Here is a 254062-nt window from a genome sequence, read left to right as displayed (position 1 = left end):
CTCCTCACCTCAGTCCTAAATGGCCGGCCTCTTATTCTGAGACTGTGACCCCTGGTTCTAGATGCCCCAGCCAGAGGAAACATGCTCCATGCATCTACCCTGTCAAGCCCTGTAAGAATTTTGTATGTTTCAATGAGATCACCTCTCATTCTTCTAAACTCGAGAGAATCTAGGCCTTGTCTACGCAATCTCTTCTCATAGGACAATTCCCCCATCCCAGGAATCGGTCTGGTGAACCTTCGTTGCACTCCCTCTATGGCAAGTATATCCTTTCTTAGGTAAGGAGACCAAAGGAGTTTTATACTGCATCTGGCTGTTCTATGCTCTACCTGATCGGAGAGTGCTTGATGTGACGATAGAAGCCTGAAATGGAATGTGGTGCATTCTCCAGTACCAACATCTCGGGTGAATTCTAGATTCTGCACAATATGCAAGAAATATTGTATCTGAAACTTAGCATGTAATCTATAAGTTGAGGGAGGAGTATCAGAGTGATCTCTCCATGCCTTCCCCCCGCCCCCCCACCCCCAATGTAACATGCTTTTCTAACATGTAATCATTGGAAAATTGGAATGGGATGAACCATTCATGTCTAAGCTTTATAATAGGCTGCAATTAAGGAAGCTTAGCTACAATTGTGCAGAGTTTTGGTGAGACCACATCATGAGTACTGTGCACAGTTTTAGTATCCTTATCTGAAAAAGTATATACTTGCCTTAGAGGCAGTGCAGCGAAGATTCACTCGATTGATTCCTGGGATGAGAGAATTATCCTATGTGGAGAGATTGAGTAGATTGGGCCTATACTGTTTGGGGTTTAGAAGAATGAGAGTTGATCTCATTGAAACATATAAGATTCTGAGGGGGATTGACAGGGTAGATGCTGAGAGGTTGTTTCCCCTGGCTGGAGAGTGGGGGCATAGTCTCAGAATAAGGGGTCGACCATTTAAGACAGAGATGAGGAGGAATTTCTTCACTCTGAGGGTTGTAAATCTTTGGAATTCCCCACCCCAAAGGGCTGTGGATGCTGAATCGTTGAGTATATTCAAGGGTGAAATAAATGTTTGGACTCTTAGGGAAACAAGGGATATGGAGATCGGGCGGGAAAGTGGAGTTGAGGTCAAAGATTAGCCATGATCTTATTGAATGGTGGAGCAGGCTTGAGGGGCCTTCTCCTGCACCTAACTATTATGTTCTTATGTTCTCTGGATTACTCCCAGTGAGTACAAGAATGGAAGGATAGAGCAGATGAATGTGTGGCTGAAGAGATGTTGCAGGATGGACGACTTCAGATACCTGGGGCATTGGGGCCAGTTCGGGGGAGGTTGGACCTGCACAGACTGGATGGGTTGCACCTCAACAGAGCTTGTACCAATATCCTCACAGGGAGGTTTGCTACTGCTGTTGGGGAGGTTTTAAACTAAGTTGGCAGAGGGATGGGCACCAGGATGTAGCATTAGAAAGGAGAAACAAAGGCCACAAAGGATTGGCAGAGACGGATAGCATTGAAGCAAGAAATAGTAAGGTATTAGGCAGGGTCAGACTAAGAGAACACAGGATGGTTTAAGATAGGTTTACAGTGTATGTATCAGAATGCACGAAGCGTAGTAAACAAGATAAGTGAGCTGCAGGTGCAAATAGTCACATGGGAATATGATGTTGTGGCAATAACGGAGACCTGGCTCAAAAAAGGGCAGGATTGGGTATTAAATATTCCTGCATATAAGGTGTTCGGGAAAGATAGGGGGTGGTGTGGCAGTATTGGTTAAGGAGAATGTTACAGTGCTGGAGAGAGAGGGTGACTTGGAGGGGTCAAGAACAGAATCTATTTGGTTAGAGTTAAGAAATAATAGAGGTGCCATTACACTATTAGGTGCATTCTCTCGGCCACCAACTAGTGGGAAAAATATAGAGGAGCAAATTTGCAGAGAAATTACAGAGAGATGCAAGAACTATAGAGTAGTGATAATGGAGGACTTCAACTATCCTAATACAGACTGGGATAGTAATAGTGTAAAGGGCAGAGAGGTGGAAGAATTTCTGAAGTGTGTTCAGGAGAACTTTCTTGATCAGTATGTTTCTGGCCCGATGATGAAAGAGGCATTGGTGGATCTGGTTCTGGGGAATGAGATAGGTCAAGTAGAGCAAGTGTCAGTTGGTGAACATTTAGGGAACAGCGATCATGGTACCATAAGGTTTAGATTAGCTATGGAAAAGGACAGGGAGAAATCTAGAGTAAAAATACTTAAGTGGAGGCAGGCAAATTTCAGTGGGATGAGAATATATCTGTCCCAGGTAACTTGGAATCAAAGATTGGCAAACAAAACTGTAGGGGAACAATGGGCTGCCTTTAAAGAGGAAATAGTTCAGGTACAGTGGAGGTACATTCCCACTAGGGGCAGAGGCAGGGCAACTAAAGGCAGAGCTCCCTGGCTGATGAAAGAGATAGAGAATAAGATGAAGCAGAAAAAGAGCGTGCATGGCAGATGTCAGATTGAGAATACATCTGAGAATCAGGCTAAATATAGTTCAGAGGAGAAGTGAAAAAGAAAATAAGAGGGGCAAAGAGAGGGTATGAGAATAGAATGGCAGCTAACATAAAAGGTAATCAAAATGTTTTCTATAGGCATATAAATAGTAAATGGGTAGTAAGAGGGGTGGGGCTGACTAGGGACCACAGAGGAGAGCTACGCATGGAGGCAGAGGGTATGGCTGAGGTACTAAATGAGTATTTTGCATCTGTCTTCATCAAGGATGACGATGCGGCAATAGTCATAGTAAAGGAGGAGATAGGTGAGATACTGGATGGAATAAGAATTGATAAAGATGACGTACTAGAAAGGCTGGCTGTACTTAAAGTAGATAACTCACCAGGACTGGATGGGATGCATCCCAGGACGCTGAGGGAAATGAAAGAAGAAATTGCGGAGGTACTGATCATAATCTTCCAATCCTCCTTAGAAATGGAGGTGGTGCCAGAGGACTGGAGAAATACAAATGTTACACCCTTGTTCAAAAAAGGGTGTAAAGATAAATCCAGCAACTATAGGCCAGTCAGTTTAACATAAATAGTGGTGAAGCTTTTAGAAACAATAATCAGGGACATAATTAACAGTTACTTGGACAAGTGTGGATTCATTAAGAAAAGTCAGCATAGTTTTGTTAAAAGCAAATCATGTTTAATCGACTTGATTGCATTTTTTGATGCGGTAACAGAGAGGATTGATGAGGGCAATGCGATGGATGTGGTGTACATGGATTCCAAAAGGCATTCGACATATTGCCACATAATAGGCTTGCCAGCAAAGTTGAAGCCCATGAAATAAAAGCAACAGTGGCAGCATGGATAAGAAATTAGCTAAGTGACAGGAAACAGAGAGTAGTGGTGAACGGTTGTTTTTCAGACTGGAGGAAGGTATACAGTGGTGTTCCCCAGGGGTTGTTTCTGGGACCACTGCTTTTCTTGATATATATTAATGACTTGCATATAGGTCTACAGGGCATAATTTCAAAATTTGCAGATTGACTCAAAACTTGGAAGTATATTGAACAGTGAGGATGGTGATAGACTTCAAGATGACATAGACAGGCTGGTGAAATGGGCAGAAACATGGCAGATGAAATTTAACACAGAAAAGTGTGAAGTGATACATTTTGGTAGAAAAAATAAGGAGAGGAAATATACACTAAAGGGTACAATCCTAAAGCGGGGTGCGTGAACAGAGAGACCTAGAGGTGTATGTGCACAAATTGTTGGAGGTGGCAGGGCAGGTTGAGAAAGAAGTTTAAAAAGCTTATGGTATCCTAGGCTTCAGGAACAGAGGTATAGAGTACAAAAGCGTGGAAATTATGATGAACCTGTACAGAACACTGGTTCGGCCTCAACTGGAGTACTGTGTCCAATTCTGGGCACCGCACTTTAGGAAGGATGTGAAGGCCTTAGAGAGGGTGCAGAAAAGATTTACAAGAATGATTCCAGGGATGAGGGACTTGAGTTATATGGATAGACTGGTGAAGTTGGGGTTGTTCTTCTTAGAGCAGAGAAGATTCAAAGGAAATTTGATAATCATGAGGTATCTGAACTGAGTAGATAGCGAGAAACTGATCCCATTGGCAGAAGGGTCGAGAACTGGAGGATACACATTTAACATGATTGGCAAAAGTACCAAAGGTGACATAAGAAAAAATTTACACAGCTTTCAAAAGGGAATTGGATATGTACCAGAAAAAAAATAATTTGCAGGGCGATGAGGAAAGGGCAGGGGAGTGGGACTAGCTGAAGTGCTCTTGCAGAGAGCCGGCACGGGCTCGGCCGGCCAAAAGGCTTTCTTCCGTGCTGTAACCATTCTATGATTCTGTTAGACCACCACAAATTGGGCCACCATAACCGCTGAGTACTTGGGTTCGATGTGGTGGCTGAAAAATTGTTGGCACAGTGGACTGCCACAGGATAAAGTCATCATGACTGCTGCCAGGATACCGGGCATTTGCCATCATGATGTGCTGGGTGTGGTCGCACACTAACTGCACATTAAGTGAGTCGTACCCTTTGCGGTTAGGGTACAGCTCAGCAATGATATGCGGCACCCGTAAAGTCACATGTGTGCAGTTGATCGCGCCTTGCACCATGGGAAGCCCGATAACCTGGCAAAGCCATGAGCGAGCTCTTCCTGCTTCTCTGTTTCAAGAGAAGACAATGAAGTCCCTTCCCCTAGAGTGCAAAGCCTCTGTGACCACCTGGAGGCAGTGATGGATGGCGAACTGCGGGATGTTTGCTATGTCGCCTGCTCCAGCCTGGAAGGATCTGCTGGTGAAAAACATCAGGACCACGGTTGTCTTGAGGGCCACTGGCAGTGCCGTTGTCACCTTGCTCTGAGGCTGCAGGTCTGGTTCCAAGAGGTGGCAGAGTTCTGTGACCACCTCCTTGGTGAAGCGGAGCCTCCTAAAACACTGCTCCTAGCTTCGGTACAGGTTGGAGACGTGCTCCTTGAAGACCCTAAGTGGGTAAGACCTCCTGCTGAGAGCGCTCCTCCTCCTCCTCTCTCTGTGAGCAGCTTGGAAAAAAAAGTACAAACCGCATACAATTAAATTTAAGATGCAACTAAGGATTTTTTAATTCATTCTCAGGATTATGGTGTCACTGGCAAGGCTGGCATTTATTTCCATCCCTAAAAACTGAGATGCGTGATAGACCAATTTATAGGGTACTTATAAGTTGACCACGTTGATGTGGGACTGGAGTCACATATAGGCCAAACCAGATAAGGGTGGCAGGTTTCCTTCCATAAAGAACATTAGTGAACCAGTTGGGTTTTTACAACAATCCAACAGCTTCATAGTCACTTTTACTGATGCCAGCTTTTTTCATTTCCAGATTTTTTAAACTGAATTCAAATTCTCAAACTGTCACAGTGGGATTTGAAAAGAAAGACTTGCATTTATATAGCGCCTTTCACGATCACCAGAAGTCTCAAAGCGCTTTAAAGCCAATGAAGTACCTTTGGAGTGCAGTCACTGTTGTAATGTGGGAAATGTGGCAACCAATTTGCGCACAGCAAGCTCCCACAAACAGCAACGTGATAATGACCAGATAATCTGTTTTTGTTATGTTGATTGAGGGATAAATATTGGTAAGGACACTGGGGATAACACCCCCCCCACTTTTCTTCGAAATAGTGCCATGGTATCTTTTGCAGCCAGTTGAGAGAGCAAACGGGGCCTTGGTTTATCTTCCAATCCAAAAGACGGTACCTCCGACAGTGCAGCACTCCCTCAGCACTGCATTGGAGTGTCTGCCTAGATTAATGTGCTCAAGTCCCTGGAGTGAGACAGAGCCACAGCTGACACTGATTTTATATGAATTTAAATTCTCCAGACCTAATCCTGTTTCATAACCACTACACGATCATACACAATTTATAGATTGCCTTTGGGTTTAGATGTTAACTTAATGAACATACTCTGGTCTCATCTGTAATTCATTCCATTGCCCATTACTGTATAATAACACAGCCACAGCAGTAAACACTGACTGTTTACAGGGGGGAGGGTTAGAGTGAACACTGTAATGCCTTCCTGCAATTTGAAATGAAATTAAGTAGCCAGTGGAAAATAAGTAAATAAGTAATGTAGCATTACATAATCTGCTCATACAACAACCAAAAGGGGAATTGAAATCTACACTCAGCAACAACAAAGCACAGCAGCAAACAATTAACATTTTCCTAAGCTATTGAAAATCGTTCCTGTTATGTCTCAAATAAAGCAATGTGACTGAGTACTGTAGACTTGAGTAAGTGTGACCTTAGTCTCTTTATTCTGATTCCAGAATGCTGGCACAGCATGGGAGGCCTGCTTATATACAGTGCTCCCAAGGGATGCTGGGATGCCTTGGGACTCCAACAGATGTGCCCTCTGGTGGCGGTAGAATGCTGGTTACAAGGTGTTGCATATATAACAGTTCCGATTTTTTTTTGTTCCATTGTTAAATAGTCTAGATCTTTTTTAAGCTCACAGTATAACACTTTACCTGTATTGTCAAATATATTACTGCAGTAGTTGTGTAAACTATATTTCAGAATAATGTTGAAACTTACAGATAATCAGACAGAAATACATTAGCAAAATACTGTGGATGCTGGCAACTGAAATAAAAACAGAAAATGCTTGGAACACTCAGCAGGTCAGGCAGCATCTGTGGAGTGAGAAACAGAGTTCATGCTTCAGGTCTGTATTCTTACGTCAGAACCGGAAAAGTTAGAGATGTAACAGATTTTAACCAGGTGCAGAGGCAGGGAAAGTGGGTGGGGTGGAGGAAAGAACAAAAGGGATGGTCTTTGATAGAGTGGAAGGCAGGAGAGATTAAATGCTGCAAATGGGAATCGCAGAATCATCAACAGCTGCCATCTGAAAAAATAGGAGCACAGGTTACAATCGGAAATTGTTGAATTCGATGTGGAGTCCAGAAGGCTGTAAAGTGCCTCGTTAAAAGATGAGGTGCTGTCCCTCAAGCTTACATTGAGCTTCATTGGAACCATGTAGGAGGCCGAGGACAAAGTGGTCAGAGTGGGAGTGGAGTGGGGAATTAATGTGACAGGCGACTGGAAGCTCAGGGTCACGCTTAGGGACTGAACTGCAAAGCGGTCACTCAATCTGCGGTAGAGGAAACCACATCGTGAGCAGCGAATACAGTATACAAGTGAATCGCTGTTTCACCTGGAAGGAGTGTTTGGGGCCCTGGATAGTGGGAAGTGAGGAGGTAAAAGGGCAGGTGTTACATCTCCTGCGCTTGTACGGGAAGGTGCCGTGTGAAGGGGAGGGGGTGTTGGGGGTGATTGAGGAGGGAGCGGTCCCTTTGGAATGCTGAAAGGAAGGGGAGGGGAAGATGTGTTTGGTGGTGGGATTACGCTGGAGGTGGCAGAAATGGTGGAGGATGATCCGTTGAATGTTGAGGCCGGTGGGGTGAAAGGTGAGGACAAGGGAACCCTATCGTGATTCTGGGAGGGAGGGGAAGGGTAAGAGCAGAAGTGCGGGAAATGGAACAGATACGGTTCAGGGTCATGTTAACCATGTAAGAGGGGAATCCTCGGTTGAGGAAAAAGGAAGACATATTGGAAGCATAAGTATAGATGGCCAGACAGCTTTTGTCTTTGATTTGCACATATGGCTGTGAGATAGAGATTTGTGTCACGATATGGTGGAGATCCAGGGTTGTTGAAGTTTGGCTGGGCTGATACTGGTCAGGAGGATTGTGGTTGTGAGTCACTCCTGTGTTGGACTGTGATGGGGAAAGGAGTTTTTGGTGTGTTGAAGGTATCATTTCCATCTGTTGAGCTTGTCTATCTTGTACATTTGTCTTTTAAAAGTTAGGGTAAATCAGTTCTAAGATATCACAAGCTTTATTGAAAACTGAAATGATTGCTTGGTGCTGACTTGTCTATCTGAGGCACAGAAATCTTTCATTAAAAATTAGTTAAGATAAAGATGACTTTTGATGGCTGGAATTCCAGTGCTTATGTACTCAACGCCCCACAGTTTTTCCCTCATTCATTTTAATGGACAAAAACATCATAGACTGGTAAGCACAGCTGAACACTGGCCAATGTGTTTGACTGCCATTTGAATCTGCAAACGTTCAGCAGCTTATTAAATTGTGACAAGCTCGACTAAGTTATGCCAATGTATTATTACAAGGGATTTTCGTCTATCTCCAGTTTAGTTCACGGGATACTGCATTTTAATCTAAGTGCAAGTTTGGAGTTTCATTTTTTGTCCGAATAATCTGATTGAAATGCAGGAACATAAGAACATAAGAATTAGGAGCAGGAGTAGACCATTCGGCCCCTCGAGCCTGCTCCACCATTCGACAAGATTTACCTCAACTCCACTTTCTTGCACTGTCCCCACATAGAAACATAGAAACATAGAAAATAGGGGCAGGAGTAGGCCATTCGGCCTTTCGAGCCTGGATCACTATTCAATAAGATCATGGCTGATTGTTCACCTCAGTACCCCTTTCCTGCTTTCACTCCATACCCCTTGATCCCTTTGACCTTAAGGGCCATATCTAACTCTTTCTTGAATATATCCAATGAACTGGCATCAACAACTCTCTGCGGTAGGGAATTCCACAGGTTAACAACTCTTTGAGTGAAGAAGTTTCTCCTCATCTCAATCCTAAATGGCCTACTCTTTATCCTAAGACTATGTCCCCTGGTTCTGGATTTCCCCAACATCGGGAACATTCTTCCTGCATCAAACCTGTCCAATCCCATCAGAATCTTATATGTTTCTATTAGATCCCCCCTCATCCTTTTAAACTCCAGTGAATACAGGCCCAGTCGATCCAGTCTCTCCTCATATGTCAGTCCTGCCATCCCGGGAATCAGTCTGGTGAACCTTTGCTGCACTCCCTCAATAGCAAGAATGTCCTTCCTCAGATTAGGAGACCAAAACTAAACAATATTCCAGGTGAAGCCTCACCAAGGCCCTGTACAACTGCAGTCAGACCTCCCGGCTCCTATACACAAATCCCCTAGCTATGAAGTCCAACTTAGCATTTGACTTCTTCACCGCCTGCTGTACCTGCATGCCAACTGATGTACCATGTCACCCAGGTCTCGTTGCACCTCCCCTTTTCCTAATCTGCCGCCATTCAGATAATATTCTGCCTTCCTGTTTTTGCCACCAAAGTGGATAACCTCACATTTATCCACATTATACTGCATCTGCCATGCGTTTGCCCACTCACCTAACCTGTCCAAGTCACTCTGCAGCCTCTTAGCGTCCTCCTCACAGCTCACACCGTCACCCAACTTAGTGTCATCTGCAAACGTGGAGTTATTACACTCAATTCCTTCATCTAAATCATTAATGTATATTGTAAATAGCTGGGGTCCCAGCACTGAGCCCTGCGGCACCCCACTAGTCACTGCTTGCCATTCTGAAAAGGACCCGTTTATCCCGACTCTCTGCTTCCTGTCTGCCAACCAGTTCTCTATCCACGTCCGTACATTACCCCCAATACCATGTGCTTTAATTTGCACACCAATCTCTTGTGTGGGACCTTGCCAAAAGCCTTTTGAAAGTCCAAATACACCACATCCACTGGTTCTCCCTTGTCCACTCTACTAGTTACATCCTCAAAAAATTCTAGAAGATTTGTCAAGCATGATTTCCCTTTCATAAATCCATGCTGACTTGGACCAATCCTATCACTGCTTTCCAAATGCGCTGCTATTTCATCTTCAATAATTGATTCCAACATTTTTCCCACTACTGATGTCAGGCTAACCGGTTTCTCTCTTCCTCCTTTTTTAAAAAGTGGTGTTACATTAGCTACCCTCCAGTCCATTGGAACTGATCCAGAGTCGATAGACTGTTGGAAAATGATCACCAATGCATCCACTATTTCTAGGGCCACTTCCTTAAATACTCTGGGATGCAGACCATCAGGCCCCGGGGATTTATCGGCCTTCAATCCCATCAATTTCCCTGCAGACTATCAGGCCCCAGGGATTTATCAGCCTTCAATCCCATCAATTTCCCTAATACAATTTCCTACCTAATAAGGATTTCCTTCAGTTCCTCCTTCTCACTAGACCCTCGGTCTCCTAGTATTTCCGGAAGGTTATTTGTGTCTTCCTTCGTGAAGACAGAACCAAAGTATTTGTTCAATTGGTCTACCATTTCTTTGTTCCCCAATATAAATTCACCTGAATCTGACTGCAAGGGACCTACGTTTGTCTTCACTAATCTTTTTCTTTTTACATATCTATAGAAGCTTTTGCAGTCAGTTTTTATGTTCCCAGCAAGTTTCCTCTCATACTATATTTTCCCCTTCCTAATTAAACCCTTTGTCCTCCTCTGCTGAATTCTAAATTTCTCCCAGTTCTCAGGTTTGCTGCTTTTTCTGGCCAATTTATATGCCTCTTCCTTGGATTTAACACTATCCTTAATTTCCCTTGTTAGCCACAGTTGAGCCACCTTTCCCATTTTATTTTTATTCCAGACAGGGATGTACAATTGTTGAGGTTCATCCATGTGATCTTTAAATGTTTGCCATTGCCTATCCACCGTCAACCCTTTAAGTATCACTCGCCAGTCTATTCTAGCCAATTCACGTCTAATACCATCAAAGTTACTTTTCCTTAAGTTCAGGACCTTAGTCTCTGAATTAACTGTGTCACTCTCCATCTTAATAAAGAATTCTACCATATTATGGTCACTCTTCCCCAAGGGGCCTCGCACAACAAGATTGCTAATTAGTCCTTTCTCATTACACATCACCCATTCTAGGATGGCCAGCCCTCTAGTTGGTTCCTCGACATATTGGTCTAGAAAAGCATCCCTAATACACTCCAGGAAATCCTCCTCCACCGTATTGCTACCAGTTTGGTTAGCCCAATCTATATGTAGATTAAAGTCACCCATGATAACTGCTGTACCTTTATTGCACGCATCCCTAATTTCTTGTTTGATGCTGTCCCCAACCTCACTACTACTGTCTGATGGTCTGTACAGAACTCCCACTAGCGTTTTCTGCCCTTTGGTATTCGGTAGCTCCACCCATACCGATTCCACATAATCTAAGCTAATGTCCTTCCTTACTATTGCGTTAATTTCCTCTTTAACCAGCAACGCCACCCCACCTCCTTTTCTTTTCTGTCTATCCTTCCTGAAAGTTGAATACCCCTGGATGTTGAGTTCCCAGCCTTGGTCACCCTGGAGCCATGTCTCCGTGATGCCAATTATATCATATTCGTTACTTGCTGCCTGTGCAGTTAATTCATCCACCTTATCCCGAATACTCCTCACATTGAGGCACAGAGCCGTCAGGCTTGTCTTTTTAACACACTTTGCCCCTTTAAAATTTTTCTGAAATGTGGCCCTTTCTGCTTTTTGCCTTGGGTTTCTCTGCCCTCCACTTTTACTTTTCTTCTTTCTATCTTTTTCTTCTGCCCCCATTCTACTTCCCTCTGTCTCCCTGCATAGGTTCCCATCCCCCTGCCATATTAGTTTAACCCCTCCCCAACAGCACTAGCAAACACTCCCCCTAGGACATTGGTTCCAGTCCTGCCCAGGTGCAGATTCCCTTAATTCCCTTGATTTCCTTAATATTCAAAAATCTATCGATCTATGTTTTAAATATACTCGAAGACTGAGCCTCCACAGCCCTATGGGGTAGAGAATTCGAAAGATTCACCACCCTAAGGTAGAAGTAACAATCTCATTCTGCCAACCCATTGTTTACCAATATATTGCAACTTTGAAGATTCTGTTTCCTTTACTGTATCAAAGAAATTGTTTGTAACTTCAATGGGGAAAGTATCCTGAAAATGCAAAAGTCCTTTATTACTCAGCAGTGTTGTTCATCTTGCTGTTATCCATTCGGGGGCTGCTGAATTCTGTAAGCAGGCTGCTGATGTATTATCACCAAAGACTGCTGGAAACTTGGAGAACTAGAATGTTTTTTTAAACAGTCATTCTAGTTGTATGTATTGTAATTTACCACTTGTTCGATATATTTTATATATATCTTTGCTTCTGTGACATATTCAATTAGAAAATAAATCTGATCAGCACAAAGTGTTCCGGTAGTATTGTTCACCTTCTGGATTGACAGGAGACGAGGTGGGGGCGTGCAATCTACTGTGTGGCCCCATACACTGGAATTCCCCGCCTAAGGGGAATGTACAAAGTATTGAGAGGCCTGGATATAGTGGATAGCAAGGCCCTATTTCCATTGATGGAGGGGTCTATTACAAGGGGGCATAGTTTTAAGGTGGTTAGTGGAAGGTTTAGAGGGGATTTGAGGGGGACTTCTTTACGCAGAGGGTTGTGGGGATCTGGAACTCACTGCCTGGAAGAGTGGTGGATGCAGAAACCCTCACCACATTTAAAAGGTGACCACTTAAAGTGCTGTAACCTACAGGGTTACAGGCCTAGAGCTGGTAATTGGGATTAGACTGGATAACCTCTTATTGGCCGGTGCAGATATGATGGTGAGTACTGCAGGGAATCAAATATGGCCAGGGTGATCTCCTGGACTTGTTTTGATCACCTGGATGGGTCGGAGAGGAATTTTCCCAGATTTTTTTCCCCAAATTGGCCTGGGTTTTTTATCTGGTTTTTGCCTCTCCCAGGAAATCACATGGTTCCGGTTGAGGTGGAGTGTAGAATGTTTCACGGTAAGGGGTGTCACAGTTGTGTGGGGTGGACTGGTTGGGCTGGGTGTTCTTTACCTTTCCGCCATTGTTCATTGTGCATAGGTTTATATGTAACCTTCAGGGCTGCTGACTGAGGGCCGTGCGGCTCATTGTCGGCCGGTGCAGACACAATGGGCCGAAATGGCCTCCTTCTGTGCTGTAAATTTCTATGTTTCTATGCCTCTGTGCCCCTCCTCCTTTAAGACTCTCCTTAAAACCAATCTCTTTGACAAATTTTTGGTCACTCCTCCTAACATCTCTTTCTTTGGCTCGGCATCCGTTTATTTCTGATTACTCTGTGAAGGGCTGTGGGACATTTTTCTATTTTGAAGGTGTTATATAACTGCAAGTAGTTATTGTTTGAAGGGGAGCTAAGGCAGTAGCGCATGAGAAAGAAAGGTGGGACCGCTGAGCTGGCATTAAACAACTCTTCGGTGGAAATTATCAGTGATTATGTGGCAGGTACTCTTATTTTACAATATTAGGAATAAACAAACCCCACCATAAAGTGTGTTTCTTTAAATTATAAAATTCTTTATAATTATAGAGGCAAAAAATTATTCTGATTCGGTTGCTGTTTGTCACCATAAAGAAGGAATTGTAGTCTTTTTCCCAACAAAGGAAATGCAATTGTATCACTATGGTGATTGTGAAAGCTGAAAGCTCCTAAACCAATATTATTTTACGTCATGGCAATAAATACTGGTATGTTATATAAGACTGCTACGTGCTCCTCTTCCAGACACACAATCTCCTGTGTTACAACTAATACATTTTATGTCCTTAATCTATTTGATTCCTTAAGGGAGAAAAGTGGTGTTTTGATTTCCAATCACAGACATCTTAGGTTGGATTTAGGAGCTTTTAAAAATTAATTCTCAGGATGTGGCATCACTGGAAAGGCTGGCATTTATTGCCCATCCCTAGTTGCCCTGAAAAGGTGGTTGGCCTTCTTCTTGAACCACTGCATGTAGCATAAATCTGAATGGTTTACTAGGCCACATCAGAGTGAACCACATTGGATTGGAGTCACATAAAGGTCAGACCTTCCATAAAGAATACGATGAACTCGGTTTTTAGGTTTTTACAACAATCCGACAGTTGCCTTTATTTCCAGATTTTTAAAACTGAATTCAAATTCTCAAACTGCAATGGTGGGATTTGATCTCACAATTCTCTGGATTATTAGTCCAGGCCTCTGGATTACAAATACAAAAGCAAAATACTGCAGATGCTGGAAATCTGAAATAAAAACATTTCTGCGAAAGGCCATTGACCTGAAATATTAACTCAAGTTTCTCTCTCCACAGATGCTGCCTGACCTGCTGAGTATTTTCTGTTTTGACCTTTAGATTACTAGTCCAGTAACATAACCACTGCACTATCATACTGAAACTGGTATGAGAACTTCCTAGAGAGGGTTTCGCACTTTCCACTTTTTAGGCATCTTCTGAGTCATATTGCAACGCTTGTGTTGATGTACATCCAAAACCACTTTGCACTGATGCAAAAGTGACAACATAAATGCTGCCTTTAATACTCATCTTTACCTTACACAATGGAGTGCACAATTATTAGAGGAACATGACATTACCTTGCATAACCACCCTAATGTTCTGGCTGCATGTTGGCTGCAGTTCAGCTATCTCCTCCTAGCTATTTCTGTATAGAGACTTTCCAAATACCGAGTAAAGTTTCACAACAGGTGCCAACACTCTCACCATAACTAGGCTGAACGGGAAACAAAATCTCACTGTGAGCAATAGTATCAAAAACACAAGTGTATTTAGCAGCTTAAGAAATTTTCATGTTTCATACAAGTAGTTTTACAATAAATTTTAAGATAATTAATAAAAGGAGCAGAGAGGAGATGAGGAGAAATTTTTCTCACAGCGAGTTATTATGATCAGCCTAAAAGGGTGGTGGAAGCCAATTCAATTCCGGTTGAAACTCCCTTATCCAGAACTCCCTTATCCGGAACCACCCCTCGTCCAGAACCATTCCCGGCCACTGGGTGGCACATGCACAGAACTCTGACATGAACAAATTGAACAAATTGAAGTCCTTCCTCACTGCCGACTCCTGCAATCGCTGGTCTGATCCCGCGATCTACTGCTCCCCACCCCCTCCATGATCTCTGTGCCACACTCCCAGCCCCAAGTCAGTCAGCCCCGATATCCCCTTGCTCAGTACCTGTACCATCCAATTTAACGTGACCACCCCTCGTCTGGAAAAATGCCTTATCCGGAACAGGCCAGGTCCTGGATTAGAGAGGTTCAACCTGTAGCAACTTTCAAAAGGGAATTGGAAATATACTTTAAAAGGAAAGATTTGCAGGGCTACGGGGAAAGAGCAGAGGAGTGGGACGAATTGGATTGCACATTCAAAGAGCTGATAAAGGCACAATGGGCCTCCTTCTGTGCTGTAAGATTCTATGAATTCTAAGAATAGATTCTGGCAAGTGGACTTTAGCAGAGACCTGTGAGCTCCATGCACTGCTATTCTCTGTTTACATTAGTTGGTGTTACTGCTCCTAATCAAGACATGCTGGATGTCAGGGACTTGGGAATTCCAGAGCAAAAAGGGAGGGTATTTGGCTCTCTTGATTTCATTTAAAGCTGAAAGCCAACACAGGTCTCTAAAACCACCAGGTCTCTAAAAGCAGGTCATTTACGTTCATCAACATAGGCAGTCCCTTGAAATCGAGGAAGACTTGCTTCCATTCTAAAAGTGAGTCCTTAGGTGACTGAACAGTCCAATATGAAGTTACAGTCTCTGGCACAGGTGGGACAGACAATCGTTGAAGGAAAGGGTGGGTGGGACTGGTTTGCTGCACGCTCCTTCCGCTGCCTGCGCTTGTTTTCTGCGTGCTCTCGGTGATGAGACTTCAGGTGCTCAGCGCCCTCCCGGATGCACTTCCTCCACTTAGGGCGGTCTTTGGCCAAGAACTCCCAGGTGTCAGTGGGGATGTTGCATTTCATCAAGGAGGCTTTGAGGATGTCCTTGAAACATTTCCTCTGCTGGGGCTTGTTTGCCGTTTGGGGGTTCCAAGTAGAGCGCTTGCTTTGGGAATCTTGTGTCAGGCATGCAAACAATGTGGCCCGCCCAACAGAACTGGTCGAGTGTGGTCAATGCTTCGATGCTAGGGATGTTGGCCTGATCGAGGACGCTAACGTTGGTGCGTTGGTCCTCCCAGGGGATTTGCAGGATCTAGTGCGCTGGTGCATCGACTGTTCAGCATTACTTCAATGCAAAGGTGCCTGAAAGGGAGAAATAACCTAATAGTTTGGTTAGAACCTTTCCTCAGAACCATGAATTCAGATGCTGATAGAGTTGATTAACATTTTAGCTGTTACAGTACTTCAGTTTTCTTTTTATCATTTATAGTTTAGTGCTTGTTTTTTTTTGGTTTGGGGAGAGCTTTCTGCGCAGAAGATCTTGATGATAAAAAGGAAGCCATTTGTATTAAATATGATTTCTTTAATAAATGCTGTTGTACAACTCGCCTTTACAGGTCTGTCGTGTCACATTTGGACTGCGATCATTTTAAATATGGCCCATTTGATATATATCACCTGCAAAAATAGGCACAGTTAGTGAGGAAGATTCCCTTTGTGCATGCACAGTGTAATAAAACTGTAAATCTGTTGATGAAGAAAGAATAGGTTAATGATTTTGCTTCATTTGGTGCATAAAGGAATTACTTATATGTTTAAATGAGATTGTGATCTTTCTGATTCTTTTTCATCACAAATCTCTCCGCATTCTCCTGCTATCCTGAGAAAACCAAAATCTTTGGCTTGGTCTTTTTATCTTACAATCCTGGATGTCAGGCTGCCAGTGGTGACATTAGACTATTGAATGTAAACATACACCAGCCTCAAAGATCCCTGAAATCTGATTTGTTTTTTGCGTTGTAACATACATGATTTCAAAGAGCTACATAACTTTACATAACCGCTTCCACATGCTAAGCTTGACTAATTCAGAAGGAGCAGGTCCTATCTGCCCCACTTGTGACAGAGACTGTGGTTCTCGTATTGGACTGTACAGCCACTTAAGAACTTATGTTAAGAGTGGAAGCAAGTCTTTCTCGATTCTGAGGGACTGCCTATGATGATGATGATCATTTCCTGCAGAAATGCTTACATAGGATATACGGCACACAAACAGGCCATTCGGCCCAACCAGTCCATGCTGCCGTTTATGCTCCACTCGAGCCTTCTCCCGTCTTTCCTCATCTAACTCTATCAGCATAACCCTCTATTCCCTTCTCCCTCATATGTTTATCGAGCCTCCCCTTAAATGCATCTATACTATTCGCTTCAACCATTCCCTGTGGTAGTGAGTTCCACATTCTCACCGCTCTCTGGGATTTCTTGGTGACTATCTTATACTGATGGCCTATGGATTTTGCTCTTCCCTACAAGTGGAAACATTCTCTCTGTATCTACTCTACCAAAACCTTTCATAATTTTAAAGGCCTCTATTAGGTCACCCTTCTTTTACAAGAGAAAAGAGACCCAGCCTGTTCATCCTTTCCTGATAGGTATACCCTGGCATGCTGGATTAAATGAGAGGCACAGAAAAGCAAGAGTCACAATATTTTAACACAATAATTTTCAAAATTATTTTTTACCTTCCTTCAAACATGTTTACTACAGTATTCGGGTGACTCTCATCTAGTGTCCAACATATTTTTGTTTTCCTTTGTCTAGATTTGAACTGGCACAAATCTCTGCTTTCTCTCTCAAGCCGCAAACGAAGACACGGCTTCTGAGTGAAGCGATCATATTAAATGTTCGTTCTCCAGGTTGACTTCTCTCGTTGTCCTTGTTGGCCGGGCTGGTTGTCCGCGCGGATGTAGTTGGTGTAAGGGTCTTCCTCAGACTGTGCCCTGCGAGAGCGAGTGTAAGCCAGAATCAAGCCTCCCGCTAGAAAGGCGTAAAATGCCATGATGAGAAGGATGTAGAGGTAGGCATCCTGGCTGGCATCTTCGGCGGGAAGTCTCTTTGTGCAGGTGAGGTTTCCAAGATTTGTTGACGTTCTGTTCAACTGGATGAGAAGTCCTTGTAGGAGAGTTAGCAGCCGGTCATAATGCGAGCAGTTCATGCTCATAGCACTTTTACACAACTGAATATTGGGGTGGAAGTCCAGATAAGAGGCAGCAGACTTTATTCTTGCCGGTTCTTTGTTGCTTTTGCCATGGCGTTAACGGTCACCTTGCCCTGGTTGGAGGAGGTAATCTGTATGGGTTCTCCTAAAATTACAAATGCAGGTTCCTTAAAAAGTCCAAGACCGTTGCATCTGGCTTAAAAAAAAGAATTTAGGTGGTGGCTGCTTCTGATAAACTTTGCTTTTCTGGCTCTGATCAATGTCTGATCTCGACGTGACTGGAACAAAATCAGTGTAACAGCGCCACTACCGGCACGTTGCAGCCCGGAGTGTGATGTGTACCGCATCATATCCAGTGACCAAGAGATTCAACCCCCCCACCTCAGCGCCGCATCTGTTCCAGACATTCAGCAAAACACTGGCAGTCTCTCTGGCTAAATTCAAATGCTGCATCGATTTGCTAGCCTTTTAGAAGCAGCTGCAAGGTGACCTAATAGAAGTCTTTAAAATTATAAAAGGTTTTGATAGAGTGCATAGAGAGAGAGAGAGAGAATGTTTCCACTTGCAGAGAAAAGGATAACTAGAGGTTATCAATATGAGATAATCACCAAGAAATCCAATAGAGAATTCAGAAGAAACATCTTTATCCAGAGTGGTGAGAATGTGGAACTCGCTACCACAGGGAGTGGTTGAAGCGAATAGTATAGATGCATTTAAGGGGAGTCTTGACAATCAAATGAGGGAGAAGGGAATAGAGGGATAGATTTAGATGATGAAAGACGGGAGGAGGCTCGAGTGGAACATAAAACGCTGGCATGACTTGTGCCTTCCACCCTATTACAGACCTTCCCTTGTGTTCTTCCTCACCTCCCCCTCCCCTTTCCCTGCATCTGTACTTGCTTACAACCCGTTACATCTCCACCACCTTTTCAGGCAGTGCATTCCAAATCCTAACCATTTGCTGCGTAAAAAGGTTTTTCCTGATGTCGCCTTTGGTTCTTTTGCAAATCACCTTAAATCTGTGTCCCTGGTTCTCAACCTTTCTGCCAATGGGAACAGTTTATCTCTTTCTACCCTGTCCAGACCCGTCATGATTTTGAAACACCTTTATCAAATTTCCACTCACTCTTCTCTGCTCTAAGGAGAACAACCCCAGCTTCACCAGTCTGTCCACAGAACTGAAGTCCCTCATCCCTGGAATCATTCTTGTAAATCTTTTCTGCACCCTCTCTAAGGCCTTGCTAAAGTGCAGTGCCCAGAATTGGACACAATACGCCAGTTGAAACCAAACCATTTATACAGATTCATCATAATTTCCATGTTTTCGTACTCTATACCTCTATTCATGAAGCCCAGGAGCTTTTTTAACTGCTTTCTTAACCTGTCCTGCCATCTTCAACCAATTGTGCACATATACCCCTAGGTCTCTCTGTTCATGCACCCCCTTTAGAATTGTACCTGTTAGAAAGAATGAGGAGAGGAAATATAAACTATCAAAATGTATCACCTTGCACTTTTCTGCGTTACATTTCATCTGCCATGTGTACGCCCCTTCACCAGCCTCCTCACTGTTCACTATACTTCCAAGTTTTGTGTCATCTGAAAAATTTGAAATTGTGCCCTGTACACCCACATCAAAATCATTAATATATATATAAAGAAAAGCAGTGGTCCGAGACGAGCTCTGGAGAACACCACTGTATACCTTCCTCCAGTCTGAAAAACAACCGTTCACCGCTCTCTGTTTCCTGTCACTTAACCAATTTCTTATCCATGCTGCCACTGTCCCTTTTATTCCATGGGCTTCAACTTTGCTGGCAAGCCTATTATGTGGCTGTCAAACGCCTTTTGGAAATCCATATGTACGACGTCAACCGTATTGCCCTCATCAACCCTCTCTGTTACCTCATCAAAAAACTCGACCAAGTTGGTAAACACGATTTGCCTTTAACAAATCCGTGCTGGCTTTCCTTAATTAATCCACACTTATCAAAGTGACTGCTAATAGTGCGATGCTGTATTGATGTCAACAAGCTGTCTAAGCAGCCAATCACATTGCAGAATTCTCAGACAGGAAATGAGAAGCTGCTTTTATCCGGACTTTAAAAACATGTTATAAAGAGCTAAATAAAGATTGGGACTCTTGCAAGGAGATAAGATAGAAGCTGAAATATCATGAACATACTTTTTTTAAAGTTTTTTTTTTAAATTGTAATTTTTATCATAATGGAGAAATTTGACATTCCACAAATATAAAAATTAGTTTTTCAGAGCCAGAAAGTTTGTTTACCAATCAATACGCTGTTAAAACCAAAGTTACACTATTGCACCAAGGCTTAACATTTAATAGGGTATTTAACAGCAATATTACTGTGGTAAAGTCCTGTGGAATTCTCTACCACAGAAAGTTGTTGAGGCCAATTCACTAAATATATTCAAAAAGGAGTTATATGAAGTCCTTACTACTAGGGGGATCAAGGGGTATGGCGAGAAAGCAGGAATGGGGTACTGAAGTTGCATGTTCAGCCATGAACTCATTGAATGGCGGTGCAGGCTAGAAGGGCCGAATGGCCTACTCCTGCACCTATTTTCTATGTTTCTATGTTTCTATTTGTCAGTTTCACTGATTACCCCGATTGCCGGCTATGGGTGGGGCAGAGTTCACTGTGCATCCAGTTTAGAATAGTGAATGACTGACTTTAACTTCAGAATTTTCGTGTTTAGATGCATATGCACTAAATCCTGAAGTTAGCTAGTTCGCGGTTATTAGCCACGGCAAATTCTGGGCCAACGTATCAGCCGGCACATAATTTCCACCCCCGCCTCCCCTCCACACAGTTGAGTAAGTATCACTGTCTAGGCATACATAAGGGATGAACTTTGGAAGATAACCAGACCTGTGGAAATGTACTGCAGGAAACGTCAGTATCTTAAGAGCAGAGAAGAAACCTGGAGGCAAAAAAGTCTCGTTGACTCTGGAGATTCTGTTGTTGCTGTACTGGGTTTTGAAGTGCAAACTTTGTTCAAGGTATTTAATTTTTTTTTAAATAAAATTATAAAGCACAAGACACGGCCGGTTACAAGATCTTTCCTGATTGTAGATGTAGTAAAAGTCAATTAATAGAAGAAGCCTTACAGTTTCTCTAGAGAGGACAACAGATGCAAGAGGTTATGCAGCCAAACCGTTTGTGTGTACAGTAGGTTCACAGGCAGCTAAATATAATTACGCTATAGATTACATACACAGTTACAGCAGTAGGAATAGAGATTTGTCAGTTGGCACCTCATCCACAATTGCAGTTATTTCAACAAAAAAATCTTCAATTTGTTTTTCTCACCCATTCTGCTTTTTGGGATTGTACAATATAATATGACTAAGCCTTTGGATTGAGACCAACACTGGAAAGTCAGGGTTAGCAGAACTGGGACTGAGCAGATGGCTGAATGGTGCATAGTGCAAATACACATCAAGACTGGAAAGATAGGGTCAATAAAATTGGCCGGCTTTCGACTCAGCCAACAATTATGCGGATGTGGAGTATTGAGACTACCGGAGAGATGCTAATAGTAGGTAAATTTAAGGAATTAACCAACCATTTGGGCAATCATCAGTAACACAAAGCAAAGGTGTTGTAAGCCAACAAGTAGCAGCGCGAGTCCGGGGTGCGTGGTGAGGCCTATAAAGGCCCAACGTCGGAGGAGAAGCGGCAGTTCGAGCAGCGCGAGTCCGGGGTGCGTGGTGAGGCCTATAAAGGCCCAACGTCGGAGGAGAAGCGGCAGTTCGAGCAGCGCGAGTCCGGGGTGCGTGGTGAGGCCTATAAAGGCCCAACGTCGGAGGAGAAGCGGCAGTTCGAGCAGCGCGAGTCCGGGGTGCGTGGTGAGGCCTATAAAGGCCCAGCTTGTACAGCTCCAGCCAGGAGAAAAAGCAAAAAAGTAGAAAGGAATCAAAAGGTGACGTCATAGCCAAAGGGGTAAGTGATTGGCTGGTGATTGGTGAGTAGCTTTTCTTTTTCTTTTTTATATCAGTAAGTAACCTGTTAACATTGCTGTCACCAAATTAAGCGTATCTAAGGGTTAATCATGGCAGGAGAGCTCGGTCACGTGATATGCTCCTCCTGTACCATGTGGGAACTCAGGGACACTTCGGGTGTCCCTGACGACTACGTGTGCGGGAAGTGTATCCGCCTCCAGCTCCTGACGGACCATGTTGCGGATTTGGAGCTGAGGGTGGATTCATTCTTGAGCATCCATGATGCTTAGAATGACGTGAGTAGCACGTGTAGCGAGTTGGTCTTACCGCAGGTGAAGGGTCCACAGCCAGCTAGGGAATGGAAGACCAGCAGGAAGAGCAGTGCAAGGAAGGTAGTGCAGGGGTCCCCTGCGGTCATCCCCCTGTAAAACAGATACACTGCTTTGGGTACTGTTGAGGGGGATGACTCATCAGGGGAGGGCAGCAGCAGCCAAGTTCATGGCACTGTGACTGGCTCTGTTGCACAGGAGGGCAGGAAAAAGAGTGGGAGAGCGATCGTGATAGGGGATTCAATTGTAAGGGGAATAGATAGGCATTTCTGCGGCCGCAACCGAGACTCCAGGATGTATGTTGCCTCCCTGATGCAAGGGTCAAGGATATCTCGGAGCGGGTGCAGGACATTCTGAAAAGGGAGGGAGAACAGCCAGTTGTTGTGGTGCACATTGGTACCAACAACATAGGTTAAAAAAAGGGATGAGGTCCTACGAGACGAATTTAAGGAGCTAGGAGCTAAATTAAAAAGTAGGACCTCAAAAGTAGTAATCTCGGATTGCTACCAGTGCCACGTGCTAGTCAGAGTAGGAATCGCAGGATAGCGCAGATGGATACGTGGCTTGAGCAGTGGTGCAGCAGGGAGGGATTCAAATTCCTGGGGCATGGGAACGGGTTCTGGGGGAGGTGGGACCAGTACAAACTGGACGGTCTGCACCTGGGCAGGACCGGAACTAATGCCCTAGTGGAGTGTTTGCTAGTGCTGTTGGGGAGGAGTTAAATTAATATGGCAGGGGAATGGGAACCAATGCAGGGAGACAGAGGGAAACAAAATGGAGACAAAAGAAAAAGACAGAAAGGAGATGAGTAAAAGTGGAGGGCAGAGAAACCCACAGCAAAAAACATAAAGGGCCAATGTACAGCAAAATTCTAAAGGGTCAAAGTGTAATAAAAAGGCAAGCCTGAAAGCTCGGTGCTTCAATGCGAGGAGTATTCGGAACCCAGGAGAGGGCTCTGAGCTAGTTAGAGTGGGTGAGAGCGCAGATGAACAGGACCCCAAGAAAGAATGCAAAAGGCAGGATGCAATAGAGCAGAGTAGCACTGGGGTAAATGTAATCCACAAGGTGACAAGAAGGGACAATATGTATGAATATAAAGGGGCTGCAGGAGGGGTCAAAACTAAAAATCATGGTTTAAAAACTAGTATTAAAACACTTTACCTAAACACACGCAGCATTCAAAATAAAGTAAATGAGTTGACGGCACAAATCATTACAAATGGGTATGATTTGGTGGCCATTACAGAAACGTGGTTGCAGGGTGGCCAATACTGGGAATTAAACATACAGGGGTATCTGACAATTCGGAAGGATAGACAAGAAGGGAAAGGAGGTGGGGTAGCTCTGTTAATAAAGGATGATATCAGGGCAGTTGTGAGAGATGATATTGGCTCTAATGAACAAAATGTTGAATCACTGTGGGTGGAGATTAGAGATAGTAAGGGGAAAAAGTCACTGTTGGGCGTACTTTATAGGCTCCCAAATAATAACTTCACGGTGGGCGGACAATAATCAAGGGAATAATAGAGGCATGTGAAAAAGGAATGGCAGTAATTATGGGGAATTTTAACCTACATATCGATTGGTCAAATCAAATCGCACGGGGTAGCCTGGAGGAGGAATTCATAGAATGCATATGGGATTGTTTCTTAGAACAATATGTTACAGAACCTACAAGGGAGCAAGCTATCTTAGATCTGGTCCTGTGTAATGAGGCAGGAATAATAAACGATCTCCTAGTAAAAGATCCTCTCGGAATGAGTGATCACAGTATGGTTGAATTTGTAATACAGATTGAGGGTGAGGAAGTAGTGTCTCAAACGAGCGTACCCTGCTTAAACAAAGGGGACTACAGTGGGATGAGGGCAGAGTTAACTAAAGTAGACTGGGAACACAGACTAAACGGTGGCACAATTGAGGAACAGTGGAGGACTTTTAAGGAGCTCTTTCATAGTGCTCAACAAAAATATATTCCAGTGAAAAAGAAGGGCAGTAAGAGAAGAGATAACCAGACGTGGATAACCAAGGAAACAAAGGAGAGAATCAAATTAAAAACTAATGCGTATAAGGTGGCCAAGGTTAGTGGGAAACTTGAAGATTGGGAAAATTTTAAACGACAGCAAAGAATGACTAAGAAAGCAATAAAGAAAGGAAAGATAGATTACAAAAGTAAACTTGCGCAAAACATAAAAACAGATCGTAAAAGCTTTTACCGATATATAAAACGGAAGAGAGTGACTAAAGTAAATGTTGGTTCCTTAGAAGATGAGAAGGGGGATTTAATAATGGGAAATGTGGAAATGGCTGAGACCTTAAACAATTATTTTGCTTCGGTCTTCACAGTGGAAGACACAAAAACCATGCCAAAAATTGCTGGTCACAGGAATGTGGGAAGGGAGGACCTTGAGATAATCACTATCACTAGGGAGGTAGTGCTGGACAGGCTAATGGGACTCAAGGTAGACAAGTCCCCCGGTCCTGATGAAATGCATCCCAGGGTATTAAAAGAGATGGCGGAAGTTATAGCAGATGCTTTCGTTATAATCTACCAAAATTCTCTGGACTCTGGGGAGGTACCAGCGGATTGGAAAGCAGCTAATGTAACGCCTCTGTTTAAAAAAGGGGGCAGACAAAAGGCAGGTAACTATAGGCCGGTTAGTTTAACATCTGTAGTGGGGAAAATGCTTGAAGCTATCATTAAGGAAGAAATAACGGGACATCTAGATAGGAATAGTGCAATCAAGCAGATGCAACATGGATTCATGAAGGGGAAATCATGTTTAACTAATTTACTGGAATTCTTTGAGGATATAACGAGCATGGTGGATAGAGGTGTACCGATGGATGTGGTGTATTTAGATTTCCAAAAGGCATTCGATAAGGTGCCACACAAAAGGTTACTGCAGAAGATAAAGGTACGCGGAGTCAGAGGAAATGTATTAGCATGGATCGAGAATTGGCTGGCTAACCGAAAGCAGAGAGTCGGGATAAATGGGTCCTTTTCGGGTTGGAAATCGGTGGTTAGTGGTGTGCCACAGGGATCGATGCTGGGACCACAACTGTTTACAATATACATAGATGACCTTGAAGAGGGGACAGAGTGTAGTGTGACAAAATTTGCAGATGACACAAAGATTAGTGGGAAAGCGGGTTGTGTAGAGGACACAGAGAGGCTGCAAAGAGATTTAGATAGGTTAAGTGAATGGGCTAAGGTTTGGCAGATGGAATACAATGTCGGAAAATGTGAGGTCATCCAACTTGGGGTAAAAAAAACAGTAAAAGGGAATATTATTTGAATGGGGAGAAATTACAACATGCTGCGGTGCAGAGGGACCTGGGGGTCCTTGTGCATGAATCCCAAAAGGTTAGTTTGCAGGTGCAGCAGGTAATCAGGAAGGCGAATGGAATGTTGGCCTTCATTGCGAGAGGGATGGAGTACAAAAGCAGGGAGGTCCTGCTGCAACTGTACAGGGTATTGGTGAGGCCGCACCTGGAGTACTGCGTGCAGTTTTGGTCACCTTACTTAAGGATATACTGGCCATGGAGGGGGTACAGAGACGATTCACTAGGCTGATTCCGGAGATGAGGGGGTTACCTTATAAAGATAGATTGCGTAGACTGGGTCTTTACTCGTTGGAGTTCAGAAGGATGAGGGGTTATCTTATTGAAACATTTAAAATAATGAAAGGGATAGACAAGATAGAGGCAGAGAGGTTGTTTCCACTGGTCGGGGAGACTAGAACTAGGGGGCACAGCCTCAAAATACGGGGGAGCCAATTTAAAACCGAGTTGAGAAGGAATTTCTTCCTCCAGAGGGTTGTGAATCTGTGGAATTCTCTGCCCAAGGAAGCAGTTGAGGCTAGCTCATTGAATGTATTCAAATCACAGATAGATAGATTTTAACCAATAAGGGAATTAAGGGTTATGGGGAGCGGGCTGGTAAGTGGAGCTGAGTCCACGGCCAGATCAGCCATGATCTTTTTGAATAGCGGAGCAGGCTCGAGGGGCTAGATGGCCTACTCCTGTTCCTAATTCTGATGTTCTTATATAAATATATCTGGATTTAAAATATCAATGAGATAACAAAACAAAATGCCGCAGCCCTTTTTTTTAAACTCTTATTTAAACCTCACATTTTAATATGATTTAATAGAATGACAGGAAAAAAACTACTGGGGCAGATTTTTATTATTATTGTAGTTATAGGAAAGGTCCAAATAGATCAACCAAATTTTAGACACTTCAACCTCATTATATCCTAATCATCTATTGCTGTAGAAGCACAACCTAGTTGTATTGCACATTAGAACAAAATCATACCAATGAATCACTAACAGCACTACAATGGTTGAAGGTGATTGTGTCTGAAAGGTATATAGAGGGAGATATTTGCAAAAACACAAACTCCACAATAATAACTTAACAGCAGTCAATATGGATTCAAAAGGGGGAGATCCTGCCTGATTAACCACCCAAAGGGTAGAAAGCAGATATCTCAGGAGTTATGCTGGGGTAGGGGAAAATTACTAAGTTGAGCCCCATAAATCAACATTGGGATCACTATGGTTTGTAATTTATATCATTGATTTGGACTTAAGAATCCAATGCAAATTGGTCAAAAGATTTGTTGATACCAAATTAGGAGGGGCAGTGGAATCAGAGAAGGTAGTTCATAAATTACTGAAATGGCTGTACAAAATATGTAAGTGGGCAGAACAATGCCAGATAACATTTAATGTAGGTAAGTATAAATGACTGCACATATGATGAGAAAATGGACAAATTGTATTGAAATTGCTAAGGATGAAGATCAAAGACACCTAGGAATTCAAGAAGACCCAACATTAAAATGTTCCATCAATGTAGAGCAGCAGTGTACAAACCCAGTAGAATGTTGAACTACAGAGCAATTAGTACTTTCTTTTTCCCCTTAAATTTATTTCCTCCTCTCCTGAAGGTGCTGCTGACTTCTGCTGGGCCACTGTTCCAATGGGTACTCGGCATCCTTCAACTTGCCCATCTTCATGTATGATTGTAAGAGAAGGGATAACTGTCTGTGGCTAACTAAGGAAATAAGGGATGATATCAAATTAAAAACAAGGGCATACAATGTGGCCAAGACTAGTGGGAGGCCAGAGGATTGGGAAACTTTCAAAAGCCAGCAAAGAATGACGAAAAAAAAAAGATAGTGAGAGGAAAGATAGATTATGAAAGTAAACTAGCATGAAATATAAAAACAAATAGTAAGAGTTTCTACAGGTGCATAAAAAGGCAAAGAGTGACTAAAGTAAATGTTGGTCCCCTGGAGGATGAAACTGGGGAATTAATAATGGAGAACAGGGACACTATTTTGTATCGGTCTTCACGGTAGAAGACACTAAGAACATCCCAATAGTGGATAATCAAGTGGTATAGGGAGGGAGGAACTTAATACAATCACTATCACTAATGAAGTAGACTTGGTAAAATAATGGGACTAAAGGCAGACAAGTCCCCTGAACATGATGGCTTACATCGTAGGGTCTTAAAATAAATGGCTGCAGAGATAGTGGAGGCATTGGTTGTTAATGTGTTCCTAACACAGATGAGCCTTCACACAGGGAGGTTAAAGTAACAATGACCTCAGTCTTTAATAAGACACTCCAGAGTGAGAAAGAGGCACTAGGGGCCAGTTTAGAAGGGGATGAGCTCCCTGGTGGCGGAACATAGGACCGCATGCTTTACAGATACACATCACCACTCCCCCTCCAAAGTCAAACTGAAAACTATTTACAAGGTGAGGCGGTCGGGAGCCTTTCTTTCACTGGTGGACCTCCTCGGTACAAATGTCTTTTCTGGTGTGTTGGCTGTGCCCTCGCTGGGCCGGCGTGTTGTTGTCCCTGCAGGGCTACGAGGTGAGCCTGGCCTTGCTGGGCTGTTGGGCGTGATGGGTTTGATTTCCTGGTCCGGCGTGGTGTCATTGATGCTTTGGGTGTGTGTTGTGGGTTCGAAAAAGGTGGTGTCTGCTGTGGGTTGTTCAGGGCAGTCTGTGAACCGCAGCCTCGTTTGGTCCAGGCACTTTCTGCAAATTTGTCCATTGTCTAGTTTGACTACAAACACCCTATTCCCTTCTTTAGCTATCACCGTGCCCGCGATCCACTTGGGACCATGTCCATAGTTTAGCACATATACATGGTCATTCAGATCAATTTCCCGTGACACAGTGGCGCGACCATCGTTTACATTTTGTTGCTGCCGCCTGCTCTCTACCTGATCATGCAGGTTGGGGTGAACCAGCGAGAGTCTGGTCTTAAGTGTCCTTTTCATGAGTAGCTCAGCCGGGGGCACCCCTGTGAGCGAGTGGGGTCTCGTGCGGTAGCTGAGCAGTACTCGGGACAGGTGGGTTGAGAGTGAGCCTTCTGTGATTTGTTTAAGGCTCTGTTTGATGGTTTGTACTGCCCGCTCTGCCTGCCCATTGGAGGCTGGTTTAAACGGGGCAGAGGTGACATATTTGATTCCATTGCGGGTCATGAATTCTTTAAATTCAGCACTGGTGAAACATGGCCCGTTGTCACTGACCAGCATGTCAGGCCTCAGGCTTTCAATGGTGGCGGTGCCAGTGCTTCCCGACATTATTTCACGTTCAATCCATTTTGAAAAAGCATCTACCACCACCAGGAACATTTTACCGAGAAACGGGCTCGCATAGTCGACATGGATCCTCGACCATGGTCTGGAGGGCCAGGACCACAAACTTAGTGGTGCCTCTCTGGGCACGTTGCTCAACTGAGCACATACGCTGCATTGCTGTACACAGAACTCTTAAGTCAGAGTCGATGCTGGGCCACTACACGTGGGATCTGACTATCGCTTTTAACATTACTATACCCGGGTGTGTGCTGTGGAGATCAGAGATGAACGTTTCCTTGCCCGTTTTTGGCAGCACTACGCAGTTACCCCACAACAGGCAGTCTGCCTGAATGGACAGCTCGTCCTTTCGCCACTGGAATGGCTTGATTGGCTCTTGCATTTCAACGGGGATGCTGGACCAGCTCCCATGCAGTACTCTGTTTTTTTTTTACTAGGGACAGCAGAGGATCTTGGCTGGTCCAAGTCCTAATCTGACGGGCCGTGACAGGTGATTTATCATTGTCAAACGCTTCCATGACCATCAACAAGTCTGCGGGCTGCGCCACCATCAACAAGTTTGCAGGCTGCGCCATTTCCACCCCCGTGGTGGGCAATGGTAGCTGACAGAGCATCCGCACAGTTCTCGGTGTCTGGCCTGTGGCGGATGGTATAGTTATACACTGATAGCGCGAGTGCCCACCTTTGTATGCGGGCTGAGGCATTAGTATTTATCCCCTTGTTTTCAGCGAACAGGGATGTGAGGGGCTTGTGATCGGTTTCCAGTTCAAATTTGAGGCCAAACAGGTACTGATGCATTTTCTTTACCCCGAACACACACACTAATGTCTCTTTCTCAATCATGCTGTAGGCCCTCTCGGCCTTAGACAAGCTCTTGGAAGCATAGGCGACAGGTGCAACTTCCTCGCAACGTTAGCTTGTTGTAATACACACCCGACTCCATACAACGACGCGTCACATGCTAGCACAAGTCTTTTTCACGGGTTATACAATACAAGCAGCTTGTTGGAGCATAAAATGTTTCTGGCTTTCTCAAAAGCAAATACTTGTTTTTTTTCCCCATACCCAGTTCTCACCTTTGTGCAACAACACATGTCGGGGCTCTAAACATAACATAAGAACATAAGAACACTCTAAAAGGGTGCTTAACCCCGGTAGTGAGTTACTAAAATAGTTGAGGAGTCCCAGGAACGACCGCAGCTCCGTGACATTCTGTGGCCTGGGCGCGTTCCTGATAGCCTCTGTCTTGGCGTCTGTGGGCCAAATGCCATCCGCCGCGATCTTTCTCCCCAAAAACTCCACTTCTGTTGCCATGAAGACGCATTTCGACCTCTTCAGCCGCAGCCCTACGCGATCCAGTCGCTGGAGTAGGTTCTCCATGTTTCTCTGGAAGATCGCTGCAGCCAACCGAATTCCAAATCGGCATCTGTTGTAGATGAACAGTCCCTTATGCGTCTTGATGCAGTTGAGGCCCTTCGAAGACTCCTCCAGTTCCTGCGTCATGTAGGCCGAAGTCAGGTCGAGCTTGGTGAACGTCTTGCCCCCTGCAAGCGTCTTAAATAGGTCGTCTGCCTTAGGTCGCGGGTATTGGTCCTGTAGCGAGAAACGATTAATAGTTACTTTATAATCGCCGCAAATCCTAACCGTGCCATCACTTTTGAGTACTGAACAATCGGGCTGGTCCACTCGCTGAATTCCACTGGGGAGATGATGCCCTCACGTTGCAGCCTGTCCAGCTCGATTTCCACTCTCTCCCTCATCATGTGAGGTACCACTCGCGCCTTGTGGTGAATGGGTCGTGCCTCTGGGACCAAGTGGATCCGCATCTTCACCCCGGAAAAGTTTCCAATGCCTGGCTCAAAAAGGGAAGGAAATTTGTTAAGAACCTGGGTACATGAGGTCTCATCGACATGCGATAGCACTCGGATGTCATCCCAGTTCCAGCGGATTTTGCCCAGCCAGCTCCTTCCAAGCAGTGTGGGGCCATCGCCCGGGACAATCCAGAGTGGCAGTTCCTGCACCGTGCAGTCGTAGGTGACCTTGACCATGGCGCTGCCCAGGACAGTGATAAGCTCTTTGGTGTATGTTCTCAGTTTCGTGTGGATAGGGCTCAGGGCTGGTCTGAGTGCCTTGTTGCACCACAGTCTCGCAAACATCTTTTTAACTCACGATGGATTGGCTAGCGCCAGTGTCCAGTTCCATGGCTACGGGTAAGCCATTCAATTTTACATTTAGCATTATAGGTGGACATTTCGTTGAAAATGTGTGCACTTCAACATCTGTCTCCTCCCTCTCAGGCTCGAAATTGCTTTGATCCACCATGGACCGATCTTTCTTTGCCACGTGGTGGTTAGCAGGTTTTGCAGAGCTTGCAGCTCGTTGGAGGTGCCCCATTGTTCCACAGCTCATGCAAACATACCCTTTGAAGCGGCATGAATAGGCTGAATGGAAGCCTCCACAACGCCAACAAGGTGAATTGCCTTGCATTCATCCTTTGTTGCGGACACTCAGTCACCTGAGGCCTACTGGCAGTTGCAGATTCGTGGGTTCTGCCATGTATATTTCTGCTCGCAAACACAGTTCCAGTTAATTTATGAACATTGCTAGCACTTGTGTGCTGAGAGATTTGTTTGGTGTTATCACTGGTGGACATAAACGCCTGTGCTATCACAATGGGCTGAGGGTCGGTGTCTCTGCAGTCAAAAGTTTTCGTAGGATGGTCTCATGGCCAATGCCCAGTACAAAAAAGTCTCTGAGCATTTGCTCCAGGTAACCATCAAACTCATTGTCCTGCAAGTCACCTTAGGTCGGCAACGTAGCTCGCCACTTCCTGACCTTCAGATCGCTGGCACGTGTAGAGCCGATAACCCGAGGGAGAGCGTGCTGTTGGCGAGGTAAGATGCTCCCGAACCAGTGTACACAGCTCCTCACACGACTTATTTGTGGGTTTCAGCGGAGCCAGAAGATTCTTCACGAAGCTGTAGGTCGGTGCCCCACAGACTGCGAGGAGGACCGCTCTCCTTTTTGCAGCGCTTCCTTCTCCGTTCAGCTCGTTAGCTACAAAGTACTGGTCTAGGCAGTCGACATAGGCTTTCCAGTCCTCACCCTCCACAAACTTCTCCAGAATGCCCACACAGTTTGCTGCATCTTTGCATTGGATTTGTATTCTCGTCACCAGTTATTGTGTTCCTAACACAGATGAGGCTGCACACAGGGAGGTTGAAGGACCAGTAACCTGAGTCTTTAATAAGACACTCCAGAGTAAGGAACAGGCCTTAGGGGCTGGCTTATATACAGTGCTCCCAAGCAATGCTGGGATCCCTTGGGACTTGTATGCATTACAGATACACAACAGTTGTAATCTACCAAAATTCCCTGGATTCTGGGGCAGTCCCAGCGGATTGGAAAACCGCAAATGTAACACCCCTAGTTCAAAAAGGAGACAGACAAAAAGCAGGAAACTATAGACCAGTTAGCTTAACATCTGGCATTGGGAAAATGTTGGAGTCCATTATTAAGGAAACAGTAACGGGACATTTGGAAAGGCATAATTCAATCAAGCAGAGTCAGCATGGTTTTATGAAAGGGAAATCATGTTTGACAAATTTGCTGGAGTCCTTTGAGGATGTAATGAACAGGGTGAATAGGGGGAACCAGTGGATGTGGTGTATTAGGATTTCCAGAAGGCATTCGATAAGGTGCCACGTAAAAGGTTACTGCACAAGGTTAAAGTTCGAGGTTGGGGGTAATATATTAGCATGGATAGAGAATTGTCTAACTAACAGAAAACAGTCTCGGGATAAAATGGGTCATTTTCCAGTTGGCAAACAGTGACTAGTGGGGTGTCGCAGGGATCGGTGTTTGGTCCTCACCTATTTACAATCTCTATTCATGACTTGGATGAAGGGACCGAATGTAATGTAGCTAAGTTTGCTGATGATACAAAGATGGGTGGGAAAGCAAATTTGAGGAGGATAAAAAAATCTGCAAAGCGATATAGACAGGCTAAGTGAGTGGGCAAAAATTGGCAGATGGAGTATAATGTGGGAAAATATGAGGTTATCCACTTTGGCAGAAAAAATAGAAAAACAAATAATTTAAATGGAGAAAAATTGCAAAGTGCTGCAGTACAGAGGGACCTGGGGGTTCTTGTGCATGAAACACAAAAAGTTAGTATGCAAGTAGAGCAAGTAAACAGGAAGGCAAATGGAATGTTGGCCTTTATTGCAAGGGGGATAGAGTATAAAAGCAGAGATGTCCTGCTACAACTGTACAGGGTGCTGGTGAGGCCACATCTTGAGTGCTGCGTAGTTTTAGTCTCCGTATTTAATGAAGGATATACTTACACTGGAAGCTGTTCAGAGAAGGTTCACTTGGTTGATTCCGGAGATGAGGGGGTTGACTTATGAAGATAGGGGTTGACTAGGTTGGGCTGATATACATTGAAGTTCAGAAGAATGAGAGGTGATCTTATCGAAACATTTAATAGAAACATAGAAATCTACAGTGCAAAAGGAGGACATTTTGGCACATAGTGTTCGTGCTGGCCGACAAAGAGCTGCACGGCCCTCGGTCAGCTGCCCTGAAGAATATATATAAACCTATGAACAATGAACAACGACAGAAAGGTAAAGAGCATCCGGCCCAACCAGTCTTCCCCACACAACTGCGACACCCCATGCATTGCAACATTTTACACTCCACCCCAACCAGAGCCATGCAATCTCCCAGGACATAAAAACCTAGGCCAATTGGGGAATAAAAAAAAATCTGGAAAAATTCCTCTCCAACCCATCCAGGCAATCGAAACTAGTCCAGGAGATCACACTGACCGTATTCAATTCCCTGCAGTACCCATCATATCTGCACCAGCCAACAAGAGGTTATCCAGTCTAATCCCACTTACCAACTCTAGGTCCATAACCCTGCAGGTTACGGCACTTCAAGTGCCCATCCAAGCACCTTTTAAATGTGGTGAGTGTTTCTGCCTCTATCATCCTTCCAGACAGTGAGTTCCAGACCTCCACAACCCTCTGGGTGAATCCACCAACCACTTTAAAACAATGCCCCCTCGTAATTGACCCCTCCACCAAGGGAAATAGGCCCTTGCTATCCTCTATATCCAGGCTCCTCAAAATTTTATATACTTCAATGAGGTCTCCCCTCAGCCTCCTGTTCCAAAGAGAACAAACCCAGCCCATCCAATCTGTCCTCATAGCTAAGATTCTCCATTCCAGGCAGCATCCTCGTAAATCTTTTCTGCACCCTCTCCAGTGCAATCAAGTCCTTCCTATAATATGGCCACCAGAACTGTATACAGTATTCCTCGCATTGAGGCACAGAGCCTTCAAGCTTGCCTTTTTAACACACTTTGACCCTTTAGAATTTTGCTGCAAAGTGGCCCTTTGTTTTCTGCCTTGGGTTTCTCTGCCCTCCACTTTTACTCATCTCCTTTCTGTCTTTTGCTTCTGTCTCCATTTTGTTTCCCTCGGTCTCCCTGCATTGGTTCCCACCCCCCTGCCATATTAGTTTAACTCCTCCCCAACAGCACTCGCAAACACTCCTCCTAGGCCTAACCAGAGTATTATACAATTTAAGCATAACCTCCCTGTTCTTGTATTCTATGCCTCGGCCAATAAAGACAAGCATTCTGTATGCCTTCTTAACCACCTTATCTACCTGGCCTGCTACTTTCAGGGATCTGTGAACAAGCACTCCAAGGTCCCTTTATTCATCTAAGTGGCCTACCATTTAATGTGTATACCCTTTCCTTATTAGACCTCCTCAAGTGCATTACCTCAGACTTCTCCAAATTAAATTCCATTTGCCACGGTTCTGCCCACCTGACCAGTAGATTGATATCCTCCTGCAGTCCATGACTATCCTCAGCCATTATCTTATTGAATGACGGAGCAGGCGCGAGGGGCCGTATGGACTACTCCTGTTCCTATTTCTTATGTCCTTATGTTCTCTTCATTATCAACCCCACAGCCAATTTTAGTGTCATCTGCAAACTTCTTAATCATGTCCCTATATTCAAATCTAGATAATTGATGTATACCACAAAAAGCAAGGGACCCAGTACTGAGCCCTGCAGAACCCCATGGGAAACATCCTTCCAGTCCCAAAAATATCCATCAACCATTACCCTTTGCTTCCTACCTCTTAAGCCAATTTTGGATCCAACTTGCCACTTTGCCCTGGATTCCATGGGCTTTTACCTTAGTGACCAGTCTGCCATGTAGGACCTTACAACATAATGAGGGTGCTTGACAAGGTGGATGCAGAGAGGATATTTCCACTCGGGAAACTAAAACTAGGGGACATAGTCTCAGAATAAGGGGCCACCCATTTAAAACTGAGATGAGCAGGAATTTCTTCTGAGGGTTATAAATATATGGAATTCTCTGCCCCAGAAAGCTGTGGAGGTTGGGTCATTGAATATATTTATGGCGTAGACAGATTTTTGAGCGATAAAGGAATAAAGGAGTGGACAAGGAAGTGGAACTGAGTCCATGATCAGATCAGCCATGATCTTATTAAATGGCAGAGCAAGCTCGAGGGGCCAGGTGGCCTTTTCCTGCTTCGATTTCTTATGTTAGGAGCTTAGATAATGAGTATTGGCAGCCTATTCAACCATGATCATCACTGCCATTAGGTATGGTGGAATACTGGACTAGTAACCGAGGAATCATGACCTTAAATCCCATCATGGCAAGTTGTGAAAATGAAATAATTAAATCTAAAATTGTGGGTGAGCACTAGGAAAAACTGACCATGAAACCTGACAGATTCGGAACATAGGAACAGTAGTAGGCCATTCAGTTCTTGGAGCCTGTTCTGCCAATCAATTAGATCATGGCTAACAGAGCTGGGACTCAGCAGATGGCTTGAGCACGTGGTGTCCACAGCCACATTCGAGGCCTTCCGCGATCAGTGGGCACTGGAGGGACTGAAGTGCATCACCCCTGGGTATAGAATTTTAATTTAATTTATGAAGTTTTCGTTTAGTTTACAGTCTTTATTGGTTGTGCCTCTTTAAAAAGAGCGCACACGCTGAATTTTAAACAGGCAGTTGCCAGCAAGAGTCAGCAGATGGCTGAAAGGTTCATATGGAGCAAAGGCAGGCAACTAACACTGGATACCCTTGGCCAACAAAAACAAAATTGACCTCGGTCTGAAATTTCAATTGACCCGGCATCCAGTCATTTTTTGGGGTGATAAGAGTACTAGATTTCCACTACCCTTTGTGTGGAAAAAGTGATTTCAGTCCTAAATAGACCAGCTCTAATTTTAAGATTGCACCCCCTTGTCCTAGATTCCCACACCACAGATGAGTTTCTCTATCTATCCTATTGTTTGGTAAGAACACAACTGGTTTTCTTATTGTCCTTCAGGCAAGGAACCTGCCACCTCTACCCAGACTGGGTTACACATGACTCCAGTCACACATTAGGGGGCAGAATTTGCGGTCGGCAGCGTACCTGCGGAGTATGCCGCTGGCATCCGAATAAAATACAAATTGAGCCGCTGGGGATCTTCCTTCGCAAACTTGCGATCTGACTTGCTGCATACTCGAGGACAGCGGAATGGCCCACGGATCCCAGGAGTACAGCGTGTGCGGAAGCGTACCTGGAATCACGTGGGCCTGGTGCTCCAATCAAACAGCATTAGATAATGTCAGAATCAAATCCCGCAATCAGATTTAATTAATTATTTTACGGGATTGGAATTTAATACTAATTAGTTTCATTTCACCAACTTCACTCCATCTTGGATCCATTAGTAAAAATTTTAATTTGCTGGTAATTAACATAATTAAAACTCCAATCTTTGCAGAAACAAGAAAAACTCATTTGATACAGATATAGCAGTATGCAAGAACAGAGCAGCAGATTATACTTTGTGTGTGTTTAATTAATGAAGTTGAGTTATGAATGGGGATGTAATCTATGGATTATTTCAAACACCTCAAAAGGTACACTGGGATCGCAGAAAATGAAACAGTCTGATTTGAGAGATGAAAATGATGTTAAAACATGCCGAATGATGCTTTTGATCTTTTGAGGATTGTTACCTTACGCTGATGTAAGCAGGCCTGTTTGCATCAGCTGTAAAATTCTCTCAATTGCTGGGCAGTTAGTTGGGAATCAGCCTAACTCTGCGCCAGCAATTGGGGATTTCCAAGATGTAATTTGACAGCTTGCAAATTCGGGATTTAGCGCATGTGGAAATCCCAAACTTGCTGTCCATTTCAAAGGCAGTATGACGTGTACCCACCGCAAATTCTGGCCTAGTATGGTTGACTCTTGATATCCCCAGAAGTTATCCAGCAAGCCATTCAGTTGTTAAAAAATACATCAAGGGCAACTAGCAATGGACAATAAATGCAGCCGTACCAGGATTGCTCAGTCTGAAAAAGAAAGACCAAGCTCAATCCAATTTTACCCTGATGTTCGTGCACGCAGGTGGCAGGTGGCAACCAGTGGATAATTTACCCCCTCCCTAGCCGCTGCTTAAGCCAATTGACCCCAGTTGAGATCAACTAACTATACAGATCAGGCACAGAACCTGGTATTTTCTGGTCTGCACTGTCATTTAGTCTTTCCCGACATAGCTACTGGGGGAGAACCTCCATCAATGCAAGGCGCATCCCGCAAGGAGTACAGGAACTGAATACACAATGAGTACTTCCAACAAGAACCTCTGAAAAAATGAAACAGTGATTGTGCTGAGAAACTGGTTTTATTTACACATATCCATGAGGTGGATAAGGTTCACCCTTTAATTCCACAGGAACATTTTACATATTTGGCTGCCATAATGCAGGTTTAAAATAAGGAAAATGGCCATCAGCAATTGAAATACTTGAATGATAATCAATAGAGTTTGATATGGCTATGTTTTTATACAACGATTCAATAGCCAAAGACATATTAAAATAAGACAAATCAATTATTGAGCAACATGTCCAAAGACAACTGCAATTACTAGCAGAATTGTCTCAATGGTAATGAGAAGCCATTCTGACATAGCATTGTCCTTGATTGAATTACAGATGGAACATAGGCTACTTCTGAACCCTCAAATCTTTGGCAACAGAGATTAAATATTCTGCCTCTTCCCTTTGATTGCATCTCATTGTAGGTACTGAGGTACCCACAACCAAAAATAAATAGACTCCATCTGCAACAATGTCTTTCTGTAACATTTTCTTTTCCAAGTAGATACTTGGACAGCACCCATGACTAAAAATATTCAAGCCTCATTTGCTTATTTCTCATCAGTTGTTTCATGCACTGAATTCCTCCAAGAAGCCCCTTCCGATCACTCAACCACCCAGGTAAAGCTTGGCAGGATATATCAGAGCAAGAACAATGACATGCAGAGAGATACTATATAAATAAATGGTCACTGTAAAAATCTATGTTGCCAAAGGAAAGTGAAGGATTGAAATTCCCTCTGAACATCCCCCCCCCCCCACACTCCCACTGATGAATTATAGTTTAATTTAAGGGTTAGATGCAGAGCAAAGATATTTAAAGTACAGTTTATAATTTGAGGTGGCAGTGTCCATTATTTGAAATCATTGTGCGACAAATGGCATGCACAGTCTAAAACATAGTTGCAATGTTCTTTAACACAGCAGCGGATGAAACAATGGATTTTCATTCCCATCAGATATTTAAAAATTGTTTACTGTAAGATGCAGGGTTAAAACCAACTTGAGAGAAAAGAACGCTCTTTCTGGAAACCCAAGGACATTACAGTGACTTTCCAGTAGATGGCGTGCTACATACTGTCAGATGGCTTCATGGATATCGTATCTCCTGGCCTGAAGAATATTTCTTCTGCACATTGCTTGAATATTGGTCAACTTTCTTACCCACCCCCATTTCCTCTCCTGAAGGCATGGTTGCAAGCTAGAGTGTGGGGCCATTGGTGCTGGCAACACTCTAAGCTGACCCAAGCAGCCATTCTTCATGTGAACCTGGATGGCAAGTGCCAGTAGTCAGTTCAACTGTTGGGGAGGGCATCAGTTGAATTAAGTTTGATCCTGCCCTTGTCCACAATCCACACACACACTTTTCAGCAGGGATCACTGGATAGCAATCAAGAGCAGGAACCCCGGCTGAAGATTTATTTTGTTAATTTTTACTCCCCAACCTAAACGTGATCAATTGTATATGTTTGACCATTGCTCCAGGCAACATCAGCACAGTTTAGGAAACAAACTTGGGAGGCACCTGATGTGTACAGCTCCATGCCACACCAGGCAGGTGCCTTTATCCATTAAACCATCAAGATAGCCTGATGTGTCTCAACTTCTAAGAATGTTGTGAAACCCTGCATCACGCAAGCTTGGAAATGCAACACAAATGACTGATTCCCACTGCTCCATTTTAGGACTGAGCAGTTAAAACTGGAAACCTCAAAACATTCACTACAACATCACATTGAATTGTATGCTTACTCCTCCCATTTACACACATAAATATATATAAGATTATTCACAGTAAGTACAGGAGTTTACAGTCTCATGTAAAAGTGATATTCCACATAAGCATTTTGCTATAAACTGTATGAATGTTTAGAATGTTGCTCTAAAGAACCAGCTTTCAGAAAGTCACAACCTCACATTTTTAATATCTAGATATACAAAAAGACAGTAATTTAAAATCATACAATTCTTTGTACTAGGCCCTGACCCGTTTCATTCCAAAATGTACAATATTTAAATTTCATTCTTCATTTTACATTAGCTACCGGTTATCATTTTCTTAAGGGGACCTGTTCAGTGATGCACCAAACTGTATTAAAATGAGTTGTGGAAAAGGCCTTTAATGGACACAGTCTGGGTGGAGTTTAAAAGAAAAATGAACAAAAAAGACTCAATATCCAAACATTAACTGGATGCCAAATACAGTGCTATTTTTCATGAACTGCCTCTGGCACAGCCTTCATGAAAACCGGCAGTTCGTGAATTAGCTTTAGTCGATACTGAAACAGCAAACCAAAAACAGGAATGCTGACCACAAACAAAGCCAGTCCAAATCTGGAGTGTGTCAGGTATTGTTTCAGAAAGGCTGAGCAAAACCAGAGGGCAGATCATATACATGTGTAAAACACGCATTTACACACGCACATGACAAGACGACTTAGAGCCAATAAGGCCATTTTGCATGCGAGTTTTCTCCCCTTTCCCCCATATGCACATCCTTTTTTTTAAAAAAAACAAACCAAACGTTGGAAAACTAGTTGCTTTTCTGTCAGATTTTCATTTCTTAGAATTAGCAGGTGGTTTCCCTAACCACCACCACACTCCCTGTTAATATGCTAACAGTGTAAGTTGGAGGGACGGAGGAGCGAGAATCTCCATTATAGGCTTTCACATGGGTAGGAACAGAATAGGCAAAATTCACAGTAGGGTAGGGAAGTACATAGCTGCCAAAACATTTTAGACCCAAGGAGTGAAGAATTATTTTGACAACCAAAGTGTTCACCCCATGGATATTATCACTAGTGGTTTACTAAAGCAAGGCTACCTGAAATGAACAATTAAACAGGTTAACTATCTGAGGTATTTCTCCCCTCTTCTCAAGGTGCTAACTCATACTTGGATAATGTTGCACAGGTGACAGTTGCTCTCCAGTATCACTCTCAAGTGGTCTTTTTAAGCGAGACAGGGTGTTCGCCTCTGTGCGCATCAGTCATTACGGCCAGGTCAAATTCTATCCTCACTCAGCACCTACACGGTCGACAGGAGTCACTGCAAAGTGATCAAAAGCAGAACCCCAAGTATTGTCCTTCCATACCCAGAGGTGTTTTCCGTTTCTGTTGCTTTCCTAGCCATCAGCTCAGCCAAGTTCTGCTAACCCTCTCATTTTTGAATAGGGTAATTAGCTGCAGATTTTTATTTATTTTATTTATTATAAAAAGGATCATTTGGTGACGAGTTGGTGCAAAGCTTATTTACAAAATGAGTAACTAAGGGACTCAAGTGACACATTTGACCAATGTTTGGGCCTTTGCCAATGCAGTGAACACAGAGATTGCATTACAGGCTATAACTCACTCCAACACAACACTTAGTGGCTAGGTTTCTTATGTATTCAAGTAATTATGACTGCTATAAACATCCACCACAGGGTCTTCTGATGGCCGTGCTACAAGAAGTTAAGTGGATACCACAGCATCTAGGACATAATTTGTCAAATGTATTCCTGCAGGAGAAAGGCCAGTGAGCATTTTATTACTGCAGTATTGGCAAACTACACACAGCCACTATTTATCATGAGGACAATTAAAGTTGTCCACTGTTATATTATAATTTTCAGCAGGTTCAGGTGTTAAAAAACAATATCCATCTGTGATCATGACATTTAAACAATGCTGACTGTGGTACAAATAGGAACAAATGGTCTATGCATTTAAGAACCAAAATATTTTCAGCAATTTTCTATACAAACATGAAATAGTTCTAGTGCAAACATCACATCAAAAACTGGTTGGGGTTTGAGTGGATCAAGGTGCATTGGAAAACATTTTTTCTTTGTTAAAGAATGTAGAAAAGAAAATGGTTGGAAGTTTGATTTTACGCTTATTTACATCAATAAATTCAGTTCTTGCTCCCCAGCACTTCCTGTATAACCAGCCAGTGGTCCTCACACAAAGAAAAACACAACACAATGGTGATAAAACAGTCCAAAAACCAACATGCAAAAGGACAATGGTCATGAGCAGGAGGACAATGGGCATTAGCAGAAGGTTGGGGACATGGTGCAACCTTACATGCCTTCAAGAAAATTTTCAATTGCTTGTTTTCAGTTCAAGAGTGAAGAGAATGGAGAATAACCAGTAGGTAGAACACTGACCTTTTGGTTGATTAATTTATATTTAAAATGAGTCACTCAGTGTCCTTTTAATTTACAGATGCACTGCTTCTCTGCAGGCACCAGAAAAAAAATCATCCAGGTCTTTGAAGGGTCTACTTCCCTCCATACATCCTCTCGATGTCTGTGAGGTAATGGTTCCTTAGTTCTTTCCGCTTGAGCTTGAAGGCATCTGTTACCAAACCGGTCTCTGGAGTCCATGGCTCTGGGCTCAAACGCACTTTCACAGGAACTTCAAACTTCTCTAATTTACCTGTTACCAAAAAGTGTGTGACATCAGCAACACCAACATATGTGCTATTTATACTGTATAGCAAATCTACAGCTTTTTAATTCTCTCTCTCCCCCTTAGACTCTCCCTGCAATAAGTATCATAGCTAAAACTTGCTCAGTTATTTTCTACCCGAGAGGAAAGGGGCTGTCACACCCACCCCACCCTTTTACTCATTTTTGAAATGACTCACAATCAGGAACATTGAAAGTCATGTGTACATCCTTCCCCTTCCCTGCTTTACCAGCTTTAGGGCAGGTCAACTACACACCAACCTGCTGTGAAGAAGCCACAAAATATGTTGTTCTACATCTTAATTTTGATACAATACACATCCCAGCAGTTTGAAAAAAGCGGTATTCAATTAAAGTTAGAACATGTCATTTTGACTCGGTCATCTGCATTTTAAAGAGCAGTAACTGGTGACCAAGATGTTGAACAAATATTTCTCCTAGTTTTGCTATTTTCCAGCACTGACCATATGTTCCAATTAAAAGCAAACTGAAATACACAGGTGCATTAAACACTCCAATCTGCTCCATTAGCACGCTGATTGGTCATCTATACTCACTGGATGCTGATTGGTCATCTATACTCACTGGATGCTGATTGGTCATCTATACTCACTGGATGCTGATTGGTCATCTATACTCACTGGATGCTGATGCTTCTTTGATCTCCCGCAGCACCTCGGCCTCCATCTTGGTATCATTACAAATTTCTTCCCATGTCCCCTGAACTCGTTTCTGCTCTGCGAGGGCAGTCAGTTTCTTCTGATTGGGTACCACAAAACTAATCACATAAGATTGCTCACTGTGAAGGAAACATGAAAGTGGGTTTACGTTCAACCTCAAGGCATGTACTAGAAATCAGGATTTGATTTTTAATTTAGTTTCCTATTACACACCAAGGGCTAAAAATTCGGTACCGGGGGTGGTACCCCGAGCGAGGCGCAAGACTTTGCACCAGGCGCTGAAGTCTCACCTCTTGCAAGAAATTGGGGTTACCGACCCCAGAAGGAATGGAGCGCTAAATGAAGCGCTCCCCTTCCTTTCTGGGGTACTAGTGGGACGGACGCCTCTGGGCCGAGTAGCGCTGCCACGTAGGAGGGGCTCTTCTCTGGATTTAAAGAGCGAGCCCAAGCTGCATACTCTGCAGTAAGAGAGGGTCCTACCTGGACCATCGGGGAGCGTGGGGTGCCGCACCAACAGCCCACCAGAGTGTGCCAGGCTGACCGATCACAGCACCGATCCGGTGTTCAACGTGCCAAGAAAATTAGGCATTTTTTTTTTTTCAATGAACAACAGCACACCTCCCATTTAACTTTTGCCCTGCTTGCGGCCGGCCGCCCGTCCCCTGAAGCTGTCATCACTTGGCACAGCTTCAGGGGGAAGATACCCAATTTAGGGTCCGGGGCGTTAACTGGGTGCTGCGCACGGTGATGACATCAACATCGGCGTGCGCAGCAGAGACTGGTCTCAGTCGTTTACACCCCATTAGCTTGCAAAATTTCTACCAACTGGCATGAATATAATGGTCTTGTATCCTGTGATCATTCAAATTTGCATGATTACTAAACACTTTTTTCCCCCTTCCCTAACTGATGACTGGAGCTCACAGACTTTGAATCATCCCTCAGTCAAGATGATAAATGACCAGCAACCAGACTTCCTCCAATGCCACTAAAAAATAAAAAAAAATAGGCTACTAGATGGATTCTCCATCTTCTGTGTTGAGCTATAGATCAATAAATACAATATGAGTGAGTGAGTAGCACCTTATTCTGGCATTCCAACTCCCTGCACCCTTACAGGGGTAATGATAAAACACATGATGTGGGAACCTTTTCAATCCTAACTCAGAATGCCTTTATATAGCTAGAAATGTGCAAAATGCCCGCCCACCAAAAACAACTGTAAAGTGATTATTTGGGTTTAGTAACCACAACCTTGGAGACATGCCAAAACATAGAAAACATAGAAAATAGGTGCAGTAGGCCATTCGGCCCTTCGAGCCTGCACCACCATTGAATAAGATCAATCCCTCAGTACCCCTTTCCTGCTTTCTCTCCATACCCCTTGATCCCTTTAGCTGCAAGGGCCATATCTAACTCCCTCTTGAATATATCCAATGAACTGGCTGCAGTAGGGAAATTTACAGGTTAACAACTCTGAGTTAAGAAGTTTCTCCTTATCTCAGTCCTAAATGGCCTACCCCTTATCCTAAGACTGTGTCCCCTGGTTCTGGACTTCCCCAACATCGGGAACATTCTTCCCGCATCTAACCTGTCCAGTTCAGTCAGAATCTTATATGTTTCTATGAGATCCCCTCTCATCCTTCTAAACTCCAATGTATAAAGGCTCAGTTGATCCAGTCTCTCCTCATATCCCACCAACCCGGGAATCAGTCTGGTGAACCTTCGCTGCACTCCCTCAATAGCAAGAACGTCCTTCCTCAGATTAGATGACTAAAACTGAACACAATAGTCCAGGTGAAGCCTCAATAAGGCCCTGTACAACTGCAGTAAGACCTCCCTGCTCCTATACTCAAATCCCCAAGCTATGAAGGCCAACATACCATTTGCCTTCTTCACTGTTTGCTGTTCCTGCATGCCAACTTTCAATGACTGATGAACCATGACACCCAGGTCTCGTTGCACCTTCCCATTTCTTAATGTGCCGCCATTCAGATAATATTCTGCCTTCGTGTTTATGCCCCCAAAGTGGATAACCTCACATTTATCCACATTATACTGCATCTGCCATGCATTTGTCCACTCACCTAACCTGTCCAAGTCACCCTGCAGCCTCTTAGCGTCCTCCTCACAGCTTACACCGCCACCCAATTTAGTGTCATCTGCAAACTTGGAGATATTACACTCAATTCCTTCACCTAAATCATTAATGTATATTGTAAAGAGCTGGGGTCCCAGCACTGAGCCTTGCGGCACTCCACTAGTCACTGCCTGCCATTCTGAAAAGGACCCGTTTCTCCCGACTCTCTGCTTCCTGTCTGCCAACCAGTTCGCTATCCACGTCAGTACATTACCCCCAATACCATGTGCTTTGATTTTGCATACTAATCTCTTGTGTGGGACCTTGTCAAAAGCCTTTTAAAAGTCCAAATACACCACATCCACTGGTTCTTTACTAGTTACATCCTCAAAAAATTCCAGAAGATCTGTCAAGCATTATTTCCCTTTCATAAATCCATGCTGACTTGGACCGATCCTGTCGCTGCTTTCCAAATGCGTTGCTATTTCATTTTCAATAATTGATGCCAACATTTTTCCCATTACTGATGTCAGGCTAACCCATCTATAATTACCAGTTTTCTCTCTCCCTCCTTTTTTTTTAAAAAAAAACAGTGGTGTTACATTAGCTACCCTCCAGTCCATAGGAACTGATCCAGAGTCATTAGAAAATGATCACCAATGCATCCACTATTTCTACAGCCACTTCCTTAAGTACTCTGGCATGCAGACAATCAGGCCCCGGGGATTTATCGTCCTTCAATCCCACCAATTTCCCCAACATAATTTTCCGCTTTATAATGATATCCTTCAGTTCCTCCTTCTCACTAGACCCTCGGTCCCCTAGTATTTCCGAAAGGTTATTTGTGTCTTCCTTCGTGAAAAGAGAACCAAAGTATTTGTTTAACTGGTCCACCATTTCTTTGTTCCCCTTGTTATCCACAGTTGAGCCACATTCCCTGTTTTATTTTTACTCCAGACAGGGATGTACAATTGTTGAAGTTCATCCATGTGATCTTTAAATGTTTGCCATTGCCTATCCACCGTCAACCCTTTAAGTATCACTCGCCAGTCTATTCTAGCCAATTCACGTCTCATACCATCAAAGTTGCCTTTCAAGTTCAGGACCCTCGTCTCTGAATTAACTGTATCACTCTCCATCTTAATAAAGAATTCTACCATATTATGGTCACTCTTCCCCAAGGGGCCTCACACAACAAGATTGCTAATTAGTCCTTTCTCATTACACATCACCCAGTCTAGGATGGCCAGCCCTCTAGTTGGTTCCTCAACATATTGGTCTAGAAAACCATCCCTAATACACTCCAGGAAATCCTCCTCCACCGCATTGCTACCAGTTTGGTTAGCCCAGTCAACATGTAGATTTAAAGTTGCCCACGATAACTGCTGTACCTTTATTGCACGCATCCCTAATTTCTTCTTTGATGCTGTCCCCAACCCCACTACTATTGTTTGGTGGTCTGTACACAACTCCCACTAGTGTTTTCTGCTCTTTGGTATTCCGTAGCTCCACCCATACATATTCCACATCATCCAAGCTAATGTCCTTCCTTACTATTGCATTAATTTCCTCTTTAACCAGCAACGCCATCCCACCTCCTTTTCCTTTCTGTCTATCCTTCCTAAATGTTGAATACCCCTGGATGTTGAGTTCCCAGCCTTGGTCACCCTGGAGCCATGTCTCCATGATGCCAATTACATCACATCCGTTAACTGCTATCTGCGCAGTTAATTCGTCCACCTTATTCCGAATACTCCTCACATTCAGGCATAGAGCCTTCAGACTTATCTTTTTAACACCCTTTGCCCCTTTAGAATTTTGCTGTAATGTTGTCCTTTTTGCCTTGGGTTTCTCTGCCCTCCACTTTTACTTTTCTTCTTTCCATCTTTTGCTTCTGTCCCCATTCTACTTCCCTCAGTCTCCCTGCATAGGTTCCCATCCCCCTGCCATATTAGTTTAAACCCTCCCCAACAGCACTAGCAAACACTCCCCCTAGGACATTGGTTCCGGTCCTGCCCAGGTGCAGACCGTCCGGTTTGTACTGGTCCCACCTCCCCCAGAACTAGTTCCAGTGTCTCAATAATTTGAATCCCTCCCTTCTGCACCACTCCTCAAGCCACGTATTCATCTGGGCTATACTGCGATTCCTACTCTGACTAGCAAGTGGCACTGGTAGCAATCCTGCGATTACTACTTTGGAGGTCCTACTTTTTAAATTTAGCTCCTGGCTCCCTAAATTCGTCTTGTAGGTCCTCATCCTGTTTTTTTTAAACCTATATCGTTGGTACCTATATGTACCACGACAATTGTCTGTTCACCCTCCCTCTTCAAAATGTCCTGCACCCGCTCTGAGACATCTTGACCCTTGCACCAGGGAGGCAACATACCATCCTGGAGTCTCAGCTGCGGCCGCAGAAACATCCATCTTTTCCCCTTACAATAGAATCCCCCATCACTATAGCTCTCCCACTCTTTTTCCTGCCCTCCTGTGCAGCAGAGCCACCCACGGTGTCATGGACTTGGCTGCTGCTCCTCCCCTGGTGAGTCATCCCCCTCAACAGTACCCAAAGTGGTGCATCTGTTTTGCAGGGGGATGACCGCAGGGGACCCCTGCACTACCTTCCTTGCACTGCTCTTCCTGTTGGTCACCCATTCCCTATCTGGCTGTGCATCCTTTAACTGCGGTAAGACCAACTCACGAAACGTGCTATTCACGTCATCCTCAGCATCATCGATGCTCCAGAGTAAATCCACCCACAGCTCCAGTGCCACAATGCGGTCTGTCAGGAGCTGCAGGCAGATGCACTTCCCGCACATGTAGTCGTCAGGGACACGAAGCGTCCTTGACTTCCCACATATTACAGGAGGAGCAAAGAAGTTTCCTGCCATGACTTAACCCCTAGATTAACTTAGTTTGGCAACAATGCAAAAGGATTACTTACTGATAAAGGGAAAAGCAAAAAGAAAAACTACTCACCAATCACCAACCCCCTTGGCTGTGATGCAAAAATCCCACTGCATACCGGCATTTACAAGATCACCCATGTCCAGCTGACTCAATACTAAAAGAGTTACTGCCCCTTTTAAAGATTCCAGTTAATGAAAACATATACCAAAGGCAGACTAGTTGTGTACCAACTGCAAGCAAAATGTACAAGGCCAACTTGCACTTTAGTCACTGTGCACAATATTTAGGGAATTAATATGAAAATGTTACTTTGCTCAACAAGGCTGTCTTTTGTGCTCACCACATCCCTCTATCCCCTTTCTTAATGAACATATCTCTGTTGTACTGTTTGCTTTCAAACTACTCCATGGCCTCACCCCTACCCGTCTCTGCAACCTCCTCCAGCCCTACAACCCTCAGATCTCTACGCTCCTCCAATTCTGACCTCTTGTGCCGTGCCCCCCTATTTTAACCACCACCACTGGCAGTCGTGCCTTCAGTTGCCTAGGCCCTAAACTCTGGAATTCCCTCCCTAAAGCTCTCCGCCTCCTGAAAGACGCTCCATAAAACCAAGCTTTTAGTCATCTGTCCTAATACTTCCTTATGCGGCTTGGTGTCAAATTTTGTTTGATAACATTCCTGTGAAGTGCCTTGGGACGTTTTACTATGTTAAAGGCGCTATATAAATGCAAGTTGCTTAAATGGCCTTCCCTGCTAAATTACTTCAAATGTATTATCTTGCTTTCAGAACATAGGAACAGGAGTAGGCCATTTAGCCTCTTGAGCCTATTCCGCCATTCAATGAGATCATGGCTGATCTGCGATCTAACTCCATACACTAACATGGGTTAACAGTATTAGTCAAATTTTCTATTTACTCCATTTAAAAAAAAAAGTGTTTTTTTACAATTATTTGCCAACTTTAATCAAATTGGTCAATCAAACCAACCCCTTTTGGTAACTTCTCTTGGCCACCAGTCTGGTTTCTCTCCCCTTCACCCCCAATTAGAACAACCTCAGTCACCTATGCCTTTATTCAATTTAAGAGTCGTTAGACAGAGTATCATTTCTCCTGCCCAAATCTGTACACCACCAAAGGACAATATTATCCTTCCTGTGTTATGACGGCCAACACTGCACACAGCATTCCAAACGAGGTCTAAACACTGCCATTCAATAATATTATTTGTCTTTTGACTGCACTGAATCCCCAACTTCTTCCTTGGTCGGTATGGTGTATGATTGTTCCATTCAATACAAGTCCTTACTCGTTAAAATTATTTTATATTTGCGCTCATTAATTACATTTGCCTTTGGCTGGCTTGATTTCCTAAAAAAAAATCAAAAATTCACAAAATACCTTTGGACACCCAACGAATGGAAAAACATCTAACATTGCAGATTTGAGATCATACAATTACGGGACTGTGGTAGAATTTTGATCCTACCTGTTTGCATACGCACAGATGTTATCAATGAGGGAACAACTCTTTAAGGCAGACTCGACCTTGCCCAAAGATACGTATTCTCCAGCTTGTAGCTTAACTAAATCTTTCTTGCGATCTATAGAATAAACAGTTACATAGTCACAAAATAAGTTCAAACTCATGAAAAACTATATCGAGGAAGATGGATAAGTGATTAATGCTGTAGCTCCAAACATTAAACCAAATGAAACCCACAGCCAAAGAGATTTCAAGGCAATAATCTCATCCAGGTGTTCAAATGATGTCAAACCGCAAGGGCAAATGCCAGGCAGTGTATAACTACCTGAACCTCAGAGTAAGATTGCAGCCTTCAAAAAAAACGCAAGTACCTCATGGTAATAAGCCCATTGGCAGACAAATTTTGCCTTTCGCAAGAAACTGGATCGTTCTTATGCTATTTAGAGCAAAGTAATTTGCATAATGCACTGTGTAAAAAACATGCCAAAATCCAGCAAATCTTCCCACTAAAATCATGGGGCTAGAGTTTTCCGAACCTATTTTTCTAGTGCCCTCACTCTCGGTGCGCCGTTTTTGTCCGCCTCCAAGCGCGTCGAAAAAAAGACATCGGTAGTCTGGCCGCTCCCCAGCCTCTCTTCGGTCGTGGCACCGCGTGGCCCAATGGATTGGGGGCTGAGCCAGGTCCCGGCGCTGAAAACAGTGCCGGGACCTCTGCACATGCGTGCTAGAGTCTGCGAGCATGTGCAGTAGCTCCTGGCAGGCTGAATCTGTGAGTACGCGCTGGAGGGTGTGTGGGAGGGGCCCGAAGCATGCTGTCCGGGAGGGGCCCGAAGCATGCTGTCCTTAGCCCTGGCTGAATGGGCTCCCTCATCGGCGACCCGCTGCGTTCCTAAGGTAGGACTTCTATTTTTTTATTTGTTATTTATTGATTGCTTATTATTTTTTGCGCTTTGTTTGGTGCTTGAAATGTAGTTATTTGCGCCGATTCCTTAACTCTAGGTAAGGTTTGTGTGCGGACAGAAGTGGCAACATACGCTGGCCTAAGTTAGTTTGGAGCAACTATTTGCTGGCCAAACACCTAAAACAGGGGTAAGTGGCTGAGAACACCCACTTTTGAAAAAAAACCTAAAAAAAACCTAACTGCCTCACTTACACTGGCACAAATTAAATGACCAGAATTGCAACTAAAAAGATAGTCCAGAAAAATCAAGTTGCTCCAAAAAAAAAAAAAGGGAGCAACTCCTGGGGAAACTTGGGCCCATGATTTTCTTCCATTTCTGCTCTCCCGAGGGTGCTAGCTGAAAGTGAGCACTGATACTCTAGGGATTCAAAGTGACCACCGAGACATGACCATTCTTCTTCAGCTAGCCTAGATAATGAAAGTTGGCATGGCGTGCAAGAGGGAGGGGCATCAGAGCTCATGTAGTCAGAAACACAGCACAGGGTAGTGATTAGCAGCAGACATCCATGACTGATCCCCCTGCCAGAGGTCAATAGTAGCTGCTCATTGCCACCCAGAGAAAATCTGCTAACTCAGCAGAGCCCAGGGGTGCAGCCTTGGGCCGCATTGGTCTGTTATGTTTCAGCGTCAATCACTGGTATATTCAGCCCAGATCTATGAAGGGAACCACGAAAGCAAGAGATATTTTCTGAAATTCAAAGTAAAAAGGGTGTTCCATACTCAGTCGAGGGGCTTCCCCTTCCCAAACTCAAACCCAGATCTCCCATTCAGCTTATATCTTCCAGTTGTGAACTTACCAATTATCTGTAAGCAGCCATCTGGGTGGAATTCACCAACATCTCCTGTGCAAAACCAACGCTGGCCACTGCTGTCCTCAAAAAAGTCATCATTGGAATTATTTATTTTGAAGTATCCCATAGCCACATTTGGTCCACCAATCAGAATTTCTCCTCTTGGATTGGGCTGGTCACGAGTGGTATATCCACCTACAGTTTAACAATGAGGGTCAGCAAGTACTCCACTCTTTCTGAACCTTTCAGAAGTTCATTGTGGGCCATTCAAGAAACACCCAAGCTATTTACTAATACACATTTCCTCAGTCTTGCTCAAGGTTTCTATAAACTGCAGCTAAAAAACTAAAATTACAAGTTAGCATCACAATCCATTCCGTTATTTATTTTTACATGTATAAAAATTCTTCCACGAAGACTCTCAGCACACCGCAGTACTGAACCAGAACATCCCTAGTCTGTGCCACATTTTGTGAGCTCAGCCTGATGGCGGCAAGAGGCTTCAAAGCCCCTGGCCATGATAAGGGAGAGCCAGGCAAAGTTCCTGCACCTGATTAACCAGTTATACAGGGGATCTCGTGAAGAGAGGGACCAGGTTCTGCTGCGATATCTTTTCTTTCTCATTTCCTGCCCCACTCCTATATGGCTGAATAATCAGAGAATCATATAGCACTAGGAGGAGACCATTCGACCCATTGTGCCTGTGCTGGCTCTCCGAAAGTTCCACTCCCCTGCAGTTACAGGCACTTGGGCAAGGTACCAGAGGCTGCTACTTCTCATGGCACCATACTCTCTACCTTGAGAAAAGGAGGGAACAACACCACTGGATTTTAAAAAAACGAACAACATGATCGATTATGGAAGTTGTCACCCACACTTCACACTTTCAAAATTCCTTACATTCTGGAAAGATCCCAGCGGATTGGAAAACCGCAAATGTAATACCCCTATTCAAGAAAGGAGGGAGACAGAAAGCAGAAAACTAAAGGCCAGTAAGCCTAACATGTGTCATTGGGAAAATACTGGAATTCATTATTAAGGAAGTAGTAGCAGGACATTTAGAAAAGCATAATACAGTCAAGCAGAGTCAGCATGGTTTTACGAAAAGGAAATAGTGTTTGACAAATTTATTAGAGTTCTTTGAGGATGTAATGGGCAGGGTGGATAAAGAGGAACCAGTAAATGTAGTATACTTGGATTTCTAAAAGGCATTCGATAAGATGCCACAAACGGTTACTACAGAAGATAAGAGCTCACGAGGTTGGGGGTAATATATTAGCAGATAGAGGATTGGTTAACTAGCAGAAAACAGTCAGGATAAATATCATTTTCAGGTTGGCAAACTGTAACTAGTGGGCCGTCACAGGGATGTGTGCTGGGGACTCAACTATTTACAATCTATATTAATAATTTGGATAAAGAGAGAGTGCATTGGAGCCAAATTTGCTGACGATACAAAGATAGGTGGGAAAGCAAGTTGTGAGGAGGATAGAGTCTGCAAAGGGATATAGATAGGCTAAGTGAGTGGGCAAAAATCTGGCAGATCGAGTATAATGTGGGAAAATGTGAGGTTATCCACTTTGGTAGGAAGAAAAGAGCAAAATATTATTTAAATGGAGACTACAGAATGCTGCAGTACAGAGGGATATGGGTGTTCTCGTACATGAAACACAAAACATTAGCATGCAGGTACAGCAGGTAATTAGGAAGGCAAATGGAATGTTGGCCTTTATTGCAGGGGGGATGGAGTATAAAAGTAGAGAAGTCTTGCTACAACTGTACAGGGCGTTGGTGAGGCCACACTTAAGAGTACTGCATGCAGTTTTGGTCTCCTCATTTAAGGAGGGATATACTTGCATTGGAGGCAGTTCAGAGAAGGTTCACTAGGTTGATTCCTGGGATGAAGGGGTTGTTTTATGAAGAAAGGTTGGGCCTATACTCAATGGAGTTTAGAAGAATGAAAGGCGACCTTATTGAACCATATAAGATTCTGAGGGGGCTTGACAAGGTAGATTCCAAGAGGATGTTTCCCTTCATGGAGGAATCTAGAACTAGGGGACATAGTTTCAGCAGAAGGGTTCGCCCATTTAAGACAGAGTTGAGGAACAATTTCTTCTCTGAGGGTTGTGAATCTTTGGAATTCTCTGCCCCAGATAGCTGTGGAAGCAGAGTCATTAAATATATTCAAGGCTGAAATAGACAGATTCTTGAACTATAGGGGAGTCAAGGGTTATGGGAACATGCAGGAAAGTGGAGTTGATGCCAAGATCAGATTTGCCATGTTATTGAGTGGCGGAGCAGGCACGAGGGGCTGTATGTCCTAGTCCTGCTACTATTTCTTATGTAGAGCTCCTGTACTGCTGCTATTGTCACAATATCTTTATATTATTCACTTCACAAGTTCTGCATCTAATATGGGAAAGTACACAGGTTAGTGGCATAATGTCAATCAAGGGGCTTCAATTCTTGCCGCTAATGATAGTGCCAAGACATTTTATGCTTATTCCAGATGAATTACAGTCGGCTCAAAATATGGATAGATTTTGTATAAGCACCTTCTTCCCAGTTTCTCAGCTTCATTTCACAACAGATAAGCGGGGCTCCAACTTTGCCTGTGCTGTAGTCCAATACTAAAATTACAAAAATACCACAGTTAGATTTTGGAATCCTTTCAGAAGTATGAGCAACAACTTGAATAAATGATGTCTTAAGCTACACACATTTGGACCCAATCACAGAACCAGTGGTGCAGATAAAATGTGTAATCTTTATGCATGCCTATACACCACCAGGTTTCCAAGCTAAGACATGCATTATGTCCATCAATATCCATTTCCCCTTTCCACTTGAACAGATTTGTATTTAACAACAATGCATTCCTCTTGTTTAGGTAAGCGAGAATTTCTTAACTTATAATATCAACACACAATGCCGCTTCAAACAAGCACTGTCACTTCACTGGAAAGGGTGAAGTTTGGAGCAATTGAGTTTAAACAATACTTCTGTGTAAAAAGACTTTTTTTTTATAAACTTCAAAAAACAGTAACTGAAAAGATGCTGAAGCTTGGTTCAATAGCCTCATTTTTGGAAGTTCTCCTTGTCCCAATCAATCCATAGATGGAAGGCATGGAAAAGGGAAAGAAACTAAATACAATGGCAGTTCTTGGAAAAGTCAGTGGAAAATCCAAGATACTTGGGAGCAAATCTGTGCTAATTGCATAACACCCTGTAATCATTGCTTCCGAGAGTTATTCACAGTAGAAACTCTGAACACCAATACAAGCATTCAAACCCCTCGTCAGCATTGGCCAGCTCGATGTGAATTGATCAAAATGTTAGGCGGTCTTTCTTTTAAACATTGACTGACCTCCTGTGGGTTTCCAGTATTTTTATATCTGCTCTATTTAAACATTGAAAAGCCATGAGGTAGAAACTGAAGTTTCCAAATCATTATGGCGTTTTTATCAGCACATTTTCCAGCTTATTGATTAAGCCACATGCAACAAGCAAAACAAAGACCCTCTTCATTAGGGGCTCTCCGACAGGGCTATAGTAACTGCAAGCAAGTTAGTGTAGAGGACAGAATCTTATATGTAAAATGGATAATTATTTCAAAGAAAAAGTTAGAAAAAAACATTGTCTTCCATTAATCAGGCTAATTAGCTTTAGCCACTTCCCTTCAATTCCACTTTATTCCCTGAAGTATATTAAATCTCCCCAATTAGCTCCCTCAGATCACTTCTCTTGCCCTCCCACAAGCACTCACCTTCAGTGATGGATCCAGCCCCACACGTTTCCGTCAGGCCATAACCTTGACTTACTGGACAGCAGAAACACACATTCATAAACCTGTGTGTTTGCGGATGAAGAGGTGCCCCTCCAGACAGCATCATTCGAACGTTTCCTCCCAACAGGGCTTTCACTTTTTTAAATAATATCCTATAAACACAAAAAAAACCTTAAATTGGTCTCAAATTATATTTAGTATTGTGATTCCAAATACCCCAAACTATAGTGCACAACACACACATCGGCAAGCACATCTATAACATTTTATGAAGTACAGTTCCCTGAAATATATGTTGGTATAATTTCTATTATTAAAATACTCAATGTAGATTACTGGAGAAGTGTGCAACATTTGCAGAATTAGATTACTCACCAAAATAATTGATAGAGGCTATCATATACAGAAGCAGCCATGAAATGATAGTGCAAACAAATTTATTACTGAAAAAGCTCAATTTTATTTGACTCCTCAAAGGAATACTCAGTGGAGAGCCTCATAGTGGGTTAGCACTCTCACCCATAACAGTCTGGGTATGAAAGCAGCAGACTTGGAGTGACACTGGAAGAGGCCTGTGAGCAGCATGCCTTATGGTAAATGGGCATGGGAGACAAGAGGGCTACATGGTTTGAAGATATCAAAATTTAAATTAAGGTAAAAATTGAAGAAAATGACAAGAGGTAGATTCCATTAGAAATAGATACATTGTGAAGTGAAAAGCTGAAAGATTCAGATCAAAATCAAGAGGACAACCTAAGTTTGTAGCTGTCGTCACAGTAAACTGCACTCAGACATTGAACAAAAATTAGGTCTGAAATGAGTTGTTCCTGTTTAAGGCTAGCCACTGGCATTGTACAAGTTAGGCCCTGGTCAGCTGCCCTAACTGATTGTATTCCTTTCACTTTGCCCAGGCTAATGTTTCCATTTAATGGAAAAAAAATCATTTAAAAGAAAAGACTTGGATTTATATAGCACCTTTCATGACCACCGGTTGTCTCAAAGCACCTTACAGCCAATGAAGTATTTTTGAACTGTAGTCACTGTTGTAATGTCGGAAATGTGGCAGCCAATTTGCACACAAGCAAGCTCCCACAAACAGCAATGTGATAATGACCAGATGTTATGTTGATTGAGGGATAAATATTGGCCAGGATACCAGGGATAACACCCCTGCTCTTCTTCAAAATAGTTTCATGGAGTCTTTTACATCCATCTGAGAGGGCAAATGGCCTCGGTTTAACGGCTCATCCAAAAGTCGACAATTTCAACAGCGTAGCACTCCCTCAGTACCGCACTGGAGTGCCTGCGTAGATTTTTATGCTCAAGTCCCTAGAGTGAGACTTGAACTCACAACCTTCTGACTCAGAGGAGAGAGTGCTACCCACGGAGCCACAGCTGACACTTGTCAACATAAGTCAAGCAGAAACAGAATGCTTCATTTGCTTGAGGGTAGAGATGGAACAGCATATTGTGTAATGTGGCTGAAGTATCCTCACATGAAGACAACTATAAACCCCTCTCATCTGGCATAGGACCATTAAAAATGATGGAGTATTCAGGTCATTTGCATCCCAGTCCCTCAGTTTCCCCTTGCAGCAAGAGCGTGATCATCACTAGGCCTCTGCCCAGGTTGGTGCGAGTCAGGTTTGTCCATTGGAAAGTATGGTGGAACAGAGGTGACTTTGGGGGGGGGGTTTAAAATCAGGGGACAATGGGGACCAAGAGGGTGAAATCCATCTGCATCTCACTGCCACAATAGCATTCAGCTCTACTTTGCATTCAAACTATAAAAAAAGGGGAACTGAAGATGCTCAAGTTTTGGTGATATTTAGCTTACTCAAAGCAATGAATGGAGATCAAGTTTTAGTGAAATCTCAGGGTTAATTGCCCCTTTTCCTTACATGTTGCAGAGGGGTGCATCATAACCTCTCTTGATCTGTTCCAATTTGTAATCATAACCTAGTTTGAACACAGTTCTCTGTACATAGTTCATCTCCTGCACCTTGCTCATGACATTCTTATAGATTCGGTCCATGATTTCCTAAAAAATAAAAGCAGTTATCAAATTGGTGAAACATCCAGTTTTCTCCTCCTCTTCCCCATACCCATAGTCTAGAACAATAACATTGCATGAATTATTTCCATGTTGTGTCAGCAAACTTTCAATTAAGTTTCCTTTCCCTGACATGCTATGAATTAATAACATGAAACCAAATGTGAAAATGAACATTAATGACTGATAATTTTAAGACTACCACCTATTGGATTATGATTCTGTCTGCCAAACTGGTAAATCAGAGCCTATTTAAAGTAAAACTGAAAGGTTTTGAATCCATACATCCCTGTCCCCACAAGCCCCAATTATTGTTTGTACATAAATACAATTGGAGCTGGTGTCTACTACAAATTGCCCTCCAAGTTGAATGGGTTAAGGTACATGTAGAAGTTCACTCACCGGGACTGCTGCCATCAGTGTTGGCTTCAGGACAGAACAGTCGCCTTTACTGCCTTTTTTGATTTTAGTTGACTGCGAAACAATAGAAAACAATATTAAACAATGGCACACAGGCGGCACACCTACTTGTTCAATGCTACATTCAGCCAGTGCACAAACTGAAGCAGTCAGTAAATTAAATAAATGCAGTAATATACCAGTTCAGAAAGAGTGCAGAGTATGGGTACCCTTTATTGGGTGTTGTGATCATGCAGTAAAACACAACCTTCCAATTTAAATAAAAATCATTTACATTGCTTGAATAGTATGCGATTCCATTTATTACATGCAAGTAAAGGTGTTCATTCCCCTTACGTTGTTCAATTAGAAACACACAAAGTGTTCTGCAACTTTATAAAACCGTTTTCTGCCAGGAACTTTATTGCATTAGTTTTATAGAAAACCTCTTCTCCAGTGTGGTTGAGAAGAAGCCCTTTAGAAAGTCCGAAATATTGCTCACCTGGTCAGACAGGGTTTGAGGGGACGAATAACCAACACGACAGCCATAAGCAACACAGGAGATTTCTGCAGTCAGCTCCAGCACGTGAGCTAATGGCAGATATCCAATATACGTATCTTTGGATCTGGAAAAAAAAACATATCATTTGGCATATTTAGTAAACTTGACAAAAGGATTGTTGCTGAAACATTCAATTTGTTCAGCATAAGAAGTTTGTTTTAGCCTCAAGCAATTTTGGATATATACAATGCAAAAATAATTATGAAATTTGTTAAAGTTTGGGATTCAGGTCTCAAAATTTCTCAGAGCTTCTTTCCTTTTTAAAAAAAAAGGACATCTAAAAAGCTTGAGGATAGCACGCCCTCAGTACTATTTGTCAGCCTAGATTTTGTGCTCAAGTCTCCGGAGTGGGACCTGAACCCACAACTTTCTGACTCAGAGGCAAGGGTGTTACCCACTGAACCATGGCCAACAACATTCACAGCTATACAAGGAGTTCCAGAAATAATGAGTATGTTTTTAAATGTGAATGTTACGGACTAAAGAAACCAGATGTTTTGATGATGCATTGAAGTGAATGGAAGGTCCAGTCTAGACTTTAAAGATTTTGTGAAAAGAAACAAACCCGCACGCATTATCTGCAAAAATAATGATACATTTCTGACTTTTAAACTAGACAAATTGGAAACAAGCACAGAGGAGTGGTGCAGTGAGTCAATGTTCAACACAATGTACCATGCAGGAGCAGGACATCTGTTCACTCTTGTTTCAGCCAAAGGAAAGGCAGAGGATTGAAGCCAAATGCATTGGCTTTTTCCTCCACCCCTGCCCCTTTAGCCATCCTGCCATTAGGGCGGAATACTTCCTCCCAAACAGGAAATTCCACATTCATACTTCGAACCTACCCGACCCTTCGAATTACCAGCCACTGTGGAGTAACTCTGAGCTTGTGCAAGTAAATAAAATAAAAAAAAGGGAAAATTAAAAACTACCTATTTTGACAGTGACATAGTTTACCCAGTGAGACGGATTGTTCTTAGCTCAACAATAAGAAGGAAATAAGGGGTTGTGAAGAGCGGGCAGGGAAGCAGACCCGAGTCTATGATCGGATCAGCCATGATCGTATTAAATGGCGGAGCAGGCTCGAGGGGCCGTATGGCCTTCTCCTGCTCCAATCAATTATGTTCTTATGATAAGCAGGTAGCCCCAGAAAGTTTAGTAAAGCAGTACAAGCATGAAGATTAGCACTCACCCTAGCTCAGGTATCCTCTGACACTGGCCAGTCATACCCGCTATTAAGTTGCTGTGTATTATCACCACTCCCTTTGGACGACCTGTAGAACCACTTGTATACATCACCACTGCCAAGTCAGATGGAACAGGCCGGGATGGGGTTATGTTCACTGTGCAGGAAGACACCATAATCAGTGCTATGCAATAGAATTATCATATCAATATAAAAATAACCTCTGCACGGTTACATTTCTCGGTTCTAAATGTGCATACAATGAGTCAGAGGGTAGGCTGTTTAATTCTAGGTAACAGTTATGATCAGGGCCACTAACTGAATAATTGAAATCACATTTTTTAAATCGCACGAGCGCTAGAAATAGATTTATGATAAATTGTGATTTTGACTAGATTTTACATGGCAAACCAGTTGCCTTGATTATTCTAGATTTGTATACCCATGTGCCATTTTGTTTTTGAAGTCCAGGATCCAGAGGAAGATGCTACAGGTAGATGCATAGAAGTATGGAGGTGATGGTGGGAGGAAGTATGGTTTTAGTAATGTTGGGCGCGTTGACTAGAGAGTGTGAAAGCAGTGGGAGGGGGAACGGTGCAAGAAGCAGAGGGATGTGGAAGTATTAGAGGGAGGAGGTTTTGGGTGCTTCGAGGTATTGGTAGAAATTTTGCACAGTCTAGGAATGGTGTTGAGTGTGTGAAGTGGCAGGAACATAATAGGAGCAGGAGTAGGCCATACGGTCCCTCGAGCCTGCTCCGCCATTTAATACGATCTTGGCTGATCCGATCATGGACTCAGGACCACTTCCCTGCCCGCTCCCCATAACCCCTCATTCCCTTATCGGTTAAGAAACTATCCATCTGTCTTAAATTTATTCAATGTCCCAGCTTCCACAGTTCTTAGGCAGCGAACTCCACAGATTTACAACCCTCAGAAAAAAAAATTCTCATCTCATTTTTAAATGGGCTGCCCCTTATTCTAAGATTATGCCCCCTAGTTCTAATCTTCCCCATCAGTGAAAACATTCCCTCTGCATCCACCTCGTCAAGCCCCCTCAATCTTAGACGTTTCGATAAGATCACCTCTCATTCTTCTGAATTCCAATGAGAAAAGGTCCAACCTACTCAACCTTTTCTCATAAGTCAACCCCCTCATCCCCAGAATCAACCTTGTGAACCTTCTCTGAACTGCCTCCAAAGCAAGTACATCTTTTCGTAAATATGAAAACTAAAACTGCACACAGTATTCCAGGTGTGGCCTCACCAATACCCTGTATAACGGTAGCAAGACTTCACTGCTTTTATACTCCATCTCCTTTGCAATAAAGGCCAAGATTCCATTGGCCTTCCTGATCACTTGCTGTACCTGCATACTAACCTTTTGTGTTTCATGCACAAGTACCCCCAGGTCCCGCTGTACTGCAGCACTTCGCAATCTTTCTCCATTTAAATAATAATTTGCTCAAACATGACTTCCCCTTCATAAATCCATGCAGACTCTGCCTGGCCAAATTAGGCTTTTCTAAATATCCTGCTACTACTTCTTTAATAATGGACTCCAACATTTTTCCAACCCTAAATGCAGTGGTTTATAGTTTCCTGTTTTTTGTCTTCCTCCTTTTTTAAATAGAGGTGTTACATTTGCAGTTTTCCAATCTTCTGGGGCCTTCCCAGAATCCAGGGAATTTTGTTAAATTACAAACAGTGCATCCACTATCCATGCCACTACTTGTCTTAAAACCCTAGGAGTCAAGCCATCAGGTTATGGGGATTTATCTGCCTTTAATCCCATTATCTTACTGATTAGCACCTCCTTAGTGATTGTGATAAGCTCCTCCCCCCTATAGCCCCTTGACTGACTATCCACTGTTGGGATATTGTTAAGACGGATACAAAATATTTTTTCAGAGTTTCTGCCATCTCCATGTTCCCCATTACTAATTCCCTGGTCTCGTCCTCTAAGGGACCAACATTTACTTTAGCCACTCTTTTCCTTTTTAAGGGTGGTCTTATGATGAGCCTGCACCAGGATAGTGGTGGTGAGGTTGAGAGCATTGGAGTGAGTCAGTAGAGAGCAGTGGGAACAGAGTTACAGGGTACCACCAAGAGGAGCTATGCTTGGGGCCACAATCTGAAAATTTTATTAATTTCCATCCCTCTTCTGAAGGTTAAAAAGTAAAAGAAAACACTTGTGGTAAAGGTCCATTATTTACATATTCCATAGATTTATACAGCACAGAAACAGGCCATTCGGTCCAACTAGTCTGTGCCAATTTATGCTCCACATGAGCCTCCTCCCACCCCTCTTCATCTGAACTATCAGCATAATCTTCTATTCCTTTCACCCTCATATACTTATCTAGCTTCCCCTTAAATGCATCTATGTTACTTGCCTCAACTACTCCTTGTGGTAGCAAGCTCCACATTCTAACTACTCTTTGGGTTAAGAAGTTTCTCCTAAATTCCATATTGGATTTGTTCATGACTATCTTATTTAAAACTCGAACAGCGTTTATACTGTGATAGAACACCAGTGGCGTTTGTCAGAAGTGCATGCTACTTAAAACCTGTTCTTGGTCATCACCAGAAATGTGATGTTTGGCCTGCAGGAGCCAAACGTCAAGGCAGGCAAAAGTTGCAGCTGGGTAGGTTGGTCCCCACAAGCAGTGCACATCAGGGAGGGGTGATGGAAAGGGCCAGCTTGAAAATTGAGAAAGGCAAAAATGTCTTTGGGCTGTGGGAACGGCAACAGGGAAGAGAAGGGGTGAGGAATTATTAAGAAACAGGTCTGATTTTAGTAGGCCTACCATGAAGTTGGAGCCGGGAAGACTCAAGTATAAATACATATCTAAGTTTAAGCATGCCAAGTAGATGTGATGGAAATAGGTTACAGGAAGCAAGGGTAACATTTGAAGTATAGCTATTATCAAAGACTTCATATAATGTAGGTATATATTTAACAAAAATCTTTTAAACAGTTGCTCAACTTGATGCACTAAGGATAGATTTGTTCAGTAGGGCGAGGGTGTAATGTCGGAGAGCTTGTAATGGTTGTAGCTCCACACTGTGGATGTGGACGTATTGTGTACTGCAACTACAGAGTTAATAATAAACAGAACCAGGCATGTCCTGGAGGCTTCCGAGAGGGAGCTGCCTGCCATGTTCGAAAGCTGAGTGTGTTGTGCTGTGTGAATATATCACATTTGGCAAAGAGATGGGATTTTTCGGATGATTTAAAGCTGAAATTTTGTTGAAGGATTCAGCCAGCTGACAGAGACACTTTGTGAGCTTCTCTGTCTTTGGAAAAAGCTACAAAATCTGAGGTAAAATACAGCACACTGTGTAAACAGTTAGAAATTAAAATGGCAGCACCAGCAGGTGTAATGGGACATTTAAGTGAATACAGACACGGCCAGGAACGTTTTAAAGCATATGTGGATCGGCTAGAAATGTATTTCACTGCAAATAACATAATCGCAGTCCAGAATCAGGCGATATTGGAACGGAAGCGAGCTATCTTATCTGCAGCTGGACCGGCATTGTATGAAACCATGGTAAATCTGCTTGTGCCTGACGAGCCAAAGGACAACACTTAGAGATTTTAACAAAGCTGGAGCAGCACTATAACCCCAAATCATTAGAAATTGCTGAAAGTTATCGTTTCGGTATACAAAATCAAGATTGATGAAAGTATCAGTGATTACATTGTAACATTAAAGCAGCTATCTATTCACTGTAATTTCGGAAACTTTCAAAACCGAGCATTGCGGGATCGTTTTGTTTGTGGGGTAAAAAATGATGCGATCAGAAGAAAGTTATTGACGACAGATGACTTGACTTTTGAGCTTGTCAGACAGTGAGGTCGATGGGCATGGCCGATCAATATTCCCGATAATTGCATAATAATTACAGTCGTCAGTCAACAGAGGTGAATCGCCGGCAGATTCAAAGTAAAAGACGGTGGGAGCCCAAAGTCTCAGAAACTGGAAATTCTACCAGAACATCAAAGTCATGCTGCTGTAGGTGCCTGGGACAACACATTGCTCAAAGTTGTCCATATGTGAAGGTAGAGTGTTTATTCTGCAGAAAGACTGGGTATCTTGCGAAGGCATGCCAACTGAATGGTAAACCAGCTTTTAAAGCTATGAGTCCAGCGTTCAAAGCCATGAGTAGAAATCCCCAGAGACTACATAGCATGGAAGAACAACAACAGGACAAGATGTTAGAATTACATGTCATCAGGAGCACGAGGTTAACGGACAACGATTCGGAAAGTATCAAAATCCACATAGATGTTGCGGGATTCAAGATACCAATGGAAACCGACACGGGTGCATCGTGAGTGTAGTACCAGAGTCGCTGTACCTCGACAAATTGTGTGATTTCTCATTGGAGAAATCAAAGAAAGAGCTGCGAGGCTACTCGGGAGAGAAAATTCCTGTGGTAGGTCGTATCACCATACCGGTGAAATATAAGGATCAATTTCAGAGCTTGCCTCTAATAGTAGTGAAAGGAGACAAGCCTGCCTTACTAGGAAGAAATTGGTTGAGATCACAGAAGCTGGATTGGAGTGAGATTTTCCGTGTGGAAGCGAGATTTTCATCAACGGATGAGGTTATCAAGAAGTATCCGAAGGTGTTCTGCGAAATGGGCAGTCTGATCCAAGGCAAGTGTCAGGGTTCAGAAGGACGCTAGATCAGTTTACTGCAAGCTACGTTCCGTACCATATGCACTCGAGAAAGTTGAGCAAGAACGTAAAAGACTAGAGACTGAGAACATTATTTCTAAGATAGATCAATGTAATTGGGCTACACCTATTGTTGTTGTGCCCAAATCCGATGGCAAGGTAAGATTGTGTGGTGATTATAAAGTAACCGTAAACCAGGTTCGAGAGGGTAATGTCCCCAATACATTGCCGAATATAGAAGATTTGTTCACAATGACAGGTGGTCAGATCTTCTCAAAACTGGATCTTACAAATGCCTACTTACAGCTTGAACTAGATGGAGTCCAAGTCATGCTTAACTATAAATACTCATCTAGGCCTATATCAATTTAATAGGCTACCGTTTGGAGTGTCTTCCGCCCCTGCCATATTCCAAGGGGTGATGAACCAGATTTTGCAAGGTATTGAAGGGGTAGTATGTTATTTGGATGATATACTAATTTCAGCACCAAATAGGCAAATTCATAACAACATATTTAATGAAGTCCTCAAACGGCTCGAGAAACACAGAGTACGAATGTCTGCTCGTAAGTGTGAGTTATTTAAAAACTCAGTGAAGTACTTAGGGTACAGACTAGACAAAGATGGTTTACATCCATCCATGGGAAAGCTGGATGCAATCAGAAATGCACCCACTCCCAGAAATGTCACTGAACTTCATTCATTCTTGGGTCTTTTGAACTATTATGGGAAGTTCCTACCAAATTTGGCTACAGTATTACATCCACTGAATGAACTATTGAAAAAACAGGTCCATTGGAAGTGGTCAAAAGAATGCAATATAGCATTTAAGGAGTGTAAAAGCAAATTGGTAGAGAGCACTATGTTATGACGTATCTTAGGAGATTAAGCTAGCATGTGATACCTCTCCATATGGAGTTGGGGCAGTGATCTCTCATGTATCACTTAGTGGGGAGGAGACACCAATTGCTTTGGCTTCACGCACACTCAGTGCCAGAGAGAGTAATTATGCGCAAATTGAAAGGGAAGCTTTGGCATTAATTTTTAGGGTCAATAAGTTTCACAAATACTTGTATGGTCGTAAGTTTACCATCGTTACGGACCATAAGCCCCTGACAGCAATCCTCCATCCAAAGTCCCTAGTTCCAACAGTAGCTGCAGCCCAAATGCAGAGATGGGCTTTGATTTTGTCAGCATATACATATGATATTGAATACAGACGATCACAGTAATGCTGATGCAATGTCGAGATTGCCTTCCCCATCACAAGCTACATCGGATAGAGAAGTGTTCTATTTTTCATACATTGATGAACTGCCAGTTATAGCAGAAGAGATTGATAGAGCAACCAAACGTGACTCAGTGATGTCAAAGGCATATGATTATATTGCAAATGGATGGCCAAACCATGTAACAGACAAAGTTATTCATCCATTCTTCATTCGAAGGAATGAATTATCAGTCGATAAAGATTGCATCATGTGGGGTGCAAGAATGGTTATACCAAATAAATTCAAGTCCAAATTATTAGCAGACCTCCATGACCAGCACCTGGGAATGTGCATAACCAAGAGTTTTTCACATAGTTACTTATGGTGGCCAGGTCTTGATAAAGATATAGAGTACATCGTGAGTCAATGTACGACATGTCAATTGGTAAGCAAGCAACCACCATCAGTACCATTACAGCCATGGAAGTGGCCTCCTAGGGTTTGGCAAAGGCTACATATTGATTTTGCTGAGTTAGAAGGACAATTGTTCATTGTGATTGATAGTCAGTGGGTTGAGGTGTTTCCAATGTGGAAAACAAGTAAAACATTAGACATTTTGCGAAGTTTATTTTCTTCATTTGGCCTCCCTGAAGAAATTGTTTCGGATAATGGACCACAATTTCGTTCTGAAGACTTTGCACAGTTCACGAACAAAAATGGTGTGAAACATACCAAGGTTCCACCTTACCATCCTGCTTCGAATGGTGCAGCAGAGCACACTGTACAAATTGTAAAACGTGCCCTCAAAACAAATGTTAGATCTAAATCCATGGAAATTACAGTTGTCATTGGATCACAAATTGGCTAATTTTCTGATTACATATTGTAATACTCCTCATACAACTACTGGTAGAACACCAGCAGAGTTGTTTCTCAAACAACAGCCAAGAACCAGATTCTCGTTGTTAAAACCAAACTTGGCACAGTCCATAGAAGAGACGCAATTAAGACAGAAAGAGAATCATGATAGAGGAAGAGTAAATGAGAGAAGTGTGAAATTAAACCAGAAGGTGAGTGAAGAACCATCACCATAAATGGTTAAAGTGGTTACCAGGAAGAGTAGTGAAGATATGTGGTCCTCACACATATTTGGGAAAGAGGTTTGATAATGGACAGGTTAGCTTAAAATATGATCAATATGAACAAACCTATGTGAATATATCACAGAGGGTTAAATTACAATTATAACCTCAATTTGCTCAAATGCAAACATCTTCAGAACAGATCAAAACACACTTTCTGAAGTAGCTGCAATGGAGGGGAAACAAAGATTTTTCCACTCCCAATAGTAAGAGAGCAACAATAGTTATTTTACAAATTGATACATTCAGCAATGGACAAGATAAATTCCCTTTATACATACAGTTCTCTGGTTTGGCTCCAAGCTCTTCCACAGAAACCATACTGTGAATCTGAAGGACCTCTGGGTATCCTGAAGTATTGATGGCCTTATTGTCAACATAGATGATATGTTTCAGCTTCTGAATTTTTGACAGTACGCGCTGTCAAAAAAAAGTTTAAAAACGTGAATAAAAGATGACTGATGCACAACACATTACAAGATTTTTAGGTTGCAGTTTTGTAGGTCAATATCAAACCACACAGAACCACAGGCGTTTACAGCATAGGAGCTGGCCCATTGTGCCGTGCTAACTTTTTGCTAGATCGATCCAAAACTAATCCGACCACCCCGTTCTCTCCACATAACCTTGTATCTTCCTCTGACCAGACCAAGATATAACTAGCAACAATTTGTAAGCTACTGCCAGGATGTGCACATGATTGCATCAATGTTGATTCAACTGAAACTATTTTATATAAACAATTCCTAATTTTATCAACCAAATTCTTTACTTAGTTAGGACGCTTCATTAGCATCCTTAAAAAGAAAACGAGAATTGAATATCAAACTAAGAATCAAAACATGTCAGGTTTGTATTCACATTGAACACTTTTCTAATTGATGACATTCTACTCTATTGCAGGTAGGTTTCTGCATGTTCCTCACTCCGGCATCCAGGCAGAATTCCAATCTAAAAAGGTAGAGCTTTTTTTTAAAAACTGAAAAAAAGCCAAGAGTGAAACATTATGCAAGGATGCCCCCCACCCCTCCAAATCCCACCCACGTCAAAAAAATAAATTCAGAAGCTTGCTGTGACTGCACAATGAATTCCTAATTCGAAGTCTTTCATGACTCCATATCTGTAAACGTTCTCATTAAGGGCAATGGGCCCCGAGTTGAATCCTTAAAGCTCACCTTCAATTTTGTGTCAAGGAGTTCCACACTAGTGATGAGATGAGTTACTTCAGATTCATTCAGCCCATAAGCTACAGCATCTTCTCCAAGGGTGGCGTAAATTGTTACAACTAGGAGGAAAAAAAACACTTACATTGAAATATATGCAACATACACAGCATGTACACAGATCAAATTCAACATCCCAAAGATTTCACATATATAAACAAGGCAAAATAGGTCATCTCCCAATAGTAGCCTTAAAAACAAAAATCAGCATGTTTCTGGTTGAGTTCTTTTTTAATCCATTTTGCTGGATTATTTCAACAGGTCATAGGTGTAAACTCCACTTCAGCACCTGATCTACATTGATACTTCAGTGCAGTACCAAGTGTTGCATTGTTGGAGATGCTGTCTTTTAGATGAGACATTAAGCCAAGAGTCATCTGCCTCTTCATGAGACATAAAAAGTTCTGATCACACTTTCTGAAGCGCAGCAGGGGAGTTCTCTTATGGCCACTGGTGTTATGGTCAACACTTCAATCAAAACAGGTCAACTGGTCCTTTACCTGATGTACTGTCTGTAGGACCTAAATGTGAGCAAATTGGTGCTAAGTACACTTCAAAAGTAATTCATTGTCTGAAGCGCTTATGGGACGTGAAAGGCACTCTGTCAGTACTCCTAACTTAGGAGTGCTGATGACATTTAGAAAAGTTGAGCGCGGAAGTGGTGGCAGAGAAATTGAAATAGAAAATAACTTGTTCCGAAGGGTTACTTCGTAAGGAAGGGTGAATCGACTGAATTCAAAACACACGCTCAGACCGAGGGGATTGACAATAACTACTGGCCGATGTCAACGGAACCCTTGCACAGCAATGGGCTCCAACCTGTTCCAAGGTAATGGTCGGGATTCACTGTTTATTTCTGGTGATTTAAAATTAGTCTAAACAGGCATGAAAAGGTTATAAAGGAATTGCCATTCATTTCAATAGCAACCAGATTGTTGGATCTCATTCATTACGACAAATTGATGCCAATAAACATGCAGAACTGTACAGCAATGTGGAAAAGCACTCAACTTATTTTAAAACTGAGCAAAAGTGGCTGCAGGGCACTGAAATTTACAGATTCTAACCATCGCTTTAGCCATTGGCCAAAGATGATCATCTATGCCAAGTTATTGTGCACGTCTCAATGATATTGTATACACAGGGTCATTATGACCCAGGAGAAAGAGAATTCTTTTTCAGCAGAACTCTCCAATTCTATATAATGAAATGAAAATAGGACAGTGCACAAAGTTCCATATCTCAGATGTTTAGACATACACCACCAGCAAAATAGCACAGATTAATAGTGGAAGAAAGGGATAAGCTACAGGGACAGGTGGGCAGACAATTGGCAGATGCAGTTTAATATTAAATCTGTGAAGTCATGCACTCAGAAATGCAGAACTGGCAGAGGGATTATAGGATTAATGAGAAAATAGTGACAGGGGGGACGGGGGCAGACGAGGAAGGAAATCTTGGAATCTTAGTAGATAGATCCCTCAAAACATTACATCAATGCCTAGCTACTGTCAATGGATGTTATGTTGTATAAAAAGGACAGATTGTACATCAAATGAAGTAATTCTATCCCAATCTAAAGCATTAGTTAGTCCATATCTGGAGTAATGTATGTCATTCTGGAAGGATGCAGCCGAGTTGGAAAAGTGGCAGAGAAGAGCTACTGAAATGGGCTAGAGAATAAAATATGTAGATAGCCAAGCTAGATCCAGTCCTCATTGATGTCAGAGTGCATTTGAGGCCAATTATAGCAGCCCAACTGTCTTTCCAGTCAAGATCAGCCATCTCAACATAGATCGCAAATCGAACTTATGCATTTCTGGGTTTTAGTAAATATGCCAACAGGAGGACTTAACTTTAACCCCATTAATGAGTTTCTGGGCTACATCTTCGTAAGGTCACAACCCAGGCACTTTAGTTCACACCTGCGCCTTTTCTGCCAAAAATGGGTAATATTGCACTGCCCTTTACATCATAAGTACAAGTCATTTATTTTTGTGAGGTGGGGGGGGGGGGGGGGGGGCGGTAAGAGCAGGAAAAAGCACCTGAAAATCTAAGTTTTAACTCAACCCCAGAAAGAGTTTTATTAATAATTTGTGTACAACATATTTTTCTAGTCAAATTGTTGAACTAAATTACACGACTCTCTTTTCTCCACCACCAGAATCTAAATACTTGTTCTAGACTTGGGTAACAAGGTTAAATAAAGCAAAATGAGATTGAACTAGAGCTCGTGTGTAATTTTTTTTTAAATGACATGTTTGCACCAACTTTACAGATGTTTGAACCAAAAGTTACTTAAAAAAAAAATCACAATGTGAATGACAGTGCAGAAGATCTTTCAACATTCAGAACTCCAAATCACTGACCCTCATAGACAAGCACATCTAAGCAGAGGAATTAAATGAACAGTCTGCATGCGTCATTATTTGAGGGGTGAGAAAGTCTAATGTATAAATCACATTTGTTAACGAGTGACAACTTAAGCTGAAAAATATGTAACAAACCCTAAAATGTCAAATGTTAATCTGCAAAATGTTTTCCCGCTTTGCCAATTTTTCCCCCTCCCAAAGGCTTTAACTCCTTGTGGAGGGACAGTTCTATAGACAATCTGTAGATGATACTATCCTCCAATACTGTGTAAAAATGGCCATTATTCATGCATAAGGATTGATAGGAAGTATCAGAAGGCTATTTGATCAGTAAGCCCAAGTTTCTCCTCATGTGGTTTTGAGAGAGAGGGGGGGGGGGGGAGGGGGGGGGAAAGCTGTTGCTGGGAAGCAATCAGGATTTAGGGGTTCGGAGGGTACTAAAGCTGGCTCTAGCACTCCTACTGCCACCTCAATACCTTCATTGATCCCACTGTGGCAATGTTAAAGGTTGTGCTCTTGTAATGGAGACAAAGGTGCAGGAATCATTGCTTCATATTCCATTGACATCTGACCCACTTGGCAAATGAATGTGCACTTTCCACGCAAGGTTTGATTTACCCAATCGATTACTCAGTTCCTGAAGACGCACACAGACCACGTGCTGTATTTCCTGTTTAATTGTGGAAATAAAGTGTTACTAAACTTCTTTGGCAAGCGTCAGTGCTGTCAAAGCTATCCTTTGGCTTCTAACCAACAGCATCCACTGGAAAAGTGTATTTATGGAAAAAGTCTCCGTGTTACTCCTGTTTTTTTTTTAAATGATGTATTGTAAAATCTGTTTGCTTGGGTAATTTTTTTTGTTCAAACGTCAAATGTTAATGACTGGAATATGTTACTGAGTCAAAGTGTGAGAAAGCTAGTGTGGGGCTGCAGTACATTGCAAGCTCATGTCATGGAATGATGAGGAACAAATTGGGCCATATGACTCAGCAGTTAGATTATTTTTCTCAGTTTCTTTTGTTTCTCTTCAAACAGTCATCGCATAACCAATATTTATCTCTCAATCATCATCCCTAAATAACAAATTATCTGGTCATCACATTGCTGTTTGTGATTTAGCTGCTGTGGGCAGATTAGCTGCTGCGTTTTCTACATCACAAAAGTACTTCATTGGCTGTAACGCCCTTTCGGATGTCCTGAAAGGCCCTATAGAAATGCAAGTTCTTTCCTTATGATGCATTATGACATGTTTGATAAATTAACATTCAAGATTTCTTTCAAATCCACTGAACTCTTTTTCCTCCATTTATTTTTGTATTTAAGATTTCCCATTCTGGGAGGTGAAGACTCATCCAAATAGTTTTTCCCCCCACTCCTCGCCCCTACCCAAAAATCCAAAAGGTTGAGATCCCCTCCAATGCCAACCTCCAACACAGGTCCGATCACAGATACAACCCAGAGTGACAGACTCTCCAGTTATTCCTCCTTGTAAAGAAGTTCCCGTTTCTGTTCTGTGTTCTTTCACAGCTGTACAGTTGAGATAGAGATTGTGTGGGGAAGTTTGTAAGCATGAACCTGCACTCCAGCACTCTTGAACTGGGGTTCCCATGTGCTGTGTCATCTTGCCTTTCAAGTTTGACAATATTTTGTGCACTTTTGGTAATCTTTTAAATCCAATACTTGCTCTTTGTTTCAATTTCTGAAAATCTGATAAACTGGATGGTTTTTTGTAATCTGAGACACCAGTAAAATCCTCTTCACAGCAACCTGGCTCATTCTGGTTAGTACCGTCATCACACTGTTTGATTCCATTAACCTACTTCTCGTTCACTTTGAAGGATAATCTGCACAATACTTACGTGGGAAATTGTACTTGAAGCAGGCTTGCGCTGCAATCATCCACTCAGCCCTGGTTTCACAGAAGATGCCAATCATATGCTTTGCCTCCAGTCCCAAGGCAGTCAGGCCACTGCCAAAAAGGTTTACACGCTGATTGACCTCCTCATAGTTTATCCATTTATATTCCCCCAGGATTAGCTGCAGGCAAGTCAAAATACGTTGGCTGTCAATCAAGCAAGAGCATGCCAACAAACACGCATCCTCCAAGTTTTATCACAGATGCAGATACGAAAAGTGGTCTCACTTCCAAAATTATGTAATCCAGATGAGCAACACTTGGCAAACCTGACATTGTACCTCAATTTCAAGTAAACAGCCCAGCTATCACATGGTCTCTGGGTTTAAGCAACTGATGCATTCATGCAGTGAAAGGTGGCGGCAATGACGGCAGGGCATTTTGTGCACACCATAATAATGCCTGGAAATGTCCAATACTGAAACCGTTCCCTGACATGGTCACACCCGAGTAAGGATCTGCCAGATCAACTGCATTACATTCTCTTCTTTTTCCTCTCCTTTGAATTACACTGCCATAAAATTCCTCCGAGGTGGTGAAGTGGTGAGGACCAGGCAGAGGTTCCTCAGTGGAAGGGTTGAGGGGGGGTGGGGGGCAGGGGCGGAGGAAAAGGATGCAACAGGGGATAAGAAATACTTCACAACAGTTCATAAATGTCACTAATTAAAGTGATTCTTGTCTATTTTATCCAGCTTGGTGTTGAACAGGAACCTCTACATCCCTGGTTTCATTGGAGTCAGGGTGAACACAAGAGGCTGGGGAGAACTATGCTTTACAGAAACCTCAATGTGCAGAAGGGGAGGGAAAAAATATTCAGAAGAAGAAAGTGAACCAACACTTGACTTCAACCCCTGAAGAGGAAGTTTGCGATCTTTTTGATGCCAGCCAGAGGCCCAATGTTTGACATGACCAACACTGGCTCACGAATAGTCCATAATTAGCCTGTGACAGAAGTGGGGACAAGGGATAGCGGCTCAGTCTAACTTTTAACCATATAGGAAGGAGGGGTAGGTCAATGTGGATGCAGCATGTTTAGACAAAGGATGTCTTGGGATCTCTTCAACACCCCCCCCCCCACCCCCGAGCAGTATGCGGAGGATGAACAGAAAGAAGAAAATAGACCAAGACAAGTTGCATAGACACTTCGATCTGAAGCTCCAGTTTGCCACACAAGTCTCATCTCCGACTGGCTACACACATACACAAAACGTTGCTACAGTAGAAACTTAAACCGCCTCCCCTCCCACCACTTACATTATTTGTAACCAATAAATATTCAGCAGTGCAATAAGTTGCTTACCTTTTTAAATACTTTTCCATTAGCCTGGACCTCATTTTCTTCACTCAACATCTCTCTTGTGCCCAAACAATCCTTCTTCTGAAAGTTCTTCACAGCTGTTTCGAAGAGCTTGTCCAGGGTGTCCAGCCCAGGGAAGTCCATTTTGGCAAGGGAGTCAAAGTGGTCCACTGAACGGATTGGGCTGCCTGGCTTATCGGACGTGGGCTTTGCCTTTACTCGTTTCGCCATGGCCTTTTTCTTCTTTACATCAGAGAAGAAATACCATGGGATAAAGGTGAGGGTTGTGTAAAGCCACATCAAAAGGTAGATTGGAAGCAAGAAAATGCAATGCACTTCTCGTTTGAGATGCATTGTGGATTAGTTTTCCCCTTGGGTATCAGGAATCCCAGATGCAAGAAACTTTCTGGGATTGGCTTGACGTCTCTCTCACTCTCAACTGACTATACTTTGGGGGTCCTGGTGAGTTTGGCTCAGTTCCCAGAAGTTGGTGACAGAAGCTGCAGTATGACTAGAGCAGTGCTGGAGAGTGCTGAGATTGATAAAAAAAAGAGAAAGGAAGCTACAGCAAAAGACTACACAGTCGTTTTAAAAGCCAACAGTAGACACCGGTCAGGTCATAGTAAATGGAGTGTAGGAGAGAGGAAAAAAAAGAAATTGGACAAGTTAGTACTGTGGTTAGCACACTAACTACCCTTAAAAGCAACACATTTAAAAGTGAAAAGATTAAAGTTAATGCAATGCAGTGAATCTACCAGTTAAGAAACAAGTGGCAATGGTACGAGAGAAAATTCCATCCTCACCCTGGTCAAGCAGAATGAAGCTGAAAACAAGATGGTTACTTACTGCATATTGGCTTGCAGCAGTATTTCAAAAGTCACTTTAGAGAATCAAATTGGGATGGTCTGCTTTGTTGGGCAGTGGCTTTTGTTTTCGCACATTTATTTGCACAAAATCAGTTTGGCAGCTTCACAGCACATACACTGCATAGAAGGGAAAATAGCATACAGGGATAGAAGTAATTGCTCATCATCCAGAACAACTTATTTTATTTGTTCAGCGTTTTCTTTCTTTAATAGCGAGTTTAATGCTCTCTCCATAGCCCCATGATAGTAGCACAACTAATGGTCAGTAAATGTGCAACCAGAGAATTGCATTCCTGATACCTTTGAGTTTACTGGCCATAGAAGAAACAGGGGAGCAAGGGGACAGAAGATAGGGAACAGAATGTTCTCAATGTGATGCTACTTCTCCTCAGATCTTACCCAACCTCATTTGGATACAGAATAGCAAATCAATGCAAAGCATAACCTCGACATCATTTGAAATTCATTATGGAAATAAAACTTTTACTCAACGCACCTAGAAAGTAAGCAATAATCCAGGCTAAAACCAAGACCACCCCTTCCACACCTCAATTTACACGGCAGCTTTATCAAAAACATTCCCAAAGCGCTTCACAGATTAAGACAGATTCTATACTGGTGTGTGTAGTGCAATTTGCTGCTTGGGCACAGCAACTTTTGCAAGTCTCAATTTGTGGTTTTGGGTGGGTCTGAGAGACAACAAATCACTCCCCTATTGGTAGTCTGAAATAAAAACATAATTTGTTTCTACTATTTACATAGGATTACATAGGATATACAGCACAGAAACAGGCCATTCGGCCCAACCAGTTTATGCTCCACTCAAGCCTCCTGTCTTTCCTCATCTAACTATCAACATAACCCTCTATTCCCTTCTCCCTCATATGCTTATTGAGCCTGCACTTAAATGCATCTATACTATTCGCTTCAAACACTCCCTGTGGTAGCTAGTTCCACATTCTCACCATTCTCTGGTTAGAGACATTTTTTCTGGATTCCCCATTTGATTTCAGGTGACTATCTTATATTGATGGCCTCTAGTTTTGCTCTTCTCCCACAAGCGGAAACACTATCTACTCTATCAAAACCTTTCATAATTTTAAAGACCTCTATTAGGTCACCCCTCAGCCTTCTCTACCGAATTACATCTTCATTTCAATTAAGTGCTTCTTTTGCAATATTTAAACATGCAAGTTTATATCCGAAAGCATCAAATCATCCATGTGCACCTCACTAAATGGTAACAATCCCTCTTTAAATTAGATACGCTGGTGCATACAACATTGGACATACACGATTTCTATTTACCACTTAAATGACAGCTAATGACTGTACTTGCAACAGGTCCAGCTTCAGTTAAGACTTCAGGTCCTTTTGGATTCCTGTTCTTTTAGATTGGGTCCAACCTGCCAAAAACAGAGGCAAAACAAGAGGCTCATGTTAATGGGCACTGAAACTGTACTATGTACACTATTAAATATCATACATTTCCTCTGAATAAAAGGTGGCAGCTTTGGCTCATTGGTGGCATTCCTGCTTCAGGAAAGACTTGAGCACAATCTAAGCTGACAGTCCAACACGCCCTCAGTAACGCACTGGCTAGAGGTTACCATCTATCAGATGTGACGGTAAACCGAGGTCCCGTTTGCCATCTCACGTGGACGTAAAGGATCCCATAGCATCATTCTAAGAGCAGAGGCGCTCTCCCAGGGTCCTGGCCAATATTGCTCCCTCAACCATCACCAAAAACAGATCTTGTGGTTCTTCAGCTGGTTGTTTGTGGGATCTTGCTGTGCGTAAATTGGTTGCCGCATTTCGTAACATTACAATCATGACTACACTTCAAAATTACTTCATTAGCTGTGAAGCACTTTGGGGCATTGAGGATTTGAAAAGTGCTATACAAATGCAACTTCTTTCTTTTGGCATAATTTGAAACAAACCTCATACCTGTCATATCTGTCTCGCTCATGTGTCCCAAACCAGGGGATGGGAAGGAGAGAAAAAAAAGATAGAAGTTACACCCCAGAAAAGTGGGAGAAAATATTCAGATTTCTCCAAGAAAATTGGCCAACAGTTCTGGCAATATACTGTCTTCGCTACTCACAATGCAGTCTCCTCTACATTGGGGAGACCAAATGAGATTCAGTGACCACTTTGCAGAACACCTCCGTTCAAACCGCAAACGTGACCGAGTTTCCGGTCACCTGTCACTTTAATTCTCCATTCTGATATCTCAGTCCTCGGCCTCCTACACTGTTCCAATGAAGCTCAACACAAGCTTGAGGAACAGCGTCTCATCTTTCATTTAGACACTTTACAGCCTTCTGGTGTCAACATAGAGTTCAATAATTTCAAACCATAACCTCTGACCCTATTTTTTTTCTCTTCCTCACGGCAGCTGTTGATGATTCTGCCATTTACACCCTATCTAGACTCGTCTTTCGTTTTTTTTAAACTTGCTCCATTGCCATCTCCTTTTGCCTTACACCATCAGCTCTTTTGTCTCTTCTGCCTTCTCTCCCATCAAGGACCTTCCCTTTTGTTCTTTCCTCCCCTCCCCCTACACTTACATCTCTGACTTTTTCCAGTCTGACAAAGGATCATAGACCCAAAACATTATCTGTTTCGCTCTCCACAGATGCGGATTGGGCCCAAGTTTCCACATGATTTGCGCCTGATTTTTAGGAGCAACTGGTGGAGAACAGACTATCTTAGAAATCGCAATTCTCCACATTTTTTATTCTGCAGTTCTAGTCAGGTATAACAGTTCTACTTTGGAACAGAATTTTTTCTTTAAAAGGGGGCGTGTCCGGCCACTGACGCCTGATTTCAAAGTTTCCACAGTGAAAACGTACTCCAAACTAAGTTAGAATGGAGCAAGAGAAGATTTTTGTAGAACTGAAAAAACCTGTTCTACACATTAAAAAATCAGGCGCAGGTTACAAATTAGGCGTCCAGAACGAGGTGGGGGGGGGGGGAGAGAAGGGAAGTCATTAAATTCTACAATAAATCCTTATTTATACTTCTACAAATAAATCCAACCTGAATAAACATTTATAAGCAAAGAAAAGATTAAATAAACCATCTTCCTACCTGTGTGAAAGTGCTTCTGGAGAATGCTGCAGTCAGCCTGAGGCGCCCGTTCTTTCCCGCGGGGGGGGGGGGGGGGGAAAAAAGAGAAGAGAGGAGGCGCCCGTTCTTCCCGCTGGGGGGGGGGGGGGGGGGGTGGAGAAAGAGAGAGAGGAGGCGTTCTTCCCGCTGGGGGGAGAGGCGCCTGTTCTTCCCAAGGGGGGGGGGGGGGGGGGGCGGGGGGAGGAGGCGCCCGTTCTTCCCACTGGGGGGGGGGGGGGGGGAGGTGACAGTGAGAAGGCTGCAAGTGCTGATGGCAATGTGCTATTATTAAAAAAAATGTTCAAAAACTAAACAGCTACAAAGAACTACAAAAATGGCCACGTGCCAATGTTTTTTTCACACTGCGCGTGCGCGAACGCTCCAACACACACGCGCAGCGTTGCCGGCAGGAAAAAATCTAATTTAAATAGTACTTGCCCCCTCCCACTTACAAAATCGCCGCGAGTGTAGGCTCCGCCCCCCTGGGCGCGTGCCAGGCAGACCAGGAGCTGCAGAACGCTCCAGAATCGAGATTTTTTTTTTTTAGGCGCTCTTTTAGGCGCGAAAAACGGGCGCCCAGCTCGGAGGGGCGCCCGTTTTTTATCGTGTGGAAACTTGGGCCCATAGTGTTTTTGAAATAAAACATTGGAATTTGCTTTGATGGGAAAGGAGGATCGACAGAGGGAAGATCAGCCAAAATGTTATCATGTGCAAGTGACTCAAGGCTTGCAAACAAAGGAAGACTTTTTTGTAATAAGGTCGCCAGAAACCAGTGACAGCAGCTGGCTCTGTAGGTGTTAATACATTTGGGCAGATTGTCTCAATATAAAATGTAAAACAAATAGAGACGTTATGTACGCATTTCCTGCCACCTACAAGTTTCCAAAAGCAGTCAATCACATTACTCAGGAACAGAATATATCCAAGCCACAATATCTACAGGTTTCTAACTGACATTACCACAAACAAAGTCAAGGTTCTGATCTCATAATTGAATAGTAATTCATCTTTGAATGGACACACCCAGTAGCCTTAGGGAAACAGACAGTTTCTGAATAATACATTGGGCTTTATGTAATATAATGATCTCGTCCTTATATAACTGCACAAGTTCAAACTTACCATGAGTAGTGCCATGATATAGATCTCAGAGTTTACACAGGCTTCAGAGTTGGCAATGGAAATTTTGCTGGTGGTCAATAGTATGGCAGAGAATGACAATCAGGACACTATCGTTCACACTGAAGGATGGTTAACAGCTACTAAGAGTACTTAAATGCCACTGCACAATAAGCAGAGACTATAAATAGTAATTTTATCATCCTTTCACCCCTTTAAGTCCCACCAAGGCACAGATACACAACCAGTTTGCAGACCCTTGTGTCACTCCATTACTAACCTATAGGTGGTTTACTGCAAAGTGTTTTAACATTCCCAATATTTGCCCTTTGGGGAGCATCTTACTTCCACTCTCCGATAGCCCAGAGGGTCAGGAGTGTGCAATGCGGGAAATTACTGGCGCAAATATGTAATCTAAATGCTCCCTGGTTGTGGTGTATGCCCACCCATTGATTTTAGCAATATCTTGACACATTTATTGTGAAAGTCACAGCAGACTAGTTTCCACCACTATTCTTTCAAATTCAGCGGTCAACTTTAACAAGCATTTCTATTTTGGGTTGGGGCAGAGAGATATTTTAAAGACACAAATGTATTTGTATAAACAAAGCCAACTTCCTGCTTCTGCAATATTTAATTCTGCATTCTGCAAGAGCGTGTTTAATAATGTACCACAAATTCAAATACCCAGTTACTGTGTTTGAAAACAAGTACAAGTAAAGCGCAAATGAGAGGGCCGACAAGGTAAACAAAATAGAATCAATCAAGGTGGCTGAACTAATAAAATAGGCTACCAAGTGCCGGCTTGGTGCTGGATTGCTATCTGCTAACCTAAAGCATCAGATAGCAGAGCTGAAAAAGATGACGCACATTCATTTGAAATCGTAGAGCTGGACTTTATTTTAGTAAGTGTGACTGAAACAGGAATAGTTTGATTTAATATTGTGATTACATAGCAAGATAATCCCCAATTCAAGGGCAGTTAGGGATGGGCAATAAACGCTGGCCTTGTCAGCGACGCCCACATCCCGTGAACTATTTTTTTTTTTAAAAACAGGTTTTAGTTAACAAACACATGAGGAGAGCGATTAAGCTGAGCCAGAGGCTAAACAAGGTAGCCTTACTTTGAATGTTCCTTCTAAGCCCGATGTTGCAATTGTATTCATTACTGAAGCTCCAGCTGATTATAGAACATTGAAAGCTCCAATGCACATGGCGGTGGATCATTTAATGTGCCGCAAAGCAATAGGAAGCAAGTCTGCTGTCACAACCCCACCCACAAACAGCTCCAAGTTATGGTTCAGGCTTTGTCCCAACACCAGCATGTTTACAGCAAAAGACAGCTTCCAAAAGCAGAGTCTCCTATGAACTGAAATCTGCAACTTCGTGCATGCTGCAAGTGGGCTAGAATGTTACAGGGCCAACAGTTACCTCGTAACTACAGTAAACTGCACCCTAGTTTACTCCTGTAAGGTGGAAAGTACTACACAGTTTGACCATGGCATTCAGATTAAAGCTATTAGATTTATTTATACACACACACACACAAACACAAAAACAGGACGACGTTACATGGCATAAAAACCAATAGAATCAGTTCACAACAAAGTATGGTTTCATCAAGGTGCAAGAGAGCCTTTATGTAGACTGGAGAGATGGAGAATATCAAGTGATGTTCTATCCTCACATTTAATTTGTCAATAAGATCACATCCGGTTTGGTTTCCTTAGAAGTAAATTTTTTTTTTAAATTATCGGTAAATCCAATTTTTTTTCTCCTGACCTCCCTTGTCTCGATGCAATTAGAAAGTTTCAAAAATTCAGTACATGATACAATCGTTTATTGCTGAAGAGCTAGTTGGAACCTGTATCTTTATTTGCATAGTGTGATTTATTTATTATAAATCAAGGCACTTGCAACAATTTCCTTTTTTTGTCACTATGCAATGCTGGGTATTAGCTGAATGTTCAGCATGTCAGAGTTTGATAGCTGCACTGCCCATTAACAGGCGCATTAACGTAGTGAGGAATCATGTAGATGTATGATCCAGTAACCATGTGCTTCAATTTAACTAGCTACCTTTTTAGTATTTTGGCCTCTACAGTTAAACCTTTTTTTTTTAAAAAGTCACCACTTTTCTAAATTATAAATAGAAACATTAATGGACAACACGTCACAGGCTGTGATATGTACTGCTCGTGTGCACCAGGATTGCAGAAGCAGAAATTTTTACACTAGCATCTATTAATAGGGGCAAGTTACCAGACAAAATACCAGCAACTAGTCTTAAGTGTGTCTAATTTACAAGATTCAGGAGCAGGATTGCACAAATCAACTACTTTTAAAGATCTTCAAATGAGGACAAACTTGATTTAGGTTGAGTTACCTCTTCAAATTAAATGAGCTAGTTAAATATCTGGTTGGGAGCTAGATTGAAGGTCATAGGGATAGGTACAGCCCAAGAATTCATCCATCTAGGACCCCACATTAACCTGCCTTTCACCACCACATGAAGAACCAGCTCCTTAGATCAGTCCTAGAATTATATTTTACTAGTTTGAATCCGTTTCTCCTTCTCCCACAGTTGAATTTATTGCTTTTCAGATGAACTCTTTCCCTACTATTTTATAAAGTGACACCTCAACATGGGCTTTTTAACCTGCAAAAGAAGCAAGTCTTCTCCAGTCTTTGCACATAACCCAGAGCCCCGACACTGGGAATCAGCCTCAAAGACTTGCATTTATATAGCACCTTTCACAACCTCAGGACATCCCTAGGCACTTTACAGCTGAAGTACTTTTGAAGCGTATTCACTGTAGGAAACATTGCTGTCGAAAACCATTTAGTCACTGTTGTGTCTCCAGCACTTGAATGTCTTCCTTGTAACCTAGTGACCAGAACTAGACATACTCGAGTAGTGGCCTGACCAGAGCATGGCACAGTTTGATCACTTAGTTCGGCATTCTATTAGTTTAATTGGGTTAGAGTTTCCCCTAACCTGTTTTTCTGGCGCCCTCATGCGAGGTGCGCCGTTTTTGTCCGCCTCCAAGCACGCCGAAAAGAGAAGTAAGTATTCTGGCCGCTCCCCAGCCTCTCTCCGGTCGTGGCGCAGCGTGGCTCAATGGATTGGGGGCGGAGCCAGGTCCCAGTGCTAGAGTCTGCGAGCATGTGCAGTAGCTCCCGGCAAGCCAATTCTGAAGAGTACCCGCTGCAGGCTGTGTGGGAGGGGCCCGAAGCACACCGTTCCTAGCCCTGGCCAAATGGGATCCCTCATCGGCGGCCCGCTGCCCAAGGTAGGACTTCTATTTTTTGTGTGTTATTTATTGATTGCTTATTACTTTGTGGTGCTTTAAATGTAGTTACTTGCGCCGACTCCTTAACTCTAGACAAGGTTTTTCTGTGCGGATAGAAGTGGCAACATACGCTGGCCTAAGTTAGTTTGGAGTAACTATTTGCTGGCCAAACACCTAAAACAGGGGCAAATGGCTGGGAACGCCCCCTTTTGAAAAAAAAACCTAACTAACTCACTTACATTGGCACAAATTAAATGGCCAGAATTGCAACTACAAAGCTAGTCCAGAAAAATCAAGTTGCTTCAAAAAAAAAAGGAGCAACTCAGGAGGAAACTTGGGCCAATTGATTTCTACTTGGCACTGGTTGGACATGTTGAATCTACCAAGACTCCCAAGTCTCACCCGTAGCGATTTCAATACTATTAATGAGGCATGCATGTCATCCATTTTCCTTTCCTATTGTTTGGCCCATTCATATTTTGTTTAGCTCATTCTGTAATTTCTAGGCTGTTTACTTCAATTCCATCGTTCCTCAGTTTGGTTATCATCTACAAATTTGGACAATTTGCATGGAGTTTCTGAATCCAGATCATTGGTATCAATTAGAAACAAGATCCCTCAAACAGCAAAAAAACAAATGAATTGGTAATCTATTGTTGGTAGTGTTGGATGAGAGGGGAACGTTGGCCAGAAGAACTCCCTGCTTTTTTTCCAAAAAGTGTCATTCATATCCACGAACTGTCAGCCTGGGCCTCTAACGTCTCATCCAAAAGATGGCACCAAGAATGTAACAATCCTTTAGTGTTGCATTGAAATGTCAATCTAGGATTTAAAACTCAAGTCCGGGTGTGGGGCTTGGTCCCACATTCTTCTGATTCAGAGGAGAGTGTGCTGCCAACTGATCCAAGCTGACATTTAGTGGTCATGAAGTTGATAGCATTCTGTTGACACTGTTCAATTTGTTGAAGAAAATCAAATTATTTTTTTGGCTTCTGGATGGAGACAAAAAGTGAGTTATGTTGGATACACCGGATGGTAAATGTTCCATATGATACTAATGTAAAGGCTAGGATTAATTTCTGTGCGGACTAGCAAACAGATGTAAAGCAATACGCAAGAGGATTAATGTGGATCACTGAGCATTTCATTGACCGTCATCAAAAAAAGTTTCTAATTAAAAAAAAACGTTGGATAAACTCGCACAACTGAGTCCTTATTTTGCATTCCGACTCTTCAGTCTCGAAGCAGAAGTCACAGTGCCTTCCATTCAAACTCAAAGTAGAGTTTGCATTTAATTGATGCAAGCTGCAAGGTTGCAGCGAAAGCAGGTTTGAATCTAAAGAATTTGCTGAGCTCAGGGAGGATTCAAAAGGATTATGGGAAGGAGCAATAATCAAGCAGCTGAGGATCAAATTTATCTGCATATGTAGGTGCCATTCATGTTTTCACATCAACTATCTGCAAAATTACCTACTGGGAAGCTTCAGTTCAATCCCTAAGCAACAGTTGAATATCTACCAATAGCATTCAGCTTCCCCTAAATTGCTTTGAAGCATCGTTCCCCTTGAAAGTATTTTAAAAGAATATCAAGCAGATTCTTTGCCAAGTAGTGATTGTTAATATAGTTGAAGGGAAACAATTTACAGGGCTTTGAGGACATAGTTGTGGAGTTGGACTAACTGGACAGCTCTTTCAACGAGCCGGCACAGGCCCGATGGGCCGAATGGCCTCCTCCTGTGCTGCATCATTGCATGATTCTAAGTTGTGACGAATGCTACACACAGAACAGACTACAGGGAAAGCTAGGAGTGTGGAGCTCTGATGTCGATGGATATTGGGTAGCACAGGATGTTAATCGCCTTTTCTATGTAGCCACCCATCCAGAGTTCTGCTCTCGTATCATTCCCCCTTTTAAACCTCATTTAGCAGTAGTGTTGGGGACTCGGAGAGCAGAGATCTGCAATCTCAGAGCATGGTTCCTTTTTACTGCATCGATTTGCTACTAGACCACATTAAAAGGGCCAATAGAGAGAGACACACATTTTCCACTCCTCCGACCTCCATTCTTGGGATGCACACGAGGAGTTCGGTCCGAGGTGAAGGGTGAAGTCAAAGGCGGTGAGTTTGCCTAGCTCATTATATTTGGCATAGGTGGCTAGAGTACCACATACCTGCTGTTGATGGCAGAATACCTACAGAAAAGTACCTACGAAAAGCTATTGTTGAGCTCCTGTCTGCTGACTAATAGCAAATGTCAATTTAGATTATAGTCAGAATGCAACTCAGACATTGCAACGTCATTCTAGAAACGGTTGATTCTTGTTCAAGAGACAGTCAGCTATGAACCTACATTTACTACCAATTGTTCGCAACCTTTAGAAACAGTGCTTGCCAATAGGCCAATTTATATTATATTTATATTGTATTAAAATGCTGACGTTACAGATTTTAGAGAGAGAGTTTCATTTAAAACCCATACGGCCCTTACAACAGAACTAAGTTAAGAACTTGCGTAGTCATTTACTGGATATGCTTCAAAATACAAATTGATCCTAACTTAGTACGAAATGGACAGTTTTTAAACTCAAATGCCTGTAAGTCTATGAAAGATGATAAGGCACATTTGTTGGTACAGTGTAGATAGACCTTTACACTGCAATAACCCACAGCTTCACTTGATCTGACCAATCTCAATCCTGGCAGAGTGCAAAAAAAGGTTCCAGTTTCCAGCAGAGACTTTAGGAAATGGACAAAGCACAATTTTTTTTAAAAACTTGGAATCGGATACAAGCAACAGAAAGCTGATCTATAGACAATTGTAAAACATGCTTTGAATTAGGAGGATGAAGAGAAAGAATCTTGCATAATTATCTAACACACTTTAAAAAAAAAAACGACTATATATGAAGGTCCCGCGCAGCCGGTAAGCCAGCTTTTAAATAAAAAAAACGCACATGCATGGAGTTTTGAATGGCCTGTGCAACCCATTAAAGGGGCTGTGTGGGCCAAAAGAAATTAGAGAACACATGCTGGCATGCCAACATATACGCATCCAGCTTTGTATGAACAGTATTCTATAACAATTTTATATAATTTGTGATGACCATTTGAAAATCATTTGCCAATGAGAGAAAATCAAAGCATTTGTTGTGTATTTTCTAAAGAACTGGCTCACCAGTTTCTGTCCAATTCCTAAGGATTTACAGAAAAATAATTGAGTTTACAACACTGTTCTGAAGCATTGGTCCCCTCAAAACATTAAGAAAAAAAACAAGCAAGTTCTCAAAGTAGCAACAAATTTTAGTTATTCATTTTTCGTGTCAAAAACAGAACAAACCTCAATCTCTTAAATTTAAAAAAAAGACCAATAATAGCATTACTTTTCTGATCCAAAGAGTGATTCCTCCCTGACTTTGCTCTTCAAAGGAATGGCTGAGTTGGATTGCCAGCCACCAGCTAATTGCTGCATTTTCACCGGCTGTGCCATACAAGGATTTCATATTTACGAGACAGAAATTCAACAATGCACAAAGTTTTCCAGGGACGGCAGTAACACAAAGGTGTGGAAATATGGCCAGTTTGACTGATTAGCTGACTTACTCACCTAATTTCCCTGACAAACGAATGCAAAATCCTGTCCGTGGATCTGAATTCAGCCCCGATTAGAAGAGCCTGTTCTGCAAAGATAAATAAAGTTTGGTTAATAAACCCCCAAATGTAATCAGTTTATCATAGCTGAGACCTGTAACCATCACATGGTTATCAAGATCTTAAAATGCATACAAGAGAGAGTTAAATGCAATGTACATTTTATTGATTTGAATCAACTTGCATCAGCACAAAATGAATACCGATTTATTGTCCCATTTGCAGAATTCTGCTTTCCCTTTTTCAAAAATGTAGCTTCAATCAGCTAAAGTCAGACAGACCATTAGTGGACATGAGGTTTTTTTTTTGAGAAAAAAAAAAAGTAGGCCAACCACTAAAACTCGGAAATAAACAATCTTAATTCTGTTTCAGCGTTTTGTGCGGGAATACCCTTATGAGAGAAAGTCTCAGTTCCAGGTGGAAATAGTCAGACGAAATATCTGAAGACACCAACTGGACATTAGTTCCAGCCATCCTGCTTTGACTTTTTAGTACAGGAGAAAACCATTAAAAAAAATCATTCCCGGCATGTGGGCACCGCTGGCAAGGCCAGCATTTATTGCCCATCCCGAATTGCGCTCGAGAAAGTGGTGGTGAGCTGCCACCTTGAACTGCTGCAGTCCGTGTGGTGAAGGTACCCCCACAGCGCTGTTAGGGAGGGAGCTCCAGGACTTTGACCCAGCGATGATGAAGGAACAGCGATATATTTCCAAGTCAGGATGGTGTTTAACTTGGAGGGGGAAAATCATAAAATCTTACAGCTCAGAAGGGGGCAATACTCGTCATGCTTGTGCCAGCTCTTTGAAGGAGCTGTTCAATGTAGTCCCACACGCCAGCTTTTTCCCCATAACTCTGTAAATTAGTCCTCTTCAAGTACATGTCCAATTGCCATTTGCAAGTTCCCATGGAATCTGATTCCACCACCCTTTCAGGTAGTGCGTTCCAGATCTTAATCCTGTGAGAAAACATTTCTAATTTCCCCTCTAGTTCTTTTACCAATTATCTAAAATCTATGACCTCTGGTTACCAACTCACTCGCCAGAGGAAACATTTTCTCCCTACTTGTTCTATCAAAACCCCTCAATTTTGAATACCTCTTATGTCCACCCTTAACCTTCTCTGCTCAGAACAATCCCAGCTCCTCCAATCTCTCCACATAACTGAAGTCCCTAATCCCTGGTAAACCTCCCCTCTAGCCTCTCCTAGGTCTTGACATTCTTCCTAAAGTGTGCCCAGAATTGTACACAATACTCCAGCTGAAGCTTAACCAGTGATTTGTAAAGGTTTAGCATGACCTTGTTTTTGTATCCAATTTCCCTAGTTACAAAACCAAGTAGCCCATACACTTCCTTAACTGCCTTATCAACCTGACCTGTAAATATGCACCCCAGGTCTCTCTGCTCTTGCTTCCCCCTCAAATAGTACCATTTAGATTATACTGCCTCTCCATGTTGTTTCTTCCAAAGTGCATCACTTTAACTATCTTTTTACTTTTTGGGTACTTGGAGCTGATGGGTGTTCCCATGCGTCTGCTGGCCTCGTCTTTCTAAGTGGTGGAGGTCATGCGTTTGAGAGATGCTGTCAAAGAAGCCTTGGCAAGTTGCATCTTTTAGATGGTATACACTACAGCATGTCAGTGGTGGAGGGAGTGGATGTTTAAGGTGTGAATCGGCTTCCGATTAAGCAGGCGGTTTTGTCGTGGATTGTGTAGAGCTTCAAGTGTTGCGACTCCGAGGGACTGTCTATGAAGAAGTTACAGCTGCACCCATAATGGCCGGTGGAGAGTATTCCATCACACTCCTGACTTGTGCCTTGTAGGTGGTGAAGAGGCTTTGAGGAGTCAGGAGTTGAGCCACTGACAGGATACGCAGCCTCTGACCTGCTCTAGTCACCCTGGCATGTGTGTGGCTGGTCCAGTTAAGTTTCTGGTCAATGGTGACCTCCAGGATGTTAACAGTGGGGGATTAAACAATGGTAATGCCATTGAATGTCAAGGGGAGGGGGTTAGACCTTGTTGGAGATAGTCATTGCCTGGCAGATATGTGGCTCGAATGTTATTTCCACTCATCAGCCCAAGCCTGGATCCATTTGTGGCATGACACCTATGGGTTCGTGCATTACGATATCCTGAAAATGTTTTGCAAACTCAAATACAAAACTAATCTTAAGTCTCCAGGTTCCCTCCCCCAGCCCCAGGGCTTTGAGCACAAAAAGATCCAATCTTCTACATACATCAAAAGGCAATTCCTGAACAGCAAGTTGAATTCCACACATTGTGAGCCACAAATCATGTGTTAACATTTCTCAGACAGCTAAAACTCCAGTTTCCAATTAGTTTCAGCGAAAAGATTAGGATACGTGAAGTGAATATTATGCTACATTTGTTAGTAAAATCCTCAGATTATATTTTCCACACTGGATTTGAATTTTGACCGCACCGGAATGTTTCAAGTTTCAGGCTCTACTTGCCAATAAATGCATTCAATCTTCAGCCTCCTGAACGCGCCCAGTCCTGTCCTCTTAACTTTACCTTAAAGAATCCAGGTACTCTGGAGCCAGCTACGAGCCTGCAGATGCAAACTAGAGGCCTAAATGAGATCAAACCACAAGAATGTGCTTCGAGTGGTTTAGGAAACGAGAACGGTGTAGGAACGAATCACAGATCATCCCCCTCATGTCAAGTTTATGCTTCAATAAAACAAAAAAGCAACCGAATCCCATTTCATGCAGACAAAGTTCTGACTGCTGATGAGAATCAGGGCAATCAGATAAACATCAAGGATGACTCAAGAACCATGCGATTAGGACAAGTACACAAGGGAAGCAAACGATAAGGTCAAGGAAATCAGATTGTGGTGAGCACACATAGTACCGGAGTGAATATTGTGTGGATGTAGAGCAGGAAGTTACGAAAGGGGCATAGACAGGCTGTGTGAGTGGGCAAAACAGTGACTGATGGGAGTTCAATGTGGGGGACGTGTGAGGTCATCCACCAGATCAAAGAAAGACAAATCGGAATGTTTTTTCAATGGCAAGAGACGAGGAGCAACAGACTTGTATCCGTGTACACAAGTCATTATAATCTAATGCACAGGTACAAAAAGGCATTTACCTCGGAGGTTGGAATACACAAGTGATGCTTCAGTTGTACAGAGCCCATCTGCTGGAGTACCTGTACTGCATTCAGTTTTGTGCACCGAACCTCAGGAAAGATATATTGGCCTTGGAACGGGTAGAGCGCAGATCCAGCAAAAGTATACCAGAGCTTAAAGGGTCAAATTCCAAAGACAAGTTGCTTAAAACTTGACTCATGTTCCCTTGACTTTAGAAGGTTGAGGGGTGATCATAGAACACAGAATAAGGCCATTTGATCCATCGTGCCTGGTAGAGCTATCCAATTAAACCCACGACCCTGCTCTTTCCCCATCGCTATCTTTTTTCCCCCTTCAAGTATTTATCAAATTAAGATATTTAAAACAATGAAGGGTAGGTAGATAGAGAAATAATTTCATCTGGTGGGGGCGTACAGAACAAGGGGCCATAATCTTAACATTAGAGCGAGGCCATTTAGGAGGGAAATCGGGAAGCACTTTTTCTACACAAAGGGTAACGGAAACCTGGAACTCTCACTCCCAAAAGGCTGTGGATGCTGGGCCAATTGAAATTTTCAAGACTAAGATTGATAGATTTGTGTCAGGTAAGCCCATCAAGAGATTCGGAACAATGAAGTTGAGGTACAGATCAGCCAAAATCTAATTGAATGGTGGAACATGCGCGCGGGGACGGGGCTGAATGTCTTCCTCCTCTTCCTAAATGTCTTATGTATTACTCGCAATAGAAATCAGACAAGGAATTTCTCGATAGTTAACGTCGGATTGACTATTGCTGAAAAGGTTTCAGTTAATATGGCGGAGAGGCACTGTTGGCGCGAATACATGATCTCATCTCTCTCATCTGGAGGGAGAAGGAGAGCATGCAGGGAGATCTCAGATCTCAGAGATGCAGTGATCGTGACCATCTTTAAAAAAAGGGGACTAGTCAGACTGCGGCAACTACAGAGGAATCTCCCCGTTATCAGCCACTGGGAAAGTCGTCGCTAGAGTCCTCCTCAACTGTTCTCTCCCTGTGGCTGAGGAGCTCCTCCCGGAGTCACAGTGCGGATTTCGCCCCCTAAGGGGCACAAGGGACATGATTTTTGCAGCGTGACAGCTGCAGGAAAAATACAGGGAACAGCACCAGCCCTTATACATGGCCTTCTTCGACCTTACAAAGGCCTCTGTCACTGTCAACTGCGAGGGTCGATGGAGCGTTCTCCTCAGTTTCGGATGCCCCAAAAGTTTATCACCATGCTCCGCCTGCTCCATGACGACATGCAGGCTGTGATCCTTACCAATGGATCCATTGCAGACCCAATCCACATCCGGACCAGGGTCAAACAGGACTGCGTCATCGCCCCAACCCTCTTCTCAAGCTTCCTCGCTGCCATGCTCCACCTCAGTCAACAAGCTCCCCGTTGGAGTGGAACTAAACTACAGAACCAATGGGAACTTGTTCAACCTTCGCCGTCTCCAGGCCAGGTACAAGACCACCCCAACCTCTGTCGTCGAGCTGCAGTACGCGGACGACGCCTGCGTCTGCGCACATACAGAGGCTGAACTCCAGAACACAGTCGACGTATTTACTGAGGCATACGAAAGTATGGGCGTTACGCTAAACATCCATAAGACAAAGGTCCTCCACCAGCCTGTCCTCGCCACACAGCGCTGTCCCCCAGTCATCAAGATCCACGGCGCGGCCCTGGACAACATGGACCATTTCCCATACCTTGGGAGCCTCTTAACAAGAGCGGATGTTGACGACAAGATTCAACACCACCTCCAGTACGCCAGTGCAGTCTTTGGCTGCCTGAGGAAGTGTGTATTTGAAGACCATGTCCTCAAAACTGCTACCAAGCTCATGGTCTACAGGGCTGTATGAATACCTGCCCTCTTATATGGCTCAGAAACATGGACCATGTACAGTAGACACCTCAAGTTGCAGGAGAAATACTTCCAACGATGTCTCCGCAAGATCCTACAAATCCCCTGGGAGGACAGATGCACCAACATTAGCGTCCTTGACCATAGAAAAATAGAAAATAGTAGTAGGCCATTCAGCCCTTCAAGTCTGCAACGCCATTCAATATCATGGTTGATCCTCAACACCATATTCCTGCTTTTTCCCCCATACCCCTTGATTCCTTTTGTTTCTAGAAATCCACCTCTCTCCCTCTTAAATATATTCAGTGACTTGGCCTCCACATCCTTCTATGGTAGAGAATTCCACAGGTTCATCACCGAGTGAAAAAATTTCTCCTCATCTCGGTCCTAAATTTCCTACCCCATATCCTGAGATTGTGATCCTTTGTTCTAGATTTCCCAGCCAGGGGAAGCATCCTCCCGCATCCATTCTATCCAATCCAGTCAGAATTTTATACATTTCAATGAGATCCCCTCTCATTCTTCTAAACGCTAGTGAATACAGACCGAGTCGACCCAATCTCTCCTCATACAACAATCCTGCCATCCCAGGAATCAGTCTGGTGAACCTTCGCTGCACTCCCTCTATGGCAAGTATATCCTCTTAGGTAAGGAGACGAAAACTGCACACAATACTCCAGATGCGGTCTCACCAAGGCCCTGTATAACTGTAGTAAGACATCCTTGCTCCTGTACTCAAATCCTCTTGCAGTGAAGACCAACATACCATTTGCCTTCCTAACTGCTTGCTGCACTTGCATTTTTGCTTTCAATGACTGGTGTACTAGGACACCCAGATCCCTCTTGTTCATCGACACGTCCCAAGCCACTTGACCAGGCCAACATCCCCAGCATTGACCACATTTGATCAGCTCCGCTGGGCAGGCCACATTGTTCGTATGCCAGACATGAGACTCCCAAAGCAAGCACTCTACTCGGCAAGCGAGCCAAAGGTGGGCAGAGGAAACATTACAAGGACACCCTCAAAGCCTCCCTGAAAGTGCAACATCCCCACTGACACCTGGGAATCCCTGGCCAAAGACCGTCCTAAGTGGAGGAAGTGCATCCGGGAGGTGGCTGAGCACCTCGAGTCTCATCGCCGAGAGCATGCAGAAATCAAGCGCAGGCAGCGTAAAAAGCGAACGGCAAACCTGTCCCACTCACTCTTTCCCTCAACAACTATCTGTCCCACTTGTGACAGTGGCTCTTGTATTGGACTATTTAGCCACTTAAGGACTCATTTTAAGAGTGGCAGCAAGTCTTCCTCGATTCTGAGGGACTGCCTATGATTCAGTTAATCCACCAGCACGGTAGTCCTGAATAAAACAGGCTGCATACAAAAAACATATCCCCACATGAAAAAACATTCACAAGATTAGTGCGTGACCTCATCGCTGTAACCAAATCCCTGGAATCAGGTGTGTAATAAACCATTTCCACTTTACTCTCGCAGTTTAGGACATCACCTGACTTGTAATCGCTCTAGAGTATCCATTACTCTCAATACTTTCCATGACCACTATTCAGCGGAGTCGCTGGAAGGCAGGCTAGTCCCAGCTTCATCAGGGAACACTGCATTTAGACCGATACCACGAAGAAAGCTGTCAAACGCTGGCCTTTCCTGATCTGAGCGGCACACAGTGAATGCAGAGTTCGAATATAGGCGTGACCCGAACTTCATATTCCACTCATTCCCAACAAAAACACAGGCACACACAGTTAAACGTAGCGTTTTTGTATGGACACAGATTGCTGCACATTGTTAATGAGTGCCCTGCCAAAAGATCTCGGGCTGGGCTCTGCTTAAATTGCTACTGATATCCAATGAGATATTTATAGAATTACTATGTTCGAAAATCCAGGTTATGTAAAGAAGTCGAACATCTATCAAACGCATCAAGCCGCAATGACTCAGGAAGATTGTTATTTTAACAGAATAATAATCACACCTTGAAAAAATATGTAGTTTTAAGGTTTATTTGGCACAACATTACGCTTTGCCTTGAAGCACTTCATGTGTAAAACAGTATTTTTCTAACAAATCACACAGAAAAGCAAAAGGATTAACCTTACCAGCAGGCTACAAGCATTATACACCCACTAACTCCTTGACTTAGCAGCTACTGCTTTCGGCCAGCTGTGAGGGTCTGGAATGCTGCGAGGAGACAGACACAGCAGAACTTTTTATAAGCGGTGCACTCAGTACACCCACGATAACTAACTCACTGCCCTCATTTAGCACTAGGCGAAAGGGGAGAAAGTTTAGACAGGATGCGATTTAGAACTTCGATTGGAACATTGAGTCACTGGAGACTTTTTCCTTAAACAAAAGTTCACCGTTGGCAGACACATTACGTCAGACTTTGTGAATGGCAATAAGCCAGCATAATTTTTATGCATACGTTTTACACACAATCGCAGCAAAATAACAAAGCAGCATGACTTTGAGCTGGCAAAGAATTTTAACTGCCTTTTTACTTGTCAGCCTTGGCTCAGTGATAACACTCCGCCTTGGAGGCTGAAGGTTGTGGGTTCAAGTCCCACTCCAGAAACTTGAGCACAAAAATTTAGGCTGACACTCCAGTGCAGTGCTGAGGGAGCGCCGCACTGTCGGAGGTAGCCTCTTTCGGATGAGACGTTTGAGCCGACGGGCCTCGGTTTCTCAGGTGGACGTAAAAGATCCCATGGCACCATTTCGAAGAGCAGTGGAATTATCCCTGGTGTCCTGGTCAATATTTATCCCTCAATCAACATCACAAAAACAGATTATCTGCTCATTGCCTCATTGCTGTTTGTGGGAGCTTGCTGTGAGCAAATTAGTTGCTGTCTTTCTCTATATTACAACAGTGACTACACTCCAAAAGTACTTCATCGGCTGTGAAGCGCTTTGGGACGTCCTGAGGTTATGAAATAAAACTGATTTCATCATAGGAAGCGAAGAAAAGTTACCAATAGATAGCAGGACCCCACCACTGAATGAGAACTGGTCACTTAAACAAATTGAAATAAAGGTCTTTGAGGCGCTGTGCTCAACAGTTAGGTTGATTTGTACTTCAAACAACAGGTCATGCAGGACAGCAGGATATGGATTTGGCCAGAATTCCCAGCGAGTTCCTGATCTTGGCTAGGCTGTCGGCACCATTTTATTTAGTCTTGGGACTTCACTGCAATACCCTTCACATGTGTACAGTAACCAGCTCGAAAGCAGAATTATCATGGGATGGATTTTAACCCTGATACCAGGTGGTTCAGCAGCTAAATTTCACCGGTGACTTACCAGCCGATGTGTGTGTCCCCCTCCCTCCTCCAGATCTTGCCCTTTCCTATTTGGACCATCACCTCTGGACAGGCAGCTACAGCAGCCTACCCAAAGCCAGCAGGGTCCTTCTTTACATCATTGGGCTCCGATCTGCATGTTTAATCAGGCCTTGACTGCAACTTTAACTCCAGCCCGAGCCTGCTGTGCCTTTCCCGTCAGGTTAAAGACCTGTCCAAAGAGGCTCACAAGCAGAAAAGGTCAAGGTGAGGATTTGAAAATTTTCCATTTACGGGGCTGCACGGAGCACGAGTTCTAGGCGGGATGCTGCCCGGCGTCTTGTTAATGAGGGCCTGGCGGTTCAAATCGACGCTGCCTCCTTTTGCCACGGGTTGGCAGGACGTTAACCCACCACCATGGAATCCCGCGGAGTTAAAATCCACTGCCAAATCTTTATTAGCTCAACCAACCTATTAAGTTGTGGTGTTCACGGGCAGAGAGGAGGGGGGAGAAAGCTAATCAGGAAGGAGTAATAGGTTAAAAAAAAGATTACAGTGAAACAAACCATACAGACTCAACTCAAAAGGAGGCAGATTCAGCAAGATGGCAAGAGGGTAATGGAAGACAACACAGCAATGGAACGTATTCTTACCCACAATAACAATGAGCAAGGTGAACGAACAACTTAGTTTTGAAGTCTTTATTTCCTCCACACTATTGCTCAAGACAAACAATGGTAATGTGATCAAAACATAATGTTTTCCACTTTTCGCCACCTTTCACAGTGTAATGAAGCAGCACTCCCAAGACAGCATATAGGACATGAGCATACTGGATTGAGATACATTGATGGACCGAGGTGGAGGATGTGGGACTGAGGTGGCTGTGCCAGTCAAACTGCAGATGATGAGCTGTGCAACTAAGAAAGCCACTCCACAATATCCAGCTGAGCAGAACAATGACAAACAAATTGAATATCGGCAAGTTTAAAGTAATACGTATAGGAGGGGAAAATGGGCAACGCAGGCACTCTTTGAATGGTGTAAAAAGAGCCAAGAATGAAATTGAAAGAATTGGGGAATTAGTAAACTCAATGCTCAACATGTTCACTGTGCAGCTGTAATCAGCAAAGCAAAGTGCAGCACGACAATCGCTAAAAAAGTAGAGCAAGAGGAATCAATGTTCAAACCATACAATGCTTGGATTCAATCTCTTATCGAGTACGGAGTTCAGTCAGGGTTCTCGGCACAAGAGGGGAATGCTGAATCCCTGGAGAGCTGCGTTCTGAGGAAAGGGGGTAAATTTGGACTTTTCTGAAACAGGTGACAGCTGATCTTTGACGGACATAAAAAGTAGATTTTATAGAAAATAGAATCGGAACACTGATTAAAGCTAAACAGAGAGGGCAGGACAAGAGCCACAGGTTGAAACTAGTAAAAATGCATATGATTGATGGCAGTTCACTGGATATATTCAAGAGGGAGTTAGATGTGGCCCTTACGGCTAAGGGGATCAAGGGGTATGGAGAGAAAGCAGGAAAGGGATACTGAGGTGAATGATCAGCCATGATCTTATTGAATGGTGGTGCAGGCTCAAAGAGCCGAATGGCCTACTCCTGCACCTATTTTCTATGTTTCTATGGTAGGAATTTCTTCAGCGTGATTAACACGTGGAACATTTAGGCAAAGTCATGGAGATGGAAAGCGTGGAATCGTTTATCAGATGGCGGTTTTGGTGGGGGGGGGGGGGGGGGGGGGCGTCAGCAGAAGGGGAGGAAGGAGACCCAAGAGTTTGACATTGTATTGAGATGGGCTGTACCGCCTTCATCAGTTATCTATCTTGTGGTCGTATTGGGGCTTTAGGAGCTGTGGAATTGGTCACATTTACTTCATGGTTGGAATCTACAAGAATGAAGAAATAACTGGAAATAGTTATTGAAAAATCATGATTACAGTTGATTTTTTGGCTATGGATTTTCCTCAAAGTTGTGAGGGTTCATACAGGTCGACAATATAGAATCGGACTACTGGCCAGTAAAGCAGGCCCAGCATTCAATCTACATCTGCTGCCCATGGAGGAACCGAGAAAAAGCAGCTTCCAAAGGGCTTCTTAGCCTCTCCAGTCTGGAAACGTTTTTAAAAATTCACATGACAATAATTGAAGAGGACCAGGGAATGTTCCTGGAAGCCTGGTCAACATTATTCTTTCAACCACAAAAATCAATAAGTCATTCACCACATTTGCCATTTGCAAGATCTTGGCTGCCATATTTTGCTTATACATAAAGAAAAAAAACAAACAGAAATTTACAACGCAGAAGGCGGCCATTTTGGCCCGCACCAGCCGACAAAGAGGCACACAGCCTCTGGTCAGCAGCACTGAAGGTTACATATAAACCTATTGTTATGTCTTTGAGTGCTCTGATAATGACTCCACGAGGCAATGTGTTGTACTTGAACTGTAGTAACCTTAGTCCTTTATTGATAACACCAGAGTTAGGATCACATCTGGTGGCCTGCCTTTTATACTAGGCCTGGCACACCTGTACAGGTAACCTACAAGTCTCCCACTGCTGGCACACCTTGTGATAGTACCAATAGTGGTCATGTAGGATACATACACCCATGAACAATGGCAGACAGGTAAAGAGCATCTGGCCCAACCGGTCCGCCCCGCATAACTGCGATCATCATCATAGGCAGTCCTTCGGAATCGAGGAAGACTTGCTTCCACTCTTAGCATGAGTCCTTAGGTGGCTGAACAGTTCAATACGAGAACCACGGTCTGTCACTAGTGGGGCAGATAGTCGTTCAGGGAAGGGGTGGGCGGGACTGGTTTGCCACACGCTCTTTCCGCTGCCTGCGCTTGATTTTTCCACGCTCGCGGCGACGAGACTCTAGGTGCTCAGCGCCCTCCCGGATGCGCTTCCTCCACTTTGGGTGGTCTTTGGCCAGGGTCTCCCAGGTGTCAGTGGGGATATTGCACTTTATCAGGGAGGCTGTGAGGGAGTCCTTGCAACGTTTCCGCTGCCCACCTTTGGCTCGTTTGCCGTGAAGGAGTTCAGAGTAGAGCGCTTGCTTTGGGAGTCTTGTATCTGGCATGCGAACTATGTGACCTGCCCAGCGGAGCAGATCAAGTGTGGTCAGTGCTTTGATGCTGGGGATGTTGGCCTGGTCGACCTCCCAGGATCTTGAGACATCGTTGGTGGTATTTCCCCAGCGACTTGGTGTCTACGGTACATGGTCCTGAGCCATACAGGAGGACGAGTATTACTACAGCCCTGTATACCATGAGCTTGGTGGCAGTATTGAGGGCCTGGTCTTCAAACACACTTTTCCTCAGGTGGCCGAAGGCTGCACTGGAGGCGCTGTTGGATCTTGTTAATAGGAGGCTCCCAAGATTGGGGAAGTGGTCCATGTTGTCCAGGGCCGTGCCATGGATCTTGATGACTGGGGGACAGTGCTGTGCAGCAAGGATAGGCTGGAGAAGGATCTTTGTCTTATGCTTTTTTACACCTCAGTAAATATGTCAACTATGTCCTAGAGTTCAGCCTCTGTATGTGCACAGATGCAGGCGTCGTCCACGCACTGTAGCTTGACGACAGAGGTTGGGGTGGTCTTGGACCTGGCCTGGAGACGGTGTAGGTTGAACAGCTTGCCACTGGTTCTGTAGTTTAGTTCCACTCCAGCGGGGAGCTTGTCAACTGTGAGGTGAAGCATGGCAATGAGGAAGATTGAGAAGAGGGTTGAGGCAATGACGCAGGTCCGGATGTGAATTGGGTCTGTAATGGATCCGTTGGTAAGGATCACGGCCTGCAAGTCGTCGTGGAGCAGGCAGAGGATGGTGATGAACTTTTGGGGGCTTCCAAAATGGAGGACGACGCTCCATAGATCCTCGCGGTTGATGGTATCAAAGGCCTTTTGTAAGGTCGAAGGTGGTCATGTATAAGGGCTGGTGCTGTTGCCTGCATTTTTCCTGCAACTGTCACGCTGCAAAAATCATGTCCGCTGTGCCCCGTAGGGGACGAAGTCCACACTCTGACTCCGGGAGGAGCTCCTCAGTCACAGGGAGAAGACGGTCGAGGAGGACTCCAGCAACGACCTTCCCAGTGGCTGATAACGGAGATTCCTCCATAGTTGCCGCAGTTGGACTTGTCCCTTTTTTAAAAAAAGGTGGTGGATGGAGAAAGCACAGGAAATACAGCAGCTGGCCGACAGCCACGATGTGCGAGGGTTCTTCATCGCAGTCAAGGCCACCTACGGCTCAAACACCCAAGGCCCCACCCCACTGCTGGCCAAGAACGGGGAAACACTCAAAGACATCGAGGCAGTCAGGGCCCACTGGAAGGAGCACTTCGAAGATCTCCTCAACCGAGACTCTACCTTTGACTCGAGTGTTCTTGATTCCATCCCGCAGCATGCTATTCGCCATCACTGCAGTAAAATCCCAACACTGCACGAAGTAGAAAAAGCCATAAGGCAGCTCAAGAACAACAAGGCTTCGGGAGCGGATGGAATCCCTGCTGAGGCACTGAAGTATGGCGGAGAGGCACTATTAGCACAAATGCATGACCTCATCTCTCTCATCTGGAGGGAGGAGAGCATGCCAGGAGATCCAAGAGATACAACTGCGATACCCCATGTACCGCAATAATTTACACTCCATCCCACCCGGAGCCCTGCAATCTCCTGGGAGTCAAAAAAAAAGAGATAAAAACCAAAGCAAATAGGGAAAAAAAAATCTGGGAAAATTCCTCTCCAACCCATCCAGGCGATCGAAACTAGTCCAGATCATCATTCTGGCCATACAAGATTCCCTAAAGTACTTACCATCGTATCTGCGCCAGCCAACAAGAGGTTATCCAGTCTAATCCCACTTACCAGCTCGAGGTCTGTAACCCTGCAGGTCACGGCATTTCAAGTGCCTATCCAAGCACCTTTTAAATGTGATGGGGGTTTCTGCCTCCACCACCCTTTTAGGCAATGTGTTCCAGACCCCCAAAACCCTCTGCGTGAAGAAGTCCCCCCTCAAATCCTCTCTGAACGTTCCACCAACCACCTTAAAACTATGCTTCCTTGTAATAGACCCCTCCACCAATGAAATAGGCCCTTGCTATCCACTATATCCAGGCCCCTCAAAATTTTGTATGTCTCAATGAGGTCTGCTCTCAACCTCCTCTGTTCCAATGAGGACAAACCCAGCCTATCCAATCTGTCCTCATAACTAAGATTCTCCATTCCAGGCAGCATCCTAGTAAATCTCCTCTGCATCCTCGTCCTTCCTATAATATAGCGACCAGAACTGCACACAGTACTCCAGCTGTGGCCTAACCAGAGTATTATACAATTTATGCATAACCTCCCTGCTCTTGTATTCTATGCTTCGGCCAACAAAGGCAATTCCGTATGCCGCCTTATCCACCTGGCCTGCTACTTTCAAGGATCTGTTGACAAGCACTCCCTTTGTTCATCTAAACTATTTAGTGGCCTACTGCATAATGTGTACACCCTTTCCTTATTAGCACTCCCGAAGTGCATCACCTCACACTTCTCCAAATTAAATTCCATTTGCCACTGCTCTGATATAGGAGAGCAATAAGGAAAGCATTAGAATAGTCAAGTCTGGAGGTGACAAAGGCACAGATGAAGACCTTAGCAGCAAATGGGCCAAGGTAGCCGGGCAGTGTTAGAGGTGGAAATAGGCACTCTGATGGAGAGGACATGGGCTCGGACCCACAGCTCTGGATTGATTTGAATACTGAAGTTGCAAAGTCTGGTTCAGCCCGAGACAGTGGCCAGGGAGGGGCTGGGAACAGTGGTGAGGATACGCAGTTTGTGGCAGGGGCCCAAGACAATAGCTTCAGTCTGCCAAGTGTTTAACTGGATGAAAATGCAGCTCATCCAAGCAGTCAGACAACAGAGGCCATGAAAAATGGTTTGAACCTCGAAGATAAGCAACAAAAAAAGCAAGCCACAGACAAAATCGACATTCTGATAACTATGGACTCAATTTAAAACCAGAACACATTCCTCCAATTTAAATATAATTTACCACCCTTCTCTTTCCTTGAAACTATAAACAAAAACAACTTGTATTTATATAGCGAATTTAATTTAATAAAAGGTCCCAAGGCACTTCACAGGAGCAATTGTCAAATAAAATTTGACACAGAGCCTCATAAGGAGATATTAGGACAGATGATCAAAAGCTTGGCCAAAGAAGGAGGCTTTAAGGAGCGTCTTAAAGGAGGAAAGAAAGGTAGAGAGGCGGAGAGGTTTAGGGAGGGAATTCCAGAGATTAGAGCCTTGACAGCTGAAGGCACGGCTGCCAATGGTGGAGCAATTAAAATCAGGGATGCTCAAGAGGGCAGAATTGGAGAAGCATGGATATCTGGGGCAGGGAGGGGGGGAAGAGGGGTTGTAGGGCTGGTGGAGATGATTACAAAGATAGGGAGGGGCAAGGCCATGGAGGGAATTGAAAACAAGGAAGAGAAATGTAAAAATTGAGGCATTGCTTAACTGGGTGCCAATGGAGGCCAGGGAACGCAGGGGTGATGGGTGAACTGGATTTGGTGCTTACAATCTTCAAGAATTGTGCGTGAACAATTTATGGGTTTGAATGCAGTCCATCTCCCTAATAGGTGTGGCCTCAGCAGCCTTGCTGTGTAATGAGCCTCTAGGCCTACATTTACAGTCCAATCAACTTTGAAATGTGCTGATTCTCAGATCACAACTCTATTTTCCTTGCTCTCCAGCAAGACAACACTATTAAGAAGCATTGATTGAGTTAAAAAAAATGAACAATAAATCTATTGGGTCATCTCAACCAGCGTGGCAGAGTACTGGCACTACACTGCTATCAACATCCTGGGTGCAGAGTGGAAAGAGGTGAGGAATAATAGATTATTTTTTTATAAAAATAGGCCCATGTCCCATCATTTCCATATCCAGTATGTTGCTGCAATGAGAGTGGTCCCAGAGCACAACACTGCTGAAGATCATGGCCTTAAATAAAAGTAACTATTCTGGGCTGGTACAGTTGCACTTAAGATGGAAATTTATTTTTGGCCAATCCAAGTACTGAGTAGCAACTAGCACAAGATATAACCTCACCCTAGTCAGATTTTCTCTTAGCAAAGCCATTTCTGCATTTTCTCAATTAGTGGCTTGTTTCTGTACTTTTCCTCCTCCTTAAGCTCGAAGTGAAAAATGACATCAGAATAGTGCACACAGAGGGAAGCCATTCGGCCCATCGAGTCTGCGCCGGCTCTCTCGAAGATCAATCCAGTTAGTCCCACTCCCCCACCCTTTATAAGGAAAGGTTGCGTGGATTGGGCCTCTACTCATTGGAATTCAGAAGAATGCGAGGTGAACTTATCAAAACGTATAAGGTTATGAGGGGGCTTGACAAGGTGGATGCAGAGAGGATGTTTCCGCTGATAGGGGAGACTAGAACTGGAGGACATAATCTTAGAATAAGGGGCCGCCCATTTAAAACTGAGATGAGGAGAAATTTCTTCAGAGGGTTGTGGATCGGTGGAATTCGCTGCCTCAGGAGAGCTGTGGAAGCTGGGACATTGAATAAATCCAAGACAGAAATAGACAGGTTCTTAAACGATAAGGGAATAAGGGGCTATGGGAAGTGGACCAGAGTCTATGATCGGATCAGCCATGATCGTATTAAATGGCGGAGCGGGCTCGAGGGGCCGTATGGCCTTCTCCTGCTCCTATTTCTTATGTTCTGTTCTTTCCCCATAAACGTGCAATTTTTTCTCCTTCAAATTGTCATCCAATTCCCTTTTCAAAGCTACTATTGAATTGGCTTCCACCACTCCATCAGGCAGTGCATTCCAAATCCTAACCACTTGTTGCTTAAAAAGCTTTTTTCCCCCCATGTCACCTGTGATTTTTTTGCCAATCACCTTAAATCTACCCTTGCTACTGGACAAAGACCTAGCTCCGTCAAGCCCGTGTGGTGGCTGGTGTGCAATGGTCACCACACATTAAACAAATTCAAGCACAGGCATCTTCCACCCTTCAAGATTTAGTTCAGACCTGGAATTTTAGGTTCATCATTGAAACACCCAAGAGCTTTTTGACATGGAAGCAAGTCATCCTCGATTCGATGATGATGATGGACCCGCCATTGGAAAAAGAGTTTCTCTTTATTTACTCTATCTAAACACTTTACACCTCTTGTACATTCAGTTCTACGGCTGATGATCTGTTCCATTCCTCCATACATTTCTCAACCTGTACCATGCAAGATTTCTTAACTTTTTCCTCAACTGACTTGGTTCAGAGTCAACAACGGGGCAGCAAATTCACTCGGCCCCATCGTTAGCTGATGGAACGGGAATGTTGTAGCAGGGCTGAAACCGCAGCAATGCAGATTAAATACAGTGCACGCTTGGGCCTGGGTCATACAGCTAATGTGAGCCACTTCAAATAGAATTACATGCCTGATTAGTCATTCACAGTAAGTACACATAGACAAATGCAAAATTAGGCAGTTTAAAGCTAGTTTATGTAGGTGGAATGTTTACGGTACAAGTTACAGGATACGCACAGAAAGGGGGAGAAAGCTGCCAAGGCCCTAAAGCATTGGAACACCCTCCCTAAACCTCTCCACCTCTTTCCTCCCTGAAAACACCACTTAAACCCTACCTCTCTGCCCGAATATCTCGTGGCTCAGTGTCAAATTTTGTTTGATAAAGCTCCTGTGAAGCGCCTTGGGATGTTTTACTACGTTAAAGGCGCTATATAAATACAAGTTGTTGTTGTTGAGTGGCAAAAATACTGGCCAAGCTCTCGAGTTGATTCAGACTCACTAAGTATTTGCTGTGAATCATTAATTCATCTCCCCTACTTTTCACCCTAGCTCTCCCAGTGTAAATACACTCTGGATTCAAATTCCCCCCCAAAAATGGCAGTTCAGCGTTTCCTCTCTCCCCAAAATGTAATCTAATGCCTTGAGCTTCAATGTTGTCACTCGAAGAACATCGTGTGACCCAAATTAATGAACTGCGCCGTGCGCGAGATTTCCTCCACAATCTCCTCCCCCTAAAGTATTTTAAGTTAGACATCTACCACAGTAAGAAACGATCCCGTTCCTCTAACTTTTTAATACAGGCGGAGTCAACTAAAGAATGGCAGAACGTTCAGCGAGTCAACTCAAAATGATAAGGTTTTAAAAAAAATAGCTCATCAACTTCCATAGTGTTTAGATGTGAAGCAGCAAACAGGCAACATTTTCAAAACCAGTCAGCCTGATTGCTCGCTTCAGATTGCGGCCACATTTCTCATTTCAATACTTCCGCATCTCTGTGGCAATGTAGCAACACCGTTGAAACCGTAGTGTAGAAAAGATTAAATTGTAATTTAAGATTGGACATTCAGGCGTAAAATAGGTTAGTGCAACTAATTTTTTTTAAAGTTGATTAAACTTCGGACGCTTATATTTTCTTTTCAAAATTAAGTAGATTGGAAATGAGGAAACCAAGTTATCGGCCGCACCCCATTATACAACACTGGATGGAGGACAGTGGGCTCGGAGCAGAGAGCTGGAATTGGGAGTCCGTGCTGGGAGTTGGGATAAATTACTAAGGGAAGCTGTGTAGATCATGGGCCTCGCAACAGATCAGATATTTTAAAGTTAAATACTTACAATTTTAATATTTTGAGGCTCATGATCTACAAGGTTTTGACGACACACCTATGTACATGCGCTTGTATTGTATCGTAACTAAGTAGAATTAGGGGGGGGGGGGGGGGGGGAGGAGAGAGAAGGGTTGAAGAATATAAACCCGCTGTACAATGTGAATGCTGTCGAGTTCCAAACCAGCACGAAATTTTTTTTTTTTGCAATGCCACACGTTATGAATCGATACAAATATCATGACTGTAGGCTGTAACCCTGACTTGAAAATGAATTAAGTTAATAAAAACAGGAACTTGCTGTAGCTCTACAATTATGATCATTTCTACGAGCAGAAGGAATATTTTTCATTCCACTCTGCTTGTGGACGAGTTTATGGATGATCTCGAAAAGGCGGAACTGCTCAGTCCACAGTAAGCAAACAAGGCCTTCTTAATGGAATAAAGACAAATTCTTCAGAAGTGCTTACTAAGGGTCAGCTGAATTTTTCTGGTTGTATTTATGACCTGCATTTATATAGCACCTTTAATGTAGAAAAACACCCCAATGTGCTTCACAATCAGACAAAAATGAGCATCACCCCCAAAAAAGTTATTCGGAGGGATGACAAAAGCTTGGTCAAAGAGGTGGGAATTATAAAAAGAGATGATAGCTACACAACTTTAAATCAAAGTACAATATGTCTTCATGTCTGTTCTGAGGTTAAACTTGGGTAGATCAAGAGGTATTATGAAAGACAAGCTTGCACAATATTTTATTAACTTCCCTTAATTCAGGCATCAATACCAATTTGTGACAATGATGGCATCAGCCTGGTGTCTCCAGCAGCATCCTTACTTACACACTGTAGTGCTTAGAACTGTCCTTTGAGAAGAGCTATACTTCAGAGCATTGTACACACTATAAATGTCATTAGAACCTGTGTTATGGCCCATATATTACACAATTTAGAAAATGGTTTGAATGAAAGAGATGTTCAAGACTATAATGGGATATACTTCTGCAGTTCACACAGAACAAAGTGTTCAGAAGGGCTTCAAAGCTTGCGCGCTCCCGAGGTATAATTCATTTTCAGTGTCAATTGTCATACAATGTTGAGACATCGAGACCTCAACAATTGATTTAATTAGCAGCTTGACAACTAATTTACCATAGGTCAAAACTGGATGCGATTGAGGCTACTGAGGGTAGCACAAACAGAAGAGGGTGATGTACCATATAAGGAATGCAAAAACGTAACCAGAGAGCTCAGGGAAATAAGAGGGAGGTTTGAAAGTATAAAAAGGGATGATTCGATTCAAGCTATAGTACTGTCCGAAGAGCTCGTGCCGAGGTTTGACTGTTACATTACAACAGTGAATACACTTCAAAAAGTACTTCATTGGCTGGAAAGCACTGAGACATCCAGAAGTTGTGAAAGGCGCTATATGAATGCAAGTCATTCTTTTGTTAAATCATGCTCGTCACACTAACATTGAAATAAAGGCAAGACGAGAAACAAGGGTCAAATCTGCCCATCATTTTATCCGACCGATTTAACTTCATACAATGCCAGTTTTTTTTTTATAATTGTAAAATGCACTCTCCTACTGGACAAACTTGTTGCACTCGGCAAAATTCCTCGACAACATGGTGACAGCATGGCAGGGTCAGGATATAAATTTAGGCAACAGTTATTTGCAACACAAGTGGATTGGACCAGATTTCTGATTGTTATTGTTCCCCTTGGAAGACAAGACACACCCAACATTTTGTCTGGAATGTGTAATTTGAACCTGCCTGCTATAGGAGGAATTCAAGGTCTCTGCAACTGTGTAATTTGATCCAGTTATTGTCAGAAGGCTGCAGTTCACAGTACTAACACTTCAGGGAAGGCACTGCGCTCACAGCACTGCCGGGGCCCAGGGAAGGCACCGCGCTCACAGCACTGCCGGGGCCCAGGGAAGGCTCACACTGCCAGGTCCCAGGGAACGCACTGCGCTCACACTGCCGGGGCCAGGGCATGCACTGCGCTCACACTGCCGCCACGAGGTGAATGATCAACCATGACCTTATTGAATGGTGGCGCAGGCTCGAAGGGCCAAATGGCCTACTCCTGCACCTATTTTCTATGTTTCGATGTTCAGGGAACGCACACAGTGCTCACACTGCCGGGGTCCAGGGAATGCACAGTGCTCACAATGAGAACGGATGGTAACAGGGAGCAAATGTGGTTCAGGCCCAGGCTCCAGCTAGGCGCATGCGCGGCTGCAACATCAGGCACACGTGTGGGGTGGTGGATGAGACGGTGTTCAGGCTCGGTCCCCCAGACATCGTGCCTGTAGCTACAGTGTAGTTTTAAATTACTCCCATATAAAGACACAATATTCACCAGTTCAGCAAGCAAAAAGCAGTTTATTCGTAGTTCACAGATCAAATCTCCCAAGAAAAGACTTCCCTGGATTATCCTCGTCAGTATGCGAACATAAACAGCTAGTTTTTAAGTAGCAAAGTGAGCTCAGAATTAAGATTTCCATCTTCTAACAAATGTCCTGAATCAAGTGTGAACAGTATGTAAATGGAGATTTTTATGCAATATGCATGTGATGAAAAGTTAGCTAACGTGTAGACAGAATAGTCATTTTATGACATTATGACAGACTGCGCCTCACGTTAAAAAGATGGAATATACTGAATGCATCTAAGAGACATTCACCTATACTTGTAGGCCAGGATTTCCACAGCAGAAATTGTCATCAGCTGCACCCACACACACCATGTTTCTAATGCCAAGTCTTTGCTAAATTGGAAATGTAATCAAAGCCCAAAACTACCAATGTAAATGAGCTCAATGTAACATTATCTGGCACACCAAGATGTTCGTCACTGTGTCCCAAAATGCCCGTCAATTTAGTCTTCAAGGAAGTTGAATGGATTTCTTAACAATCTTTGAGCTTTAAATTACATTAGGTGCTGGGGAGAGGGGTAAAGGGAGGTCCATTTTCCCAATGTTATCCTAGAATAATAAAGAACTATTCAAATGAAAATCCTTCTGCATTCCCGCAGCTCGATCACATTACGCCAGTCTAGCACGTGAACGTGCATTTGTACTGAAGCTGAGCATCTCATGGCTCAGTTTTTAAAAAATCACTCAAATCTATTATATGGGTTACTTCCAAAGCTTTGTACACAAGGTTGTTCTCTTCCCAAAGACTCCTTTCCCTAGTTATTTATATATATTTTATCTCTACTGTTGAGAATTTGCTGTATTTGTTCTCTATTCTTCAGTCTTCTGTCTCCAAAATACCCTTTTTTCTCTCCCACCACCCCAACCCCACCTCAGTTCTTTTAGATAATGAAAGATTTATATCTCCCTTATTTCCAAGAATGGATTAGTAGTTGTTGAAACAGTCAGTGTAGCATTACGCAGGGAGGATTCCCTCATCATTGAGATGCCAATAACCAAGTGGTCATTCTCCAAGGTCCAGTCCTGGCTGTTTGACCAATCAGAGCCATGATGTCAATGATCAGTATTGAACAGTCTCATTAGCATCTCCTTCTTGCCCCAGCACAAATGTCAGTCCTCATCAACAATCAAAACCTCATCCCAAACATCATCAGCTCAGAATACTTATTTAATCAACTTAAAACTGTACAGAAAAGCCCAAACAAAATCATGTTTCTTCTCTCCGGCTCTCTTCTCCCTGGTACTCACTGTGAATTTTCTTCCTCGCTATCAGTGCACCACATTGTTGCTTCACAGGAGCAAGATGAAAATTATGGCCCTGAAATTCCAGCCTCCCCGGGTCCGTACAGAGTGTACACGGACCTGGGAAGGCATCGCGAAAGCCGATTTTTGGCGCGCAATGTGCATGTGCCGAAAACTGGCTTTTCCGATCTGTCAAGTTTCTGGCTCGACAGATCCAATGCATCTCGGCAGCCAGGACATTCCCACAGCAAAGATTGCGCTATTTGCCCTTCTCTTGACCTGCGAATGTCCTCAAAACTCTTGCGCATAGCTTACTTTTACATAGACACTTCCCAAGCCACCACCATTTAAATACTTTGTCCTTATGTTTTTCCTACCAAAGTGTCTAACTTCACATTTATCCATGTTATACTGCATCTGCCATGTGTTTGCCCACTCACTCAACCTATGTAAATCGCCTTGCAGCATCTTTGCATCCTCCTCACAACTCACAATCCCACCTAGTTTTGTGTCATCAGCAAACTTGGAAATGTTACATTTGGTTCCCTCATCCAAATCCATATAATATAATATATATATATATATATTTATATTTATATTGTGAATAGCTGTGGCCCAAGCACTGATCCCTGTGGTACCCCACTAGTCACTACCCGCCACCCCAAAAAAGACTGGTTTATTCCTACTCCCTGCTTCCTGTCAGTTAACCAATTTTCAATCCATGCCAATACATTACCCCCAATCCCATGTGCTTTAATTTTGAACACTAACCTCTTATGTGGGACTTTATCAAAGGCATTCTGAAAATCCAAATACACTACATCCACTGGTTCTCCCTTATCTATTCTATCAGTTGCATCCTCAAAAAACTCCAGTAGGTTTGTCAAACATGATTTTCCTTTCATAAATCCATGTTGGCTTTGTTTAATCCTTTGATATTATTTAAGTGTGCCATTATCACATCCTTTATAAGAGACTAACTTTTTCTCTACTACTGATGTTAGGCTAACCGGTCTGTAATTCCCCGTTTTCTTTCTCTCTCCCTCCTTTTTTTAAAAAAAATAGTGGGGTTACATTTGGCATCCTCCAATCTGCTAGAACTGTTCCATAATCGATAGAATTTTTGATGACGACAACCAATGCATCTACTATTTCCATGGCTACCTCTTTTAGTACTCTGGGATGAAGATCATCAGGCCCTGGGGATTTATCGGCCTTCAGTCCCATTAGTTTCTCCAACACTATTTTCTTACTAATAAATTATTTCCTTTAATTCCTCTTGCTCATTAGACCCTTGGTTCCCGAGCATTTCTAGGACGTTATTTGTGTCCTCTTCCATGAAGACAGAACCGAAGTATTTATATAATTGTTCTGCCATTTCCTTGCTCTCCATTACAAATTCTCCCGTTTGTCTGTAAAGGACCTACATTTGTCTTCACTAATCATTTTCTTTTTACGTACTTGTAGAAACTTTTGCCGTCGGTTTTTATGTTCCTTGTAAGTTTACTCATACTCTACTTTTCCCCTCTTAATCAATCTCTTGGTCCTTTTTTGCTGAATTCTAAACGGCTCCCAATTCTCAGGCTTGCTGCTTTTTCTGGCAACTTTGTATAACTCCTCTTTGGATCTAATACTATCCTTAATTTCTTTTGGGTGTCCAGGCCCACATGACTCCTACGGACGTCCCAACGTGAATGCATTCCGTTGCGCAAGAAGAGGAGGCCTCGAGTCAGAAATCTCTGGTGAGCATTTGACTAAAAGGTAAATGCGCATCTTTTCTTCTATTTTTAGTCGAACGCCTGCAGAAAGAAGAAACCGTGATTTCAGACCCATGAACTCCCATTGAGCATCTCAGTTTGCCAGAGCTCCCTGCTCCTTTTCTAGCAGGCGGTGTCTGATGTGGATGTGGAGCACTCTGGGCATTACAGTTCAACAGGAGCAGAGTGGGAAACCTGCTGTCAGAATGCTTCTCAGGCAGAAGTCACCAGCACCCAATGCAAAGGTAGCATTTTGTCATGTTAAATGACCAATGTTATTATTTTTCTTTCCCCAATTGCAATAATTTTGAACTCTTTAAAAAAAAAATAGATAAGGAGATAATCACAGCGCAGTCTAACCGATGAGTTGCAGACTCTCATTAATCTATTTTAGAACTGCAAACCTCCCTAAAAGTCGGCTTATGAATTGGGTAATTGTCCTGCAGCAATGGCATTTATCATTTTCAAGCACAAGTAGCAACTTATTAACGTCATTAATAAGTTTCTTGCTTTTTGGTGGGGGGGGGGGGGGGAGAAAGAATATTCAAAAAACATCTGAAAACCAGCACTCCCGATTTTCTTCCTGTGACTTATGTAGTAATGAAATTTGAACCCTTTGCCCACAGAATAGTTTTAGTATCACTCAGTCTGTATGACGCAATTGGGTGATTATGCACACGTCGTACTGTTTAACGTTGGGGGTGGTGTAAAGAGGAAGAGAAAGGACACCACAGGGGCGAAAAAGCATACGGCACTTACTATAGAACCACGAACTGACAGACAGCTGGCCTGCAGAGGTCACAGCATCCAGCTGAAGGCTATGTGGCATTAAAGTTTATTTCTGCAGGGCATAAGAACATAAGAATTAGGAACAGGAGCAGGCCATCTAGCCCCTCGAGCCTGCTCTGCCATTCAACAAGATCATGGCTGATCTGGCCGTGGACTCAGCTCCACTTACCCGCCCTCTCCCCATAACCCTTAATTCCTTTATTGGTTAAAAATCTATCTGTGATTTGAATACATTCAATAAGCTAGCCTCAACTGCTTCCTTGTGCAGAGAATTCCACAGATTCACAACCCTCTGGGAGAAGAAATTCCTTCTCAACTCGGTTTTAAATTGGCTCCCCCATATTTTGAGGCTGTGCCCTCTAGTTCTAGTCTCCCTGACCAGTGGAAACAACCTCTCTGCCTCTATCTTGTCTATCCCTTTCATTATTTTAAAATGTTTCTATAAGATCACCCCTCATCCTTCTGAACTCCAACGAGTAATGACCCAGTCCACTCAATCTATCATCATAAGGTAACCCCCTCATCTCCGGTATCAGCCCAATGAATCGTCTCTGTAACCCCTCCAAAGCTAGTATATCCTTCCTTAAGTTAGGTGACCAAAACTGCACACAGTACTCCAGGTGCGGCCTCACCAATACCCTGTACAATTGCAGCAGGACCTCCCTGCTTTTGTACTCCATCCCTCTTGCAATGAAGGCCAACATTCCATTTGCCTTCCTGATTACCTGCTGCACCTAGAGTTTCATGCACAAGGACCCCCAGGTCCCTCTGCACCACAGCATGTTGTAATTTCTCCCCATTCAAATAATATTCCCTTTTACTGTTTCCTCCCCCCCCCCCCCCCCCCAAGGTGGATGACCTCACATTTTCCGACATTGTATTCCATCTGCCAAATTTTAGCCCATTCGCTTAACCTATCTAAATCTCTGTGTCCTCCACACAACCCGCTTTCCCACTAATCTTTGTGTCATCTGCAAATGTTGTTACACTACACTCTGTCCCCTCTTCCAGGTCATCTATGTATATTGTAAACAGTTGTGGTCCCAGCACCGATCCCTGTGGCACACCACTAACCACTGATTTCCAACCCGAAAAGGATCCATTTATCCCGACTCTCTGCTTTCTGTTAGCCAGCCAATTCTCGATCCATGCTAATACATTTCCTCTGACTCCGCATACCTTTATCTTCTGCAGTAACCTTTTGTGTGGCACCTTATCGAATGCCTTTTGGAAATCTAAATACACCACATCGATCGGTACACCTCTATCCACCATGCTCGTTATATCCTCAAAGAATTCCAGTAAATTAGTTAAACATGATTTCCCCTTCATGAATCCACGCTGCGTGTGCTTGATTGTACTATTCCTATCTAGATGTCCCGCTATTTCTTCCTTAATGATAGCTTCAAGCATTTTCCCCACTACAGATGTTAAACTAACCGGCCTATAGTTACCTGCCTTTGGTCTGCTCCCTTTTTTAAAGGAGCGTTACATTAGCTGCTTTCCAATCCGATGGTAGCTCCCCAGAGTCCAGAGAATTTTGGTAGATTTTAACGAATGCATCTGCTATAACTTCCGCCATCACTTAATACCCTGGGATGCATTTCATCAGGACCAGGGGACTTGTCTACCTCGAGTCCCATTAGCCTGTCCAGCACTGCCCCCCCTAGTGATAGTGATTGTCTCAAGGTCCTCCCTTCCCACACTCCCGTGACCAGCAATTTTTGGCATGATTTTTGTGTTTTCCACTGTGCACTGTGAAGACCGAAGCAAAATAATTGTTTAAAGTCCCAGCCATTTCCACATTTCCCATTATTAAATCCCCCTTTTCATCTTCTAAGGGACCAACATTTACTTTAGTCACTCTTTTCCATTTTATATATATCGGTAAAAGCTTTTACTATCTGTTTTTATGTTTTGCGCAAGTTTACTTTCGTAATCTATCTTTCCTTTCTTTATTGCTTTCTTAGTCATTCTTCGCTGTCGTTTAAAATTTTTCCCAATCACCTTGGCCACCTTATACACATTGGTTTTTAATTTAATACACTCCTTTATTTCCTTGGTTATCCACGGCTGGTTATCCCTTCTCTTACCACCCTTCTTTTTCACTGGAATATATTTTTGTTGAGCACTATGAAAGAGCTCCTTAAAAGTCCGCCACTGTTCCTCAATTGTGCCACAGTTTAGTCTGTGCTCCTAGTCTACTTTAGCCAACTCTGCCCTCATCCCACTGTAGTCCCCTTTGTTTAAGCATAGTACGCTCGTTTGAGACACTACTTCCTCACCCTCAATCTGTATTACAAATTCAACCATACTGTGATCACTCATTCAAAGAGGATCTTTTACTAGGAGATTGTTTATTATTCCTGTCTCATTACACAGGACCAGATCTAAGATAGCTTGCTCCCTTGTAGGTTCTGTAACATACTGTTCTAAGAAACAATCCCGTATGCATTCTCTGAATTCCTCCTCAAGGCTACCCCGTGCGATTTGATTTGACCAATCGATATGTAGGTTAAAATCCCCCATGATTACTGCCGTTCCTTTTTCACATGCCTCCATTATTCCCTTGATTATTGCCCGCCCCACCGTGAAGTTATTATTTGGGGGACAATAAACTACGCCCACCAGTGACTTTTTCCCCTTACTATCTCTAATCTCCACCCACAATGATTCAACATTTTGTTCATTAGAGCCAATATCGTCTCTCACAACTGCCCTGATATCATCCTTTATTAACAGAACTACCCCACCTCCTTTCCCTTCTTATCTATCTTTCCGAATTGTCAGATATCCCTGTACGTTTAATTCCCAGTCTTGGCCACCCTGCAACCACGTTTCTGTAATGGCCACCAAGGTGCTGAAGGGAAGAGGAAACCAATAAAGCCCTAAAAAACGAAATCTTATCAGGGGTTATGAACAAGATTCAGAAAAGCTTCCACGGTGACAATTCAAAGGCTCAAGCTTAGACTAACAACCCTACTCGGGCACCCTCCAGTGTACAACAGATTACACAGCTAAATTTTGATCAATGTTTTTGCTCAAGGGGTTTTGTATTTATTTCATTCTAGGTCTTTAAATATGCTTCAATGCATTCAGCAAATGCTGCAGCCCTGGTGCATTACCCTTTCCTTTATAAGACAATTGGAGTGACATTTCTGCTGCTACAGCAGGGGTCAACATTTCAACGGTAATTTGAGTATTTGCATTCATATTTTAAATATAAACATGCAGACGCACAGAGTTCCTGGCAGAAACGTATAGCATGCAGCACAAGAGATATTCTGCCATGGAATATGGTGGGAGGCGAGGGGAGAGGAGAGAGATTTCAATGTCTAACATAGTTTGTTCATCTAGAAACAAAGATGAGCTGAATGGCTCTCCTCATCCGTAATTATCTTGTGATATCGTCGAAGAACATCCTTCGTGACTTATTAAAAGATTGGGCTACTGCAGGAGTTGTTCAATGGTCGGCTAACAGCAGTGAATAGAGTTTTATTTTTCTCCATTAATCTGCCTAATGCTGGTCGACAGCAGGTTCCTCGTTTCGGAGGGCCTGTTCAGTATCTGATTTCCCTGCTTTGAGTGAAGGTTACTTCCTCCCCGCCCCTCAGCGCTGCCTGCTCAGCCAATCAGCAGGCAGCTTCCGCTCACCCCACTCTGTACGACACACATCATCCCACCCAGCGCTTGCGGGTGCTGATCGCGCACACCACCCTTCCCATTTGCGAATCAGATCAAGCAGCCAGCAAATGATCAGATTCAATCTGCTTCAGCAGCAACAACATGCTTCTTAAATATTTTAAGTGATCAAATAATGCTGTTGGAAAATAACTTTTGCTGCAGTGTATTTAAACCCTGCCCTCTCTGCGTCCTCCTCGGCAAAGGCAATTCTTGTGCTACAAATCTATAAGGCACTAGATTAAAAAAAAATTAAAACCTGTATTTAAAAATCCCACAAATTGCAGATGTAAAACATAATGAAATTCTTTTAAGTTTTAATTTTTTTTATCTCCCTGCGGTCTAAACATAGTTCAAGAAACTGTGGCTTGGAACTGTGGTTGTTGGCGCTTTGCCGCCTTTGAAAAACTCCCCCAAAAACAGAGTTCACGGTTTTGCAAAATGCAAGTTCTGTTCCAAGAATAGCTGACTTAATGTAAGCCCTTTTGAAAGCGTTTTCAACCTTGAAATTACACATAGCTTTTCTATCTCTTGACAAGTTAAAAAGACCTGCAAAAACTATTGTGGAAAATTAAAGATGCACAGAACCAGTTGGCTCGAATACAGACAGCTCACACTATTCCGACAGGTTTGCTCTCAAACTGCAATATATGAGAATTATTCTAATTGTATCCTATGCTGCAGCAGTGTTCCTCTGTCGGGTTTGCCTGTTTAACACAATCTGCTTTGTCAATCAACATCAGCCTGGTGCTTCTCACTGACCACCGTTACAATCTCAAAACCTATGCTAACATTTCATTAACACCGATGGCAGAGAGCAGTGTACCTTTTTCAGAGTAAAGATGACATTCACAAACCACTTCGAGACATCACCACCCCATCTTCATTAACAAACACACTCCCTTCAAAATTATTCCAACTAAACTTTTATCTGGACATTAGCACCTCAACACACTACATTTGAGTTGGTCAAGAAAGTCTACAAAGCAGAATATGCGAACTGTATAAAGCCAATATCCTATACTATATACACATCATTTTACAAAGGGGAGGGGAGGATAATGTCACCACGCAAAAGAGACATTGTAAAAAAAGACTCGAGTTATCAACTTCTAAATATACCACATGTAAACCCCTGTGCCATCTGCACATCACACCATTTATGACACGAATACATGCAAGTATGAATTATGGTAGTTTCACGAGCCGATATAAAAACTGCATCTATAACTTACACAGGTAGGACCAAATTAGCATATTTTATAGTAACTAGGAAAATTAAAAGTGCAGCCTCGTCATAATATTCGTCGCACACCTGGTCCTGCGAGGACCCCCCCTCCCTCGGATAGCAACAATTTCATCCAAATTTAAATGAACGCTCAACAAATCATTCTGCCACATCACATTCCACCGGCCACTCAAACTCTCAGGCAAATACTGCATACATTTCTCAATATAGTGTACACCCGTTACTTACTTCACCACATGTGTCTCATAGCGGATACAAGACAAAAACTAGCAGCACTCTGTTTGAATCATCAATGCAGTGAATGACCGATGATAACCCCTGCCCTGCTACTGCCTAGAGATTGGCAGTATGAATATCAGGCAGATGCCTCCTTCAGGCAATCAACTGATAGGCAAGGATTAAAAAAGGAAGCAGCACACTTGGGCATCACCCTTCATATATCACGGAAATAATTTCCATGCATTGTCAAGGTCTAGATTAATTGTATTATGCGTGCGACTAGGGCTGTCTGGCAGTGAGCTGCATGGTAGCAATTCTATCGGATGGCTTAACAGCTGAATTACGGAGACAGCAAACTTCAAGCCAAATGCAGAAATATCAACACCCCCTTCTTTCCTTCCCCTCTTTACTACTGTTAACTATTTAATATTCCAGACACGCCCCCACACCTTCAGCAGAAATGTCTAAAGGGATGTAGGAACAATTGGAAATTGTGCAGCATTGCCAGGAAGTAAGCTATTCATTATATGCATCGACAAAAAATTATTTCAGAAAATATTTGAGGGAAAGAACAAAGAAATAGAATTGAAGAAGAGTCTTCCAAAATGGAGCATGCACTATTACACAAACAATGGGCCAGATGGCCACCTCCTGCACTGACATTTCGGATTGCGCTTTGTAAGTCAACTGGTACAACTTTAGCAATATTAATATCCAGCTACAATACTAGAAATGCTTTACTATCTTATACCTCAGAAAATCAATCTATGGAGGCAGCTCTTCCCCACTCCCATCAGTTTTCTCCCATTACCCCCCTCTTCCGCTGTGGGCAGCAACTCAGGAGGTACCATTCCAGAGGGGGCAGCATCCCTCCATTACCTCACCCAAGTGACCATGTTTCTGGCGAAATGCAGAGTACCATTAGGCTATTCGATTGTGGAAAGCATCACAGCTAATCCTGTCTGCACCGAGACAGTTGGAAGCACAATTTCTCACCTCCCGCTTCAGTCTCGGGCCATTGAGTCCAACTGTTGGCACCTCCACTACCTACCTGGCTCCCTCAGCACAGACTGAAGGACAATAATTGTACCACACCTTGCAGTAAGTCTTTGCCCAACAACCAAGTACTCATTTTACATACACAAAAGGCAATGTAATGTGATAACTGCAAGTAAACAAGCAGCACGATGAGTAATCAAGTGCTAGGTCCAGAATGAGGACATATGCCGGGAGCGGTATTGAATGCCTGCACGGTTTTTAAAAAATTACAAGCAGTTCAAATTAAACAGCAGCCAGTTACTTGGCCTCAAAGTGAGCTGAACGAGTTGACTGCAACTTCTGTCAATTCAATCAGCTGAAGCCATTACCAAATGTACACGATGGGGTTAATGGGAGAGATGGAAGGAGATAGAATCGGGATTTGTTTTTGCTATTTACGAAGTTGCTAGATTGAACAAACATACTGAACAAGGCTTCTGTTTATCTGGTAAATTAGTAAGATTACCAACATTGTGAAATTTTACACTCCCTTAACTTGGTCAAATGACCATGGATTTCAAATTGCTACCTAACCCACTGTTGGTGAACGATGAACCGCTCCAAGCGCCAGACAGATCATCAACAGTTTAGCCAACTATTCGATTGGACAGAAATTAATATGATTCAAGCAATAACTTCAACAGACTTAATTTTCCTCCTGAAAAGGAATGTGTTAAGTCCAGGAAATGTATGCACTATCATACAGTTTCCATCTACCAAATAATGTTCCAAATAAGGGATAAATCTGCAGATCTGTATGCATTTCCATTGGGGGGGGGGGGGGGGGTGAAGAAGAGGTTCAAAACAAGAAATATAACTTCAGTTTTTCCTTCTTCACCCCACCAGATCCACAAGAACAAGGATGTTTTTTTCTACCAAATCCCAAAGTGTAAAATGGTTGCAAGTTGCACGTGTCAAATTACATCACAGGCTAATCAAATAATTGGGACACTCGATATCCACAAGTTTAGCACAATAAAGCAAATGTTCTTTTCACACATATCTTTTGCCACAAATGAAAAAGCACCAAGGAGCCATGGCGGGGTGGGGACGGAAATACCAGGTCATGATTTCGAAGCACCAAGCGATGCTAATCCTATAGGGTTTCGGTTTATTCAGCAGGTTAACAACTTGTATCTACAGATCACCTTTACTGGACAGCGGCATGCAAAAAGGATGCACAACACCAGCTGAAAATGAGGGGATTAGTCAGACACTGATGAAGTCTGCAGCCCAGAGAAACATGTGAGGCAGTGTAAAACCCAGAAAGGACATTATGGCCCTGTTGTCACGGTAACAGCATCTAACACACTCACAGCATTCAAATCATACTGGAAGCCACCCTTTCACTGAACCTTCCTTCCATTATAAAAGTCAAATGGTACAGAAAGAGACATTTTTCTGAATTAATTGGGTCAGCCTTGCCACAGCAAGACTTTTCTAACTAGATCAAGCTGCTTAAAACCACTTGCTAATTATTACAAACAGTAACTTTTCACATGAGATTTCTTCTAAGTCTGCTTCATGGCTCGTACAAGATGTGGGCAAGAGAGAGCAGACTTCAAGAAAACGCAACTTTTTTTGCGGGGTTTCCCTCTACTTAACATGCGCCCATTTTATGTCAAATAAATTTGTTCACGTTTCCCTATCCACTTCCTTTCCAATTTTCATTCCTCTCCACAATGCTGGGCATGGTTCCAAAGAAGTCACCACCAGCTCACTGGTACCTCTCCCTCATGGAGACTGAGATATTTACTATTAGGTTCAAAGTTCAGTTCTTCAGGAACAGATAAGTTGCCAGGTCTGGACATGACGTTAGCTCCCAGCATTCTAGCCTCCACCAGGCAATTTCTAAACAAAGAAAGGGTTGTTAACATTTTTTTTTGAGAGGAGAAAGATAGAATTGACTTAATATATATATAATGCAAGCTGCTGCATAAACTTATTAGACAGATTTATCCTGAAGGGGATTTTTCTCTGGGAGGAGGGAAAAGAAGCAAAACCCCACCCCCGCAGCAAGCATTCTTTCCCCACTCTTGCCTACGTGTCCATGGTTCACCGCCCCAGTCATGGGGACAGGGAATTTTCTCCTGCTGCTCTGAAACTGGATGTCAAAGAGATAGAGGAACAGTCTGGAGCATCAGCCTCACTGAAATTGTCCTTCACCAGGTGGGAGAGTGCGAGACCATGATTTCCCAAATCCACATAGGGTCACTCCTCCATGTTTTTCTTGGAGTATTCATTTAAAAACTATAGCAAGGCACAAGTCAGGAGTGTGATGGAATACACTCCACTTGCCTGGATGAGTGCAGCTCCAACACTCAAGAAGCTTGACACCACCCAGGACAAAGCAGCCCATTTGATAGGCACCCCATCCACCACCGTAAACATTCACTCCCTCCACCAACAGCGCACCGTGGCTGCAGTGTGTACCATCTACAAGATGCACTGCAGCAACTTGCCACGGTTTCTTCGGCAGCACCTCCCAAACCTGCAACCTCTACCACCTAGAAGGACAAGGGCAGCAGGAGCATGGGAGCACCATCACCTCCATACATTATCCTGACTTCATATATCCTCCATATATCGCCATTCCTTCATCATCGCTGGGTCAAAATTCTGAAACTACCTCCTAAACAGCATTGTGGGAATACCCTCAACACAGACTGCAGCAGTTCAAGGCGGCGACTCACCACTATCTTCTCAAGGGCAATTAGGGATGGGCAATAAATGCTGGCCTTGCCAGCGATGCCCATATCCCAGGAATGAATTAAAAAGTAATCTCCACTGATTAATAAAATGAGTAACCTAACTGAACATCCGAGACTTCTGCACGTAATTTGATTATAATCGCTCGACTACTGGTGGCCATGCCTTCTATTGCCTTGGCCTCAAGCTCTGGAATTCCCTCCCCAACCCTCTCCGCCTTTCTATCCTCCTTCAAGACACTCCTTAAAACCTACCTCTTTGACCAAGCTTTTGGTCATTTGCCCTAATTTCTCATTTTGCGGCTCAGTGTCAAATTTTTATCTCATAACACTCCAGTGAAGCGTCCTGGGACATTTTACTATGTTAAAGGCTCTATATAAATACAAGTTGTTGTTGAACAGAAAATGCTCAAAGCAAAACAAGAGAGAGGCATCATGCACACATCACATCCGAGCTTGCTGCAGGAAGTATACATGAGCAACTGGAAAATTTTCAGTGTTCCTCCAAGGTCAATTAATCTCTCTGTCAGTTGCTCGCAGTTAAAAATAGAGTCTTAACTGAGTCCTACATAATTATAATCAAAGCCTTCTCCAAAGTTGTCTGAACCGTGGCTCAGTGGGTATCACTCTCGCCTCGGAGTCAGAAGGTTGTGAGTTCAAGTCCCACTCCAGGGACTCGAGCACAAAAATCTAGGCTGATGCTCCAGTGCAGTATTGAGGGAGTGCTACACTATTGGGAGGTGCAGTCTTTTGGATCATCTGCCCTCTCAGGTAGACATCAAAGATCCCACGGCACTATAAATCTATGAAAAGCAGGAGTGTCCTGGCCAATATTTATCCCTCAACGATCAATAACCAGATTATCTGGTCATTATCACATTGTTGTTTGTGGGAGCTTGCTGTACTCAAATTGGCTGCTGCATTTCCTACATTACAACAGTCCCACCCCACATCTTCCCCTCCACCCCTCTTCCAAAAAAAAAATTCAGTTGCTGTAAAGTGCTTTGAGACATCCTGAGGTGACGAAAGGTGCTACAGAAATGCAAGTCTTCCTTATTCTTTCTAAACTTATGATTGTTTGCATTATTAATAAAAACAAAAAGAACAAAATGGTCACCAAGACCACCCAGCTGCCAAAATGCTGGTACCTGTAGCAGGCAAGGATGAGCTAAGCCAACATCACAGCCTGTCCTTGCTAGTCATCAATGTAATTTTCAGCTTGCCACGCTGTACAGATTGTCGCACAACAATATATATTTGTTTAGCTCAGAATGGCTGAATGTATTTTGCAATAACTTACCATAGAGATTAAAAACAAAACAGGATTTTCAAGTAGCTCCGATCTGAAGTACAAATAGTTGGGCAGATACGCTGCATCTATGGGAACCAAGCAGGCTGGCAGCCCAGAAATAGGATAGCAATTCCCTTTGGGGCAACATATTTAAAATGTTATTTGAAACTATAATGCCAGACTGTCAAAAGCTATTATATGGGCAGATGCTTAGAGGCCTTTTCTCCTGGCGGGGGGAGGGGGGAAGGGAGATCACAGTTTCAGGATAAGGGGTCAGCCATTTAGGACTGAGATGCAGAAAAATGTTTTCACTCAGAGGATTGTGAATCTTTGGAATTCTCTAACCCAGAGGACTGTGGATGCTTAGACGATGATTATATTTAGGACAGATCGATAAATCTTTAGACACCGAAGGGAATCAAGGGATAGGGTGTGAAATAGGAGTTGCGGTGGAACATCAGCCATGATCTCATTGAATGGCAGAGCAGGCTTGAATGGTCTACTCCAATTTCTTATGTTCTTACAAAGAGGAATCGGGCAGTCAGGAGTCATTCTCCCATTGTTAGTCAGTCAAAGTGTGATCCTTTGACAGGTTGTCTGCTTGACCATTCAAAAAGTAGCTCCGTGGGATAAATATCCCTGTTCTGGTCACGAGTCATTCGTTCTGGCAGAAACACACCTGACTCCGAGAATGCCCATGGCTGACATTCTACTTGAAACACCACATCCCTCTAAAGGTTGCAGGCGGCTTACCAGGATACCAAAGAGAAAGTTGATTCTGCCTATGGAACTGTACATTCCAAGCCGCTGGAAATGCACAGCTTTCTGAAAAAGGAAAATTGACCCCTCGTGGGCTGAATCCAGTTCTTGTACACAAGTATGTTAAAGTGACCCAGTTGTGAAATAGTTTTGTCGTCATCCAGAAGCCAGTCAATACAATGGACATCCAACATGCTCCAGTAAATAATTCACTGGTGGGGTTAATCGTTAAACCTGGGGTGAGCAAACTGAAAAATGCCAGAGGATAAATTTGCAGGTTTCAGTTCAGAGGAGACTCTGTCTAGTTGTGGAAATTGCCTAGACATTTACACAACTTGCGTGTGGTACAGAAATTGTCAGATCCGGACACAATCATTTGCAGCTTCCCCAGAGATTATGGTTTTAGGAAGGGGAGGATTTTCAAAAAGGCAAATATGAAAAAGGGAAACTGTCACAACAGTAAAGTGCAGATTCACATTCAAAGATGCAGTAATGACATGATCAGTAATGTAATATGTAATCATAGTACCAAAGTCCCATGCTACAGTTTTAAAAATCTCATTCAAATAGCTTGTGCAGCAGCAAATCCAGTACCTTCGGGGTTAACTTTTGCCTAAAGCCAATATTGCAATATCCAGCTAAAATGTTGGAAGCAATTTGATCCAAGCAGCCGCCTTGTCAAAGAAGTGAAGAGCTCGCCTCCCAGATCCTTATCCTTACTTCCCATTTATCCAAGGTCTTCACATTTTATTTCGGTAACTGCTTGAAGCAAACAAAACACTTTCTCCTGCTTTTAAATTAAATTTCTGGCTCAAACTAAAGCGAGACAAATTGGGCTCATTCAATAAGTCATTAGCATTGCTGTTCAAAGCATGGAGTTCACACCCACTCCACAAGTTTGTTTAGGTATAAATACATAAATGATCATTGAATGTAAATTTTCAAAGTAATCACGAGGTATAAATTGACACACAGACACAGCTCACTTACCTTAGACCTTGCCAATGAATGTGCCTTGAACTCTGCAGCACTGAAGCATAAATTTACAAAACAGAGTTTCCTTGAATGTCAACTCGAACCTCCATAGTGATAGACTGACGGATCGGAGCTTCAAGCAGCCTTGAGCAGTGGGACAAGTTTCAGTACCAGTTGTCCTTGATACTGTAGCAGGTGTCAAAAATGTAGAAAGCGCTAACACTGACATTCATTTTAGCATCCTAAATTTATTGGCTTGCAGTGGGCTATAGTGTGAAAATTCCGTAAAATAAACTAACATTTAGATTTACTGCGAAGACTCAGGAGTTGCTCAGTTAGTATGAGGTGCTAAGAGATAGTCCTGCTCTCTCCAGCTATGCAAAGCTTTGACACACTGATGCAGGATATACATAAAGCTTTTAAAACTGGATGACGCTCATTTGATGAGCCTAGATTTCTGCTCGTTCTTAAGAACTTGCACAGATGTAAATGTTACAACAAATAAAAGTCCTCTATTAAAAGGCAGCATAGTGGATTCATGAGGAGTCTGCTGCTTCATAGTTCAGATGACAGTTTCACCACGTGCGCCCCCTCACATTACAGATTGTCTATAGTCTGCTTGCGGAGGAGTCCCAAGTCAGATGGGAGGAGGAGGAAGGAGAGATGGAAGCTAAAATTCCTTTAAGAACAATGTTAATAGTAACAGAACTTGTCAATTTTTACCAATCGAAAAACTCAAAATGGTGCATGATGTGCATGGGAAGAAGGGGAAAGAATCTGAAAGAATAAACACTCCCACAGGCACAGAACCTCACAGGGACCTTGAGTATATTAATCATTTATAAAGGAATTCATGCTGCAGCACGCAATGTCGAAGTATCGAAATACCAATGTTTGTGGACCGTTTGTATACTCTCAATACGGAAGCCTCATTTACTTAAAAGGCATTAATCTTTGAGACATTTACTGAACACGACACAATCATCAGTAATTGTGAGTGAGTCACCTCGTCATATTGCTCAGAAGGTTTACTCAACCATTGCTATTCTCTGGTACTGACTGATGGTTTTAACACGTTGGCTGCAAATCAGGTTCAAACAAATGCATGATTGTAACTGCCGTGTGAGGCAAGGCTCAACCTATCCAAAATAAATGAAGAGTTAACAAACAGCTACACTGCTGACGACCAAAATGGAAGGTCAAATCATAAGTAGCAACTTGAAGCAATGCTGTGTGGAAGCGAGGTGAAAATGACAGGACCCAGATTGAGATTTCTGTGATGAAAGAATCGTGTGATTTGAGGATAGGGTTTTACCAAGCACCTTCCATAATCCTCCCGACTCCTCAGTGGGGAAAGACCCAACCCGCGGTCAGCCATACAGATCAGGAAGGTCCTAGGTTGAAGCTCTGTTAGGAGGCCTACAATTTGCCTCTGCACTCCTGGGATTGGGAACGACTTACATTTGAACAACGCCTTTAATGTAGAAAAACAGCTAATGCTGTTTAAGAGAGGCGTATCAAAGAAATGGACACCGAACCGAAGGAGGATAATATTAGATGGGGTGACCAACATTTTGTTCAAAGGATTCTGAGGAGGATCTGAAAGGATGAATGTAAAGCCGAGAGTGTTAGGCCGGGAGTTCCAGAATGCGAGGCCGAGATAGCTGATGGTGGGGTGATGTCAGGAAGGGAAACCTCACAAAAAGCTAAACATAACATTAGAAATAGGAGCAGGTGTAGGCCATACGGCCCCTGGAGCCTGCTCCGCCATTTAATACGATCTTGGCTGATCTGATCATGGACTCATTCATCACTCTGCCCGCTCCCCAGAACCCCTTATTCCCTTATTGGTTAAGAAACTGTCTATCTCTGTCTTATATTTATTCAATGTCCCAGCTGGAGAAGGTTAGAGATCAGGAGGGGCATGGCCTCAAAAGGTTTCACATGCTTGGATGATAGTTTGAAATTTGAGGTTTAGGGAAACTTAAGGCAATGTAGTGCAGCAAGGACAGGGTGATGAATGAGTAGCACTTGGTGCAGGACAGGATACGGGTAGCAGAGTTTTGGATGAGCTGAAGGCTACAGAGGGTGAAAAATGGGAGGCCAGCCAGATGAGCACTGGAAAAGTTGAATCTGGAGGTTACAAAGGCAGATGAAGGTTTCATCAGCACATGAGCTGAAGTTTTACATAGAATGGACAGCACAGAAACAGGCCAGTCAGCCCAACTGGTCTGTGCCAGTGTCTATGATTCACCTGAGCCTCCTTCCACCCTATTAGCATAACCCTCTATTCCCTTCTCCCTCATGCTTATCTAGCCTCCCCTTAAATGTATCTATACTATTCATCTCAACTACTCCTTGTGGTAGCGAGCTCCACATTCTCTGGGTAAAGATGTTTCTCCTGAATTCCCCATTGGATTTATTGGTGATTATCTTACATTCAGGCCCCCCAGTTTTGGTCTCCGCTACAAGTACAGGCAGAGCCGAGCAATGTTATGAAGGTGGAAATAGGCAGCCTCCATGATGGAGAAGATACAGGGTCGGAACCTCAGCTGTGGGTTGAAACAGTCTGGTTCAGCCCGAGACAGTGGCCAGGGAGCGGAGTGGGATCAACGGATGGCAAGGGTACGGCATTTGTGGCGGGAACAGCAGACAACAGTGTCGGTCTTTACAGTGTTTACATGGAGGAAATTGCGGCTGCCCCAAGACGTGATGTCAAATCAGCAGTCTGACAACAGAGGCAGTGGAGAGGATGAGCTAGGTGCTGGAGAGGTAGAGCTGGATGTCACTGATGTACAAGTGGAAGTTTACCCCATGTTTGCGAATGATGTCGCCAGTGGACAGCACGTAGATGAGGAAAATCCCTTGGGAACTAATGGTCCAGACCTGAGAGAAGCCATTGTCGAGATACTCTGGCTATGAATGGATAGGCAAGAATAGAAACAAGCAAGGGAAACACCACTGAGCTGAACGAGAGGAGATGCTATGAAGGATGATGGAGCGCTCAGTGTCAAAGGCTGCCAGGAGTTACACGTGAAATTACATACGACAGACGCAATCACCAAGCATGTCATAAGGCAGGTCAGAATCCTGATTGGCCAGATTCAAACTGAGTTACAGGAAGAAGGGCATGGACTTCAAAGGAAAGGGACGTTGGAGATGGGGTGGAAGTTTGCAAGGACAGAGGTGTCAAGGGTGTTTTTTGTTGAAGGGGGAGGCAGGGGGGAGGTGGCGAGGGCAGCAATTTTTGAAAGGGAGGGGACAGTACATGAGGAGAGACAACCATTTACATTGTCAGCTAGCATGGAGGCCAGGAAGGGAAGTTGGGTGATCATTTTACTAGGAATGGGGGGCCCAGGAAGTGGGTCGCGTGGACAAGATGAGCTTCGAGGGCATTTGGGGAAAAAGAGAACCCAGAGAACGACACGGGCTCAGAACTAGGGCAGGAAGGAGCCAGGGGTGGGTAGCTTTGACTTGCTGGAGTTAGGGTTAGTCAGGGCAGCTAAACAGATGGTCTCAACAAGGAAGAAAAAAGACTTGGATTTATATAGCGTATTTCACGACCACCGGATGTCTCAAAATGCTTCACTGCCAATTAAGTACTTTTGTAGTCACTGTTCTAATGTAGGAAATGCCAATTTGCACACAAGCAAGCTCCCACAAACAGTGCTAATGAGCAGATAATCTGCTTTTGTTATGTTGATTGAGGGATAAATATTGGCCAGGGCACTTGGGATAACTCCACTGCTCTTCTTCAAAATAGTGCCGTGGGATCTTTTACATCCACCTGAGAGAGCAGACTGGGCCTCAGTTTAACGTCTCATCTGAAAGACGGCACCTCCGACAGTTTAGCACTCCCTCAGCACTGCACTGGAATGGCAGCCTAGAATTTTGTGCTCAAGTCCCTGGAGTGGGACTCGAACTCGAACCCACAACCTTCTGCCTTAGAGTCGAGTGTGCTACCCACTGAGCCACAGCTGACAAGAAGTCTATGAGCTCCTCACACATGTTGGTGAGAGGATTTTAAGGAGAAGATTGGGAGTAAGCAACAGAAGCTGGGGAGTTTTCTTTGCTCTCCAGGAGGAGCACACTGGCATAGTGGGCGGCTTTGCTGGAGAACAGCGAGATTGTACTGGACGTGGTTCAGCCAGGCCTGGGGTTGGATAGTTAAATCAATTGTGCGTTAGATATCCTCAAGTTTGTGCCTCTTGGGACTTGAGGAACCAAAGATGGAAGCCATACTAAGAGGATATACGAGGGTGAGATAGAGTACACGTTTCACTGGGGTCCAGGACATCAAAGATGGTGGTGAGGAAGTGGTTGAGGAGATTGAGAGCTGCAAAGGCTAAGCAGTTGGAACTTGGGAAACGTTCCTGATTATTGTTGGAAAGGATGTGAGAGAATGTTGGGTGAGGGCAGCACTGCAGTCAGCGGGGATGTCCCCCAGACTTAAATTGCCTGCCAATCCGCACTGTTGGTTTACACGCCAAAATGGGATTTGGACGAAGTAGCAGAGAATGGGCAGCACCTGTGGAACCATAGCCATCAACTGAGTCAGCAACTTGAGTAAAGTTGTAATTGAATCTTGATGCCTAGATGAAGACCCACAAACCCAAGCAGCACATTTGCTAACTGCTCAGTCACCTTTGATTAAATTGCATATTGTTCAGATCGCAACACTTCATTTTCAGAAAGAATGCATCAGGAGAATGCTTCAACAGCACCTTGGCCAAATATGTCCTCATAGACCCAAACTTGAGCCAAGAAATAAACTACCACTCCACATAGGTTGATTTTAAGGCCGTCGTCTCAGCCGTTCAACCTTTGCTCTCAATTTATATGATGAGCGATACATGTAATACACAGAAATACCTGGAAATTACAACACAGAAACAAGCCATTCAGCCAAGCGTTTGCATTTGCCCTCCACACGAGCAAACAGTTCTAACGTTGTTACCCAGCCTATTCGTCCTATATCCTTTCAATTCCTTTTCCTTCATCCACCTGCCCAGTCTAATCTTGAATGTCGACATTGTTTCTGCCTCAACCACTGAACCTGAATTCCACTGCCTCACAACTCTGGCCAAAGATTCTCCTCCTACTTTCTATTCTAAATCTCATTTAATCTTGTTCTTTCCCCCTCAACTAATGGAAACAGTCTTCTATCTACTCTGTCCCAGCCTTTCATAATTTTAAACATATCATATCACCACATAATCTGTATTCTCCTAATGAAAAAAGAACCAGTTTTTCAAGTTTTTCTTCATTCCAGGCAATATTCCAAGCTCTGGAATTCATTCCACCTCGTTCTCCTCCTTTAAGACATTCCTTAAAACCTACCTCTTTGACTACCTGTGCTAATGTCGTCTTCTTTGGCTCTATGTCAATGTTTGTCTGATTATGTCCAATGAAGCACCTTGGGGCGTTTTACTACAATGAAGGCACTGCGTAAATGCAAGTTGTTATTGTAGCAAATTTTCTTGCACCTGTCTCTGCCCTAAATTGTTTCTCCAGCTAGTGAGTCAAAGATTTAAAATAATTGGCAAAAAAACTGGAGGGAGGATTAGGAGAATTTCTCCCCCACACATGAAGATCTGGAATACGCTACCTGAAAGAGTGGTGGAAGCAGATTCCACAGGAACATCCAAGCATTTGGACATGTACTTGACCATCAGTGAGAATGGTGATTAAAAACTCTACCTCCCCATAGTGCAAATTAAAATGTGCAAAGAACATTTTAAAACTATGTGCAGCAGCTCGAATGTCATTATTTCAGTCCAGTTTCTAATCCATGAATCAACACTAATTTGGACGAAGGATGATTTCGCATGGTCACGGGGAATAGCTGGAGTGTGCGACTAATTGGATCACTCTCGCAAAGAGTCAGCACAGGCATGAATGTCCTCCTTCTGTGCTGTAAGATTTTATGATACCAAATGCTAATCTTATTAAAGTTTTATATAGGGTCATCACTAACTCCTGGCTTTTATATTCTATACCTCATGATTTTAAAAAAAACTAATGAATTTTAGATTTTTACAGCCTTATCAACCTGATGAGAAGCAGCAATCTAAACAGATCCAATATTCCCACTGCTACTCTGAATGACCATCATAGATAGAAAAGAGTACACAAATACACCAAAGTAAAGGGTAAAGTTAAAGTGCAGAGGATTATTTTGGGGGTGGGGAGAGGCAGTAAAGGGAAAGTGTAATTTAACCATTTCAATTTAAGTGGCTTTTAAAAACCCAACTACAAAAACTACAAGGGAGGGGAAACAATGAGCACTTCTCAAAAATGTCAAATAACGTGTTCATCAGCCGATGACTCAATGCAAGTCTTCAACAGGAACTATCATCCTGTTTCTATGCTCACTAGCACGTGGCACTGGGCGTGATAGAGAGATTACTATTCGAGATCCTGTTTTTCCTAGCTCCTGAAACTGCCTGAGGGACCTCAACAATTTTTCAACCTTTGTCATTGGTTCCAATTGGTTCCCCCATCTCCTCGCAGAATAGCCTGCATCCGCTCTGTGGTATCCTTTACCCTGGCACCAGGGAGGCAACATACCAGATCATGTTGAAGATAGTTATAGGCTTCAGGATGACAGATACGATGGTGAAATGGGCAGAAGTGGAACGATGTAAAGTCATTAGAAAGGGAACAGAGGAGGTTTACCAAGATTTGACCAGTTATGTGGAGAAGTTTGAAAAGGTTAGGAATGCTCTCCTTGGAACAGAGAAGGTTAAGAGGTGACCTAATAGAGGTTTCTAAGATTGAGAGGTTTGGTAGAGTAAACGAGGAAAAATATTCCCTCTGGCAAGTGGGTCAATAACTCGAGGTCTGGAAAATGATCAAGAGAGGAGATGACGATACATTTTTTCACTCAGTTGTCAGGATCTGGAACACTACCTGAAAGGTGGTGGGGTGGAAGCTAATTCCATAAATAAATGTAAAAAGGAGTTGGCAGGTACTTGAGGATGAAGAACTTACAGGGTTACATTTTCAAGTTGGCAAACTGTAACTCGTGGGATACCACAGAGATCAACTATTTACAATCTATATTAATGAAGGGACCAAGTGTACTGTAGCTAAATTTGCTGATTATACAAAGATAGGTGGGAAAGCAAGCTGTGAGGAGGATACAAAAAGTGTCTGCAAAGGGATATAGATAGGTTAAGTGAGAGGGGAAAAAATTGGCAGATGGAGTATAAAGTGGGAAACTGTGAGGTTATCTACTTCAGGAGGGAGAATAGAAAAGCAGAATATTCTTTAAATGGAGAGAGACTACAGAATGCTGCAGTATAGAAAGATCTGGGTGTCCTCATACATGAAACACAAAAGTTAGCATGTAGGTACAGCAAGTAATTAGAAAAGCAAATGGAATGTTGCCTTTATTGCTAGGGGGATGGAGTATAAAAGTCTTGCTACAACTGTACAGGGCGTTAGTGAAACTTTCTATGGAGGAACAGAATAGGACAAAGCTTGCCACATAAAATGTTGGATTTAAAGCCTTAAATAGCATCTTCCAGTAACATGCATACATGTTATAACTAAACTACACTGTCAGTATATTGCCTGCTCGGGCACAGTATGGTTACAATGTATGTCCAGCTCTGACACAGAAAGACTTCGATTTCTATAGTGCCTTTCACAACCTCAGGATGTCCCGAAGCGATTTACAGCCAATTAAGTACTTTTGAAGTGTAGCCAATCTTGTAATGCAGGAAACGCGGCAGCAATTGGGCACAGCAAGCTCCCAAACAAACAGCAACGCGATAAGGGCCAGACAATCTGTTTTTTTGGCGATGTTAAGTGGGGGATAAATATCGGCCAGGACACGGGGGATAACTCCGAAAATACTGGATCTTTTATATCAAGTCGAGGTGGGGGGTGGGGAAAGAGACTCGGTTTAACGTCTCATCAGAAAGACGGCACCTCCGACAGCGCGGCGCTCCCTCAGCACTGCGCTGGAATGTAGCAACCTAGATTTGGTTTTGTGCTCTCAAGTCAATGGAGTGGGACTTTGAGACCCACAGCCTTCTGACTCAAAAGGCGAAAGAGAGAGAGAGAGAGAGAGAGTGCGTGTGCGTGTGTGCTCGCTACCCAACTGAAGGCACAGCTGGGACTCAGCATGGGGCGGAATGTGGGCAGTGTCCCGCCGTGGAGCGTGTTGTTCCCCGCCGCTCCGCCCGGAGCCGGGGCTGGCCATAGATTACCAGAAGCACGGCCAACAAGTCCTGTTGGATCAGGCTCAGCTTCTGCAGATCCGGTATGACATGACGTGCACGTATGCGCAACAACAGCCCGTCACATTCCCGATTAAACTGCACCAGCTTTATGTATATGTATATATGTGTGTATACATATAATTTCTCATTTTAAAATGACAAACATTTGCACATTTCCTGCTCTCAGAGACACTCGTTGCCCTCGGTATTCCCGGGCCGCTTGAGGTGAACATTTCTGTTATTTAACTAAATGAGAGGCCAGGTGGCTCCCGAGGACGCGCCAAGCACCTTACCTGTCGCCTCTGCCCTCCGCGCGCTCCTTGGCTGACTGAACCAGCCGCGCGACGGAGTGTCAACGACCGCTGGTAACCTCTGACCCGCCCCCCTCCTCCAGCAGGGGAAACCCCGGAAACACGGGCGCAGCACGTCATCTGATTCGATTCTCACCGGCCAATGGTGCAGCAGCCAACTCCTTTCCCCGCCCACTCCTTTCCCCGCCCCCTTTGCCCAAGTTGGAACTGCAGTTCCTGGTCTTGTGGCCACTGCAGATCCTCCAAGTGACAGTCACAGCGAGAGAGCCAGTCACTCAATTTGGTTTGCAAATGTCATTTTTTGGGGGCGGGGGCATTTTTTTTCTTTGATGAAGCTCACTGTTTAAAAAGAAGCATAGCCCCTCTCTCCTGTCTTTAAATGGGCTTTGCACTACTCAATCTCAGACTCCCCAGTGTGTGCCATCCACATTCCAAACGCTTGTTTTTTTTTTAACTGGTTGTTTTAATCGACAGCTAAATAAATATTTTTCCCACTTACATTATAATAGCCATGTATTTGTAGAGAGCTTTGGTTCTGTCAACATATCACGTCACTCACAGCAGCTGCCATTTAATGACTATAATAAAAAAAGAAATAGGAGTAGGCCATTCGGCCCCTCGAGCCTGCTCCGCCATTCAATAAGATCATGCCTGATCATTCACCTCAGTACCCCAATCCTCAAAGAACGCCAGCAAATCAGAGAGACAGCCTTGTATATAAAACAGGGTGGGGCACATCATGGGCAGTTCCGGGATTTTGAGAAGTGAGAGCAAGGGACACAACCCATTTCAAATAGATACTCTCGAGGGAGTAACGTTAATGGCCTGGGTTTTCCAGGCCTATGACCATGGACGCGGCCGTAAATATCCTGCGATTTCCTGGTTTACGAGTATGATGTGCATGTGCGAAAATCCGAAACTTACGATCTGTCAAGTTTCAGCTTAACAGATCCACCGCATCATCAGGAAATGGACTTTCACTGGTGGAGAGTTGGGCTACTTGCGAAACGCGTGCACCCTTGGAATACATAGGCCAAACCTCCGGGACCATCAGATAGATTCGTACTTTTCTTACAGTTCGGAGGCATTTTGTCATGTATTCAACCAGCATTGTAACCCATGTATAAACTGACCTAAGTTGTACACCGTGAGAACACTGACCACTAGGTGGGAGACACTCCTAACCTGGACCTTCAGGTATAAAAGGGGAAGCTCCACCCACCTTCATCACTTGAGTGCTAAGGCATAAAGGACAGGTCACAGACTGACCTTCTCTCAAGCATGGGCCTCGTGTGCATTTATACTGTGTAGTAAGGACCTATCAATGGCGACAAGAAACTGGGATTTAAACCACACGAGCATGGCCACTAGCAGAACAGACGAGAGGTACTGTGTTAAGGAATGGTTGGGACATAGATTCAACATTGTTAAAGCAGCACACAGTTCTCCAGGCAGACAAGGGCAGTCGGGCATGCCCCAACATGTAGTCGAACCCAGAGGGGGAGTTCGACAGAGACAATGGCAAGCTGAACAGCGATTCACGCCATTGCAAGGGACAATGCGGCCAGTAATGGGGCCATCAACACCTGCTAATGGTGCACTCAAGGACAATAACAGGGGCAGTCAGGGACGATCGACTGTCAAGGGACCTTTTGTTTCAAACCGCAACTCATGCTGGAGGCGTGGAGGCATACATTCAGCCGGAGTTTGCAGAGATGAGCAAAATACCTGCAGAAATTGCAGAAATGGACACTGGGGGAAATCGCTGGGAGCTGAAGTTCAGCGAGTTCATGTGGAGCATGTATACAGTTCATATACCAGGACGCCACCGATAATGATGAAAGTGCTCCTCAATGGCATCCCAGTATCAATGGAGTTAGACACGGGTGCCAGTCAGTCCCTGATGGGTATCAAACAGTTCGAAAAGTTGTGGGCATCCAAGGCCAGGAGGCCAAAATTATCGGCGATTGACGCACAGCTACGGACTTACACAAAGCAGATCATTCCGGTGCTAGGCAGCGCCACGGTAGTCGTGACCCACAAAGATTCGGAGAACAGGTTGCCACTCTGGATTGTCCCAGGAGACGGTCCTGCACTACTGGGGAGGAGTTGGCTTGCTGTCATGAACTGGAAATGGGGCGATGTCAATGCAATTTCCTCTGTGGAGCGAGTATCATGCTCACAGGTCCTGGACAAATTTGACTCATTATTTCAACCCGGCATTGGCACTTTCATGGGGGCCAAGGTAGTGATTCACATAAACCCGGACGCCAAACCAGTACACCACAAGGCCAGAGCGGTGCCGTACGTGATGCGGGAAAAGATAGAAGGCGAATTGGACCGCCTGTTGAGGGAAGGCATCATCTCGCCAGTCGGATTCAGTGACTGGGCGAGCCCAATTGTGCCGGTGCTCAAGGCAGATGGGTCGGTCAGGATATGTGCCGATTACAAGGCCACCATCAATCGGGTGTCACTCCAAGACCAGTACCCGCTACCGAGAGCGGAGGACCTCTTTGCGACGCTATCCGGTGGCAAACTTTTTCAAAATTGGACCTGACCTCAGTTTACATGACCCAGGAGCTGGCGAGTGAGTCGAAGAAGCTGACCACCATCACGACACACAAGGGGTTGTTTGAGTACAACAGATGTCCGTTCGGGATTCGCTCGGCCGCCGCGATCTTCCAACGAGATATGGAAAGCCTCCTCAAGTCGATTCCAGGGACGGTGGTTTTTCAGGACGACATCCTCATTACGGGTTACGATACTGAAGAACACCTCCACAACCTGGAGGAGGTGCTACGCAGACTGGACCGGGTAGGTCTGCGACTGAAAAAGGCGAAGTGCGTCTTCCTAGCTCCAGAGGTAGAATTCCTGGGGATGAGGGTAGCAGCAGACGGGATCAGCCCTACTGCGTCCAAGACGGAAGCGATCCAGAGAGCACCCAGACCCCGTAACACAACGGAGCTGCGTTCGTTCCTGGGGCTCCTGAACTATTTTGGTAACTTTCTTCCCAAATTGAGCATGCTGCTAGAGCCGCTACACGTATTCCTATGCAAAGGTCGCGAATGGGTCTGGGGGAACAGCCAAGAAAGGGCTTTTAATAGAGCATGCAATTTGTTATGTTCCAACAATCTGTTAACGCTATATGACCCATGTAAGAAACTTGTGTTAACGTGCGATGCGTCGTCCTATGGTGTCGGGTGTGTGTTGCAGCATGTCAATGCCAAGGGTCAGTTACAGCCGGTAGCTTATGCCTCCAGGAGTCTGTCCCAGGCAGAAAGGGGCTACGGGAAGGTAGAAAAGGAGGCGCTCGCATGTGTATATGCGGTAAAGAAAATGCACCAGTACGTGTTTGGCAGGAAATTTGAGCTGGAGACAGATCAGAAACCCCTAACGTCCCTTTTGGCCGACAACAAGGCCATAAATGCAAACGCATCGGCCCGCATACAGAGGTGGGCACTCACGTTAGCTGCCGATGACTACACAATTCGGCACAGACCGGGCACCGAAAACTGCGCCGATGCACTCAGCAGGCTCCCACTAGCCACCACTGAGGGGGCTACCGAGCATGGTGCTGAGATGGTCATGGCTGTTGAAGCTTTCGGAAGCCAAGGCTCACCCGTGACAGCCCGTCAGATTAAAGTCTGGACAAATAGAGATCCGCTATTGTCTCTAGTCAAGAAATGTGTCCTGAATGGGGACTGGGCAGCCACATACAGGGCATGCCCTGAGAAATTTAAACCATTTCACAGGCGCAAGGATGAACTCTCTATTCAGGCCGATTGCCTACTGTGGGGAAACCGCGTAGTCATGCCCCAGATGGGCAGAGAGGTGTTCATCAGAGAACACCACAATGGGCACCCGGGCATTGTCACGATGAAGGCAATTGCCAGGTCACACGTTTGGTGGCCAGGGATAGACGCAGATCTGGAACTTTGTGTTCGCAGGTGCAACACGTGTGCCCATCTGGGCCATGCGCCCAGGGGAGCCTCCCTTAGCCCCTGGCCATGGCCCGCCAAGCCTTGGTCACGCATCCATGTGGACTACGCAAGTCCTTTCATGGGGAAAATGTTTTTGGTTGTAGTAGACACCTACTCCAAATGGATCGAGTGTGACATTTTAAATTCAAGCACATCCTCTGCCACGGTTGAAAGTCTACGGGCAATGTTCGCCGCCCACGGTCTACCGGACATCTTGGTCAGCGACAATGGCCCGTGCTTCACAAGCACTGAATTCCAGGACTTCATGGCAGGCAATGGAATTAACCATGTTAGAACGGCACCGTTCAAGCCGGCCTCAAACGGCCAGGCAGAACGAGCAGTGCAGATAATCAAACAGGGGATGCTCAGATTCAAGGGGGTTCCCTACAAACCCGCTTATCACGCCTCCTGTTGGCCTATAGATCATGACCACACTCGCTCACAGGGGTTCCACTAATGAGCTACTAATGAAAAGGACGCTCAAAACCCGATTATCCCTTATACACCCCACCATAAAAGAAATTGTCGAGAGCAGGCAGCAGTCACAATATCACTACCATGACAGGAATGTGAGGGCGCGATGTATTGATGTAAATGATCCTGTTTTTGTCCTCAACTACGCTGCAGGGCCCAAATGGCTCGCAGGCACTGTGGTTGCCAAAGAGGGAAATAGGATTCTGGAAGTTAAACTTACCAATGGACAAATCTGCCGCAAACATGTGGATCAAACAAAAAGGAGGTTCAGCAACCCCATAGAAGAAGCAGAGGAAGAACACGATATAGAGTTCACTCCACCACAGGTGACCGAACACCGGAACCAAGTGGAGGAGAGCCCAGTCACTGTGGGCAGTCCGGACAGGCCTCAGGCACCGCAAACAGCAGACACTCAGGCCAGCGCCCAACAACCGGAGCCCCAACTCAGGCGCTCTACAAGGGAGCGTAAACCACCAGAGAGACTCAACCTGTGATCCCAATAAGACTTTGCGGGGGGAGGTGATGTCATGTATTCAACCAGCATTGTAACCCATGTATAAACTGAACTAAGTTGTACACCGTGAGAACACTGACCACTAGGTGGGAGACACTCCTAACCTGGACCTTCAGGTATAAAAGGGGAAGCTCCACCCACTTTCATCACTTGAGTGCTAAGGCATAAAGGACAGGTCACAGACTGACCTTCTCTCAAGCATGGGCCTCGTGTGCATTTATACTGTGTAGCAAGGACCTATCACATTTGCCCACGGGAAGCTTCCGGCCGCAAATTCAGGCCCATTATAATGGGACATCTTTTGTTATGTTAAAGCCACTATATGCATTGTTCTTATTCCCTCAAGAAATCAAATAGGGAATTTAAAAGAAACTTCTTTACCCCGAGAGTAATGTTTAATATTAGTGGACTTTGTATTGAAGACCCGTGTCGAATGAACTATTCGCTTGTAATCACCTTAGACACATGTCATACTCGCCTCAAGATTGACCCGCACTGCGACTTTGCTGTTGGTGCAGAGAGACGAGAAAGACCAAAGTGCCGTGTGGCCCTGAGGGACTGTGTCCAGGCTGACGTTCTGTTCCCACCGTACGATCCTCCCCCCCCGGATTGTTCTTTGGGCTCCAGCCGGGTGATGCTGGACACTCGGGTGGCAAAGACAAGGATCTACAACAGTGTTTAAAACAAAGCTGATTTATTTGCCAACAGGGGGACAATAGGTCGGTATTTGAGGAATATGAAGAGCAGTGAAAGATCGTGGTGGAGGTGCGACGAATGTTTGTGGCGGAGGAGCAGTGAGAAATTGTGGCGGAGCTGCGGTGAATGAGGGTACGGGGCCCAGAAGAGCCGAGGGCCCAGGGGCAGCATGGACCTGCCCACACTGCGATATGTGCGCTCACTGGGTCCGTGCAGCAGACCAAGTCTCCAGTTGGCCTGGTTAATCCTTGCCACTGGATAAAGGCCTAGCTCTGTCAAGCCCGTGTGCTGGTTGATGTGCAACAGTCACCACACGTTAAAAAAAAATCCACGCATAGGCATCTTCCACCCCTTGGAGATCAGGACTGGAACATCGGGTCCTTCATTGAAACATCTGTGAGCCCATGTGGAAGCAAGTCATCCTGGTTCCAGGGACCAGCTATGATGATGATGGTGAGTATATGGAACTCACTACCACAGTGAGTGGTTGCAGCAAATAGTATAGATGCATTTAAGGGGAAGTTAGACAAGCACATGAGAGAGAAGGGAATAGAGGGTTATGTTGGTAGAGTTCGATGAGGAAAAACGGGAGGAGGCTCGAGTGGAGCATAAATGGCGACATGGATTGGTTGGGCCGAATGGCCCATTTCTGTGCTGTATATCCTGTGTAATCCTCTTCTCTACCTCCCCACCAAAGTTGCATCGATGTTTTTAACTCACTTCGAATATGGGCCCGAAATTCCAGTGGGATCAAAGTGGGCAATCACCTGTAGGACAGGGGCAGGGGATTGCAATTTGGGGCAGGCCCGGATCTGACAGGTTTCTGCCCCATTTAACAACTGAAAAATTCAGGTGTGTGGAAGGGGAGGGCTAGTTGGTGAGTTATCTGACTCTGCCCTATGTCAAAAAACATGCCTGGAACATTCTGAGTTATCTTGACAATTGCACCTATTAAGCCTCAATGGAAGCCATTTCTGCTGTGAGCAGGCATGGATTGACCTTTCAAAGGCCCCGAAACATTGGTGGGCATAAAAATCCAATCTCAGAGGAGATCTATTACCTTAAGTTTTATGGCCAAGTTTGGCTTTGGAGAAAATTGTTTAAAAAAATTGGAACAAAAAGCTAAACACTCCAAATTTGAATCTGGGGAATCTAAGACAAGAATGCAAAGTGCTGGAAACACGCAGCAGGTCAGTCAACATTCCCACTGAGTTATAGAAATAACCTTGTCCCCATGCTTTGGGACAAGGTCCCTCTCTTCATTGCCAGGAAACCAAGTGCCTCATTCTGCTGCACTTCTGTTTGCAGATAGGGACTCGGAATTTTGGGTCCACAGAATTGTACAGCTCACTGTGCCTGAGTTGACTCTCTAAAAGAGCTACCTCAATCACATCCTCACCTTCATCTTTGATGCTCTTATCCCACTAAAACCATTGTTCTCTCTTACCCCTGTTATTCCCCCGGTCGACCCTCATGGTCGCTACCTTAAATCCAAGAGATGCAGACTTTAAAGTTTATAGCAGATAACTGGTTTAGCCATTCATCACCAGATCTGGCTGGACTGCATAAAGCACTATAGGGTCCTGCTCTCCTCTGTCAAAACTCCTCACAATTCCAGGATCATCCTGGAATACAAAGATAACCCCCGGCATGTTTTCTCCACTACAAAATGTCTTCTTAAAATTCTCTCTCCTGCCTCCTGCACACTCGCCTCCAACAACGTGCGAGTAGCTCATGGACTTCTTTATCACTAAGATTGAGAGCATCCATTCAGCTCCCTCTGCTGCTTCCCTCCTCCTAGCCCACCAAGCCAAACATCCCCTAAGGTACCCTCCTGCCCTAGCCCTGAACTCGCAGCTTTTGTTAGTTCCACTTATGCCCTCTCTGAGCACAACTTGTCTATGAGACCCACATCCTGCTCCTTCGACCCTATTCCCAGCAAACTGCTCTTCCCTTCCTAGCCCCCATGCTAGCTGATATTGTTAATAGTTCCCTCTCCTTGGGTACTGTCTCCCCCCCGCTTCAAATCTGCCGTCATCACTCCGCCCCTGAAAAACACACCTCTGTCCCTACAAACTACCGCCACTTCTCCAAGCTCCCTATACTCTAAAGTCCTTGATCGTAATGTCTCCTCCCAAATCTGTGTACATCTTTCCTGAAACTTCATGCTTGAACCTCTCCAATCAGGTTTCCACTCCTGCCACAGTACTGAAACGGCCTTTCTCAAAGCCACAGACCATCCATCATACCTGTCTGCAGGCTCTGATACAGTTGGCCACACCATTCTTCTTTAATGTTGTCCAGCTGAGCGAAACTGCCATTACTTGGTTCTTATCTATACAGTCGTAGCCAGAGAATCTCCTGCAATTACTTCTCTTCCCACTCCCACACCACTACCTCTAGAGTCTCCCAAGGATCTAGCCTTGGCCTCCTCCTATTTCTCATCGACATGCTGGCCCTCGGCGACATCATCCGAAACACAACGTTAGTTTCCACATGTTCACTGACAACACCCAGCTCTACCTCACCACCACCTGCCTCAACCCTTCCACTGGCTCTGAATTGTCACACTGCTTGTCTAACATCCAGTCCTTGACGAGCAGAAATTTCCTTCAACAAAATATTGGTAAGATTGTCTTTGGTCCCCGCCACAAAAGCGTTTCCCTCACTTTTCCTAGTCACTGTCTGAGGCTGAACCAGAACGTTCGCAACCTTGGCATCATGTTTGACCCCGAGCTGAGCTTCCAACCAGATATCCGCTCCATCACCAAGAATGCCTACTTCCGACTCCATAATATTGCCCATCTCCAACCCTGCCTCAGCTCCTCGGCTACTGAAACCCTCATCCATGCCTTCGTTATCTCTAGATTTGACTATTCCAACGCTCTGCATAAATTTGACCTCATCCAAATCTCTGCGACCCGTATCCTAATTCACACCAAGTCCCGTTCACCCATCACCCCACTGCTCAAGGACCTACATTGGGTCCCGGTCCAGCAACACTTCGATTGTAAAATTTTCATCCTTGTTTTCAAATCCCTCCCTGGCCTTGCCCCTCCCTATCTCTATAACTTCCTCCAGCCCTACAATGCACCTAGACCTCTGCGCTCCTCCAATTCTGATGTCTTGAGGATCTTCGATTTTAATCATCCACCATTGGCAGCTGTGCCTTCAGTTGCCTGGGCCAAAAGCTCTGGAATTCCCTACCTAAGCCTCTCCACTGCTCTAGCTCTCTCTCCTCCTTTAAGATGCTCCTTAAAACCTACCTCTTTGGCCAATTTTTTGGTTACCTGTCCTAATATCTCCTTATGAGGCTCAGTGTCAAATTTTGTTTGATAACATTCCTGTGCAGCGTCTTGGGATGTTTTACTATGTTAAAGGCACTATATAAATGCAAGTTGTTGTTGTAACTACTTAGTCCCATCACCCAGCCCTGTTGTCAGACGTAAAGTTTTCCCTTTAAAATGCTATTATGGATTCTGCTTCCACCGCTGTTTCTGGTAAGGCATTCTATCCCCTAACAACGCTCTGTGCAAAATAAATTCTCCAAATCTTTCCCTTCTGTTCGCCATCATTTTAAATTTAGCTCACTTGTTACCAATTCACAATTTACCAAAACCTTATCATTTTGAACACCTCTATCACATCACTTCTTAACCTCTATGTAATGAAAATAAGCCCACAGTTTGTACAGGTATGTTGCCTAACTGCACAAAGCATTATTGAAAAATCCAGTAAATTGCATTTCACTTAATTATATAAATTAATTATATATTTCCAATGGAATTGATGTGCCCTACTTAATTCCATAAGCACTTATTTATTTCGAGGCCTCATTGAAGCCTAACAACAATTATACAACAACAACTTGCATTTATATAGCGCCTTTAATGTATGACATGTACCCCAGGTTGTTAAGAGAAGCAAAAGAGGAAATAGCAGAGGCTCTGACCATCATTTTCCAGTCCTTTCTGGCTACAGGTGTGGTGTCTAATGACTGGAGGCCTGCTAAAGTTGTACCTTTGTTTAAAAAGCGAGAAAGGGATAGACCGAGTAATTACAGGCCAGTCAGCCTAACCGTGATGGTGGGAAAATTATTGAAAAAAATTCGGAGGGCCAGGATAAATCTTCATTTAGAAAGACACGATTAATCAAGGACAGTCAGCATGGAGTTGTTAAGGGAAGGTCGTGTCTGACAAACTTGATTGAATTTTTTGAGGAAATAACAAGGGGGGTCAATGAGGGCAGTGCGTATAATGTAATGAATATGGATTTTAGCAAGACTTTTGATAAGGTCCCACATGGCAGACTGGTCACAAAAGTAAAAGCCAGGATCCAGGGCAAAGTGGCAAGTTGGATCTAAAATTGGTTCAGAGGCAGGAAGCAAAGGGTAATGGTTGAGGGGTGTTTTTATGACTGGAAGGCTGTTTCCAGTGGGGTTCCACAGGGCTCAGTACTAGGTCCCTTGCTTTTTGTGGTATATATCCGTGTTTTAGACTTGAATGTAGGGGGGTATGATTAAGAAGTTTGCATATGATACTAAAATTGTCTATTTGGTTGATAATGAAGAAGAAAGCTGTAGACTGCAGGAAGATATCAATGTACTGGTCAGGTCGGCAGAACAGTGGCAAATTGAATTCAATCCGGGGAAGTGTGAGTTAATGCATTTGGGGAGGGCTAACAAGGCAAGGGAATACACATTAAATAGTAGGACACTGAGAAGTGTAGAGGAATAAAAGGGACCTTGGAGTGCATGTCCACAAATCCCTGAAGATGGCAGGCCAGGGGGATAAGGTGGTTAAGAAGGCAAATGGAATACTTGCCTTTATGAGCCTAGGCATAGAATACAAGAGTAGGGAGGTTATGCTTGAACTGCACAAAACTAGTTAGGCCACAGCTGGAGTACTGCATGCAGTTCTGGTCACCACATTACAAGAAAGATGGTACAGAGGGTACAGAGGAGATTTACGAGGATGTTGCCTGGACTGGAGAATGTTAGCTATGAGGAAGGATTGGATAGGCTGCAGTTGCTTTCTTTGGAACAGAGGAGGCTGAGGGGAGACCTGATTGAGGTGTATAAAATTATGAGGAGTCTAGATAGAGGGATAGAAAGGATCTATTTCCCTTAGCAGAGGGGTCAACAACCAGGCAGCATCAATTTAAAGTAATTGGTAGGAGGTTTAGAGGGGATTTGAGGGGAAATCTATTCACCCAGAGGGTGGTGCGGGTCTAGAACTCACTGTCTGAAAGGGTGGTAGAGGCAGAAACCCTCACCACATTTAAAGGGTACTTGGATGTGCACTTGAAGTGCCGTAACCCACAGGGCTACGGACCAAGAGCTGGAAAGTGGTATTAGGCTGGATAGCTCTTTATTGGCCGGCGCGGACACGATGGGCTGAATTGGCCTCCTGCCGTGCTGTAAATTTCTATGATTCTATGATCTATCCTCTCAGATAAATATAAAAGATCGCAGAAGAGCAGGGGAGTTCTCTCCAGTGTCCTGGCCAATATTTATCTCTCAACCAAAATAATTAAAAACAAATTATTGTCACATTGCTGCTCATGGGACCTTGCTGTGCACAAATTGGTTGTAGCGTTGGTTACATTACAACAAGTGCTCAATTGGCTGTAAAGAGCATTGGGACGTCCTATGGTCATGAAAGGCGCTATATAAATGCAAGTCTTCTTTCTTTTCTTATTTATTTTTCTTCTTTAGGTTACTTAAACTCTAATTTTTTTTAACATTTCCTCTTCCCTCTCAAAACTGTGGCAAATCGATTTCAATTTAAGCAAATGTGAGGTCATTGGGCTAGAACCTCCACTTTTTTTGCCTGCTTAACGCCCACTTAACCACTGAAATGACATATAAAGCCCAGATATCGCCCATTTTGGCACAAAATGGAAACTGACAGGATTTTTTAGGAGACTTATCGCTGAGCATTACTTTCCCCATGTGCTTAACGCCAAGAAAAAATATTACCGCTCGCCCACTTTTTTTGGGCGGAATCAGCAGAATGGGCAATTTCAACACCCATGTTATCGACCAGCGTTACTTTCCTCACGGACTGAACGCCGAGATTCAATATTAACGCCCGGCGACTGTCTTTTGTTGTAAAGAGCATATTTACCCAAACTAGCAGCCATGGAGATCGCCCACCGTCAATTTCACCACCTCGCACACATATCGCCCAGAATATTGGCCGCTCAAAAAACCGCCCACAAAAAGTGGAACTAACTGGGATGGACGTCAGCAGGGTGGCTAGCATTTGTTAAATCCCACTTTTATGTGAGGAGCTGATATTAGAAAGATTTGCCTGAAAGAACGCTGATGTGAGTGACAACGCTGACACACTGCTGTATGTATGCAGCTCAGACATCAATGGTGCCCATCACCTTGGTGCCAGTTAAAATTTACGTTGATTGATGTTAAGTTGTATTTAACGCTTTCACGGTAAGGAATCACCAGTGTGTAACAGTCCAGCTATCTGAGACAATGCGCAACAAGGTTATGTTCAATAACAAAAGTTTAATGCCAACATTGGTCTGAAATCATAAGTAGCACAGCCAACCCTCGCCCACATCCCACTTTTTCCACCATTGACATAAATCACATGGTCAACATGTCCAGCAACACAGAATACAAAGGCAATGCAGGAGCGTGGTCCCCAGACCCCATACATTGCAACAAATTGCATACACCCACATGGAGATATAACACAGCCATCACCTGCGCACATGCACCTCACGTTCCTTCCCCCCCTCTCTTTCTTCTCCCCACCTCTATCCCTTCCCCTTCTCGCTCCATGGTGCCTCATTGAGGGGGATGAAGGCAGATGCGTTAGTTGAACGGGTACAGGAGCGGTGGGTGTCGAGGGGGCAACATTCTCTGATTGAGAAGCAGAATCTTGGTCCTTGCTCACATCTGTCGTTTGCAGTGGTGGGGCGGAACCTAGGGGTGGAGTGCCGCGCTCGGGGACCACTGGGAGGGCTGTGACAGCAGTGTTCCTGGCTATCACATCCAGGGACTCCGCCATGTGCAGAATGTACTCGGACATGGTGGCCAGGTGTTGGGATACACCTCCCAAAGCTTTGATGAGCTGGTCACCAATGTCTTCAGTCCTCCTGGACAACTGAACCATCTCTCTGCTGTCATGTCGCGTTCTTGGAACAGATCTGCCGTGTCCACGAGGCCTCCACAGGGTCGGCGCCGTCCTGGGGACAAATGGGGTGCCTTGTGGAGAGGTGCTTGGGGCCGGCACTTCCAAAGTGGAGGCGGGAATGACTGGAGGACCAATTGATGGCCTTGAGGTGGAATGGGTTCTGGAGCGTGGCGATGCAGGTTCTTCGAAGTCCACGCTCTCATCCATCGAGAACAGACCCAGCGGATTGACGGGCGACAATCAGAGCTCCTCAGCACCAGATGTAGTAGGATCGTCCGCCAATGCCTGCCCTGCGCCCCCACCTTCTGGCCTCTGTGGCCTTGTCTGGGCCGCGCTTCTGGCAGAGCTGCAAGACACAAATTAGGTTATTAGAGGAGAATGGGGTGCTAGGGTGACAAGGCTAGTCCAGCGCAAACACAGCATATGCACGACAAAAACACCACCACTCTCAAAATCATTGCAGATATCACATTTCATGATATTCAACACATTGTGGATTGCAATGATTTTCATTAGGCCAGCATTATTTCTATGACACTTTTAGAAATCATCTATCATGTATGATTGGTCAGATATGAGTTGGTGTGACATCTATTGACTTTACATCATGCAATGGTGTAAGCTTTACTCACGTGGCATCACTTCAGGGTCTGCAGATGCCTTCGTGGCTATCCGGGGGAGCTTCCCCATGAGTGCTAGCACTCGCTCCTCCATGTCAGTGATGTCATTGGGGACTGGTGGCCCCCCACCCTTTCGTGTCTGCATGGACCTCATCGTCGATAGCTTCTTCTGTAAAAGGTGACAGGACGACATGGCATGAGATCTGTTATATATGTAAACTTGTATTTACTCTGTACAACCACCAGTGGGCTCATCCCCTGGAGTCCCAAAGGATCCCATAATCCTTTGGGAGCACAGGTATTTAAGGAGGCCTCTCAGGTTGGAGAGGCACTCTGGAGACCTGCAATAAAAGACTACGGTCACACTTTACTTTGAGCTCACAGTGTTCAGTCTGACTCTTTCTCCATACATAACATTTGGTGATGAGATACAGATAGCCAACCCAAAGATGCAGAGAACAGTGGGCACCCTGGAGAAATTCTCAGAGGGAGATGATTGGGAAACTTTTATGGAGCGACTCGACCAATACTTCGTAGCCAACGAGCTAGATGGAGAAGAGAACGCTGACAAACGAAGGGCGATCCTCCTCACCATCTGTGGGGCACCAACGTATGGCCGCATGAAGAATCTGCTCACTCCAGCGAAACCCACGGAGAAATCATACGACGATTTGGACACAGTTGAACCCGAAGGAAAGCGTTCTCATGGCCAGGTGCCAATTCTACACCTCCAAAAGGTATGAAGGCCAGGAAGTGGCGAGTTATGTCGCCGAACTAAGACGCCTTGCAGGACATTGTGAATTTGAAAATCATTTGGAGCACATGCTCAGAGACTTTTTCATATTTGGCATTGGCCACGAAACCATACTTCGTAAACGTTTGACTGTAGAGACCCCAACTTTGAGTAAGGCCATAGCAATAGCACAGGCATTCATTGCCACCAGTGACAATACTAAGCAAATTTCTCAGCACACAAGTGCTGCTACAAGTACTGTGAACAAAGTATGTTGTTTTCAAATCGCAACGTACAGGGCAGGTCACACATGCCTGCAGCTGTACGTCCACAGATGTCTCAGAATCCATCATCAAGGGTGATGAATGCAAGGCCATTAACACCTTGTTGGCACTGCGGGGGTGATCATCGTTTCCATTCATGCCTATCCAAAGGGCTGTGGAACAATGGTACACCTCCAACATATGTGCAGGCGAGTTGCAAATCCTGTTAAACCTGCAAACTACCATGTTGCAGAGGAGGACAGATCCACGGAAGATCACGACGAACCAGAGCCTCAAACCGAGGAGGCAGAGGTACATGGGGTGCACACATTCACCACGAATTGTCCCCCGATAATGCTGAATGTTGAACTAAATGGACTCCCGGTGTCAATGGAGCTGGACACGGGTGCGAGCCAGTCCATCATGGCCAAAAAGACTTTCGAGAAACTGTGGTGCAACAAGGCCTCAAGGCCAGTCTTAATTCCAATTCGCACGAAACGAAGAACTTACACAAAAGAACTGATTCCCATAATCGGCAGTGCTACCGTAAAGGTCTCCTACGATGGAGCGGTGCACAAGCTACCACTCTGGGTGGTACCGGGCGATGGTCCCACGCTGCTTGGCAGGAGCTGGCTGGGAAAGATACGCTGGAACTGGGACGACATCTGAGCGCTATCACCCGCTGACGACACTTCATGTGCCCAGGTCTTAAACAGGTTCCCTTCGCTGTTCGAACCAAGCATCGGGAAATTCCAAGGAGCAAAAGTGCGGATCCACCTAATTCCGGGGACGTGACCCATCCATCACAAGGCGAGAGCAGTATGGTATACGATGAGAGAAAGGGTAGAGATCGAGCTAGATGGCTGCAAAGAAAGGGCATCATCTCACCAATTGAGTTCAACGAGTGGGACAGTCCTATTGTCCCAGTCCTCAAGGGAGACGACACCGTCAGAATCTGTGATGATTACAAAGTAACTATCAATCCCTGCAAGACCAATACCCATTACCAAAGGCCGACGACCTCTTTGCAACACTGGCGGGAGGAAAGACATTCACGAAGCTGGATTTGACTTCAGCCTATATGACACAGGAACTGGAGGAATTATCGAAGGGCCTCACACTGCATCAACACGCACAAAGGTCTTTTCATTTATAACATGCTCATTTGGAATTCGATCAGCGGCAGCGATATTCCAGAGAAACATGGAAAGCTTACTGAAGTTGGTCCAGCACACCATGGTCTTCCAGGACGACATCTTGGTCACAGGTCGGGACACAGTCAAGCATCTGCAGAACCTGGAGGAGATTCTTAGTCGACTCAACCGCATGGGGCTCAGTTTAAAACGCTCGAAGTGCGTTTTCCTGGCACCTGAAGTGGAGTTCCTAGGGAGGAGGATTGCGGTGGACGGCATCAGGCCCACCGATTCAAAGACGGAGACAATCGAAAATGCACCGAATGCCACAGAACGTGACGGAGCTGCGGTCGTTTCTCGGACTCCTGAACTACTTTGGTGTCTTCTTACCGGGTCTCAGCACACTGTTAGAACCACTGCACATCTTACTTCGTAAAGGGGACGAATGGGCATGGGGCAAAAGCCAAGAAAATGTCTTTGTAAAAGCGAGAAAATTGTTATGCTCAAACAAATTGCTTGTGTTGTATGATCCCTGTAAGCATTTGGTACTAGCATGTGATGCATCGTCATATGGCATCGGGTGTGTACTGCAACAAGCTAATGATTTTGGGAAATTGCAACCAGTTGCTTATGCATCCAGGAGTCTGTCTAAGGCTGAGAGAGTCTACAGCATGATTGAAAAAGAAGCCTTAGCATGTGTCTATGGGGTAAAGAAAATGCATCAATATCTGTTTGGCCTAAAATTCAAATTGGAAACTGACCATAAGCCACTTATATCCCTGTTTTCCGAGAGTAAGGAGATGAACACCAACGCATCGGCTCGCATCCAGAGATAGGCGCTCACGTTGTCCGCATACAACTACGCCATCCGCCACAGGCCAGGCACAGAAAACTTGCGCCGATGCTCTCAGTAGGCTGCCATTGCCCACCAGGTGGGTGGAACTGGCGCAGCCCGCAGATTTAGCCATGGTTATGGAAGCATTTGAGAGTGAGCAATCACCTGTCACAGCCCAGCAGATCAAAACCTGGACGAGCCAGGACCCCTTATTGTCCCTAGTCAAAAACCGTGTGCTTCACGGGAGCTGGTCCAGTGTCCCAGTGGAAATGCAGGAAGAGATAAAGCCATTTCAGCAGCGCAAAGCTGAAATGTCTATACAGGCAGACTGCCTTCTGTGGGGTAATCGAGTAGTGGTCCCCAAGAAGGGCAGAGACACCTTCATCAGTGACCTCCACAGTACCCACCCAGGCATTGTAATGATGAAAGCAATAGCCAGATCCCACGTGTAGTGGCCCGGTACCAATGCGGACTTAGAATCCTGCATGCACAGATGTAATACATGCTCACAGTTAAGCAATGCACCCACGAAGGCGCTGCTAAGTTTATGGTCTTGGCCCTCCAAACCGTGATCTAGGGTACACGTCGACTATGCAGGCCCGTTCTTGGGTAAAATGTTTCTTGTGGTTGTAGATGCTTACTCCAAATAGATTGAATGTGATATAATGTCGCCTAGCACGTCCACTGCCACTACTGAAAGCCTGCTGGCCATGTTTGCCACACACGACCGACCCGATGTCCTGGTGAGCGACAACGGGCCATGTTTTACCAGTGCTGAGTTCAAAGAATTCATGACCCGCAACGGGATCAAACATGTCACAGCTGCCCCATTTAAACCAGCGTCCAATGGTCAGGCAGAGAGAGCAGTGCAAACCATCAAGCAGGGCTTGAAGAGGGTAACTGAAGGCTCACTGCAGACTCGCCTATACCGAGTCCTGCTTAGCTACCGCATGAGACCCCACTCGCTCACTGGAATCCCACCTGCTGAACTGCTCATGAAAAGATCACTTAAGACAAGGCTCTCGTTAGTTCACCCTGATCTACATAAACAGGTAGAGAACAGGCGGCTTCAACAAAGTGTCACGCGCGATTGAAATCAATGATCCTGTATTTGTATTGAATTATGGACAAGGGCTTCCTGGCACTGTCGTGGCCAAAGAGGGAAGCAGGGTGTTTCGGGTCAAACTTTCAAATGGACTCATTCACCGGAAACACTTGGACCAAATCAAACTCAGATTCACGGACTATCCTGAGCAACCCACCTTGGACCCTACCTTCTTTGACCCCCCAACACACACACCAGTGTCAACCAGCACTGCGGTTGGCCACGAAGCAGAACCCATCATCCACAGCAGCCCAGCAGAACCCACCATACCAGGCAACCCAGCAAGGCCAGCTGCACAGAGGCTCCAACAATTGATTCACCAATACCAGCTTTCTCACCGAGACGATCAACCAGGGCAAGAAGGGCCCCAGATCGACTCACCTTGTAAATAGTTACACCGTTGACTTTGGCAGGGGAGTGTTGTTATATATGTAAACTTGTATTTACTCTGTACAGCCACCAGAGGGCTCATCCCCTGGAGTCCCAAGGGATACCATAATCCCTTGGGAGCACAGGTATTTAAGGAGGCCTCTCAGGTTGGAGAGGCACTCTGGAGACCTGCAATAAAAGACTGAGGTCACACTTTACTTTGAGCTCCCAGTGTTCAGTCTGACTCTTTCTCCATACATAACAAGATCATTGTGTGATATCATTGCAAGGTACTGTTACAGACACTGATACAACACATAACTGACAGATATAATCATGATTATTATGATTATTATCATTCTTTACCTAAAGGTGTACACTGTGACTGCAGGCTTTGAATAAAACATTCCCGGTAAAAGTGCAAGACCTCACATCTGCTGATAGTCACTCATGACTGTTACAAATCAAATTATATCAATACATAAGCACATGTAAATCAATGTAATACTTACTCTTGCAGATCCCACAAGGTCATTCCATCGTTTGCAGCATTGGTTTCCCTCGCGCACCTCGTTGGTTGCCAATGAGACCACCTCTGCTATCTTGGTCCATATCTTCTGGTAGGCCTTTAGGGTGGGCTTCCCATGCCCTCACGGTGTCAAATCACCCCAGCGTGACTCGACCTCCTGCAGGAGGGAGGCATTTGCCTTGTCCGAGAACCACCTGGCTCTTTTGCGGCCTCCAATGTGCTCCTCTCCCACCTCACTGCTCTCTCCAGCGTCACTCTCCACAGCGTGCTGTGATGCCTACTCCTCTCCCTTTATTATAGGGCAAATTCGGTCAAATATGTGGCTGTTAACACCTACTTTTTGTTTGCCTACTTGCTGTGAAGCTCTAAAGTCTCCCTCCTTCCTCCCAAAGCAGCCACACCACACCCAGCCACGCCTTCAGACCCTCTGAGCTCCCTGTATCTCTGTCTCCTCTTCTGCGCATGTCATTGTGACCCTTGACCTCCTGAATTGCGGGAATCGAGCGTTGCCATGCCATTGCTCAGGACGGCCACACTTTACGGCAGAAGGTCAGAAAAATTTAACGCTACCACCCATTTGATATCGCTCACGGTAACGCCCATTTTCAAAAATGTAAACTAGGTGTTTTGAGAATGGGCGAGAAGCCGGCGATCTGAAAACCCTTTTTTAACGCCCACGCCGGAAATAATGCCCATTTTTGGGTGATAAGCTCAAAAGTGGAGGTTGTAGCCCATTGACTTTGGACCTAAAAAGGATACGTTCTAATGGTAAAAAGCTAAAAATAGTGGATGTCCAAAGAGACTTGGAGGCTCAGGTACATAGATTTTTAAAATGTATGAACAGGTGCAGAAAATAATCAAAAAGGCTAATGGAATGCTGGCCTTTATATCTAGAGGACTGGAGTACAAGGGGGTAGAAGTTATGTTGCAGCGATACAAAGCCCTGGTTAGACCACACCTGGAGCACTGAGAGCAGTTCTGGGCACCACACCTTAGGAAGGATATATTGGCCTTGGAGGGAGTGCAGTGTAGGTTCATCAGAATGAAAGCCGGACTTCAGGGGTAAAGTTACAAAATTAGGGTTGTATTCCCTAAATTTAGAAGGTTAAGGGGTGATCTGATCCAAGTTTTCAGGATATTTATGGGAACAGATCGAGAAGACAGAGAGAAACTATTTCCGCTAGTTGGGGAGTCTAAGACTAGGGGGCATGGTCTAAAAATTAGAGCCAGACCTTTCAGGAGTGAAATTAGGAAACACTTTTACACACAAAGGGTGATGGAAGTTTGGAACTCTCTTCCGCAAATGGCAATTGATGCTAGATCAATTGTTAATTTTAAATTGGAGATTGATAGCTTTTTATTAACCTTAGGTATTAAGGGATATGTGCCAAAGGCAGGTATATGGAGTTAGATCGCAGATCAGCTATGATCTCATTGAATGGTAGAACAGGCTCGAGGGGCTGAATGGCCTACTCCTGTTCCTATGTTCCTATGTTCCGACCTGACAATTTACTTAATATATTATTTCTAGGTTTTCTGACCTGTTAAGATTAAATAAAATCAGACAGTAACGTTTTAAATAGAACCACGATCCATGCAGAATCTCTTTGGAGCCAAAAGAAGAAATTTGACTCGGTTTAAAAGGACAATTATTAAGAGAAATATGAAGAGCAGCTGAGGATAACTTAAGTTAGTATTAGGAATGCTAAAGAGGCATTAGAAAAATGGATAGTTGGCAACTGTATCAGTGATTTTCTTCAGTTATGTTAGAAGTCAGGAAACAATTACGAACTGCGTTGTTTTTTTGAGGGATTTATCAGAGCAGATGATACAAAGTGAGGGCTGCTGTAGGTACCAGTGCAGGTTCAGTTGCATCAATGGCTCCTCTAGGTGATCTGAGAATTTACATTTATGGGAATTGTCTCACACTGCCCAATATCTACTTATCTGATATGTAACCCAGTGGCATACCAATAATGCCCTCTTGTGACCTGAACTGGATATTTGTGCCTTTTGCAAGTGTGTTTGTTCAATCTTGCCAAAGGTGGATCGAACAATCATGCTACTTTATTTTACAATGAGTGAACATACAGAGCAACATTTATGATCAGATTCACTTTATTAAATCTCCTCTGTACCCTCCCTAGTGCAATCACATATTTCCTTTAATGTGGTGATCAGAACTGCATGCAGTACTCTAGCTGTGGCCTAACTAGTGTTTTATACAGTTCAAGCATAACCTCCCTGCTCTTGTATTCTATGCCGAGGCTAATAAAGGCAAGTATTCCGTATGCCATCTTAACCACCTTATCTACCTGGCCTGCTACCTTTAGGGATCTGTGGACATGCACTCCAAGGGGGTCCCTTTGTTCCTCTACACTTCTCAGTGTCCTACCATTTAATGTGTATTCCCTTGCCTTATTAGCTCTCCCCAAATGCATTACCTCACACTTCACAGTATTGAATTCAATTTGCCACTGTTCTGCCGACCTGACCAGTTCATTGATATCTTCCTGCAGTCTACAGCTTTCTTCTTCATTATCAACCACACAGCCAATTCGAGTATCATCTGCAAAATTCTTAATTATACCCCCTACATTCAAGTCTAAATCATTGATATGTATCACAAAAAGCAAGGGACCTTAGCTGAAGGACTCTTTGTTATCAGGTTTGTCTCCAAGAGTTAGTGCTGTGTACTTTAATGAAACACGGGCTTAGATGAGTCATCTTTTAAAAATTATGAAGGGATTAGATTCAGATTATTTGAGGTGAATGGAAATGGTTAAACTGGAACATGCATATACAATTCTACAGTGAAGAGCTAGGTTAGATCTCCGGAAGGATTTATTTTCAGACAGAGTTGTTGCCTTCTGGAACATATGGTAAGTAAACAGTCCTTTTAAAGTTCCTGTGAGAAAAAGTGCCAATTATCAAAAGTAAATTATCAGTTAGCTGGGATGATGAGTAATAATGGACTATTTCCATCTACTGGAACTTTTCTTGATTGCTTAAGAAAGAGAATTTCCATTTTTTCCCAAAATGGTCACAATTATTTTTGCCTATCCCAAGAAATTGCTTGGTTAAAGCTTGGGTAAAATGACCCCGACCTGTGAGTAACCACCAGCTGCAGGCCGGGGCCATAAAAGGAGTGGAGGTGCGGCGGCCCGGGAGCAGTGTGGAGGCATACCACTTCAGGGAGCAGTGCGAGCTGGTGCAGGAGGGCAATGACTTGGGGAAGGGCAACAGGATTGGACGTCACCAAAATCCAGGTCCTGATTGGAGTGTAGGCAGGTACTAGCAGGAGAGGAGGCAAACAGCAGGGGAGCGGCGAGGTTGGGGCGAAGGAGCAGCTAGAGATTGTCGAATAATGTGATTGGGGCCCAGGAGAGGGGTGAGTTCCGGGCCTAGAAGAGTCAAGGGCCCAGGGCCACTGCGTTATGTGTGCGCACTAGGTCCGTGCAGCAGAGCTGAACTCCAGTCGTCTTGGTTAATCCTTGCCACTGGACCAAGACCTAGCTCTGACAAGCCCGTGTGGTGGCTGGTATGCAATGGCCACCACACGTTAAAAAAATCCACGCACAGGCCTCTTCCACCCTTCAATATGTAGTTCGGGACCTGGAATGTCAGGTCCTTCATTGAAACACCTGTGAACTCAACCCCTTTTTGGTGTGGAAGCAAGTCATTCTTGATACGAGGGACCGCCTCAGAAGAAGGAAACAGGTTATGTGGTCGCGCTGTATCTGGATGGGATGTGCTTGACAGGCATAATAGACTCCTTGTTCTCACTTGATCATATTGTAGAATCAGCAGGTGTAGATGTGGATGGTTAATATTTAAATATGATCAGTACTAAAGCAGTTACTCAAATTTAAGGTATTTAAATCACCTGATGATTTACGTTCAGGGATGTTGAAGGAAGCAAGGAATAAAAGAGGTTTGGCACAATTTTCCTCCCCAAAGTTTTGTCAAAAAGAAAATTGTGCCAGAGGGTGGAATACTTGCCTCTATTAGCCGAAACATAGAATACAAGAGCAGGGAGATTATGCTTGAACTGTATAAAACACTAGTTAGGCCACAGCTAGTGTACTGGAGGGTGGAAAATGTGACACCCCTTTTCAAAAAAGACTAATATAATCCAAGAAATTGTAGAAAGAAAGATTTGCATTTATACAGCGGTTTTCACAATCACTCGACATTCCAAAGTGCTTTACGGTCATACCTTTGAAGTACAAACACTACTGTTTTGTAGAAAATGCAGCAGCTAATTTGCACACAGCAAACCCACAAGAACCCCAGGGGGGATAATTCCCATGCTCTGCTTTGAAATAGTGCCATAAGAACTTTTACGTCCACCTGAGAGAGCAGATGGAGCCTCGATTTAACATCTCATGTGAAAGACAGCACCTCCAACAGTGCAGAACCCCTTAGTAATGCACTGGAGTGTCACCCTAGATTTTTGTGCTCAAGTGTCTGGGGTGGGATTTGAACCCACAACCTTCTGACTCAGAGGCAAAGGAGCTACTCATTGTGCCACAGCTGACCAGTTAGTCTTATTTCAGTTACTGGTAAACTACTAGAATCAACAATAAATGAAAGTACTGAGGAGTTGGAGAAACATGAGTTATTCAGGGCCAGCTAGTGTATCTATGATGTAATATATAAATGTTACGGCCATAAAATCAAACAGAATCCTTGATTGTGTACACAATACAAGAACAAAGAGATAATGTGGAGCTTATACAAAACCTTATTTACAACACAGTTGAAATATTGTGTACAGTTTGGTTACCCTATTATAGGAAGAATATAAAAGCACTGGAAAAGGTGCAGCATAGATTCAGAGTGGAAGAATTTCAGTTATGAAGAGAGACTTGAGAAGTTAGGGATTTTTGACTGAAGCTGAGAAGGCTTGGATGTGACCTGATAATAGTTTACAAGATTATAAAGAGTTCTGTTTGGGTAATTGTTTGATACATTGTTTGATTGCGTTATAAAACATTAAGGAGAGGCCACAAATTTAAGAGAAGCACAAAAGAAATAGAGGAAGTTAGAATTTTTTTTACACACTGTGGTTAGATGTGAAATTCTCTGCCACAAATTATGGAAGTTTACAGCACAGGAAATAGCCATTCCATCCCTTGTGTCTATGCCAGCCCTTTGCTAGTGCAAACTGAATCGAAATCCACTGCCTTACTTTCTCCTCGTAGCCCTATATCTTTCCCTGCTTCAAATATTTATCCATTTTCCCGTAAAAGATGCAATGGTGTCTACCTCAACCACTCCTTGTAGCAAAACATTCCATCCCACAACAATCCTGTGCTTAAAGAAATTTCTTCGAATGTCCCTGCTAACTCGCAATGACAAGGGATCGGAATGTTGCGGTCGGAGGCGTACCCCCGGAGTACATCTCTGACCCAGAAAAAAATCCTAATCTACCTGCTGGCTCCTGGGCTTCAGAGACTTTGGGTCTCGGGTCTCCAGGCGTATACCTGCATAAAGGCCGACGGATCCCAAGGATGCAGGTGGTTCAGAAGCATCCCTGGGATCATGTGGGCCAGGTCCTCCAATCAGAAAGGAGGATTCCACTGCTGTCATTTCAAACAAGCAATAGATTTCCCAAATAATTAAAGTATTTACACCATTTTAATAAAATATTAATGTTCCCATTTTCACATTTAATTAAAAGTCCCTTTAATGAAGCATTTACAAAACAAAATTTAAAAAAATAATAATTTTAAATATTTTAATCCAGGCCAAAATTTACATAAACTAATTTTAAATCCTTGTGGATGATTTTTAATTTAACATTTTTTAATTAAACCATTTATATTAACTCTTATGCTGGCTAAAGCAGGTTTCATGGGCATTTGCTGGGAAAATAGTCCAATTCTGCGCCAGCGAAAGTGATTTTTGGTTGGTTCATATGTTCTGTCAAGCTGAAATTTGACAGATCGCAAGTTCCTTGTTTTCATGTATGTGCAGCGCATGTGGAAACCTGGAACTTGTGGGGCCTTTTACAAGGCTTATGACAACGTATTGTGTGTATGCCATCATCAGCCCCGCAAAATCCAGGCGTATATTACATTTCCAGCCTCTTGTCAATGATTCCCCAACCAGAGGATATAATCTTTCCCTCTTCATTCAATCAAAACCCTTCATAATTTAAAAAAAACCTCTATTAATTCTCCTCGGTCGTCTCTGCTTCAGTGGGAGCAGTCTCTGCTCATAACTGTAGGTTTCCTTCCCTGAAATCATCCTGGTAAACCTACCATCTACTATGTGCTCTATGGCTTTAATATTATTTATATGTCGCTGCATCTAGAACTATACACATTACTGTAACTGTAATGGTGAGAGCGCAGCTGAACAGGACCCCAAGAAAGAATGCAAAAGGCAGGAGGCAACAGAGCAGAGTAGCACTGGGGTAAGTGTAAACCACAAGGTGATAGGAAGGGACAATATGTATGAATATAAAGGGGCTGCAGGAGGGGTCAAAACTAAAAATCATGGTTTAAAAGCTACTATTAAAACACTTTACTAAACGCACGCAGCATTCGAAATAAAGTAAATGAGTTGATGGCACAAATCATTACAAATGGGTATGATTTGGTGGCCATTACAGAAACGTGGCTGCAGGGTGGCCAAGACTGGGAATTAAACATACAGGGGTATCTGACAATTCGGAAGGATAGACAAGAAGGGTAGGAGGTGGGGTAGCTCTGTTAATAAAGGATGATATCAGGGCAGTTGAGAGAGATGATATTGGCTCTAATGAACAAAATGTTGAATCATTGTGGGTGGAGATTAGAGATAGTAAGGGGAAAAAGTCACTGGTGGGCGTAGTTTATAGGCCCCCAAATAATAACTTCACGGTGGGGCGGACAATAATCAAGGGAATAATAGAGGCATGTGAAAAAGGAATGGCAGTAATCATGGGGGATTTTAACCTACACATCGATTGGTCAAATCAAATCGCACGGGATGGCCTTGAGGAGGAATTCATAGAATGCATACGGGATTGTTTCTTAGAACAGTATGTTATAGAACCTACAAGGGAGCAAGCTATCTTAGATTTGGTCCTGTGTAATGAGACAGGAATAATAAACGATCTCCGAGTAAAAGATCCTCTCGGAATGAGTGATCACAGTATGGTTGAATTTGTAATACAGATTGAGGGTGAGGAAGTAGTGTCTCAAACGAGCATACTATGCTTAAACAAAGGGGACTACAGTGGGATGAGGGCAGAGTTAGCTAAAGTAGACTGGGAACACAGACTAAACGGTGGCACAATTGAGGAACAGTGGAGGACTTTTAAGGAGCTCTTTCATATTGCTCAACAAAAATATATTCCAGTGAAAAAGAAGGGCAGTAAGAGAAGGGATAACCAGCCGTGGATAACCAAGGAAATAAAGGAGAGTATCAAATTAAAAACCAATGCGTATAAGGTGGCCAAGGTTAGTGGGAAACTAGAAGATTGGGAAAATTTTAAATGACAGCAAAGAATGACTAAGAAAGCAATAAAGAAAGGAAAGATAGATTACGAAAATAAACTTGCGCAAAACATAAAAACAGATAGTAAAAGCTTTTACCGCTATATAAAACGGAAGAGAGTGACTAAAGTAAATGTTGGTCCTTTAGAAGCTGAGAAGGGGGATTTAGTAATGGGAAATGTGGAAATGGCTGCGACCTTAAACAATTATTTTGCTTCGGTCTTCACAGTGGAAGACACAAAAACCATGCCAAAAATTGCTGGTCACGGGAATGTGGGAAGGGAGGACCTTGAGACAATCACTATCACTAGGGAGGTAGTGCTGGACAGACTAATGGGACTCAAGGTAGACAAGTCCCCTGGTCCTGATGAAATGCATCCCAGGGTATTAAAAGATATGGCGGAAGTTATAGCAGTTGCATTCGTTATAATCTACCAAAATTCTCTGGACTCTGGGGAGGTACCAGTGGATTGGAAAACAGCTAATGTAACGCCTCTGTTTAAAAAAGGGGACAGACAAAAGGCAGGTAACTATAGGCCGGTTAGTTTAACATCTGTAGTGGGGAAAATACTTGAAGCTATCAATAAGGAAGAAATAGCAGGACATCGAGATAGGAATAGTGCAATCAAGCAGACACAACATGGATTCATGGAGGGGAAATCATGCTTAACTAATTTACTGGAATTCTTTGAGGATATAACGAGCATGGTGAATAGAGATGTACCGATGGATGTGGTGTATTTAGATTTCCAAAAGGCATTCGATAAGGTGCCACACAAAAGGTTACTGCAGAAGATAAAGGTACGCGGAGTCAGAGGAAATGTATTAGCATGGATCGAGAATTGGCTGGCTAACAGAAAGCAGAGAGTCGGGATAAATGGGTCCTTTTCGGGTTGGAAATCGGTGGTTAGTGGTGTGCCACAGGGATCGGTGCTGGGACCACAACTGTTTACAATATACATAGATGACCTGGAAGAGGGGACAGAGTGTAGTGTAACAAAATTTGCAGATGACACAAAGATTAGTGGGAAAGCGGGTTGTGTAGAGGACACAGAGAGGCTGCAAAGAGATTTAGATAGGTTAAGCGAATGGGCTAAGGTTTGGCAAATGGAATACAATGTCGGAAAATGTGAGGTCATTCATCTTGGGGGGAAAAAAAAACAGTAAAAGGGAATATTATTTGAATGGGGAGAAATTACAACATACTGCGGTGCAGAGGGACCTGGGGCTCCTTGTGCATGAATCCCAAAAAGTTAGTTTGCAGGTGCAGCAGGTAATCAGGAAGGCGAATGGAATGTTGGCCTTCATTGCGAGAGGGATGGAGTACAAAAGCAGGGAGGTCCTGCTGCAACTGTACAGGGTATTGGTGAGGCCGCACCTGAAGTACTGCGTGCAGTTTTGGTCACCTTACTTAAGGAAGGATATACTAGCCTTGGAGGGGGTACAGAGATGATTCACTAGGCTGATTCCGGAGATGAGGGGGTTACCTTATGAAGATAGATTGAGTAGACTGGGTCTTTACTCGTTGGAGTTCAGAAGGATGAGGGGTGATCTTATTGAAACATTTAAAATAATGAAAGGGATAGACAAGATAGAGGCAGAGAGGTTGTTTCCACTGGTCAGGGAGACTAGAACTAGGGGGCACAGCCTCAAAATACGGGGGAGCCAATTTAAAACCGAGTTGAGAAGGAATTTCTTCTCTCAGAGTGAATCTGTGGAATTCTCTGCCCAAGGAAGCAGTTGAGGCTAGCTCATTGAATGTATTCAAATCACAGATAGATAGATTTTTAACCAATAAGGGAATTAAGCGTTACGGGGTGCGGGCGGGTAAGTGGAGCTGAGTCCACGGCCAGATCAGCCATGATCTTGTTGAATGGCGGAGCAGGCTCGTGGGGCTAGATGGCCAACTCCTGTTCCTAATTCTTATGTTCTTATGTTCTAACCAATGTTTTGCATGAATTTATCATTGCTTCTTTACTCTTGTACTCTATGCCTCTATTTATAAAAGCCAAAATGCTGTTGGTCTTTTTTATGCCTTTACCGACCTGCAACCACGCCTTCAGGAAATTGTGTAATTGAATCTCTAGGCCTTTCTGTTCATCCACATTCTTCAGCATCGTTCCTTTGTGTACTCCAACTTCTTGTTTTTCTTCCTAAAATGTATTACGTTACACTCCTCCACATTAAATTGCATCTGCCACCTATCTGTCCATTCTGCTTTTACAGCCTTCCTCACTGCTTGCCTAACCCCCTACTTTTACGTCATCAGCAAATTTCAAGATTGTGCTCACTGTACCGATGTCCAAATGATCTATATATGCACTATGAATAAAAGTGAACCTAGCATTGACCCTTAGGATATGTCACTTTCAATCCTTTTCCATTCCGAGCAATGCTCATTTATCAAAACTCTTTGTTCCCTGTGGTTCCACCCACTTCCTATCTATGCTGCTACATTTCCTCTTATATGATACACAATTATTTTTTTTTAAATCCTCTTGTACTTCGCCTTCTTGAAAACGTTATGAAAATCCACACACTTTACACCTGTTACATTCTCTTTATGTACACAATTGATCACTTCTCCAAAAAATTACATTATATTCGACAAACACAGTCTTCCTTTAACAAAGTTGTGGTAGGTACCCTTGATTAACTCATGTATTTCTAAATACTCACGAATTGCATCACAGATTATGGATCCTAAGAGTTTGCCCACAATTTATATTAGATTAACAAATCAAAAGTTACCTGGTTTAGCTTGCTCTTCTTTCATGAATAAAGGTGTTGTATTGGCTATTCCCCCGTTCTACTGCACAACTATGCCTATGTAAGGAGGACTGTTGCTGAAGCAGAGTCCATAAGTACTTTCAAAAGAGAATTAGATAGTTGCTTGAAAAAGAAGAATTTAAAAAGATATGGGGAATAAGCAGGGAAGTGGGATTAGATTATTTGGCTCATAAGGAAAAACAACCCTGGTGCAAATTTGATAGGCAGAATTTCCTGTTTCTGTGCTGTAACATTCTATCATTTTAAATAGAGAGACACATAAGTAAAGAAGGAGTGAGCAATAGAGAGAGAGACAGATGTCAAGGAGGTGGAAATGACATGGCCAATGCTATCCAAAGGTCACACAGGTTTAATGTGCAAAACCGCTAAAGAAATTATGATAATTATAGGATGGGATAGCAATGTTGGGAAGACAATTTTAATTTCAGTGTAAATACCTATTGATTCTGATTGTTAAAAAAATTACTTAATGTATCATTAGAATATAACAGTATCTGTGAGTTCACGACCAAATATTTAAAAACATTGTAGAAGACTACAAAAGTTTTAAATTCTGAACAAAATCATCAAGGTGGATTTGGAAAAGTTACTTGTGTTGAATCATGAGAAGGGAACATGATTATAAATTAAACAAGGTAATTGGAGGACTACGCACTGATAACGCACGCACGGCCGGTTGGCAGTGGCAGGGCGGAAGTGGGGACCGCCAGAAAACCCCCCGAGCTGAAGTTAGCTTGCGGCAGCCATTCAACCAGAAATCGGCGGCTGCTCGACTCCGTCACATGGCCGCCGCAATCCGGCGGTAACAGGCCTTATCGGGGAGCTAAATTTCGGCCCTAATGTGTTCAAAAACGAATTTGACAAATGCTGATTTAAATGAATTGGACTTAGTCTCACGGTCTGAATAGGTCCCGTTTGTGAACTTAACAGGGAGAGCTTGCTGGGCTGTTTCAGCCATCGTTTTTACTGTGCCTCAGTTAGTTATTTAAAAAATCAGTCACTGCTACTTAGTCAAGTGAGGTTAGAAAATTAGGAAGCTCACCTAAAAATGGTTTTATTTTATTTGGAAATTCATCCTTGTTTTTGGTACAGTTTCGAAGTACCTTCCAAATACACATTAACAGGTTCCACAACAAAGATTAATAATATCAGCACACCCACAGTTACAGCCACCTTTCTACTTTCAAACCTTTCCTTAAAAACGAATACACAAAAAGTTGCCCTGTGTTGATGAATTTATCTTGGTGAGCAAAATGGTGGAGTTTTCACAATCAAAAGTTCCTGGTTGTTTCAAGAATGTAGCCTGCATGTAAACGACCTAATGTGCCGATAACTCTTGATAGACCACCTGCATTTGGCGAGATTGGAGAGATTCAAACATGGAGTTGCAGGAAAGATGAGCACAGATTTGGGAGGCGGCAATATGTTCAACGATATTGGAGAGGAAAGGGTGGACAATAGATTGCAAGGAGATCGGGGTTGAGAGCAGGCTTTTTTGTGGAGGGCATGGTAACAGCTGTTTTGAAAGGGAGGGGTACCATTTACAACATCAGCTAGCATGGGGGCCAGGAAGGGAAGTTAGATGGTCAGCAATTTAGTGGGAATGGGGTCAAGATAGCAGGAAGTGGGTCTCATGAACGAGATGAGCCCAGAAAGGGCATGAGGGGAGAAAGGATATAAGCTAGAGAAAGATATGGATTTAGAATTGGAGCAGGGGACACCCTCGGTCAAAGTGTGGCTTGGTGGGCAATGGAACATGGCGATGCAGTGGAGGCAGACAATCCGATGGTCTCAATCCGTGACAAAGAAGTCCACAAACTCCTCGTACCAGGGTAATATTATCACTCCAGGGTTATCCTGAAAAAAAATAGATTTAAAATGTACAAAGTATTAAGGCAGATAATGCGGCATAAAGTAGTGAAAACATTTTCTGCTGAAAACCACTCAAAAGCATAAAGGAAGGTCCAGTCGTCCCAGTTATTCTATTTAGTATTGTTGATGTTCTGGGAATGGATATTAGCTCTTCATGTCGGATTCTAGAATAAAATAATTCATAGATTATCTTCTAATTGTCAAATCAAAACGATTGGGCTAGAAATTTGGCAGGTTTGCGTCCATTTTTCTGCCATGGCTGAGCACAAAAAGTATTTTTTTGGTGCTAAACGAGGCGCATAAAATTTAGCGCCGGGTGGAAAATTCGGCCGTGGTTTTGCTCCGGCGATAAAAATTATCGCCTGCCCATTTTTTTAACCGTTTTTATGACGTCAATCGGCGTGCAACGTTCCGCTATCGCCGCGGGCGGAAAATTCGCCAATATCGCCATTTTTACCGCCCGCCCAAAAACACGCCCGAAAAATCAAGTCTTACCTGCTCGGACCCACAACGCACCTGGTACTAATGACGCTATCTTGAAAAACGGAGCAGAAGTTCAGTGCATAAAAGGACTTGGAGGGAAGGCTGCGTTTTACACATTGAGGTTCTTGTGAGTTTATAGTTCGTTTTTAAGGCTATTTAAGAACATTTAAAAGAATGGTGGCTATAATATCTCTGCCATTATTGCTGGCTACTTTTTCTATGCAACATCGAGCTGGAAGAAGGCTTATTCAAGAGCATTTTGAGCATAATCAAAGAGCTCGCAGGCTTATGGGGACGAGGCCTTACCCCTCACGAGTTTACACTGAGGCACAGTGCGTTCGAAGGTTGCGCTTCTGAAAAGAGGTGGTCACAAAGATATGCCAGCTGATAAAGAAAGACCGACAGCCGAGTAGCAGGAACAGGACTGCACTGCCCGTCAAGGTGAAGGTGACTGCTGATGCCTGAATCTCGCAGTTCTCTACACATTGCTGCATTCACTACTGCATTGTACGCACACAGGATGGACTTTATAAAGTTCCCAATGACCAAGGAGGCACAGAATTAGAGGGCTATAGGTTTTGCATGAATTGCTGGCTTCCCCAAGGTTCAGGCTGCCATTGACTGTATCACATCACCCTACAAGAACCTTAGAGGATCCAGAGGTTTACCGAAACCGAAAGGGATTCCACTCCCTGAACGTACAGATCGTTTGCGACCATACTCAGCGCATCATGGCAGTAAATGCCCAGTTTCCAGCGAGCATCCATGATGCTTTCATCTTGCGTGAGAGCACTGTCTCATACCTGTTTGAGCATCAGCCACAAGGCCAGAGTTGGATGCTGGGGGACAAAGGTTACAGCCTCGCCACCTGGCTCATGACCCCCTTCTGGAACCCTCACACAACAAGCCGAGCATTGCTATAATGACAGCCATATAGCCACACACAACATCGTCGAAAAGACAATTGGAGTGCTCAAGCAGCGCTTCCGATGCCTGGACCACTCTGGAGGCCGTCTACATCACTCCCCTCAGCAGGTCGCTGAGTTCATTGTGGTGTGCTGCATGCTACACAATTTAGCCATCATGAGGAGACAGGATTTGCGAATGGGGATTGCAGGACCACCTCAGGAGAGAGGGGAGGAGGAGGGGGAAAAGGAGGTGGAGGATGACGAGGAGGAGGATGAGAAGGAGGACGAGGAGCCTGGCGAATCCATGCCACCACCACACGGGAGGCCTCATGGAGCTGTTGCTACTGCAAAAGTCTTACGACAGCAGCTCATAATTCAACGCTTTGCTTGAACAGTGAACGGCATCTTTCACCGTTGCCTGCCCACTATATTCCACCATGTTGGCTATTCCCCCTCTTATTCTGCAAATGAGATACTAAACAGAATGGTTAAACATAGAAACATAGAAAATAGGTGCAGGAGTAGGCCATTCGGCCCTTCGAGCCTGCACCACCATTCAATAAGATAATGGCTGATCATTCACCTCAGTACCCCGTTCCTGCCTTCTCTCCATACCCCTTGATCCCTTTAGCAGTAAGGGCTATATCTAACTCCTTCTTGAATATATCCAATGAACTGGCATCAACAACTCTCTGCGGCAGGGAATTCCACAGGTTAACAACTCTCTGAGTGAAGAAGTTTCTCCTCATCTCAGTTCTAAATGGCCTACCCCTTATCCTAAGACTATGTCCCCTGGTTCTAGACTTCCCCAACATCAGGAACATTCTTCCCGCATCTAACCTGTCCCGTCCCGTCAGAATCTTATACGTTTCTATGAGATCCTCTCTCATCCTCCTAAACTCCACTGTATAAAGGCCCAGTTAATCCAGTCTCTCCTCATATGTCAGTCCAGCCATCCCTGGAATCAGTCTGGTGAACCTTCGCTGCATGCCCTCAATAGCAAGAACATCCTTCCTCAGATTAGGAGAGCAAAACTGAACACAATATTCCAGGTGAGGCCTCACCAAGGCCCTGTACAATTGCAGTAAGACCTCCCTGCTCCTGTACTCAAATCCCCTAGCTATGAAGGCCAACATGCCATTTGCCTTCTTCACCGCCTGCTGTACCTGCATGCCAACTTTCAATGACTGATGAACCATGACACCCAGGTCTCGTTGCACCTCCCCTTTTCCTAATCTGCCGCCATTCAGATAATATTCTGCCTTCATGTTTTTTGCCACCAAAGTGGATAACCTCACATTTATCCACATTATACTGCATCTGCCATGCATTTGCCCACTCACCTAACCTGTCCAAATCACCCTGCAGCCTCTTAGCATCCTCCTCACAGCTCACACCACCACCCAGTTTAGTGTCATCTGCAAACTTGGAGATATTACACTCAATTCCTTCATCCAAATCATTAATGTATATTGTAAAGAGCTGGGGTCCCAGCACTGAGCCCTGCGGCACTCCACTAGTCACTGCCTCCCATTCCGAAAAGGACCCGTTTATCCCGACTCTCTGCTTCCTGTCTGCCAACCAATTCTCTATCCACGCCAATACATTACCCACAATACCATGTGCTTTGATTTTGCATACTAATCTCTTATGTGCGACCTTGTCAAAGGCCTTTAGGAAGTCCAAATATACCACATCCACTGTTCTTCCTTTCCACTCTACTAGTTACATCCTCAAAAAATTCCAGAAGATTTGTTGAGCGTGAGTTCCCTTTCATAAATCCACGCTGACTTGGACCAATCCTGTCACTGCTTTCCAAATGCGCTGCTATTTCATCCTTAATAATAGATTCCAATATTTTCCCCACTACTGATGTCAGGCTAACTGGTCTATAATTCCCCGTTTTCTCTCTCCCTCCTTTTTTAAAAAGTGGTGTTACATTAACTACCGGTCAGTCCATAGGAATTGATCCAGAGTCGATAGACTGTTGGAAAATAATCACCAATGCATCCACTATTTCTAGGGCCACTTCCTTAAGTACTCTGGGATGCAGACAATCAAGCCCCGGGGATTTATCGGCCTTCAATCCCATCAATTTCCCCAACACAATTTCCCACCTAATAAGGATATCCTTCAGTTCCTCCTTCTCACTAGACCCTCGGTCCCCTAGTACATCCGAAAGGTTATTTGTGTCTTCCTTCATGAAGACAGAACCAAAGTATTGGTTCAATTGGTCTGCCATTTCTTTCTTCCCATTATAAATTCACCTGAGTCCGACTGCAAGGGACCTACGTTTGTCTTCACTAATCTTTTTCTCTTCACATATCTATAGAAGTTTTTGCAGTCAGTTTTTATATTGCTGGCAAGCTTCCTCTGGTACTCTATTTTCCCCCTCCTAATTAAACCCTTTGTCCTCCTCTGCTGAATTCTAAATTTCTCCCAGTCCTCAGGTTTGCTGCTTTTTCTGGTCAATTTATATGCCTCTTCCTTGGATCTAACACTATCCTTAATTTCCCTTGTTAGCCACGGTTGAGCCACCTTCCCCGTTTTATTTTTACTCCAGACAGGGATGTACAATTGTTGAAGTTCATCCATGTGATCTATAAATGTTTACCATTGCCTATCCACCATCAACCCTTTAAGAATAATTTTCCAGTCTATTCTAGCCAATTCATGCCTCATGCCGTCAAAGTTAGCTGTCCTTAAGTTCAGGATCCTAGTTTCTGAATTAACTGTGTCACTCTCCATCCTAATAAAGAATTCTACCATATTATGGTCACTCTTCCCCAAGGAGCCTCGCACAACAAGATTGCTAATTAGTCCCTTCTCATTACACATCACCCAGTCTAGGATGGCCAGCTCTCTAGTTGGTTCCTCGACATAGTGGTCAAGAAAACCATCGCTAATACACGCCTAATACACCGCATTGCTACCAGTTTGGTTAGTCCAATCTATATGTAAATTAAAGTCGCCCATGATAACTGCTGTACCTTTATTGCACACATCCCTTATTTCTTGTTTGATGCTGACCCAACCTCACTACTACTGTTTGGTGGCCTGTACACAACTCCCACCAGCGTTTTCTGCCCTTTGGTATTCCGTAGCTCCACCCATACCAATTCCACATCATCCAAGCCAATGTCCTTCCTTACTATTGCATTAATTTCCTCTTTAACCAGCAATGCCACCCCACATCCTTTTCCTTTCTGTCTATCCTTCCCAAATGTTCAATACCCCTGGATGTTGAGTTCCCAGCCTTGGTCACCCTGGAGCCATGTCTCCATGATGCCAATTACATCATATCCATTAACTGCTATCTGCGCAGTTAATTCGTCCACCTTATTCTGAATACTCCTTGCATTGAGGAACAGAGCTTTGAGGCTTGTCTTTTTAACACCCTTTGCCCCTTTAGAATTTTGGTGCAATGTGGCCCTTTTTGCTTTTTGCCTTGGGTTTCTCTGCCCTCCACTTTTACTAGTCTCCTTTCTATCTTTTGCCTCTGTCTCCCTTTTATTTCCCTCTGCCTCCCTGCATAGGTTCCCATCCCCCTGCCATATTAGTTTAAACCCTCACCAACAGCACTAGCAAACACTTCCTCCGAGGACATTGGTTCCGGTCCTGCCCAGGTGCAGATTGTCGGGTTTGTACTGGTCCCACCTCCCCCAGAACCGGTTCCAATGCCCCAGGAATTTGAATCCCTCCCTGCTGCACCACTCCTCAAGCCACGTATTCTTTTGAGCTATCCTGCGATTCCTACTCTGTCTAGCACGTGGCACTGGTAACAATCCTGAGATCACTACTTTTGAGGTCCTACTTTTTAATTTAGCTCCTAGCTCCCTAAATTCGTCTTGTAGGACTTCATCCCGTTTTTTACCAATATCGTTGGTACCTATATGCACCATGACAACTAGCTGTTCACCCTCCCTTTTCAGAATGTCCTGCACCTGCTCCGAGACATCCATGACCCTTGCACCAGGGAGGCAACATACCATCCTGGAGTCTCGGTTGCGGCCGCAGAAACGCCTATCTATTCCCCTTACAATTGAATCCCCTATCACTATCGCTCTCCCACTCTTTTTCCTGCCCTCCTGTCCAGCAGAGCCACCCACGGTGCCATGTACTTGGCTGGTGCTGCCCTCCCCTGATGAGTCATCCCCCTCAACAGTACCCAAAGCGGTGTATCTGTTTTGCAGGAGGATGACTGCAGGGGACCCCTGCACTACCTTCCTTGTACTGCTCTTCCTGTTGGTCACCCATCCCCTATCTGGCTGTGTACCCTTTACCTGCGGTGTGACCAACTTGCTAAACGTGCTATTCACGTCGTTCTCAGCATCGTGGATGCTCCAGAGTGAATCCACCCGCAGCTCCAGTGCCACAAGGCGGTCTGTCAGGATCTGCAGGCGGATGCACTTCCCACACACGTAGTCGTCAGGGACACCAGAAGCGTCCCTGAGTTCCCGCATAGTACAGGAGGAGCATAACACATGTCCGAGTTCTCCTGCCATGATTAACCCTTGGATTAACTTAATTGGGCAACAACAATGCTAAAAGGTTACTTACTGATAAAGAAAGAAAAAGAAAAACTACTTACCAATCACCAGCCAATCACTTACCCCCTTGGCTGTGACGTCACCTTTCGATTTCTTTCTACTTCTTTTTTGCCTTCTACCTGTAGCTGCACAAGCTGGGCCTCTCCGACTCACCTCCCGAGCCTCTCCGACTCACCAGGAACTCCCGAGCCTGAGCGACGCGTTGGGCCTTTTTATAGGCCTCTCCGACGCACCTCCCGACCCTCTCCGACTCACCACGAGCTCCCGAGCCTTTGTTAAGGTGAACAAAAGAATTTATAGAACATTTGTAAATTTATGAAACTTTGTCAACTTTAATTTTGAAACTTAAATACATTTTTAACTTGAACACTATTTGTAAAACTTCTAAAACTTTTATAAAATAACCAAAACAGCAAAACAACAACAAAGCAACAACCCCTGCACCGAATGTCTTTTAACTGCGGCCATCTTTCCCCCCCTTCCCCCTCGTCCTAATCCCCCCGCCATCGCTTCTTGCCCCTACACCTACCTGCATTGGGACCAAGACAATGTGCAGCAAGGCGCGCAGGGCGCTGCTGTTGTTGGGGGAGAGACAATGGAGATGCCATTGGACCCCCTGGAGAAGCTCGGGGTATGGAAGGCCTTGATTCTGAGTGGCAAGGCTCTTGCTCGGCCTCACCACTCACAGGTGCTGTCGGTCTGGGTGGTATGACACGGGACTGCAGTGCCAAAACTCGAGACCATCAATTGCCGCTGGGCATTGACAGCCTCAGTGTTCTCCCGCGTCGCAGCTACAATCTGCGACAGACCCTCTCTCATGTCCGCAGATAGTGCCACAATGTTGCCGGAAATGCCACCCAGGACCTCGGCTGAGCTCAATGCTCTCCCTTGACTGTCCCACCATATCCAGGTGTACGTCTGCCTGTCTTTCAACAGACCGGCTTTGCCGCCTCAACCTCCGAAGAGACGGTATACTGGGTTCAACCCATCGTCATAGGCAGTCCCTCGAAATCGAGGAAGACTTGCTTGCACTCTAAAAGTGAGTTTTTAGGTGACTGAACAGTCCAATATGGGAATTACAGTCTCTGTCACAGGTGGGACAGACAGTCGTTGAAGGAAAGGGTGAGTGGGACTGGTTTGCTGCATGCTCCTTCCGCTGCCTGCTCTCGGCGATGAGACACGAGGTGCTGGACACGACTTGGCCTCAGATGGGACAAAGCCTGTGAATGTGGCTTCTTCTGAAGGTGGAGGCTCCGATTGGAGGATGTGGCGCCTCAGAATCCTCATCTGCAAAACAGAAAATAACAGACGAGTGGTTAGCAGCAGGGGAGGGGCAGGGTGTCATGAGTAAGGTCGCATAGCGCAAGCTTATTTGAAGGACTACCACAACTGCATTATATGTCGTCATGAGACACTGCATCACATTACATGAACCCTAGTCCACAGACGCTGTATCACATTGCCCCAACCCTAGTCCACAGACACTGTATCACATTGCCCCAACCCTAGTCCACAGACGCTGTATCACATTACGTGAACCCGATCCCACAGACAGTACATCAGATTGCCCCAACCCTAGTCCACAGACGCTGTATCACATTATGTGAACCCGAGCCCAGAGACGCTGTATCACATTGCCCTAACCCTAAACCACAGACGCTGTATCACATTACGTGAACCTGAGCCCACAGACAGTACATCAGATTGCCCCAACCCGAGTCGACAGACACTACATCACGTTGCCCCAACCCTAGTCCACAGACGCTGTATCACATTACGTGAACCCGAGCCCACAGACAGTACACCAGATTGCCCCAACCCAGCCCAGGGTTTTTGCAGGACTTACCCTCAGTTTGGAACATGGGCTCAGCGTGGGTAGTTGACCTCCCGGAGGCACCAATGAGACCAGCCATTCGCTCCTCCAGGTCTGTCAATGGCATGATCTGGGGCGGAGCGCTGCCTGAGCGCTGTTGTTCGCGACGGTTGTGGGACAACTTTTGCTGCAGAAATGACAATAGGGATGGTTACCAGAGTGCCCTTCTACTCTTGTGGCACACACAGATAGCCATCAAAGCACTTATACTATACTGGGTGCATTTATTACAGTCCTCTGTTTAATGGCTCTGGTAGTTGCACATGGTTCATGAGGGAGACATCGATGTGCAGAAACATCTTTTAAGATGTCAAAAGCAGTCTTTATAATGTGTAACGATCATTCATGGCAAATAAGGTGCAATACTAGGCCTACCTATAGCAACATGTGTCAGATTTACAATGTAAGTAATCAAGGAGTGCATCAATAAAAATATTACTTACCCTCATGACCCTGCAATGGTCATTCCACCTTTTCCTGCACTGCTTGTGGTCTCTCCGAATGTCAGCGACTGAGGAAACCTCCTCAGCAACACAGATCCAAAGTCGCCTTATAACGGCTGGGGTAGGGGGTGGTTTTACTTCGACCCCTCCTATTAAACTCCCCCCATCTACTTTCAATTGCTGTGATGAGGACCTCGTTTGCATCGGAACTAAATTTCTTGGTTCTCTGCCTGCTCTATTCACCCTGCATGTTGTCTGGTCTGTGAAAAAATGGCAGATTGAGACCTGGGTGTACTGCGCATGCGTGGGTGCACCCTGACACCCAGAATCGTGGGGAAAAAAATCGGAAGAAAAAAATCGGGGGAAAAGAAAACATTTGCGCATGCACAGAGGTCCGTTTAGTTTTTAAGATCGCTGAATTCTGCTCCAGCGCACAAATGCAGTTGTGCAAGGCCTGCTACTGCTACTGCTATCGCTGCTCACCGTTTGGCGAATTTTGCGGCATCCAGTAATTCCGGTATTCTGGTACTAAATAAAAAATGCCGCAATTATCGCGATACCGCTATTTTCCGAATTTCTAGCCCATTATCTTCTAATTGTCGATTCAAACATATAGCGCTTTATACCAACAAGGTAACCAATCAAAAATTGAATTCACTTACGCCTCGTGTTCCTAAGTAACCCATCTCATGATTTATTAGTTATGTTTTGACTACAAATATACAGATATCTGGAAATAGGTTGCTCTGACTTTCGGCATGGTGGGTGACATTGGGATAGAGGAACAGTAAACATTAATCACGACAATGATAAACATTCCCTTTCGCGAAGAGATTGATATTTCTTCGGAACACAGGAACAGAAGCAGGTCATTTATCCCCTTGAGCCTGTTCCGCCATTCAACGAGATGATGGCTGATCTGTGACCTAACTCAATGGCTACATTTTCCCCAAAGCTTTTTTTTGGTGTACTTGAAGAGTTATGCTCTATTTTTGGGGCCAAGTACATCAAAAAGAAAAGTTTTCTAAGTTTCCTCGTTTGACTTCTTCATTTTGGCGCAGCCTAACCTGTCCTTTCATTTTGGGGGTGGAGTCTTGATCTGTGCCAAAAAGACCGGGTTGCCACAGTAACCAGGGACGCAGTGCGAGCTGAGGCTGCAAAGTGAAACATACAGCCAGCTCCCAACACATTAAAATACATTGCAGCAACTTAAAAACACATTAAAATACATTGCAGCAACTTACCGAGAATTATTAAAGTATCCCCCCTTTCCGATGTCGATGCCGATCCCCGCCCCTATTCCAGGCCGATGGGCCTCCGGGTCCACTCCCCTGCCTGCCCCTAGCTCCGAATGGCTTGCTGGTCTGTTTCTTGCGCCCGCTCCTAGCTCCGAGTGGCTTGCCAGTCCGCTCCCCCGCCTCTAACCCTGGCCGAGTGGCCTCCCGGTCCACTCCCCCGCCCCTATCCCAGGCTGAATGTTTCCTCCCTCCCAGTCTCTACACTTAACTATACCCGAAAGACTCCACTTCCCCTCTCTCTCTTCCTCTCTCTTACCTCTCCTGCTGCTGCTATCCGGGCATCTGCTGTACTTACCTGCGCCGATTTCCTTAACTCGCCAGAAGGTTTTTCTACAGAGGCCACATACGTTGGTCTAAGCAGAACTGGAGTAACTCTCAGCTGGCCAAACCTCTCTAAATGGCCAGAATTGGCGTGGGTGGAAGGTTATGCCCCCTTTGGCTGAAAAAATAACTTACCTAAAAAAACATAACTGAGTTACGCTGGTACAAATTGATTGGGGAAACTATGGTTTTTCAACTTAGGACAAAAAAAGCGGCCCGCTCCATAAAAATGGCACAAATCACTGGGGAAAATTGAGCCCCATATACCTGCCTTTACCCCAAGCATCAATTGCTGTTTGTGGAAGTGCGTTCCAAATGTCTACCACCCTTATTCCACTAATATCTATGGATTGGATCCACAGAGCAGTGAAGACTGTCGCAGGGGGAGAAATATTAATATTAGCTAGAACTACTGCTATCCTGTCTAATAAAGTTAGAAAGAAGAAAGAAATACTTGCATTTATATAGTGCCTTTCACGACCACCTGACGTCTCAAAGCACTTTACAGCCAATGAAGTACTTTTGGAGTGTAGTCACTGTTGGCACTACTTTATTCAGAGAAGGCAGTCCTAGATTAATGTAACATTGTCTGGAAAAGATGTAAAGAAAAGCTCCAATTCTTTCAAGGAAGAAGGAATCAGATTAGTTACATACCAGATCCTTCAGTCTTTCTAATATTATGTTGTTTAAAGAGAAATCAATGTATATGAAGGAGGGGGGGGAGAGAAAGTGACATGATTAGTGAACTTAAAAGTTGGGAGGGTACGTTTACAGGCGTGCACTCTAACCGACCTCAATTTCTGATAGTCACTGTGATATTTCTGATGATCCACTCCTCGATTCAGGAAAACCTCCTGCTTTATAGCTAACCTTTCTAGTTAAATGCAAATGTAGAAACATAGCAATGTACAGGAATGGTAAGAGTATTACAGTCCTTCTGGCTGGTCCCAGTAGTGCATAGACTGGCGTATTTAAAGATAAAACAAAAGAGCTACTCATACATTTTATTAGTTACCTCGAGCACACATTTACGTAGGGAAGGAGACAAGTTTTTTTACAAGCACATTTCACCACAATCTTTTTCTCTCTTCCACTTTTCAAGGTGGTGACCTCGTCTGGGGCATAGTTCCACAGGCACTGGGCGCTCTCAAATATCTTGAACTAGTGGCTGTTCTCCATGTGTGAGCCTAGATCGTGAAAGTCAGCATGCTATTTGACTCTCAAGGTTATCACAGCCATAACTGATGCTCTCCTGACTTAATGTCAACTCACAGAGATTCCAGTTGAGGTGACTGGATAACAAATAGGAACAGGAACTCTAATACAAAAGCAAAATACTCCGGATGCTGGAACCTGAAATAAAAACAGAAAATGCTGGAAATCTCAGCAGGTCAGGCAGCATCTATGGAGGGAGCCAAAAATGGGCAGAGGTTATCTGAAATTGTTGAACTCGATGTTGAGTCTAGAAGGCTGCTACCTTCCTAAACGAAAGATGAGGTGCTGTTCCTGGAGCTTGCGTTGAGCTTCAATGGAACAGTGTAGGAGATTGAGGACGGAGATGTCGGAGTGGAAGTGGAGTGGAGAATTAAAGTGACAGGCGACCGGAAGCTCAGGGTTACACTTACGGACTGAAGGGAGGTACTCCACAAAGCGGTCACCCAATCTGCATTTGGTCTTCCCAATGTAGAGGAGACCACATTGTGAACAGCGAATACAGTATACTAAATTGAAAGAAGTACAAGTAAAGTGCTGTTTCACCTGGAAGGAGTATTTGAGGCACTGGATAGTGGGAAGGGAGGGGTACAGGAACCCTGTCTGCTTCTTCCCCTCTCTCTACTATAGAGGATTGAGACCCCTGTCACCCAGGTAGAGATTGCTAAATAAGTAAGGACTGGCAATTGAACCAGGAACCTGCCTAGTTTCTGTTGTTCAGTTCCACACTAAAACTTGTATTTATATAGCTCCTTTAACATAGTAGAACGTTCCAAGAGCATTATTTAAAAAAATGACACTGGGTCACATAAGGAGAAATTAGGACAGGTGAGGTGGGTGTTAAGGAGCGCCTTAAAGGAAGAAAGAGACGTACAGAGGCAGAGAGGTTTAGGGAGGGAATTCCAAAGCATAGGGCCTAGGCAGCTGAAGGCACGGCCATCAATGGTGGAGCAATTAAAATCTGGGATTTTCAAGTGGCCAGAGATCTCTGGGGGTTGTAGGGCTGGAGGAGATTACAGAGATAGGGAGGGGAGATGCTATGGAAGGATTTGAAAACAAGTTTGAGATTTTAAAATTGAGTTGTTGCTTAACAGGGAGCCAATGTAGATCAGCGAGCACAAGGGGGATGGGGGGATGGGGGGGATGGGTGAATGAGACCTGGTGCGAGTTAGGACATGGGCAGCCGAGCTTTAGATGACCTCAAGTTTACGGAAGAGTAGATGAGCTGAGGTTGAGGTGGAGTTGGAATTTCTGGAGGTGGAAATAGGCCGCCTTAGTGATGGCACAGATATTTGGTTGGAGCTCATCTCAGGGTCAAATATGACACCAAGCTTGCGAACAGTCTGGTTCAGCCTCAGACAGTTACCAGGGAGAGGGATGGAGTTGGTAACTCGGGAATGGAGTTTATGGTATGGACTTCGGTCTTTCCAATATTTAATTGGAGGAAATTTCTGCTCATCCAGTACTGGATATTGGACAAGCAGTGTGACAAATCAGAGAGAGTGGATGGGTCGAGAGAGGTGGTGGTGAGGTAGAGGTGGGTGTCATCAGTGTAAATGTGGAAATTGACACTGTGATTTTGGATGATTTTGCCAAGGGGCAACATGCGGATGAGAAAAAGAGGGGGTGGGGGAGCAAGGATAGAACCTTGGAGGACAACACAGGTAACGGTGCGGGAGCAGGAAGAGAAAGCATTGCAGGTGATTGTCTGGTTACAACTCGATAGATAAGAATGGAACCAGGCGAGTGCAGTCCCACCCAGCTGGATGACAGTGGAGAGACGTTGGAGGAGGATGAAGTAGTATATTCCTATGAGGACAGATTGAGTAGACTATGCCTATGTTCCGTAGTGTTTAGAAGAATGTGGGGTGATCTCTTTGAAATGTATAAAATTCTGAAGGGCCTTGACAGGGTAGATGCTGGGAGGATGTTTCTGCTGGCTGGCAAGTTTAGAACTAGGGGTCACATTTAGGGCTGAGATGAGGTGAATTTTCTTCACTCAAAGGGTTATGAATCTTTGGAATTCTCTATCCCAGAGCTTAGTTATTGAGTATATTCAAAGAAATTGATATAATTTTGGATACTAAGTGAATCAAGGGATATGGGGATGGGGTGGGAAGGTGGTGTTGAGGTAGATCAGCCATGATCTTATTGAATGGTGGAGCAGGCTCGAAGGGCCAAATGGCCAACTCCTGCTCCTATATCTTATGTTCTTATAACCATGTCAAAAGCTACTGAGAGGTGAAGAAGGTCGAAGAGGGAGAGTTTACCTTTGTCACAGTTAAATAGGATGTCATTCGTAACTTTGGTAAGAGTCCTTTCGCTACTGTAGCAGGGGCGGAAACCTAATTGGAAGGATTCAAACATGGCATTCTGAGAAAGATGGGCATGGATTTGGGAGGCGACAGCACATTCAAGGACTTTGGAGAGGAAAGGGAGGTTGGAGATGGGCTGGTAGTTTGCAAGGATGGAGGGGTCAAGGGTTGTTTTTTTTTAGAAGAGGGGTGATGATGGCTGATTTGACGGAGGGGGGGACAGTACCTGAGGAGGGAGAACCGTTAACAATATCAGCTAACATGGGAGCCAGGAAGTTGGGTGGTCAGCAGTTTCGTGGGAATAGGGCAAAGGAGCACGAGATGGGTCTCATCGACAAGATGAGCTTGGAGAGAGCATGAGCTGAGATGGGAGAGAAACTAGAGAAAGATGCAGCTTCAAGGCTAGGGCATGGAGAAACCTTAGAGGAAGTTTGGCCCGGGGGGCTAGGGGAAGGGAGGGAAGTGGCAAAGGCAGCTGAACAGATGGTCTTGATCTTTGTGACAAAGAAGTCCATGAACTGCTCACACTTGTTGTTGGAGGTGAGGGTGGAGGATGCAGAGAGGAGAGGTTTAAGAAGACGGTTTGTGGTGGAGAGGGGAAGTACACTAAGTATTATATTTTTCAATTGAAACTAGTTAACCCTGTGGGGTTGTTCAGGGCCAAAGCAAAACAAATGTATCCCTTCCTGTAATTGTATCTTAGTGTGTCTCCCAATCTCTAATTCCTTCAATCTCCCTTTCTCTGTTATCTGTTTGTGTCCCACTCTCTACCTCCCTCTTTCTCCCTCTCTTTCTCTGTATGCCTCGCAAGTTTTCTCTCATCATTTTCTCTGTATCTTTGTCTCTTGATTCCTTCCTTTTTCTCTCTTCCTCTTTCTGTGAGAAAAACAAGCAGACATAAATCAATATAACTTTCTGCAGTTTGGTCAGCATTGCTATGGCAATGGCTGTGAGAGTTGCTGCAAAAGTTTTTTTTTGTTAAATGATATCATAGACAATCCCAAGGCTGGAAGAGACCACACAGCAGATTTTTCTCTTTCCTGTTCTCAAATTGCAATTGGATTATAGATGCAACAAAGAGGAAAAATTGGTGCAGACATATTGCACTGGTTCTGCACTTCATTTTCACTGCCCCTCAACTTTCTCTATGGGCTTTCATGTGGTTACACCTCATTGCATCTGAAAAGGGTGCAACTGATTAACTATTTAAAATGAGGTGACTTCATGCATTCTAAGCAACGGAAGCAGCATGCAATAGACAGGGTTAAGCTATTCCACAATAAACAGATCAGATCAAACCTCTGCAGTCCAGCCACATCCAGTCGTGAGTGGTGGTGGACAATTAAACAACTAACAGGAGGAGAAGATTCCATGAACATCCCCATCTTCAGTGATGGCGGAGCCCAGCACACGAATGCAAAAGACAAGGCTGAAGTGTTTGCAACCATCTTCAGCCAGAAGTGCTGAGTGGATGATCCATATGGGCCTCCTCCTGAGGTCCCCACAGAAGCTAGTCTTCAGCTAATTTGATTCACTCTATGTGATATCAAGAAAAGCGTGAGCGCACTAGATACAGCAAAGGCTTATGGTCGCCGAAAACATTCTGGTTGTCGCGCTGAAGACTTGTGCTCCAGAACTAGTGGCATCTCTAGCCAAGCTGTTCCAGTAGAGCTACAACACTGGCATCAACCTGAAAATGTGGAAAACTGCCGAGGTATGTCCTGTCCACAAAAAGCAGGACAAATCCAATCCGGCCAATTACCGCCCCATCAGTCGACTCTGAATCATCAGCAAAGTGATTGAAGGCGTCGTCAACAGTGCTATCAAGTTGCACTTACTCACCAATAACCTGCTCATCGGTGCTCTGTTTGGGTTCCACCAGGACCACTCAGCTCCAGACCTCATTACAGCCTTGGTCCAAACATGGATAAAAGAGCTGAATCCCAGAGGTGAAGTGAAAGTGACTGCCCTCGACATCAAGTCATGTAGCTGTGTGAACGATTATGAAGGAATCACGCTTATTTAGAAGTATTAGAAGTATAAATATTGTCTGGAGTGTAGCGAATCCTTTGATGCATTGTTAGCGGAACCCAAAGTTCTTCGTCAAACACTAGTGTTCATGCACTGACTGTATTATGTTCCATTTAATTTTAATTATATACCTGCATCCTTTGAAATATGTTTGTCAATGGCATAGAAACATAGAAACATAGAAAATAGGTGCAGGAGCAGGCCATTCAGCCCTTCTAGCCTGCACCGCCATTCAATGAGTTCATGGCTGAACATGAAACTTCAATAGCCCCTTCCTGCTTTCTCGCCATACCCCTTGATCCCCCGAATAGTAAGGACTTCATCTAACTCCCTTTTGAATATATTTAGTGAATTGGCCCCAACCACTTTCTGTGGCAGAGAATTCCACAGGTTCACCACTCTCTGGGTGAAGAAGTCTCTCCTCATCTCGGTCCTAAATGGCTTACCCCTTATCCTTAGACTGTGACCCCTGGTTCTGGACTTCCCAACATTGGGAACATTCTTCCTGCATCTAACCTGTCTAAACCCGTCAGAATTTTAAACGTTTCTATGAGGTCCCCTCTCATTCTTCTGAACTCCAGTGAATACAAGCCCAGTTGATCCAGTCTTTCTTGATAGGTCAGTCCCACCATCCCGGGAATCAGTCTGGTGAATCTTCGCTGCACTCCCTCAATAGCAAGAATGTCCTTCCTCAAGTTAGGAGACCAAAACTGTACACAATACTCCAGGTGTGGCCTCACCAAGGCCCTGTACAACTGTAGCAACACCTCCCTGCCCCTGTACCCAAATCCCCTCGCTATGAAGGCCAACATGCCATTTGCTTTCTTAACCGCCTGCTGTACCTGCATGCCAACATTCAATGACTGATGTACCATGACACCCAGGTCTCGTTGCACCTTCCCTTTTCATAATCTGTCACCATTCAGATAATAGTCTGTCTCTCTGTTTTTACCACCAAAATGGATAACCTCACATTTATCCACATTATACTTCATCTGCCATGCATTTGCCCACTCACCTAACCTATCCAAGTCACTCTGCAGCCTCATAGCATCCTCCTCGCAGCTCACACTGCCACCCAACTTAGTGTCATCCGCAAATTTGGAGATACTACATTTAATCCCCTCATCTAAATCATTAATGTACAAAGTAAACAGCTGGGGCCCCAGCACAGAACCTTGCGGTACCCCACTAGTCACTGCCTGCCATTCTGAAAAGTACCCATTTACTCCTACTCTTTGCTTCCTGTCTGACAACCAGTTCTCAATCCATGTCAGCACACTACCCCCAATTCCATGTGCTTTAACTTTGCACATTAATCTCTTGTGTGGGACCTTGTCGAAAGCCTTCTGAAATTCCAAATATACCACATCAACTGGTTCTCCTTTGTCCACTTTACTGGAAACATCCTCAAAAAATTCCAGAAGATTTGTCAAGCATGATTTCCCTTTCACAAATCCATGCTGACTTGGACCTATCATGTCACCATTTTCCAAATGCGCTGCTATGACAGCCTTAATAATTGATTCCATCATTTTACCCACTACTGAGGTCAGGCTGACCGGTCTATAATTCCCTGTTTTCTCTCTCTCTCCTTTTTTAAAAAGTGGGGTTACATTGGCTACCCTCCACTCCATAGGAACTGATCCAGAGTCAATGGAATGTTGGAAAATGACTGTCAATGCATCCGCTATTTCCAAGGCCACCTCCTTAAGTACTCTGGGATGCAGTCCATCAGGCCCTGGGGATTTATCGGCCTTCAATCCCATCAATTTCCCCAACACAATTTCCCGACTAATAAAGATTTCCCTCAGTTCCTCCTCCTTACGAGACCCTCTGACCCCTTTTATATCCGGAAGGTTGTTTGTGTCCTCCTTAGTGAATACTGAACCAAAGTACTTGTTCAATTGGTCTGCCATTTCTTTGTTCCCCGTTATGACTTCCCCTGATTCTGACTGCAGGGGACCTACGTTTGTCTTTACTAACCTTTTTCTCTTTACATACCTATAGAAACTTTTGCAATCCGCCTTAATGTTCCCTGCAAGCTTCTTCTCGTACTCCATTTTCCCTGCCCTAATCAAACCCTTTGTCCTCCTCTGCTGATTTCTAAATTTCTCCCAGTCCCCAGGTTCACTGCTATTTCTGGCCAATTTGTATGCCACTTCCTTGGCTTTAATACTATCCCTGATTTCCCTAGATAGCCACGGTTGAGCCACCTTCCCTTTTTTATTTTTACGACAGACAGGAATGTACAATTGTTGTAATTCATCCATGCAGTCTCTAAATGTCTGCCATTGCCCATCCACAGTCAACCCCTTAAGTATCATTTGCCAATCTATCCTAGCCAATTCATGCCTCATACCTTCAAAGTTACCCCTCTTTAAGTTCTGGACCATGGTCCCTGAATTAACTGTTTCATTCTCCATCCTAATGCAGAATTCCATCATATTATGGTCACTCTTCCCCAAGGGGCCTCGCACAATGAGATTGCTAATTAATCCTCTCTCATTACACAACACCCAGTCTAAGATGGCCTCCCCCCTAGTTGGTTCCTCGACATATTGGTCTAGAAAACCATCCCTTATGCACTCCAGGAAATCCTCCTCCACCATATTGCTTCCAGTTTGGCTAGCCCAATCTATGTGCATATTAAAGTCACCCATTATAACTGCTGCACCTTTATTGCATGCACCTCTAATTTCCTGTTTGATGCCCTCCCCAACATCACTACTACTGTTTGGAGGTCTGTACACAACTCCCACTAATGTTTTTTGCTCTTTGGTATTCTGCAGCTCTACCCATATAGATTCCACATCATCCAAGCTAATGTCTTTCCTAACTATTGCATTAATCTCCTCTTTAACCAGCAATGCTACCCCACCTCCTTTTCCTTTTATTCTATCCTTCCTGAATGTTGAATACCCCTGGATGTTGAGTTCCCAGCCCTGATCATCCTGGAGCCACGTCTCCGTAATGCCAATCACATCATATTTGTTAACATCTATTTGCACAGTTAATTCATCCACCTTATTGTGGATACTCCTTGCATTAAGACACAAAGCCTTCAGGCTTGTTTTTTTAACACCCTTTGTCCTTTTAGAATTTTGCTGTACAGTGGCCCTTTTTGTTCTTTGCCTTGGGTTTCTCTGCCCTCCACTTTTCCTCATCTCCTTTCTGTCTTTTGCTTTTGCCTCCTTTTTGTCTCCCTCTGTCTCCCTGCATTGGTTCCCATCCCCCTGCCATATTAGTTTAACTCCTCCCCAACAGCACTAGCAAACACTCCCCCTAGGACATTGGTTCCGGTCCTGCCCAGGTGCAGACCGTCCGGTTTGTACTGGTCCCACCTCCCCCAGAACCGGTTCCAATGCCCCAGGAATTTGAATCCCTCCCTGCTACACCACTGCTCAAGCCACGTATTCATCTGCGCTATCCTGCGATTCCTACTCTGACTAGCACGTGGCACTGGTAGCAATCCCGAGATTACTACTTTTGAGGTCCTACTTTTTAATTTAGCTCCTAGCTCCTTAAATTCGTTTCGTAGGACCTCATCCCTTTTTTTACCTATGTCGTTGGTACCAATGTGCACCACGACAACTGGCTGTTCTCCTTCCCATTTCAGAATGTCCTGCACCCATTCCGAGACATCCTTGACTCTTGCACCAGGGAGGCAACATACCATCCTGGAGTCTCGGTTGCGGCCGCAGAAACGTCTATCTATTCCCCTCACCACTCCCACTCTTTTTCCTGCCCTCCTGTGCAGCAGAGCAGCCACGGTGCCATGAACTTGGCTGCTGCTGCCCTCCCCTGATGAGTCATCCCCCCCAACAGTACTCAAAGCGGTGTATCTGTTTTGCAGGGGGATGACCACAGGGGACCCCTGCACTACCTTCCTTGCACTGCTCTTCCTGCTGGTCTTCCATTCCCTATCTGGCTGTGGACCCTTCTCCTGCGGTAAGACCAACTCACTACACGTGATACTCACGTCATTCTCAGCATCGTGGATGCTCCAGAGTGAATCCACCCTCAGCTCCAATTTCGCAAAGCGGACCGTCAGGAGCTCGAGGCGGATGCACTTCTCACACACGTAGTCCTCATGGACACCGTACGCCTTTGATAGGCCGCTCCCGCCTCTCACCAACTGCCGCTGGCTCTCGATCTCCCGCTGGGCCTTTTATAGGCCGCTCCCGCCTCTCACCAACTGCCGCTGGCTCTCGATCTCCCGCTGGGCCTTTTATAGGCCGCTCCTGCCTCTCACCAACTCCAGTGTCTAATATCACAGCCGAGCACAATATCTGATCACTTTCCAGAATCTGGTCGAGACGTGTAACAATGAACACTGAACATAGAATCACTGAATGTATTTGATTAGGAAGCTCAGTTGAGCAGTTAACTGGTATAAGGGAATGGTAAACCCTCAGGTTTTCATCTGGAAGAGCAAAGGCTCATCTATACCCAGAAGAGGATTAAATGTTTGCCTGTTCTCAAAACTGAGAACTTGTGTTTGGCTTGGTAAATCTCAAAAAAGGATGGAGAAAAATATTGGGGTAGTTTGCACTTGTTTCCGCTAGTTATATCAGCGCAATCCAGGCGGAATTGGCTGAAGATCGAGGAATTTTAAACATAAGTAACAGGCAAAACCACTTACGCTCGTGTTTACCGCAATCTTTTACGCTGGTTCAAGATCCAATTCGCCCAGATCAGGCCCCGCCCACAAACTCTGATGGAAACTGCGAGATTTCACAAATTCCTCTGGGCTCTTTCAATTGCACTCATTTTTTTTTCGCCACACAGGCACAAGCAGGCACACTTTAATAGATTTTCAAATCAAAGAATATTACATTTACTAAGAAACTGACGAGGGTACACCAATGAAACTATTAAATGGTTCAATATAGTTTTTTTTAAAGTCATTTTCAGTGATTTTATATCAGGTTACTCAGAGGTGGAGGACATTAAAAATGTGTATTTTTGGTGATAAACCCATTTTCTGCTGTTTTAATAAAATTGTGCCAGGTTACCCCACTTAAATACATCAAGGGATACTTTTTAATGGAAAGAAAAGAAACAATTACATTCTGCCCAATTGCACTGGTTCATTGAAGATTTTACATTTGTGATTATGTAAAATCATTTTAATGGAAACTTGAACTGTAACCTAGCCAGCACAATTTCAAGTGCATTTTGGGTGCAATTTCCCAATTGCACCCAAAGTGGAAACTCTATTGCAATATATCTATAATGACATGAACTAAAGCATTAATAGTTCATTGGGCAATAGATTATATCACATAGATATGTGACTTATTATGAAAGGATCACACTTAGTTAATGCATTGGAAGTACAAATAATGCATAGAGTGTAGCTAATCCTTTGATGGTCATGTTAAAAGAACCCATGGTATTGATGTTAAACAAAAAGATTATTCTTCAAACACTAGCGACTTTATTCCACTGCACATTCACACACTGCTGACTGTAACGTGCTAAATTTAGTTTGAATTCTGTCCGATATTCTTGAAATATATTTATGAGTTATGGTAACTGTTATGTCTGTAATGTACCTATGAATGACTCCACGAGGCAATGTGTTGTACTCAAACTGTAGTGACCTTGGTCCTTTCTTCATAACTCCAGAGTGAGGCAGCCGCATGGTGGCTGCCCTTTTATACAGCCCCTGCCACCAGGGCAGGAAACCCCGGTCTCCCTCTAGTGGTGCCAGCATAGTATATACACAGTGTAAACCTTATTGACAGTACACATGGGTAAATCTATAGTCTACATATATAACATCACTCTCCCCCAAGTCCTTTGTGCCAGTTACCTTTGCGCTATGTGCTCTGGCTTAGCTCTCCCCAGACTTAAGTGCCAATAGCCCTTGCACATTGGCTGTGCTTTGGCTTGGCTCTCTCCCTGTTAACCCCCAAGTCCTTTTGCCACAACGTTGGATAGTGGTTACCAGTTTGGATGGTTCGATGATGCAGTGGAGGTTCCAGTGGGTTCTGGTTGTGATCAGTGTGTGTGTCGATGGCTACATACATCCACTTCACTGCCACCCCCCCCCGACCCCGTTCCCCCCCGCCACTGCGAGATTATGCAACTGGCCTGTTACATTAACATACAGGATCAGACACAGTGCAAGTACAAAGAAAGGAAGAAATAAAAATGTTTTACAGTTTGTATTGTGACACCTTGGTTCAGTGATTTACATTCATTACATTTTACGGTCGTGCCCCAGGATTGGGTAGATTGCATAATTAGTTCAGTCATGGCCAGTCCTGAGTTAGCAGTACAGGTATGCGAGAACGCTAGTTCCAGAGCAACCGGACAGGGTCCTAGTTGTCTGATGGCGGCACTGCGCCCCTTGCTAGCGGGGTGGACTTGGCTCATTCACTTGCCAGGACTCAGGGCCTTTGCCGTTGCCTAGTGGTGGGCAGAGTCACAGATGTGTGTGGCCCCCCTGTCCCCCTTTGAGGGCTGCAGGATCTTTTTCCTGCTCTCTAATGGTGTTGGGGACCTGGTTGTTCCAGGTCCCGTTTGGGGAACTCATTGGTTCTGACCTTTCGTTCCCAGAATAGCCGAGGTAGCGACTAGGTCTAGGGACTGCACCGTCTCCACCCGGGTGATGGGCAACAGCGGCCGTTTTGGCGCCATTTTCGTTTCCAGGTCCATGGCGAATAGTGCCATCGGGTGCCTACAGCGTAGGATAGACCTGGGGCAGGGTATCAGGATCAGTGCCTTCACCCTCCTGAGGTCGCTGGCCTATAACCTGTGGGGACACCTGGGGCAGGGCATCAGCATCAGCGCCTTTACCCTCCCGAATTCGCTCGCTTGCTACTTTTGGAGACATTCTATTCCCGACATCTCGCAACAACATTTTGTTCACAATCTTAATCAGTTCGTTACATTGATTGCCATGCATACAATGTCTCTTTAAGTTCAGTTGGTTGCAGGTCTCCTTTAAGAGAACCCTGCTGGCTTTACCCCAATCAAATCCTTTGTTAGACACCACGTGTTGGTCCCTCAGCATTGCACCTCATGGTATTGCCGTGGCCATCTTTTTTTTCAGCCATGCTGCACCTCGCTGCAGCAGGGACACCATCTTGCCTCTGTCCTCGAGGTCGACTGCCTTGATCCTTCTCTCCCGCGATTTTGCCACAAAAGCTGGAAGAGTGCCTGTGAATTCGATCTTCCTCCCCAGGAGTCCAGCCACTGGAGCCGGGAAGGTACTTTTAGGTCGTTCCTGTCGGATCATTGCCACGGAGTTATGATGGACGGTCTGTGCCTCAGGTGCTGCGCTGGTCTGTTCTCTGGTGCCTGGCCCAAGCGAAAGTGAGGTTTTGCTCTGCCTCTGAGCATGGAGGACATCAATTGCTGGAGTGAAGAGGTCTTCCCATTTCCACTGGATCTTCCCCATCCACCTTCTACCGAGTAATGTTGGACCATCACCTGCAACAATCCACAGAGGTAACTTGTGCACCACACCATTATGGATTACACTTATATCCGCACTGCCAAGCACTGGGATCAGCTCCTTGATGTAGGTGCGCAACTTTTCCTGTACTGGAACCAGCTCAGGTCATTTTTCATCCCATAGTCTCTAAAAGGCATCCTGGCTCATCACTGACTGGCTCACTCCCGTGTCCACTTCCATGAAAACTGGAACGCCGTTTATCTCAACTTCCATCTTCACTGGAGGACAATCGGTGGTGCAGGTATACACTCCATACACTTCTTCTTGAGGATGAGCTGCCTCTCTGGCCAAATCATCATACACCCCACTGGATTCAAAGTCATCTACCGACTCCTCTGCTAGAGGGTGAGTCGTATTTTTTATACACATACGCTGGAGGTGGCCCGTCGTGTTACAGGCTTTGCATACGAACTCAACAAACCTTCACTGGTGAGCCCTATGGTTTCATCTGCAATGCCAGAATGGGGCTAATCAATTAGCACCCCTCGGCGGACTCTGTGTTCTGGAACGCTGAGGTCTGTGCTCTCTGCCCTGGGCAGAGCCACGTTCTACAGTCTTGCCTGTGAAAGGCATCCACAATGCGAGGAGTATTTGTAATAAGGTGGATGAATTAACTGCACAGGCAGCAATTAATGAATATGATATAATTGGCATCACGGAGACATGGTTCCAGGGTGACCAAGGCTGAGAACTCAACATCCAGGGGTATGCAACATTCAGAAGGGATAGACAGAAAGGAAAAGGAGGTGGGGTAGCGTTGTGGTTAAAGAGGAAATTAACACAATAGTAAGGAAGGACATTAGCTTGGATGATGTGGAATCGGTATGGGTGGAGCTGCGGAATACCAAAGAGCAGAAAACGTGAGTGGGAGTTGTGTACGGACCACCAAACAGTCGTAGTGAGGTTAGGGACAGCATTAAACAAGAAATTAGGGATGCATGCAATAAATGTACAGCAGTTATCATGGGCGACTTTAATCTACATATTGATTGGGCTAACCAAACTGGTAGCAATACGATGGAGGAGGATTTCCTGGAGTGTATTAGGGATGGTTTTCTAGACCAATATGTCGAGGAACCAACTAGAGGGCTGGCCATCCTAGAATGGGTGATGTGTAATGAGAAAGGACTAATTAGCAATCTTGTTCTGCGAGGCCCCTTGGGGAAGAGTGACCATAATATGGTAGAAATTCTTTATTAAGATGGAGAGTGACACAGTTAATTCAGAGACTAGGGTCCTGAACTTAAGGAAAGGTAACTTCGATGGTATGAGACATGAATTGGCTAGTATAGACTGATGAATGATATTTAAAGGGTTGACGGTGGATAAGCAATGGCAAACATTTAAAGATCACATGGATGAACTTCAACAATTGTACATCCCTATCTGGAGTAAAAATAAAATGGGGAAGGAGGCTCAACCGTGCCAACAAGGCAAATTAAGGATAGTGATAAATCCAAAGAAGAGGCATATAAATTGGCCAGAAAAAGCAACAAACCTGAGAACTGGGAGAAATTTAGAATGCAGCAGAGGAGGACAAAGGGTTTAGTTAAGGAGGGGAAAATATAGTATGAGAGGAAGCTTGCTGGGAACATAAAAACTGACTGCAAAAGCTTCTATAGATATGTGGAGAGAAAAAGATTAGTGAAGACAAACGTAGGTTCCTTGCAGTCAGAACCAGGTAAATTTATATGGGGAACAAAGAAATGGCGGACCAGTTGAACAAATACTTTGGTTCTGTTTTCACGAAGGAAGACACAAATAACCTTCCGGAAATACTAGGGGACTGAGGGTCTAGTGAGAAGGAGGAACTGAAGGAAATCCTTAGTAGGTGGGAAATTGTGTTAGGGAAATTGATGGGATTGAAGGTCGATAAATCCCCGGGGCTTGATAGTCTGCATCCCAGAGTATATATGGAAGTGGCCCTAGAAATAGTGGATGCATTGGTGATCATTTTCCAACCATCTATCACCTAAGGATTAGTTCCTATGGACTGGAGAGTAGCTAAGGTAACACCACTTTTTAAAAAAGGAGGGAGAGAGAAAATGGGTAATTATAGACCGGTTAGCCTGACATCAGTCATGGGGAAAATGTTGGAATCAATTATTAAAGATGAAATAGCAGCACATTTGGAAAGCAGTGTCAGGATTGGTCCAAGTCAGCAGGATTTTTGAAAGGGAAATCATGCTTGGCAAATCTAGAATTTTTTGAGGATGTAACTAGTAGAGTGGACAAGGGAGAACCAGTGGACGTGGTGTATCTGGACTTTCAAAAGGCTTTTGACAAGGTCCCACACAAGAGATTGGTGTGCAAAATTAAAGCACACGGTATTGGGGTAATGTACTGACATGGATAGAGAATTGGTTGGCAGACAGGAAGCAGAGATTTGGGATAAACGGAGCATTTTCGGAATGGCAGACAGTGACTAGTGGAGTGCCGCAGGGCTCAGTGCTGGGACCCCAGCTATTTACAATATACGTTAATGATTTAGATGAAGGAATTGAGTGTAATATCTCCAAGTTTGCAGATAACACTAAGCTGGGTGACGGTGTGAGCTGTGAGGAGGACGCTAAGAGGCTGCAGGGTGACTTGGACAGGTTAGGTGAGTGGGCAAATGCATGGCAGATGCAGTATAATGTGGATAAATGTGAGGTTATCCACTTTGATGGCAAAAACACGAAGGCAGAATATTATCTGAATGGCGGCAGATTAGGAAAAGGGGAGTTGCAACGAGACCTGGGTGTCATGGTACATCAGTCATTGAAAGTTGGCATGCAGGTACAGCAGGCGGTGAAGAAGACAAATGGTATGTTGGCCTTCATAACTAGGGGATTTGAGTGCAGGCTCGAAGGGCCGAATGGCCTACTCCCGCACCTATTTTCTATGTTTCTATGTTTCTATTCTGTGTACAGTACTTGCCGGGTTTGAGTCCACAGGAGGAATAATTTGCTTGGTGCTGCAGGTCGAGGTCATGAACGCCTGACTGATGCTGATGGCCTTCTGCAGATTGACTGTGGTGTCGGCAGATAATAGCTTGTGAAGGAGGCCCTCATGGCCAATTCCTATAGCGAAGATGCCTCGCAATGCTTCGTTGAGGTGCGTGCCAAAATCACATGCTGCCGCAAGTGTCCTGAGGTCGGAAGCATATTTTGCAATCTCCTGGCCCTCAGGTCTGCGGTGCGTGTAGAATCTGTGCCTGGCCGTGAGGATGCTCTCTTTTGGTTTTAGTTGGTCACGAATTAGTTCAGTCAGCTCATCGTATGTCTTATCCTTGGCCTTCGTGGGTGCCAGCAAGTCCCTGATGAGGCGGTAGACCTCAGACCATAACTGGTCAGCAGTATAGCCTTGAGCTTCTCTGCCAATGTGCCCGTCTCCCCTGCTAGGTCACTTGCCATGAAATATTGCTTGAGCCTTCCGTGAAGGCATCCCAATCATCACCCTCTACGAAGTTTTTAGTCTGCCACAGATAGCCATAATCGCATGAAAGTCCGTATTCTCGTCACCAGTTGTTATGCCTGTAATGTACCTATGAATGACTCCACGAGGCAATGTGTTGTACTCAAACTGTAGTGACCGTGGTCCTTTATTCGTAACTCCAGAGTGAGGCAGCCGCTTGATGGCTACCCTTTTATACAGCCCCTGCCACCAGGGCAGGAAACCCCGGTCTCCACCAGTTGCACCCTCTAGTGGTGCCAGCATACTATATACACAGTGTAAACCTTATTGATAGTACATCACGTAAACAAGTCTCCATCTTATGCAACTATACAGTGATTATACAGAGAGTATATCTATAGTTTGCATATATAACAGTAACAATCTAATGTTACAGTATAGCACTGCAATAGTAAGAGACGATATTGGCTCAAATGATAAGGGTGAAGTGTGCTGAAATAGTTTAGGGGAGATAAGGAATAATAAAGGGAAAAAGTCACTGGTGGGCGTAGTCTGTAGGCCCCCTAACAGTAGCAACTCTGTTGGCCAGAGCATAAACCAGGAAATAGTGGGGGGTTTGTAAAAAGGGAACAGCAATAATCATGGGTGATTTTAACCTCTATATTGATTGGACAAATCAAATTGGTCAGGGTAGCCTTGAGGAGGAGTTCATAGAGTGCATAAGGGACGGGTTCCTTGAGCATTATGTAACGGAACCAACCAGGGGGCAGGCTATCTTAGATCTGGTTCTGTGTAATGAGACAGGATTAATAAACAATCTCCAAGTAAAGGATTCCCTCAGAATGAGTGATCATAGCATGATTGAATTTCAAATCCAGATGGAGGGTGAGAAAGTTGGATCTCTAACCAGCGTACTAAGCTTAATTAAAGAAGACAATGAAGGTATGAGGGCAGAGTTGGGTAAAATGGACTGGGAAAATAGATTAACATGTAGAACGGTTGATGAAGATTGGTATACATTTAAGGAGATATTTTCACAACTCTCAAGAAAAATATATTCCAGTGAAGAGGAAAGGGTGTAAGAGAAAAGATAGCCATCCGTGGCGAACCAAGGAAATTAAGGACCCGGTATCCAATTAAAAGCAAGGGCATACAAAGTGGCCAAAACTAGTGAGAGAACAGAAGACTGGGAAGCTTTTAAAAACCAACAAAGAACGACTAAAAAAATGATTAGGAAAGGGAAGATAGACTATGAAAGTAAACTAGCATAAAATATAAAACAAGATAGCAAGAGTTTCTATAGATATATAAAAAGGAAAAGCGTGGCTAAAGTAAATGTTGGTCCCTTAGAGGACGAGACCGGGGAATTAGTAATGGGGAACATGGAGATGGCAGAAACTCTGAACAAATATTTTGTATCAGTCTTTACGGTAGAGGATACTAACAATATTCCAACAGTGGATAGTCAAGGGGCTATGGGGAGGAGGAACTTAACACAATCACAATCACTAAGGAGGTGGTACTCAGTAAGATAATGGGACTAAAGGCAGATAAATCTCCTGGACCTGATGGCTTGCATCCTAGGTCTTAAGAGAAGTAGTGGCAGGGATAGTGGATGCATTGGTTGTAATTTACCAAAATTCCCTGGATTCTGGGGCAGTCCCAGCAGATTGGAAAACTGCAAATGTAACGCCCCTATTTAAAAAAGGAGGCAGACAAAAAGCAGGAAGCTATAGACCAGTTAGCCTAACATCTGTGGTTGGGAAAATGTTGGAGTCTATTATTAAAGAAGCAGTAGCAGGACATTTGGAAAAGCAAAATTCGGTCAGGCAGAGTCAACATGGATTTATGAAGGGGAAGTCATGTTTGACAAATTTGCTGGAGTTCTTCGAGGATGTAACAAACAGGGTGGATAAAGGGGAACCAGTGGATGTGGTATATTTGGACTTCCAGAAGGCATTTGACAAGGTGCCACATAAAAGGTTACTGCACAAGATAAAGGTTCACGGGGTTGGGGGTAATATATTAGCATGGATAGAGGATTGGTTAACTAACAGAAAACAGGGTGTCAGGATAAATGGTTCATTCTCTGGTTGGCAACCAGTAACTAGTGGGGTACTGCAGGGATCAGTGCTGGGACCCCAACTATTTACAATCTATATTAATGACTTGGAAGAAGGGACTGAGTGTAACGCAGCCAAGTTTGCTGACGATACAAAGATAGGAGGAATTGCAATGTGTGAGGAGGACACAAAAATCTGCAAAAGGACATAGACAAGCTAAGTGAGTGGGCAAAAAATTGGCAGATGGAGTATAATGTTGGAAAGTGTGAGGTCATGCACTTTGGCAGAAAAAAATCAAAAAGCAAGTTATTATTTAATGGAGAAAGATTGCAAAGTGCCGCAGTACAGCGGGACCTGGGGATACTTGTGCATGAAATGCAAAAGGATAGTATGCAGGTACAGCAAGTGATCAGGAAGGCCAATGGTATCTTGGTCTTTGTTGCAAAGGGTATGGAGTATAAAAGCAGGGAAGTCTTGCTACAGCTATATAAGGTATTGGTGAGGCCACACCTGGAATACTGCGTGCAGCTTTGGTTTCCATATTTACGAAAGGATATACTTGCTTTGGAGGCAGTTTAGAGAAGGTTCACTAGGTTGATTCCAGGGATGAGGGGGTTGGCTTATGAGGGAAGGTTAAGTAGGTTGGGCCTCTACTCATTGGAATTCAAAAGAATGAGATGTGATCTTATCGAAACGTATAAGATTATGAGGGGGCTTGACAAGGTGGATGCAGAGAGGATGTTTCCACTGATGGGGGAGACTAGAACTAGAGGGCATGATCTTAGAATAAGGGGCCGCCCATTTAAAACTGAGATGAGGAGAAATTTCTTCTCTCAGAGGGTTGTAAATCTGTGGAATTCGCTGCCTCAGAGAGCTGTGGAAGCTGGGACATTGAATAAATGCAAGACAGAAATAGACAGTTTCTTAAACGATAAGGAGATAAGAGGTTATGGGGAGCGGGCAAGGAAGTGGAGCTGAGTCCATGATCAGATCAGCCATGATCTTATTGAATGTTGGAGCAGGCTCGAGGGGCCGTATGGCCTACTTCTGTTCCTATTTCTTATGTTCTTATGTATCCGACCAAATTGCAGAATCTAGTCTAACCATGTAACAATGAACACTGAACATTGAACTACAAAATGGCAGAAGATTTAACTATTTGTGTGAAATCAGTTTTCACCGGTTGTTTGCCCTGCTGCACTCTCCCTCTCAAATGATGTGCCACCAAAAAGCAACAGAAAATGTTGGAAATACATTGCAACTGATGAGGGGTCTACACCCTACTTTTTCTTTTCCGCCCATGCATGTGTATTTCCAGCATTTTCTGTCTTTCTATCTCTACCGAAGTGGTGCAAATACTATTCATGCTGGAAGAACTATTTGCCACTTACAATTGCACCTAGATTTCCGAATTTAAATCCGATCTCAGCATTAAACCATACCACTTAGCAAGCTCCGCTTCAATTATACCCAGAGACTGGAGGGCGTTTGAGAAATTAGCACTGGAAAATTGAAGGGAAATTTTCATGTGCAATGTAACCAAATAAGCTCCACTAATTAAACCAGACTGCATAAACACAAAACATCGATTCCTGGGGGTGATTAAGGAAGATGTGGGATCTCGTTGCACGCTTGAATTGTGCCTGAGTGGCTGTGGGGTTACAGGCATTAGAACTGGCAGAGACCAAGGCAAAAAAACACACTAGTAGTGGAACCTGCAGCTAGTCACACTTGGAGATTACCACTCCTGGACAATATGTGCTGAAAAATTCAATACTTATTTTTGAAAGCCAAAGAACTATTTTAGCAACAACTTACACCTTTAATGTGCAGAAGCATCCCAAGGGCAATTTCAGGACAATTAAATACAAATTGAAGATCTTCTCATGTAGCCTTCCACTTTTAAAAAAAAATTCTAAATTGCGCTATTAATTGTCTGCATGTTCTTCAATGAGTCTTTAAAGAGCTGTCGCAGTTAGCTTGACCTTTTGCAGCAGAAATTAATCATATTACAATCGTGACTTGTGTTTTTTTTGGTGCACAAGCATTTGAGCCTTCAGGCTGAAAGGGCTGAAGAAGATTGTACAGAAGACTATCTGCTATTGACATCAAATACTTACATGAGAGTACTTGCAGGGTCAGGACAAATTAACGGGCTCTCAGAGAACACACCATGTGCAAAGGTTAAGGCTAATCGGGATGTGCTGATTGATTTGCCCCATCTGTAGAAGCAGATCTGAAGGGCCATTCTTCAGTTAGCACAGCCCTCCCCTGAAATAATAGTTCCAAGTTTCTATGCCTCATGGTATGTCCAGGCTTTCAGGGTCATGACATTGTGGAATCTACAGTTGCAGCCACATGTTCCGAATGCCAAAATGTATTCGACTGAACCTTGATCTATGCAGATAACCAGCTGGTCTCTTGTTATACATGTCGGTAAGGCATATCAGTGAAACATTCCAACATATTTTGCTCCATGGAACTCAGTGTCATATGCGCTTCTTGATGATAAATCCAGCATCTTTTGTTCCAAAGGATTTGCATCAAGGTTCTTATCCCCAAAGTATTGATGGTTGGTCCCCTGTTGTGGTTTAGGAATCCACTGTATCCACTCCCACACGATATGTAGCACTAATATCACGGTGATTTATCCCTTTTCTCTACAACTTGGCACCTATGCTGCCATTCGTGCTCAATGCTAGTAACAATGCATATTTCTCCCTCTTAGCTTCTCCATCGATGTGTATGTGTTGCCCTGTGGAGCAAAGATAAGAAAACAAAGGGATTATGGTGACAATGGGTGCCTATGCACTCAGGCATTGCATGATATTTGTGGCATTCTGCAAACCCTTCAACATGGATGATGGGCATTGTATTTTTGTGCGCATATCTCTGTGCCTTCAGCAGCTTTTATTCTAAGAATTAGTTCTGTGCCAATGAAGGCCAGAACGTGATTCTCCCATTGCTGTAGCTTTCTCATAATGTTGTGTTCTTTGCCTATCCATGGAATTAAAAAAACACCTTGACCTGGTGACAAAAATGAAGGTGCACTGCTAACAATACTTCTGCACACACATTTCACATGCAACATATATTTTCCTAGTTATGATTATTACTTTCTTTTAAAAAAATCATTTATAATGAATCACAAACTACAATAACAAACAATTTAGCCTGACGATAAGATGACATCAACCCAGGCATGTAAAACATCAACATCATAAAATGTGGTATAAATATTCCAATGAACTCATTCCTTTCCAATTAACCCTTCTAATATAAATGAAAGCAGCAGTGAAAAATAAATAAAGATGTTTTGTTTTATTCGTTCATGGGATGTAGGCGACACCGGCAAAGCCAGCATTTTTTGCCCATCCCTAATTGCCCTTGAGAAGGTGGTGGTGAGCTGCCATTTCAGAGGGCAGTTAATAGTCAACCACATTGCTGTGGGTCTAGAGTCACATATAGGCTAGACTGGGTAAGGTCGGCAGATTTCCTTCCCTAAAGGACATTAGTGAACCAGATGGGTTTTTACAACAATCCAGTCATTTCATGCTCACCATTACTGATACACGCTTTTTATTCCAGATTTATTTAATTAACTGAATTTTAATTCCCCAGCTGCCATGGTTCGATTTGAAATCATGTCTCCGGATCAATTAGTCGAGGCCTCTGGATTACTAATCCAGTAACATAATGAGTATGCTAACGTACCCCTAGTTTTGCTTTATCCCAGGACAGGCCCAGTGTCCCCCATCTTGGCTCTCTAAGGTCCCTCACCCCCAAAAGAGAAGTTGATTTTCATAATCTTCTATGCCGAGGACCTTAATTGTTATAATGTGTGTGTTTCTTCAGTATATCTAAGGACTAATGCTCTTTTACAAGTCTTGTCCGATCACCATGTGTAACATGTGACACTGATTCCATAAGCTGTGCAAGTATTTTGCCAGTACTTTGTCATCATCATAGGCAGTCCATCGGAATCGAGGAAGACTTGCTTCCACTCTTAAAATGAATCCTTAGGTGGCTGAACAGTCCAATACGAGAACCACAGTCCCTGTCACAGGTGGGACAGAGAGTCATTGAGGGTAAGGGAGGGTGGGACAGGTTTGCCGCACGCTCTTTCCGCTGCCTGCGCTTGATTTCTGCATGCTCTCGGCAATGAGACTTGAGGTGCTCAGCGCCCTCCCGGATGCACTTGCTCCACTTTGGGTGGTCTTTGGCCAGGGACTCCCAGGTGTCAGTGGCAATATCAGGGAGGCTTTGAGAGTGTCCTTGTAATGTTTCCTCTGCTCACCTTTGGCTTGTTTGCCGTGAAGGAGTTCCGAGTAGAGCACTTGCTTTGGGAGTCTCGTGTCTGGCATGCGAACTATGTGGCCCGCCTAGCGAAGCTGATCAAGTATGGTCAGTGCTTCAACGCTGGAGATGTTGGCCTGGTCTAGGATGCTAATGTTGGTATGTCTGTCCTCCCAGGGGATTTGTAGGATCTTGTGGAGACATCGTTGACAATATTTAACAGCAAGATGGGCCTGTAGCTGCTGTCGTGGATGGCATCCTTCCTCGTGTTTGCTAAGACTGAACTAAGAGCACCACTGAGTGTATCAGAGAGCTTTGTACTTTTATACCCTTTTCAGTAATACCAACCCTAACTTGGGCAGAATATTTTCGTATGATTTCACAGATGGCTAGCCAAATCTGGGGACTTTCCCCCTTGCATGCCCACTATTGCCTTTCGACCTCAGCTAACTCTATAGGGCACTCTACTTCATCAAATAGGGCCTGGCATAGCTTTGGAATACTCAGACCTGCACAAAAAAGCAGGGACACTCAGGGCTGCTGCCTGGGATTGTGATTAGGACCGCAGATTGTAGATTTCATGAAATTCCTGATGTTCGGCTGCAGCTATCCTGACCTATTCCTAACCGTTACAAATGTCTTTCTCATTTCAGTCACCATTTTAAAACATTGATTGTATATGGTTTGTCCTTTGTGATCTGCAGTCACTTTTGTGTCATATCATCGAATGGTATTGTTCTTTGTTGTAGCAACAAATACTAATGATTGTACTGACTGTCCAGATATTGGGCTTAATAGTCTTCTACAACACAGAATACTGGGAAAACCTCAATCGCTCACCTCTATGATTATTTGTAAGTCTCCAAAATCTTTCTTTAGGGATACGCAAACTATTTGAGGCAGCAACAACTTGCATTTATATAGCGCCTTTAACTATAAATATTTTCCAAGACTCTGAAAAGCATTCATTCTCTGGTTAACCTGCTGACACATATGCTTGCAGCAAGTTTTTAACATAGAAGCCAGGGGCACTAAGAGATCTTGATGGTTTTTGATAACTGTGATGACCGGCTCTGACCTTGCCTGATCTGTAAATTGTGCCGTCAGACCTCCGGTTAAAACAGCTCAATTTGGCATTGGCTATCACATATTACATTTTTCTCTGGCTATCAAGCCCCTTGACAAAAGTACAACAGTCAGGCAAATAAATGTTATCAACAGAACCTAGCCAGCTGCATGCCATCAAAGCAGTAAATAAAGCAAATGTTATTTGAGTAGATATATACATTTGTTTTTTTTTGCTGAGTGCAGTTTCAATTTAAGCACATCGTGAATTTGCAAAGGAAGGAATTGGTCTTGAAGTATTAGTTGCTCAGAGCCCGTCGCCCCCCCTCCCCCCCAGCACACCCCGTAACCCCCATCACCCTCGTCACACCCATCACACCCCGTCACACCTCGTCACCCCCCCCGTCACACCGTCACCCCCCCTCTCCCCCGTCACCCCCATCACAGCTCGTCACACCCCATCACCCCATCACGACCTGTCACACCCAGTCACTCTTCGTCACACATCATCACGCTCCCGCTCATCACACCCGCCAGTCACACCCCCATCAAACCGTCCGTCAGCCCCTCACCCCCCCTCCCCCCCCCGGTCACACCCACCCCAACACTCCTCCCATCATTCCTTTGCCCGTCCACCCTGTCATCCCCCCTTACAAACCCATCACCCACCCATCAACCCCCCCTTCAACCCCCCCCTTCACCATTCCTCTCACAATCCCCATCACCCTATCCATCATCCCCCCCGTCACCCCCGTCACGCCTCGTCACTCTCCGTCACACACCCCATCACCCCCCCATCATCCCCGCCCCCCGTCAACCCCCTGTCACATCCCGTCACCCTCACGCCCATCCTAACACCCCCGTCACCCCCCCCCATCATCATGCCCCGTCACCCTCCATCATCCCGCCCATCACATGCCCTGTCACACCCCACCCCTGTCACGTGCCTTCACCCCCCATGTCAAGCGCCGTCATTCCCCCATAACATGGAAACATAGAAATTTACAGCGCAGAAGGAGGCCATTTCAGCCCATCTTGACCACGCCAGCCGACAAAGAGCCACACGGCCCTCAGTTAGCAGCTCTCTGAAGGTTACATATAAACCTATGAACAATGTACAATGGTGGACAGGTAAAGAGCACCCAGCCCAACCAGTCCGCCCCCACACATCTGTCACACCCCATGCATCACAACATTTTACACTCCACACCATGCGATCTCCTGGGAGAGGCAAAAAAACAGATGAAAACCCAGGCCAATTGGGGAAAAAAAATCGGAAAATTCCTGCCAACCCATCTAGGCGATCGAAACTAGCCCAGGAGATCACTCTCGCCGTATTAGATTCCCTGAAGTACTTACCATTATATCTGCGCCAGCCAACAAGAGGTTATCCAGTCTTAACGCTCCTCCAACTCAATCACTCGCTGCACCTCCGCCACAACCTTCCCGCTCCTCTGCTGTACCTGGGCCCCGCCAATGTTCCTGCCCATGCTCCAAACAGCGACCTGGGTCCTGATGACATTACCCAATCGCCCAACATGAAGCCGTCGCATACCTGGACCAGCTCGTGCTGGAAGTTGCAGTGGTATGCCGCTCCAGCTCTTATACTTCGCGACCTGCGGAGATGTTCTCTCGCAGGTCGGGAGGGCCACGGATCGTGGCTGAAGTTTGGTGGGTAAGCGTGGCGGAGGTTTGGCGAATGTTTGGTGCAGAGGTGCGGTGGGAGATCATGGCGGAGGAGCGGCGAGAGATTGTGGCAGAGGTACGGCAAATGAGAGTATGGGGCCCAGAAGAGCCGAGGGCCCAGGGGCAGCAGGGGCCAGCCCACACCGCGATATGTGTGCGCACTAGGTCCGTGCAGCAGAGCAGGTCTCCAGTCATCCTGGTTAACCCTTGCCACCGGATAAAGGCCCATGTGGTGGCTGATGTGCAATGGTCTCCACACGTTAAAAAAATCCACGCACAGGATTCTTCCACCCTTTCAACTGGAGTTCAGGACTGGAATATCAGGTCCTTCATTGAAACATCTATGAACTCTTGTGGAAGCAAGTCATCCTCGTTCGAGGGACCACCTATGATGATGATGATCCAGTCTAATCCCACTTGCCAGCTCTCGGTCCGTATCCTATAGGTTACAGCACTTCAAGTGCCCATAATGTGCTTATGTAAATAACACCCCCACCCCGTCACCCCCCGTCACACTCAACCCCCATCATCTCCCCCCCCTCACAACCCCTGTCACACCCCATCACACCCCATCATCCCCTCTGCCCGTCACACACCTATCACACCCCACTTCACACACCCTGTCACTCACCCCGTCACTCACCCTGTCACTCACTCCGTCACACCCCACTTTTTAAAAAAGGAGGGAGAGAGAAAACAGGGAATTATAGACCGGTCAGCCTGACATCGGTAGTGGGTAAAATGATGGAATCAATTATTAAAGATGTCATAGCAGCGCATTTGGAAAGAGGTGACATGATAGGTCCAAGTCAGCATGGATTTGTGAAAGGGAAATCATGCTTGACAAATCTTCTGGAATTTTTTGAGGATGTTTCCAGTAGAGTGGACAAGGGAGAACCAGTTGATGTGGTGTATTTGGACTTTCAGAAGGCTTTCGACAAGGTCCCACACAAGAGATTAATGTGCAAAGTTAAAGCACATGGGATTGGGGGTAGTGTGCTGACGTGGATTGAGAACTGGTTGGCAGACAGGAAGCAAAGAGTAGGAGTAAATGGGTACTTTTCAGAATGGCAGGCAGTGACTAGTGGGGTACCGCAAGGTTCTGTGCTGGGGCTCCAGCTGTTTACATTGTACATTAATGATTTAGACGAGGGGATTAAATGTAATATCTCCAAATTTGCGGATGACACTAAGTTGGGTGGCAGTGTGAGCTGCGAGGAGGATGCTATGAGGCTGCAGAGTGATTTGGATAGGTTAGGTGAGTGGGCAAATGCATGGCAGATAAAGTATAATGTGGATAAATGTGAGGTTATCCACTTTGGTGGTAAAAACAGAGAGACAGACTATTATCTGAATGGTGACAGATTAGGAAAAGGGGAGGTGCAATGAGACCTGGGTGTCATGGTACATCAGTCATTGAAGGTTGGCATGCAGGTACAGCAGGCGGTTAAGAAAGCAAATGGCATGTTGGCCTTCATAGCGAGGGGATTTGAGTACAGGGGCAGGGAGGTGTTACTACAGTTGTACAAGGCCTTGGTGAGGCCACACCTGGAGTATTGTGTACAGTTTTGGTCTCCTAACTTGCTATTCTTGCTATTGAGGGAGTACAGCGAAGGTTCACCAGACTGATTCCCGGGATGGCGGGACTGACATATCAAGAAAGACTGGATCAACTGGGATTGTATTCACTGGAGTTCAGAAGAATGAGAGGGGATTTCATAGAAACATTTAAAATTCTGATGGGTTCAGACAGGTTAGATGCAGGAAGAATGTTCCCAATGTTGGGGAAGTCCAGAACCAGGGGTCACAGTCTAAGGATAAGGGGTAAGCCATTTAGGACCGAGATGAGGAGAAACTTCTTCACCCAAAGAGTGGTGAACCTGTGGAATTCTCTACCACAGAAAGTTGTTGAGGCCAATTCACTAAATATATTCAAAAAGGAGTTAGATGTAGTCCTTACGACTAGGGGGATCAAGGGGTATGGCAAGAAAGCAGGAATGGGGTACTGAGTTGCATGTTCAGCCATGAACTCATTGAATGGCGGTGCAGTCTCGAAGGGACGAATGGCCTACTCCTGCACCTATTTTCTATGTTTCTATGTTCCTATGTCACACCCCCCGTCATACCCCCATCACACACCTTGTCATTCAACCCGTTACACCCCCCGTCACACCCCCTGTCATCCCTGATCACACCCTCCGTCACACCCCACTTCACTTACCCCGTCACTCACCCTGTCACTCACCCCGTCACAGCCCTCCGTCACACCCCCGTCATACACCCCATTACACCCCCTGTCACAGCCCCCATCATAACAGATCACACCCCCCCGTTAAAGCCCCCCGTCACACACCCCGTCACTCACCCCGTCACTCACCCATCATACCTCCCCCCCCCGATCACACCCCGTCATTCCCCCGCTGGTCACACATCCCATCATACCCTGTCACACCCCTCGTCATACCTCTCCCATCACACCCCCTATCCTCCCCCCGCCCCGCCCATCACACACCCTGTCACATACCCTATCACAACCCCCGTCTCACAGCCCATCACACACCCCATCACCCCCCATTACACCCCCCGTCATAACCCCCCATAACACACCCCATCACACCCCCATCACCCCCCACCCGTCACACCCCCCCCGCTGTCACCCCCATCACACACCCCCGTCACACACCTCGTCGCACACCCTGTCACCCCCCCAATCACACATCCTGTCACACCCCGTCATCCCCCCCAATCACACACCCCCGTCAAACACCCCATCACCCCCCCAATCACACCCCCCCGTCACACACCTCGTCACCCCCCCAATCACACACCCCCGTCACACACCTCATCACCCCCCCAATTACACACCCCCATCACACACCCCCATCACCCCACCCCGTCATATCCCCCCGTCTCACAGCCCGTCACACACCCCATCACCCCCCAATACACACCCCCGTCATACCTCCCCATAACACACCCCATCACACAACCCCATCACCCCCCGCCCGTCACACACCCGCCTCTGTCACCCCCCATCACACAACCCCATCACACACCCCGTCACACACCCCCGTCACACATCCTGTCACACACGTCACACACCCCGTCACCCACCCATCACACCCCCCCGTCATATCCCCTCGTCACACACCCCGTCACACCCCCCGTCACACCACCCCGTCATATCCTCTCGTCACAGCCCCCCCCCCCCCCATCACACCCCCCCGTTGCACATCCCGGACACCCGCCTCCTCACACCCTCATCACCCCGCCCGTCCCAACTCCTCCTTCAGCCCCCATCACGCCCCCTTCATTCTCGCCAATCACCCCCCTCCCCCGTCACCCCCCACTGTCCCAAACCCTCCGTCACTCTCCCGCCCGCTGCACCCCCATCAAACCCTCCCTCCGACCTGGACCTTGATGATGTCCCTCTTCGCTGCCGTTGCCCTCCTGCACCAGCTCGCGCTGTACCTTGCCGTGGTACACCGCCACGCTGCCCATGGCTGCTGCTCGCCGCTCCTTTTATGGCCCCGACCTGCCGCTGATGGTCTCTCGCAGATCGGGGCCGCCACGCCGCCCCACCCCTGTCACCCCGCCATCAAACCCCCATCACCCCGCACCCCCCCCCCATCACTCCCCCATCACACCCCCAGTCACACCCCCCCCCCCCCCACCGTTGCACAGCCCGGACATCCGCCTCTTCACAACCCACAGCACCCCGCCCGTCCCAACTCCCCCGTCACACCCATCATGCCACCTTCATCCCCGCCAATCACCCCCTCCCTTGTCACTGTCGCCCTTCACCCCCTCCCCATCACCTCCCCATCACACCCCCGTCACCCTGTCACCGCTCCCCCCATTACACCACCTCCATCACACCCCCGGTACACCCCCCCACCCCTCCATCACTCCCCCCCCCCCTCACCCGCTCCGTCACCTCTTAGACCCCGGTCACCCTCTGTCAAACCCTCGGTCACTTCTCCCCCCCACCCGCGCCCCCGGTAATCCCCCGGCACGTTCCCCACCCGCCGGTCACACACACACATGCCCCCGCCCCCATCACTCCTCCTGTCACACCTCCCGTCATACACCGTCCAATTCTTCTTGGTCAATGTTCTGTAATATCGGGGAGGGTGTACAACAGGTGGTCAATCTTCAAACAACAGTTTTATGGCTGCAGCCAAAATTAAACCTATTAATCTCAGTTTTTAAATTTTCAATTTGAGGGAGCGAGTTCCAGATTTCCACAACTAGACGTCTCCATTTGTCACTCAAAGTGGCCGTGGTCTTTGTGTTGACACAGATAACAATAATTATTATAATTGATAACTTGTGAATAGCTGTTGATCCACAATTGATGCATTCATCTATTTTCTTTGTTTATGTATACTTTAAAGGAGGTCGGATTGTATTTCTATGGGAAACCTATTTTACCTGGGAGTCGGGCTACAGCCAGTTTCAGTATGCCAACTGTGTTTTAAAAGAGTAATGTATGCAGCACTGTGTTGTACTGCTTACTGTTCATCGTCTGTCTTGTGTAAATAAAACCCTTTGTTAGTTGAAAGCCTAGTTTCAATCGAGTGAGAATGTACATTCAGTCCACTTACTGAAAAGAAGCAAATCATATGACAGCATGTGACACATTCCAGTAATCGATATACAGGATAATGTTTCTGAGCCGTATAGGAGGGTGGGTATTTCTACAACCCTGTAAACCATGAGCTTGGCAGTAGATTTGAGGCCCTGGTCTCTGAACACTCTTTTCCTCAGGCAGCCGAAGGCAGCACTGGAGGCAGTGTTGAATCTCGTCGTCAATGTCTGCCCTTGTCTGCCTGGGGAAATACCACCCACGATGTCTCCGCAAGATCCTGCAAATCCCCTGGGAGGACAGATGCACCAACGTTAGCGTCCTCGACCAGGCCAACATCCCCAGCACTGACTGTTATCCCATAGTAAAGGGTGAGGCTGAGCACTGTGTGCAATGAGCAAGTGTGACCTTAGCTCCTTTAATAAGATTCCAGAGTGTCAGTACCTCGTGGGTGGCCTGCTTATATACTGTGCTCCCAAGGGATGCTGGGATCCCTTGGGACTCCAACAGGTAAGCTCTCTGGTGGTCATGTGATGCAGGTTACAAAGGGTTAAATACATAACATCACTCCTCCGTGAAGTCAGTAGTACACTTATTTACAAGGTGAGACGATCTGGGCTTTACGCTCCCCTGTCGATGGTCTCGGTACAAACGCGGCTGTGGGTGGGTTGGTCAGCTCTTCACTGGGCTGTTGAGCAGCCGGCCTTGCCGGGCTGCTGGGGATGATGAGTTTGGTTTCGTGGTCAGCCATGATGTCAGTTGCCACTTGTGTGTCTTGGAGGGTCAAAGTTGGTGGTGTCCTCTTCGGGTTGTTTGTAGCTGTTGGTGAACTGCAATTTGATTTGGTCCAAATGTTTTCTGTGCGTTTGTCCATTGGCCAATTTGATCTGGAACACCCTACTCCCATCTTTGGCTGTGACCATGCCAACAAGCCATTTGGGAACATGTCCATAATTGAGCACAAACACAGGACCATTGATCTCAATATCGCGTGACAAATTTGCACAGTATGGTACACACTCTGTTGATGCCGCTTGCCCTCCACGTGATAATGGAGATCAGGGTGGACAAGAGAGAGCCTTGTTTCAAGCACCCTTTTCATGAGCAGCTCAGCTGGGGGAGCCCCGGTGAGTGAGTGGGGTCTGGTGCGGTAGCTGAGCAGCACTCGGGACAACCGGATCTACAGGGAGCCTTCCGACACACGTTTCAAGCTTTGCTTGATGGTCTGAACTACCCGTTCTGCCTGGCCATTGGGTGCGTACTTGAACGGGGCAGATGTGACATGTGAAGCACGGCCCATTGTCGCTGACTAGGACATCAGTAGGCCGTGCGTGGCAAACATGGCTCGTAGGCTTTCAATGGTGGCCGTGGACGTGCTTACAGACATTATTGCACATTCAATCCATTTTGAGTACGCGTCCATGACAACCAAAAACATTTTGCCTAGAAATAGGCCCACATAGTCTACATGGATCCTCGACCACGGTTTGGAGGGCCACGACCACAAATTTAACGGTGCCTCTCTGGGTGCATTGCTCAGCTGAGAGCAAGTGTTGCACTGCCGCACACATGACTCTAAATCAGAGTCGATGCTGGGCCACCACACATGGGATCTGGCTATGGCTTTCATGATTACAATGCCTGGGTGGGTGCTGTGCAGTTCACATATGAACGTATCTCTGCCTTTCTTGGGCAAGACCACGCGATTCCCCCACAATAGACAGTCCGCCTGCAGGGACAACTCGTCTTTGCGTCTGTGGAACGACTTAATTGCTTCCTGCATCTCCACTGGGACACTGGACCAGCTCCCATGGAGGACACAGTTTGTTTTACCAAGGACAATAAAGGATCCTGGCTGGTCCAGGTCCTGATCTGGTGGGCCGTAAAGGGGTCTTCTCGAATGCCTCCATGACCATGAGCAAGTCCGCTGGCTGTGCCATTTCCACCCCAGTGGTGGGCAATGGCAGCCGACTGAGAGCATCTGCGCAGTTCTCTGTGCCTGGTCTGTGGCGAATTACATAGTTGTATGCCGACAGCATGAGCGCCTATCTTTGAATGAGGGCAGAGGCATTGGTATTAATCCCTTTGCTCTCAGAGAACAGCGATATGAGCGGCTTGTGGTCAGTTTCAAACTCAAACTTGAGGCCAAGTAAGTACTGGTGCATTTTTTTTACCCATAAACGCACGCCAGAGCTTCTTTTTCAACCATGCTGGAAGCCCTTTTGGCCTTGGACAAACTCCTGGACGCATAAGCGACCAGTTGCAAAATCCCCGATTCGTTAGCCTATTGTAACACACACCCGACCCCGTATGACGACGCATCGCAAGCTAGCACTAATCGTTTACAAGGGTTATACAGGACAAGCAATTTGTTAGCACACAACAGATTTCTGGCTTTCTTAAAGGCAGCCTCTTATGAATTCCCCCATACCCAATCATCTCCCTTGCGCAGTAGCGCATTTAAGGGTTCTAGCAGAGTACTTAACCCAGGTAGGAAATTACCGAAATAGTTAAGGAGTCCCAGGAACGACCGCAGCTCTGTCACGTTCTGTGGTCTCAGCGCGTTCTTGATGGCCTCCGTCTTGACGTCGGTGGGTCTGATGCCATCTGCCGTGATTCTCCTTACCAAGAATTCGACGTCCTGTGCCAGGAAAACACACTTCGAGCGTTTCAACCTGAGTCCCACGCGATCCAACTGACTAAGAACCTCCTCCAGATTCTTCAAGCGCTCCACGGAGTCCCGACCTATAACCAATATGTCGTCCTGGAAGACCACTGTTGAAGGAACCGACTTTAGTAGGCGCTCCATGTTCCGCTGCAAGAATCCCGAACGGGCACCGGTTGTACATAAACAGACCTTTGTGCGTGTTGATTCAGGTGAGGCCTTTCGAAGACTCCTCCAGCTCCTGCGTCACGTAGGCTGAAGTCTGGTCCAGCTTGGTGAACGTCTTCCCTCCAGCCAGGGTCGCAAATAGGTCATCAGCCTTGGGTAGCGGGGTACTGATCCTGCAGCGAAAAATGGTTAATTGTTACTTTATAGTCCCCACAAATTCTAACCGTGCCATCCTCCTTGAATACCGGGACAATCGGACTGGCCCAGTCGTTGAATTCCACTGGCGCGATAATGCCTTCACGTTGCAGCTCAATTTCCACTTTTTCACGCATCATGTACGGTACCGCCCGTGCCTTGTGGTGGATGGGTAGCATACCGGGAACCAAATGGATCTGCACTTTCGCCCCTAATAAGCTTCCAATGCCTGGTTCGAACAACGATGGGAACTTGCTCAGAACCTGGGTACATGAGGCGTCATCGACTGACAAAAGCGTTCGGATGTCGTCTCAGCTCCAGCAGATTTTTCCCAGCCAGCTTCTGCCAAACAACGTGGGGCCATCCCCTGGTACAATCTACAGCGGGTGTTCATGTACTGCTCCGTCGTAGGAAACTTTGACTTCTGCACTGCCAATTACAGGGATTAGTTCCTTGGTGTAAATCCTTAGTTTGGTGTGAATGGGGCTGAGCTTGGGCCTTTGTGCCTTATTTCCCCACAGCCTGTCGAAGGCCTTTTTACTCATTATGGATTGACTTGCCCCCATGTCCAGCTCCATAGATACTGGAATTCCGTTCAGTTCAACTTTCAACATTATTGGTGGACATTTTGTCGTGAACGTGTGTACCCCGTACACTTGTGACTCCTTAGTACGAGTCTCCAATTCAGCCTGATCCATTGTAGATCGAACTTCCTCTGCAACATGGTGGTTTGCAGGATTTGCAGCTCTGTTGGTCAGGTGTCATGCAGGTTACAAAGGGTTAAAGACATAACATTGACCACACTCGATCAGCTCCGCTGGGCAGGCCACATTGTTCGCATGTCTGACACAGGACTCCCAAAGCAAGTGCTCTACTCGGAACTCCTTCACAGCAAATGAGCCAAAGGTGGGCCGAGGAAACGTTTCAAGGACACCCTCAAAGCCTCCTTGATAAAGTGCAACATCCCCACCGACACCTGGGAGTCCCTGGCCAAAGACCGCCCTAACTGGAGGAAATGCATCTGGGAGGGCGCTGAGCACCTCGAGTCTCAACGCCGAGAGCGTGCAGAAATCAAGCACAGGCAGCTGAAAGAGCGTGCGGCAAACCAGTCCCACCCATCCTTTCCCTCAATGACCTGTGACAGGGACTGTGATTCTCGTATTGGACTGTTCAGTCACCGAGGGACTGCCTATGATGATGATACAGGATAAGGGTTCTCTGTTACGAACCTGGGTCTCACTGAAAACGGTGTACTTACATTGTAGGAGATTGATTTTGACTCTGGCTGCATGGGTACTAAGCAGTACCCCGTACCTCACCCAAGTGGTTATTCTTGGCCAAGGTTTTCTGATCACAATGATGACGGTAACCCACTTATGGGACTGGTGACATTAAACCCAAGAACTTATCGAGTATAAAACCTCTAGAATGTGAGAAGCCACGTGTAATCAGTACTTTACACCAGCTTAATCAGCAAATTCTAAGCTTGTTGTACACAAACAGGACCTTTGTGATCTTCCAGTACACATACACCAGTGTGGGTGCTGCCCAGAGAATTCCCAACTGATCTCAAGCAGGGTCTCAATAAATCTTTCAAACTGGTTCCTTTCTCCACATTATATTTTTCAATTCTAGATGTATTATGAATTCAGGAATTTGCCATTGTACTTTCAGCTCCTTTAGATCGATTTATGGCACATCCTTGTAATTAACATCCAAGAGGCATATTAGCTGTAGATAAAGAAATGGCTGCCTGTAACCTGATACCAATCTGTGGAAAGTCACAAACATAGCATTATGGAAGATATAACATAATTACAGTTGAACCATCCAGGACAAAGCAGTCCGTTTGATTGGCACCCCATCCATCACCTTAAAACATTCACTCCCTCCACCACCGGAGTACCAGGGCTGCAGCAACTCGCCAAGGCTTCTTTAACAGCACCTCCCAAACCTGTGACCTCTACCACCTAAAAGGACATGGGCAGCAGACGCATGGGAACACCATCCCCTCCAAGTTCCCCGCCAAGTTACACACCATCCTGACTTTGAAATATTTGGCCATTCCTTCACTGTCACTGGGTCAAAATCCTGGAACTCCCTCCCGAACAGCACTGTGGGAGTACCTTCACAAGGACTGCAGCGGTTCAAGAAGGTGGCTCCCCGACACCATCCTCTCAAGGGCAATTAGGGATGGGCAATAAACGCTGGCCTTGCCAACAACACTCACATCTCCTGAATAAATAAATTAAAAGAAAAAATACAGCTATTGAAAATTGGGCCCCACGTGCATTTAAACTGGTGATAATGATTTCAGTCCATTTGTATCAGAGTTATTCTCATTAGAAGAGGATAAGCACAATAAGCATTGAGAGTCATACACTGAGATGCTGGGACAGTATTCCATTATTCTTGTCACAAGGATAGATTCAATGTAATACATTTGTATGCAGCAATTCCAATTAATTTGAATTAGTTGCTGATTTACTTATGACGCAGGCTATTCTAGAATACATGAACCGAATCACCAAAAAACTGGCTTTGTATACTGAGGTTCTGTTCTCTGCTTTACTTCAATCAAACTCTGCTTGTGTAATGTGTGTGGGGGGGCGAAGAGAAACTTCCATTCTTGTAGCTTTCTTGTCTATTTTGTCATCGGATACCACTTATGTGTGACAGCCTATGTCAGTTCAATACTTCTTCATCGTTTTGAAAGGGGAGACATTTTTTGCTGGGCAGTCTCTACCTCATGGCTTTTTATATCCTGCGGGTCCTTTAATGTTTATTGCTCCTGAAGTGCTTTGCGTCTCTATTTTTATTTTGCCTCCTGAAAGAGGTGACTTCCTTTTTGGCTCTGGGTGCACGGGAACCAGCAGTGCTTTAGTGCCTCACCCAATCGGTCATTGTGAACTTGGGGGCCAAACTTGGTCAAGGCCTCTGCCCGCCCAAGTGTCGCCCAAAGTGCCGCAGATGGCCGGCGAGGTACCGGATGGTACTTTTGGCGGGGTTTTCATTGCCGAGGTCCCTCGAAGGTCGGCGGGTGGCAAATCAACGACTTACGGCGCCAATCTGGGTGGCAGAGGGCGGGAAGTGCCGCCGAGGATGGAGTCTGGCCCACGGAGGGTCGAAGAGGTAAAAATAAAAATCATCACCAACAAAAAAAAAACATCTGACGACCTTCAAGGGACCCCATCCAGATAAGTACCTGTAAAGAAATAATTTAAAACATTCCACTTACCTTTGTTACAGGATCTTGGCACTCATTATTCAGGACAGAGCTGCCTCCACTCAGCGGTCCATCGCCGTCCTGCCGCCGACTCCAGCCGACTCCTGCCCGCGCCAATCTGGCATATCGGCGGGCGGGAGTGTACTTACAACCATCGGCCCTCCGCTGACGTCGGCGGGCGCTTCCCGGCGGCTCTCCAGTCCCGCCCACTCCAGGCCAGGTCGAAAGTGGCACTGGGCGGTTCGAGCAGGGGAATTGTTGGCAGCAGTGGGCGGCAGTCGGCGGCAGTGGGCGGTAAGTTCATCAAAATCGGCCCCTTGGACTTTGAGGCCGAGGTTTCTGATCGCAACGTCAACGGTAACCGATTGAGGTGAAAGTGGTTGGCATTGGTGTTAACTTCGGAGAACTTAGGCCTGAGAGCCAGCAGGCTACCCAAACATGGGAAGCACTGCTGGGCCACAGGTACAATAGGTGTATCGCACTATGGAGCAGCAGACTGCAGGATTTTGGGGGGATCCACCAGTGGTACTGGTAGTAGTGGGGGAGCAGGAGGAAAGTCCATGACAGTGTAATCATGCTTGGACTCTGGATTGAGTGGGTTTTGATGGGTCAAATTTGTTTTCACTTCTTCACTTCTTATGTTCTCACATATTACTGAACATATTGTCTGTATTCATGCCAACTTTCAGCTGCCCCTTATGCTGCAGTGCAGACTAGTGGTCACTTTTGGGAAAAGCACAGTGTGAAATTTTAAACAGTGCACTTGAACAAAATTGTCCAACATTCTTTCTCCTGTTTAAGTATATGTGAGACAATGGTGAAAATCATATCAGAACATGTTATTGTGACCAAAATAACTTCTGACATTTCTCTGTAGTCGTGTTTCATCACTACAATGTGGAAACAAAAGATTTCAGATAATAAACTGCAGCACAGAGAAAAGTAGTCACAGCTTATACTATACTGCTTTTGGCACCTGGATCAAAACAATAGACATGCAAACATGTTTCTAATCAGTTTTAGCATTCAGGCAGATAGAAGCATAGAATGACACAGCACAGAAGGAGGCCATTTGGCCCATCATGCCTGTGCTGGTTCTTTGGTAAAGCTATCCAATTAATCCCATTCCCCCGCTCTTGCCCCTTAGCCCTGTAAATTTTTCTACTTTAAGTATTTATCCAATTGCCTTTTGAAAGTTATCACTCAACCTGCTTCCACCGCCCTTTCAGGCAGTGCATTCCACATCATAGCAACTTGCTGCGTAAGCATTTTTTCCTCATGTTGCCTCTCGTTCTTTTGCCAATTATCTTCAATTTGTGTCCTCTGGCTGTCGACCTTTCTGCCAAATGAAACAGTTACCCCTTATTTACTTGATCAAAACCCTTCATGATTTTGGACACCTCGATCAAATCTCCCCTTAAGAAGAACAACCCCAGCTTCTCTAGTCTTTCCATGTAACTGAAGTCTTTCAACCCTGGTAACATTTTAGTAAATCTCTGCACGCTCTCAAAGGCCTTGACATCCTTCCTAAAGTGTGGTGCCCAGAATTGGACACAATACTCCAGCTGGGGCCTAACCAGTGTTTTATTAAGGTTTAGTATAATTTCCATGCTTTTGTACTCTATGCCTCTATTGATAAAGCCAAAGATCCTTTGTGCCTTTTTTACAGCCTTCTCAACTTGTTCTGCTACCTTCAAAGACTTGTGTACATACACCCCTAGGTTTCTCTATTCATGCACCCCTCTTTAAAATTGTACCATTTAGTTTATATTGCCTCTCCTCATTCTTCCTACCAAAGTGAACCACTTTACATTTCTCTGCGTTGAATCTCATCTGCCATGTGTCTGCCCATTAAACCAGTCTGACTATGTCCTCCTGAAGTCTGTTACTATCCTCCTCATTGTTTACTACTTTTCTGAGTTTCATATCATCTGCAAGCTTTGAAATTATGTCCTGTATATCCGAGTCTAGGTCATTAATATATATCAAAAAGAGCAGTGGTCCCCACACCAAGCCCTGGGGAATACCTCTGCACACTTCTCTCCAGTTTGAAAAACAACCATTCACCATTGCTCTCTGCTTTCTGTCCCTTAGCCAATTTTGTTTCCGCGCTCTCACTGTGCCTTTAATCCCATGGGCTTCAATTTTGCTAACAAGTCTATTGTGCGGTACTTTATCAAATGCCACAACATCAACCACACTACTCTCATCAACTCTCTCCATTACTTCATCAAAGAACTCATCAAGTTAGTCAAACATGCCTTTAACAAATCCATGCTGGCTTTCATTTATTTAATCCATATTTTTTTCCCAAATGCCAATTAATTTTGATCCAGATTACTGTCTCTAAAAGGTTCCCCACCACTGACGTTAGGCTGACTGGCCTATTGTTGTCAGATTTAACTTTCTCCCCCTTTTTGAATAGGAGTGTAACATTTGCAATCTTCCAGTCCTCTGGTACCACTCCCATATCTAAAGAGGATTGGAAGATTGTGGCCAGAGCCTCCACAATTTCCACCCTTACTTCCCTCAGCAACTCGGATGCACCCCACCCGGACCAAGTGCCTTTTCTACTTTGAGCGCTGCCAACCTTTTTAGTAGCTCCCCTTTATCTATTTTTATTCTATCCAATTTCTTTGCTGCCACCTCCTTTGCTACTACATTGGCAGTATCCTCGTCTTCATTTATGATCTCAGCCTCCACAAAATGATCTCCTTTTTAGTCCTGAATCGGCCCTACCCTTCATGTGACTACTGTTATAGACTATTTACTCTTTATGTGCTGAATTTTCGGCACCATTTTTTTTGGCCTACGCTGTTTTTTTTGGAGCAGACTAAAATTTGCAAGTTTCACCAAAGTTTCTGCGCCATTCTAAAGTAGGTACGTCCGATTTTTTTAGTTCCCGATTTTTTTAATGTTTTTAAGGGGGCGGAACCTGCCAGGTGCGCCATTCCTGGCCATTGAAGCAAGTTTGGCCAAGTAGGATTTTTTTCTAAAACAGTGCACTGCACCCTTCTGAAAAACCTCACGTACATTTAAGGAAATCGGCGCAGAGAAGAGAAAATCGACGGAGAGAAGACTCCATTGTTTCAGCGGAGCTGAAGACACGGCGGCGGGGCAGGGGGCCATTTGGCCCGGGATAGAAGTGGGCCAGTGCGGGGGGCCTTTCTGCCCGGGATAGAAGCGGCAGGCATCGAGTGCAGGGGGGTGGGGGAGGGGGGCGGGGGCCATCACGGGGTCATGGTTGAGTTTACAAAGAGACAAATCAATTTTTTTAAATTAGTCTCTTGGAATGCTTACACCTGTTATGAAAATAGAAGTTCTTGGGGAGAGCGAAATCAGCAATGACACTACAGGATAAATTCAGCGTCCCTCGTTACCCTGGCAACCTCAGTTTTTTGGCGCAGACCTTAAGCTCCACCCACAGAGCTTAAGGACATCTGTGCTGCTCCAAAATGAAAGGTTATGCCGCCGAAAGTTGGAACTATTTTTTGGGGCGCAGACGGGCCACTAAAAAATCGGACTACCTCGACAACTGTGCCAATAAAAGTCCATGTGGAATTTTGGGCCACATATGTTTATAAAAGACTTTTGGATTCCCTTTTATGTTACCTGCTAACATATACTCATACATTCTCTTTAACCCTATTATTTCCTTTTTTAGTTCTCCCCTCTACGTTGTCTATTCAGCTTGGTTCTCTGATGAATTATGAACCCGATATTTATTATAAGCCTTCTTTTTCTGTTACATTTTAATATCTCGATCATTAGTCATTCAGGGAGCTCTAGCTTTGGATGCCCTTCCTTTCCAACTCATGGGAATGTGTCTCGTCTGTACCTGAACTATGTCCTCTTTGAAAGCCTCCCATTGCTCATTTACTGTTTTACCAACCAATCTTTAATTCCAATTCGCTTGGGCCAGATCACTTTTCAACTCACTGAAATTAGCCCTCCTCCAGTTGAGTATTTTCACATTTGATTTTTATTTGGAGTTTTGATTTTTAGATAGACGTGATTACTTCTGACATGGCTTGTATACCAAATACCTTGACTGTTCTTAAACATTTGGGCCTAGAAATTCACGGCCTCCACAAAAGCTGCCGGTGCTACTGCAGCCGGGTGTTAACGACTGCCGAAAATGGTGGCGCCGGCAAGACTGAAGAATTAGCGCTGGGGGTTATTCGCCCGGCACTAAACTCACTGTGCAATGCTGCCCTGGTAGCATTCGTCCTGGCAGGAGGCCCCAATGTAGCATGGCTGTAGTGTCATACAGCAAGAGCAGCCTTCTCTTAAAGCAAGGCTGTCATTTCAGAAAGCAGTTTGGTCTTTTAAAGGGGAACTGCCTTCTGAAATGAACAAAAAAAATCATGTAAAAATTGGCAGTGTTTAGCCCTTACAGCTCAACTGCCTTCTGGAAAAAAAAAATAAACATTAAAAAGAATTCCTAAATGGGTGTCTTTTTTATTTCATTCATAGGATGTGGGCATTGCAGGCAAGGCCAGCATTTATTGCCCATGAGAAGTTGGTGGCGAGCCACCTTCTTGAATATACCTTGAAGCCACCTTTGTGGCAGAGGGCAGTTATGAGTCAACCACATTTTGCTGTGGGTCTGGAGTCACAAATAGGCCAGACCAGGTAAGGACAGCAAATTTCCTTCCCTAAACGACATTATTGAACCAATGGGTTTTTACATCAATCCAGTTTCAGGGTCACCTTTACTGGTACTAACTTTTTGTTCCAGTTTTATTTAATTAATTGAATTAAAATTCCCCAGCTGCCGTGCTCATGTCTCTAAATCATTAGTCCAGGCCTCTGGATTAATAGCCAGTAACATAGCCACTAAGCCACCATTCCCCGTGGGGTCTTAAAGCTGAATTCCCTTCCACACCTAAAATAATGGGAAACGTGTTTCAGTACTAACACAAATAGCTCAGCAAGCCAGGGAAGGGGCACCTCGGGTCTCGCACGCAGCATTCTATCTTTGTACAGGGGGGTCAATACAGTGAGAATGCTCCACCCACAGGGGGCAGGAGGCCCTTCAGAAAGAAGGATGTGGGACCAGATCACCAAGGCCGTTACTGTCAGCAATGTTGCCCCTACAACTCGGCGCCTGTGCCGAAATTAGCTTCATGACCTCAGGCCAGTTGTTAAGGTCAGTGAATGCATTTTCAACAGCCGTCTCCTACCAACTGCACCACTAGCTTCACACTCTGCTCAGTGCATCAACGCACAGCACTGGTATCTTCATATGTTATCCTCCTTTTCACATGCACCTCTTGCTTTCCCCCCTCTCACCCCCCCCCCCCACCCCCCCACCATCCCCTCTCCACAACTCCACCCTTGTGCCTTCCTCATTTCACACACCCAAGAAATGCAGCCTGCCCAGGAAGTGGAGAAGAGATAGAGGAAGAGGAAGTGGAAGAAGAGGAAGAAGGCTACGAAAAAGCACCGTCACTCGAATTGACACACCCAGCCACCAGCTCCTCAAGGTCGACTAGCAAGGCCATTTGCCGTGTCCCCCCGACCCACTGAAAGTCAGCAGCCTTCCACCAGTCATGTTGCAGGCACTGGGGTAGCATTGCGTGACATCAGTAGGTTAGGCAAAGGCACACACAAGGAAGAAACTAAGGGAATGCATTAGGATGATTAATTGATTTCTTGATGTCATATTGGATGGATAGATGTATAAAGTTGGATTGGAAAGTTTGCTTTATGATGGCCTTTATTTCAGCACAGTGACCAAGAGGACGCTGTGATGGTCAGTAACAGAGGGAAGGTAAGGTAGGACTAATGTTGAAAGGGGAATTGTGGTCATGGTCCCTGGTACCACAGGTAGGTGATTTCATCCCAGATATCCTGGCCAGAAAGGGTGATGCATCCTTCTGCTTCATTCTCTTCGGCTTCCTCCTCTTCTGCATCTTCCTCTTCTCTCTGCAAGCGGATGCTGTAAATCTGAAATAAAAGCATAAAATGCTGGAAATACTCAGCAGGTCAGGCAGCATCTTGACCTGAGACGTGAACTGTTTCTCTCTCTCTGTGGATGCTGCCTGGCCTGTTGAGTATTTGCAGCATTTTCTGCCTTCTCAGAGGCCTTCCTTTATCATCTGAGGCCTTGCTGTAATCCAGCAGCACTCCCTGCACACTTACAAAACGTTTAACCACTATTTAAAAACATTTTAAACATCCAGTCCAAAAGCTTAAATTTAAATTTACCTGAAAGATCTGTGTGTTCCTTTAAGAAGTGCTGACAGCGTTTCCATCAGTCTGCTGAACACTCGCTTTTCAGAGTGAGCTTAGGTCTTAGCGTCGAACTCAACACTATGGTCAAAGGCATGCCGATTGACATCACGCTCTCTTCATTTACATGTCCAGGGTGAGCAGGCCCTCACTAAAATGCCTTCGCCGAGTCCTACACCAGAGAAGGGCACTGGGGGGACCGCTGCCATTTATCACCAAGATAAACATAGAAACATAGAAAATAGATGCAGGAGCAGGCCATTCGGCCCTTCAAGCCTGCACCGCCATTCAACATGATCATGGCTGATCATGCAACCTCAGTACCCCACCCCTGCCTTCTCTCCATACCCCTTGATCCCTTTAGCCGTAAGGGCAACATCTAACTCCCTTTTGAATATGTCCAACGAACTGGACTCCACAACTTTCTGTGGCAGAGAATTCCACAGGTTCACAACTCTCTGGGTGATAAAGTTTCTCCTGATCTCGGTCTTATATGGCTTACCCCTTATCCTTAGACTGTGTCCCCTGGTTCTGGACTTTCCCAACACCAGGAACATTCTTCCTGCATCTAACCTGTCCAGTCCCGTCAGAATTTTATACGTTTCTATGAGATCCCCTCTCATTCTTCTAAATCCCAGTGAGTATAAGCCTAGCCGATCCAGTCTTTCTTCATCTGTCAGTCCTGCCATCCTGGGAATCAGTCTGGTGAACCTTAACTACACTCCCTCAATAATAAGCACGTCTTTCCTCAGATTAGGAGACCAAAATTGCACACAATACTCAAGGTGTGGTCTCACCAAGGCCCTGTACAACTGCAGCAAGACCTCCCTGCTCCTATACTCAAATCCCCTCGCTATGAAGGCTAGTATGCCATTTGCTTTCTTTACTGCCTGCTGTACCTGCATGCCTACCTTCAATGACTGATGTACCATGACACCCAGGTCTTGTTGCACCTCCCCTTTTACTAATCTGTCACCATTCAGATAATAATCTGCCTTCCTGTTTTTGCCACCAAAGTGGATAACCTCATATTTATCCACATTATACTACATCTGCCATGCATTTGCCCATTCAAACTAACCTGTCCAAGTCCCCCTGCAGCCTGTAGCGCAAACGGGTGGCAGTAAGTAGCCCAATTTCTAGGCCATAGCTTGTTACCAAAAATGAGAGTATGGGCTAGACTTTCCTGAGAGCCCCTCAACATCCAATTGCCCGCTCAGAAAAACCGCTAATGTTTGGAAAGCAACGCTGGTGAAAATTTACATTTTTATGTTAAAACTAATTGTCCAGCGAGAAAATGGGTCTTGCACCTTTATTCTCGGCGGTTAAGGGGAAACTAAATAAAACGGGTGTTTTTTTTTAATTTAGTCTGAGGCTGCAGTTGGGCCGAGGGAGGGGAGAAAACTGAAAAAAAATTTCACAAAAAAAACTAAAAACATAAAAAACATTCCCAAGACACTTTTCCATCTAATCGCCGTTTTAAAATGTAAAAAAAAATAAAGAACCTTTAACTTACCTTTCTTTGCAGAGTACTCACTTACCGCCCTGTTTAAGCAGCTTTTACAGGACGGTTCCGTCGGCGATCTGGACAGGCTTCCGTTGAGGCCAAACTTACGCCCTGGTGATTTTCTCGGCATTGCAAATCGGCAGTTTGGTCCCGGTGGGCACTTTCAGATTTGGGCGATACCATTAAAAAAATAATGGGGAAACATTCGCCGGGCGGAAAAAGAGCTATACCGCCGAGAAAGTCGCCGAGAACCCACCGAAAATGATACGAAAGTTTAGCCTATAGAACATGCTTTGCATCTTAAAACCAAGAGTAAAATTCAGATCCAATTCTTTGGTAAATATAGGAAATAAACAGCATTGTGGGGAACCACCCTGGCTGCATCCCCTCAAAACTAAATCTATTTGCGTATTGTCTCACTTCCCCCCTCTCTCAAAAACCAATACATCCTTTTAGGAAACAACTAGCAGAGCTTCATTTTAAATTCACAATACATTGGCCTAGCTAAGATTTCATATAAAAATATATACTGCAGAGGTTGTAATGGTTTGAAGCTTGGCGTAGCTCTGTTTACAGCACAGGGATTAGAGCCTGTCATTGAACAAGCACCAGCACAGGCACAATGGGTTGAATAGCATCCTGCTGTAGTGAAATTTCTATCCATTTCTAATCTCTTGCAATAACCTACTGCTTAATTTTTGACCGACACAAGTGATTCTGGGTTCAGTGTTTTGTTGATGAGAGTTCCATTATAGAAACATAGAAACTAGGTGCAGGACTAGGCCATTCGGCCCTTCGAGCCTGCACCGCCATTAAATAAGATCATGGCTGATCATTCACCTCAGTACCCCTTTCCTGCTTTCTCTCCATACCCCTTGATCCCTTTAGCCATAAGGGCCATATCTAACTCCCTCTTGAATATATCCAATGAACTGGCATCAACAACTCTCTGCGGTAGGGAATTCCACAGGTTAACAACTCTCTGAGTGAAGAAGTTTCTCCTCATCTCAGTCTTAAATGGCTTACCCCTTATCCTGAGACTGTGTCCCCTGGTTCTGGACTTCCCCAACATCGGGAACATTCTTCCCGCAGCTAACCTATCCAGTTCCGTCAGAATTTTATATTATGCTTGTAGAAGTAAGGACAGTAGATCAGTAAAGATTACTCAGGATGTGTACTAACAGGTAAATGATACATTTGGTGGTATAAATAATAATACATGTTTTACCAAGGTATGACACGGTTGTACAAATTGTATAATTATGCATCCATTTTGCATACAGGAAATACACATAAGTTGGATTGTATTATAAAGCACTAATACATCAAGGGTTTTAGATGGCATTATAAACCACAGTGTTGAGCCCTGAATCTTTGAAGCACTCTTTTAGCCATATTATTCTTCATAATAACAACAACTTGTATTTATATTGTGCCTTTAACGTGGTGAAATGTCCCAAGGTGCTTCTCAGGAATATTATGAGATAAAAAATTTGACACCAAGCCACATAAGGAGAAATTAGGGCAGGTGTCTAAAAGCTTGGTCAAAGAGGTAGGTTTTAAGGAGCGTCTTGAAGGAGGAAAGAGAGGTAGCGAGGTGGAGAGATTTAGGCAGGGAATTCCAGAGCTTCGGGCCTAGGCAACAGAAGGCATAATAGGGATACTCATAATGCAGTTCATTTACTCTTTGCCTCCCCTTCACGTGAGACCCTCAACAGACTGAATGGTGTATGTGAACAGCATGTCAAGCTGTGGGATGTTGATTCAGTTGGGATTCGGAGTTGTTTCTTTCCCATTTCTTACTACTCTGCAAAGGCAAGAGATTGCTTCCAGGAATTTATCTGTTACCTACAAATAAAATCAGGGAGCAGAATATACGTTTTAATACACAAGGATGTATTTTTTTTAAATTTCAGTTTATTGCAACAAATGGGAGAGACCCGTTAAAAAAAAATAATTCAATTTTGGGGGAGCGTGAGAGATGTTGTTTATTTAGATTTTAGCGAAACTTATCACAGTGTAAGTCAGCACCATCAGGAAAGGAGAAAAAGTCAGCAGATTTGAAGGAGAAGTAAATTCAGAGCTGTGCTGCACTAATTGTGGACCTACACTTAGGTATTGAAAAAGAAACGTTAACTGATATATCTCAGCCACTGTACATCCTGTCCCTTTTTGATGCTGCTAATTTTACTCACAAATAATGTTTGAGTGTGACTATGCAAAATATTTGCCATTTCACATGAATTCATTTCCTTTCGTTCTATGTACAATGAAGCATGTTATGTTTAAGTTATCAGATATTCTAATGTATTGATGACTTTATGATATAAGTTATAGATATTCCCAATGTTCTTTCACTTGTACTGGAGTGAAAAAACTTAAATATTCAAAGGTGTGAAAAACATTGAAAGCACAAGATTTATTTTCTGGGGTGCAGTAGGTGTTGAGGGTATCACCTGCCAGAAAATATTGATCTTGACCCTTTATTTGGTGCATTTTTCGAGTATTTTGGAATCTACAATGAACATGGGCATTGCATTTTATTCATTGAAAAAGAAATAGGGGCAGAAAATCCTCAGCCCTTCCAATGCATTCCTCCCGTAAGTCCAGGGGGAGTTTAGCAGAAAGACTGCAAACTACACCACGACCCAGATACACCGGGTGCAGGTTTAATAGGGAAGTTTCCAATGGCCTTGTTTGAGGTGGGGGGAGGATCTGACCTGAAACAACGCCATTGGAAACTCCCCTATTAAATCTGTTTGTGGTCAGACCCTCCACCCACCCCAAACAAGGCCATTGATGTGGAGGGGGCAGGGTCGGGAGCAGAGATCTCCTATGCTGGGAGTTTATGATTACTGGATCTCTCAGAGACCTGGTGGATCTTCGGAAAAAAGAGACATTCCTACCTCTTCAGTGATAATTGTTTTTCGTAGTGGTTTGGTACAACTGAGTGGCTTGCTAGGCCATTTTAGTGGGCAGTTAAGAGTCGACCACCATTGCTGTGGGTCTGAAGTCACATATAAGCCAGACCAAGGAAGGACATTAGTGAACCAGATGGGTTTTTCCAACAAGCCAGTAGTTTCATGGTCACCATTATTGATACAGGTTTTTATTCCAGATTTATTTAATTAACTGAACTTAAATTCCCCAGCTGTTGTAGTGGGATTTAAACTCATGTCTCCAGATAATTAGTCCAGGCCTCTGGATTACTAGTCCAGTAACATAACAACTCTGTTACCGTACCCCTGAAGCTCGATGCCATCCAGGACAAAGTAGCCCGTTTGATTAGTATCCCATCCACCCCCTTCAACATTCACTCCCTCTACCATCGGCATACCATGGCTGCAGTGTGTACCATCTACAAGATGCACTGCTGCAATTCACTAAGGCTCATTTGACAGCACCTCCCAAACCCATGATCTCTACTATCTAGAAGGACAAGGGCAGCAGGCGCATGGGAACACCACCACCTCCAAGTTGTCCTACAAGCCACATACCATCCTGACTTAGAAATATATCGCCGTTCCTTCATCATCGCTGGATCAAAATCCTGGAACTCCCTCCCTAACAGCACTGTGGGAGCACTTCCACCACACGGACTGCAGCGATTCAAGGAGGTGACTCACCACCACCTTCTCAAGGACATTTGAGAATGGGTAATAAATGCTGACCTTACCAGCGACGCCCACATCCCAGGAATGAATATAAAAAAATTGTGATGCCCACCTCTGGGTCAGGCTTGGCAGATAAAAACAATATTTCCTTTTTTTATAGACTTGCTTAGAAAGGAGGCCAAGGAGACCGTAAAATCATCTTTCTGAGGTGGGGTCACCTGACACCCCCCTGCACTAGCAGAAACGGGCTGATTTTCCACCCTACCGAGGCAGCAGGCCCTTGAGAAGTGTCCATAGTAGCAAAAGCACCTGCTATGTGTATACACATGATGGGGCTGTCCTCTGACCCTGCAAACTCTTTTGTCTAGTACCTCCCCGAGTCTCACCCTGACTTTCTCCCGAAGATATCCTTCCTCTTTTCCTCCCAGCCTCGGCACTGAGCTATTCCTCAGCCCATATGCTACTGAAACCACAATGGTGTCTATGTTACCTTCAGATTTGGCTATTTCTGTGTTTTCCTGGCTGGCCTCCCAACCTCCGCCTCCATAAGCTTCCGCTCATTCAAATTTCTACTGTCCGTGTCCTATTCCACTTAACCATTCATCATCATATCATCATGTTACGCTGACCTCATTGACCTATATTGGCTCCTATTTCCCCAATGCCTCAAACTTAAAATTCTCATCTTCATGTTTAAATAGTTTCATGGCCACACCATAGGTCAATGAGGTCAGCGTAACATGATGATATGATGATGAATGGTTAAGTGGAATAGGACACGGACAGTAGAAATTTGAATGAGCGGAAGCTTATGGAGGCGGAGGTTGGGAGGCCAGCCAGGAAAACACAGAAATAGTCAAATCTGGAGGTAACATAGACAATGGATAAGGGTTTCAGTAGCATATGGGCTGAGGAATAGGCGTGGGTTGTAGGGCTGGAGAAGGTTACAGAGTTAGTGTGTGTCACTGACTATGACCATTGTGTATCCCTCCTCACCCTACCATTGGTGGCTGTGCTTCGGCCATCTAGGCTCCACAGTCTGGAATTCCCTCCCTAAACATCTTTCCCTCTATACCTCCCTCTTGTTTTAGACCCTCCTTAAAATCCACCTGTTTGATCAAACTATTTGTCACTCTCGTAATAGCTCCTTCTTTAGCTTAACGTCCAATTTTTTTGATTACGCCTCCGAAGCACCGTAAAGATGCTATACAAATGCAAGTTGCTGTTTAATCATGAATAATTTGAGGTGCGTTTCATCAGATCTCATCTCGGCCACTGAGTGGCATGCATTTACAGAAAGGCTGTAAGAGGCTCAGGGGGATTCTCCATTAACTTCTCCGATATGGTCTTTGCCACATTTCTTTGCCAAAATCCCCTCACAAGAGGAATTGAATTGAGCAACTGGTGGTGAATATGAGCAGTATGCAGCATCAGACTAGCACATCAAGTTGTCTGGCACATCACAAGCTGTCTTCCATAGGTCCTTTCACCATGTTGATGGTAATGTGGGGGTGATAATGTTAGAATAAAAGTGAAGATAAGTTAGAAGAGTGAAGGCTTTTGCACTCAGCGATTCCTTATTCTTAATGGCTTCAACTTTCACCTCCCAGCCCCCTCTCCTCTAACTTAGTCTCACCCTCCACATAAATTCTACTACTCATACCCATGGTCACCCTTTCGATCTCGCGATTACTCGTGGCCTCTCTGCGTGTGATATTTTGATCACGAATAAGGTTATGTTAGACTATTTCCTCTCCTCTCTCACCACCCATGTTCTCCAACTTTTTCCAATCCCATCACCTGAACAGTTCACCCATTAGCTCCCGTATGTGTTCTGTTTCAGATCAGCCATGATATTAAATGGCGGAGCAGGCTTGAGGGGCCAAATAGCCTACTCCTGCTCCTATTTCTGATGTTCTCACTCCCTATTCCCTTTACTTTGGCCCTCACCTGCCATGATATCTCTGCTGCTGTCAACATATTAAATTAACAACAACTGTATTTATATAGCGCCTTTAACATCGTGAAATGGCCCAAGCGCTTCACAGGAGTATTATGAGGTAAAAATTTGACACCAAGCCGCAAAGTAGAAATTAGCACAGAGGTAGGTTTTAAGGAGTGTTTTGAAAGAGGAAAGGGAGGTAGAGAGGTGGAGAGGTGGAGAGGTTTGGGCAGGGAGTTCCAGAACTTGGTGCCTAGGCAACAGAAGGCCCCAACAGATGTTTGAGCGATTTTAATCAGTGATGCTCAAGAGGGCAGAATTCGAGGAGCGCAGACATCTCGGCGGGGGGGGGAGGGGGGGGCGGAAGTGGGGGTTGTGGGGCTGGAGGAGATTAGAGGAATAGGGAATGGCGAGGCCATGGAGGGATTTGAAAATAAGGATGAGAATTTTGAAATTAACCGGAAGCCAATATAGGTCAGCGAGCATAGGGATGATGGCTGAGCCGGATTTGGTGTGAGTTAGGACATGGGCAGCCGAGTTTTAGATCAGCTACGCAGGGTAGAATGTGGGAGGCCAGTCAAGTCTAGAGGTAAAAAAAGCATGGATGAGGGCTTCAGCAGCGGATGAGCTGAGGCAAGGGCGGAGCCAGGTGATGTTACGGAAATAGGTGGACTTAATTATGCACAGATATGTGGTCGATAGCTAATTTCAGGATCAGATATGACACCAATTTTGTGAACAGTCTGGTTCAGCCTCAGACAGAAGTTAAGGAGAGGGATGGAGTCAGTGGCTAGGGAGTTTCCCTTACTGTAATTTATGATGTCCTTGTTCCCTGCAAAACTATCACTGTATCTGTTATGTATGTAAACATTACCAATGTGTAATACTTGCCACCAGGGGGCGCACCTGTGGGAGACCCAAGGGTCGCCTGCACACCCCAGGCAAGCAGGTATAAAAGGCAGTCTACCATGCTGCTTCCTCACTCTGGAGTTACAATAAAGCGACCAAGGTCACAACAGTTTGAGCTTAAGATATACAGTCTTGTGGAGTTATTCTGAACATAACAGTATCCTGTTCCTATCTCTCCAACTAACAATTCCTCCATCTTTGCTCCCAAAAACCAGAAGGACTCAAAGTTGAATATTTCTGGCACAAAACTAGCCTTGTCATAAATCACTAGGTCTGGCACAACAGTTATCAATGTTTACCATGCCTCACTTTCTTCTGACAAAACTGCCTACTATTCCAAAATCATCCTCAAGCATAAGGGAAAACTTAAGCTCTCCGTCTCCATAGCTGTCTCCTCAACCTCTTTCGCCTGCCGATTCAACACTTGCCACCAATACCAAATGTAAAGAGCTCATGGATTTCTTTCTCTTTAAGACTAATACCGTGGCCGGAATCTTCCCCGCCCTGCGCGTGTGGGTTTGGAGGCGGGCCCGCTGTCAAAATGGCCCTGATTGACAGCGGGTTGGGATCCCGCTCTGAACATGCCTCGTGTGAGTTTCTCAGCTGTCAGATCTGCATTTGGACAGCAGACCCGACAGCAAGTGGCAGGACAGGTAATTAACATCATTAAAAAATACTTAAATTCTAGTTAAGAGGCTTAAAAGCAGGTACTTACAATTTTACCAACCTTTTGATGGTTTTGGCATTCCTCAGGGAACACGTCAGGTAAGTCGAGTCAGGTGCTCAGTGACTCTCTATTGCTTTGGCTAGTTGACAACTGCAGAAGTGATATAAAAGTTACCATTTCATAGCTGTTCACTTTCCAATGTCATAAGCTGAAGCCTTCAGGACTTGGAAGAGACTTTTGAGCAGTATGCACTTTGGAAGTGTTTGCAGTGAACTCTCCATTCACTGTCATCTCCTTGGAGCAACCTCTCTCACCATTGACAGATTGCCTCTGTCATCTCAACCTCACCTGCCATCTATTCCAGCAGCATCGGTGCCCTTGAAAAAATCTTACCTTAGTTCTCAGAATCCCACCACAATCACCCCCAACACCAACATCACTAAACACACCAGCATCACTACCAACAACACCAATCTTCTCCGCAATCACCTGATGCTGCATAGGACACAGGGCATCAGCACCCGACCGCATTGCTGCCCGGGAGGCCAGTGATGGCCCCACCATGGCCACATTTACTTCACTTGATGATGTTCACCCTGACTACCACATGATGCGCCAGGTTGGCACCACCCCACATCAGTTCCATAAAGCATCCCTACAATGTCCAACCCATTCCTTTCACACTCATCACCATTGCGGAGGGTACCCTTATGTCTTATCATTCATTACAACTCACTAAGCCACTTCCAAAGGTGCTCACAAATCTGTCCAAGAATGCAAAGTCCTGAAAATAAAGATTTCAATGTTTGACAATATATCAACATTAACTATACATGAAAATTGGCTAAAAGACCCGAGTGCCTACCCTTGTGTGTTGTTAGTTGGTATGATTGAAATAGGATGAGGGAGCCTGTGAGGGGTGGCTGTGAAATGGGGAACTGATAATGTAGTGAGAGAGGGATGGGTGAAGGTGCAAGGTAAGTTGGTGTGAGAAAGGATGTGCAGGGGTAGAGCAGGGAAGGTAGAGTGATGGGAATGTGATGAGTGGCACAGGAGGATGTGGTTGAGTGTAGTTTTGCAGTAATGTTTCGTGATCGACTGAGATCATCGAAAGGTTTGCGCTACTGCAGCCTGGTCCTCCTGGCAACATCCTGGCTTATGCCCTCCTGTGCAATGTGCAACCAGGCTGCATGGTGTCCTGGGGAGGTCTCTTCTGCCCATGGGAAGGGAAGAGAACCTCCTTGCATGCTGTGACTCCCTCCATAAGCATCTGGAGGGAGCCATTGGAGAGCCTGGGTGCAGCCGTGCACCTCTGTGTAGTGATTGTCAGTGTTTGCAACTCCTCAATGCTGCAGGACACTGACAGAAGAACTGTCAAAAGCATTGTGGTATGGTCCCTTTAAGAAAACCGGCTGAAGACGCGCCATCAATTGACTTCATCAGATCGGCTTCTGTTTAATTGTCCGGGAAGCCTGCAGGGCGGGTTTAACAAGCACCATCATGGGAATATTCGGGAGAGAGAGCGGGAGAGAGTTGGGAGCGGGCTTTCCACCGCCGGTAACCATGGCCGCATGGATCCCGCCACATGTGGAGAAATTGCAGCCCTTCCATGCAATTCCTCTGCTCCCTCTCTCCAGAGCTCCACCAGTCTCCCACCATTAAAACTCATTTTAGGGTCAAATATTACACCAAGGTTGAAAACAGTTTGGTTCAGATGATGACAAACCTTGTTCCGATGTAAGGTCATCAACCTGAAACGTTAATTGTGTTTCTCTCCCCACAGATACTGCCTGACCTGCTGAGTATTTCCAGTATTTTTTGTTTTTATTTCAGACTTCCAGCATCTGCAGTTTTTTGCTTTCGCTGATGAAAGAACTCTTTGTACTGGTTCAAATAATTCCATGGGATCTTCATCATCCATCTGAACCACTGCTGCAGGCAGTCAGGACATTGGTTTCATGTTGCAGCCAAATAATTCCACCTCCAGCAATGTAAGATTCCCTCAGTACTGCACAGAATTGACAGCCAAAGTTATATCTGCACATCCAAGAATGGGGGCCGAACTTTCTAAACTAGTGACAAGAATGCTATAATCTGTGCTAGTGTAACACATTGTAGGCTATTAATGCAGGAAAATAAACCCCTTTACCTAGTTACTCAGACACATGTTTTAAATTTGGCATATGATATCTTTCAGTCAATGGTAGAAACCTCAGAGTTTTGATTTGCAATGCTAATCCAAAGGACAGAAAAAGTACAGCACAGAGGTGTTTGGAACAGTTGGAAAGTACAAGACCAGGAAAGACACTGCAGTCCATTTATCCAGTCCTAAAAGCAAATACACCTCAATCAGCCAATCCCTCTAATATCTATCCAAATATACCTGAATTGTTTTCACACTACTTACCTCCTTGGGCAGTCTGTTCACCACCTTCTGTATAAAGTAATGACATCTATCTGTTTTTCTATTTTCCTTCTCCTAAGCTGAAACCTATGCCCCTCAGTTCTAGCGTTTGCAGCAATATGAGTCTATCTCGTGATTAAAGAAAGGAGTTATATCGCACCATTATCAGATCTTTCAGAAACATGCCAAGACATATCATACACAATGAATTACTTATGCAATTACTATCATGTGGTTAAACATAGCAGCCATATTGTGCATAGCAAGATTTCACAAATAGCAATGAAATGAATGATTAGATAATCTGTTTTGATGGTGTTAGTTGAGGGAGGAATTTTGGACAGCACATTGTTCTTTTTCAACGAGCACCAAACGATCTTTAACATACACTTGAATTACCAGAACAGGCATTTGGGGTCTCAATTTAACATCTCTTCTGAAAGAGGGCACTTCCAACAATGCACTGAATTGTGAGATGATATGCTAAAGTACCAGAGTTGGGCTTAAACCCACACTTTCTGACTCGGGCAAGAGTGCAGCCAACTGAGCCAAACTGACATTTACCACTTGACCGATAAACCTATAAAGATGATTGCATGTATAAAACCTTTATTTGTTTTCAGTTTTCGCCTCTCCCCTTAAAAGGCTCAGTCCCTGGCAGTGGTACAGTTCCAGAGGTGCCAGCCACCCTCTGATACCAAGTGGCTAGTCTTTGTGTGTGAATCTAGCTGGTGACTTTTGGCAATCTATTCAACTGTGTCCAATGGTTCAGTGGGTAGCACTCTCACCTTGGAGCCAGAAGATTATGTGTTCAATTCCCACACCAGAGACTTGAACACAAAAATATAGGCTTGATACTCCAGTGTAGTAATGAAGGAGTGCTGCACTGTCAGAGGTGTCATCTTTTGGATACGATGTTAAACCAAGGCCCCTTCTCCTCACTCAAGTGATGTCAAAGATCCCATGGTACTATTTCAAAGAAAAGCAGGAGAGTTATCCCTGGTGTTCTGGACAATATTTATCCCTCAATCAATATCACTTAAAAAACAGATTATCTGGTCATTATCCTATTGCTGTTTGTGGGAACTTGCTGTGCGCAAATTGGTCGCTGCATTTCCTACATTACAACAGTCACTACACTCCAAAAGTACTTAATGGGCTGTAAAGTGCTTTGGGATGACCTGAGGTTGTGAAGGACGCTATAGAAATACCAGTCTTTCTTTCTTTGGGGGTATCAAAATTGAGCCCAATACTGTGCTCATATGTCCACAACCTTTTTCCAGCTGGGATCACTGAATAATTAGGGGGAGGGGGGCATTCGTAAACAAAAATTAAAACTTGGAAAACACTAAAATTATTTGTAACAATTTTCTCCCTCCTTATTTGCTATGGTACAGTTCCATGGAGGCCAGCTATCCATCTTGTCCAAATGGTCCTTATTCATCTGCTGGTTTTGGCAGTGAGTGTAGCAAATTATTCAACTATGGGGGTGTCGACACCTGACATGCTGTAGACCTGTTAGCAGAAATTGGTCCATGGTTGTATCATACAGAACAGGAAGGCTCCAAATATGATTCCTGGCCTATGCTGAGTTTGCTCATCCCAGTTGCAGTGGGGATAGGCAGGCTATGATTGGTTTCACTGTATCAGGATTATGTAGAGGAAAATCATGCTCCCAATTGCTGTCCAGCAACCCTTGCTGAAAGAACAGGATTGAATAGTCTACTGACGTGCAGATGCTCACATGTGAATAATAGCAATTTGAGTGAGGTATTGGAGGATTACCTGCGCCCGGTGGAACCATTCCAGCAAGCAGCCAACACTTTGAGAAGAGGAGAGCAGAAAAATGTTTCCATACACAGTAAAGTGCATGAAAATAATAATCGGCAATTGGACACAGAGCAATGTAATTTATGGTAAAGCATGTGGATAACAGCTGACAACCGTTTCAGTAATGAGAAAGAACTGTGAGTGTGAGTTGGAATGCAGCACGCTTTTATGTCGGAGAGTCAACCAGCCTGCTAGATGCATGTGTTGTCATATTTTATCCACTATCTATCCAGTAACAACAACATCTTCTATAGAAATGGTTCAAAGGGGCATGGGTGCTTTACTCTTCCATTAATTGACTTAGCTTAATATTGGTGATCTTGCAACTGGCCCTAAGTGGTTGTTGTAGTTATGGCGGAACCTTTGCGAACCTAAGTGACATTTGACATTAATTCATTTCCTGCACTTAGATCGGACGCCTGATATCATTCGATGCTGTAAGGGACTAAAAAAACCAAGCTGATCTAATGCCAATTGAGTTTAGGATCATGACGTGGAGAGAATGTTTCCATGTGGGTGAGTCCAAGAGCATGGGCCATAAATACAAGATAGTTACTCATAAATCCAATAGGGAAATAAGGAGAAATTTCTTTACACAGTGAGTGGTTAGAATGGGGAGCTCGCTACCACAGAAAGTGGTTGAGGCAAATAGCTTTAACGCTTTTGAAAGGAAACTAGACAAGTGCATGAGAGAAAATGGATTAGAAAGATACTCTGAAAGGCTAAGACGAGGTACATGGAATGGGGGGAGTATAGGTGGAGTATAAACACCAGCACTGATTAGTTGGGCCGAATGGCCTGTTTCTGTGCTGTATATTCTATGTAACTTTTCAAGCGTGATCTGTGTAACAAACCCACAAAATTTGGGAGGAGAGTAGTTGTGCATTGCCTTCCAATTTCCACAATGACTTTGAACTCACATGAGTGAGCAATTTAATGTGAGGCCCCAGGGGCATTGTTCCAGCTCTGGGTACAGCCTTTGTGTAGAATCTTGTGAAGGTAGATTTTCTTCTCTGGGTGCTGTGGGAGCAAAAGTCTGTATTACCTGAATACCTTGCTCTCTGCGCAGTCTGTGAGATGACACATGAAGGATTAAAAGTTCAAGCAGCTTTCCGATGAGCATGGGTTGTAAATTGGGTACGAGATCAAAGCAGAGGATGTCTTCACAGGAAAGAAGATACTAGAAGGTGTGAAATTTATTCAACCATATTCGAATGTGTCAATTTGGTCACATGTGTGTTATATTAATAGAATGCCTGGCAAGAGTCGATTGCCTGTTTTCAGGAGGCTGAGTGGCTGTTTGTTTAGTTTACATTGTCATTCTGTTAGTATTTGTATGTACCTTTGATGCACCATGATTTATTGATAGTATGCATGTAATGTAGTGTTCAAAGGCAAAATTTTGTACAAGAGATGTGAGTGAACACTGTTTTAGCAGTACATGACTCAGTAACTTTGGGGTTCATGTCTCAGTAACTTTCACACTGGTTTTTGTGTGGTATGAGGCTTAAATAAAGATCTGATCCTGCCATTACTACAACTGAGTGTGTGTAACATAGAAACATAGAAAATAGGTGCAGGAGTAGGCCATTCGGCCCTTCGAGCCTGCACCGCCATTCAATGAGTTCATGGCTGAACATGCATCTTCAGTACCCCATTCCTGCTTTCTCGCCATACCCCTTGATCCCCCTAGTAGTAAGGACTTCATCTAACTCCTTTTTGAATATATTTAGTGAATTGGCCTCAACAACTTTCTGTGGTAGAGAATTCCACAGGTTCACCACTCTCTGGGTGAAGAAGTTTCTCCTCATCTCGGTCCTAAATGGCTTACCCCTTATCCTTGGACTGTGTCCCCTGGTTCTGGACTTCCCCAACATTAGAAACATTCTTCCTGCATCTAACCTGTCTAAACCCATCAGAATTTTAAACGTTTCTATGAGGTCCCCTCTCATTCTTCTGAACTCCAGTGAATACAAGCCCAGTTGATCCAGTCTTTCTTGATAGGTCAGTCCCGCCATCCCGGGAACCAGTCTGGTGAACCTTCGCTGCACTCCCTCAATAGCAAGAATGTCCTTCCTCAGGTTAGGAGACCAAAACTGTAAACAATACTCCAGGTGTGGCCTCACCAAGGCCCTGTACAACTGTAGCAACACCTCCCTGCCCCTGTACTCAAATCCCCTCGCTATGAAGGCCAACATGCCATTTGCTTTCTTAACCGCCTGCTGTACCTGCATGCCAACCTTCAATGACTGATGTACCATGACACCCAGGTCTTGTTGCGCCTCCCCTTTTCCTAATCTGTCACCATTCAGATAATAGTCTGTCTCTCTGTTTTTACCACCAAAATGGATAACCTCACATTTATTCACATTATACTTCATCTGCCATGCATTTGCCCACTCACCTAACCTATCCAAGTCGCTCTGCAGCCTCATAGCATCCTCCTCGCAGCTCACACTGCCACCCAACTTAGTGTCATCCGCAAATTTGGAGATACTACATTTAATCCCCTCGTCTAAATCATTAATGTACAGTGTAAACAGTGTAATCTGATGTTTAATGCAACAAAATGAAAAAAAGCAAGAAAGCAGTCCAACAGGTGGCAGTTGGCATGCAATAGGCACAGTGATCCTGAGGTGAACTGTGCCTGTGCCCCCACCCCCCACACCCACGAGCTATTAGAATGGGGTAGCAGGCTGGGCCTAAGGTCTAAAAAATCGGAGCAAAAATAAGTGCAAACCTGCATCGGCACATCAAATCTCTGAAATTGGGGCCTTTTATACTGCTGCGGGTGGTTCGGATATTCCTGAAAGGGGGGGGGGGTTGGGCGATGGAGGGGCACATAAATTAGTGATCTGTAACCCTGCATTCTGCAGCCTGTCCCCACGACCCCTGATGACCCTCTAGTTCGTGAGGGTCCAGGAGCAGGCCACAGTGCCAAGTTCTGACAGGTGTCTCTGCACTGGATTGGTCAAAAGTCAAAGAAGATGAGGTGGCAGGCCAAGAATGCACCCTCCTCCCTCATTACCATAGTTATTTTAAGCCTGTGACTACTACAGGTACAGGTCAAATTACATATCCCAAGGAACCCTCAACAAATCCCTGGGGGCGAAGAGCTGCATAATGGATCTCTACCCAATTTTACTCTGCCCCATGCCTGGAGAATAGCAATTCCCAAAGTGTGACTTGAAACATTCATGTTAATTAATGTGTGCGGATATTTGTAATCTCCCCAGGATCCAAAATCTGATTGTACACATCAATGTTATTTGTAAGAAATGTCTTTCATAGCCTGTGGAGATAACAACACAACTGAGAACAAATGACACTGTAAATAAATGAAGCCATTTCCCATTAGAGACAGCACTAGAATAAAAAATGGGGCACACGCTCACTCTCTTGGTCAAGGAATACTGCTCACCATAGGGTGGCACAAAGATGGACAGAAAATAAAAGACAAACTAGGCAAGATAGGTGAGAGACGAACAAGCATAGAATCATAGAATGGTTACAGCATGGAAGAAGGCCATTCGGCCCGTCGAGCCCGTGCCGGCTCTCTGCAAGAGCATCTCAGCTAGACCCACTCCCTCACCCTTTCACTGCAGCCCTGCAAAAAAATTTCTTTCAGGTACTTATTCAGCTCCCTTTTGAAAGCCGTGATTGAGTCTGCCTTTCAAGGAGTGCATTCCAGATACTAACCACTCGCTGTGTAAAAAAAGTGTTTTCTTATGTCACCTTTGGTTCTTTTGTCAATCACCTTAAATCTGTGTCCTCTGGTTCTCGACCCTTCTGCCAATGGGCACAGCATTTTAGCAATATGGTCTGTTCCCAATTGTGCCAGCACAACTAATAGAGTGTGGTACCCTCAGACTCAAGGGTGATAAAGACTAGTGAATACTAAGTGTCATCAGAAGCTGATGATCGCTGTAAGGAAAGCTTCGAAATAACCACCTGGAGGTTTTTAAACAGCTCTATGGTGCCCTGCTCTGTCACATCATGTAACACAACCTGCTAATTGTTGCCATCACATTAGTCCTCCACAGAATTCTATTGATACTATGTAGCTACTGGATTCTCTGAATGCTATCTTTATATCGGTAGTTATTCCCTCAGGGACTAGGTTGGCAGAACTTTAATGGAATGACATTCCACACTGTCCCGAACATTTCAATTGAGCCAGAAAAGAGGCATAGCTGTTGCACTGGGCTGTTCTAATATTATCTTCACATAATCACCATGAAAGCTTAGCAACTATTTGGGAGACTTATAGAGGAATACTTTTCTGAAAGTTACAAAATAAATACTAACTTCTGAAGACAGTTCAGGTATAATATACCATATACAATACATATTGCAAATGTATCAATCCTATGCATTATTTGAAGAAGAGCAGGGTAATTCTCTCTGATATCCTGGCTAATAATTATTACTTCAACAACACTACTAAAAAACAGATTATCTGGTCATTATCGCATTGCTGCCGCGTTTCCTACATTACAACTGTGACTACACTTCAGAAGTATTTCATTGGCTGTGAAGCAATTTAGAAACATAGAAACATAGAAACATAGAAAATAGGTGCAGGAGTAGGCCATTCGGCCCTTCTAGCCTGCACCGCCATTCAATGAGTTCATGGCTGAACATGCAACTTCAGTACCCCATTCCTGCTTTCTCACCATACCCCTTGATTCCCCTAGTAGTAAGGACTTTATCTAACTCCTTTTTGAATATATTTAGTGAATTGGCCTCAACAACTTTCTGTGGTAGAGAATTCCACAGGTTCACCACTCTCTGGGTGAAGAAATTCCTCCTCATCTCGGTCCTAAATGGCATCCCCCTTATCCTTTGACTGTGTCCCCTGGTTCTGGACTTCCCCAACATTGGGAACATTCTTCCTGCATCTAACCTGTCTAACCCCGTCAGAATTTTAAACGTTTCTATGAGGTCCCCTCTCATTCTTCTGAACTCCAGTGAATACAAGCCCAGTTGATCCAGTCTTTCTTGATAGTTCAGTCCCGCCATCCCGGGAATCAGTCTGGTGAACCTTCGCTGCACTCCCTCAATAGCAAGAATGTCCTTCCTCAGGTTAGGAGACCAAAACTGAACACAATACTCCAGGTGTGGCCTCACCAAGGCCCTGAACAATTGTAGCAACACCTCCCTGCCCCTGTATTCAAATCCCCTCGCTATGAAGGCCAACATGCCATTTGCTTTCTTAACCGCCTGCTGTACCTGCATGCCAACCTTCAATGACTGATGTACCATGACACCCAGGTCTTGTTGCACCTCCCCTTTTCCTAATCTGTCACCATTCAGATAATAGTCTGTCTCTCTGTTTTTACCACCAAAGTGGATAACCTCACATTTATCCACATTATACTTCATCTGCCATGCATTTGCCCACTCACCTAACCTATCCAAGTCGCTCTGCAGCCTCATAGCATCCTCCTCGCAGCTCGCACTGCCACCCAACTTAGTGTCATCCGCAAATTTGGAGATACTACATTTAATCCCCTCGTCTAAATCATTAATGTACAGTGTAAACAGCTGGGGCCCCAGCACAGAACCTTGCGGTACCCCACTAGTCACTGCCTGCCATTCTGAAAAGTCCCCATTTACTCCTACTCTTTGCTTCCTGTCTGACAACCAGTTCTCAATCCATGTCAGCACACTACCCCCAATCCCATGTGCTTTAACTTTGCACATTAATCTCTTGTGTGGGACCTTGTCGAAAGCCTTCTGAAAGTCCAAATATACCACATCAACTGGTTCTCCCTTGTCCACTCTACTGGAAACATCCTCAAAAAATTCCAGAAGATTTGTCAAGCATGATTTCCCTTTCACAAATCCATGCTGACTTGGACCCATCATATTACCTCTTTCCAAATGCACTGCTATGACATCCTTAATAATTGATTCCATCATTTTACCCACTACCGATGTCAGGCTGACCGGTCTATAATTCCCTGTTTTCTCTCTCCCTCCTTTTTTAAAAAGTGGGGTTACATTGGCTACCCTCCACTCCATAGGAACTGATCCAGAGTCAATGGAATGTTGGAAAATGACTGTCAATGCATCCACTATTTCCAAGGCCACCTCCTTAAGTACTCTGGGATGCAGTCCATCAGGCCCTGGGGATTTATCGGCCTTCAATCCCATCAATTTCCCCAACACAATTTCCCGACTAATAAGGATTTCCCTCAGTTCCTCCTCCTTACTAAACCCTCCGAACCCTTTTATATCCGGAAGGTTGTTTGTATCCTCCTCAGTGAATACCGAACCAAAGTACTTGTTCAATTGGTCCGCCATTTCTTTGTTCCCCGTTATGACTTCCCCTGATTCTGACTGCAGGGGACAGCTTGAGGTTGTAAAAGGTGCTATACAAACGCATTTGGAGAATCACAGACACAAATGAGTATAAGAGAATAGAATAGCGGAAAACATAAAAGTGAACCCAAAAGTCTTTTATAAACATATAAATACTAAAAAGGACAAGGCCAATTGGAGACTTAAAAGGAAATCTTCTTGTGGAAGCAGGGGGCATGGTTGAGGTACTAAATGTGTACTTTACACCTGTCTTCACTAAAGAGGAGGATGCTGCCAATGTCACAGTAAAGGAGGAGGTAGTAGAGAAATTGGATAGAATAAAAATAGATAAAGAAGTACTTAAAAGGTTGGCAGTGCTTAAAGTCGAAATGCACCCATGGGATGCATCCTAGGTTGCTGAGGGAAGTAAGGCTGGAAATAGCAGAGGCTCTGGCCACAATCTTCCAATCTTCCTTAGATATGCAAGAGGCACCTGAGGACTGGAGGATTGCAAATGCTCCACCCCTGTTCAAAAAAGGGGAGAGGGATAAACCTGGCATTTACATGCCAGTCAGCCTAATGTCAGTGATGGGGGAACTTTTAGACACAATAATCCAAGACACAATTAATTGTCACTTGGAAAAATATGGGTTAATAAATGACAGTCAGCATGGATTTGTTAAAGACAAATCGTGTTTCATCGAGTTCTCTGATGAAGAAACGGAGAGGGTGGATGACGGCATTGCGGTTGATATCAGGTATGTAGACAGGTATGTAGCGTCGGCGGCAGTCGGGAGCAGCGTCGAGGAGGTGCGTGGAGAGGCCTATAAAAGGCACAGCAGGGAGTCCGGGGCCCAGCGTCGGCGGGAGCAGCGTCGAGGAGGTGCGTGGAGAGGCCTATAAAAGGCACAGCAGGGAGTCCGGGGCCCAGTGTCGGCGGCAGTCGGGAGCAGCGTCGAGGAGGTGCGTGGAGAGGCCTATAAAAGGCGTACTTGTGCAGCTACAGGGAGAAGGCAAAAAAGAAGTAGAAAGAAATCAAAAGGTGACGTCACAGCCAAGAGGGTAAGTGATTGGCTGGTGATTGGTGAGTTGTTTTTCTTTTTTCTCTTCTATATCAGTGAGTAACTTTTAACATTGTTGTTGCCAATTTAAGTGTATATAAGGGTTAAGTCATGGCAGGAGAGCTCGGTCGGGTGTTATGCTCCTCCTGTACCATGTGGGAACTCAGGGACACTTCCGGTGTCCCTGACGATTACGTGTGCGGGACGTGTATCCGCCTCCAGCTCCTGACAGACCGCGTTGCGGAGTTGGAGCTGAGGGTGGATTCACTCTGGAGCATCCACGATGCTGAGAATGACGTGAGTATCACGTGTAGCGAGTTGGTCGTACCGCAGGGAAAGGATCCACAGCCAGATAGGGAATGGAAGACCAACAGGAAGAGCAGTGCAAGGAAGGTAGTGCAGGAGTCCCCTGTGGTCATCCCCCTGCAAAACAGATACACTGCTTTGGGTACTGTTGAGGGGGATGACTCATCAGGGGAGGGCAGCAGCAGCCAAGTTCATGGCACCATGGCTGGCTCTGCTGCACAGGAGGGCAGGAAAAAGAGTGGGAGAGCAATAGTGATTGGGGATTCAATGGTGAGGGGAATAGATAGGCGTTTCTGCGGCCGCAACCGAGACTCCAGGATGGTATGTTGCCTCCCTGGTGCAAGGGTCAAGGATGTCTCGGAGCGGGTGCAGGGCATTCTAAAAAGGGAGGGAGAACAGCCAGTTGTCGTGGTGCACATTGGTACCAACGACATAGGTAAAAAAAGGGATGAGGTCCTACGAAACGAATTTAAGGAGCTAGGAGCTAAATTAAAAAGTAGGACCTCAAAAGTAGTAATCTCAGGATTGCTACCAGTGCCACGTGATAGTCAGAGTAGGAATCGCAGGATAGTGCAGATGAATACGTGGCTTGAGCAGTGGTGCAACAGGGAGGGATTCAAATTCCTGGGGCATTGGAACCGGTTCTGGGGGAGGTGGGACCAGTACAAACCGGACGGTCTGCACCTGGGCAGGACCGGAACCAATGTCCTAGGGGGAGTGTTTGCTAGTGCTGTTGGGGAGGATTTAAACTGATATGGCAGGGGGATGGGAACCAATGCAGGGAGACAGAGGGAAACAAAAAGGAGGCAAAAGCAAAAGACAGAAAGGAGATGAGGAAAAGTGGAGGGCAGAGAAACCCAAGGCAAAGAACAAAAAGGTCCACTGTACAGCAAAATTCTAAAAGGACAAAGAGTGTTAAAAGAACAAGCCTGAAGGCTTTGTGTCTTAATGCAAGGAGTATTCGCAATAAAGTGGATGAATTAACTGTGCAAATAGATGTTAACAAATATGATGTGATTGGGATTACGGAGACGTGGCTCCAGAATGATCAGGGCTGGGAACTCAACATCCAGGGGTATTCAACATTCAGGAAAGATAGAATAAAAGGAAAAGGAGGTGGGGTAGCATTGCTGGTTAAGGAGCAAATTAAGGCAATAGTTCGGAAGGACATTAGCTTGGATGATGTGGAATCTATATGGGTAGAACTGCAGAATACCAAAGGGCAAAAAACGTTAGTGGGAGTTGTGTACAGACCTCCAAACAGTAGTAGTGATGTTGGGGAGGGCATCAAACATGAAATTAGGGGTGCGTGCAATAAAGGTGCAGCAGTTATAATGGGTGACTTTAATATGCACATAGATTGGGTTAACCAAACTGGAAGCAATACGGTAGAGGAGGATTTCCTGGAGTGCATAAGGGATGGTTTTTTAGACCAATATGTCGAGGAACCAACTAGGGGGGAGGCCATCTTAGACTGGGTGTTGTGTAATGAGAGAGGATTAATTAGCAATCTCGTTGTGCGAGGCCCCTTGGGGAAGAGTGACCATAATATGGTGGAATTCTGCATTAGGATGGAGAATGAAACAGTTAATTCAGAGACCATGGTCCAGAACTTAAAAAAGGGTAACTTTGAAGGTATGAGGCGTGAATTCGCTAGGATAGATTGGCGAATGATACTGAAGGGGTTGACTGTAGATGGGCAATGGCAGACATTTAGAGACCGCATGGATGAACTACAACAATTGTACATTCCTGTCTGTCGTAAAAATAAAAAAGGGAAGGTGGCTCAACCGTGGCTATCAAGGGAAATCAGGGATAGCATTAAAGCCAAGGAAGTGGCATACAAATTGGCCAGAAATAGCAGAGAACCCGGGGACTGGGAGAAATTTAGAACTCAGCAGAGGAGGACAAAGGGTTTGATTAGGGCAGGGAAAATGGAGTACGAGAAGAAGCTTGCAGGGAACATTAAGACGGATTGCAAAAGTTTCTATAGATATGTAAAGAGAAAAAGGTTAGTAAAGACAAACGTAGGTCCCCTGCAGTCAGAATCAGGGGAAGTCATAACGGGAACAAAGAAATGGCGGACCAATTGAACAAGTACTTTGGTTCGGTATTCACTGAGGAGGACACAAACAACCTTCCGGATATAAAAGGGGTCGGAGGGTCTAGTAAGGAGGAGGAACTGAGGGAAATCCTTATTAGTCGGGAAATTGTGTTGGGGAAATTGATGGGATTGAAGGCCGATAAATCCCCAGGGCCTGATGGACTGCATCCCAGAGTACTTAAGGAGGTGGCCTTGGAAATAGTGGATGCATTGACAGTCATTTTCCAACATTCCATTGACTCTGGATCAGTTCCTATGGAGTGGAGGGTAGCCAATGTAACCCCACTTTTTAAAAAAGGAGGGAGAGAGAAAACAGGGAATTACAGACCGGTCAGCCTGACATCGGTAGTGGGTAAAATGATGGAATCAATTATTAAGGATGTCATAGCAGTGCATTTGGAAAGAGGTAATATGATAGGTCCAAGTCAGCATGGATTTGTGAAAGGGAAATCATGCTTGACAAATCTTCTGGAATTTTTTGAGGATGTTTCCAGTAGAGTGGACAAGGGAGAACCAGTTGATGTGGTATATTTGGACTTTCAGAAGGCTTTCGACAAGGTCCCACACAAGAGATTAATGTGCAAAGTTAAAGCACATGGGATTGGGGGTAGTGTGCTGACATGGAATGAGAACTGGTTGTCAGACAGGAAGCAAAGAGTAGGAGTAAATGGGGACTTTTCAGAATGGCAGGCAGTGACTAGTGGGGTACCGCAAGGTTCTGTGCTGGGGCCCCAGCTGTTTACACTGTACATTAATGATTTAGACGAGGGGATTAAATGTAGTATCTCCAAATTTGCGGATGACACTAAGTTGGGTGGCAGTGTGAGCTGCGAGGAGGATGCTATGATGCTGCAGAGTGACTTGGATAGGTTAGGTGAGTGGGCAAATGCATGGCAGGTGAAGTATAATGTGGATAAATGTGAGGTTATCCACTTTGGTGGTAAAAACAGAGAGACAGACTATTATCTGAATGGTGACAGATTAGGAAAAGGGCAGGTGCAAAGAGACCTGGGTGTCATGGTACATCAGTCATTGAAGGTTGGCATGCAGGTACAGCAGGCGGTTAAGAAAGAAATGGCATGTTGGCCTTCATATCGAGGGGATTTGAGTACAAGGGCAGGGAGGTGTTGCTACAATTGTACAGGGCCTTGGTGAGGCCACACCTGGAGTATTGTGTACAGTTTTGGTCTCCTAACCTGAGGAAGGACATTCTTGCTATTGAGGGAGTGCAGCGAAGGTTCACCAGACTGATTCCCGGGATGGCGGGACTGACCTATCAAGAAAGACTGGATCAACTGGGCTTGTATTCACTGGAGTTCAGAAGAATGAGAGGGGACCTCATAGAAACGTTTAAAATTCTGACGGGGTTAGACAGGTTAGATGCAGGAAGAATGTTCCCAATGTTGGGGAAGTCCAGAACCAGGGGACACAGTCTAAGGATAAGGGGGAAGCCATTTAGGACCGAGATGAGGAGGAATTTCTTCACCCAGAGAGTGGTGAACCTGTGGAATTCTCTACCACAGAAAGTTGTTGAGGCCAATTCACTAAATATATTCAAAAAGGAGTTAGATGAAGTCCTTACTACTAGGGGAATCAAGGGGTATGGTGAGAAAGCAGGAATGGGGTACTGAAGTTGCATGTTCAGCCATGAACTCATTGAATGGCGGTGCAGGCTAGAAGGGCCGAATGGCCTACTCCTGCACCTATTTTCTATGTTTCTATGTTTCTAAAAGGCGTTTGATAAAGTACCACAGAATAGACATATTAGCAAAATTGAAGCCCATGGGATTAAAGGGGCAGAGGCAGCATGGATATGAAATTGGATAGAAAGCGGAGAGTAGTGGTGAACGTTTGTGTTTCAGACTGGAGGAATATATACAGTGGTGTCCTTCAGCGGGGCAGTATTAGGACCATCGCTCTTTTTGATATATAATAATTACCTGGACTTGGTTATTCAGCGCATAATTGGAAAGTTTGCAGATGATACAAAACTCGGATATGTAGCAAACAGTGAGGAGGATAGTGACAGACTTCAGGAGGACTGACAGACTGGTGAAATGGGCAGACACATGGCAGATGTAATTTAATGCAGAGAAGTATGAAATTATGCATTTTGATAGGAAGTATGAGGAGAGGCAATATAAACCAACTGGTACAATTTTAAATGGGGTGCAGGAACAAAGAGTACTGTGAGTGTACGTATATAAATCTTTGAAGATGGCAGGAGAAGTTGAGAGGGCTGTTAAAAAAGCATACAGCATCCTTAACTTTATAAATGAGGCACAGAATACAAAAGCAAGGAAGTTTTGTTAAACCTTTATAAAACACTGGTTAGGCCCCAGCTGGAGTATTGTGCCCAGTTCTGGGTTCCACACAATTGGAAGGATGTCAAGGCCTAAGAGAGAATGTAGAGGAGATTTTCTAGAATAGAGATGCAGGACTTCAGTTACAGGGTGAGACTAGAGAAGCTGGGGTTGTTCTCCTGTTGCGTATACAATAACTCAATAGGCTTAGTACCGTGAACTCAATCAGGTGCGACCTGACTCTACTTTATTAGCTCTCAAAGTGAGGATTAAACATCAAGGCTTTCTTTATATACAAGGGCTGCACATGTGGCCCAATGACCTCCGACAGTCGCTCCCCCTGGTGGCAGGTAAACACTGTCATACATACATTACATCATTCACCCCCAAGGTCTTGGTATCAGTCCTATTTACAAATTGAGATGGTGCAGGACTTTCCGCTCTCTCGTTGATCGTCTCAGTTCAATTCCAGATCTGGGTGAGCTCTCCGAGTCATTCATGACTTGAGGCTGGGTAGCCGATCTAATGGGAGTGGCAGTGTCCATGTCGGGGATTGAAGGTCCAGATTCATTGAAAACAGCAGGGTCTTCTGATGGCTGAATATGAATCGGTTGGTCATTGATGGTGTCTGCTTCAAGCTGTTCCGGTTCGTCTGTGTGCCGCAATTTTGTCTGATCAATGTGCCTCCTGCATGTTTTCCCATTAGTGAGCCTGACAATAAGCACCCTATTACCCTCCTTGGCCGTAACAGTACCAGTGACCCATTTGGGGCCTTGACCATAATTTAGCACATACACAGGATCATTAATAGAGACATCGTGTGACACGGCAGTGCGATCATGATACAACTGCTGATGTTGATGTCTGTTTTCGACGTGATCATTAAGATCAGGGTGGACAAGTGAGAGCCTGGTCTTGAGACCTCTCTTCATCAACAGTTCAGCAGGGGGGACCCCGGTAAGCGTGTGGGGTCTCGTCCTGTAACTAAGCAGCATGCGTGACAAGCGAGTCTGCAAAGAATCGTGAGTTACGCGTTTCAGGCTCTGCTTGATGGTTTGGACGGCCTGCTCCGCTTGACCATTGGACGCGGGTTTGAATGATGCTGACCTTACGTGCTTGATACCATTGACTATCATAAACTCTTGAAACTCCAAACTCGTGAAGCACGATCTGTTGTCGCTCACAACGATGTCGGGTAGACCATGTGTGGCGAACGTGGCACGAAGTCTCTCAATGGTGGCTGTGGATGTGTTGGATGACATGATTACACATTCTATCCTTTTGGAATACGCATCCACCAACACCAAAAACATTTTGCCCAGAAAAGGATCCACGACCATGGTTTGGATGGCCACGACCACAGGCTTAGCGGAGATTCCACTGGTGCATTGCTTAACTGCATGCAAGTGTTGCACTGATGCACACATGACTCCAAATCAGAGCCAATGCCGGGCCACCAAACGTGAGACCTGGCAATGGCTTTCATCATCACAATACTGGGATGGGTACTGTGTAAATCCCGTACAAATCTCTCCCTGCCTTTCTTGGGCATAACAACACGATTACTCCATAGCAAACAATCAGATTGAATGGATAGTTCGTCTTTGCGATGGTTGTAACTTTTGGTCTCATCACACACTTCCCTGGGAATGGCCGACCAATCACCACTAAGGACACAACATTTTACAACTGATAAGATCAGATCCTGGCTGGTCCAGGTACTGACATATTGAACAGTGACAGGCGACCCTTCACTCTCAAAGGCATCTATGACCAACAGTAGGTCTGCGGGCTGTGGTGTTTCCACCTCCGGTGTGGGCAACGGTAAACGGCTCAATGCATCGGCACAATTTTCAGTGCTAGGTCTACGGCAAATGACATAATCATAGGCAGATAATGTCAGCGCCCACCTCTGGTTGCAGGATGACGCATTGGTATTGATACCTCTATGCTCTGAAAACAAAGATATGAGCAGCTTGTAATCAGTTTCAAGCTCGAAACGAAGCCCAGATACTGGTGCATCTTTTTAACCCCATATACACAGGCTAAAGCTTCTTTCTCTACCATGCCGTAGGCTCTCTCTGCTTTAGACATGCTTCTCGACGCATACACAACGGGTTGAAGTTTGCCCGACTCATTGGATTGTTGGAGCACGCAACCAACCCCAAGTGATGAAGCATCACAGGCCAATACTAAACGCTTGCATGGGTCATAATGTACCAGCAATTTGTTGGAACAAGGTAGATTTCCAGCCTTCTTGAAGGCCCTGTCTTGAGATACACCCCAAACCCAGTTGTCGCCTTTTCTGAGCAGCATGTGAAGTGGCTCTAACAATGTGCTCAATTTAGGTAAGAAATTACCAAAGTAGTTGAGAAGACCAAGGAACGAATGCAGCACCGTCACATTCTGGGGTCTGGGTGCATTTTTGATGGCCTCAGTTTTCGAGTCCGTAGGCCTGATGCCATCTGCAGCAATCTTCCTTCGCAGGAATTCGACTTCCAGTGCCATAAAGATGCACTTTGAACACCACAGTTCTAGGGACGGCCTTCAGTAAACTCTCCATGTTTCTCTGAAATATGGCTGCAGCCAAGCAAATTCCGAAAGGACACTTGTTGTAAATGAACAGCCCTTTATGCTTATTGATACACGTAAGTTTCTTCGACGATTCGACAAGCTCTTGTGTCATATAGGCCGATGTCAGATCCAATTTGGTGAACGACTTTCCCCCGGCTAGTGTTGCAAACAGGTCATCAGCCTTTGATAATGGGTACTGATCCTATTTCAAAACTCGGTTGATCGTAACCTTGTAGTCTCCACAAATCCTGACAGTGCCATCACTCTTCAGCACAGGAACAATGGGACTAGCCCATTCATTAAATTTGACCGGTGAAATTACCCCTTCACGTTGAAGTCTGTCCAGTTCGATTTCGACCTTTTCCCTCATCAAGCACGGGCTTTGTGATGGACGGGTCTTGCATCCGAGTCCAGGGGGATCTGCACCTTGGCTCCCGTGAAGTTGCCGATACCCGGTTCAAACAGCGAGGGAAATTTGCTCAGCACTTGAGCACACGAAGAGTCATCATCGATGAAAAAGCTTTAATATCGTTCCAGTTCCTCTTTAATTTTTCGAGCCAACTCTTGCCGAACAGCAGTGGACCATTGTCTGGAACGATCCACAGTGATAGATCATGAACCGCCCCATCGTACGACACTTTGACTACTGCACTGCCAATCACTAGTATGAGCTATTTGGTGTTGGTACGCAATTTTGCATTTACTGGACTCAGCTTGGGTTTCATGGCCTTGGTGTCCCACAGCTTTTTGAAAGTCCTCTGGCTCATAATTGACTGACTCGCACCCGTGTCTAATTCCACAGATACCGGCACGCCGTTCAATTTTACTTCAATCATTATCGGTTGGCTCTTTGTCAGGAACGAATGTACACTATACACTTCCTCCTTGGGTATCTTGGGTAGCATTGCTGGATCCGCTCCAGATCAGTCATCATCATCCATGTGGTGTGTCGCAGCACGCTTGCTGAGCTGCGGACACATCCACTGAAGGTGCCCCATTTTCATACAGCCTCTACAAATATACTGTCTGAAATGGCACTGATAAGGCCGATGATTGCTCCCACAATGTCAACAGGGTGAAATCGGATTCGTGCTCAATGGCGGACTTTGAGCAACTACAGGTTTCGCAAACACAGTCGGGTAGGCCCTGCCAGGTGCAGCTCTGCCAACGAACGACATTATCTGGTGCACAGTACTTGCCATGGAGATCCGACTCTGCGAGGATATCTGCTTTGTACTATCGACCGTGGTCAGGGAAGCCTGGGCGATTGTGATGGCCCTACTCAGATCCAGCATCTCCGCCGCCAGCAACTTCCGCAGGATCACCTCGTGGTTTATGCCTATTACAAAGATGTTGCGCAGCATGTCTTCCAAAACGGTTCCAACCTTACACGGCCCAGCAAGACATCTCAGGTCGGCAACAAATTCCGCCACGTCTTGGCCCTCAGAACGAACATGCTTGTAAAAGCGATATCTCAAGATAATGATGCCTTCTTTAGGTTTGAGATGGTCCTGAATCAGAGCACACAATTCCTCATAGGTCTTTTCCGTTGGACGTGCAGGTGAGAGCAGATTCTTTATGAGGCCATAGATTTTTGGACCACAAACCGTGAGGAAAATCGTCCTGCGCCTAACTGCGTCAGCGTCTTCATCCATCTTGTTGGCCACGACGTACTGGTCGAAGCGATCTGTAAAATCCTCCCAGTCTTCTCCCTCCACGAATCACTCCAGGATTCCAATGGTGCTCATTTTTTTTTGTGTGCATGAAAGTTCGTATTGTGCCTTGTCGCCAAATGTTGCATATACAATAACTCAATAGGCTTAGTACCTTGAACTCAATCAGGTGCAACCTGACTCTACTTTATTAGCTCTCAAAGTGAGGATTAAACATCGAGGCTTTCTTTATATACAAGGGCTGCACGTGTGTGTCTCTGGCCCAATGACCTCCGACGGTCGTTCCCCCTGGTGGCAGGTAAACCCAGGCATACATACATTACATCTCCTTAGAGCAGAGAAGGTTAAGAGTTGATTTAATAGAGGTGTTCAAAATCATGAAGGGTTTTGGTAGAGTAAGTAAGGAAAAATTGTTTCCAGTGGCAGAAGGGTTAATAACTAGAGGAATAAGATTTATGATAATTGGCAAAAGGACCAAAGGTGAGATGAGATTTTTTTTGCACAGTGAGTTGTTATGATCTATAACTTACTGCCTGAAAGGGTGGTGGAAGCAGATTCAATAATAACTTTCAAAAGGGAATTGGATAAATACTTGGGGCTAGAAATTGATCAAAGGCTGCCACCGCCCGTTTAATGCCCAAAAAACTGCTAAGATTCTGCAATTAACGCGGCGGAAAAGTGATCAAACAATGAAGGAAAAGAGTGCCCGGTGGGAAAAATGGGCGTTTCACCGAGGATTCTCGGCGATAAACGCGATCCTGGGGAATTAAGTCTGAGGCGAGAGCCTCAGGGAGGAGGGAAAACACAAAAAATATTTTTTCAAAAAATAAAAAATAAACATCGGAAAACATGCAAAGGAGCCTTTTTAACTGAATCGCTGTAGAAGAATTTTAAAAAATACATTCATTTACCTTTTTTGCAGGGTTTCATACCTACCGTCCATCGAAAGGCTGCTCCAACTGGCCGTTTGGTATTTTGAACTCGGGCGGGAGCGGTTTTCCCAGCATTGCACGCCGGCGGTCCGCTCCCCAACGGTATTTCGAAACCACCGGCGTAAGGCCCCAATGAAATTCCCAACGAATGAAAGACCGCCCAAACCAAGGAAATATCACCGAGAAACGTGGTGGTAGGGTGATCAATTTCTAGCCCTTGAAGTGGTAAAACTTCCAGGGCTATGGGGAAAGAGCAGGGCGGGTAGGGCGGGGGGTGGGGGGGGGGGTGGGTGAGATTTATTGGATAGCTCTTTCAAAGAGCCGACACAGGCACGATGGGCTGATTTTTAAAAATTCATTAACAGGAAGTGGGCGTCGCTGGCAAGGCCAGCATTTATTGCCCATCCCTAATTGCGCTTGAGAAGGTGTTGGTGAGCCGCCTTCTTGAACCGTTGCCATCCATGTGGTGAAGGTACTCCCACAGTGCTGTTAGGGAGGAAGTTCCAGGATTTTGACCCAGCGACAATGAAGGAACGACAATATATTTTCAAGCCAGTATGGAGGGGAACTTGGAAGTGGTGGTGTTTGTAATGTATTTGCTTCATGATTTCTTTGTTTAAGAATTGATAGCAACACATTGCTATTAAGAACTAGTTAGTTTATTAACAATAGGTTTAATAATCACACTATACATTACCAGTTCATCCACTAGGCTCACAACTGCATGCCTCACTGTGGATGACCTAGACCCAACTGACTGGGGTTTTATTGAGTCTTGTGAACATCACATGCCTGGCTAAGCCACTCACAGTGCAACAGCACTACAAACCTCACAGGTGCATACATTACAGTTTCCCAACTGTCTGCTGCCCTTGTCCTTCTAGGAGGTAGAGGTCGCGGGTTTGGGACATGCTGTCAAAGAAGCCTTGGTGAGTTGCTGCAGTGCATCTTCTGTGCTTATTCATTCTATGACTATGATTCTATAGACAAGAAATGTGGGACACAGCATCAAATTGTTCAGGTCATATAGTAAACAGAACATACCTTCAATTTATGAAATAGTATTTAGCAATTTTTTTCTGCTGTATATGTAATGACACAAACCGGGTCAATACTTGACACCACCTCCAAGTCCCCCTCCAAGTCACATGCCACCCTGACTTAGAAATATATCGTCGTTTCTTCATTGTACAGTACAAAACAATTGGTCATTAACCTGCTTGCATCAGGCACTGTCATGATGAAACAACAGATGAAATTCCACCTCACCCAGAACGAACTATTCTGCTACATTTAAATTAAACATCTCCTCCAGGCCAAGCCGTGCTCAAATATATCTGTGAGCTAACCTCACAGAACGGTATCTGCGCTCCCCAGAAAATCCCTACAAGCACATGGAACCAGACATTTACAACCATTAACTGCAGCAAAATACCTGATGACCAGCTCAAAATCAGACACTTATGTATCCCACTTCATAATGTGGCCACAATTTCCACCCCTCCTTGGGGGATGAATCTTGGACAGGGTTTAATCAGAGGTGGACACTACTGCACACATGCTGGTCCAACCCTTTCATTCAACCCTTCTGGGCAACAATCTGGAAGACCACAGATAATGATGCGTTCATAATAAAGGATGAAACTGAGTACTGTGTACAATGAGCAAGTGTGACCTTAGCTCCTTTAATAAGACTCTGGAGTGCAGGTACCTCATGGGTGGCCTGCTTATATACAGTGCTCCCAAGGGATGCTGGGATCCCTTGAGACTCCAACAGGTAGGCCCTCTGGTGGTAGTGTGATACAGGTTGCAAGGGGTTAAATACATAACATCACTCCCCCCGGCCCCCCGCGCTCCGTAAAGTCAATAGTACACTTATTTAAAAGGTGAGACGATCTGGGGCTTTTCGCTCCCTTGTCGGTCGTGTCGGTACAAATGTGGGTGTGGGTGAGTTGGTTAATTCTTCACTGGGCTGCTGGGCAGCCGGCCTTGCCGGGCTGCTGGGGATGGTGAGTTTGGCTTCGTGGTCAACCATGATGTCGATTGCCACTTGTGTGTGTGTTGGAGGGTCAAAGTTGGTTGTGTCTTCTTCGGGTTGTTCTTAGCTGTTGGCGAACCACAATTTGATTTGGTCCAAATGTTTTCTGCACATTAGTCCATTGGCCAATTTGACCTGAAACACCCTACTCCCCTCTTTGGCTATGACCGTGCCAGCGAGTCATTTGGGACCATGTCCATAATTGAGTACAAACAAAGGTTCCTTGACCTCAATAGCTTTGAGATCTGTCTTCACTAAGGAAGACACAAATAACCTTCCGGAAATACTAGGGGTTCGAGGGTCTAGCGAAAAGGAGGAACTGAAGGAAATCGTTATTAGTTAAGAAATTGTGTTGGGGAAATTGATGGATTGAAGGCCGATAAATCCCCAGGGCCTGATAGGCTGCATCCCAGAGAACTTAATGAAGTGGCCCTAGAAATAGTGGATGCATTGGTGATCATTTTCCAACATTCTATTGACTCTGGATCGGTTCCTATGGACTGGAGGGTAGCTAATGTAACACCACTTTTTAAAAAAGGAGGGAGAGAGAAAACAGGGAATTATAGACTGGTTAGCCTGACATCGGTGGTGGGGAAAATGTTGGAATCAGTTATTAAAGATGAAATAGCAGCGCATTTGGAAAGCAGTGACAGGATCGGTCCAAGTCAGCATGGATTTATGAAAGGGGAAATCATGCTTGACAAATCTTCGAGAATTTTTTGAGGATTTAACTAGTAGAGTGGACAAGGGAGAACCAGTGGATGTGGTGTATTTGGACTTTCAAAAGGCTTTTGACAAGGTCCCACACAAGAGATTAGTGTGCAAAATTAAAGCATATGGTATTGGTAGTAATGTATTAACGTGGATAGAGAACTGGTTGGCAGACAGGAAGCAGAGAGTGGGAATAAACGGGTCCTTTTCAGAATGGCAGGCAGTGACCAGTGGGGTGCCGCAGGGTTCAGTGCTGGGACCCCAGCTATTTACAATATACATCAATGATTTTTTAGATGAAGGAATTGAATGTAATATCTCCAAGTTTGCAGATGACACTAAGCTGGGTGGCAGTGTGAACTGTGGGGTGGATGCTAAGAGACTGCAGGGTGACTTGGACAGGTTAGGTGAGTGGGCAAATGCATGGCAGATGCAGTATGATATGGATAAATGTGAGGTTATCCACTTTGGTGGCAAAAACAGGAAGACAGAATATTATCTGAATGGTGACAGATTAGGAAACGAGGAGGTGCAATGAGACCTGGGTGTCATGGTACATTAATCATTGAAGTTTGGCATGCAGGTACAGCAGGCGGTGAAGAAGGCAAATGGCATGTTGGCCTTTATAGCTAGATGATTTGAGTATAGGAGCAGGGAGGTCTTACTGCAGTTGTACAGAACCTTGGTGAGGCCACACCTGGAATATTGTGTTCAGTTTTGGTCCCCTAATCTGAGGAAGGATTTTCTTGCTATTGAGGGAGTACAGCAAAGGTTCACCAGACTGATTCCCGGGATGGCAGGACTGACATATAATGAGAGACTGGATCAACTGGGCTTGTATCCACTAGAGTTTAGAAGAATGAGAGGGGATCTCATAGAAACATATAAAATTCTGTCGGGATTGGACAGGTTAGAGGCAGGAAGAATGTTTCCGTTGCTGGAGAGTTCTAGAACCAGGGGTCACAGTCTAAGAATAAGGTGTAAGCCATTTAGGACCGAGATGAGGAGAAACTTCTTCACTCAGAGAGTGGTTAACCTGTGGAATTCTCTACCGCAGAAAGTTGTTGAGGCCAGTTCATTAGATATATTCAAAAGGGAGTTAGATATGGCCCTTATGGCCAAAGGGATCAAGGGGTATGGAGAGAAAGCAGGAAAGGGATACTGAGGTTGAATGATCAGCCATGATCTTATTGAATGGCGGTGCAGGCTTGAAGGGCCGAATGGCCTGCTCCTGCACATAATTTCTATGTTTCTATGTTAATATCGCGTGACAAATTTGTGCGGTCATGGTACACACTTTGTTGATGCCGCCTGCCCGTCATGTGATCATGGAGATCAGGGTGGACAAGAGAGAGCCTTGTTTTGAGCGCCCTTTTCATGAGCAGCTCGGCTGGGGGAACCCCAGTGAGTGAGTGGGGTCTGGTGCGGTAGCTGAGCAGCATTCGGGATAGTCGGGTCTGCAGGGAGCCTTCCGACACGCGTTGCAAGCTTTGCTTGATGGTCTGAACTGCCCGTTCTGTCTGATGCGGGCTTGAATGGGGCAGTTGTGACGTGCTTGATCCCATTGCGGGTCATGAATTCCTTGAATTCAGCACTGGTGAAACACGGCCCATTGTCGCTGACTAGAACATCAGGCAGGCCGTGCGTGGCAAACATGGCTCGGAGGCTTTCAATATTGGCCGTGAATGTGCTTACAGACATTATTGCACATTCAATCCATTTTGAGTAAGCATCCACGATAACCAAGAACATTTTGCCTAGAAATGGGCCTGCATAGTCCACGTGGATCCTCGACCACGGTTTGGAGGGCCACGACCACAAACTTAGTGATGCCTCTCTGGGTGTATTGCTCAGCTGAGAGCAAGTGTTGCACTGGCGCACGCATGACTCTAAATCTGAGTCGATGCTGGGCCACCACACGTGGGATCTGGCTATGGCTTTCATCATTACAATACCTGGGTGGGTGCTGTGCAGCTCACGAATGAACGTATCTCTGCCTTTCTTGGGCAAGACCACGCGATTACCCCACAACAGACAGTCCACCTGCAGGGACATTTCGTCTTTGCGCCTGTGGAACGGCTTAATTGCCTCCTGCATCTCCACTGGGACACTGGACCAGCTCCCTTGGAGGACACGTTTTTTTTTACCAAGGACAGTAAAGGATCCTGGCTGGTCCAGGTCCTGATCTGGCAGGCCGTAACGGGGGACTCTTCGTTTTCGAATGCATCAATTACCACGAGCAAGTCCGCAGGCTGTGCCATTTCCACCCCGATTGTGGGCAATGGCAGCCGACTGAGAGCATCAGCACAGTTCGCTGTGCCCGGTCTGTGGTGGATTACATAATTGTATGCCGACAGCGTGAGCGCCCATCTCTGGTTGCGGGCAGAGGCATTGGTGTTAATCCCTTTGCTCTCAGAGAATAGCGATATGAGCAGCTTGTGGTCAGTTCCAAGCTCAAACTTGAGGCCAAGTAAGGAGTGGTACATTTTCTTTACCCGATAACTGCACGCCAGAGCCTCTTTTTCAATCATGCTATAGGCCCTTTCGGCCTTGGACAAACTCCTGGACACATAAGCGACCGGATGCAAAATCCCGATTCGTCAGCCTGTTGTAACACATACCCGACCCCGTATGACGGCGCATCGCAAGCTAGCACTAATCGTTTACAAGGGTTATACAGGACAAGCAGTACATAACAGATTCCTGGCTTTCTCAAAGACAGCCTCTTGTGAATTCCCCCATACCCAGTTGTCTCCCTTGCACTGTAGCACATGTAGGGGTTCTAGCAGGGTGCTTAACCCAGGTAGGAAATTACCTGGGTGGTCTTTCCTCCAGCTAGGGTCGCAAATAGGAAAGACCGCAGCTCCGTCACATTCTGTGGTCTCTGCGCGTTCTTGATGGCCTCCATCTTGGCATCGGTGGGTCTGATGCCATTTGTTGCGATTCTTCTTCCCAAGAACTCGGCATCCTGCGCCAGGAAAACAAACTTCGGCGTTTCAACCTGAGTCTCACGCGAACCTCTTCCAGATTCTTCACGTGATCAATGGTGTCCCGACCTGTAACCAGTATGTCGTCCTGGAAAACCACGGTGCGAGGAATCGACTTTAGCAGGCTCTTAATGTTCCGTTGGAAGATTGCCGTGGCTGAGCGAATCCCGAATGGGCATCTGTTATAGATGAACAGATCTTTGTGCGTGTTGATGCAGGTGAGGCCTTTCGAAGACTCCTCCAGCTTCTGCGTCATGTAGGCTGAGGTCAGGTCCAGCTTGGTGAATGTCGAGCCAGGGTCGCAAAGAGGTTGTCTGCCTTGGGTAGCGGGTACTGGCCCTGTAGTGAAAAACGGTTAATCGTTACTTTATAGTCCCCACAAATTCTGACCGTGCCGTCCTCTTTAAGTACCGGGACAATCGGACTGGCCCAGTCGTTGAATTCCACCGCCGCAATGATGCAGCCTGTCCAGCTCAATTTCCACTTTTTCACGCATCATATATGGTACCGCCCGAGCCTTGTGGTGGATGGGTCGTGTACCGGGAACCAAATGGATCTGTACTTTCGCCCCCGAGAAGCTCCCAATGCCTGGCTCGAACAATGATGGAAACTTGCTCAGAACCAGGGCACATGAGGCGTCGTCGACGGACGAAAGCACTCGGATGTCGTCCCAGTTCCAGCGGATTTTTCCCAGCCAGACAATATGGGGCCATCCCCTGACACGACCCACAGCGGGAGTTCGTGTACTGCTCCATCATAGGAGACTTTGACTTCTGCACTGACAATTACAGGGATTAGTTCCTTGGTGTAAGTTCTTAGTTTGGTGTGAATGGGGCTGAACTTGGGCCTGTGTGCCTTGTTGCTCCACAGCCTGTCGAAGGCCTTTTTACTCATTATGGACTGACTCGCACTCGTGTCCAGTTCCATTGATACTGGAATTCCGTTCAGTTCAACTTTCAACATTATTGGTGGACATTTCGTGGTGAATGTGTGTACCCCGTACACTTCTGCCTCCTCAGTACGAGACTTCAATTCAGCCTGATCCACAGTGGATCGATCTTCCTTTGCAACATGGTGGTTTGCAGGGTTTGCAGCTCGCCTGCACATTTGCTGGAGGTGTCCCATTGTTCTGCAACCGTTGCACGCATCGTGCTTGAAGCGGCATTGATGGGGTCGATGATCACCTCCACAACGCCAACAAGATGCTAACTGCCTCGCATTAACGATTGATGGCGGATTCTGGGTCATCTGAGGTCATGCAGCAGCAGCCGGCATGTATACTCTGCCATGTATATTCCTTCTCGAAAACAACGTTACTTTGTGCACAGTACTGGACGAAACTTCTTTGCTCTGCGAAATCTGTTTGGTGTTGTCGCTGGTGGACATAAATGCCTGGGCTATTATTATGGCTTTACTTAGATTTGGAGTTTCAACAGTCAACAGTTTGCGAAGGATTACCTCATGGCCAATGTCCAGTACAAAAAAGTCTCTAAGCATTTGTTCTAGGAACCCCTCAAATTCGCAATGTCCTGCGAGGCGCCTTAGTTCGGCGACATAGCTCGCCACTTCCTGGCCATCCGACCGCTTTCCTTAGGATTTAGGTGCCCCCAGACCAGCGTACACAATTCTTCATAGGATTTAGCTGTTGGTTTTATCGAAGCGAGGAGATTCTTCATGAGGCCATAGGTTGTTGCCCCACAGACAGTTAGGAGGATCGCCCTTCGTTTGGCAGTGTTCTCGTCCCCGTCCAGCTCGTTGGCCACAAAGTATTGGTCGAGTCTCACCACGAAGGCCTCCCAATCATTCCCTTCTGAGAACTTCTCCAGGATACCAAATGTTCTTTGCATTTTCGCATTGTTGTTCATTACCTCGTCGCCAATTGATGCGTTCATAATAAAGGATGAAACTGAATACTGTGTACAATGAGCAAGTGTGACCTTAGCTTCTTTAATAAGACTCCAGAGTGCAGGTACCTCGCCGGTGGCCTGCTTATATACAGTGCTCCCAAGGGATGCTAGGACCCCTTGGAACTCCAACAGGTAGGTCCTCTGGTGGTAGTGTGATCAGGTTGCAAAGGGTTAAATACATAATAGATAACATGAAGGACTCATAGCCCCTGCAGATGCTTATGCCTGCTGGGCTGGTGCATTAGGGAGTGAATCCCCACAGTAACACTGAGACTAGTGCAACAGGTATCACTAGTTAAAAAGTGGTGTGTCCAGCTACTGTGGCAGAATACTGCCCCCTCACAATAAACATGTGGATGAAACAAGCTGTCAATTAGAAAGAACGAGTATACACTCTACCTGGGACTCTGGAAATACCAGGCAGTCTGGAATCTTTTCCTGGAAGCCCACTTGAGCTAGGCATCTCCCACATACCCAGATCATCTTCAAGAAGGACAGAGAGATTCTGTCAACTAGCAAGCCTCCTCCCCAGGTGCCACAAAGGACAATGTCTTAACCCTACAAGACCCATCAACATGCTTGCCAGGTTTTGTCTCCCACCGACTCAGATGAATCCCATTGACCATTGCCAAGTTTTCCTCACCCCCAAACACTATTCTGTTCCCAACATATGTAGAACATACCAACTACTTCACTAATGTATAATTCTATGAGCACTATATGATAAACTGTGTGGATGGCATGAAACATATGTACTTTTTTTCTTTAAAAAAAACAAAATAACACATTGTTGAATGTTCACAATTTACAGACTTGAATGCTGTTACAGAAAAGGATCAAACTTCACATTTGCTCCCAAATACCTAGATTTACTGAATTCATCTGTGTTTTTCTGTTCTGATGAAGGGGACTGTACCGAATGCTTATAGGCCTCCAGATAAAAAAAAATATCTCTCTGAGACCCACATGGGTTCCAACTATGCCTGTCTTTTTGTAGGATATGTTCAATGCTCAGGCCCCCGCCCTAACCTCTTTTTCCATTACATTGATGACTGTACTGGAGCTGCTTCTTGCTCTCATCCTTACCTGGAGAATTTAATTATGCTTCAAATTTCCACCCATCCCTTGACTTTCCATGGTCCATCTCTGACTTTTTCATTTCTTTCATGGACATCTCATTCTCTATCTCCAGGGATTGGCATTTGAAAGACACAAGTTTCAAGCCCATGACTATTCTTCTTCCCATTCCATCAATTTCTACCTGCATAGCATTACCTACTTTGCCCCTACCTTAGCCCATCTGCTGCTAAACCCTCATCAATACCTTTCTCATTTCCAGATTTGGCTAGTCCAACGTTCTCCTGGATGACCTCTCTTCCCCCAGCTCCTGTAAGCTACAGCTTATCCAAAATGCTACTGCTGTATCCATTTCTGCACCAAGTCCTCACTGACCTATACTGACCTCCCAATACCTCAAACCAAGGAAATAAAGGAGAGTATCAAATTAAAAACCAATGCGTGTAAGGTGGCCAAGGTTAGTGGAAAACTAGAAGATTAGGAAAATTTTAAACGACAGCAAAGAATGACTAAGAAAGCAATAAAGAAAGAAAAGATAGATTACGAAAGTAAACTTGCGCAAAACATAAAAACAGATAGTAAAAGCTTTTACCGAGATCTTAAACGAAAAAGAGTGACTAAAGTAAATGTTGGTCCCTTAGAAGATGAGAAGGGGGATTTAATAATGGGAAATGTGGAAATGGCTGAGACCTTAAACAATTATTTTGCTTCGGTCTTCACAAAAATTGCTGGTCACGGGAATGTGGGAAGGGAGGACCTTGAAATAATCACTATCACTAGGGGGGTGGTGCTGGACAGGCTAATGGGACTCAAGGTAGAAAAGTCCCCTAGTCTTGATGAAATGCATCCCAGGGTATTAAAAGAGATGGCGGAAGTTATAGCAGATGCATTCGTTATAATCTTCCAAAATTCTCTGGACTCTGGAGAGGTACCATCGGATTGGAAAGCAGCTAATGTAACGCCTCTGTTTAAAAAAGGGGGCAGACAAAAGGCAGGTAACTATAGGCCGGTTAGTTTAACATCTGTAGTGGGGAAAATGCTTGAAGCTATCATTAAGGAAGAAATAGCGGGACATCTAGATAGAAATAGTGCAATCAAGCAGACGCAACATGGATTCATGAAGGGGAAATCATGTTTAACTAATTTACTGGAATTCTTTGAGGATATAATGAGCATGGTGGATAGAGGTGTACCGATGGATGTGGTGTATTTAGATTTCCAAAAGGCATTCGATAAGGTGCCACACAAAAGGTTACTGCAGAAGATAAAGGTACGCGGAGTCAGAGAAAATGTGTTAGCATGGATCGAGAATTGGCTGGCTAACAGAAAGCAGAGAGTCGGGATAAATGGGTCCTTTTCGGGTTGGAAATCGGTGGTTAGTGGTGTGCCACATGGATCGGTGCTGGGACCACAACTGTTTACAATATACATAGATGACCTGGAAGAGGGGACAGAGTGTAGTGCAACAAAATTTGCAGATGACACAAAGATTAATGGGAAAGCGGGTTGTGTAGAGGACACAGAGAGGCTGCAAAGAGATTTAGATAGGTTAAGCGAATGGGCTAAGGTTTGGCAGATGGAATACAATATCGGAAAATGTGAGGTCATCCACCTTGGGAAAAAAACAGTAAAAGGGAATATTATTTGAATGGGGAGAAATTACAACATGCTGCGGTGCAGAGGGACCTGGGGCTCCTTGTGCATGAACCCCAAAAAGTTAGTTTGCAGGTGCAGCAGGTAATCAGGAAGGCGAATGGAATGTTGGCCTTCATTGCGAAAGGGATGGAGTACAAAAGCAGGGAGGTCCTGCTGCAACTGTACAGGGTATTGATGAGGCCGCACCTGAAGTACTGCGTGCAGTTTTGGTCACCTTACTTAAGGAAGGATATACTAGCTTTGGAGGGGGTACAGAGACAATTCACTTGGCTGATTCCGGAGATGAGGGGGTTACCTTATGATGATAGATTGAGTAGACTGGGTCTTTACTCGTTGGAGTTCAGAAGGATGAGGGGTGATCTTATAGAAACATTTAAAATAATGAAAGGGATAGACAAGATAGAGGCAGAGAGGTTGTTTCCACTGGTCGGGGAGATTAGTACTAGGGGGCACAGCCTCAAAATACGGGGGAGCCAATTTAAAACCGAGTTGAGAAGGAATTTCTTCTCCCAGAGGGTTGTGAATCTGTGGAATTCTCTGCCCAAGGAAGCAGTTGAGGCTAGCTCATTGAATGTATTCAAATCACAGATAGATAGATTTTTAACCAATATGGTAATTAAGGGTTGCAGGAAGCGAGCGGGTAAGTGGAGCTGAGTCCACGGCCAGATCAGCCATGATCTTGTTGAATGGTGGAGCAGGCTCGAGGGGCTAGATGGCCTACTCCTGTTCCTAATTCTTATGTTCTCATGTAAATAAAAAATTCTCACCCTCATATTTAAATCCCTTGTGGCCTTGCCCCTCCATATCTTTGTAAGCTCCTCCATCCCTACAACCCCCTACCCCAACTCTTTGGTCCTCTGACTCCAGCTTGATGTGCACCTGCCACTCCCTTCCCCTACAATTGGTGGCAATGTCTTTAGCTGCCTCGGCCTTGCACATTGGATTTCCTCCATAAACCTCTTTGTCTCTTCATCTCCCTCTGCTAATTGAAGACCCTCCTCAAAACCCACTTCTTTGACTTAGCTTTTGGTCACCCGTCCTAATATCTCCTTATTTGGCTCGACAATTTTTTTTTAACTAATCCTCTGTGAAGCACATTCGGATTTTGTTCTGATTAAGGGCACTATATAACTGTGAATTGTTGTTGTTTGTGTTAAGGATTCCATTCCTTT

The 254062-nt window shown here is 44.6% G+C and overlaps 1 protein-coding gene and 1 long non-coding RNA gene across 10 annotated transcripts; one reads left to right on the top strand and one right to left on the bottom strand.

Annotated features, from left to right (window-relative positions):
* Window positions 1-37473: 37473 nt before the first annotated feature.
* acsl4a (acyl-CoA synthetase long chain family member 4a) lies at window positions 37474-129396 on the bottom strand. 9 transcript variants are annotated; one of them, XM_070882764.1, is made up of 17 exons: window positions 129312-129396; window positions 84659-84731; window positions 74837-74934; window positions 72666-73237; window positions 71310-71487; window positions 67031-67140; window positions 66137-66275; window positions 58823-58973; window positions 57571-57694; window positions 57072-57143; window positions 56518-56657; window positions 54596-54768; window positions 53385-53459; window positions 50836-51024; window positions 49081-49195; window positions 42567-42724; window positions 37474-41893 (listed from the first exon to the last, which is right to left on the bottom strand). In XM_070882764.1, the coding sequence occupies exons 4-17, from the start codon at window positions 73014-73016 to the stop codon at window positions 41736-41738; spliced, it is 2133 nt and encodes a 710-aa protein (XP_070738865.1). In that variant the 5' UTR covers window positions 73017-73237; window positions 74837-74934; window positions 84659-84731; window positions 129312-129396; the 3' UTR covers window positions 37474-41735. The 9 variants fall into 9 exon arrangements, with proteins under 9 accessions (XP_070738865.1, XP_070738869.1, XP_070738868.1 ...); XM_070882768.1 differs by lacking the exon at window positions 129312-129396 and adding an exon at window positions 115013-115034; XM_070882767.1 differs by lacking the exon at window positions 129312-129396 and adding an exon at window positions 91794-91930 and having other exon boundaries at window positions 72666-73194; window positions 74822-74934.
* Window positions 93142-223249, top strand: LOC139265619 (uncharacterized). Its single transcript, XR_011593594.1, has 3 exons — window positions 93142-93242; window positions 108113-108323; window positions 222855-223249. It is a non-coding gene; the product is annotated as an uncharacterized lncRNA (long non-coding RNA).
* The last annotated feature ends 30813 nt before the right edge of the window (window positions 223250-254062 follow it).

The sequence above is a fragment of the Pristiophorus japonicus genome, chromosome 6 (assembly GCF_044704955.1).
Source record: "Pristiophorus japonicus isolate sPriJap1 chromosome 6, sPriJap1.hap1, whole genome shotgun sequence".
In the NCBI taxonomy this organism is placed as follows: Eukaryota; Metazoa; Chordata; class Chondrichthyes; family Pristiophoridae; genus Pristiophorus; species Pristiophorus japonicus.
The sequence above is the reverse complement of the archived record's forward strand: the minus strand, read 5'-3'. Positions and strand labels throughout refer to the sequence as shown.

Bases quoted from the DNA above. Each gene is read 5' to 3' on its own strand.
- acsl4a (XM_070882764.1), bottom strand. From the start codon at position 73,016: ATGCATCTCAAACGAGAAGTGCATTGCATTTTCTTGCTTCCAATCTAC. The intron at 56,658-57,071 runs GTGAGTGAACTT...TTTATTTTTTAG, and splicing joins CACTGATGGCAGCAGTCCCG to GAAATCATGGACCGAATCTA. The intron at 49,196-50,835 runs GTAAGTTCACAA...TTTATTCTATAG, and splicing joins TGGCTGCTTACAGATAATTG to ATCGCAAGAAAGATTTAGTT.